This window comes from Gopherus flavomarginatus, chromosome 9 (assembly GCF_025201925.1).
Source record: "Gopherus flavomarginatus isolate rGopFla2 chromosome 9, rGopFla2.mat.asm, whole genome shotgun sequence".
Taxonomy (NCBI): Eukaryota; Metazoa; Chordata; order Testudines; family Testudinidae; genus Gopherus; species Gopherus flavomarginatus.
The window spans coordinates 66,039,281-66,327,638 of NC_066625.1; the positions used below are offsets into that span (position 1 = coordinate 66,039,281).

General features: G+C 42.1%; 2 protein-coding genes and 1 long non-coding RNA gene across 8 annotated transcripts in view; 1 reads left to right on the forward strand and 2 right to left on the reverse strand.

The window, feature by feature from the left end:
- Positions 1-27,694: 27,694 nt before the first annotated feature.
- Positions 27,695-126,098, reverse strand: MYZAP (myocardial zonula adherens protein). Its single transcript, XM_050968013.1, has 15 exons — positions 125,981-126,098; positions 114,724-114,813; positions 94,282-94,440; positions 89,352-89,444; positions 87,517-87,630; positions 86,181-86,333; positions 76,549-76,674; positions 75,514-75,642; positions 72,811-72,896; positions 71,759-71,864; positions 53,832-53,915; positions 53,223-53,323; positions 31,489-32,193; positions 29,126-29,348; positions 27,695-28,000 (listed from the first exon to the last, which is right to left on the reverse strand). Exons 1-15 carry the CDS (start codon positions 126,062-126,064, stop codon positions 27,860-27,862), a joined length of 2,394 nt encoding a protein of 797 aa, XP_050823970.1. The 5' UTR covers positions 126,065-126,098; the 3' UTR covers positions 27,695-27,859.
- A 2,339-nt stretch (positions 126,099-128,437) lies between these two features.
- Positions 128,438-150,016, forward strand: LOC127058291 (uncharacterized). The gene is made up of 3 exons (XR_007776340.1): positions 128,438-128,640; positions 139,590-139,750; positions 148,933-150,016. It is a non-coding gene; the product is annotated as an uncharacterized LOC127058291 (long non-coding RNA).
- Positions 150,017-161,928: 11,912 nt separating this feature from the next.
- The window catches only part of CGNL1 (cingulin like 1), a 165,840-nt gene continuing 39,410 nt past the window's right edge, over positions 161,929-288,358 (reverse strand). Inside the window, exons 1-20 of one of the 6 annotated variants that reach the window (XM_050967903.1) lie at positions 275,628-275,666; positions 237,500-237,661; positions 234,872-236,477; positions 233,484-233,578; positions 232,003-232,096; positions 228,633-228,734; positions 227,440-227,588; positions 226,682-226,817; positions 224,881-225,093; positions 202,677-202,883; positions 201,750-201,854; positions 189,861-190,013; positions 188,708-188,878; positions 183,898-184,059; positions 182,649-182,738; positions 173,168-173,251; positions 168,869-168,993; positions 168,160-168,268; positions 166,641-166,804; positions 161,929-164,277 (exon numbers count right to left, since the gene is read on the reverse strand). In XM_050967903.1, the coding sequence (XP_050823860.1) occupies positions 164,139-164,277; positions 166,641-166,804; positions 168,160-168,268; positions 168,869-168,993; positions 173,168-173,251; positions 182,649-182,738; positions 183,898-184,059; positions 188,708-188,878; positions 189,861-190,013; positions 201,750-201,854; positions 202,677-202,883; positions 224,881-225,093; positions 226,682-226,817; positions 227,440-227,588; positions 228,633-228,734; positions 232,003-232,096; positions 233,484-233,578; positions 234,872-236,458 (3,885 nt within the window). In that variant the 5' untranslated portion in view covers positions 236,459-236,477; positions 237,500-237,661; positions 275,628-275,666 and the 3' untranslated portion in view covers positions 161,929-164,138. Of the gene's footprint in view, positions 164,278-166,640; positions 166,805-168,159; positions 168,269-168,868; positions 168,994-173,167; positions 173,252-182,648; positions 182,739-183,897; positions 184,060-188,707; positions 188,879-189,860; positions 190,014-201,749; positions 201,855-202,676; positions 202,884-224,880; positions 225,094-226,681; positions 226,818-227,439; positions 227,589-228,632; positions 228,735-232,002; positions 232,097-233,483; positions 233,579-234,871; positions 236,478-237,499; positions 237,662-275,043; positions 275,195-275,627; positions 275,710-288,358 lie in introns of those variants that run through there. The other 5 variants (XM_050967906.1, XM_050967905.1, XM_050967901.1 and 2 more) reach the window with 5 other exon arrangements.

A 288,358-nucleotide genomic window follows, 5' to 3' on the forward strand; every position in this document is an offset into this window, starting at 1 on the left:
GGATTATTGCAATTTTACAGAAACTGGTTTTGTAAAACAGATTTTATAAAGTCGAGTGCATGCAGCCACACAAAGCACAATAATTTGGCGGTGTGCGTCCATGTACCAAGGCTAGCATCGATTTCTGGAGCGTTGCACTGTGGGTAGCTATCCCGTAGCTATCCTATCGTTCCCGCAGTCTCCCCTGCCCATTGGAATTCTGGGTTGAGATCCCAGTGCATGATGGTGCAAAAACAGTGTCGCCAGTGATTCTGGGTAAATGTCGTCACTCATTTCTTCCTCCGTGAAAGCAACGGCAGACAATCATTTCGTGCCCTTTTTCCCTGGATTGCCCTGGCAGATGCCATAGCATGGCACCATGGAGCCTGTTTTGCCTTTTGTCACTGTTCACCGTATGTGTACTGGATGCTGCTGACAGAGGTGGTACTGCAGTGCTACAGAGCAGCATTCATTTGCCTTTGCAAGGTAGCAGAAACGGTTACCATCCCTATTGTACTGTCTGCCATTCCATTGTAAATTGGCGATGAGATGACAGTTATCAGTCGTTCTGTACCATCTGCTGCTATCATGGGTGCTCCTGGCTGACCTTCGCTGAGGTTGACCGGGGGCGCAAAGACAAAAATGGGAATGACTCCCTGTGTCATTCCCTCCTTTATGTTTTATCTAAAAATAGAGTCAGTTCTGCCTAGAATATGGGGCAGCTGTACTAGAGAACCAGTGTACCAGAGAACCAGAGAGCACAGCCGCTTCGTGTCAGATCCCGCAGAAATGATGAGCTGCATGCCATTTATGGGGGTGTCCCTGCAACAACCCCACCCGTTGCTTTCCTCCTCCCCCAACCCTTCTGGGCTACCATTGCAGTGTCCCCCCATTTGTGTGATGAAGTAATAAAGAATGCAGGAATAAGAAACACTGACTTTTTAGTGAGATAAAATGAGGGGGAGGCATCCTCCAGCTGCTATGATAGTCCAGAAAGGGCATTAAACAGTGGCAGGGAAGAGAAGCCCAGCCTCCCACTGCTACGATAGTCGAGGTAGTACAGAATCTTTTCTTTAGACATGAAAGTGGTGGGGGGAGGGGGCTGTTGGAGCTCAGCCCTCAGTTGCTATGATGAAGACGGTTACCAGCCATTCTGTACCATCTTCCGGGAATGACCAGGAATCATTTCTATTTTTACCCAGGCGCCCCCGGCCGACCTCACCGAGTCCAGGCAGGAGCACTCACAGGATGATGAGGACGGCTATCAGTCATTTTGTACTGTACTCTCTGCCACCGGGGAGGGGAGGTGAGAGGATGCTGCTGTTCAGTGCCGCAGCACCGCGTCTACCAGCAGCATGCAGTAGACATATGGTGACATTGAAAAAAGTCAATAAATGATTTTTTCCCTTTTCTTTCACGGGGGGGAGTAAATTGACGAGATATACCCTGAACCACCCCGGACAATGTGTTTGACCCTACAGGCATTGGGAGCTCAGCCAAGAATGCAAATACTTTTCGGAGACTGCGGGGACTGTGGGATAGCTGGAGTCCTCAGTACCCCCTCCCTCCCTCCATGAGCGTCCATTTGATTCTTTGGCTTTCTGTTATGTTTGTCACACAGCATTGTGCTGTGGCCTCTGTCTATCATAGCCTGGAGATTTTTTTCAAATGCTTTGTCATTTCGTCTTCTGTAACGGAGCTATGATAGAACAGATTTGTCTCCCCATACAGCGATCAGATCCAGGATCTCCCATACGGTCCATGCTGGAGCTCTTTTTGGATTTGGGACTGCATCACCACCCGTGTTGATCAGAGCTCCATGCTGGGCAAACAGGAAATGAAATTCAAAAGTTCATGGGGCTTTTCCTGTCTACCTGGCCAGTGCATCTGAGTTCAGATTGCTTTCCAGAGCGGTCACAATGGTGCACGGTGGGATACCGCCCGGAGGCCAATACAGTCGATTTGAGGCCACACTAACCCTAATCCGACATGGCAATACCGATTTCAGCGCTACTCCTCTCGTCGGGGAGGAGTACAGAAATCGGCTTAAAGAGCCCTTTATATCGATATAAAGGGCCTTGTTGTGTAGACGGGTGCAGGGTTAAATCAATTTAACACTGATAAATTCAGGTTAAACACGTAGTGTAGACCAGACCAGTGTCTCAAACTGGACACCCAGAATAACTTGTCATTTTTGAACATTTAGGCTGTCAATCTCCCCTTTCCCTGCAATACTCATTCTCCCTTTCTTGAACTATTGTCCCATGTCTTGCACTGGTTTGTCTTTGTCCTGTCTACTGTAAACTGTTTATGGCAGAAAATGTCTTACCCTGTGATTTTTAAGGGCTATTTATATTTACAATGCTCTATATGTGGATCTTATTTATAAATAATTACACAGAATATCCTATTTGCTCCAGCAGATGCTGCAGCTATGTGAATATGAAAGCACATTATTACCACACAATGGATGCGAGTGTGGGGCATGGTGAAGAAGTCATATTCCTTATGAAGTGCTGTTTGACCTATGAGGAGAGCTACTAAACAGGCACCAACAGACACCACAGTTGAGCCTGATCTGAAGAGAGAGTAATTTTTCCACCTTTTTTCCTTGTTCTCTTCTTGTCTACAAGTAGCTGTTCCTATTCATCATTTGAGAGCCCACTGAGAATTTCAGAGATATTGCCCAACCTTTTTCTGACTTGAAGGATGTCAGCTGGTGAGGATCTCTACCTGCAGAGCATTATTGACCAGGACATCAAATGTGAATAATTTATCATATGACCTCCAATTATAATATTCATTTCTATAAATGGATCTCAGGGCACACCTTCTGTATACAGAAAACACCACTTCAAAGTTAAGAGACCAGGTTTCCCTACCTTGCTTACCTATTCACATAAAACTCTAGAAGGCTGCAGAAACAAAGGAAATGAAGACTTCTTTATAGTGCTTTTCTCTCAACAACCTGCTCTGGCCTCCACTGAACTGAACTGAACTTGGTCCCACATTCACCTTCCACAGCTTGGGAAGTACATTTTTCCTTTATGTTTTCACTACCAAGGGGAGTGTTATGAAGTTACAAGGAGTAAATAACAAGCAACGTAAGAGGAAGGGTAACAGTTATTTTTATAAGAAGCTTTAGAATTTAGTACTTTCCCTAATTAAGCATCTCAGCTCCACTACAAACCCTTCCTTTCACTATACCTGTCACGTCTTACACTCTAGGGATTTCAACTCAGCCAAAAGCATGTTTACAAGATGAAGCATAATGCAAGGTTGTAGCCCCTGGAAGGGGTGGGGGATGGACACTGAATCATCTTCAAAAATTTTCCTCCTAAATCCAGGAATTATTTTGGTTTTTTCTTTGCTGAGGTCATTTTGTGTTTACACTGATAGTATGAAATAAAGAAATCTTCATGGTGGACTTGTAAGGCAGCTGAAGCAGAGTTTTCTGGGCTGTTATGAAAAATAAGATCAATGAGTGGGGGGTTCTTTTGATGGATCACAGCATTGGGTGTTTGAAGGCCCTCAGAGCCCAATAAAGTCCCCTATTCCTCCTGATTTTTAGGGAACACCTACAAACATAGCTGGCCTCACATGTGTCCAGCATGCCCAGCTACACAGCATGCCCACTTTGCACCATTCATAAACCGTGCGCAGTGGCTGCATATGGTGCTGACAAAGTGGCACCTACTCCAGGTAATTCTCACATGTGCTTGGAGATCAGCTGTCTGCAAATATTTTCCTCACTGCTTTTCTTTCATAAATTAAAGTAACATGCTGTTTTCCCTCCCTCTACCACTGACTTATCTGCTCTGTCCTCTCTCACTCTGTTTCTCATGTGTTGTGTTTCAGGCCCTATAGATGCCTACATCTACAGTACAGTAAATAGGTCCCCTGCAGGTAGATCACTGCAGGAACAAACATCTTTATTTTTCCTTAAAGGAAAAAGTTCTTAGTGTGGTACCTTAAATTGTATTTATAGTCTCTGGAGCAGCTAGTTAGCTCTGCCTTCAAGACCCTGGCTGCTTCACCTACGTAAACCGCTCTTGTCACAGCTCTGCAGAGCTTCTGTAGGAGGAGTGAAGGGAACCACTGGAACAGCCCTGGTTTAAAACATTACAAAATAAGAAAATAACTTCCTGGACTGGGCATGATGGGTCCCATTCACCCATGTGCATAGTGCCTGCATAAGGCCCACATCCAGCAAAGTCCCTCTGAAACCCTTCCAACAGGCTTTGTGCAAGCTCGTTACATGGGGTGATCTTCCTCTTACTCACATACTGCTGTAAGCCACTAACATGGGGTTATTTCAGCATGGATTTCTCACCCAACGCTAGCTCATTCACATGAACCAACAGTGAGCGTGGCCATTTACCCTAACACCACATATCAAACAGGCATACATCTCATCCGTCCCGGCTCAGTTCTTTGCCACGATGTTTGCCCACCCTGAACAGTAAATTTACTTTCTCAATGTATTTCGTCAAATGGTGGAGGAATATCAAGCTGCTGGCCTTCTCTGGCTCCTCCAGTGGGACTGGGGATTGAGCCCATGGCCCCATTCTGGCCCCCTGGGTAGCTAAGGCATTAGCAATCATAACGATACCACCATGAACATATCACTTATATGCAGCCACACACCTGAGTTTGCATGTTAGCCTGGATTCTGTCACAACACACGCATTATATAGAAAATCGCTGTCCACAAGAAAACCCCAGGCTGGCTCATGAGGAAGAATTGAACAAGTGAAAGGAGGGGGATAAATCCTCTGGCAACATTAGTGGCAACCTTGCAGCGTTCTACAGTTAAAGCTGAGAAAATCTGGCTTTAGAAAATGGCTTTCTAGTGCCCCCCTGAAAGGAAGGGCCGGGCAGAGGCACTCCTGTCAGAACGAGGCCTCAATATTCTCCATGGCTTGCATGCTGAATTTCTTTGCTTTTCAGAGTTGCAATCCGTGGTGGCCTTTTAACACTTGTCAATTTGCTTAATATACATCACTTTAGGTGACCTTACTGTGTTATTTTTATTATTAATAATAGTCATGCTTATTACTTTAGTGCTTATTGAGCAACCAAGGTCAGAACCCCACTGTGCAAGGCACTGTACAAATGCAGGGCAGCAGACAGACCCTGCACGGAAGAGCTAAATAGACAGACAAAGAGGGAAAAGATATAACAGACACACAGAGCGATCAGTGTAATGGTGGCAAGCGTCACGCTAATTTCACTAATTCGGAGGTGGGGGGGTTAGGGAGATGGAATGTAGTTAGGAGAGGATGACGTAAATGGAAAGACAAGGGATAGCCTTGCATTCCCTACACTTACTACACAGAATACCTTGAATATGACAAATACTGAAGTTATCTAATTACAATACTTATTTAACCATAAGTGACATTTCCCAAGTTTGTAAGTGTAGCAACAGCATATTGCACAAGATGGGTGAAGTCCTGGTTCCTTTGACATGAATGATAGAACTCCCACTGATTTCAGTGGAGCCAGGATTTCTCCTGTGAGTTCACAAGAGTACAACTAGTGCTTATAGGGTGACCAGATGTCCCGATTTTATAGGGACAGTCCCGATTTTGGGGTCTTTTTCTTATATAGACTCCTAATATCCCCCACCTCGGTCCCAATTTTTTTACATTTGCTGTCTGGTCACCCTAAGTGCTAAGCAGGACCTGTGTGAATTACAAACAGCGTATATCAAAAACCCTTCAATTTGCACTTCCCCTCATTTGCATATGGTGGTTTTATAGTTTTGCAGATCAAGAAGCCACTACAGCTTTCTGGAGTTTGTTTAGCTCGTGCAGCAATGAAGCACACTTAGTGTTTGGTTTTTCAACCAAAAACACTGCAGGGGTTGAAATTAGATAACCTCATAATTCACCAAGTTTTTCCCCTTACTCTCTATTGTAATTACCTGTTTGTTTCAGTTCAGTTACTAATATTTTTCTCAGTTCCAAAAAGGTTTCAAACTCTGTTTCCTCAACTTCAGTTACACACACAGTTTAAGACCTGAAATTCTGTCTCTCTTATTGGTAGAGCTTAAACTGCCACCCCTCCTCCCCTCCCCTCCCCCCCCCCCCATTTGTAAGGAATCTTTCAAACCTGTATTTGGATAGATTGCACCCCAGATAAATACAGCAGCATCTCCCAGTGTTAAACATGGAAGGGCTTCATTAATTTTCTTGAGGCAGCACACCTAACTGGCATCAAATTCAGGCCCTCCTAGCCCCAGCTACATAGCAAAGAGAAGGAGAAGAAGAATTCTGCCTATGGACTGTGTGGATAGGCAGAGCCTGACCGGGAGCTGTGAGAAATCTCACACATGTTTGGTTTTCAGGGGTTCGTGTGAACCTTTCCTTTGATTCTCGATTTTACATGGTTTTGTCCTCCCTGAGTTTCACTTTGAGTTTGAGGTTTGAACAAAAAATGTAAAAGCTCAAATTGAAACTCAATTGAAACCACCACGTTTCATTTTCAAAACCATAAATGTGCTCCAAGTTACTTGAAAGGTGCAGATTAAGGAATTTAAGTGGAACCGTCAACAGCTCTGGGTTCATTTTTGAGTTTATAACAAAATTTGAAAGCAGGCAAGTTTCATGTGGTTCTGTCAGGAACATTTCACACAGCAATTCTCCAGGCTTATTTTTGGCAGTGGGGGGGGGGGGGGGGAATTTTCTCCCCTCACTTGCCAAAGATGTTGCAATCCCCTCATTTGCCAAATTATTTTCCTTTAAAATTTCTGCTCAGTGGATCTCCTCCTTGCTCTCTCTGGAACAGGAAAAGTATAAGACCTTGAGGCCACAGATCTTTAAAACTCAGTCCTCCGAACTCACAGTTTTAGAACATCAGTGACTCCTTGCACATACTAACACGTCATGTCGTCATCGCCAAAGGTCTCATTGCAGAAGCTGGCAATCAGTTGGGACTCTGCCACTCAGAACAGGGTGCTACAGGATGCCTGGCTTAGCATTCTGCAGGCACAGGAGATTCGTACACTCAGAACAGGGAACAGCCTCCACAGCTGCAGAGCACAGGAGGCCCAGAGAACTTCCTAAGGCCAGCAGCTGTGGAAGGAAATTTTGGCTGGATTGATCCATTATTGTTGATGCACACGAGGCATGAAACTCATATTCAGGAAACAGTGCATGAGCTGGAAAGACTTGCTGACTTAAATCATATGTTTAGTTATGCAACTGTATAGTAGTTGGATCTAGCTTTGATGTGGAAACTGTTATATCAGTATTGTTGGTATAAGTAAAAGCTTATGCCAGCCTTTCCACTGAATTGTCCATTGTATATATATACACACATACGCGCACGCACACACACACACATCCTCTCCTCACAGCTGTCAGAACAATTTCCCACCTCATCTACATTAAGCCATTAGTCCGTAGTCACTGCTTGCAAAAGTTGTTACAAGCACAATCTATGTAAAGTTAAAGATCTCCCCTTTCATATTATGAATGAAGTAGACATGGTCCAGCATTTACTCTCACAGGTAAGCTATTTGCCATTCCAGACCACCCGCCAATATGGCAGTCTGCCTGGCATCATAGCCAAAGTCTATCTTCCAGAGGTATCTTAGGTGAGCAACATGCAGATATCGAAACAGAATCATAACTGTGCAGCATCTTTGCACTTTTCAATACTTTTGGCTCAGTCATGAAGTGCATGAGAACCAGGAGATCTGTTATCACTCTACTTCCGGCTTACTCTGACTTCTTGTGACACTTGTGCTAACTCACCTAATCTCTCTATGCCTCAGTTTCTCCTTCTGTAAAACAGGAATAATCCTTACCAACTTCATAGGTGTTGTATGGTTTAATTCATTAAAGCCTGCAAACCACTTTTATATGCTCCAATGGAAAGTGCTATGGAAGTTCAAAGCATTAAATATGATCGTTAATGGCATCAGCACAGCTACTAGGAAGGTTGGGAGGATATTTGCCCCACAGCTTTCAGCGGTGTCTTTTCCCCCTTCATCTATGGTGAAGAAATAAAAGAAGGTCAGTTCCTGTCCCATATTTACTGCTGTGTGAAGCAGCAGCAGCAGACTCGACACTCTGCATTCCCTCCCCTGTGGAACCACCCACCAGTTCATGAGTAGAGTTGCTCACCAGCTGAAAGACAGCAGTAGACGTAGACTTAAACTTAAGGTCAGAGGGACCATTATGGTCATCTAGTCCGACCTCCTGCACAATGCACCAGACTCACCCAACGGACAGAGCCACGTAGGAAGAGCAAGCTTCCCTCCTGCTGCCTACAAAGGAAGGGGGAGAAAAACTCCTCTCCTCACAACCCTATAGCACTATCAGAGGCAAAGAACACCCATCAGACCCACTTCCAATGAGGATGAGGAAGGAACTGCTGGGAAGGTGAAAGATATGCCCCTATCGGGAGACTGGACCCTCCCTCCCCCGAAAAGAGAGAGGAGTGGGACAAAGAGCATTGGGGAGAAATGGGAACAGAGGACACTAATGGGAGAGACACAATATTAGGTACTGTGGGAGACAGGACACTAGAGGTGTCAGAACTCCAGGGAATGAGGATAGAGGGCAGAGCACTATGGGGACAGCCAAGAGCCACCAAGCATGGGGAACTAACACAGGAAGAAATAGAGAATGGAGAGACTGTGGGATACAGCCCTGATACAAAGAACTGGGCGACACTATAATAGAAAGATATCTACATGCGTGCACACACAGGTGCATATGACTCCATGGTGTAAGTATATACAAAGGTGATATGGGGGCAGGCTTTTGGGAGGACAAGAACTGAACTCAGCTGTGGAGGCAGTTCTTTGTATATTTTGGGTCAGAATTACTCCACTTGTTCACTCCCCCCACCCCTTCTTTGTGATTGCATCCATGTTTAATGGGGTCTGGAGCTGTTTTACCCAAGGTCATCAGTTTGGCTCTATCCACATCCCTAGTGAACAAAGATTGTTACAATCTGATGGTTTGGGGATGGCTAGTGAGAAGTGAATTTGGTGAGTCAGGTGGTCTCAGCCCACTTACCAGTGAACGAGTGTCCACATCACAAGAAAGCAAACACCACCAATGGACTAATTAGCAACCCTGCACAATACAAGCAAGGTGTAAACAAGCCACAGAGACTCGGCTATTGTTCATCCATAGAGGTGATTTCTCCAGGGTATGGTTGAGGGGGCACATTGGCAGGGCAGTGTAGGAAAGCTTTCACTGCTGCTGCCTTTGCTGTACATGTTCTGTGACAGAATAAGATTTCGTTCTCCAGAACTGCCAATCCAGTTCTTCATCTCACCTTTCAAAACCTCTAAATTCTCCCCAGAAACTGGTGAGAGAAAAGGGGAGTGGGAAAGAGAGCAATGTCCGAACCAAAGAACACGGAAACACACAGTGTCAAAAGACGGTATGAAGGAAGGTACTATATTCAGGCACTCCAAGACCCTTCCAGTCACTCACTCAAGTAAGTAAATATCAAAGCAAAAGCGCTCTCCTTCCCATTTAATATAAAAGATACATTTCTGAATATCTCTGCTTATCTCATAAAACTTAAGTGGAATTAAATGCTTCTGTTAAGCAGGAAAAAAAATTATACCAATAGGATTTCATTCCACATCCTTCTTTTGCAATTGTGTAGTCCCAAGGGACCAATCCTATTCCTAATGGAGTCAACAGGATATTTGCCATTGACTTCACTGGGAATAGGATTGGGTCCCTTTTTGTAGCAGAGGGTTAACTGAACGTAGTTGAAGCTATAGCGTAGGAGACAGGAGTAAATCAAATTATGTGAAAACATTCCCACGGTTTTGATTTACTTCACAGAAAAGCAGCAAAATATTAGACATCTTATATTACTTCACATTTGCCTTGGGGGCAGTATGTGAGGTAAACTTGCAGAAAATTCTAAAAATGTAGCAATAAACCCTTTCCACCAAGTTCTGTATGATTGCTGCTTTATGGAGAATATATTTTTTTCTTCTACAATGTCAAGTTGTAATTTCTAATCCCATTTCTTTTATACATAGAGGCCAATGGATTTGACTGGTTAGATTGCTACTCCTATGCAAAAGTGAAATTACAATTTTAATTATTTTTACAAACAGAAGGACTTGCTTGAAGTAAGAATACTTGGAATGGTTGTAGTGTTGCTGACATCTACTGAGGAAAAGTGAAATAGCACCTCTTAAAGAGTTGATTAGAGGGAGGGAGTTGGACTCTGCTCTTTTTTTTTTTAAAATCTGCATTATATTATTTATCATCATGTATTTATTTGACATTTATATTCTGAGCACTCAGATGTATCAATCAGGATCAGGTCCCATATAAACACATACTAAAAATGACCCTTACACTGAAGAAATTACAATCAAAGTCCTTGATCCTACAAATTGTTCTTCTGTAGGTGCAGAAGTCTGAGTGTCTAGAAACAACTTGGGGTATGGCTACACTTGCAGCTGTACAGCGCTGGGAGTTACAGCTGTCTTCGTACAGCTGTGTAGGGAAAGTGCTGCAGTGTGACCACACTGACAGCTACCACCGCTGCAGTGTGGCCACATTTGCAGCATTTGCAGCGCTGTTGGGAGTGGCTGAACAGGCATTGTGGGATACCTCCGAATACCTCTGGAGGCCAATTACAGCACTTTTGGTGGCCACACTGGCAGAGCAGCGCTGCATCACCAGCGCTGCAATCGTTATACCTCAGGCAGAGCAGGAGTATAGCCAGCGCTACAGCGCTGCATCTCCCTGGCTGCATGTGCCTTGCAAGTGTGGACGGTGAGTAAGTTGCAGCGCTGTAAACCCACCACCAGCGCTGCAACTCTCCAGTGTAGCCAAGCCCTTAACTTGCAGAGTATGGGCTTAAAAAGACTAGTGCAAATGAAGGCAGAATCTGGCCCTGAGTGCAAAACAGTGAATGCAGAAAACCATGCTGCACAGCTGATAATAACTGTAGAACATAATGGACATTCAAATATAATTTGCCTCATTGTGAAAAGGGAATTTCAGATAAACTGCACCAGAAACTAAAAGGGATAAAAATATCCTCATTGTAAAAATGTTAATTCAAATATGAAACAAAGGGGACCTTTTGGGTGGAAAATAATTGCTTGCTGCTGTATCTGCTGCTCGTGATACATGATTATTAAATGCCTTGAGTCAATTCAGGAAAGTAGTAATGTTTTTTCTAGGATTATACATCTGAAAGTTCATTTTTCCCAGTGTGAATATGGAACAACTTAGTATTATCTATTATTACAGTGCTTATCTAGTTATGAAATTCATTTCCCAAAAGATAAAACAAAAGGTCTATGTATCTATCTCAGTATGTGATAATGATTATGAACCCTTGTTTTAAAAAATGACAACTACATTATGCAAAAGTGTAATAGCTCTGAAAAGTCTTTGAGAATCTTGATGACTGTGATCAGACTTGTGTTTATCTCTTCTACTGGGCAAAAGTCTTATCACTGAAGTTATTATGAACTTGCAGGAGTGTGGATGAAAATAGAATTTGACCTAATAAGTGTTTGCAGAACAGAGTGACATGTCACATTGTTAACAAAACAGCTTAATTAATCTACCTTTTAAAACACACACACGCTAATTTGAATGTGTGATTATTATATTTATTAGGAAAAAACCCAGCCCTACTGAAGTGAATGCCTAAATCCGATTGCCTTCAATAGGGCCAGGATTTCACCCACTGAAACGTATATTTCTCTATATGTGTAATTCTCTTTTGTTCCTGCATACTGGTTAATGGAAATATACATTAATGGAGATCCATATCCTATTTGCATAAATGTATCACTCAGAGATTTTTAGTCATGCAGAGCCAAATCTTGCTTGCCTTTTTCACATATGTAGTTCCAGGGACTGACCGAAAGCCTCTAAAAGAGATACTATACAGCTATACTCTTAAATCCATCCAATTTTAAAGGACAGCCCTTACATTCCAGAGCACTTAAGTATTTAGTGGAGTGAAATCCTACAGCCTGGCCTTTTAGCTTCTATAACGTTCCAATATAATGTCTCATATAAGAATTACATTGATTAAAAATTAAAGAAAGAGAAAGATGAAGATATAGCTGAGCAGCCCTTCATTATACACTGAACAAAAATGACTTCCTTATTGCGTTATAAATCAATTTCAAATTACCTAAAGAGAATGTTGAAAGATTGGCTTGTTAGAAATAACCCAGTTCTAAAGATGCGCCCCTGAAAGAGCTTGTGCTGGACTGGGCTCAGATTAATATCAACATTTTGGCGATTCTAATAACAAAAGACTGCCAGAAATATGTTATCTATCAAATGTACACACAAGAAACATGTGAGAATATTAAGACCAGATGTCACAGATATCTTAGAAAATACTTTTACTCTCTCAGTCCTGTGCAAGGCCAGACGTATGAAAACTTATACAAGATAAAATTAATGTAGCTTTTTTCAGATTCCTTCCAAATAACTGTGAGTTGTTATCAAACAATTTATGCTTGATGACACCATTGTGGAAAAGAAGGTTTGTATCTTTTCTTGGCAGTGGCTCTAACCCTTAAGAGTCCTGAGCGGCAACAGTTCAAATAAATAAACAAAGTCACCTTTCCTTGTCTGTTATTCAAAACATCAAGCTCTGTTTTAGAGAAAATGTATCAGACTCCTCAACTATCTATCACCATCCAGCTGTTTAAATTCTAATTACTCCTCTAATGACCAGGAGACAGTTTTTTTCTACATACCTAAGTGAAAGGGGCCCAGTAGAAGAGTGACTGCAAACCTTACTCATAGTAATTAGTGCATTAAAAAAAATAATAGAGGCTAAAAACGAAAGGCCATTTAGACCAGGGTTTTGTGACCCAAAATTGGATTACCAGAATGCATCAAGGGGTCGCAGTATTGGCTGGGCTCATCGCTCCGCGACAGGCAGTGTAATCTGGTCATGGGGTCAGAGCACCATTTAGATTTAGCCAAGCTGCCCCTCCATCTTGATGACGTGGGGGCTGGCAGGGGTAAATTAGAGTGAGTGGTGCTGCAATCCCATGCACCAGGTCACAATGTCACTTACACAAATGTGGCCTAGCCAGCCCCGCCCTCCAACAGGAAGGCTGGGCCAAACTTCATTAGCAGTGCAACCTCCGAAGCCACAACACCGGGGTAGAGAGGCCCAGCCAGGCCCACAGGACAGGAACTAGGAGGGAGTGGTGGTGTCCTGTCCTCCAATGAGTACCAGCCCCTTGATTGGTCCTCATCCGCAGCAAGGTGTCACCCCATCTTCCATATTCCAATACTGCAAGACAGTAAAATCACCAGAGTGGGCAGCACTGTATTTCTCATTGGAAGAGGTTTTTTAAGTCAATAACCAATAAATAAACCCAGCACAACAACTTGGCATGCTTTTGGCCTGCGAAAGATTTGGTGTAGATTACAGTAAGCAACAAGATTGTGGCCATTTTCAGCAACCTTATTTAGCAAAATCTCCCACTGGCTTCAATTTTCACTCACTCACTCACACACACACGCACGCACGCACAGACACACACACACACACACACACCCCTTAAACTAAATGAAGGTTCTGATACAGAAAAAAAGTCCACCATTTTAAAGTTAAAGCTGTTGTTCCAGCCTTAACCGTATACCACTGTGAGTAAAAGATACAGTAACAATATCACTTCTATCTGTAAAACACCTCAATCCTCCTACCAGAAGCATTCAGGGGTCTGCACATCACATTAAAAACTGTTTACAGAAACACAAGGGCCCGATTCAGAGAAGCTTAAACACAAATTAAATCCATCCCTAGTCAGAAAAGTACTTAAGCAGCAGTTTAAATCAGGTTGAAGGCAATAGAATTTGAGAACATAATTAAGTGCTTCGTTGAATAGGCATGGATTTGAGCACATTCTTCAAATTAAACACATGCTTAAGGGCTTTGCTGAATCAAGTCCTAAAATGTTACAACTGAAAAAAATGCATCCTCTTCACAATTATAAGATGTGAAGGCACACATGGCATGTATTAATGGCTTAGTTTCTTTCTTTTGAATAATCTGATACCCAATTTCTGTAGCAAGTGGAAGAGGGTTGACATTGTTTTTTAATATCCTTTGTTTAATAATAAAGAGCTGTCAGTGTGTCTTATTTACCCTACAGACTATAGCAGAGCAAGGAAGGGCTGCTTCAGCCTCCATCAGTGGAATGTGCTGATGGGAGTAGAAGGAGGTGCTGAGGTTTTATTTACTTCTTTTGTTAATATCTTTAGGCCCCAGGGCCCCATTCCTAGTCACCTTGGCTGAAATTCAGATCAGGCTGTCAGCCTGGGAGAGCATAATACCTCCAGGCTATGGGCCATTTAGAAGTTTTTCTCAGCTCTCACTGAAATTTTTTCCTTGGTTCAATCAGCCAGTGAAGGACCTAGTGGCTCCCCAGGTCCCTCCAGTCATTCCCTATGAATTCAGGTGCCAGCTATGGCGTCCACTTCAGAGACTGCACCCTGAGAAGGAAGCTGTGCTTGAATGCCTCATGTGGGGTATGATCCTGCAACCCTTCCTCATAGATACAGTCCACCAGTACGAGTCTTCCTGTGAGTAAAAGGGGCAGGGCTTGGGTCCTTTGGATTTGGGTGTCTAGCCTGAGTTCCGGCCTATGCTGCAACATCCACACTGCTATTTTTAGCCACTTGCTGGAGAATGAGCTACTGTGAGTCTGTCTACTAGTGCTGGAAATCCCAGCTGCAGTGCAGACATACTCTAAAAGGGCTTGTCTACATCACAAAGTTGCAGCGCTGGTGAGGGGGTTACAGCGCTGCAACTTAGGAGGTGTACACATCTGCAGGGCATCACCAGCGCTGCAACTCCCTGTTTGCAGCGCTGGCCGTACTCCCGTTTTGTCTCGGGTGTAGAGGATCCAGCGCTGGTGATCCAGCGTTGGTAATCAAGTGTAGACACTTACCAGCGCTTTTCTTGACCTCCGTGGAATAAGAAGGTATCCCAGCATACCTGAGGAAGCCTCTCTGGTAATCAAGCAGGTATCCTTCCCCGCGGTTTGCTCTGGTGTTCTCCGAATCCCCCCCCCAGCGGGTCTCCTTCCCCGCGGTTTGCAGGGGGGTTCGGGGAACGCGAGAGCAAACCGCGGGGAAGCAGGTCTCCTTCCCCGGTTTGCTCTCGCGTTCCCCGAACCCCTGTGCAAGCAGGTCTCCTTCCCCGGTTTGCTCTCGCATTCCCCGAACCCCCGTGCAAGCAGGTCTCCTTCCCCGCGGTTTGCAGGGGGGTTCGGGGAACACTGGAGCAAACCGGGGAAGGAGACCTGCTTCCCCGCGGTTTGCTCTCGCGTTCCCCGAACCCCCCTTGAAGCCGCCCAACAGCGCTGCAGTGTGGCCACATCTAACACCACTTGCAGCGCTGGTTGCTGTAAGTGTGGCCACTCTGCAGCGCTGGCCCTATACAGCTGTACTAATGCAGCTGTAACAACCAGCGCTGCAAAATTGTAGATGTAGACATACCCAAAGAGAGGGAAGCTGCAGAGCCAGTGTCAGATGAAGGGATTCTGGTCTCTGTGAGGGACAGGAGCTGGAGGGGGCAGCAAGATACAGAGAGGTCCTAGATGGCTGTGATCTTTTTAGAGATGGAGTGGGTGTTCCAGAAACAAGAAGAGGAGGGAAGTAGCAGCTAGATGTGAGGTTAGGAGTGATTGACTAGAGGGGCAGAGTAGTGGCACAGATGGGTGTGGCAGGTGGAGAGGATGAGGAAGGAGCAAATCTCATCAGAGATGAAGGGGAAGAGGCAGAGGAGTGTGTGGACGTGAAAGCTGGATTGGTGCTGGTGGGAAGAGGGGCGGGGAGAAGAGGAGCAGGTGGAGTTGGTAGAAACTGTAGACAGGTGATGGTAACAAGGATGGGGAAATGGAAGCAGGGCGGGGGGAGGAAGAAAGATCCTATGATGCAGAAGGGTGTGATGGGAGCCTTAGGTGGCAGATGGACAAGGTTACCAAATAAATAAATAAAAAGATACAGGGGGAGACACTGGGCCAGGAGATGGCAGGGCTTGGATCTTTTGTGTTCCACAGATGGATTTCCCTCTCATGCTGGCATAAATCCATTGACATCAGTGGACTTTCACTGATGTAAAACTGATGTATAACATTCAGCCTCTTAGTTGGCTGCCTGATCTCAGGCAGCCTCAGAACACACATTATTACTATAAAGATTTAATCACCATAGCTTCTAACAACGCATGACTTTCACATCAAGTTCCAAGATGAAGAGCAAATTGACTCAGTGCTCCCGAACTTCAGCAATAAAGCTACTTACTTAGACCTTGATTCAGCAAGGAACTTAAGCAAATACTTAACTTTAAGCATGTGAGCCATCACATTGCTGATTCATGTCCCTAACATATTTTAAGAGAATGCCAGCTAGACGAGATGCCCCGAAGATCGCCTTACTCAGGCATAGGCTGGTCTCTGGCAGTACTAAATTGCACAACACCAGAACCTTTTGGAGTTGCCCTTTCCTGTACCTTGATTTATCAACAGCTTTATAATTAAAAACAAAAGGAAAGGATACTTTTCTGCTTGTTACATTTGATATAATCAGACATATCAGACCTTAACCTCCTTCCCCTTGCAGAAGGACTCTGGCATCTGTGGAATGCTGTGGTCATACAAGGTTAGAACCTGAGCTGCTGTTCCCCCCTCCTCCCACAACTGAAGGAGTTCAACTGACCCTCCATGTGCCTAGAACTAGGAATTGCATTTGGGAGCTGGAAGAGCTGCAGTTCAGGTTACAGTCTATGTGACATCTCCATTTGGATCCCTTCATGGATGCCAGACTCCTCCAGCAAAAGGCGGGTCCGATATTTCTAATGAGAAAGAAGCAGACGGAAAAACATTTTTGTGGAAGAAAAGTGTGATACTTCATAAAAGAACTCTGGTGGGCAAACCTTGTAATGTTGCTTTGCCAATTCCCTTTATGATAAAGGCAATAGACTTTATGGGACAAATCCTCAGCTGGTGAAAGGGGAAACCACTCAACTGAAGATCCTGCTGAGGATCTGGCTCACTTTATTTTATATAAGAACTGTGGTATCTTAAGTATAATATTGGTTTACAACTATGATTTTATAAGACAAACATTTTAAGTTGCATTTAAACACTGAAAAACTGTAGAATCTTCTCTTGATTAAATCCTTGATTTACATCAATATTAACAAGGTTAAGATATTTTTCTGCATCTTAACTTATACTGTATGTCAAGCAGCTTTTGAAAGGCATATATGGCAAAGCAATATATGGAACAGACTGCTGCATATTTTTAAAGTAGTTAATTAAAATTACACCCCTGCCAAACTTTAAATATCACTTTAGAAATGAAAAATAGAAACACCACATTTAGGAATGATTTAAAAATGTAAATATGCTTGTATCAACTATCTCAATATTTGTCAGGCTGAAACTATAAAGCATCATTAAACCCATGTACACTATACTACATGGGAGTTTGCAGGTCAAAAGAGGATCAAGGTAACCAATATGAACAGTTTTCACCTATATATATACACAAAGAGAGCATTAAAAGAAATGCATGTAAATTATTTGTGCTACAAACAGTTTGAATTGGGTCTTTTACTATTGTTTTCCATCAGCCCTTTTCACTGAATTATCTTCCTTTTCTTCAGGAATGAGGAATTAACACTTGGGAAGAATGCTATTGATAAGTAAGAATTACCCAGAGAACCCAGTCCCTGTGGTGAGATTGGATGGCAAAAATGGCCAGGGTAACTCTGACAGTTAATGCATTTCAAATTAAGGGCTTACGGTGGCAGTCCTCATTTAAGCACAACTTCCATTAATTTCAATAGGAGTTACAAAACAAGTGATCAGGTCCTAAGTTTTCCCCTACATACAGAAGTGAAGAGTATTGGTGCCTCATAGAGAGGAGTATTTTACAATTATGGAATGAGACATATATAGAATTATAGACATCAGCAATAGGAAACATTGGTTGCCTCCTCCAGTCCTACCCTTTACCAATGCAGAATTGTTCTCTACAGTGCATTTATTAGTACTTAGTCTAATTTAGTTTTAAATATCCTGCATCTGCACAGGGGGCTGGACTGACCTCTCAAGGTCTCTTCCATTCTCACATTTCTATGATTCTATGAAAAGGTGGGACTTTCGCTTAGGAGACTATTCAACAGCTAATATACATCAGTTAGGAAGTAATGCTTAATATTCAATCTATATTTTCCTTTTCTTAATTTCATCCTCTTGCTCTTATTTATTCCTCCTCACTCCCCAAATACCCCACTCTCAATACTTCCTTTCCCTCATTAGTGTTTCTACAAGAGTGAAATAAATTACAAGGCATCAGCTACAATGCTGACAGCCTCTGGTGCACAGCTTTAGCAGTAAGAAATCAAGTATTCTAAGGGTTATAATTAATTTCCCCTACTTACAAGCTATAGATCAATTGGCAAGAAGTGAAATTGCAAGAGTGAAGCTTTCAGATTATCATACTTAAGGTTGATTTGTAGCTTTCTATACTTCCCTAGCCATCATTTTTATAGTATATAGAAAAGGTCTACAAAGCACAAATTGCATTTTTTTTAATTAACATGGAAATTTTAAACAGAGATTCAGGTCAGAATAACCAGGATATTGGTTATTTTTAGGATATCAAAGCAGAAAATGTATTTTGCAGATTTTGGAGAGTTGTGATAACATAGAACAAATTCTCTACATAGTACATACATCTGCAAACCTGCATTTCACTAATTCACCCCCATGATTGGCACACACAAGACACCAGACTTTTCCCTCTTTTCAGCACACCTTTGATGGCAGAGGGCCACTTTATGCATCTCTACAAAGCAGCTGAGAGGCATGATTCCCAGCCTGAGTAGACAGATTCGTTCTAGCTCTGCTAGCTTGGGCTAGCCATGTGAGCACAGACCATATTCTTGTAAAAGTAATCGTGTTAAAACTAAGCAAAAAAAGAAAAGACCTTTTTAAAAAGATATTGGGAAACAGTTTGCCTTTTTTTTTTTTTTTAAACTGTAATCTTCTTTCACCACTATTTTAGTGGGCTGCATGGCTGGAATGAATTATAGTGCACGGCCAGGGTTTTCAGAAAAGGCCCTTCCACCCAAGGAAAAGTTCAGTTGCATTCTGCTTTAATAGCATTTGGCAAGCTTACACTATTGTTTTTGTACAAACAGAAGTAAATTTGATATGAATAAAAAACTGCATTTAATGTGAACAAAACAAAAATCAAATTCTGTAATCTTCAAAAGAAATTATATACTTGAATGATTAACTATGATGTATTTATAAAACTAGAATAATTGAAAACAGGATTTTAAGGTGATTCATGTAGACTGTGCTGAAATATTTATTATTGCAAGTCCAGAAGATCTGTCTGGGTTTTGTCACTGGAAATGTCTAAACTCAGTGTCCAGATGTTTATTTAAGTTGCTCCCACATAGTTCTAATGTCAATTACCAGAGGTTATCAGAGAGCATCACTGTGTATCTTCCTTGACTAATATTCTCATTTCTTCTGCATCTTTGATGTTTTCTTTCATTAAAATTCCTGGCCTACAGCCACAAAAATCTGCTCTTCTAGCAAAAAAATGGTCTGTAGACATGACATATGATGATGCCCTATGTCTGTGCAAGGATAATATTTATCATCAGCTATCATTTAAGTAGTATTATAATCAGTACAGTGCCATTTTGAAACAGCTAAGATGAATAATATGAAACTAGGGGCTGAGAACTTATAACTAATATGAGACAACATAAGTCAGTAAAGAAAATATTATTTCACATAATGAGGATTTGGGGAATCCATATATTTATCTTTTTCCTTACATGGGGGAAAAAACCAGCTGAAGACAGAGACATTTCACACATAATTAGGAATGGATCTGATGGCTCTGTAACTCCAGAAAACACAATTGCACCAAGATGCTCTCCTGAGACACTTAGGAAACTGTGGGACTTTCATAGTAACCAGGAGGCAACAGAGCATTCATAATCTACCAGAGACTTGAACATGTCTGTCATCTTATGCACAGTCCTGAGGTCTTTCCTAAATTCAAATGCAAATATGAATAATTATTGTCTTGCTGGCTAACAGTGTTCTTTGAAAGCTCATTTATGCTCTTCTTCCCCTTGGAGATCAGCTGGTTCCTTTGGCTCATGTGAGTTATGAATAAGGCCTTATCAAATTCACAGCCATGAAAAAGGCATCACGGACCATGAAATCTGGTCTTTTGTGTACTATTACCCTGCGCTACACAGATTTCACAGGGGAGACCAGCGTTTCTCAAACTGGGAGTCCTGACCCAACAGGAGGTCATGGGGGAGGCGCTGCAAGGTTATTATAGGGGGATCGTGGTATTGCCACCCTTACTTCTGCACTGCCTTCAGAGCTGGGTGGCTAGAAAGTGGTGGCTGCTGTCCAGGCGCCCAGCTCTGAAGGCAGCACCGCCAGCAGCACCGCAGAAGTAAGGATGGCAATGGGCAGCCAGAGTGTGGCAGCTGCTGGCCTAGGGCCCAGCTCTGAAGGCAGCAGCACAGAAGTAAGCGTAGCAATACCATACCAGGCCATCCTTATTCCTATGCTGCTGCTGGCAGTGGTGCTGCCTTCAGAGCTGGACTCCTGGCCAGAAGATGCCACTTTCCAAGCACCCAGCTTTGAAGACAGCACTACCGCCAGGAGAAGCACAGAAGTAAGGGTGGCAATACCATGATCCCCCTACAATAACCTTGCAATTCTCCCACTACCCTCTTTTGGGTCAGGACCCCTACAATTACACCACCATGAAATTTCAGATTTAAATAATGACATTATGATTTTTAAAATCCTCTGACCATGAAATTGACCAAATGGGCCATGAACTTGGTAGGGCCCTAGTTATGAAAAATGAATTACAATTAAGGCTGTCAAGCAATTTTAAAAAATTAAACATGCAATTAATCACGCTGTTAAACAATAATAGAATACCATTTATTTAAATTTTTTGATGTTTTCTACGTTTTCAAATATATTGATTTCAATTACAACACAATACAAAATGTACAGAATTCACTTTATATTTATTTGTATTACAAATATTTGCATTGTAAAAAACAAAAGCAATAGTGTTTTTCAATTCATCTATTACAGGTACTGTAGTACAATCTTTTTACTGTAAAAGTGCAACTTACAAATGTAGAATTATGTACCAAAAAACCTGCATTCAAAAAGAAAATGTAAAACTTTAGAGCCTACAAGTCCAATCAGCCCTACTTCTTGTTCAGCCAATTGTTCAGACAAACAAGTTCATTTACGTTTGCAGAAGATAATGTTGCCTGCTTTGTGTTTACAATGTTATCTGAAAGTGAGAACAGGCATTTGCATGGCATTGTTGTAGTCCGTGTCACAAGATATTTACATGCCAGATGCGCTAAAGATTCATATAACCCTTGAGACTTCAACCACCATTCCAGAGGACATGCGTCCATGCTGATGACAGGTTCTGCTCGATAACAATCCAAAGAGGTGCGGATTGATGCATATTCATTTTCATCATCTGAGTTAGATACCACCAGCAGAAGGTTGATTTTCATTTTTCGTGGTTTGAGTTCTGTACTTTCTACATCAGAGCGTTGCTCTTTTAAAGACTTCTGAAGCATGCTTCACATCTCTTTCCTCTCAGATTTTGGAAAGCACTTCAGATTCCTAAATCTTGGGTCGAGTGCTGTAGCTATCTTTAGAAATTTCACACTGGTATCGTTTTAATTTTCTCAAATTTGCAGTGAGAGTGTTCTTAAAATGAACAATATGTGCTGGGTCATCCGAGACTGCTATAACATGTAATATATGGCAGAACGCAGGTAAAACAGACCAGGAGACATACAATTCTCTCCCAAGGAGTTCAGTCACAAATTTAATTAACCCATTTTTATTTTTTTTTATTGAGTATCATCAGCATGGAATCACGTCCTCTGGAACGATGGCCGAAGCATGAAGAGGCATATGAATCTTTAGTGCATATGGCACATAAATATCTTGCGACAGTCATAAATGTAAACAAACTTGTTTCTCTTAGTGATAGGCTGAACAAGAAGTAGGACTGAGTAGACTTGTAGGCTCTAAAGTTTTACATTGCTTTCTTTTTGAGTGCAGTTATGTGACAAAAAAAATATATTTGTAAGCTGCACTTTCATGATAGAGATTTCACTACAGTACTTCTATAAGGTGAATTGAAAAATGCTACTTTTGTTTATCATTTTTAGTGCTAATATTTGTAATAAAAAATAATATAAAGTGAGAACTGTACACTTTTCTAAGTCCCATTCAAAGACAACAGGATTTAGGCTCCTAAGTCACTTCAGCACTTTTGAAAATTATATCCACAGTCCCTATGACAAGGAGCTTACAATACAAAGCAAGTGACAACTGCAAGGACAGGGATAACAATCACAGACAGATTTTTTTTTAGCAAAAAAATCTTATATACAAAATATCATCTGCCCCTCAATCTGTGCTCACCCACTTCACAATCGAGGAGGTATTGGAGCTCTACACGGCTGCCACAGCGCATCAGCTCAGCCCCTAGCTGTTGCCAGCCTTATACAGTCTGGCTCAGCCCCTCCCATCACTGCCAGTCCTGGAAGGACAGAGCTTTACACTGGGCACTGTCTATACAAGGACCTTGAACATCAAGCCTTAGTAGGCATAAATTTCTCCTTACTCAGGCCTTTCACACAGCACTTCCAGGGAGGACTCAGCAATGTATTATGAAAAAAAAATCACCAAATCATAAATCTAAGTAACATTGTCATGGAATTGTGGGTTTCCTGCCACAGAATTGGAATTTGTCATAGATTTAGATAGGGCCTGGGGTTTACTATAGTAGTGGGGGAGATGGTAGAGCTGCAGTTCAAATATTGATAGAGAAGAGGAGATTATATTATAACCAGCTCTTGGCTAATCCTATCGCTACTGGGCAGTTTTTTAAGTAAATAAAAGGGTATGAGATCACCACTATGAGGGTTTCTCTTAAAAGACATTTTATGATAGACAGCAAAAGAAAGGTATAAACAGAAATATTTCAACGAGGTGGGCAGTCAGCAAAAGTATACAAAGGGAGTCTTATAAAGTGTTCATCTTTAGATGAAGGCTAGATTTTGGATTGCAACTATTTAAATCCTGTTACAAATATACCATTATATTGGATACTTTGATCTAATAACTAACTACATTAATACCATCTGTGTACACAGAGAGGGAAGAAATACAAATATCTAAATTAAACATTATGGACTTCAGTGACCTCAGTGATGACGTCAATGGATATGCACTGATTTATGCTAGGTGAGGACCCAGTCCATAATGTCAGATTTAAAATGTAAGCTGGAGGGATACTACTTAGTACAAATTCCTGTAACTTCCCATGGTAAGAAACAACTCTCACCATGTACTGGTATCAACCATGCCAGTTGTATTTCACTGTTTTAAATATGAATATTTCCATTTTCCTGGTGAATTTTCATCCCAAAAAGACAAGGTGGGTTAGGTAGTATCTTTTATTGGACCAACTTCTGTTGGTGAGATACACAAGCTTTTGAGCTTACACAGAGTTCTTCTTCAGGTCTGGGAAATGTATTTAGCTGTGACACTGAGTACAAGGTGGAACAGATTGTTAGATTTTTGTAACAAGCCAGAAATCCGGTGTGTCTATTCAGTCCATGATTTTTAGTGTCTTGCAAAGTTATGAATTTAAGCTCCCAGGCTCGTCATTTGAAGGTGTAGTGCAGATTTCCTTTGAGACGAGGTCTGAGGTCAGATGTAGAGTTCTCGCTTTGTGAAAAGTGTTCACTCACAGGTGATCACTCAACATCTGGCCACTCAGACTCAGAGAACAAATCTTTGAGGAAGGAAGTCAGCCTGGTCACACCTGGGATTTCAGCCAGAGACACACCACAGTGCAAGAGCAGGGCCTGTGGAAGTGGATGTTGAGAGTAAGCCAGGCGAGGAGTTCGCAGAACAGACCTTGTGACGGGAGAGAGAGGAGCAAAAGAGTCAAGAGTGGAGGAGAGTGAAACATGGAGAGAATCAACAACCATATCGACAAAAGAAAGATGAGAGGGCAAGGAGGAAAGGGCTGAAAGCAGACGAGAACTCATTGAAGCTGATGCACTGGATATCACAGAAAGGCCAAGAGACAGGGCATGCTGGGAGAGCTGATGGGCGATCCTGAGACCAGATGATAGTCATGTGGGAAATCAGCAACAGAGAGATCAGAGCAAGAGCACTGCTAGTGGAAGACCTAGGCAAGTCAACAGCCTTTTTAGTGAGTGAGAAAATTGAACCAGGGCTGCATGGTACAATGAAGAGATGAGGTTGAGGAAACTTCCAAATAAGGGACCAGGTGGGTCATCAGTGTGGAAGCTGAAGTCACCGGAGAGATAACAGGAGTCAAAATTAGAGAAGCAAGCAGATGGGAAGGAATTGGGTGGATGGTAGATGACAGGGAGAGGGGAGAGTCAGATGCAGGGCTGTTCACAACAGAGTGGGAAGTAGTGAGAAGTTGGAAGCAAAAGGAACAGAAGAGGAGAAACTCAGCTCCCTCACCATGTCTGATCCAGGGCAGGAAGTCAGAAAGGATAGACCTCTATAGCTATGTCTGCACTGCAGCTGTGAGGTGTGATTCTCAGTGCTGGTTGAGACTTGTGCTAGCTCAGCTCAAGCTAGCGCACTAAAAATAGCAGTGTGGATGTAGTGGCATGGGTGACAACTTGGGCTAGGTGCATGAGCTTGGACCAAGGGGGTCAGGTGGGCTTGGATTCAGGTGTCTAGCCTGAGTTCCGGCCTATGCTGCAACATCCACACTGCTATTTTTAGCCACTTGCTGGAGAATGAGCTACTGTGAGTCTGTCTACTGGTGCTGGAAATCCCAGCTGTAGTGCAGACATACTCTAAAAGAGAGGGCAGCTGCAGAGCCAGTGTTAGAAGGGATTCCGGTCTCTGTGAGGGACAGGAGCCTGGAGGGAGCAGCAAAATACGGAGAGGTCCTAGATGGCTGTGATCTTTTTAGAGATGGAGAGGGTGTTCCAGAAACAAGAAGAGGAAGGAAGAAGTAGCATAGATGTGAGGTTAGGAGTGATTGACTAGAGGGGCGGAGTAGTGGCACAGATGGGTGTGGCAGGTGGAGAGGATGAGGAAGGAGCAAATCTCATCAGAGATGAAGGGGAAGAGGCAGAGGAGTGTGTGGACGTGAAAGCTGGATTGGTGCTGGTGGGAAGAGGGGCGGGGAGGAGGAGGAGCAGGTAGAGCTGGTAGAAACTGTAGACAGGTGATGGTAACAAGGATGGGGAAATGGAGGCAGTGGCCGGGGAAGGAAGAAGGATGCTATGATGCACAAGGGTGGCAGATGGACAAGGTTACCAAAAAAAAAAAAAGGAAAAAATACAGCAGGAGATACAGATCCAGGAGATGCTCCCCGGTGCTTGCAGCAGCTCTCCCTTCCAGGCAGCTATACTGTGTTGTCCAAGGGAGAGGGAAGAAGGCAAGCCTGTTGGGAGCTGCATAGCTGGGAGAGTCAGGGTGGGACAGTGGTGGTGAGGAGTATACTGGGACAGAAGCCTCTTCATAGTGCAAATACTTAATAGGGTGCAGCTGAGGTTTAATAGGTTAAATTGAGAACCTGAAGTGATGAATATTGTTTCCATCTGAAACTGAAGAGGGACTTTAGATATGCAAAATCTAATATCAGAGCATCCTTACTCTTAAGAGAGACCTGAGATCTACATTGACTAAGAGTTTGGCATTTGATGTTGCTGAGCACCTGCCACTCCCCATTGACTTCAACTGAGGTTGCAAAGTTTTAACATTCTGAAAAATCAGATGTTAAATGGTCAAGACTACAGGATGTTCCACCTAAAAGATGAAAACTTCAGCACTATCCCTTAATAGCACAGTCAGACATTGATTCATGAATGAATGAGTGCCACCTATGAGCCATCAGCACTTCCTACACCACCTGGCTTTGTCCTTGGGAGAGTCTCTGCCTGCCCCTCCTCACCCAGTCAAGAACTGAGCTTTGAAAAGCAAACAAGATCACAGTTTAAAGTTGTATGGTTGCAAGAATCACCAGAAACTAATACATAAGTAGGTTTAAGATTAGGGTGGGTGGCGCTTACATAATTAAACAGGAGCAAAATCCAAACTCTTCTGGCAAGTTTGCTTTTAAAACCCACAGGATCACAAAGTAGACATGCTTCCACAGTTTCATCTCTTTAAACATGAGACACTGAGGAGCAGAGTGTCTGCTATTCAATCTTTCAATATACAGGATTCCCCAACTTTTAAACAAATATAACCAATTTCCAGTCAGTTTGCCTTCTAATATAATCTTCAAAACCTGAAGATTCAACATGTTTTCCTAACCAGTTCAACAGGGTTATTTTTGTACTAAAGGTTAACTGTCACCAGCAGAATCAAATTTTAAAAGCATGCATAACAGAAGTCAAAATGCTGAAAGTTTCTAATCGGATGCTTCATTATTCCAGAATGTACAAAACTACTATTCTCACTACATCCTGCAAGCCAAGGCCCTTTTCTTCTTTTTAATTAGCATCCTCCAGTTCCCTAATACAGCAACACAATTTCAGAATTATCCTTTAGACAATAACCTCGCTAGCTATGATTTAGCTTGTTGTTTATGTTTGGAAGCTAGAAAGGAATCTGATGTTCAGGGTCACATATTTGAAGGACACAATGCTTGAGGCTTCAGAAACAAGCATCTGTACACAAGACAGGTAGCTATGTATGATTTGCACAAAGCGTGTTTTATGGGTGTGAGCATACTTTTACAAGTATGGCACTTCTATGGAAAGGCCCTTAAGTTTCCAGATGTCAGTCATTCAAAGCAGACTACACTATAGTATATTTAACGTTAGTGGACGAACGAAAGTCTTTTTACCTGCCATGGCTTGAGTTCTCCTACAACAGCTAATGCTATTGCCAATAACTAAGTCAGCAGCAGGGAGCTGTATTCCTTATGATGCAGAGGAATCTCAGAACCCAGGTCTTGGCAAGTAAAATAAAGAATTTTCTATTTTTTTTTTTATCTGAGCTGTATTTCTTTGTAATTAACAAAAGCTTTTCACTAGTGCTCTCCACCTTCAAACTTCAGTTGAAACAAAGAAAATGCTTTTGTGTTTGAGAGATTTTTGATCTTCAATGGTTGGCTAGTTTGCATTACTGAAAAAACACCCAAGACTTTATTTCCTCTAATGAAACTAGAGGAAGGATCTGTTCTATTAATTTCAGCAGACAACAGTATTCCAAAAGTATAATCAATGTACAAAAATAGTATGAAGAAAAAAAACACACCAAGGCCTTTAATAGAAAATATTAGTCTTCAAATTAATTAAATCTCTAGATTTGCTCAACAAGGAGAGAACATCCCTTAGAGCCTGAAGAGGTTTTTAAGTTATTTTAAAACTCAGAGTTCTTATCTATTCACAATAGGTTTAATAAATATTTATTTCTTTTATGTTCATTTTTCCCGCCAACTATAACCATCTCCTTGTAGACACTCTGTCACCGCTTACCACAGTATGCTGAACAGCTACTTTAGCTAAGCTACATAAAGCCCAATGGGCAATTTTCAGAGGCACTGAGCACATTGTCTGTCTGTGAAAAATCAGGCCACAAACACCAATATCATTTGTACTTAAACTATTAATCCCTTCCCAGAGCTGCAGTGCCACATCTCCTCTAGCAAACACAGCAATCTACATGGCCAAGAATCCTGGTTATCGAGTTTTTAAAAGGATAGCACAAGAGATCAATTACACTGTCCACTGCCAGATATTTTCCTTTTTGAACTCAGTCTTCCAATGAATGGTAGTCTTCCTCATCCCTCACTTCTCTGTACTTCATTGAGGTTTCCCCTTCAGGTTCATACCGGACCATTTTAATATTCAACATTTCTGCGAGTTTTTGGGCAGCAAGTTTGGCTTGCATTTCCTAAAACAAACACACAGGAAAGAGAGAGAGACATAAGTTAAACTACAATTTGTTATTCATCCTGGATATCAGAAATCTACTAGTTGAAAAACAGAAACATTACAGAGTAACTGGCATGATCACATTAAGTCTCATCCCAGCAATTCCTAATATCTGCAAGAAACAGTGGACAGTTCCTTAAATTTGAACAAAAATATCTTTACTATTTTGATTTAGAAATGATTTCATTTTATTACTTGAGCAACAGCTTCTCATGCTGCAATTCTTACATAAGACCTGCTTCCACTTGAGCAAGATCAGGCCTATGTAGATACGTGGCCTACCAGAGTCATCATATGACTGAGAAACAGAACTCCCATGCTCCAAACCCAGCTCTGACAAAGACTGTGGCCTTTGGCAACTCCCATAATTGTTCCAGTTCCAGTTTCCTGCTCCATAAAAAGGGGAAATAACATTTACCTAACTCTCAGGAATGCTGAGATTATTAATTAGTAAGGGCTTATAAAATATTAAGCAGCACCACACTGAAATTAAATAGCCGAATACCAACAAGTTTTTACTAGTTGTCTAGTTTTAAACATTACCAGTCTGTGATCATATGGAATTCAATGCCAACATCCAGTGCCAGATCTCTGTTCAAAATGAAACTTCCTTAACCTCCAGTGACTACAAAGAACTTGGTCATTGCCAGTCACAGTGCAAAGAAAATCAACTGTAATTACATGCATACCTTTCAGATCTATAACACTGGATACTTCTTTTGCCTTCATTAGCCTGAATAGGTTATCCAGCATAGGCTAGTGACTGGTAAGTTTGTTACTGAGTATACTTTTTGAGTTCAAATCACAGAAGTGACAAGTAACACTGTAATGAACTGATCATTATTACATGCAAAGAATAACGCTAAATTTTATTCACTGCTTGATAAACAGCTCTAAAGAATGAATTTGAAAAAAAAAAAAACACTGACGGAATCAAATAGAAAAATTAATCTGACTTTATAAAGAGCCTGGAAGTCTCAACTGACTAACATATGAAAGGCATAGCTTTTCTACTGTGGCTTTCCAGAATGGTCCCAGCAATATAATTACATTTTCCAGACCAAACAGTAACACTGATTCATACCCCATAAATTTCTTTTTGCTGTGTCTGAATTGCCATTGATTCTTCTATGGATAACAATTGGGTAGGTGCATGATGAAGTGGTGGCAGCCGGGCTGCTGTGATGTCATCCAGATGTTTCTTATCTCTAAGACGTCTTTCTTCTACAGAAATTGAAGACCCAAGTCTCCTAGGTGAACGACTAGGTGAGGAATCATGAGATGAGCCACTCCACTCAGCTGGTAATCTAAAAGGGATCAAATGTGAAGTTGCGAACCATATTTGCAATGTGAATTTAAGATTGTTTCTAGAATTAAAAACTGTCATTTCTGATACAGAAAGACTAAGAAAGAGACAGTATAAATCAGGTCATATTATAATACACCACATAAGTGAACAATAAGCCAAACTTTCATAGTGCTTCTTCATGTAAAAAGGTAATTAATTTTCACAACACTTTTATAAGGGTATGTCTACATCTACAATTTTGCAGCGCTGGTTGTTACAGCTGTATTAGTACAGCTGTATAGGGCCAGCGCTGCAGAGTGGCCACACTTACAGCAACCAGCGCTGCAAGTGGTGTTAGATGTGGCCACACTCCAGCGCTGTTGGGCGGCTTCAAGGGGGGTTCGGGGAACGCGAGAGCAAACCGGGGAAGGAGACCAGCTTCCCCGCGGTTTGCTCTCGCGTTCCCCGAACCCCCCTGCAAACCGCAGGGAAGGAGACCTGCTTGCACGGGGGTTCGGGGAACGCGAGAGCAAACCGGGGAAGGAGACCAGCTTCCCCACGGTTTGCTCTCGCGTTCCCCGAACCCCCCTGCAAACCGCAGGGAAGGAGACCTGCTTGCACGGGGGTTCGGGGAACGCGAGAGCAAACCGGGGAAGGAGACCAGCTTGCTCGGGGGTTCGGGGAACGCGAGAGCAAACCGCAGGGAAGGAGACCTGCTTGCACGGGGGTTCGGGGAACACGAGAGCAAACCGGGGAAGGAGACCCGCTTGATTACCAGAGAGGCTTCCTCAGGTATGCTGGGATACCTGCTTATTCCACGGAGGTCAAGAAAAGCGCTGGTAAGTGTCTACACTTGATTACCAGCGCTGGATCACCAGCGCTGGATCCTCTACACCCGAGACAAAACGGGAGTACGGCCAGCGCTGCAAACAGGGAGTTGCAGCGCTGGTGATGCCCTGCAGATGTGTACACCTCCTAAGTTGCAGCGCTGTAACCCCCTCACCAGCACTGCAACTTTGTGATGTAGACAAGCCTTAAGAAAGGAAACTTTACCAGTGAGAAAAAATTCATGGAGAGGCTAAGTGACTTCTTTGAAGCCACAGGGTAAATCACTGCTTTAGCAAGGATTAGAATGAAGGAGTCCCGAACTCAGCAATGAGTCCATTAGAATATGCTGCCTCTCTCAATCTACCAAACACTATCTACTTCAATTAACTTCCCTGAGGTTGAGGACATTCATTTTCTCACAGGAAATGCTCCAGCACATTGAAGGATTGTGCCTTACTTAAGTACAATCTCTCTCTACACACAGGTTTCTAATACTAACCACAACATCACATACTACACAGACACCTGGAGTCACCCTTTCCTGCCTTCCTCTGTGAATATCTTAAGTTTTTAATCAATGGAAAAAATGAACTAGCGATTTTATACAGCTTATAAGCTACTAACACTTTCAATATACTTTGTAGTGATCTGCAGCTACAATAGGTCCATCTTCTCAAGTACATGAAGGCACTGCGATGATGCTCCATCATGCATATCAATTGTATCCAGTATAGAACCTAGTAAAGGTGCAAAACTCTATTATATCACCAACTTGTAACAAATATTCTTCCAGGGAAAAAAAAATCTCTGCCAGAAGTTATACTTCTAGTTCTCTGTTTCTGCTTATTTTGTGTCCATAAAATGGTAATGGCTGGGAGTCAGGGAAACTTCGGGTAGTCACTGTTGAAGTTTCCAGACAATTTTGCCAATACAGAAATTAAAATTCAGAGTGATCCTGAAAAGCCACCAACTATTACAGTTCAGTTGTAATCCTAAAGGAATATTTGCCAGTTAACTAATAGCTTTGTAGCATGGACCAAAAAAAACACAAAAAACCTTTAAGTATTGATGATGATTATTTATTACTTGTGGAATCAGGAGACTAAGCGACACATTATAAGATAACTTTTGAATCAGGATTTTAGCCCCAGTCCCCAGATGTGGGGGACTAGCACATTAAACTAGCATGCCACAAAATGCCATATGTCTTTTTGATCATCTAATACTGTCAAAACGAAGCAAAAGCAAAAAGCATTTACAGTCACCAGTTTTATATAGATAATAGTTAGGCCTCCTATTTATGAGAAACTTCTCTATTCAGCAATACTTACACGTTGGTTTTAAATTTATGTTTAGATCTTGGGTTCTTAGCTCTTGATTCTAGAACTTCAATATAATGTGGCTTTTTTGGTGCTACCGTGGGAAGGCTTCCAAAGGGATTATTCTTAAATTTAGCAATGTTCTGTTCTTTTTCTGATTTTCTTTCACTGTTATTCCCATCTCCAACTGCAACTCTTTCAAAGGCCTCAACCAGCATGTCACCATTGTTGCCTGAAGCATCCACTGCACTTTCTGTTTCACCCAGGTATTTAGGTATCTGCTGATCAATTTTCATCAGGCTGAATGAGGATGAATTTAAATTGGATTTACTTTCGTGAGATTTTGCATGGTCTTCGATCATACTCTCTATTTGATCACGTTTTTTATGGCCCTTTGCAGAAGCCGTATGTGTCTCTCTTTTCTCAGTACATTCAGCTTCCTTGTCTTGCACAACAGTTTTAGAAGTTTTGTTTACATTAGTAGCAGAGTTTTCATAAATAGATGAGAAAACTTTATTTGTTGATTTGTCCTCACTCAGGGCAACTCTTTGCTTGTTTGTATTAATCTCCTGTTGTTTTGTCTGAAACTCCAGTCTAACAACAGACAACAGTTCAGTTGTCCTCCTTAATTCTTCCTGTTGTGCTATGGCAAGCTTCAGCTTTTCAACAAAATCAGAGATCTTTTTACCTTTATCTGGAAGTCTATAAATAAAAGTCCTAAAAATAAGAAAGAAAGAGTTACATGAGAAGCCTCAGTCTTATTTCTGATATTCACATATGTAATAGCCGATGGATAAAGTTAATAGTTTCATGAAAATATTAAAACATTGCTGGTTCCATGACACAAAACATTCTGAAAACATTAGAATTCTGAAGTTTGCATAAATGCATGAAATCTGTAGTTTTATACGTTCATGACAATAGCAGAAAAATAGTGATCATTTTATCAAAACAAGTGAAGATTATTCTGAGCTGAATTAATGGTATGGCAAATATTTTACAGTAATTTAATTTAAAAGATCACAGAACTTGGAGGGCAAAATACAAGATTGAAGTGAACTGTGCTATGATTACTGAAGATATTTATCAATTGACTTTAGAACTGTGAACATATGTAAAATTTGAGTATACTTCTTAAACTGTTGTCTTGACAGCCTTACCCAGAATAATCTTCACAACTCTATTATGTTATCAAAGCTATCTGTAGCAAATTAATCAGAGAAGTGTGTGTGTGTGTGTGTGTGTGTGTGTGAAATCCAACCTAGAAATTGATGTGATTCTGACACAAATGAGTAGCATTCACAACCAGTAAATTGGGTCCAAGGAAGTTTTACTAACAGGTAAGCGGCGCCGGGCCGGAGCCCAAACTCCTCCTGCACCCCACATCACAACTCCCTGCCCTGAGCCTCCTGCCAGACCCGAACCCCCTGCCCTGAGCCCCCTCCCGCACTCTGCACCCCTGCCCTGAGCCCCCTCTCGCACTCCGCACCCCTCCCTGCACCCCTGCCCTGAGCCCCCTATACACCCCACACCCCTCCTCTGCCCCAACCCCTTGCCCATAGCCCCTTCCTGCACACCGCACCTCCTCCCATCCCTCACACTCCCTCCTGCACCCCAACCCCCTGCCCTGGCCCTGCTTGCAATTTCCCCACCCAGATGTGGCCCTCGGACCAAAAAGTTTGCCCTCTCCTGCCTTACAGAATAGGTTTAAAATTGCACATTTGTGCAGGATGCATGTTTGTTCTAGTTCTTCCTTTTCCCCACCCTTTAGGCTTCCTTCACTGAAAGGGGGGGGGGGGGGAATATGTTGTTATACTAAGTTAGCTACCTCACTGTCATTTTTTAGAAGGGAACAGGCACTGGAGTTTTTACCTCAGCACAGCTAGTTGTAATCAATCATAGCCCCACTAACTGGGGTTTACCTCAACTAGCTATGCTGAGGTATAAAACTACTTGTGTCTTGTCTCCACTACAATTTTACATCGAACTAACTATCTCAATGTGAAACAAGACATATCTTTTTTACAATGAAGACATAGCCTAAGATTAGATACTACCTCTCTATATTCCCCACACAAATTGCGTTCCCCTCCCCACTTTGGCCTTTACTCATTAACTCGCTCTCACACACACTCCTTTTATTGAAACCAAACTAGAAAGCCTCCTTAAAAACAATGCATTTCTGTAGGTAAAGTCAGATTTGTAAATCATTAAAGTCTTGACCCCGCAAACATGTAAACATATGGGGTGGTTTTACTTATGTGAAGAACTCCATTGACTTTGAATAGAGTCACTCATGCTTAAGTGCTTGCAAGATCAGGCCCCACTAAAGCAAAAGCATCACTTATTTATTGTTCTTCACTGGTTCTTGCTCCCAGGCTCAGGAGCTAAGTGATCACCACGTGTTGGGTCAGGAAGGAATTTCCCTCCAGGTCAAATTGCCAGAAACAAACCTTTTCACCTTTCTTTGCAGTGTGTGGGTGCAGGTTACTTGCTAGGATTAACTGGGTCTACCTAACAATTATTTCCCTGTCACTGCAGGGGCTTTGGGCACTGGTTTACCCCAGTCCCACCTATTCTCTGCCTGTGGCACCTAACAGTCTAGTTTCCTGTAGACTGTAATACTTTGGTCACTGGGTTTAGCGTGTGGGTGCTGCATGGTGTTGGTGGCCTGTGATACACAGGAATCAGATCAGATGATCCGGTCATCCCTTCTGGCATTGAATTCTATGATAGTCTAATCCTGTAGTGCTTGGACTCCCAAATCCTTCTGTCCCTTATCACGGCACTTTCTGTGCTTGGCAACAGCCCCCGTGAGGTGGCCCTTTCAATAGGGGAAAATGATTATGACTCTTGGGCCTGTTCTGCTCACTGAGTCCGATCTGTGACCTGGTTGTTATCCTTCTCAAAAGGACACAGCTTCTGCCACAGCGGGCAGTATCCACTGTCCAAAGTGACAGCGGACAGTGGGGGGACGGGTGCTCATGTGAAGTCACTGGCAGGATCAGGCTTCACTGTGTCATGTCTGTGTGTGTTGGAGGTGCTGGCGGCTGTGGGCCAGGGGGAGAACAGGAGGCATGCAGCTGTGTGTGTGTGTGCGCGCACGTGTTAATGTAGGGGGAACGATAGCGACGTGTTAATCTTGTGGTAGTGGTGTCTCTATCTGTGTGTGTGTTGGAGGTGGTGGAAGCTGGGGGCTAGGGGACAGGACACAGGACTGCTCCGTGTGTGTGGGCGGGGGGGAGCGGATGACAACAGTGCTGGGGTAGTAGTGTGTCTATATGTGCTTGCAGGAGGTGGTGGTGGCTGGGGCGGGGGAACAGGAGGCAGGACAGCTCTGCGTTTGTGCACACAGATGTAAGGGAGATGATAGCGATGCATTGGTGTCGGGGTAGTGGTGAGTCTTGGAGTGCGCACGTGCGTGTGTCTGTGTTATAGGTGGTAGGGGCTGGGAGAGGCAGGGCAGCTTTGTGTGTGTATGCAGGTGTGGTGGGTATGACAGAGGTGTGTTGGGGTAGCAGTGCATATCTCTGTCTGTGTGCGCATGTGTGTTAGAAGTGGTGGCTGGGGGCGAAGGAGGCAGGGCAGCTCTGTGTGTGGGGCAGGGATGACAGCGGTGTGCTGGGGTAACAATGCATCTCTCGATGTGTGTGTGTTGCCTTGGAGAGGGAGGGTGCATTAGGAAGCAGGGCACCTGTGTGTGAGAGGCGGGTTGTTGGTGTTGGGATAGCAGAGTATGTGTGTTGGAGGTGGTGGCTGGGAGGCAGAGCACCCGGGTGTGTGGGGCGGGGATGAGAGCGAGGTGTTGGGTAGCAGTGTGTGCGTATGTGTGTGTTGAAGGTGGTGGCTGGGGCGCAGGAGGCATAGCACCCGTGTGTGGAGCACAGGGATGACAGTGAGGTGTTGGGGTAGCATGTGTGTGTATGTGTGTGTTGAAGGTGGTGGCTGGGGGGACAAGAGGCGTAGCACCCGTGTGGGGGGGGGGCAGGGATGACAGCAGGGTGTTGAGGTAGCAGAGTGTGTATCTTGGAGGTGGCGGTGGGGGGTCAGGAGGCGGGGCAGCTGTGTGTGGGGCAGGGATGACAGCAGGGTGTTGGGGTAGCAGTGTGTGTGTTGGAAGTGGTGGCTGCAGGGGCAGGAGGCAGGGCAGCTCTGTGTGTGGGGCAGGGATGACAGCAGGGCGTTGGCGTAGCAGTGAGTGTGTGTATTGGAAGTGGTAGCGGGGGGCAGGAGGCAGGGTAGCTCTATGATGTGTGGGGTGGGGATGACAGCGGGGTGTTGGGGTAGCAGTGTGTGTGTGTTGGAAGTGGTGGCGGGGGGACAGTAGGCAAGGCAGCTCTGCGTGTGAGGCAGGGATGACAGCGGGGTGTTGGGGTAGCAGTGTGTGTGTTGGAAGTGGTGGCGGGGGGACAGTAGGCAAGGCAGCTCTGCGTGTGAGGCAGGGATGACAGCGGGGTGCTGGAGTAGCAATGTGTGTGTTGGAAGTGGTGGCGGAGGGGGAGCAGGAAGCAGGGTAGCTCTGTGTGTGGGGCGGGGATGACAGCGGGGTGTTGGGGTAGCAGAGTGTGTGTGTGTGTTGGAAGCGGTGGCGGGGGGAGAAGGAGGCAGGGCAGCTCTGCATGTGGGACAGGGATGACAGCGGGGTGTTGAGGTAGTGTGTGTGTTGGAAGTGGCGGTGGGGGACAGTAGGCAGGGCAGCTCCGTGTGTGGGGCGGGGATGACAGCGGGGTGTTGGGGTAGCAGTGTGTGTGTGTGTGTGTGTGTGTGTTGGAAGTGGTGGTGGGGGGCAGGAGGCAGGGTAGCTCTATGATGTGTGGGGCGGGGATGACAGCGGGGTGTTGGGGTAGCAGTGTGTGTGTGTGTGTTGGAAGTGGTGGCGGGGGGACAGTAGGCAGGGCAGCTCTGTGTGTGGGGCGGGGATGACAGTGGGGTGTTGGGGTAGCAGTGTGTGTGTGTGTGTTGGAAGTGATGGCAGGGGGAGCAGGAGGCAGGGTAGCTATGTGTGTGGGGCGGGGATGACAGCGGGGTGTTGGGGTAGCAGTGTGTGTGTGTGTTGGAAGTGGTGGCGGGGGGACAGTAGGCAGGGCAGCTGTGTGTGTGGGGCGGGGATGACAGTGGGGTGTTGGGGTAGCAGTGTGTGTGTGTGTGTGTTGGAAGTGATGGCAGGGGGAGCAGGAGGCAGGGTAGCTATGTGTGTGGGGCGGGGATGACAGCGGGGTGTTGGGGTAGCAGTGTGTGTGTGTTGGAAGTGGTGGCGGGGGGACAGTAGGCAAGGCAGCTCTGCGTGTGAGGCAGGGATGACAGCGGGGTGCTGGAGTAGCAATGTGTGTGTTGGAAGTGGTGGCGGGGGGGAGCAGGAAGCAGGGTAGCTCTGTGTGTGGGGCGGGGATGACAGCGGGGTGTTGGGGTAGCAGAGTGTGTGTGTGTGTTGGAAGCGGTGGCGGGGGGAGAAGGAGGCAGGGCAGCTCTGCATGTGGGACGGGGATGACAGCGGGGTGTTGGGGTAGTGTGTGTGTTGGAAGTGGCGGCGGGGGACAGTAGGCAGGGCAGCTCCGTGTGTGGGGCGGGGATGACAGCGGGGTGTTGGGGTAGCAGTGTGTGTGTGTGTGTGTGTGTGTGTGTTGGAAGTGGTGGCGGGGGGCAGGAGGCAGGGTAGCTCTATGATGTGTGGGGCGGGGATGACAGCGGGGTGTTGGGGTAGCAGTGTGTGTGTGTGTTGGAAGTGGTGGCGGGGGGACAGTAGGCAGGGCAGCTCTGTGTGTGGGGCGGGGATGACAGTGGGGTGTTGGGGTAGCAGTGTGTGTGTGTGTTGGAAGTGGTGGCGGGGGGACAGTAGGCAGGGCAGCTCTGTGTGTGGGGCAGGGATGACAGCGGGGTGTTGGGGTAGCAGTGTGTGTGTGTGTGTTGGAAGTGGTGGCGGGGGAGCAGGAGGAGGGCAGCTCTGTGTGTGGGGCAGGGATGACAGCGGGGTGTTGGGGTAGCAGTGTGTGTGTGTGTGTGTTGGAAGTGGTGGCGGGGGGGCAGGAGGCAGGCAGCTCTGTGTGTGGGGCGGGGATGACAGCGGGGTGTTGGGGTAGCAGTGTGTGTGTGTGTGTGTGTGTGTGTGTGTGTGTGTTGGAAGTGGTGGCGGGGGGACAGTAGGCAGGGCAGCTCTGTGTGTGGGGCGGGGAAGACAGCGGGGTGTTGGGGTAGCAGTGTGTGTGTGTGTGTTGGAAGTGGTGGCGGGGGGGCAGGAGGCAGGGTAGCTCTGTATATGGGGCGGGGATGACAGCGGGGTGTTGGGGTAGCTGTGTGTGTGTGTGTGTGTTGGAAGTGGCGGCGGGGGGACAGTAGGCAGGGCAGCTCTGTGTGTGGGGCGGGGATGACAGTGGGGTGTTGGGGTAGCAGTGTGTGTGTGTGTGTTGGAGGTGGTGGCGGGGGAGCAGGAGGAGGGCAGCTCTGTGTGTGGGGCGGGGATGACAGCGGGGTGTTGGGGTAGCAGTGTGTGTGTGTGTGTGTGTTGGAAGTGGTGGCGGGGGAGCAGGAGGAGGGCAGCTCTGTGTGTGGGGCAGGGATGACAGCGGGGTGTTGGGGTAGCAGTGTGTGTGTGTGTGTTGGAGGTGGTGGCGGGGGAGCAGGAGGAGGGCAGCTCTGTGTGTGGGGCGGGGATGACAGCGGGGTGTTGGGGTAGCAGTGTGTGTGTGTGTGTTGGAGGTGGTGGCGGGGGAGCAGGAGGAGGGCAGCTCTGTGTGTGGGGCGGGGATGACAGCGGGGTGTTGGGGTAGCAGTGTGTGTGTGTGTGTGTGTTGGAAGTGGTGGCGGGGGAGCAGGAGGCAGGGCAGCTCTGTGTGTGGGGCGGGGATGACAGCGGGGTGTTGGGGTAGCAGTGTGTGTGTTGGAAGTGGTGGAGGGGGAGCAGGAGGCAGGGCAGCTCTGTATGTGGGGCGGGGATGACAGCGGGGTGTTGGGGTAGCAGTGTGTGTGTGTGTGTTGGAGGTGGTGGCGGGGGAGCAGGAGGAGGGCAGCTCTGTGTGTGGGGCGGGGATGACAGCGGGGTGTTGGGGTAGCGGTGTGTGTGTGTGTGTGTGTTGGAAGTGGTGGAGGGGGAGCAGGAGGCAGGGCAGCTCTGTGTGTGGGGCAGGGATGACAGCGGGGTGTTGGGGTAGGAGTGTGTGTGTGTGTGTGTGTTGGAAGTGGTGGCGGGGGGACAGTAGGCAGGGCAGCTCTGTGTGTGGGGCGGGGAAGACAGCGGGGTGTTGGGGTAGCAGTGTGTGTGTGTGTGTTGGAAGTGGTGGCGGGGGGGCAGGAGGCAGGGTAGCTCTGTATATGGGGCGGGGATGACAGCGGGGTGTTGGGGTAGCTGTGTGTGTGTGTGTGTGTGTGTTGGAAGTGGCGGCGGGGGGACAGTAGGCAGGGCAGCTCTGTGTGTGGGGCGGGGATGACAGTGGGGTGTTGGGGTAGCAGTGTGTGTGTGTGTGTTGGAGGTGGTGGCGGGGGAGCAGGAGGAGGGCAGCTCTGTGTGTGGGGCGGGGATGACAGCGGGGTGTTGGGGTAGCAGTGTGTGTGTGTGTGTGTGTTGGAAGTGGTGGCGGGGGAGCAGGAGGAGGGCAGCTCTGTGTGTGGGGCAGGGATGACAGCGGGGTGTTGGGGTAGCAGTGTGTGTGTGTGTGTTGGAGGTGGTGGCGGGGGAGCAGGAGGCAGGGCAGCTCTGTGTGTGGGGCGGCGATGACAGCGGGGTGTTGGGGTAGCAGTGTGTGTGTGTGTGTGTGTTGGAAGTGGTGGAGGGGGAGCAGGAGGCAGGGCAGCTCTGTGTGTGGGGCGGGGATGACAGCGGGGTGTTGGGGTAGCAGTGTGTGTGTGTGTGTTGGAGGTGGTGGCGGGGGAGCAGGAGGCAGGGCAGCTCTGTGTGTGGGGCGGCGATGACAGCGGGGTGTTGGGGTAGCAGTGTGTGTGTGTGTGTGTGTTGGAAGTGGTGGAGGGGGAGCAGGAGGCAGGGCAGCTCTGTGTGTGGGGCGGGGATGACAGCGGGGTGTTGGGGTAGGAGTGTGTGTGTTGGAAGTGGTGGAGGGGGAGCAGGAGGCAGGGCAGCTCTGTATGTGGGGCGGGGATGACAGCGGGGTGTTGGGGTAGCAGTGTGTGTGTGTGTGTTGGAGGTGGTGGCGGGGGAGCAGGAGGAGGGCAGCTCTGTGTGTGGGGCGGGGATGACAGCGGGGTGTTGGGGTAGCAGTGTGTGTGTGTGTTGGAAGTGATGGCGGGGGGGCAGGAGGCAGGGTAGCTCTGTGTGTGGGGCGGGGATGACAGCGGGGTGTTGGGGTAGGAGTGTGTGTGTTGGAAGTGGTGGAGGGGGAGCAGGAGGCAGGGCAGCTCTGTATGTGGGGCGGGGATGACAGCGGGGTGTTGGGGTAGCAGTGTGTGTGTGTGTTGGAAGTGATGGCGGGGGGGCAGGAGGCAGGGTAGCTCTGTATGTGGGGCGGGGATGACAGCGGGGTGTTGGGGTAGGAGTGTGTGTGTTGGAAGTGGTGGCGGGGGGCAGGAAGAGGGCAGCTCTGTGTGTGGGGCGGGGATGACAGCGGGGTGTTGGGGTAGCAGTGTGTGTGTGTGTGTTGGAGGTGGTGGCGGGGGAGCAGGAGGAGGGCAGCTCTGTGTGTGGGGCGGGGATGACAGCGGGGTGTTGGGGTAGCAGTGTGTGTGTGTGTGTTGGAAGTGGTGGCGGGGGGGCAGGAGGCAGGGTAGCTCTGTGTGTGGGGCGGGGATGACAGCGGGGTGTTGGGGTAGCAGTGTGTGTGTGTTGGAGGTGGTGGCGGGGGAGCAGGAGGAGGGCAGGTCTGTGTATGGGGCAGGGATGACAGCGGGGTGTTGGGGTAGCAGTGTGTGTGTGTGTGTGTGTGTGTGTGTTGGAAGTGGTGGAGGGGGAGCAGGAGGCAGGGCAGCTCTGTGTGTGGGGCGGGGATGACAGCGGGGTGTTGGGGTAGCGGTGTGTGTGTGTGTGTGTGTGTGTGTGTGTGTGTTGGAGGTGGTGGCGGGGGGGGCAGGAGGCTATCCCGGGGCCTTGCCCCCCCCCGACCCGGGGCTCACCGAGCGGCCAGCAGCCTCTCCTGGCGTCTTAGCATCTCCTGCAGCTCTTGCAGGCTTCGGCCACGCAGATCCCCGCCTTCCCCTGGCGGCGATGACATGCTACCAGCCGGCCAGGAACGGGCACGTGCCACTGCGGGGGGTTCCCCAGCGCCGACTCCACCAGCCGCTTCCGTTGCCCACAGGAGGCCGCCATGTTACCGGAAGGGACGGTACGGCAGCGGGGTCAGAGTTTGTTGAAACGCGCGTGTGTGCGCCGCTGAAGGCACCGCCCCTTCCCTGGGCCCTTAGCCTGTCGTCCCGCCCCTCTGTAGGTCCCGTCCATCTAGTGCGCGCACACCTTCCCTGGGCCGGATGGGCCCCGCCTCCCGCCTCCGTGGCGCGTTCAGTGCTTACCGTCCACACGCCATCACGCCACCGCCAGTCGTGTCTCCCCCACCATCCCAAACGTGCCCAACCCCGCCTCCTCTGCGAGTCTGCCCCCTAAACCTCCGCCCACCTTCCTGCTGCCTGACCAAACACCCCCCAATAAAACCCCTGCATCCCCCACACAGACATTATAACCCCCCTCAGTCCCTTCCAACGCAGAAGCCCCAGGCTCCTCCCTCCGCTAAACTTCCCGCACAACCCTTCTCCAAACCCTGATCACCTCCCCCTCTACATGCCCCTGCTGGATCCCATATACACAAATATACCAGCTCATGACCAAGCCTCATCCACCTCCTCCTCCCAGGCCCCTTATCACTCTACCCACAACTACTTTGGGGTCTAATATCCCACATCCCTGGCACCTGCACTCCCGCTTTGCACAGAACTTCACACTCACCTTTCAGATAACTGTGTATAGGGTCATACATTGTAGGGCACTGTATCTTAAAAATAAACGGTCATAGATGATGTTGGAAGCAAAGCCAGTTGTGAATGCAATCCTAAGTCACCCAATTGTGTTCTACCTGTTCAGACCAATGGTGCGGCCAGCTCAAGCTCTACAATATTTTTTCTGCTGAGATCCTGATGTCTCATTTTTCAACCTAGCCCATCAACTATTAGATATTCATGCAGTGTTTTAATTCATTAGGGACAAATCCTGTTCATTCCTCCATGACAGCAGGAATGAAGACATAGAAGAATCAGTGTGGTGGTTTCACTGCTCAGAGGGCAGGATCAGGCTGCTTACTCAAGTCTGAATTGTGGAGACTTTTACAAGTCCCCCCACCTTTCAAATTAGCTCCTGGTAATGGCTGAAAAAGCGAAAAAAAAAAATGGGAAAGGACAGCATCTGTACCTTCCGTTCAGCACTCTTAGCAGCCTGCATGTATCAAAGTTGAAAAGTTGTTCCTTTCGCTCCCCCAACCTGTGTGCTTCTGCAGTTAGAAAGCAGACCCTACCGCTGGATAGAAAATTTCCTAATTCCTGAAGCAAGTCATTTTGTTAAACTTTCTAGTAGTACTTTAAATAAACAAACAAGAATAATAGAAATTAGCTGTCTACCACCCCAGAGCAAAATTTATATAATGGTGTCCTACTCAATGATTGTGCAATGGGGCACCCCTTGTAAAGTGACTGGTGTCTGAGAACATACCAGGATGAGACTCAAAATGGCAATTTTCAAATACATCTATATTCCCACAAAACATTAACACAAGACAACCAGCAAAATAGGAGAAATGCACTCAAGACTACAGGGAGTGAGACTTAAACAGCAGGAACCAGGAAGAGAGGGATGGATTGAGAGTAGAAGGAAGGGAATTGAACGGGGATGGTAGGGTGGCGCCAGTTTCCTATTTCAAGCTGAGCGGTGCAGATGTTTGAAAAGATCTGTGGCTTGTGAACCACAGGTTGCTGACTTCTGCACTAAATAAATCAAGCGACCAAATTGAGGCAAAGGGCCCTGAGCCCATCAGAGTTCAACTCAAGATGGATCCCCATGTCACAAAGTCTGCATTCTTGAAAGTGGTCATGATGTTCATTGCAAGAAACACATTTTGTAGTAAGCTGGATGAAAGAAATGGTAAAGAACAGAAGCAGATACTTGTGTCCAGTATTCAACAATCAGTTTACTGAGAAAGTAGTGAGGGTCTAGATTTCTCACAAAAATTGATTATTTGCATTTTTCATTGGTAAAAATCTAGCCATTTCCATTTGTTTCAATGGACATTATCTTTTAGCTGACTATAGGACCTTATTAGGACTCAAGATTTTTAATTGTCAGGGATTGCTTATTAAGGGTAAAGGTGGAGATTATAGGGATTTTTGCAAATTGACATTTTCTATTGACTATTTTTAGTTTGGCCACAAATTTACATTTTGAAAATACAGGTTTTTATTAAATGTAGTGACAATGGATACATTTCTACCTTTTTAAAAAAATTCCCAAACAAGAACAAAGAATTTGAAGTAAACAAACATTCCTCTTCACAATGCAAGAGCTAAACCTTGCAACACTAAAAAAGCCAAAAGTGAAACTGACTCCATGGACTTTCAAACAGAGAAATGCAAAATCTAAACAAAGAACACAAGACAGTGTCCTTGTTATGTCAAACTTGTTTTAAAATATCTTTGTGCATAATACACAAGGTAAATACAGAACTTCAGACTCCATTGGTTTGCTTATTTTGTTTTTTCTCAGCTGGTTGTTATGAGTGCCATGATCTTTATTAAACCCACTCCATCTAGTAGAAATAATAATAAAGCCATTAGCTGAATGGTGGTTCCCAGGTGGCAGATTTGGGTCTTTTAAAGTTTATCCCAATAGAGGCCGCTTGGTCCAAGTACTAGTAAAGAGACACATTTCTCAGAGATTGTTAAAACAGTTGTTTTATGAACAGGATGAACTGAAGGCCAATCCCAGAGGGATTGAGGGAGGAAGCATGTTAAAATGACTATCCACCCCTTTGTTTGCTCAGCTGGAAGGTGAATGGAAAGGCTGAGGGCCAGGGGAAATGAGATTAATCAAGTCGGCAGCTACCCACTGGAAAAAAAAAAACATGATCATGGTGAGAAAAACCCAACTAAATGAGTATTGAGTGGATTGTATCAGTGCCTGCTGCCTCCAGCCCAGATCATCCTCTCCTGCAGAAAATCCTACAGGAGAAGGGAAAAAAAAAATCTGTTTGCCCCATTTCTTCTTGATCATTCTGTCAGGGGAGGCAGGTTTTGCCCCTGACAAATAGGCAAGAATACTCCCCCCTCCCCAATTTAGATGACCCCATGGAAGCTGCAATAGGCCAAATGAAGACTCTATTCCCCTGCAACTGCTCTGAATTCTAGCCCCTCCTCTGGCCAACTCCCAGTAACTCTTTAGACCTATAAGTGGAACTTTTTTAGCTTACTCTTCACACAGCCAGAGGCAGGATGATGAGTATCCCTCAGCTCACCCCCTGCTGCCCTATCTCCGCCTCTTCTCCTTGTGCAAACCACAGAGAAAGAGGTGGCAATGTCATGGAAAGAGAATTACTCTTTTTTCTGTAGGGGAACCGGGAGGCACACATACAGAGGATTCTTTTAATGCACAGGTCTAGGCAGGATAGTCTACAGCTCTATCACTATTACACTTTGAGTTGCTGCTGTGTAACTTCAGTTCAATCATTATTACATGTGCAGAAAGGTAACAGCACTTACAATTTATATTTCTAACTCTAAACTGCAATACCACCATGCAACAGTAGGAAAAATGGTGATGGGGATGAAATCTCATGTTGCAAATTACCAACATGAATCATCAGCAATGATGTGCTGGATACAAAACATGTGAGAGTTCCCTTATGGCATCACTCGTAAGGACAATCACTCAGACTGTGACATTCGTCTGTCTTTAGCTAGCACCATTAGGAAGAATGCTCAGTATAGGATGCCTGTATTAAGATATGATTTAGAATTCTCTTTATGGTTTAAGTATGATCAGCAATTTAGGTGGAGGTCATCAAGTGATCCAGCTATAGAAAAGAATGGGTTGAATATACATTCCTGGTCGAGTTTGATCTTGTCACTTATTCAGCACAAGCCATTATGGATGCCTAGGCAGTGGAAAGCAGATGCAAATGCTCAAAGGTAAAAATGGATCTGAAAACCTCTCCTCACTCCTACCTCCCTGCTATGAACTGGCATTCAGAGCAATTACGGGGAAGAGGAAGCTCATGTATTCTCAGGCCTTGCCAGCTGAGAGTACACAGAACTGTTTTGCAGGAAGGAAATGCCCCAAACAGCCCTGTTTCAAAGACAAGTAGATGTCATCAGACTGAATGTGGTCAGCCTAATACAGTCTAGGGACTTTGGCCACTTCTTTTTCTACTGGGGTTCAGAAGTAATATATTTACATTGCACATCAGTACGGTTGCCAATTTTGCTTGGACGTATTCCTGGAGATTTAATCACATGACAATCTTTAATTCCTGGAGACTCCAGGCCAATCCTAGAGGGTGGCAACCATACACATAAATAGTATTTTCATAGCTTGTCTTGAAGAATGTTTTCTTTGTGTTAGAGCATGTTTTGCCTCCACATTAGAGGGGAACATTTCTTCCATTCACCTACTATTTTCTTGAACACTTTGTTCAGCACTCATATAAGGTGCTTAGTATTTCACAGGACTGGTCCCTTTGTTTCTTATAGTAGTCGACTTTGCTATGCTCCCCACTTTGGATATTGTCCCAAGAGAAGGTGCTATCTAATAACAGCTGACAGAAGGCGATAGTCTGTTTTCCATCTGAAGTCATGTCTGAAGTTAAATGCAATTTATTCCTCAATAGTATAAGAACAGTTGCTATGCAATTCAGTATTATTTGTATGGCAAATATCTTGGAACCTATAAGAAGATCCAATTATAACAAGAGCAAAAGAGAAAGAAAATCCACTCTTCTGATAAATAAATTAGAATAAATGAGGTGACAGATGAGACAAGGATTGGAGAGAGGAATATTGCTCTTTATATAGGGAGACTAGGCTTTCAAGTAATTAGGCAACATATCCAAAAGTATATTGTTTGACATATTACTGGTATACAACTCATTGGGGACATTCCAAAAGAGATATATGTTTGCATATGTGAATTTTTAATACTTCTGGAAGGTACCAGACTGAAGCTCTCTATCCACACCAAAGGATTTCTTTGGGGGGGACATATAGGAAAAAGGCTACAGCATTAAAGCCGGTCAACATTTTTCAACTAAAAAGTTTTATCGGAAAAATGTGGATGCAGCAAAATTGTTGATTTACCAACTGGGAAGTTCTAAAAAACTAAAAAAAAAAAATCTTAATTTAAATTGATATTTCAAAGCAAAACTAAAAATGTTAAATTTTGAATCAAAATGCCATTGACTTCTGGGTTTTGGAAACAAAATTTTCAATTTTCCATTTTTATTTTTTTCTGGTATCTCCTACTCAAAAAAATTAAAATAGATGTTTCCATCCTCTCCCCCACTCCCGCCTCTCTGGCGGTGTGTGTTCCTATACTGTTGATGGTGAGATCTCCTGAACAGCCTATGGGCTTAACAAAGGGCCAAATCCTACCCTCCTAACTTTGTACACTTTTTAACCTGCCCATCCACTCATAAAAACTCTCAAATGTCAAATCAGTGACTTAACTCCCCTGTTCCCCCTCAAAAATCCAACCCCCCACCCAGAAAATCCTGGAATTCTTCATGAAAGCTTAGAAGTATTAAAACCTCCAGATTTAACAAGATTTTATTAGTGCATTTTGGCAATTTGCAGGAAAACCAGAGTCCAAGTCTGAGAGGCACCCCAAAGCTATCAAAAATGCCCATATAAAAGTACATCTCAGAAAGTATTAGCTAAGCTATAACACTTAGTTTACAGAACTTATCTTAAGAGAGCAAACAACACTGCTCATCACTGATTAGTCCCTGGTTCTAATCTTTGCTATTGCTTGCATATTTATAAGACGCTTTCGATGCAGTGAACATATTATTTGCTTCATTTAAAATATGCTTTTAGAAGACAATATACACTCATTAATATGTCTGATTAATAATGGAAATTTAAGTTATAAAAAAATGGGCCAATTTATTCTAGTGGTATAACTCCAGTGATGTCAATGGAGCATCATCCCTGATGTACTTGGGAACCTGTCTTCATCTGCCCTTGGTTTAGACAACAGAATGGATAGTCATTTTTACAACAGTTTTTGTGTGTTTGTTTTTTGAGGGAGAAGGGACCACTATGCCAGTTGTTGTGTATCCAAAACAAGTCTACATTCTCTTTTCTTTAATTAAGAGCCTCATCTACTTGATACTTAGCTCAAAGAGCAGTTTTCAGTCCTAAACAAGGGAGTGATTTCCTGTTCTCAAGAGTAATCTGCCAAAGAAAACATTAACAAGAAAGTCCAAGAGCCAAACAAATCACTTTCAAATTCATACATGTTTTGCACATAGAAGGGTTTGTAGGATAAGTTGTTTCTATGATTTTTATGGTAAACTTTTGTTATGTTCTAATTAGTGCTGAGACACTAGAGTTTAAAAATTCATATAAAATATACAATATCTATTGAAGTTTATCCTTTTCAAATCCTACATATCGTAGATATTAAAATGTACAATGTAATTATTATTTATACAGTATATGCAAACTGAATCCGCAAATGCTTTTTTGAGTTAAATACAAGATAGCTGATAACATGGTTTAAATTACAAAAGAATATGGGGTATGAACACTGTTTTGTGATCTAAATAAAATGATATAATTTACTCTTACATATTCAATGCACTTTATAGGACCTAGCTACATGGATCTCATTGACTATTCCAGAAACCCCCTAATTTCCAGTGTTGTAAGACACATTTATCCAAACCAGTGTTGATAAACAGGATATTGAATTATAAAAACATTTTTACAGTTTGACTTAGGTACATATACTCAAAGGCCAGAAGGACCCACTGATCATCTAGTTTGATCTCCTGACAGTGGAACTATGCTGATTTACACCAGCTGATGATCTGATCCTAAATCTTTAACTGTTCTCTGAGTAACAAACTTTTTCCCCCCTCCCTCCTTCATCATCAAAGACCACACATTATCCATCAATCAAGTCTGAACAAAATTCAATTATAAAATCCTTGTCTTTTCTTTTAGTTAGTGATTTCTGTGCAGCATATCCGATATCAAGATGTTTTTAATTAGTACAGAGTTTCTTCAGTCCTTTTCATTTAGTTTAGAAATTAATCCATATTTCAAATTATTCTATAAATCATAATATATTTTTTAAGAGGAAACTTCTACAAGGAAGACCCAAGATCCAGTTGATCTGAAGCAAGCCCAGCGCAGTTTCACAGTCAGAGTGGTTGATTTTTTGCTTTACTCAGTTAATGAGACCTGTATGACATTTTCAGAAGAAATTCCATTGAACCCTTTGAAAGCATAATGAATTTCCTTTTGATATTTATAATAAAACACAGCCCAACGTTTTCCCCATTCTCTCACAATCTCCAAGCAAATGCCATTTGCTGAGAAACTCCCCCATATGACTGTTGTTTCTGAACCTTTGCCTATGTAACTAACTGCATTGGGCTCCATTATGATTTAGGGGAAAAAAAGATTAACATCTTTTGTAACCATGCACCTTTCACCCATCTTTTAATTCAGTCTTCATCCAGCCACCTGAAGCTTAAAGATTGCTCCCACATAATAAACCAGCCTCATCACATGATCAAGATAAACTGCTTGTGAAGCCATCTTGCCATGTAAGATGTCAAGAGATGCTTGTGTAATGAACTGTGGCTGTGTACCCATGAGAACACCAGAATCAGAAGTGGGGTTCAATTCAAAAATCTTCAGCATCAAGATCACGGACATCTATCACTTGAACAAAGTAGGAACAATGAGGGCCTACCGACACTTGAAACACTACAGCGACATAGCTGCAGTGCTGTAGCATTTCAGTGTATGCACTACCTGTGCGGATGGGAGGGGTTCTCCCATAGGCGATCCACTTCCCTGAGAGACAGTAACTAGGTCGATGGAAGAATTCCATCAGCCGAGCACTGTCTACATTGGGGTTAAGTTGATTTAAATACATCTCTCAGAGACATGGATTTTTCATACGCCTGAGCAACTTAGCTGGGTTGACCTAACTTTTTAGCGTAACTCAGGCTAAGTTATGAAATAGTCTGAATGGTTGCTGCTATCAGCCACCAGAGGGAGTGATGATCACATGCACTAGGCAAGCATACCATATATGCATTGGGTATAGAAAAATCAACCACCATCAGAAGAGTTTTGTGTAGCTTGAAGGCTTGTCTTTCACCAACCAAAGTTGGTCCAGTATAAGATATTACCTCACCCACCTTGTGTCTCACTGTCATCTCTGGCACATATTAATGTATTTGAAGATCCTGCCAATAGTTTCACTTCTCATTTATAATTCTGATAAACTTCAAACTGGCTGTAAAATGGTGGAATCCCAGTTCAGACAGCTTAGTGTCTCAGAAACCACTAGGGCACCAAGTCTCAGGCACCATAGTGTAATTCAAGGAAAGATCCTCCACATAAGGTTAAATCAACAGTTACCACTGATGTCAGGTCTGAGTAGTTTCAGTGTATTTGCTACCTGGTCACAAGACAATTCCTCTGGTTTGCAGTATAAAAATAGCTCCTCAGTTCAGGGGTCTATAGAAAGTAACCTATTTAAATAAAAAGTAGGGGGCCTTGTCCTCAGGCCCTTTCCCAGTGGAGCAATTTCTATGCCTTTTCACAAGGAGAAACAGGTTTATCCCTTCACTGGTAATAATGCAGAACCAGTATTTTAGGGTTTTTTTTTTTAATTAAATGTTTAAGAGCTACTTCTATAGTAGCACAGGTTATAATAAAACACTTTAGATAAGCAGATACTATACAGATCTCCATCCGACTGTATTTGAAGTAATTTACATATTCCTTGATTTTTTTGGGTGGCAGGAGTCTGGGAGGAAACAAACACTTACTTTGAATTTTGAAAGTACACCTCTACCTCGATATAACGCTGTCCTTGGGAGCCAAACAATCTTACCGCATTATAGGTGAAACCGCGTTATATTAAACTTGCTTTGATCTACCAGAGTGCGCAACCCTGCCCATCCCGGAGCACTGATTTACCGCGTTATATCCGAATTCGTGTTATATTGGGTCACCTTATATTGAGGAAGAGGTGTAGTATAATACTGAACTTCGCTTTTTAGAAAATGAACATTTTCAGTGTTCAGAAGTTGAAGTCCACGTTCACTAGGCCCTAACTCTGCAAATTCACACACACAGTGAGATCTACTGTGCATATGAACTTGCAGAATTGATGCCTTAATTAACAATTAATTATTTCTGCAAGTGTTCCAAACTATCCACACCAATGCAGTCACTTGTGATTCTGTCCTGAAAAATGTGCTATTTTATTTGCCGGTTACAAAGTGCAATTTCAAGATAAACTTCTCTAACAAGCATCCAAAAACATGAAAAACTTGGGAGTAAGCGAAGCATTTATTAGGTGTAGATTACTGATCATTTTAATTAAAAACACAATCTCTTACTTTGTTTCTACAGCTGGTGCCAAAGTTTAAAATCTTGGGTTAAAGTTGGGGAACACATTCATTTTGTGAAACCCTGAGGCATGCCTTGTGTCCTCCAGTAATAATATGAAATGCAAGAGCAACACTAAGTAACAGTACATTTTTTAAAATAAATGCAGCTGTGACTAATATAAAGTTACTCTTTTTAAAAACTCATTTTAATAAAGCCATAAGAAAACATTTAAAAATAAAATTAGCATTATTTTTTAAACTCTGGGATTATAAACAAGATGTGAAAAAGCATCCCTGTATTCAAATACTCACATGTAGAGTAGATGGAGTAATTTCTGCTGGCACATGGAAGTTGGGCATGAGATGTTAAGCCAAATTTTGAAGAAATAGTCTTCTCAATCAAAATCCAAAATCACATAATAGAATAATGCAGCTACTGCCCTTTGAAGAGAAAATTCTGCTCTGTAGTTATCCATTCCTCTTTCCAGGGCAAAATGGGCCAAGAATAAATCCAAATCCAAATGTAGGGCTTTGACTACAAGACTTGGTCCTGATTCTACAAACATTTATCACTGAATAGAATTGCTTACAGTTAACTGTAGTACAAACCGAGGTCTCAATCCAATAAAACAGTGAAGCTTTATTGCTTACTACTGAGTAAGCAATATGTTCACTAGCAAGTGTTTGTAGGATCAAGCTCTTTGATAGTTATCTAAGGTACACAGCTCCGCTGTAAACATTCTGCGAAAGAATGTTGGATATTAGTGCACCTTTTGGGGGCAAACAGAGCCTTTAGGACTGTAACAGGTGATCCATCCAAGAAGAAAAGAGGTGGCTTGCAAATCAATGCCCTTTTGCAAGAGAATTATAGATTTTACACCTAATTATATTAGATTGAAAATAAAATAAATTACAGCTTAATTTTACAGAAAGAATTTCAACACAGAATCAGAAAAACTATACAACTGTACAACAGTCTCTCCTTCAATGTGTTTGAAATATGACAAATTGCACTAAACAGCTTCCTCTCAAGAAGCAATACATATTGCATTTTCATGCTGCTCTTCTTCCATAACCACATGCAAAACACTAATGTCAGTAGCAACTTCAGATATGGAGCTACTAAAAAGCTGCACACAGAAAATGTTGAGCAAAATTCTCGGCTGCTGGTCTTCTCTGTGGCTGCTTAGCTTAATTCTTATCAGCTGCAAAAGGCACTTGCTTATTGAAGGACTGCACTGACTTGTGTGCTTAAGATGTATTATTCTTCACAGTAAACTCCAAGACTCTCTTGAATGGAGTGTATGTCCTCACAGGTCTTGAAGTTTCAGGAGACCTTCTGCTGTCGATGTTTGTACTACTAAGAGATGAAAAAGACATTTTAACTGTCAAAGTCTCTGAGGTTCAACTTGTTTTGCTTGACATGTCAATTTGGGCAGCTGACTGTAAACTTCACTGCAAAGAACTTGTGTCTTGAAGGTTCTTTTTGATATTGGCTCTAGAAACTGTAATGCACGTTAGATACACACCTGATATTTTTTTAAATGTCATGAAGAACTCTTAATAATCTTATGCGAGATACTAGCAAGTTTGGGATGTGAGCATCAACAAATCACATATTAGACTATATAGCAACACAGGTGCTCTAATTTAGCATGCTTGTGACATGGAATTAAAAAATAAAATTGACTGTAAAATGTTTCATAAAAACTAAACTAGGTAGATGTCATGGATAAGTTTCAAGAATGGAAGAAATCTGAGAGCTATGCAAAGGCTGCTTTGAAACCTAAAAAGGCCCCAAGAAGCACCACAAAGAAGGGTTTGTCAACTTCATAGTACCATTAAATTATGCTCTAGGCTCAAAGTTGCCAAACAAGTTGAAAAACTGACATGGTAGTTTTTATATCAGGAGGGCAAAATTATACAAGATAATTTACTGATTTCATGTGCCTACTTGCATTCCTCAAAATTAAATATTTATTTTGCAGGGCTGTTAAAATGGATTAGTGTACTGCTGGGTGTTTTAAAAATGGCAAAGCTATTGGGGTTTATTGTTCATGGACAATTATTACTTTTTATTTTAAGTGCATTTTGAGCAAGTTCTGTCCCCCTCCTAATGCAAGTGCACAGAGCCTTGGTTATAGCCGAACTAACATGGTTCCACTGAAGCATGTAAGAGAGAGAGTGTAGCCCATACAAATAGGCTGTGAAGACATCCTTCCCCTCAAACCAAAGAAAGCAGTTTAGGTAAAGGCTCAAGAGATAAAACATAACTATGCAGATCCACTGGCCAGTCCCCATGTAGGGCTGGGAGCATGTACAATAACTACGGCAGCCTTAAAAGGAGCTCTACTGCCACTAAACCTTTAGAAGGAGTCACCATTTTTTCCTCCCACCCCTGAAGCTTGTATTAGTCAGGCTTGGAACAGGATTCACCTAGTTACATACACGTAGTTCAGCAGTTAATATGTTAATAGTTATATTGTAATAGCTTTCAGAGGAGCTCGTACAGCAAACAGTGGTCAACAATATGTTATTTCCTATATTAGGTTCCTGTAGTATTTCAGATAATATCTAGCAATTTTAAGCAAACACTGATTTTTTAAAATAGTGATGGACCATGTATGTTATGAATACACAACAACATTAGCCTAATTTGAATGATGGATCAGCCAAATTCCAGTACTGCCCAACATACTAGATACTTTATGCAACCCGACTGAAGTGCTAAAGTTCTGCTGCTATGTTCTGCTGCACTCACAGTAGGAAAACTTGAATGCTATTTTTCCTGCAAGTCACAAGAACAATTCTTTGATAGCCCCCAAAAGATGGAACTCTAGGGGTCTAGCTTTAATTCCTTGCTCATTTCATTCTTTCGTAGTTAAATACTCCAGGAGTCTCTACCATGTTCCATCATTTAAAGGAAAGAAACATGTTTGTTGTAGGTGTCAGAAATTAAGTCAATGGTAAATATCATTTCTATGCTACACACCACTCTGTATGCCATGAAGAAAAAGATCATTAACTAGAAGTATGTTAATTATTAGACTGAAGATAAGTTCTTGAGAAATTACTGTTGGCAGAGATATAAACTGTTGTTCCAAATCCACATGCTGTTTTAATGGATAGGTTTATTGACAGAGTGATTTTCTGCAGAGAACCCTTTCCAGTAAAATTCGCTGAAGTTCTGAATACCTGGATGGAAGATCACATCCTACTCCGATCTCTCTTGTTTCTACATTAGTCCTCGGCTGGGTTTCCATTAAGTAGTCCAACCTGTCTTGTAATTCTTTATTCTGGAAAAGAAGGATTTTCTGCATGACCTTTCAAGTTGCATTTTCCAAGAAGACAAATAAGTTTAAATGATTTCAGCTCATTAACATTGTATTCTCTCTTTTAACTAATGAAGTCCAGTATAAGACTTTCTTCATCAACATTCTAAAAATATTATTTAGAATACACAAAATTTACTTATTTTTGGAAAATAAAGTTACTGTGACTGTAAAACATAAGTCAATCAATGATGTTTATATAGAATGCTAGATTTTTTTAATGTCTCTGAAGTGTAAATGCATAACTATGTTACAGAAGTTCAACATGAATGTGAAGATTATTTATTACATGCATTCATGATGATCCTGATGTCACAACTATTTCTGTTTCCATATTCAAGACCAGTTACTACATACAGTGAATTTACATAAAGAAAATATCAGACATCATGGTTCTAACTCTAACAGTTCTTGTAAATCACATCAAAACAATTTTAACCCTTAAAAGAGTAAAGCTAATTTAAGTCATTACCTCGCATTCTAGGAAAGAGATTTTTTCTAGAAGCTGCATTATAAACAATTCCTTTTGCATGATCTTTTTCTTTAGTATTTCGATCTGTGAACGAAAAAAATAAGGAAGATCTTAATTCAAAGAGGTTAAAAAAAACAACAGACTTTATTCCATAAACAGAAACGAAAACTCATTGGATTTCAGTGTGCAGCCAACATTGTACTTTCTGTTCTAGAATGTGTATATATTCCAGAACAGTTTGAATTCAAAAGGGTCAGCTTGGATGGTTTATACCATGGTCACAGACATGCACTAACCTGGCTTATGGCAGATGCCATGATCATACATGTGTACTGACATGGCTTCTGACACTTCATGCATTTTTAGAATATGGAAAGTAAACAAAAGTTTTCAAGTAACAACTAGCTGACATAAAAATATGTAAAAAATAAAACAGGAACTCCATTACCGGGTTCAGAGGACTCTGCTCTTAGGGGTTTTGAACTCACCCAAAACTTTTATTATATGGTTGCTAATCTCTTGCCCTTTTTTTGGCATTTATTTAGCATAGCAGGAAAATTAAAATATTTCTATATGAAAACTTTTATATTTCATAGTTGTGGAAAAAAGTCATTACCAACAATTGCTTGTCAGATTGACGATAAAACAACAATAAGAGGCCACCTCAACAGTAATGTGACATTTTCTGCCCTCTGTAGGGAACATTAACATCGATATAGTGTTAATAACTTAAGATTCTCCCCTTCATTAGGGCAACCTTTCACCACTCAATTTGTGCAAACTTGTCCTAAAGCTAACTTACCCAGCTACAAGAGGATCTCCCTTGAGTAGTGGGACCCTTGCATATTCTAGAGTCACGGTAGCAATTTTTATCACACGTCCCTCCCAGCCACCACTGCAATGGATGTGGCCAGAGAAAGATGGGCATGGCCAGAATGCCCCAGAGCTCCCCAGTTGCAGTACCAGTCCCTTGGGGTCACTGGTAGCTGGCTCAAGGCTGTTCTTAATCTGGGAGACTGGTTCAGCTCAAGTAGCCTCTGAAAGCCTCTATTGTCCTCCTGCCAAGGTGTGCTGATGCTGCTTGCCTGCAGCTGACGTTCTGGCCAATATGTGCATTTCTGTCTCTTATGAAGGAGTATTTTTAAGAAACCTGTCCACTGATTGCTTAAGTGAGTTCCACTGAAGTCGATCTGAATGCTGTTTAGAACAGAACACTAGTATAACTACTCCATTTTGTGTTTTGAGCTGACAAGATTGAAGAGATGAACACTGAAGGCTTTGCAAACGTACATTCTAAAAATCTAAAGGAGAAAAAGGGACGCTGCTGTGTGTGTGTGTGTGTGTGTGTGTGTGTGTGTGTGTGTGTGTGTGTGTGTGTGTGTGTGTGTGTGTGTGTGTGTGTGTGTGTGAAAATATGAACTGAATGACGTAGTTTCAGGCACAAGAGAGAGACACAGCACCAAGAGTGACAGAAGATAGCCCAGGTTACAACCTACATTACAAAAACTACACTTTTCAAGAACAATTTCAGGTTAACTAGTTGTGCCACTACAGTGGACCGGGTATAGCCTTAAAACATTGTTTTAAAACCATTCATGATACGGCTAAACCGTGCTAGCCGTGATGGTTGTTAGTACAGTTTCTGTACTATAGGCTAGTACAAAGAGGGAATTTTGGAGGGAGGCTTCAGACGAGCAGAAATGGACATTTTCCGGTACTTACTACACGTATGTAAGAAGTGATACCTGAACACTGAACAATGCAAAACCAATGCTACATTCAAAGTACATGAATTACTTTGTTGCTCTAGATTTATATGTTGTATTAAATGGCCATTGTCTAGACTTCAGGCCTGAAATTTAGGTTATTAGTAATACACTAATATGTACTAGTAATACATGACTTAATACATGAGACTGTACCCCTTTAAGAACAAAATGACACTACTTAGTTATTCATTCTATTAACAAATATTTTAAAATTAGTTTTTAAGTTATTAATGGTATTTTCTAAACTGTTTAAGAATTCCTTAATGGTCTGGATGAAGGGACGCAGACAAGTTTTATGTTACTAGAACCACTCCCCTATATTATTAAAACTAAAATTTCTTTTAAATCTAGTTTTTTTGTTTGCTATATATACTTTGTTTTCTTAATTTATTTCCAGCACAGACAATAATAATGAAGTCAGATTAACTTTTAGGTAAAGCTGGCAGAAATTTTTCAATGAAAAGATATTTGGGTGAAAAACTAAACAAAAAATAATTAGTGAAATTATTTGATGGCTCTGCTTTCAGCTTCTGAATGCTGTAATGTTTTGCTTCCACTGCCTGGAAATACTTAAGAACCACCTTTTCTAGTGGTTTTTGAAAGGTCACATTTCTGTTTACATCCCAACTATATTTTGGAATTTGAGTCAATGGTGTCCCTCTAATATAAAATACAATTGTTGGTATAAATATAGCTTTTAATCTAAAAAGAATATATTTTAAAGGGTGCAAGTCATGTCCTATGTGCATGAAAAGGGCTGATAGCCAATAGCATTTATTGGATTCTGCACTCTGTATGAAGCTAAGTCACATCAGGACTTAAACAGTTAAGTTCCAGTCCACCTTTACTGAATAATCAACCACTTAAAAAAAATATCAAAAGATCACATTAACAACTGGAATCTGGTTTCACTGAAGTCAGGATGAATGCTGATATTGGATTTCCATGGAAGCAGAATCAGATATCCAGTTAGACTTTTAGCAAACCTAAAAGTCCTGCAAGTAGTATGTCCTCCTGCTCATGGAATGCCCCAATGTCATAAGTGATTTTACTGTTAACCAGAGATGCTGGAATACAACATATGAAAAAAAAAGTCATGCACACAGATTCTTCTTTAGACCTGCTATACTAGCATACAACCTAGCACTGTGCAGATGAAGGAAGGGGAATGCTACAGGACCTGCCGCTCAGCAAAACTGGATATGCCATAGCACAAAAACCTAAACATTCCCTCCCCCCACAATTAAATTCAACAGTTTGGGCTGTGAGCCAAGAAAAATTACATAAATGCCTATAACTATGTTGCCATAAGAAAATTACTAAAATACCCATGAGTGATGAAAATAGGTATTTTCTATAAAATTCTCATTAAACTAAATGGATTTTACCCTGTCAGATTGCTGAATGCCGTGACCTTTACATATAAAATTTTAAGGAAAAAAAGTAAAAAACTATTTATTCATAGAAGTGCAGTAAAGTTTTATTTTAATTAATTAAATTTAAAAAACAGCCAATCGGAAGGCAACGGAAGTTCTGAATAATTCAATTTTCCACTTATAACTGTCACTGTGGTACACTGGAGAGATAAGGTGTTTGAGGTAATATCATTAACATGCATCAGAGTGAAACAATTTCCAAAAGCCTGGCCAGCTTTCTCTCTTTCTTCATTTCATCTTTTTTTCCCCTTTTTAAAATTATTTTTTATTAAACTGTTTTTTTGCAATTAAAAACACCTTTCTATGTAAAACTCTCTAGCATATCTGAAAATAATCAATTAAAAAAGTTTCAGAGAAAGAGGAAAAGAATCTGAAAAATTCAATTTAAATATTAAATACAATGGCCATCACTTTCACAAAATATCCACTGCAAGCCAATAAAAAAAAATCAATGAGTGCAAAAACCCCCAAAACAGTTCTAAAGAGAAAGACCTGGAAAAGGTTAGAGTAAAACACAGATTTAAAAAAAAAAAAAAAAAAAAAGGAAAGAACTTAAAGTCTAAGATTTGTGAAGACAATAATAAAAAGTAGTACAGCCACCATGGGTATTTATCTTAATAAAAGTGATGTTTCTAATTTGTATTTTTAATAATCTATTTTCAATAAATGCGCCATAAAAAGAGGTGCCAATTCAGTTATTATTGAAAAAAAGGCAAGAATAAATTCCAAACTGTAAATTTTTCAACCAAATGATAATGATAAAATACATAGCAATGAAGAAATGCTATGATCAATTCATCCATTTCTTTGCAAACAGGGGGTTTATTTTCAGTTCAAGCTGGTGCTCCTTCATCTGTCTTTCACTTTAAATAGCAGATTCTTCTCTGGCTAAAATATAGTTCCATTAGCATTGTCATTTAAAACTAGAATTTAAGTGATCTTTTCAGCTTTCATATCTTCATAGAAAAGTAATGTTTATAGCACCTGCAGACACTTGACAGCTATTGATCCTGGTCTTTAATTACTGCTGTGTCTAACACTATAATTATAATTATAGCTCAGCCAGCATTTTCATTATAAGTGGGTTTTCAGAATTTTGAAAGTGGAATATACTGACAGTATAAATGTTCTCTCATGGTGGTATTTGGCATTAATATTCTGTTCCCCAGCCATGCACAGAAGGAAATCATTTTGGTATTAGAGATCTGTATGTGTAGCGAGAGCAGAGGTTCAGCTTGAAATCAAGTACAGCTGTGTAATCAGAGGACAATTTTAACCTTACTGAGGCAGATCCTGTTACGGGAGATATTATACAGTAGTTGGTGCCAATTCTGATTTTTAAATTAATCTGGAAAACAAATGTTTTTATTTAGAGTAGTAATCTAATTAGAAACCAATAAACATTTTTTAAAGCGAACTAGGGCCTTACATCTTTAACTTTTCATAACAGCTTATCTTATTGGCTTACACAGCGTGATTATAATTCAACAGCTCTATACCATGAAAGATAAAATTGAGCAAAGAAGCTGGTTCAGTATCACACAGTCAGGTACAAGCACATGTTGTCTCATTAAAATGGAATCAACATATATATTCACATGTATTCCACATCTATTCAGAGTTAACACTGTATATACAGATCTGAATGATCTGAAAATCTAGAATTAAAAGGAACATATTGAAATCCAGAACAGAACATCAAAATGGAAAGCTTGATGGACTCTTCCACCTCTCCTCAACATGGTATTCTATGATTTGCATCAGATTTACTGCATTTGTGTTCCAACACAGGAGTCACTACTGGCTCTGGAGACTGAACTAAACACACCAACAGCAACATATCTTGGCTCATTTTAACATGGCTTTATGGCTGCAGTTCAATTCTATTAATCCTTTTCTTCAGTTCCTTTGGAGGACTGTGCTAAAATTGTAAATGAGTAAGTATACAAGTGTATAAGAAAAGCAAAGATTCCTATGGCCTAAAAGTATATTTGTTTATATCAGTAAAAACAATATGGGGTAAGATCAATAGAGGATCTGATTGGACCATGTGGATTACACTTGCAGTGAGCTGTTACACAAAATACCTAATTCCTCAAATCCTATAATGCTGATATTTTATGTGTTATATATAAGTAACATTTAATTCAATCCAAGATTTTAGCTATGTTGACTAAAATGATCCTAATCCAGTAGGGATGAAATACACCAATCAGTGGACAAGCCACAGACGTCTCTCCATGGTGCAGGTAGGAGGACAGAGGTGCAGAGAGACTTTGCACCCCCTAAATGTGGCAGAGCTATTCTCTGTGCCAAATACACAGAGGCCAGCATGGAGGATGAGAGGAATGTAGCTAGTGAGCTTGCAGTTATTCTGACCCTTTGAAGGGGAAAGTCAGGTTCTTGGCGACTGCTGCAGTTGCCTGGAGGACTTGGAGAAGCCACCACAAAAGGGCTACAGAGCTGCTGAAGCCTTGTCCATGAGCTGATAGTAGATTTAGACCCCCACATACCCTGGGTAGAATTCTCCACTAAGACCTGGTCTACACTGTGGAGGGGTGGGGGGTGTCAATGCAAGATACGCAACTTCAGCTACGGGAACAGAGTAGCTGAAGTTGACGTATGTTATTTCGACTTCCCTCCCATCCTCACAGCAGGATCAATGTCCGCGGCTCCCCCGTTGACTCTGCTTCTGCCTCTCGCCCTGGTGGAGTTCTGGAGTCGACGGGAGCGCGTTCAGGGATCGATTTATCACATCTAGATTGTAAACCTGATTGTATAAAAAGTTTTAAAGGACTATGATACCCCTGATGAAGAGATGCTATATTTAAAGGAAACATGGGAAAGGAAGCAACAACTTTGGATGAGTATAAAAGATATATTAAATAAAGCATTAAATTAAACACAATACATAGGTACAGTACATTGACATAAGTAACATTGCATAAAGTGAAAGTGTGATCTTCATTATGTGAGGAATGTAACAAGGATATTGGCTCAAATACGCACTCTTTCTGGTAAAATGTTTTTAAAATAACAGCAGTAATACTTCAATCTTTCATAGTGCTTTACATTTTGCAAAAACTAGGCAAACATTAACTTATGGAAACTAATCTAAAACACACACAACATCTCAACACACAGAAAAAGAAGGTCTTTGGCATGAGCACTGGTAGCATAAAACAGACACACAGTATGTGGGGCAAAAGACCAAAAAGCCATGAAGTCAGAGTCTCAGAGTTGGGATATCTTGCAGAAAGAAGTGGGTTTTAAGCAGCCTGTTCAAGGCATAGGTGAATATGTATGGGGAGAGGAGAAGCATCACAAGTTAAAGATGATAATCAGGCTGAGAGCCTGACAGGAAGGATGGCAGAATTATCCACAATGAAATGTGTGGGGGAGAAGTGTGGAGCAGTTTAGGACAAAAATAATCCTCAAACTCTTCTCAGACTTGCTCCTGGATCCACTGCAATCTTGCTTCTATTCTCTGAACTCCACTGAAAGTGTTATCAACAAAGTCTAAAAGGACACTTTCCTGGCTAAGACTTGGAGCCTCTAATCCATTCTTATTCTTGATCTTTACTTAGCTTTCAGTACTGTTGGTCACTCCCTACTAGACATCCTGTACCATCAGGTGGTTTTCATGGCATTGTCTTCTCACCATTCTTCTCCTCCTTCTCTGACTGCTATTCTGGTGTGTTCCCCTCTCTGGGGGAGCCCCACAGGGCTCTAACCTGGCACTTGACACTATTCCCTTTACACCTTCTCTCAGCTGTTCTTATCTTTTCTCACAGGTTCCACCAACATCTCTACACAGAGTCACAACTGTTCCTCTCTTCAGACTCATATTAGCCCATCAAGCATATCTGACTATTTCTCCAACACTGTTATTTGTACAGAGCCTAGGGATCCTAATCAGAGCTGAAAACCTCATTGATGTGCATCCCCTAAAACATTCTGGATGGCTAGTCATCAGCACAACTTTAATATGGCCACTCTAAAGCCCTTTCTTCTTCTTCTCAATGCTCACCATCTTACCTCATTTTCTGTTGTCATTGACCACACGCCCATCCTCCCTGTCCTGCAACATCAAGGTCATCTTTAACTCTCAATCTCTCACCACACATCCAGATCATCATCAAAACTTGTATTGTGTCTCTCCACAATGCTTAGATAATCCAACCCTTCCATTTCACCCCATCATTGAAGATGCTTGACCATGCTCTCTTCTCTCTCACCTTAGATACAATGACCTTCTCAAATTCCCTTCCCTGCTAAAACAGACTGTCAATCCTCTCTTTGAAAAATTGTTCCCCTGACTTCTCCTGGCCTAGACACTCAAGTTTAAACCTTTCACTTTTTGCTTCAAGGCCCTACCAAACATCATCCTGGACTACATCTTGGAACTCTACTGTGCTCTCTTTCATGTCAACAAAGAGGCTGGTTTTGACATTTACTAAATTTCTTTTGCCTTCTCCTGTCCTCTTCTATACTGCCTTCTGTGAATAGCACAAACTCTCAAATTCAGTGCATCAGGCTCTCACTCTCTCCTCTTCCCAATCTCTTTCACAGAGCCACTCTATCTGAAGCTCCAAACAAGACTGAGAATATTTTAAAAGAAACAATCTAATACAACTCCTTCCTCTGGGTCTCCCAAAGTGTCCTGTCTGTACTGAAAAGTTAATATTAGTTTTATACAATTTGATCTTGAGATGGTGAGAGACATCTGATAGGAAATAGCCAGAAATGTAAGGTTAATGGTGGAAAATTTTATTTGGGAGTCATCTGCATAAAGCTAGGTATCTGAACCCAGGAGAGTACATAAGATCATTAAAAGGAGAACAGAAAGCAAAGAACATTGCCCTGGGACAAAGATGTGGGGAAAGAGCAGAAGAAGATCTACAAAAAGAAATGTTGAAGGAGTGAACAGTGAGGTTAGAGGAGAATCAAGAGAGTACAAAGCAATAAAAAGCCAAGGAAATGAGAAAGAGAAAGAGAATGACAAAAAAAAAAAAGAAAAGAAAGAAAAGAAAATATTTAAGAGAATGATAAAATCATGTCAATCTTTGCCTTTTTTAAAAAGGGACTGTGTACATGGCACAACTTTTAATATATTTTTTGGCTAAATATAATTCATTTCAGAGCTGGAGGCTTGAAAATGTGTATTGATTTATCAGGTTGGATTAGATCCAGCAGTTATTTAAATTCACCCAAGATTTACCACATGATATCATCCAGTTGAAGTTATTTCTCAGTACATCACATTGCACATTTACATGAGTATTGTATATTATAAAAGCCATTTATATTTTACTGTTCATCTGCCATTAGTGAATTTGACATCAGTAACATGGTGATACATGACAAACAAAAATGGACAAAAGTTATAAACATGACTAAACTTATTACATTACAAACACACAATGGACTAAACAATACAGGACAGACAAGACATTACAACATTGACTAGAATGCTCAGCCTTCGTCATCTTTTTAGGGAGACAGTTGCTGTACAGGAAAGACTAGATTTCATTCTAATTTTTAAATAAGCCATGTTTATTGTATTCTAGGCATTAGAGATGAGATTTTTCCATGGGGCTCTATCAAAAAATCAATAAGAATGAGCATCTTATTCCCTCAAGCCCCATTAGAAACTCCAGACTCAGATAATACCTTATACTTTTAACGTCACAGTTTTAATTCTCTCTCTCTCTCTGTGTATATATACATATATCAGTAAAAACAGATTTAACATAGTTGTAGTAACAGATATTATTACTCAAGCTAGGTTTAGTGTAAGTTATTGCACTCATTTAAGGGACTTTCTAATCTGTCTAGTTCTAGTAATATTACACCAGTCTTTGATCTCAATCTACTGCTACAGTAGCTCTGAGGAATCACTGGTGTTCTACTGTGTTAGAAGTGTTTGTACAGTATCTAGCATAACCGGGTACTGACTTCTCGATTAGGGGCTACCATAACACAATAACAACATGGGTTTAAGTATGCTAGTTGGTTTGCTGCTCCAAGAACAGATCATTCCAATCCAAGCTGCAGAGGTCAATGCTTTGCAAAGTGGACTCTATAGATGAAGCTTGACCAGCAATGACAGATTGATTCTGCCACAAATACATGAATGAACATTTCCACCAAAAATCTCTGGTGGTTCTACTTTTGTTGTTTGTAAAGGTCCAATACATTCCATGTAGGATGTTGGACTGTATAGCTTCATTTCTTAGATTCACTGAGGAATTCCAAATGTTTATGATTCTCTGCCCTTTCTGCTTTGCAGTTGCTCTTCTTAAGCCATGTGCCCATGTGGCTTTCCTTTCTCTGTGTGGGCTCCTTTGTTGAAAAATAAATAGATGATGTATCCCACCCAAATATAGAGTTTTGTTAGTAAAAATACAGCATCCCAGTTTGGATGGTGACTCCACCTTCCATGTTTCAGTGTTGATTCTTTTACAGTTTTAAAAGTATTTCCATATTAAAAGTGGCGATGCCATGTAATATGCCTGGAGTTTCTGAAATGTCTCGATTAAGCAGTTTTCAGCTGGTTATATAGCCTTTTTTGTCAAGATTCCTTCTCTTTTCCATTTGTTCAATATAATATGTATCTTCATTATTCAGGGTAGGATTCACTCCTTGGCAGGTGATATACAAATATTCTCCCTTTCATGCCAATATCTGCTACAATAAAAAAAAAGGATATAGCTTCTTTTTCTTATGCCTGGCCGCCACTTATCTTCCAATGAATCTGAGACTAAATGTGGAGAACAGCTCGTGTGCCATAACCTGGAGACAGTTCAATTCAGTAGGTTAGGGGAATGTCATTCTAAATTTCTATTCTGTAGATAATTTCTTGCCAAGGAAAAAAAAACCCACTTCTTTCCCAAAACGCTCAGTTTCAAATTTCAAATTCATTCCTCTCTCAGTGATGAAATGCTTTATTATGTCTAATAAAGTCCCTTGTGTAATGAAAATGTGATCTTGTTTTTACAGCATAATAATCAAAAGCAAAGGAAAGAAACCTCAGATCTTTTTAAATTTCACCAGGTTGAAAGTTAGCACATAGTCACTCAGCCTAGATGAATACTTTTGTTTGTTTTAAAAAACTAATAATAATTTGATTTAAATTTTATTTTTTATTTTAAGTTCTTTTAAGTTGTTGTTTTTCTTAACTTTAAGTCCCTGAATGAGGTTTTTTTGGGGATGGAGGCAATTATATCTATCCTCCACCAATGCAAGAGAAGGAAAAGATCACTTTAAAGAGCAAGATTTCACCCAGGTCCCTTAGACACCCGTTTCAGTTTTTTAAGTAGACAAAAAAAAGTGAGGCAAAGGTTTGGCAGGAACACCATTACAAGGTCAGAAGCACTGCTATCATCTTGCCTCAGGTCTCCTACGTCTGCATCTGCCTGTCCAGTTCTGTGTCATCTTATTGGTGGCTGACCTCTCCAGTGAAAGTGTTTTGAAGAAAACATTTCTGCCCACTCCAATGAGACAGTTCTGCCTAAGACTTTCACCATCTTTTACCTTTCTTTCACTGTATTTACACAGGAGAGCAAGAAGCAGACTATTGATAAGAGTCTCTCAATTTCTCCCATACTGATATTTATCCACTTCGATTTGTCGACTGAGATCCAGATGATCCACCTTCTCTGACAGTCTGTCTCCTTTCACTTCCTTTCCTAAAAACACTTGCACTGTAAACTTCCTAAAGTTGGCACAATTTCTTTTTTAAAATATGAGTATGCCATGCCCTCAAACATTGAGATTCTCCACCTGCCATGGTGGCGGGTTCTTTCACAAACAGCCATTGGCACGGTAAGTAAAAAGGAAGTACAGTGTATTGTGTAGGGGGCAGGACCAGATGACTATAGGAAAGTAGTGAGAAACAGGTATGTTAACCCCAGGCTAAACAAATCCCTGTTACCATGGTAACTAAATGGTAGTTGTTCCAGGTTAATCAAGACACCTGGGGCCAATTAAGATCTTTCTTGAAAGCAGTGGAGACAGCTAGGTTGATTGGGACATCTGAAGCCAATCAAGGGCTGGCTGGAACTAGTTAAAAGCCTCCCAGTTAGAGGCATGTGTCAGCAGCTGTAGGAGGAAGCTGTGCTGCTGGAGAAACTGGGCAGGACAAACCCTATCAGGCACAAGGAAGGAGGCCTTGAGGCAAGGGTGAAGTAGATGTTGAGGAAGTGGGGGCTGCTGCGGGGAAGTCACCCAGGGAATTGTATTTGTCCTGTTTCAAAAAGTCAGCTACATATAGCTAATACTATTAGGGTCCCTGGTCTGGAGTCTGGAGTAGAGGGTGGCCCTGGGTTCCCCCTCTCCCTGATTAATCACATAGACTGAGAGACAAAGACTGTGTGAGGCAGGGTTGCTTCTTCCCACCTCCTCTGCTGGCTTATGATGAAAGTGGCTCAGTAGGCTGTGACCCTTTTCCCTAAGAGAGAGAGAGAGGACTACATGGAGGGTTACAGTGAGCCTCTGAGGCTAGTGTAATCTGCCTGGAAATGTGGGACCCACTGAGACAAAGTTGGAGGTTTGTCTCAATTGGGAACACATTTATTTAACAAGTAAGTTCTGCTTTGAGAAAATCTGTCAGTGCTAAGTCATCTGCAATTCTTCCCTACTTACAACACCAGACTTTGTTAATATGCAACAACAACAACAGCTGGCAAGAAAGTTCTCTAAACAACAATTATCTTTGTCTCTCACAGTAAAGAAACCCTATAAGGCTGCAAAATGGCTTTGTGTGGGATCAAATGCAAAGAGATGTTGAAGGTCACAGACTCCAGCATACTTCCATTTCATCTCTAATTTAAACATTTCTTTTCCTCTTGCAGTTTCTGTGCTTCTGTTAAATTTATGTCTTGAAACTACTACTAGTTAGTCAAGCTGACCAAACTTTTACTAAACCATGTAAGATGAGGGTTTATTTTAAGATAGGAAGAACTTTGCAGAAAACACACTCTTGACATGTTGAACACAGAAGGTTGATCTTGGGCTTGATCTTTGGTCCTATTGAAGGCAATGGCAAAGCTATCATTGAATTCAATGCCAGCAAGATTAGGGCCTCTGTGAAGAGCAGGATTTAATAGCATTATTTTATGGGATTCCTTCTGCATGAACTCTTAGTCACTTTGTTCATCTTCCCTTACTGCTTTCCTATATCCACACTTCACTTCTGACTGCTCCTTTTGGACATGTCTAGACTAGGGCTGACCACAACCTGCTAAAACTTTCTTTTACCTCTTGGACACTGTCTATACTTGTGTTTAAGTATACTAGCTAGCATATTTCCTAATCTAGACAGCGTCTCTATCAGCCCCTTCTAGTTTCATGTAACCCTTCATGCTTGTAGCATCCCCTTAATTATTGTTTGCCGAGTGCCCTCAGGCTCCTCCTACAACAGAACTAAAGATCTACCTATTATGTGGAGCACTCTAGCCACAAAAACTCCTTTCCAGTCCATGTTTGCTCAGTTTTGGGTGTTTCTGTAAAGAACCTGTGTTTGCTTTTAAATTTTAGACACTCCGGGGCATGGTCTCTTATTTATTTGGCACCTTCTACACATGCGACACAGAATATATGGGATTTCACACAGACTCTTGGTACAAAGGTAAGAGCTAACACAAAGCTGCCTCTATATAGGAATAAGTATTGCACTACAGTGGAGCTAGGCTGAAAAATTGTAAAAAGGAAACATCTTAACTTTTTCATACAGGAAAATCTTATCGCAGAGTGAACAGGAATTGGGGAAAATAGGAAAAGAAATTGGGTAGAGGTATCTAAGTTTTGATAGTTCCTTCTCAAGGTCTCTCTAATCTGGTGTGAACAGTGAAAACAGATCCCTACAGAGTTGACAGTTCTGGTGGGAAGACTGCACTCCAACTTTGGGGCATCTGATACCAGATCTATCTCCTATTAGAACCTATAGGAACTGGATCAGGCAGAGATGAGGCACTGCCTGGCTGACTAAGCTGTAGTCTCCTGGCATCTAACAATCATCCAGTTGGGATGGTGCCATATTAAGATACTTCTATGGCCCCAATTATCATGGTGTTTGAGCGGCTGACAAACTTTAATGTATTCACAGCACCCCGGTGATACTGTCATAATAAAGATGTTCAATTCAGACCTCAACTATCCCTCATTTTAAAGGACACCATTCATCTTAGCCTCTTGCCATTTATATTCCACACAGATTTGTTGCTCCTCCACTTTTATTGCTGAAAATAATTTATATCGGAATAAATAAAAAAAACTTGAGTTTACAGTGTTCTTTACACTGAAAGAATGAATCTCATAGCATTTAAGTCTACATCTGAGTGCTGAGGTGTAACAAAAGCTGACGCTGTAGTCAAGCAAGCAGATGCTTACCTGAGCTTCTAACTTAGCTCTATAGATGAAAGCTTCTTGTTAAAAAAACATATTTTCCTTCACCTGATACAAGCATTGTTGATATTTCAACAATCCATCTAATTTAGATACCACATATTGCTGTTCTGGGGTTTCTAGAGTAACTTGTTTTCTTAACGTCATGCCACAGTGATGTTAAATTGCATTCTAAAATAATTTCCTAATTGTAAAATACTTTGTCACCCTTTTTCAATGATACTACTTAAATTGATGTTATCATTCTTCATAAGATAAACACATCCCTATAAACAGTAGAATGGGTTTTTGTTTTTCAATAGCGACAAGGCATGAATGTACTACAATAATAACTAATAAAGTACCTTAATAAATTTTATCTCCCCAAGTTACTAGCTATTTCCTTTTGCATTATCTAAATATTTTAAAAGACTAACAGAAGCAGCAGTTCTGGGTATACTCTATTGAACATAAATTTCTGAACCTTACCTAACTGTGGAGCTCTAAAATCTCCCATATTTAGGAGATACATTAAGTATGTCTGCCATCATTTAATTTACTTCCAAACCACTGGAGCCACTGTCTTCTCAGACACCATTTCCATGGTGTCCATTCCTTCAACATCCCACCAAAAGCAAAAATTCTGGTGCTGACATCTCAGGTATCTGTCAGGAGCACTGATTCACTTATGCAATGAATCCACTCCAAGAAATTCTGTTTGACGCTTTGATTTCAGAATAGACATAAAAGCATGACATCTACTGTGCTTTACCTATAGGTAAATGAAGTATTTAAAGGGGGTGCACAAGCAACTGGGTGGGAACATTAACACCCACCTCTTCCCCATTATGGACTGTTCTGTTTTTGTAGCAGCTCTAGTTTCTATCATATACAAGACTGCTTTACTCGAGCCTTTTGAATAAATACAACCATTTGAATACAGTAATAAAAAAAAGCAGTTAGATTTAGATGTAGCCTGAAACACAGTATTTTAGAATGCCTGGGAAAGCATAAATTAACCCATATCCTTATGCAGTTAAGGAAACAGGGCTCCCAAATTTATTGCAGAATCCATTAAGAACTGCAGGAAGTAAAAAATACAGCTCTAATTGTGCTCTGAGATGTGCACAGAACCCTATGTGGGCACAGCAATCCACACACACAAAGCTTATTGTAAGTTAAGGACCCAAGCTTGTATCTGGCATTATCTGATCTGATGAAAGATGACCAATCCCAAACTCCTGCCTTAGGAATGCCAAAAACTGTTAGTGGTGAAAAAGGAGAAAGAAGTAAGGGAAGCTGGATCACCTTAAAAGAAAATGAAAAAGAAGGTGGTGCCACTGAAAAGGTCCATATGACGCTCATGATGAAATTGATTAACAAAGATGCCAACAGTTTCTTGTAATTTTACATTCCTTATGGCTGTGTGACGATATGAATTTTCCCAATTGCTATAGTTTTAAAAAAGAATTCAAGGCAACAGCCTTTTATCTTAACTAATTGGAGACTTGCACAAGGGCCAAGAAATGACTTGGTTGGTATCATACGACTTTCTATTCTCTAGGATGATGACAGTGATTAAGTTATCCATCTGAGCAGAAAGCTTGTTTAAAAGCTCTAGAGTGATTCAAAAAGGCATTCCAAAATGAATATACGCTTCTATATTATAAGGATGCAACCAGACAAACTCACCCTTCAGTTATTTTACTGAAGTTTATGAAGTTACACTAGGAATGAATCTGGTCCAATATTTTTGTTTGCTTTTGCCAAAACACTCAATGTGGAAAGAATGTAGTTGTAGAACCACTAGTGAGCCAAGTATGTACAATTATATTGAGACAAATTACTAACAAATTGCACCCATGCAATTTAGTACATATTTTGCAATAAAGACCAAAAATTAGCTCATCCTATTTAGCGTTTCTTCACAAATATTCCTGGAATCACCTTGCCTACCCTGCATGTCATGGCTAAAGAAAGAATTCTAGTAGTTTTGTGAAAGAAGAATCTGCAGCGTGCACGTTTGGTTATCTCCGCTGAAATGAAATTCTAGTAAATTCTTAATATGTTCTGCCAGTAATCAATTAAATAAATAAGCACTGGAGAGGGAGAAAATGAATCCTGTCTATGCTGTGGTATAAAGGTTTTAACAACATGTTGGGAGTGGTTGGTTGATGTGCAGGTGGTGAAGCCATGAGTTAGGCAGGTCATCCAAGCAAAAGTGCCAATAAAAACTTTATACTATTGTGTTATGCATTCAGTATATGCCACACATTTTACACCCAGAAATAGATATCTTTGTATCCCTTTGCCTACTCATTTTCTTGCTACATACTTTTGTATCCCTCTGCCTGTAAAACTAGGCTCCCTTAATATTAAATGTACAATTATATAGGACTCTACCGGAGAGGAAAATTACCACTAATCATTAAAACACCTCTAAAAATGGCCTAAAATATCTTTTCCAAGTTTAACACTATCACAATTTTAAAATCAAACGTCTCAAGACTAGAATGGGTCAAGTTTTACTCTTCAAATACATTTTTGTGAAAATTGCATCAGAATCAGCTTTAGTTAGGGGCATTCAAGATTAAAAGGAAGTGCTGCAGGGCAGACCCTCAGCTGGTATAAATCATCATAGGCCCATGAAAATCAACCAAGGATCATTCCACAGGGAATCATTTCCTCTTTCAAGTGCCAAAAAATCTTCCATACCTAGGCCTGTGAAATATTGGACATTACACTTGTCACTGCTCGAGGACAGAATTCTGTCTGCATTTCAGGGAAGGAGGGGACCCATTTATTTAGGAGCATGTTTTTTAAAATGACAGCTTTTTGAAACGTTAGAAGACATTTGAAATGTTAGAAGTAATCTGAGGAAAAAGAGGAATTGGTGAGAAGAGCACATGTGAGGCAGTCAAAGGCACATGATGAATGCAAATGAGCATAATGCTCTACAATTTAGCATATGAGTATCACCACATGCAGTGTACATATGTATGCATGATGTAAATGTACATTGTATACTAATGCCTTTTATTGGGGGGGAGGGATAGCACAGTGGTTTGAGCATTGGCCTGCTAAACCCAGGGTTGTGAGTTTAATCCTTGAGGGGGCCATTTAGTGATTTGGGGATTGGTCCTGCTCTGAGCAGGGGGTTGGACTAGATGATCTCCTGAGGTCCCTTCCAACCATAATAATCTATGATTTGCAGTTTTGAATGTAACATCAAAATACAAATTAAATTCTACATTTGATGTGAGGAAATTTTCAGACATTTAAAATTATGACTTGACAGCTGGCTAACCTTCCAAGAACAAGGGCAAAACATCCCTATCCAGAAACCTATGTAATCATTGTGTGTCAACGCCTGATTAGCAGCAGCACCAAGCACTGTTTTTAGCAGCAGTGTAAAAAAAAAAAAGGTTAAAATGAATGTTCTCATCTTTGGAACTAGGAAAACAAACCAGGATAGAGAAATTTTCATAGCAAAGCAGTAATACCGCAATACTGAATTAAGGGAGGAATTCCTATTCAAATCAGCAACAACATCCATAATAATTCTCCACCATGTTGAATGTTTGTCCAAATCTAATTGAAGGTGAATCCAATTTAAACCCAATTTAATGTCCAAAACCCTATGCCATGGCATCCCAGTCTGGCCTGTCTGGGACGCTAGCTGGCCTGGCTGCTGAAACAGCACTGGGGAACAGGCTGCTGGTAAATCAGAGCGGACTTCACACGGAAGATTGTTTTACCTTCCATTGGAGACCAATCCAGCCCCAGCTGGCTCCAGGATTAGAGAAGCATAAGGGTGGATTAAAGCCACCTCTTCTGCACAGAATGTTTCATAGCTATATTACTAAAAGCAAATAATGCTTTAGCTTTTTCATTCCACAGACCACTTAGTCAGAGGAGGAACCAACCTCCTCATCCACCCACCCAATCCCCAAACGCCCACTATTTGTGTGCAGCACTTCTCCATTACCCACTGCCTGATTCTGAGAGAGTTTCATTTCATGGACCACCTGGAAGGGATCCAGAACTACCACTGATACATGGACTATAGCCTGAGAACCACTGGTATAAACTGTTTTAACTTCCTTCTGCTTTGCAATATACAAATGCATAGCTCATCCACTACTGATGCAGTAAGTATCATGGTGTAAGAAGGTAACGTGCTAAATAAAGCAGCAAACAACATGCAGAGCTTTTGATAGTGGAACAGGCAGAAGGACTTAGAGAGCTCCCTTCTGGGCTATGTATTCAGCTTTATGGCATACAGTTAAAACCTCCAAGCAGTTGTTTAGGAATATATTGTTTTGCTAGAGCTCACCTCTTCAACCATATGTTTGACTTTCTTCTGTTGGCAATGGACCATGTCATCCAGATGTTTGATTCGTTCTCTAAGACCAGCTGCAACCTCTTCCAGATGCTGTGACCTGATAGAAGTTATAAGAACTAAGTAAATATGTAGGAAGCCATGCAATGTAAACAAAAAACAACCAAACAAAAACAAAACAAAAAAAATAAAAAAAACACAATGCCAAAGTATATCATGAAAAGGAACCTTGTTAAATAAGCCAAATTCCACTGACAAATGTCATTTCCTATATTTGTCTAAAGTTCATTTTTATGGTTATCTGTTTGGTCATTAGTCATTGTCAGACACCACCCACTTAGCTCACCTTTACCTTACATATCAGAGCTGCCAACATTTAGAGAAGTTTCAAACTTGTTCAAACAGAATGATGATCTAGGATCTTCTAGGCACTCAGTCCTGGAAAGCTGCATGCACATTATGGTTTGTTTTAGCATTTACAAACCATTATCTGATTAAATCCCCACTTCATCACCAAGAGGCAGATATTAATCATGTTACGAATGAGAAAAGTAAGAGTTCACAGAACGTCCTCACTGAGCTGTCCTACAGTTCAACATAGGATGTAGTACAGAACATGCTTTTTTAAAAATGTTGTGAATATACATACTAGAGAAAGAGGTGATTAAGATATTGATTGCAAGGATCCTAGTGGCCTGATTTTGGGTTCTCAGCACTTCTGAAAAGAGTCAGGCCTTTGTCTTTTATATCTATTTTAAAAAAGCATCACAGATGTGCATGAAACTATACTAAAACCAGATATTTCTCAGCAATGCAATGTACTCTACCTAATCCATCCTGACTGCAATCAACTTCTCTCACAAATAAAGCTGAGAAGGATGAGTTTTTGCAAAAGAAATTCTCTTGCAGTTTTCCTACATAAAATAAGGCAAATATAATTTGGGAAGGAATTATCCAGCTGGAATATATTACAACCAAAGTTAATATAACAGATTTAGGTTTGAAAAACTTAACGCTAGAAATCTCAGTAAAGAGTAAAAACTCACCTCTGTCTGTCTGAATGGGTTTGAGATTTTGCTCCAGATATTTGGACTTCATGTTGTATCAGTTGTTTTTGTAGCTGGCGGCGTTCCTAAACAAGAAAAATGTTATTTCTCCACTTCTTCACATTAAGTATATTTTATTGTGATTTTAAAAGGCCCATAATATGTTGAACAAAAACAAAGGCTGATTCAGCTACAAGTTATTACTATATTACAAGTGAAGCATGTATTTCCAATAGCCAAGAAGCACAGAATGGGGGGGGAGAAAAGCTTGAATAAAGAGACCCCTGAATTCTCAGCTGAGCACTAAGTTAAATAGCAATGTTTTCAGTATTCAGCACCAGTTTGCCAGTGTGAAGGGGCAGCTTTGCTTGCAATTTCATATTTTGTAGGTAAGTGCGACTCTGAAGGATAAAGACGTGAGCTGAAATGCAATTCTGAAATAACATTATCTTTATGACCCACAAAGGGACTCCATCCTTCTAAAATTATTATAGATCAAAGATATGATTACGTTTAAGGTCTTGGATGCAGAGATTAAATGAACCATATGACCACTGTTGATTATATGAATATCAAATCTTCTACATTGTTCCTCCAAAAGGATCTCCTGATCCAATGTATTTTGGCAGAGATAGGAGGCGTCTCCCTATTTTTCTCCCAAAATGTCCCTACTTATACTGTTCACGTGTTACCCAGCATGAGTGCCGAGAGGATCCATGCACATGTAGGGTCTGATCCTGCTCTACTAGAGTCAAAGCGAGTTTTGCCATTCATGTCAATGAGAGCAGGATTGGGGCCTTAAATAACAGCCAAATATTTAAAGAGCAACACAAGCACAACAGCAGGTGTTTAGCACTGACTGCATAAATTAATGAACTAAAGTAAAGAAAAAGTACAAATATATTTCCTAATACCAAGGACCATAATGTATCATTTTACTCATTGAATACCACCTTGTAACTATGAATAACTCCATTAAACTCAGTGGTACGACTTGCATAGCAAAGAATTACAATCTGGCCCAAACTGATTTATTCAACATTACTGCTAACTGTTAATATAAAATAAATGAGGCTATGTCCCAGCTAGATCTTAAACTGAGAAGAGTCCACCTAAATATTTATAATTCAGTCAATGCACTTTCGTTAGTCGGGCAAAGGGGACATTAATGTACTACATATAGTTTAAACAAGGGTTAGTAATCCCATCTAGCCAGCAGGTATGGGTGGTGATGTTTGTTTCTCTGTATTAGCAAATAATTAGTGGTTAGATTTAAACTGAAGCTAAAGCACAACAAGAACATAGCTTTTAAGAATTGAGTTTTATTATGTTTTAGGATTAAAATAACCAAAACCCTACGTTCTTGTCACCACTCATGATTTCTAGTGAGTCCTTACTTCTGCATTTCTGTCTTTTAGATAGTAAGTTCTTTGGCAAGGATTGTATTCATTTTCATATACTGAACAATGCCAAACATGCTGAAGGCACTAAACAAATAATATTGCAGACTCCATTACTGAATATAATGGAATCACTGATAATTTCAGACTAATAATTACAATGAAATTGCCATTAGCTGACACTGGGGGAATAAACCTGTTTCAGACATCAGGCAACTTCCAATAGACAAGGATCAGATAATAACTGTATTTGTGAGTAGAGGCCGTGCACCACTACTAGACTTACATTAGACCAATTATCTCAAAACCAGTATGTGTTTCACCCTGGAACAAAGTCCATAAAATAGAAGAAGGCAGGGCAGGAGATATAAGGAAATGACAGAAAACCTGCTACAACTCGTTCTACAGCAGTGCTGCTAACGTCACGAGAGATAAGCATCTGGCAGCATTTCTGCTTCCAGGAAGTTACAAGTCAATTGTAAAAATATGCTCAAGGCTGCACATGGTAGACCATATTTGAGCCAGGAGAAAAACATTAGACAATACTGAGTGCAGAGAAGTAAGGAAGAACCTTTTTATAGATCAGAAGTAGACTAAAAACTGAAAATCTGGGGTCATTGTCAGAGTATTTTGAAAAATAATCTAAAAATAAGTTATGTGCATGGAAACACAGATGGTTGTTACATGCACAGAAAATTTGACATCAAAATTCAAAAGGAATTTTAGTTGGAAGTCTTAAGGGTTTCATCCTGATGTGCATGAACCTCAAGGTGGAATTCCAGTTTTTTTCCCAATGCATTTAGATAAAAATGTTTCTATATATATGCATTTGTTGGCCAGGTAATCTGTACATTTAAAAGATTTTATGACCGTAATGAATAAAGGATCACAAAGGATCCAGAAAAAACTTGTATAGGCTATTAGGAGATAAAATGTGTTGTTGTTTTTTTTTTTAAACTGTCCTTTCAAAATAAAGATTGGCCCCTTATGTGTATCAGCTCTGAGGCAGCCCAGAACATTTTTGCAAGTAACAACTCCTACAAACAGCAGAGTGGGCAAAGGGTGTCAACTTGCCATCGTGTGCCCTCAGCAGTCCAAGTGCTAAGAGCATTGATGGATGCAATAAAGGGGTTTTGAATTTATTAACAAGAAGAAGATAGAAGTGGTGAGTGGAGTAGAGGCTATTGACCCACAGGGGACTGAAGAAACAGGTGCACTCCTATATATGTCTTGCCTTTCTGCTAAAAAAAAGGCATAGATATTGGCACCCATACGATAACATTCTGTGCGCAGAGAAAGTTACCTCTTCCATGCGCTGAATGAACTGATCCAGCTCTCCAATTCTCTTGTCTTTTTCCTGTATACTTGTTTCTGTAATTTGCATCTTCTTATTTGCCTCCTCAATGGCCTTCAGAAGTCGATTTGTTTCTGCCTTTGAACAAACAGATTTATGTTCATATCCACAAACAATCAATAAAATTGATGAATGAAAAGTAAGGAGCTGATTTCTCTGCTATACAATGGGGTTTTTGTTTTTTTAAAGTAGACTCAAAGCCAATAAATCTGGGTGCCTAAGAACTGAGACTGCTTTTGCAAACCAAACATCTAGCTATAGCGTCAAATATGAGTTTTGTGGCACACAAAATTTGGGTGATCAGAATTTAATATATGGCTTTAAGACTTCTCAGCAATCAGCTTTAAAAACAAAAAATGTTTGAACGACACATGAATATTTGTTCTCTCCTCAGTGGATACACAAGTACTCAGTAGTGAGAGAAGAAAACGTGCTATTCCCAAGAACAGTATGTTTAGTTACCAAAGCCTATCACTTTTAACTGCATTTATATCTGTATCACATTAAGGCTTGAGAGACTGACTTCAGTCTCAGTGGCTATCTGTGAGTAGTGTTAGATAACCTTGTTGTGCTTGACCAGAAATATACAAAACAACATGATCAGAGGAAGGTTTTGGGAGGAAAAAAATGTTCTCACAGGATTTCTCTACTGATATTAATTTCTCTCTCTTGAGATTTCACTGAAGTCAGAGGATTTGTGCTTTGCATTTTCTTAGACCAGGAGTAGAAAAACATCCACTTCATTTTCATTTTGAAATTTAAATTTTTACTGTCCATTATGTTTAGATGCTCTCTTTCTTCAGCTATAAAGCTCTAATGACTATGAAAGTTTAAAAGTTACTGTAACGAGGCATGAAAGGAAAAGAAACTGGTGTACAAATAAATTTAAGACTTCGATTCTGGTGTTACATTTGTCAATATAATTTAAGGACTGTACTTCAAACACTGAACTAAAGAACACTCTTACGGACTGGCTGTACATACTATTAGAGTTTCTTTCTCAGCTATATGTTTCTGTTCTTCTTGTTTTAGTTTGTCTTCATACTGGCTGTACAGTCTTCTGGTCATCTCTCTCATTACATCAGCATTGGCTTCTTGAGAGCATTCTACCTATAGGAGTTAACAAAAGAGAGAACCATCTCCAGGTGAAGCATTGCTGGAGACAAGAAAAATGGAGCTCAAACAAACCAAAAGGTAGAGATGTAACCAATGTTTATAGTTAGAGACTTCTCCTAGTATTGTTACAAAAATATACTCTACTACTAAGCCTGAGTTTCAGTTACACCAAATCCACATTACAGCACCCTGGCAGTGTAAAGGGGCCTTTCAAATGGGTGTAAGTTACAATTACACCAACTTTAGAACCCCTTCACACTGCCAGAGTTAAAGTGCTATTAGTGCAACTGAGAATCAGGCCTTACTCTTTATTAAGTTCTCTCATGACACTCTCTCACACCTTGAAGTTTGCTCCCTGGTATGAAGAATAATTTAAAATTCTCTAGTTTTACATGAGTGTAGCTTAGAAATAAGCCTGAACCAAAACCCATATTCAAATGCCCATGAACTTTGCAGTGATCAAAATTCAGATCCAATATTTACATTTTGAGCCCATTTGTGCTGTAGACTGAAATAAAAGCTAAATAAAACAAAACTAAACAAAATAGCTTTCCTTTTACTTGCTCTGCTGCAAATCTGGCGTGACACCATTAAAGTCATGGGAGTTACCATGATCTAAGTGAGAGGAGAATGTAGTCCTACAAAGCTATTAACTTAGTGTTATTTACATTGGTGTTAATCATGGTAATAAGAAAAGAATCAGGCACTTAGTGTTTAAGGCTGGTACTCTGAGTGCTCATAGTTATAAAAGATTTCTGTTCTGAGCATCTGGGTTATCTTGTTTCAAGGACTGCAAGATTTATCAAACTCTTACACTGTCTTACTCAGTGGGAATAAACTGTTCAAAAGTTTATTGCACTGCATACAAATAAAAAGATATTTTGTCTTCTGAAGAGGGACAGATCTCTCGGAAGGATTCCATTTGCACTGTAGCTGCCTTCTGTGGCATCTGACCCAGATCGCTACATTAGGACAGAGAGCAAGTTTCTGCCAATACAATCAAAAGGAACAGGAATTAAATCAGGTTTCCTTAAAGTATACACTGAACCTCCAGAGTTACAGTAATGTGGTTGGAAACAACAAACTAAGAAAGCAGAGTTGCAACAGTTCAACCTTAACCTCTCTAAAAAGTGTCGAAGTGGAGTATAATTTCCCGTGCCACCTCTCCCACACTCCTTTGTTTACAATTTAGGTGGCCACTGCACTAACTAACAACCTTCTCAGGTGAGAATATAAAATGACTCAAGTAAACAGAGAGAAATGGACCCGGTTGACAGTAATAAGGGAAGCTGGTAATTTTTGCCTTTTCAGAGCCAACCCCCACAATATCATATCCTCTTCTTACTCCCCCTTCCCCTCCCCCCATAACAAAATTAAAAATCAGATCTGGTGGATGTTTTGTGCATATGACTTAACAAGCAACTTTTACTGTGCCAGCATATGCTTAACTTTTAGCACATGATCACATTCCATTGATACCAACTTGCTTGACATTAAGCACATGCTTAAGTGCTTCACTGAATTGAGGCCTAAAAGGCTGAATTCTGCCCTGAGACATCACACACAGATTTCCTCACTTCTTGTTTGGGCCAGGACGTGTCCTCGAGATTAGGATAAACTACAAATTTCTGTTTGGAAATCCTGATTTCTTTTCCTCTACTCTCTTCCTCTGATTATCCTTTCCTTCTTTTTATTCCCTGCAGACCACAGCAGATGCGAGCAACAAATCTACTCTACATAAACCTTGTAAAACTATTGTTGAAAGGAAATTTGAACATAAAAATACATTAATAAGCTTGTACCCTCCCCCCTTCATTTGAAGGATCTGGGCCATCTATCACTATGTACCAATGTAGGATACAAGAGCCTCTAAGATAATCATCTGTTTCTGAATTATTTAAATGTCAGTAAGTCAGTGGTCACCTAATTTCATGGAAGGTATTTAATATATTTTCTTTTAAATATTTCTGATACTGCACGATTGTTCCAAGTTATTTGAAATGCTGTTAACTGCTCCAATATGATTTAATGGAAGCTTCCAAATGCAAGACAGTTGGACTCATAAAAAAAGGCCCATATGATAAAAGACGGTTGCTTACCTTTGTAAGTGTTGTTCTTCGAGATGTGTTGCTCAGATCCATTCCAATTAGGTGTGCGCACGCCACGTGCACGTTCGTCAGAAGATTTTTACCCTAGCAACACTCGGTGGGTCGGCTGGGTCGCCCGCTGGAGTGGCGCTGTTATGGCGCCGGATATATACCCCTGCCGACCCAACGGCCCTTCAGTTCCTTCTTACCAGTTACTCCAACAGAGGGGAAGGAGGGCGTGTTTGGAATGGATATGAGCAACACATCTCGAAGAACAACAGTTACAAAGGTGAGTAACCGTCTTTTCTTCTTCGAGTGCTTGCTCATATCGATTCCAATTAGGTGATTCCCAAGCCTTACCTAGGCGGTAGGGTTGGAGTGAGATGTTGCAGAATGCAAAACTGCAGAGCCAAATGCTGCATCATCTCTGGACTGTTGAACCAATGTGTAATGTGAGGCAAAGGTGTGAATTGATGACCAGGTAGCTGCACGACATATTTTCTGGATGGGAACATGGGCCAGGAAGGTGGCAGATGAAGCTTGAGCCCGAGTAGAATGGGCGGTGAGGTGGCTAGCCGGAACATGAGCCAAATCATAGCATGTACGGATGCAGGATGTTACCCAAGATGAAATTCGTTGGGATGAGACCGGTAGGTCTTTCATCCGGTCTGCCACAGCTACAAAGAGCTGAGGTGACCTTTGGAAGGATTTTGTTCTCTCAATATAAAAAGCGAGAGCCCTGTGAACGTCTAGGGTGTGCAACTGTTGTTCCCGACGCGATAGGTGCAGCTTCGGGAAAAAGACTGAGAGGAAGATGTCTTGATTGACATGAAAGGCGGACACCACTTTAGGTAGGAAGGAGGGGTGTGGTCGCAGTTGTACCTTGTCCTTATGGAATACCGTATACGGGGGGTCCGCTTCAAGGCCCAAAGCTCAGATACTCGTCTTGCCGAAGTAATAGCGACGAGGAAGGCGGTTTTCCAGGAAAGGTACAGCAGCGAGCAGGTGGCCAGTGGTTTGAAAGGAGCACCCATAAGCTTGGCTAGCACCAGGTTGAGATCCCAGGTAAGGGTCGGGCATCTGACTTGAGGGTACACACGTTCCAATCCCTTGAGGAACCTTGAAATTATAAGGTGAGAGAAGATTGATCAGCCATTTTCCCCTGGGCGGAAGGCGGAGATGACTGTCAGATGCACCTTTATGGAAGAGACTGCTAGGCCCTGTTCTTTCAGGGACCAGAGGTAGTCCAGGACAGTAGAAACGGATACCTGCCTGGGGACTGAGTTACGCTGAGTGCACCAGCAGGAGAAACGCTTCCACTTGGCCAAATATGTCATCCTAGTGGAAGGCTTCCTACTGCCCCAGAGCACCTGTTGGACCGAGGCAGAGCAACGCAACTCCAACTGGCACAACCACGCAGTAACCATGCTGTGAGGTGAAGAGACTGCAGGTCCGGATGGTGAAGCTTGCCGAAGTTCTGTGTTATCAGATCTGGCCAATGTGGCAGAGGAATCGGGTCTGCCACTGAGAGGTCGAACAACATGGTGTACCAGTGCTGCCTTGGCCACGCTGGAGCAATCAGGATCAGATGGGCACTGTCCCTGTGGAGTTGAGTAAGACTCTGTGGACGAGCGGAAACGGTGGGAAGGCATAGAGTAGGTGCCTCTTCCACGGGATCAGGAATGTGTCTGAGAGGGAGCCCGGGGAGCGTCCCTGGAAGAAGCAGAACACCTGGCATTTCCTGTTCTCTCGGGAAGCAAAGAGGTCTATGTGGGGAAAACCCCACTACCGGAAAACAGTATGGATGACGTCTGGACGAATCGACCACTCCTGAGACAGGAAGGATCTGCTGAGGTGATCCGCCAAAGTGTTCTGTAAAAGCAGCAAAGAATCCTGTGGCACCTTATAGACCAACAGACGTTTTGGAGCATGAGCTTTCGTGGGTGAATACCCGCTTCGTCAGATGCATGTAGTGGAAATTTCCAGGGGCAGGTATATATATGCAGGCAAGCTAGAGAGAATGAGGTAGTTCAATCGGGAAGGATGAGGCCCTGTCCTAGCAGTTGAGGTGTGAAAACCAAGGGAGAAGAAACTGGTTTTGTAATTGGCAAGCCATTCAAAGTCTCTGTTTAATCCTGGGCTGATCGTGTCAAATTTGCAGATGAACTGAAGCTCAGCAGTTTCTCTTTGAAGTCCGGTCCTGAAGTTTTTTTGCTGCAGGATGGCCACCTTAAGGTCTGCTATAGTGTGGCTAGGGAGGTTGAAGTGTTCTCCTGCAGGTTTTTGTATATTGCCATTCCTAATATCTGATATTGGAAAATCAGGTATTAGGAATGGCAATATACAAAAACCTGCAGGAGAACTCTTCAACCTCCCTAGCCACACTATAGCAGACCTTAAGGTGGCCATCCTGCAGCAAAAAAACTTCAGGACCGGACTTCAAAGAGAAACTGCTGAGCTTCAGTTCATCTGCAAATTTGACACGATCAGCCCAGGATTAAACAGAGACTTTGAATGGCTTGCCAATTACAAAACCAGTTTCTTCTCCCTTGGTTTTCACACCTCAACTGCTAGGACAGGGCCTCATCCTTCCCGATTGAACTACCTCATTCTCTCTAGCTTGCCTGCATATATATACCTGCCCCTGGAAATTTCCACAACATGCATCTGAAGAAGCGGGTATTCACCCACGAAAGCTCATGCTCCAAAACGTCTGTTGGTCTATAAGGTGCCACAGGATTCTTTGCTGCTTTTACAGATCCAGATTAACACGGCTACCCCTCTGATACTTGTCAAAGTGTTCTGGACTCCTGGGAGAAGAGACACTACCAAATCGATCGAGTGGGCTATGCAAAAGTCCCAAAGGTGGACAGCTTCTTGACAAAGGAGGGAAGAGCGTGCTCCGCCCTGCTTGTTTATGTAAAACATGGCCGTTGTGTTGTCCGTGAACACTGATACACAACGGCCTTGGAGATGGTCTCGAAACACCTGGCATGCTAGACGGACTGCTCTCAGCTCTCGCACACTGATGTGCAAGGCCAGCTCTTGAGGCGACCAGAGGCCTTGAGTGCAAAGGCCCTCAAGGTGAGCACCCCAACCCAGAGATGACAAGTCCGTGGTTAGGGCCATCGAGGGTTGCGGTGGGTGGAATGGCATCCCTGCACAGACTAGAGTGGAGTTTAGCCACCAGGTTAGGGAGCCCAGAATCTTCCGGGGAATAGTGAGCACCGAGTCCAGGCGGTCTCTGCGTGGTTTGTATATTGAAGCAAGCCAGGTTTGAAAGGGACGGAGGCGTAGCCTCGTGTGCATGGTCACGAAGGTGCAGGAGGCCATGTGACCTACTAGGCTGAGGCAGGTGCGCACTGACGTTGTCGGGAAGGTTTGAAGACCTCGAATAATTGAAGCCATTGCTTGAAAACGCGACTGCGGGAGGCAGGCTCTGGCCAGATAGGAGTCCAGAACCGCTCCTATGAAGTCTATTCTCTGCGTGGGTGTCAGAGTAGACTTTTCTGTGTTGATCATCAGGCCTAGGCTCCCGAAGAGGTCTTTGATGATGCGCAGGTGTTGCGACACTTGTAACTGGGAAGTCCCTCGAATGAGCCAATCGTCAAGATACGGTTAGACGTGTACCCGACAACGCTGGAGGGAGATGGCGACTACAGCCATGCATTTTGTGAACACACGCGGAGCTGCAGAAAGGCCAAAATGGAAGTACAGTGAACGGAAAGTGTTGATGGTTGACCACAAAATGGAGGTACCATCTGTGTGGTGGGTAAATTGCGATGTGGAAATACGCGTCCTTCATATCGAGGGCAGCATACCAGTCTCCTGGATCCAGGGACGGGATAATGGTCCCCAGGGTTACCATACGGAACTTCAGCTTTATCATGAATTTGTTGAGTTCTCGCAGGTCTAGGATCAGTCGTAGACCTCCCTTTGCCTTGGGGATTAGGAAGTGGTGGGAATAAAACCCTTGCCCCTCATGTCTTTTGGCACCTCCTCTATGGCTTCCATGGCTAGGAGCGACTGGACCTCTTGTAAGAGGAATTGCTCGTGAGGGGGTCCCTGAAGAGGGACGGGGAGGGAGAGTGGGAAGGTGGGGTTGAAACAAACTGGAGGTAGTATCCCACTTCCACCGTGCGCAGGACCCAACGATCTGAAGTTAGCTGGGACCAGGTAGGGAGGAATTGTGAGAGGTGGTTGAAAAAGGGAGGAGAAGGATCCGGTAGAGCAACTGGTGGGCCATCCTCGGGCGTCCCATCAAAAGTTCTGCTTGGGCCCCGCTGGTGGTTTAGGGGGTGCCTGATTTTGTCCTCCTTGAGGGCCAGACTGTCTCCAACGATTCCTTCTACCACACCTTCTGCTAAAGTCCTGATGCGGCCTAGGCAGGGCATTAGGGCGGTGTGGCTGGGGCCAGAAGGTCCTGTGTTGAGTCACTGGCGTGTGCATACGCAGCGAGCGCGTTATAATGCGATTGTCCTTCAGACTTTGTAATCTGGGGTCAGTTTTATCTGAGAACAGGCCCTGGCCTTCGAAGGGCAAATCCTGAATAGTTTGTTGTAATTCAGGGGGAAGGCCTGATACCTGGAGCCAGGAGATACGTCTCATCGTCACTCCTGATGCCAGAGTTCTGGCTGCAGAGTCCGCTGCATCCGGAGAGGCTTGGAGGGAGGTTCTTGCTACCTTTTTACCCTCCTCAAGTAGGGCCGTAAATTCTTGATGGGATTCCTGGGGAAGAAGCTCCATATACATCCCCAAAGGACACCCACATGTGAAAGTTATATTTACTTAGGAGGGCTTGTTGATTTGCCACCCTAAGTTGCAGGCCCCCAGCCAAGTATATTTTGCGGCCTAGGAGGTCCATGCATCTAGCCTCCTTTGACTTAGGAGCTGGGGCTTGCTAGCCCTGACGCTTCCTCTAGTTCACCGATCGCACCACTAAAGAGCAAGGAGGTGGGTGAATGTAGAGATATTCATACCCCTTTGAGGGACCATATATTTTCTCTCTACTCCCCTTGCTGTAGGTGGAATTGAGGCTGGGGATTGCCAAATGGTATCCACATTAGCCTGTATGGTGCGGATAAATGGAAGAGCCACTCTAGTAGGTGCATCAGCCGATAGGATGTCCACGACAGGGTTCTCTGTTTCAGGGACCTCCTCCACCTGTAAGTTCATATTCTGAGCCACTCGTCTCAAAAGGTCTTGATGGGCCCTGAGATCAATTGGTGGAGGGCCTGAGGAGGATGTTCCCACCACCGCCTCATCAGGCAAGGAGGAGGAGGAGAGGCCCGAGACCTGTGGGGGCTCCTGCACTTGAGAAGCGTCATCTGTGTCAGGTGGAACCTGGGTGTCTGCAGATGGTATCGGAGCCTCATCCGTGCCTGTAAGGGGTGGAGGGGCGGCTTACTGTTGCCTCTTATACCCGGTGTTCTGACGAGGCCAACCGTGCAGCCACTCACTGATGGAGCACCTTGAGCCTGGTGGTATGCCCACGGTGTCCAGAAGGACCAGTGATGAGGCCCTTGCTCGTGGCTCTGGCTCTCTGGGAATATATGGCTGGGGGCATCAGAGTCACGCTCCTGAGGATAGGATGCGCTACCAGCCTGCGATGACACCGATGTGTCTCACAGCCACGGCGGTGCCGATAGACCCTGGGAGGGCGCCACTGTTCTGGATGCTCAGTCCCGGGGCGGTACGGGGGAGTGGTACCGGGAGCTATAATGGTACCGCAAGCGAGACCGGGACCTTCTACCGTAGCGGTGCCGGGAGGTCGACCGGGATCTCGAGTCCCTTCGTCTGGAGTGACTGCAGGATACACGGTGCCAAGAGTGGTGCCGTGAGTCGGATCGGTACCGGGAGTATCCGGCCAGTGAACTAGATGTCGAACGGTGCCGCAAGTGCAACCGGTACCGTGATGGAGAGCGGTGCCAGGACTGCGAGCGGTGCCGGGAGCGGGAACGGCGTGATCGAGAGCATCTGTGAGACTGTGATCTTGAATGACATCTCTGTTGGACCAACGGAAGGTGGCCTTACCAGGGCCGGTTTTCCAACGGATTGTATGACCCGCACCGGCGGTGCCGGGGGTTGAGCCCGTGTCGACTCTGTCATGGCGATGAACTCCCTTGCCATGGAAAAGGTCTCCGGTGTAGAAGGGAGGGCAAGCTCAACCACAGCATGAGCTGGGGAGCTGTCAGGCACCGGACTCAGTGGCCCCTGTGGGACCAGAATCGACAGTGCCGTGCTCGGTGGAGCTGCAATCGGCGGTACCACAGTCGACGGTGCCGCAGCAGAGGACGGCGCTGGACGAACTGTCTTCGAAGAGCGCTCCTTCTGTGGAGCTGAAGCAGTTGGAGGGCTCTGTTGCTTCCTGGGTCTCGGGGACAGGGAGCGGTGCTGAGCAGATGTCGGTGCCAGTAGGGGTCGGTGCCAGGGCTCTTTCTCGGTACTGGAGCGGTCTGGGGCCGAAGGAGTGCTCCTTACAGAAGCAGTCTGTTGGGTGCTCAGTACCAATGCTGCAGGACTAAGTGCCGACTCCATGAGGAGCTGTTTCAATCGAAAGTCCTGCTCCTTCTTCATCCTTGGTTTAAACGATTTGCAGATGTGGCACTTATCAGTAAGGTGGGATTCCCCTAGGCACTTGAGGCAGGAGTGGTGGGGATCCCCTATTGGCATCGGCTTTTGGCACGCCGAGCACGGTTTGAATCCCGGTGCCTTGGGCATGGGCCCATACCGGGGTGGAGGAAAGGGGGCTAATCCCCGATCCCTCCTTAAACTATATACACTAACCATAAATACAACAACTAATACTAACTATAACTACAAGAACTCGAACTATACACACAATAAACAGCAAAGAACTACGAGTAGCTAGGGACGTGGAGATCAGCAAAGCTGTGCTCCACAGTTCCAACAACCATCACGGGCGGTAAGAAGGAACTGAAGGGCCGTTGGGTCGGCAGGGGTATATATCCGGCGCCATAACAGCGCCGCTCCAGCGGGCGATGCAGCCGACCCACTGTGTTGCTAGGATAAAAATCTTCCGACAAACGTGCGCACAGCGGGAGTACACCTAATTGGAATCGATATGAGCAAGCACTCGAAGAACTCCAGCTTGCGTTTCGTTCCCTTGTGCTTACCTGAAAAGCTGTCTCACAACTAACTTCTCTTTTCAGGGTAATTTGCTATTAGGATGCACCTCTTGCCCAATAAATACTGTACATGTGCACAAAACGTAACAGATTTCTGATGAAAAATTGTGAAAGGTACAGTACTGGCTGTCAATAACACTCTATGGATGGTCGGTGAAGAACTCTACACGAATGTGGCCAAATCTCTCTTTCTGAGCAATTAATCTCATTGACTCAGCAATGTCCTTATTGCACAATAAGAATAAGGGGAGTTTCCATACTGTACCTTTAGTTTCAATAGCTGATTTTCAACTTGGGCAGTTTCCAGCTGTTTTTGCTTTTCTTTCAGTTTTTCCATGGACTGCTCATGTGTGTGTTTTAAATTCCTTATTTGATCCCTTATATCTGTGTTCTCCAAACTAACATCCACTAAAGTTTTCTAAAAAACACACAATGAAATACACAATTTGAAGTAGTAATAACAACAACAAAAATCATGATTTGACCAACCTACCACAAGAGGCTTTCTGCAATATTTAGAATATTTTAGAGTTTACTGTTTTGTTGACATAGTATTAACATAGTTAATAGCTTTGGCTCTTTAAAATTATGGTTTCCAATTATTTGCTTTACCAAAAAAATCTCTCCATAAGAGCATGTTCATTCAAATGCAGTCCCAGAGAGTTGTGATCCAGAGGCAGGGGCGGCTCCAGGCACCAGCACGCCAAGCACGTGCCTGGGGCGGCAAGCCACGGGGGGCGCTCTGCCAGTCACTGCGAGGGTGCCAGGCAGGTTGCCTTTGGCAGCATGCATGCAGGAGGGTCCGCTGGTCCCGCAGCTTTGGCGGACCTCCCGCAGGCATGCTGCCGAATCCGAGGGCCGGGGACCTCCCGCAGGCAAGCCGCCGAAGGCAGCCTGCCTGCTGTGCTTGGGGCGACAAAATACCTAGAGCCGCCCCTGTCCAGAGGAACAGACATGCAGTGCAAACACCACTTCCATTTTATACTGTAATATAACTGAAGTGAAATGTTGGATTTTCACTTTCATTCTTCCCCTCTCCAAATGCCAAATTTTAAGATGATAAACCTGAAAACATGGAAGTTTAACAACAAGGGAAAAGAAAGTCAAGGAGGCTAGCTGCAATGGATGCCAAGCTGAAAACATTTTTATAAACAAGAAAAATGACCTTTGTATGTTTACAGGAGTGGCTACTCAATATTTGTAAATTTAAAAAAAAATCATTGAAATTTCCATCAATAGAAAACAATAGTGGGACAAAATCATGTGATGTGTCATTGGTTTGTAAAATATGGAAAGAGTCTCAGTTTCACTTTTAATTTTCCATTAAGCAAAGGCCAAGGGCTTTCACCAGCTGCAATGGAGCGAAACAACACTGTACATTATAGTATAGCCTTTTAGCCAGCAAAACTCCTGGATTTTTCTTAAGTTTATCATTTATCTGTTTTAAATGTTCTTAGTGACATTTGATGGTTAAGATCCGAATGTGTATCTAACCATCATCCATCTCTCATGTATACTGTTAAACTGATGGTATAAGAGGGAGTCTAGGATGTGGCTGATGGATCAGGCCATCCTCTTTGACAGAGCTATTAACAGCATACCTGCAACTCAATTGACGCTGATGTCAAGGAGCTGTTCATTTCACCGAAGCTGTCCAAGGCTGCAGCCTGCACTTGCATGTGACTCTCTAGGGATTCCTTTTCAACATTTGTTATCTGAACAGATTAAGAAAAGATATTAAAAAACAATCCTCAAATTTTAAAATTCTTTCAAACGGATGATAGTTGCCACCAACTTAACACTGGAGAGACAACAGGTTAAAAACAATGGGATTACGAGGAGTTTGAATCTCTAGGTAAAATTTTCTCTATTGGAAATCCTGTGTTAACCAAAACTTCAATTTTGGCCGTGGAAGCAAGCTATGCTGAGATATAGAAGCAGTTTTTCAGTGTCTTCTCACGGAGTGTGCCATCATGCACATTAACCACAGCAAGGACTTAAGCTCTAACTCTTGTAGTCATGAAAAGAGAACTTTCCTCTAGCTAAACTTGGTAGAAGAAATTCATCCTTGTGCAGAGGGAATTCATCCCTTTTGGTGCTTAACTGGGGCTTACCCGGTGCATAGGCCTCGTGCTGACCCTGTGCACAGAGGCAAGTTTCACCCAATAAGAACTCCTGCAGAGTTCGTCTCACCTTGAAGTTGTACTTTGCATATTTTTAAATTTTGCCGGTTTTCACAAAGAAAAGATTCTGGTTAATAACAAACACTGTATCTCTAGAAACTGCTGTGAGGATCTCCATGAAAGATCAGAATTGCAAATGCATATAAGGCATTCCAGCAGGTGAAACAACACTCGTACTCATTTATTGTTATTTAGATAGCATGGTAAATTTTCACACTACTTTAGAGTAGCTAAAATATACAGACCCCCACATTGACAAAGTCTCTGCCCCAAACAATACACAAACCAAACACACACAAAGAAATACAGGACAGCTGTTTATTAGCTGTCTGTGTCTTCAGTGCACAACTGAACAGGTAGGAGTAGGAGGATGTTTGACAGCTGTTTATTGGGAAATCTGCTTTAGGCACATGGGGTGGAGTGCAAGAGGACATACAGTCAGGAGTAGGTGAAGGAAAGATATGGAACAGCTTAGAAAGAGGCTTGGGTGGAGTGCAGGGAGCACGACATGGTGTAGGAGGAGACGAGACCAGGAACGCAGGGAAGCAAGTAAAAAGCTTTGAAGATAACAAGCATGAGATTAAATGTGAGAGTGAGCAGTGGGGTGGAACCAACAAACATTTACTATGTTTGAACTTTATATACAGAAGAAAAGATGATCAACCAACAAACCATAAGGTTGACTACATACTGTAGTAAGTTACAAAGACTGGAATTTAGTTTACTGGAATGACCTGTTGAGTTGCAAAAGTGACTTCCAGTAAGCAATAGACATCAAGTTCTTGTATAACCCCCAGTCAGTTAATTTGTCAGCCCACAGGACAGTAGCTTTCTATGATAAACACCATCCTCCAGTCAGTATTGGAATATTAATCATACATAATCACACAGGCAATGTAATCAATGGTAGTCTTTATTTACAAAATGTAGGTAATGGGGTGGTTCTGTCATGCTCCTTTACATGATCAGACCTGAAGAAGAGCTCAGCCTAAACTAAAAAGCTTCTCTCTCTCATCAACAGAAGTTGATCCACCTTGACTCTTTAATGCTCTTTTAAGGGCATAAAAAGCCTCTGCCCTGTTTTCATTTTGCTTGAAAAATACGAAGTACTAAAGGCATGAAAAATAATGAACTTAAATGGCTCTAAAACATGATTTGTTTTATGCTACATACTGTCTTTCATAAAACATGTTTATTGGTAACCTTGTTTGGTTCACCTCTTATGACATCATTAAAACTAAATGTGAACTTACTGTCAATTCATTTGTAAGTTGCTGTATTTTCCGTTTCATTTCACCATACTCTCCATACATTTTCTTTCTTACTTTTTCCAAAGTTGCTCTCACCTGTAGTTAGGCAAATTATAAGCCTTTGTTATTCAGCCTTTATTACAAATATAATTTAGATTAGAAACCAGACAACAATGTGCTCCAAAGACCAAGATCACCTACAGTGATCACCATTGCTAAGCCAATGCTTGTTCACTGTGACATTTGTAATACCCTGGAAGAAATGTCTTAGATACCACTGTGTAGTAGCTGAGGGTTAACTTACCTTTTAAGGCATTTATCTGTATAAACACTCATTTGCATGAATTTAGAAACATAAGTTCATCACTAGATTCCAAAAAATAGACTATTCACCAATTTGATTTTAATACAAAAATTGAATGGAATTAAAAATAACTGCAGGTATAAATCGTTATTTCCTTTATGTATTTTTAACACTGGAAACAAATCTGAGTTAGCTACGTTAATCAAACATGAACAGAAGCAACTTTCTAGCTCAGGATTAAGTAGTGTTCACAAAGGCCACATCTAAATATATAAATGTTCCCTTACATGCTACCTTCCAGACACATAGTAAGAGGTCGCCCTTTTCACTTAGTCATATGATTACCTATCAGACTGATTAGGTATAGTACAACAGTGAGCGTAGTTGGGCTTATGCACAGCTGGAGTCAGGTGTGGAGGCACTGAAAGGCGGCCACATTCATGTGTATGTATGTAATAAAAGGGTTCTCAGGACACATTTTTTGGTGGCCTCAGAGTGCGGCCACCAACTCTTGCTGATGGCCAGTCTCACACTTTTTCCTAAAACACTTAATTAGCTTTAGGAAAAAGAAAGTTAATATGCATGTACACATGTCCAAATCATTTTAATTTATTTATTGCTAGCTAGCAAGTCTATTGAGAAAAGTGATATTAACAAACATACAAGTATCACTTTTCACAGCAGACTTACTCAGCCCTGCCAAGCCTGGGGACAAATTAAGCCCTGGATGCGGGGCCAGAGGAGGCAACAGGGGACTAGAGCCTGAAGCCATGCTGCCGAAGCCTGTTGCTGCACAGCCGGAGCCCAGGACTGGAGCCTGAAGCCCTGTGGCCAGACCCTGCCACCCAAGGGCTGAACCCCAAAGCCTGAGCCTCACCACCCTGGGAAGGAGGGGAACTCACTGGGTGCCTGCTCCTCCATCGTTGTGCCCCAGGTTTCTCCAGAGGGGGGGAAGGGCCCAACCCCTGTTGGTGGCCCCAGCAACCAACATCATGGCAGGGCATCTAGGGGCAACAGGGAGAGGGAGGGAGGCTGTGTCCGCAAGCAGCGGCGGCTCCAGGCACCAGCGCTCCAAGCTCGTGCCTGGGGCAGCAAGCTGCGGGGGGCGCCCTGCCGGTTGCTGTGAGGGTGGCAGTCAGACTGCCTTCTGCGGCGTTTCTGTGAGAGGTCCGCCGGTCCCACAGATTCGGTGGCTGGTACGCTGAATCCGTGGGACTGGAGACCTCCCGAAGGCGCGCCGCCGAAGGCAGCCTGCCTGCCATGCTTGGGGTGGCAAAAAAGCTAGAGCTGCCCCTGGCCACAAGAAATGTCCCTGGTAGTTGCATTTGGCCATGCTGGCTGCATTTGAGAAATGCTGCTTTAGGGGCTGCACTCTCAGAAAGGGGTTTGTGCTCCATGGCCATGCCCCAAACCATGTAGTCCTGCCCCCTTTGGAATGTGCACAGCTGAAAGCACCGAGAGCTCTCTCTCTCCTTCCCCTGCCACACACCATTCCTTGTGCTCAAAAAATAACCCAGTAGCACTTCTCCCCACTAGCGCACCTACCGAGAGAATTATGATTTGACCCAATATTTTTAGTCTATTTTAAGTTTAAATGTTAAACATCACTTTATATGCATATATGTAGTGAAAACAGACTTTGATTTAACACCTTGTTGTCCTGCAAAGATGCAAGTCATCGGGAGGAGGGGGGGAGCAAAGTTTATGAATTGGTTTAGTTGAATGCAGCTTTACATGGAGACAGAATCACACCTACCCCCAACCCCTATACATAGCCCTGCCAGAATCAAAGCCTAAAAATTTGTTCTTGTCAGCCTTTTATATTAAAAAAATATGACAGACAGGCAGGCAGGCTGGCTGGCCCTTTTGGCTGTTTTTGAGAATCTGTTCTGACAACACTGCTGCCATCCTTTTGATTGGAGGACACACTCTTCATTTTAATACTTGTCTGGACCTAAGGCTTTGATCCAAATAATAAGCATGCATTTACATAGATTCATACTTCAATAGGCACAAAATGACCGAGGGGCGGGTATGAGGAGAGGTCTGAAGTTTTAAACAGGACTTGTCTGTGAGCTGGCATACTGTGTGAGGAAAAAAACCAACAATGAGGACAGCACTAGGGCAAACCAAGCCAACCCAGCAAATCCAAAGACAAGCTGTCCAATCAAAGTTCTTTGGGGCAGCATCTGTCTCTGTTATGTGTAGGAACAGTGCCTGGCACAATGGAGTCTGGAACCATGATTAGAGCCCTAGGTCAGTGGTCTCCAACTTTTTTACACCCAAGATCACTTTTTGAATCTAAGGGCAACCCAGGATCTACCCTGCCTCTTCCCGGAGGCCGTGCCCCTTCCCACTCACTCCATCCCTCACTGTCCCCCACACTCACTCACTTTCACCGGGCTGGGGTGGAGGTTGGCGTTCGGGAGGGGGTGGAGGCTCTAGGCTGAGGCCAAAGGGTACGCAGTGTGGGAGGAGGCTCTGGGCTGTGCCTGGGGCAGGGGGTTGAGGTGCAGGTGGGGGCAAGGGGAGCAAATTCTAGGAGGAAGTTTGGGTGGAGGATGGGTCTCCAAGCTGGGGTAGAGTGTTGGGGTGCAGGAGGCGGTACAGGATGATGGCTCTGAGAGGGGGCTTAGGGCTGGGGTGCAGGAGGGGGTTTGGGGTGCAGGAAGGGGTTCGGGGTGCTGGATCCAGGCAGGGGCTCAGGGCTGAGTTGCGGCTTCCCACCGGGCAGCACTTACCTCCGGTGGCTCCCAGTCGGCAGCAGGTGCAGTGAGACTAAGACAGGCTCCCTGCATACCCTGGCCCCTCACCGCTCCTGGAAGGAAGCAACGCTCCCCTGCAGCCCCTGGGGGGAAGGGGGGCATGTGGCTCCACATGCTGCCCCTCTCTGCAACCACCGCTTCCACAGCTCTCCCAGCCAATGGGAGCTGTAGGGGCAGTGCTTGCAGGCAGGAGCAGCACACAGAGGTGGACCCCTGCCCCTTGAGCAGCGCTGGCTGCATCCAGGGGTGGCGTGGGACCGGGGTAGGGAATCTGCCTTAGTTGCTGCCACGCTGCACCACCAGAGATTGCAGTTGACTGGGAGATTCTCAAGGATCAACTAGTCGATCGCAATTGACCAGTTGGTGACCATTGTCCTAGGTGCTACTGCAATAACAATACCACCACCATTTTGGCTCCCATCATTGTAGCATTTAAATATCAAGGCAGTAGGCTGATAATAGATCAGCTCTGCTCACTTGCCACTGCCAGGGGTGGCTCTAGGGATTTTGCCGCTCCAAGTACGGCAGGCAGGCTGCCTCCGACGGTTTGCCTACGGAGGGTCCGCTGGTCCAGCGGCTTCAGCGGACCTGCTGCAGGCTTGCCTGACGGAGGTCCTCCGAAGCCACGGGACCAGTGGACCGTCCGCAGGCAAACCGCCAGAAGCAGCCTGCCTGCAGCCCTCGCAGCGCAGGCAGAGCGCCCCCCGTGGCTTGCTGCTCCAAGCACGCGCTTGACGTGCTGGGGCCTGGAGCCGCCCCTGGCCACTGCCCTGCATCCTGTGTAGTCATTTACACCAGTCAGAATGAGAGCATTTGACACTTGCTTTTCACTCACTTTTCACTGGTATAAATGACCATACAAAGGACAGGTCAATGGTGAATTGAGCCCAGAATATTTAGAAAGAGGGCAAGTTTCCTCAACTACAACAAGCCACTTGGTAAGAGAGAATCAGTGACCCCTGACTATTAGAAAATGGCCTAACACAAAGATACAGCCTGTGAGTGCCTGTAAGCAAAAACAAGCAGATATTAGGAATCAACATTATTACATCCCCTTAAATGGTTAGCCTGACTCACAGCAATCCTCTCTTTTATATGAAAGCTGATCTCTTGACCTTGAAATCAGTATAGAATCATCTGCACTGGCCAGCTTCCGTAAACTGGTTTCAGGGGTGGGATGGAATAAAGAGAGAAGGATGGATTATTTGCTTTGTGCTAATTAGTGGAATTACTAACTAAGCCTAGAGGGTCAAAGATCCACAGATGAAAGTTTAACTCCTGCATGATTGCGGCTGTGAAGTCAGTCTTACCAGCAGCACTGAATTTACACTTCTTTCAGGAGAGCTGTTACTTATAGTTACCTATAGGAATGTCAGTTTCTCTTATTAGCCAATACTATCTGTACAGTAAAATTTATGCAAGAAGCCACTGTTATTAGGCAATCCCCTACCTTGAAGCTGCCCCAAAGTGTTCTTAAATGAATTGACTACTTTACCGTTTTTAGTAGCTCACCCAGAACTGGAGAGGATGGGTTTGATCAGTCTTTCAAGTGCTGCTTAAACAATTTTCTATGTATTTGATTTCAAATTATAAGGGCTTTGGAACAGGGACTCTATGACTTGTTTGGCAGCTTACTTGCTGAACAGAAGCAAGAATGTAATGCTCTGGTCTGTGTGTGCATTAGGTATCCACCTTGTTCCCAACCCACGTAGGATGAGAGTCTGTTATAGTATCCTGCTACAGAACACAGGTTTTTTTGACCAGGTTGTAGAGACTCGATAAACAACATTACAGAAATGATATTTGAGAACATCTTTTAAAATAAAAAAAAAAATATATATATATATATATATAAAAAACTCACATCTTTAATGTAATTCATCTCTTCTTTCAGCTGATGAGCTGACCACCCATAAACCACCATTTCGTTCTTATGGTTATTGTCAGTCCTGTGCACCACACCATACACCATGCCATCAGAGAACTTCCCTGTAGACATTCCATTCAGTACATGGTAGGGTTGCTATTTTAAATACAAAAAACAAATGAACAAACACCTTTTACCCTAAGCAATACTAAACATGATAAATTCAAAACAGAAAAAGAGAGAAAAAGAGAGCATGCTACAGACCTGCACAGAAGGATGCAGACATTCCTTAGGTCTTATATACTTGCATCATCAAGGAATGAGAGAAGTTTCATTAGTCTTAACAGAAATTATGTGTATGTACAACTAGAGGACAACAGACTGGATTTCTAGGTGAGAGAAAGTAACGGGGTTATTAAAAAAAGAATTAATTGTTCAAGACATTAACTTACTCAAATTCATCATCTGGATTTGCTCTTTTACACTTGTATATATGTATGGTTGGGTTGGGTTTGGAGGCTAGGGGTAAGTAGATGTGTAGGCACAGCCTATAGCAGCTGTTTTCCTTTGCCTGGAGCTGCTCTCAACTTTTGTTTATAATTTACTTTCAAAATGTTTCTTTATGCACCTTTTCAAATAAAAATATCCTGGAGGAAATACCAGGAGACAGGGCATGCAAGATGTTTTATTGCTCATTTTAAACTTTTTCATGAAGAAATACACGATAGATGCAGCTTTCATAACTTTCTTACACAAGGTCAGTGCAAGTAAGAATTATAGTGCAAATATTTAGAAACTTTTATGACTAAATGTGGGTCATTTATACATACAAACCCTGATTTAATGTAGTTCTCAGGAAACATCTGAAATTGAAACTTTCAATTAAAAAAAGGAATAAATAAACTGCATTTAGATCATGAATTTTAGATTACAATGGTTTGATATTTAGTGCTCAAAAAATCAGGACTTACTTGTACTAAAATTTGTTTATTTTTTAAGCAGTTCAGTTCACGTTTGAAGCCTTTATTATTTTTTTTTTAAGCTGGCATACTTTCATGGTATCCCAATAGTTTAGTTCAGGTTCTGTTTCTTCTGCAGGATTTAGTAGTATCATTGGAAGATTTGAAGTAGGGCAATGAGCTGCATGGTATTTGCACATATTTGTGTAGGTGTTAGGAATGTTATCAGTTCTTGTAAGGGGGACACAGAACTCGAAACTCAGGTCCTGGCAGGTAAAAGTATAAAGGAAGTTAAACTAAAAAATAGATATGCATGTGTGTGCCCCAATTTCAGAGGAACACTGTATCCCCAATTCAGGCTTTCGACACCTCTGAAAAGAATTACGTACAAGGTGTCATAAATTGGGCACCCAAAAGTGAAGTGCATAAAATTAGTGAACACTGTTGAAAATACAGTTGAAAAATATTTATGCATCTGTTTAACTCTATGCACATGAACAGTTTCATTAAACTCAGCACATAATATAAATGTTTGCAAGATTGGGCATAAATCATTAAAAATTACAAACAAACATACATTTTTAGTTTTTTTCCTCTCTATGTACTTTGCAGGACCTGGGTAGATTTGGGAACATTCCTGAACATGTCCCTCAGATAAAGTTTTTGTAACTAAACAAATATTCCCATTCAACAATAAGAGCTTTTAAAGCTTTTTAGGTGTTGAAACCTATTAAGTTTTTAACTCCTCCATCACATTTCAACAGTAAATATTCTCCTTCCCCATCAACTGAGGGATGAGAAAGCTGCAGCTCAATTTTCAATCTCTTATGATGTCACATCCCACTAGCTCTCCAGCTCTTCAGATAACAGAGAAATAAATAAAGACCGACCCAGCATGCTATTTCTAGTGTAAAAAAGCTAAAATGCTGGTGGGGGATGAAGAACAAAGGGGATTATTGGAGTTCACATTTAAAGTACTAATGTTAAAGGAACCAAAAATACATCTCCTGGAACTATTCACTCCACAAGACAATAAGCTGGCAACTGTCATACATAATCAATTTGTGCTGTATTCTTAGACACAGTACACAAGTTAATCTCTCTGTTTAGATATTGTTTTTAAATGATACCTTGTATTGATTTTGAGCAAGCTGGTTTGTTTATATTAGATAATCACACTCTACATTAGCTGTGCATGTATTTGGGAAAACAACAATATTTACCATACAAATGAAAAGACAATATTGCTGTAGTTTTGACATTTAAAACAACATTACATAATTGTGAAATATTTTCAAGCTTCTGTTATACTGATATTTTTTCCCCAACATCGTATACACCTATTGCCCAACCCCCTCCCACCACATTAAAAGAACATTAAAGTTACACTGTCAAGCCCTCCAAAAAGTTAGGAAGTTCCAGAAATAAGGTTGCCTGTGTAACCTTAATTCAGACCCTTTTGGTATATGCATTATGATACATTCTCTAATTACATTCTCACGTGCTGGGTCTTTCCCCCCCCTCAACAGGACCTCTACCTCATTCATTGCACAAGATGGACCTGCTTGGAGGATGAATCAGGACTGTGTAGTAAAGGTGACTGTTGTCTATAAGACCCTGCCTCATTTATTGTACAAGTTGGAAGGTGTGTAGTTAATAAGGCATGGCAGGAAGAGAAGGATGGTCTCATGCTAATAGCAGCTGAATGCTGCCCTGGACAACTGAATCACAGAGTTCCAGTGTGATGCTAGGCAAGACAATTAAAAATCAAAACATTTCACGGGTAGTCATTACTTGTGTGTTTCTCATTTTTAAGCTTGAGACCCTGGGGTCTGATGAACAGAACACTCACACTCTGATTTGCTAAACTCTCACGGATATCATTAAAAATTACAAACAAACATACATTTTTAGTTTTTTTCCTCTCTATGTACTTTTATGAGATTGCTACAAAGAGCCAGAGAGGAGAGTGATTGGGGCAAAAATACAGGGAGGAGAGAAACGGGGGTAGGAAGAGATGGACCAGATGAAGAGAGGAGAGGGAGGAACTAGGAATGTCTGGGCAAAGAGACAAGTCAAGTCAAGAGGAGTTGTTACTTGAAAATATCAAGCGCTATATACTGCTAAGCGCCTGAAAAAAAATCAGGTCTTAGATATCTCTAATTGAGCATTCCCTCACTACCGGTGCCAGTCTCTTTGCCCAGACATTCCTAGTTCCTCCCTCTCCTCTCTTCAGCTGGTCCATCTCTTCCCACCCCCGTTTCTCTCCTCCCTGTATTTTTGCCCCAATCACTCTCCTCTCTGGCTCTTTGTAGCAATCTCATTACGTAGCCAGCCCCCATTTCCCCCATGCATATCCTAGCTCCTTGTCATCTCTCTCTCCCCCCACACCCCCGCACTCATTCACCCATCACTGCTTTCCAGTCCCAGTCTCCTCCTTCAACCATCTCCTGTCTCCCCACTCCTCTAAGCACTGGGTCTGATATCAGCGTTGTCATTCCTTCCCAAATGGCTCCCAGATCCCCCATTTTCTTTCACCAGCTCCCAGTCTGTCTCCCACTGTCCCAGTCTCCTTGTCGAACAAGTCTCGGCCTCCTTTTTCTCCCAACCCCAGCCTCCCAACCCCAGTCCCACCCCCACCTCACAACTCCTAGTCAGTTTCTCTCTCCCCCTTTTCTCCTCCTGTCCCAGGAAGTCTCCTTGTCTCAACTACTCCTTTCCCTTCTCCCTGGTACAGGTCTTCTCCCTTCTGCATTCCTCCTCCATGCTATCTAACCTCATTCTGAGAAATGACAAACTTATGAAAAATTCAGAAAGCCTTTGACAAAGTCCTCATCAAATGCTCTTAAGCAAATTAGGGAATCATGGGATAAGAGGAAAGGTCTTCTCATAGATCCTTAACCGGCTAAAAGATAGGAAACAAAGGGTGGGAATAAACAGTCAGTTTTCACAGTGGAAAGAGGTAAATAGCAGGGTCCCCCAAGGACCTATACTGGGATCAGTGCTGTTCCACACAGTCATAAATGACCTGGAAAAGGCTGTAAGAGTGAGGTGGCAAAGTTAGCTGACAATACAAAATTACCTTATAATAAGCAGCTCCATACCCCTAAATCACTTTTGTTGTCCTTCTCCATACTTTTTCCAATTCTAATATACCTTGTTTAAGATACGGTGTCCAGAACTGCCCGCAGTATTCAAAGTGTGGGCATACCATGGATTTATAGTGTCATTGTGGTATTTTCTGCCTTATTACACTGGTCTACAATTTTTGAGAAGTCGTCTGCTTCAGAGATAAAATGTGATATTTATTATGTATTTTGATGTGCTGAATTCAAATATGACAATTAAAACAACTGATTGGCTACTGTTTCTAACATATTTAAGTTTTTACATTTTATGTCTATGTATATTGTGTAGATAGTAGAGTTTTAATCATAAATTGTAAACCTAGGTCTTTTCATGTGTTTATGGTTGCTTTACATGATAATATTTCACCTGTCCTGTTTATGTAACACTTTAAAAATCAGCAAAAGGGTTATATAAATAAAATTTATTAGGAAACAAAAGGCAAAAAACTATTATGTACATAGTTTAGTCCTATTCAGTGTCTACTAGGCGCTTCTTGGCCTGTCTCTTGTATTCATTAAATGGAGCATCTCTTGTCACTGTCCAGCAATAGTCTGCAAGCATTGATGGGCTCCATTTGCCCTGATAGCCTGCCAGGAGATTCCACTGCTGTAGTCTGGAGCCCAACAGCTCTGCCTTACTCTTGGGTAGTTCCAAATCCCTGACAAGGTCATTCAGTTCACCTTGTGTTATGAGGTGTGGTTCAGAGGAGGAGGATGGGAGAAAACATGGGTCCTGTGACATTGATGGTTCAGGACGAGAAGTTTCATCCTCTTCCTCGTCTGACTCAAGTGAGATGATTCTGGTGCATCAGGAACCGGCAGCCCTTCTCCGTGGGGTACTGGGAGTACAGCTGATGGAATGTTTGGATAATGCACAGTCCACTTTTTCTTCTTGGACACACCTTTCCCAACTGGAGGCACCATGCAGAAGTAACAATTGCTGGTATGATCTGTTGGCTCTCTCCAAATCATTGGCACTGCAAAAGGCATAGATTTCCTTTTCCTGTTCAACCACTGGCGAAGATTTGTTGCACTAGTGTTGCAGCTTATGTGTGGGGCCCACCTCTTGTCCTGATCTCCAACTTTGCAGCCAAAATAAAGGTGATAGGCTTTCTTAACCATAGTGGTTATACTGCGCTTTTGTGATGCAATAGTCACTTCACCACAAACATAGCAGAAGTTATCTGCACTGTTCACGCAAGTACAAGGCATCTCTGCTCACTTTGGCTAAACAGAAATGTGTCCCTTTGCAAAATCAAACACTGACAAATAAGAGAGCACGACACTGTATGATTTCTAGAGCTGATAAAGGGCAATTTGTTCAGCAGAGTGACGTAAGCTTTGTTATGATTGCACCATCCATGACTTCTAGGAATAACATGATGCAATTCATATCATGTATGACGCAATACCAGCTTCAGATTGCATCATTCATTGTTTTGCCTAAAAAGCAAGTACTGTCCAAACCCAGTCTCTATTTATTCATAGATCCAGTCAAAGATGTATTTTAGTCATTTCTGGTTTAAATTGAGATCCCTTCCCTTTATAACTCACTTATCCTCCGCCATTCCCAAGTCAAGGGTTGTATATACTGACCCAATAGCATATCTTGAAAACTAGAGCCAATCAACAATTTTAAGCATCATTTTCGTTCTCAGTGACCCAGAATTAGTAAAGTTGGTCTACATTTATTTCAGAAGCATTTTGGCTGTAGAGCAGTGTTATCTATCCATTTCCTAATCGTTCCAAAACACTGTGAGCTTTTTTGACTGCAGATGCACATTGAGTAGATGCTTTCAAAGAACTACCCACAATGACTCCAAGATCTCTTTCTTGAGTGGTAACAGCTAATTTAGAACCCATCGTTTTGTATGTATAGTTGAGATTATGTTTTCCAATGTGTATTATTTTGCATTTTCAACATCATTTTATTGCCCCATCACCCAGTTTTGTCAGATCCCTTTGTAACACTTCACAGTCTGCTTTGGACATATCTATATTCAACAAGACCGTAAGAACAGCCATACTGGGTCAGATCAATTGTCCATCTAGCCCAGTAACCTGTCTTCAGACTGTGGTTCTTATGTTCTATAAAATCATGAATGGTGTGGAGAAAGTGAATAAGGAAATGTGATGTACTCTTTCATATAACACAAGAGCCAGTGGTCACCCACTGAAATTAATAAGCAGCAGATTTAAAAAACAACCATCAGGAAGTATTTCTTCAAACAAAGCACAGTCAATCTGTAGAACTCATTACCAGGGAATGCTGTGAAGGCCAAAAGTACAAAAAAGGATGAGAAGTTCATGAAGTATAGCTCCATCAATGGCTATTAGCCAAGATGATCAGGGACACAACCCCATGCTATGGATGTCCCTAAACCTCCGACTTGCAAGAAGTTGGGATTGGACAACAGGAGATGCATCACTCAAATTGTCCTGCCCTGTTCATTCCCTCTGAAGCATCTGGCCCTGGTCACTGTCAGAAGACAGGATAATGGGCTACAAGGACCACTGATCTGACCTTGTATGGCCCTGCTTATGTAAATTCAGCATGCGGTAAACACCTAGAGCATGGAAAATTTCAATCCAAATGATTAAAGTTTCACAAACTTAAAAGCAACTGTAAAAAATGGTGCTAACAACCTCATCTACTACACAAAGCAAATGCACAGTATAGCGCAACTATAAACATACAATTCCACGCTAAAAAAAAAAAAGAAAAAAAGAAAAATCTCACAGCATACTTTTTCATCCCAGTAATCAAAGCTACATAATCACATACTACTCTACCCATCATTTAAAAACCATTTGCTTTGTTGAAAACACAGAGAAAGCAAGCTTGTTTTACAGGAACTGGGTGGGGCATGATTCAACACTGGCTTTCATTTCCTGGGTTGTACAATTCGTTTGGTAGTTTCATATGAACGCCACCCTTAAATAATTACTTGCATTAGAGCATTAAAGAATAATTTCCATCTCCCAGATGCCCAAGACAATAATTGTTTCAACTGTGGCAAATTACTTCAGAAAGTAATATGCTTCTCAAGACCTGAACATTATCCATGGAATAACTACTGCCTAGCAAGTGTAGTTTCCAAAGTCACATAATTGGTTCATTATCATTTTAATGGCACTGTAGCAGCTGAACTTGTTGAGCCCCAGCAGCAAACTTCTACTGGGTCTCCAAAATAGTACAGACTCATTTAAAAATCTCGCTTATAGGTATTAACATGGAGATTATGCATCGAGCTGTACAAATGACTGATTGTTTCCAGTTTTCTGGCAGTTACAAAAAACAGAATTGTTTGACAAACTGAAAAGACAAAAAAAATTCTCTGAATTTTATGATTTGTATTAAAAATTAAATAAAATGAGGACCTTTATATGAAATGTCATTTTGAATAGAAAAAAATGAAAATATTTTGTTTGAAAGTGTAAAAACAAAATGTTTAGATTTTTTCTTCCTTGTTTTCAACAGAAACAATTCATCAAATTCAACACAAAATCATGAAATGTTTGGGTTGACCCAAACGTCCATTTTTTGCAGAAAAATTTTTCAGTTGGGAAATTTCAACCAGCTTTAGTTATAAACTTTCTGGCCACAACTGGGCTTTTCCTATGCCAGGCAATGTATTTGTGCAGAATGCCTTGGGAAGATCTTTTCTGGCAAAGATCTAGTAGATTCAAATTAACTAAGATCCGTATCCATCCAAACCACACGGTCCCCCAAATACACTTATTTCCCATTAACACACAGGAGAGTAGTTTTACATTTACAGCACAATGGAATTGTACATACGACATGTAGGTATATATTTTACACAATCACTGCTTACACCTCTAACCATGCCTTTTGTTATCACCACCTGCTCCAGGAATTGTGCCTCCTTTCAGGCTGTTCTGTATGTTTAGAACAGTGTCCCAAGCTTTCTCCCTCTCTCACAAAAGAGAGAGAGTTCAAAAATTCCCCTAGTTTGAAAAGCATTCCACATCTAATAAGTACATGACATTGTACGTTTGTTCTCTGCTTTACACTGTATTGTTTTGGTTTATGTAATTCCTTTATACTGTGAACTACCAAGGGCAAGGATTGGTTACAGTTTTGGCTCAGTTTTCCCATTGTTCAATGCTGTACAAATTGACAGCAATATCTATGTTATATTCTCTTTTACTGTCATTTTTCTCCAGACTTTTCCCTCTTTCCCTCCACTCAAATCTCTTTTTTCACCCTGCCTCTCCCACCTCCCGCAAACAAGTTGGTAGTTCTATCATTTAAAGTTTATTTTTTCCAAACTATTTGTAGCAGGGTAAAAGGGCACTACCTGGCCACGGCCAACTAATCACAATTCAGTTGCCTGTTTCACTTGCACAGCTACTCAGGGGAAGGGCTAGTGGAGTGGCCCCTTGGAAGGCAGAAGGGGAAAAATTCCTTGGGGAAGTTCAGGTTCACAGCCAGGAGTCAGAGAATGTCTTACCAATTATCTTGACTTATTTTACATTCTTGCTATAAACAAACACTTACCACCTTACAAGAGAGGATCTTGCTGACTGCAATTGTTTTTTCTCATGTTATTACACCAGCATGCACCTGACATTACACATCTCTTCCAATTTGCGTTCTCTGATCACTTACTTACCCCCACCTCTGGTCTGTGTTTCCCCATCAATATTTTATCTTTTTTTCTCCCTCTCTTTCTTGTTGCCCTGTCATACCTCCTCCCTACCATATTCTCCTTCTCCCAAATCTCCGGTGTCCCCCTCTTCCCAACCCAGCCTCATAGAGCACTAGAGCCTTCATAGCCAGTAAATCTATTTAACACGTGTTTACAGCCACATCTTTTCCCCATTCCAATACAGAGGGGAGCCAGGTTAGTAGTTCCTCTCCCCACTGTTCATGTATTCAGTGAGGGGCGGAAACGGTAATCACCACCTCTCTCTGCTGTATGGTAAATGGTGAGGCAAGTGATAAATCTCTCAGTTGGTGATATTAAAAGTCAGTGTGTGTCTTCAAAATGTTCAGGACCAGATGAGCACTGGCTAGGATCATTGCAATCAGCTGCTGAGGTAACTAAGCAAAGTGGTCAATGCTAGTGGGCTTTAAAGCTAAGATCCAGCCTAACCACCCCTATTTCTGGTCAAAATCAACTACTGCTAGAAAAATGTAAAGGAAAGAGTTTTAGCTACCAAAGCATTGCCACATACTCATCACTGTGATATCAGAGCACTTCCCTGAGCAGACACTATAGAAAAAGCACTGAATTTTATTTGAAAACTATTCTAATGTGCTAGCTCAGGGTTTCTCAAACACGGGTCACCGCTTGTGTAGGGAAAGCCCCTGGCAGGCCGGGCCGGTTTGTTTACCTGCCCCGTCCACAGGTCTGGCCGATCACGGCTCCCACTGACCGCGGATCGCTGCTCCGGGCCAATGTGAGCTGCTGGAAGCGGCAGGGGCTGAGGCACTTACTGGCCGCCGCTTCCAGCTGCTCCGCCACCGCTTCCAGCAGCGCCCATTGGCCCGGAGCAGCGATCCCCAGTCAGTGGGAGGCACGATTGGCCAGACCTGTGGATGGGGCTGATAAACAAACCGGCCTGGCCTGCTAGGGGCTTTCCCTATACAAGCGACGACTCCTGTTTGAGAAACCCTGTGCTAGCTGCTGACTTAAAATTACAGGCTTATTTTGAGTGATTTCTGAGTCTGTGCTGCAATGTAAGTTAGTAGTGAGAATATATGATTTTGATGCACAGCAAATGTAACATGAATCTATCTACAGTAGCTTCCAGGGATGTGCTTTGACTCAATGTGCCGTAGCACAGACACAATACGTTGGGTTATGTATCATAGCATATCCCAAAGAAAAGAAGATAGTTATTTATTATTATTCAGTTCCTTGCACTATTTTAAATAGACACCTAAGATGTTGAAAAATTCCTGCTAATTACCAGGTATCCAGTTTCTCTCTCAACCCAAATAATAGAGAGTTTGGTATGAAGCAGAGCTACCATAAAAAACAATATGAGGTGCAATAAAGTTCTCCTCAGAGCTTAAGTGCTGCTTTTTGCTTCCTCTTTTATAGACAGGCATGATGCCTATTAATCTACATGTACAATAAGAAACACGTGCTAAGGCGAGATTTTCCCCCAATCCATATCCAATATGCCATTTTAAAATCAAAAGGTATGTTCTAGACTTTCCTATCACTCCACATTCCTCCTAAACAAGAGTGCACAGAACACTCTAGGCATCCCTTTTAAAAAAAAGAGTAAACCCATCTAATTTAATGATTAAGACACATCTTGGTGTGTTTGGATCAGTGGTTCTCAACCTATTTATCATTGCTGGCTGCATCCAATGCTACCTATATGGCCCTGAAGATGTCATATGGGCCACAGCTGTGTGCTGACTGGGCCACAGGTTGAGAACCACTAGTCTGGACACACAACAACAACAGATTCATGTAGGGATGGGTGGGTTAAATAAGAACTTAAAAGTTTTAGCAAAACCTATTGTTAATTACCAGTAATATCTCAAATTAATTCCTTTGGCAGCTACTACAAGTAGTTAAGATGTGCTTCTTATTTCTTCCTGTTGCCAGACCTATCTGAGTATCTGCTATATCAGCTCTGTCTCCCTTTTGCAGGAGCGGCGCCAGGGTTTTTGGCACCCTAGGCAGGGGTCCTTCCGCGCTCCCGGTCGTTGGTGGCAATTCTGTGGTGGTGGGGAGGTCCCTCTGCATTCCCGGTCTTCGGGGCACTTCGGCGGTGGGTCCCAGAGCGAGTCAAGGACCCGCCGCAGAATTGCCAACAACCCAGAGCGCGGAAGGACCATCTGCCACCAAATTGCCGCCGAGGGTGGCAAAATGCCGCCCTCCCAAATCCTGGTGCCCTAGGGACCGCCTAAGTCGTCTAAATGGAAGCGCCAGCCCTGCCCTTTGGTTTATAATACAAGTTACCAATGACATAGACAGTGATAATGTTCTCACAGTTGATTAAGTTACAGATTTCCTGTAAAGAAGAATAGTATCTTTATTATATCTATTCCATCAGCCAAAATTGCACTACTCTGATGAGAGATTATTATTTTTCTTGACATTACTTTAGTGTTCATGAAACTCATGTTACATTCAGCTAGGGTGACCAGACAGCAAGTGTGAAAAATCGGGACAGGGGGTGAGGGGTAATAGGATCCTATATGAGAAAAAGACCCAAAAGTCAGGACTGTCCCTATAAAATCAGGACATCTGGTCACCCTACATTCAGCCTACTTTGCAGATGCTACATTATATTTTTAAATGCATTATGGATATGGAAAATGTGCCAATACATATCTTTTGAAGCATTATTTCTTGAAATGCAGCATATATGAAATATAGACTGAAAGAAATATACAAGTTAACTTCTATGATTCTATACCACTTCCAGGAACTTTAGAAAATTCAAAGAGTACCACAATTAGCAAAAACTATCACATTTATCTACCAGTGAAGTAGCTGATTTTATAACATATACTGTAGCCCAGTAGTATCTCACTGTTATATACTGCTTGTCATCAGTAGATCTCAAAGTGCATCACAAAGCCTACTTTAGTGGTGCTCAACCCTGGAAAATCTATGTCTCATCCAAAGGAGGTGCAAAGAACCCAAAAATAGTCAGAGACACATCATGAGATCACATTAGTGCACTCAAAACCACTTCTTATTAAAGGGGCATCATGTAGAGAAGTCTACAACCCAGTGCCATCCCATGGTATTTTTATAACTCTCTGGCACTGCCTTTGACACAATACTACCCCTCTAGCTCTTATCCTTCCCAAGCAGCCAGCAGAGATGGGAAGGGAACCTGGGAATTATCCATTTGCTCATCAATATTTCTGTTGCCTTGTCACATGGAAAGCATTCTGCTGATGCAACTGTTGTGTTTGCTCTAACAGCGACAATCAGATCTGTAGACTCCACAACAGTTACATGTGGTTCAACAGTCAGGTGGAGATTCACAGATAAGAGTAGGGCAGTGTCACAGGGAATGCTGCCTCACCCTCTCTCTTTGCAAGCAGTCCTCACACACTTACTTAAGTTCACAACAGCACATTTTATTTATGTCTCATGCAATTTCATGTCCCATCACCATAAGGCTTTACCCAATCTTCAATGTACTCCTTGACTGAGGGGTGATGGTCTCACTTTTAAGATCCTGATCTTCTTTGCCTTTCCTTCCAGCCTTTGCCCCTCTCTTCCTGTTTTTTTTAAATGTCCCAGCTGATGAGCTGAATCACCTTGTTAGTTGTTTAGTCATCTAGTTCCTAACCAATTATCTCCTCAATTTGGCCCACATGGGGATATTTGCAAGGTGCACAGAGGGATGAATCAGCCTTAAACTAGTCACAGGTTCTTAGGCCTTCTCACTGCATTGTTAGCTTGAGCTGTAACTTGAGTTTTGCACCTAACCTGACTACAGTCCACACAAAAATCTCTAGCTCAATTTAAATGGTGCTTGAAGCTCGTGCTAGTCAGAATGGGAATGCAGTATCTTGAATTACAACAGCTCATCAACTATTAATCCAATCACTCTGGGTATGTCTACACAGCAATTTAAACCCAGGCTCAACCTAACCTCCACCTTGTAGCCACACAGAAAATGTGCTAACCTAGGGCTCATTCCCAGGGTCCTAGGCAATGTTCCCTCTATTTTTTCCAACCATGTGCAGAATAAATTTTATTATGTGCACTGTGGTGATGTACACCACTAGTAGAAACAAAAAACTTATATATATATATTTTAAAAGTTACCATAGGTATAATTACTCCAGCCAGGATAGGTTAGGCATTTTGGATCTCACTACTCGAAGAATTAAATTTAAGTGTAAGAGAAATAAAAATTATGAAATGCATAGACCAGTCAAAAACTTAAATAACACACTTTGAAAGAGTAAAATTACACACACACACACACACACACACCCCGTGTGTGTGTGTGCTGGCTGCTGGGGAAGTTTCTGAGAGACACTGTGCACTGTCTCTTTAAAGCACCCACTGAAAGTTCTTCTGCTCCTGAGCCCTGTCCCCTCTCTCCCACTCTGCAGAGATTGGGGGACACTGGCAAGGGAGAGAGAGCACACACGCGCACACTGGCTGCTAGGGCAGTCTCTGAGACACCGTGTGCTGTCTCTTTAAGGCACTCACACTACCCAGAAGGCTTGTTCAGACCTCAGCAGCTCTCTCCTGCTCCCAGTCCTGAGCCCTGTCTCCTCTCCTCTGCTCTGTGGTGATGGGATACAGGGGTGGGGGGAGGGGGACACCCTGACATCAGCATCCCCCTCACACACACACACCGCACAGCCAGCAGGAGGGTCCCAGGAGCAGCTGCATGAGCAACATGGCTGCAAAACAGCAGCGGGGAGGGGCACCTGAACACATGCTGCCAGATGTGCTCTGCTTATCAAGTGCGCGGCCCTTGAATCACTCCTGGGAGGCTGCGTGGCTTAGAGGATACACAGGCCAAGACCCTTCAGGGCTGGAGAGTCTGAGCCCATATTAAGTTGGGACCTAGGGCCTGAGCCCTATTGGTTTCCTGTGTGCACATGGCTTCAGCTTGACTTGGGTCCTAGAAGTGTTCCTGCATACCCCAGAGTTCCTCGCAGCAGAGGAGCATGCAGCCAGGGAGTAGCCAGAAGTGGCTCCCTGTCACTGGGATGTTGGATTAAAAATGCAGTGCGGATGGTCAAGCCAAGGATTCCTTGCCACAGGTCAGCTGACTTAAGTCCCACTAACCCTTGGTGTACATAGACATAGCCTCTGTGAGAGTATTGTTTTGCAGTGTGGTCACTCAGTAGGCTTGAGTGGAGCAAGTTGAGTGTACTAATTGCAGTAAAGACATATCCTTAGATGCTACAGTAAGAAACAAAGATGGGTATAAAATTCAGTAAGTGCTCAAAATAAGGTCTTGTCTACACTATAGAGTTTTGTCAACAAAAGTTTGTTGGTGATCAAAAGTGCTATAACAAGACTGTTATTGCATGTTCACACTACACTCCCTCTGTCATCAGAGCACATCCACAGTTGGTGCTCTAGCATTGTGGGTAGCTATCCCATTTCTGCAGCTAGGACTTGTGCGAGGGCAGAGTGGATCGCAGCACATCATGGGGGCAGGTTCAAATCCCATGATGCATTATTTTTGTCCCAGAATTCCATGGTCTTCGAACTGCATTCTATGAAATTTTTCATTGACCTCTGTTTACCATGCGCCCACCATCTCTGTGTGAAAGAATGGATTCTGCACTGCTCCTGTTGTGGTCACATTGTGGATCGTCATACATTATATCACGAGCTCCCAATCTGAACAGGAATCAGATTTGCTTGACTTGCTGTGTGCCATGGAAAGAAACACCAGATTAACTTTTGGCATTCATGGAACAGCTGCACACAGTGGATTCCTGAGCTTTTGAGCTCAGGAAACAAACACTGAGTGCTGGGATGCTGAGCAGTGGCTACAGAACTTTCGGATGTGGAAAGCCACCTTCCTGGAACTGTGTGCGGAGCTCACCCCAGAACTACGGCACAAGGACACCAAAATGAGAGCTGCCCTCTTGGTGGAGAAGTGCATGGTGACCACAGTGTGGAAGCTGGCGACTCCAGTCTGCTACCAGTCAGCCGCAAATCAGTTTGGAAGTCGACCGTGAGTGCCACATTAACATGAGTGAACAAGGCCATTAATCACATCCTGCTACAAAGTACTGAGACTCTTGGCAACGTGTGGATGGTGTTGCAGTGGATGGCGTTGCAGCAATGGAATCCCCTAATTCCAGGGAGGGACGATAGATGGAACACATATTACAGTTTTGGCCCTGAACCATCTAGCAACAGAGTGCATCAATAGAAAGGAGTACTTCTCTATAGTATTGCAGGCTCTTGTGGATAATCATGGGCATCTCATTGACATCAAGGCAGGCTGGTTCGGGAAGGTACATGACACATGTATGTTCAGGAACACTGGCCTGTACAGAAAGCTGCAAGCAGGGACTTTCTTTCCAGACCAGAAGATTTCCGGGGGGCAAGGGAGGAGGAGGAAGAGGGGGCTCAATGTTAAAATACCCACAGTGATCCTGGGAGATCCAGCATATCCCTTACTTCCATGGTTCATGAAGCCTTACAAGGGAAACCTGGACAGCAGCCAGGAGCACTTCACCAATAGGCTGAGTTGGTGCAGAATGACCATGGAATATATATTTGGCATATTAAAAGTGCATCTTTATGGCCTTTATGGCAGATTAGATCTAAGTGAGGAAAACATTCCCATAGTCATAGCTGCCTTCTTTGTGAGGAGATGGGTGAAAAGTTTGACTAGGGGTAGAGCGCCGAGGCAGATCATCTAATTGCTGATTTTGAGCAGTCTGATACCAGGGCTATTAGAAGGGCACAACAGATGGCAATTCGAATCAGGGAGGCTTTGAGGCAACATTCTGACAATGAGAACCAGTAATGTATATTTCTGTTCAGTAATCTGTTCATTATTTTGAGTTTTCTTATTTTCCCTAACACTTGTGATGTTTCCCAAGTGGGATTTACCATAAGCAAATGATTAAAATGCATGCATATGTTTTACTACCAGCAGTTATCGCTACATGTGGAATCCAAATAAAGACTGGTTATCTTTCAGAGAGTTTGTTTTTATTAAATACCAATTAACAACCAATACAAAAGGCTTGGTGGGAAGGGAGTTAGCAGTGCAAGGCAGTGGATGCTCTCAAAGCTGTGCTTAAGTCCAGCTGTCATTTTGGAAGCTGTCCAAAGGGGTGGAGTGAAGAGGATACTGAGATGTTCCAAATAGTTGGAAGGAATGTGTGGGAGGAGTTTGGAGAGGGCATGGAAAACAGTTCTGTATTGGCTGCAGGGAGTGGGGAGGGACGCAAGCATGCATTGGTTCTGACTGAAGTGTGATGAGGATCTTCGGCATCTCTGTTTGCTCCTCCATGACTTTTATCATCTGCTCATGGGCCTTTTGAAGGCACTCCACACTCTCCTTTCTATCCCATCTTTCCATTTCTCTCCCCGTGTTCTCTTTTTTCTGCCTCAGATGATTGGAGAACCCCGCAGAACATGTTCTCCTTGCTTCACCTTGGTCACTTCCTTATCTGATGGAGGCGTTCCACCGGTGTGTAGGTGGTTCCCCTGAAGGCCACATCTGCATAAGTACAGGAAACAATAATACACAGAAGCATGATTGTTAGTGCATGCACAGCACTGAATCATTACGTTAAAATACGTCTCTTTTCACATATGAATTGTTTCTCACTGTCCCCTGGCAAGCAACAGCTCAGTGAATACCCTAAACATGGTGAGTTTGGCCCAGGGGGCGGGGAGTTGGGCATTCAAGATGGGGCAAAGGATCTAAGGGGTTTTTTTAAGGGGATCACTGGAGGCGAGTGGTGACAATATTGTAAATTCTGCCACCATTTTCCACAGGTGGGGATCACTGAAGCAGATATCTCACTCCTGATGGTAAGCAAGGATGCATCTACTTCATGCATGCAGCTTCAGACCTGGCTCCTATGCTGCTTGCCTGTGCGTCACTTTGGTCCCTGCACCAGTGATTGTTGATTGGCCTGGGAAAGTTTCCTACAACAGGGGAAGGAACAAAGCAGCTCTGCCAAAGAACCTTTGACCAAGGATTGGCGAATACCTCCAGGAAAGTTTCCTAGCGATCTCTCTGGACGATTCCTATGAAATCTCGGTGTACATCAACACACTGTTCCATCACACTGCTTAGCTGCACAGGGGAATGTGAAGCACACTCAAACACACTTGTCTTGCACATTTCTATCTCTTCACCCACTTCTACAGGATACAAGGACACCTATATATCAGATAAGCAAGTGGCATCAGCTCAAAAAGATCACTTACCAGGAGTCTGCTCTCCAGCATCTTGCTCGCCGGAGATGGACTGCGGGAACTGGCTAGACACCTCCTGCATGGAGAAGAGTTCCCGATTTGCAGTACCACTGGACGACCCGGCTGTGGGCTCCATATCGTCCTCCAACTCCACCTCTAGGTCCCTGACTTTGTCCACTGTCCACCGCCTCCAGCCCCATCAAAGTATCCATAGGGCTCATGGTGGTGCAGATGGGGTCCCCGCAAGGATGGCGTCCCGCTCCTTATAGAAGCGGCAAGTCTTCAGCGCAACACCTGAGCAACTGTTTGCCTCCCTCACCTTATGGCACACCTGCCTCAGCTCCTTTATCTTCACTCGGAATTGCACAGTGTCCTGAGCGTAGCCTTTATTGCACAAGGCATAAGAAATCTGCCCATAGGTGTTGAAATTCCTTCAGTTGGAGCGGAGCTGGGACTGGACAGCCTCTTCTCCCCATATACTCAGCAGATCGAACTGCTCCAACTGTAGTCCAAGTGGGAGACCATTTGCCCCATGGAGCCACCATGGTCAGCTAGGAGACTGTGATGTGAGCTCTCCATGCTGAGCAAATAGGATGTGGAATTTCAAAAATGGCCTTTAAAGATGGAGGGATGGATGCTTGTTTACGTAGCTGCAGGGCAGCAGAGTTCGAACTGCTGACCTGAGCAGTCAGGATGGGCATTGTGGGACCTCCTGGAGGCCAATTACAGTGACAAAACCAAGTACGGTGTCTACAATAACATTTTGTCGATAAAAACTTTGCCGCAAAAAGCTCCATGACTCTCATCGAGGTGGTTTTATTTTGTGCCAAAACAGGAGAATTGTGTCAATAAAAGTGGCATTGTAGTGCGTATATCTCCCCTATTTTGTCAACAAAAGCTGCCTTTTGCCAATAAAACTGTAGCGTAGACAAGGTCTTACTCTCATATCCAACAGTGGTATTTTTCACAATATCGAGTATTTAAAGACAATACAATATTGTGATCACACAGCTTTGCTGTCCAGTGACTATCATGCTGTTCCTTTCGGTTCTTGGCACTGAACAGCTGTATTTGCATACTTTAATTGTTAAATACAAGCCTGCAAACTGAACAGTCACCTAACCCCTGTCTCTATTATCCCCATTTATAAAAGGCTATAGTTCCCTGTCTCACAAAGGCGTTCTGAGGATTAGTTAATGTTTGTAAGACACTTTAAGAATAAAGGTAATTTTATTAATGTTGAGTTAGTCGAATATGGGTGGATCAACTCAGATATTTGATCACATTATCTTATCATTCTTCAAATAAAATTTAAAGAAAGAAAGAATAAATAGAGCCCTGTCTGCATTCCCAGTTAATATGCAACCAGATAGGGTTTATACAAGCAATCATTACAGTGACAATAAAATCTATCCGTAATAAATTACAAAATTCTCTTAAAGATATTAGGTGAAAACCGATTCACAGTCAATAACTTTTTGCAGTTGTTTGTTTATATGGTGATATGCATTTAACTATCTAGAATGGCCACCGGATACAATATGATGGCATGAGGGGTAAAATGTTCCACATGTTTTTGAATATTTAATTGCAATGCCCACTGCCAACTAGATATATACTCTTGAATACCAAGAATTATTATTGACAAGAATTACTTACCTTTGGAAAACTATTGGACTGTTATAACTCAATGCAATAAGGTCATACAGCTGGCAGATAATTCTGAATTTAACTAATATAAATCATAAAACAATATGAAGGAAGAATCCAGTGTCTTGGGAATATGTAAACAAGCTTACCACTTTGCATTCTTGACTATACCAAGGATTCATACAGTTGCTCCCCCTTAATACATTCGCTGGTATAAAACTGCCAGCCTCAACTTGTGTTAAATTTGCTATTTGAATGTACAGTTGTAGGGGGAGGAGGCGGGAAATATCATTTGCTTCCTTTAAATTCAAGGCCCTACAGTGAAAAAGACTGTCAGAAATAAAAACCGTCTCAGCTCTGATCATTCATGGGCCTCTGACACTTCTTTTCATTATTGTTTCCCACCTACTACAGTCAACATATATCCTGCTAAAAAACAAACTAGAACTACTCTTAATGTGGATGGACCCTACATCCATTGCCCTAATTAATTAGCAGAAATTCCTTGGGTATCAGATACAAATGAGGAGAGGATTTAAAGTGGCAAAAAGTATTCCACATGCTACAACTACTCAGTTTAAATATTATGGGTTTGATTCTAATTGACACTAATCCATCTTCGAGTGAGTAGAAGTCACATTTATAGCCACTTTAAGATCCCTTTAACAGCACCAGAGTGATGTCAAGGGGCTTAGTGTAAATAAGAATCCAAGCCTGTATCTTTGCACAACTGATATTTGATAAACCCCTTATATTTTGACAATTTTGAACAAAATTGAAAGTAGGGAAAACATTTGTCTCTTGCTAGAATCAGGCTAGAGTTACGTTAGTTTAGACATACTATTAAGTAGTTGTGTTTTGAGGTGATCCTAATGCCGCATCACAATTCAAGCATTGTTCTGCTAATTTCTTGTTTCAGTTTGGTTTAATAAAGTGTTCATGTGGTCAAATAATAAAAGCTTTCCTTTTTAATCCTGGCTTAAAACAGGATAAACATACTTATGGCACTAAAAATCTGGCACCAAGTACTTTTTAAAAGGTGTTTAGGTGCTTAAATAACTGTAAAAATCTGGCCCTTACAGATTGATCTTGCACCTCTAAACTCACAAAGTTTTGCCACTGCTTCTGTAGGAACAGAACTGGACCCGTTGTCTCTTTCTCACTGCACTGCTCTCGCACCATTTTCTTTCCAGAAGAAACTTGATTTCCTTCTTTTGTATTTTCCCCATCAGTATTAGTCTCTCTCTTCCGTGTAATATAGTTAACAACTTACACTTCATTTTTTTTTCCTTCTTCAAAAAGTCATAGGAAGGCCAGTTCAAATATACATTTTTAAGGCCCCAATCTTGCAAAAACTTAAGTCCCACTGAAGCCAGTGGGGACCATTCATAGGTTTAAGACTTGCAGGATCAAACCCTAAGATGCTAAACTCTTTGAGACAAGGACCTTGTCTTTGCATGCACTAGTATGGTGCCTAACACAATGGGTCCCTGGTCTTGATTTGGACCTCTGTTTCAAGATTTTATTATTTAATATTTGTAAGTACCTCAGCTGCTCATCACCTAGAGCCTATGTGCTGCAAAGCTATTCTAATGCTTATACCTCCAGGCACAATTTTGCTGCCACCAACTTCAGAGCTCACCCATACCTCAGTTTTGAGCACAGTATAACTTTTATGTGAAATGTCAATTTTCTTTTCTTAAAGTTGAAATTCCCATCAATGTTAATCACAATTTCTGTGGAAGGGATGAAACAAACACGTTCTGATTGTTACCAAGTGCATGCTGGTAAACGCCAGCCTACACTCAATGCACTTACTTTTTTTGTTCTTTCAGGTTTATTTGCTCCTTGTTCAGAAAATGAGCCTTCATCAGGTGGCACTGTTAGGCGTAATCTACAGACATTCATCTAGAAAGGAAATAAAGGTTTTCTTTCAGTTTTAAGAATGCAAAGAAAAGTCATTTTAATAGACCCCTGTATAAAACAAGATGTGCTAGCTTTCGAGTTTTCATCCATGCCACAAACAATGGAAAAAGTTACTTTCTAATGGCTGGGTTTTTTAGCTGGCAAGAACTAATTCAAGGAGAACATTACATACCTGAAATAATAACATGCTGTTGACTGAAATGGGGTTTTGCTATGTTCACCCAAATGACATTGAGAACTGAAATACACTAACACTGAAAATAGTTTTCTTCAGTTTCTCTGCTTTGATTGCAATTTGGCACATCTTTGATCTTTAAAATGGGAGATTCAGTATCTGAGAACATAAAATGCTTTCTAGAACAGACCCTGTTTTTATGTCGAGGACATACCAATAGCTTGATCCTGGAAACACTCATGAGTTTAGTTCCACTGAATTCAATGAGATTAATCACATCGGTAAATTATGAACATGGCTAAAAGATCATAAACTCTTTCATAAAAAAAAAAAAGTGTAATCAAGGTCCCTCTTCCTACGTGACCTTGGAAAAGCCACTTTCTCTTTGGTGAAATGGGGTTAATAATACTGTTTCCCCCTCACCCTGTTTCCCTTTGTTGTCTGTTTAGATTGTAAGCTCTGAGGCAGGGGCTGTTTTTTACTACAAGTTTGTTCAGTGCCTAGCATGACAGGGCCCCAGTCTTGGCTGGAGCCTTTAGGTGCCACAATAAAAAGCAATAATGATTCCTAAGCAATAGATACCAACTGCTGAAATACAAAACACACACTGTCCAAACTAAAACCCAGACTCTCTCTGACATCTGCTTGTGACTGTCTAGTTGTCAGCTCAAGCTCAACATGGCTAAAAAAGAGAGTTCTTAAATTTCCCCCCAAAAAATCCTACCCGTCTTTCTCAGACACTATGGACACCACTACAGTCCTACCTGTCACTCAGGCCCATAATGTGGGTATCATCTTGGATTCTGACCTCTATGTCTAATTCTTCACAATTCTTTGTGCATAACATGTCTAAGATCCGGCCTTTCCTATCCATCCACACAGCTAAAATGTTCCTCTAGGCCCTCATGCCTCAATTACTGCAACATCCTTTTCTCTAGTGTTGACAAACGCGATCCTGTTTCACTCATATCCACTGAAATTGCTGCTGCACAGATCATTTCCCCAGCCTGTTGCTTTGACCATTTCATCCCTCTTTGCATCTCTCTATTAACTCCCCCCGCTCTGTCACTTTGAACATAAGCTACTTGTCTTCACTTTCAAGGCACTTTAGATCCATTTAGATCAGTGATACCCAGACCTCAGTGGTTCAGGAGCCAAATTAGTGATCAACATTACCCAGAAGAGACACCATAGCATGAATTCATTGTTTCATTTACTATAGTGCTATATATTCGTGTTTCAACAGTACGACAGGAAATATTTAGTTTTTACTCTCAGCCAAATGACTGACCATGTATTATTATTTTATCAACTACAGCTGATTAATAACATAGTAAAAACATCCTGATTGGTTAATAATTAAATCACAGTGTTTTAATATCATGTGCTGCAAAGAGCTGCAGAAGACACATTAAAGAGCCTCAGTCTGAGTATCACTGATTTAGATCTTTAAAAATATATATAAATTTTGCAAATGGATCCAAATACAAAAAGAGCTCAATGCCACTAATCAGCATTCAATATCAAACCTACAAAAAGAAGCCAATGTGCATGTGATGGAGGAAGTTAAATTTGGTAAGGAAACATTTTAATTTCCAGTTTCCAAAGGAATTATAATAAACAATGTGATTTATTTTTAAATGATGAATACAACTGTGACTGTCTCCACGTACACTGGCTTTTGACATTGATTAGGTGGTATCTGTAACTGTCATTAGAAGAGAATTCCAGATTCTTCCTTTCGGCCATTACAGAGAACTTTAAGGCACTTCCTGTTTATAAGTTCATAACCGTACCCTATGCTACTGAACTCCTTGACTTTGGAGTTTATTGGTACAAAATATGATCATCAGGAAGCCCATTGTACACCTCTTTTCACCCCTTTTTCCCCATCCCTTTTATTTTCACATTCCACTGTTCTTTCCGCCCATCAGTTTAGCAAGGCTCTTCTCCCTAATACATATTTGTTTACAAGCATGCACCAGAAGGGAGAGGCTGGCAGTCTTCCAATATAAGCAAACAAAGACAAACATTTATGATTGTTCTTGTGGAGACAAGCACCTTCCTGACCCCTAGGACAGCAAGGGAAGACAAGGGAATTTAGGGGGTTCCAAGGGAAGGTGATGAAAGAAAGGAGGCCAAATCTCGCTCCCACTGATTTCAGTGGGAGCAGAACTGGACCAGACAGCATTGAATGCAATCTTCCTTTCAGTGATTTGACAACCTGTATTTCTTTGATTTTAGGTATTTTTCTTGTTCACTGACAAGAGGAGGAGAAACAGAAGCATACACCATCTTTGAAGCAGGCAAAGCGCTTGGCATTCAACACAGGAGCCAGTGCGCATAGAGAGATTATAGCAGTTGACTTAAATATTCACAGTACAGTTATTTGTCAGTAATCATACTGAAATTGTACAAGCCCCCATATACTGACTGGTGAACACTGACTGTCTGCCAGAGTACAGGTAATGGGAGTCACATGCTATTTGGTTACTGCACCCAAACAATAATTATGCAGACCCGCAATCAGAGTGCAGGAAACTGAAGAACTCGGAAGACTAATAAATTAGGATTAGCAAATGTACAGCATCCCCAGCTCTTTGACTGGTTGGCTGAGACCATTCCACTTTGGAATTTACATTTTTCTTTCTCCTCTTTCTTTAAGTTTAAAAAAAAAAATTCAGGGTAGCACCCTTTTCATACTTCATTCTCTATTATCTCCCCAAAACATTACTGTATTTATATTACCATAACACCTAGGAGCCCTTCTTTTCTCTGCCTTTCATTTCCCTATCCCTTCAGCCTCATAGAAGCACGCATATGCACACACACTCCAGGAGATCAAATTTTCATCAGTATTTCTGCCATGAGTACTGCAAGCAGCAAAGTGAAACAAAACTTTACTGTTTCATATTTCAGCTTGTAATGCTCACAGAATACTAAAGGCCAGAATGCTGTAGAGTTCATCAGTTGACAAGACTGGGATCCTCCATCAAATTCTACAGACCCTTTAGGAGACATAGATGAAGAAACCACACGTCATCACTTCGCAGAAATGGAATTTGTTTACCAAACAGGACTGTACTCAGACTTTCACAATCACCATACATCCCCAATTAAATCAAAACCCATGCACCAATCCCAACACCTCTGCAAATGCCACAGAAAACAAGCACACATTTTCAAACAGAACCAGTCACTAGCCTTTTGGAGGAACCCCAGCCTGAGGGTTTGTCTCAAGGGGCTGATGAAAGAAGTAGCTACATGGCGCCATAAAACAGATTGGGCATATACTCACATAATCTCACTTAGGATCCCAGAATCTCTGATGCCACAAAACACTGAACCAACTCTCCCATTCAATTTTAATAGAAAATGTAATGGAAAGATTTTTCACACAAGCTACATACACATGCGGCCAGATCCTCAGCTGATGTTCCCTTTTGGAGAGGTAGTGCTTTGCATTGTTCGTTCGTAAATTTATTGGCCAAAAGAAGAAAACAACTGTGATGGGCTCCACAGGGAACCAACCCCAGCACTCTTCAGCTGTGGGGATCGTTGCAGAAATTCCTCAGAAAAGGACAGTACCTCAGATAAAGACTAGGGAGAGACTGACCTAAGTGCAAGGTGAAGGGGAGAGAAATATGACTGAGCTTCAGGTGAAGAAGAAATGGACAGAAACACTGGAGTTATGTGGAAAGACCCTTTCAGTTGCTATAACAAGTACTGTGTTGCTGTAGAACTTGTAGCACAGACGAGCACTCACCCATCTACCTCCATGTCATCAACAGGTTAGAATGAAATTGACCGTATCAAGCTATTACTGACCTCCTGTTAGATGTAGGGGTGTAACTTTGATTTTTATAAAGAATCAGAAACAATCTAAAAAATCCATAACTTGTAAACTTTATAATTTGCAGTGACCACAGTTTTAACAAACTACTCAATGATTAAAGTAATCCCAATTTGACCAATACTATGTGCCCACTATTTAATCTGTGATAACCACCAACCCATGAGCAATATTCCCAGAGCTACTCTGAATGTCATCTGTGAGACTGATGAACACACAGGGAAGCAAAGACTGGTTCACTCCAGCTTTTAATATTAGTTTGCCAAATGGAATGAAAGTTAACAATTGGAGACATGCTTATCAGCTTCTAAGAAGCTAGTAGGTTATCACCAATGAGAGTTTGTTGCAATACAGAACTTAAAAAGAAAACACTGAAGGTTAGTTTAAAATTTTAGAGTATATTAAAAAAATATAGGGCCCCATTTCCACAATCCTTAGTCACATTGAGCAGCACACTCTCTGAATAAGCAGGGGTCTGCTTTACACAAGTAAGTATGTCTACACTACGAAATTAGGTCGAATTTGTAGAAGTTGATTTTTCAGAAATCGTTTTTATACAGTCAATTGTGTGTGTCCCTACACAAAATGCTCTAAGTGCATTAAGTCGGTGGACTGCGTCCACAGTACCGAGGCTAGCTTCAACTTCTGGAGCACTGCACTGTGGGAATCTATCCCACAGTTCCTGCAGTCTCTACCGCCCATTGGAATTCCATTGAGATCCCAATGAATGCCAGCATCACAGAAGCTTTGAAAACCAGTTTCATGACTGGTCAGGCTACAGTGTGAAAGTTCTGTTTGTTTCTCCTTGATGAACCCCCCCCATCCCCTTGGTTCACTCTACTTCTCTGTAAGCTAACCACTCTCCCCTCCCCCTTTGATCACCACTTTCAGAGGCAATAAAGTCAATTTTGCTTCACATTCATGCATTCTTTATTAATTCATCACACAAATAGGGGGATAACTGCCAAGGTAGCCTGGGAGGGGTGGGGGAGAAGGGAAGGACAAGGTCACACTGCACTTTAAAACATTAAAACTTATTGAATGCCAGCTTTCTGTTGCTTGGGCAGTCCTCTGGGGTAGAGTGGGTGGGTGGCCGGCCAGAGGCCCCCTCACCGTGTTCTTGGTGTCTGGGTGAGGAGGCTATGGAACTTGGGGAGGAGGGCGGTTGGTTACACAGGGGCTGTAGCAGCAGTCTGTGCTCCTGCTGCCTTTCCTGCAGCTCAACCATATGCTGGAGCGTACGAGTTTGATCTTCCAGCAGCCTGAGCATTGACTCCTGCCTTCTGTCAGCAAACTGATGCCACTGATCATCTTCAGCCTGTCACTTACTCTCTTCAGCCCGCCACTTACTCTCTTCAGCCCGCCACCTCTCCTCATGTTCATATTGTGCTTTCCTGCACTCTGACATTGTCTGCCTCCACACATTCTGCTGTGCTCTGTCAGTGTGGGAGGACAGCATGAGCTCAGAGAACATTTCATCCGAGTACATTTTTTTTGCCTTCTAATCTTTGCTAGCCTCTGCGAAGGAGAAACACATGCAGCTGGTGGAGATAAAAAAAAAAAAAGGAAAGTGGTAGTTAAAAAGACACATTTTTAGAACAATGGGTACACTCTTTCACGGTAAACCTTGCTGTTAACATTACATAGCACGTGTGCTTTCGTTACAAGGTCGCATTTTGCCTCTTATTGAGGCCCTGCTGGTTTGGTGTGAGAGATCACTCACGCAGGGCCAGGCAACAGAATTCGGCTTGCAGGCAGCCATGGTAAGCCACAGCCTTTTGGCTTCTTTAACCTTCATAACATGTGGGAATGGTTTCAAACAGCAGCGCCCTCATTCCCATACTAAGCAGCCACTGCGTTGGCCATTTAAAATGGGTTGGCAATTTAAAAGGAGGGGCTGCGGTTTCCGGGTTAACGTGCAGCACAAACCCAACTAACCCCCACCTCCACATACAATTCTCTCCCCTCCCTCCACCACTTAGCTAACAGCGGAGGAAACTTCTGTTCAGCCGCAGGCAAATAGCCCAGCAGGAACGGGCACCTCTGAATGTCCGCTTAATAAAATCACCCTATTTCAACCAGGTGACCATGAATGATATCACTCTCCTGAGGATTACACATAAAGAGCAGATGTTCTTTGAAAGCCAGCAAACACCAGGACCATACGCTGCAATGCTTTGTTCTGCAATGATTCCCGACTACATGCTACTGGCCTGACATGGTAAAGTGTCCTACCATGGAGGACGGAATAAGGCTGCCCTCCCCAGAAACCTTTTGCAAAGGCTTTGGGAGTACATCCAGGAGAGCTTTATGGCGACGTCCCTGGAGGATTTCCGCTCCATCTCCAGCACATTAACAGACTTTTCCAGTAGCTGTACTGGCCGTGAATGCCAGGGAAAATTAATCATTAAACATGCTTGCTTTTAAACCATTTATAATATTTACAAAGCTACACTCACCAGAGGTCCCTTCTCCGCCTTCAGGGTCCGGAAGCCCACCTTGGGTAGGTTCGGGCGATACTTGCTCCAGGTCCACAATGAGAAACAGATCCTGGCTGTTGGGGAAATTGGTTTCTCTGCTTTCTTGCTGTGAGCTATCTTCCTCATCCCCAAAACCTGCTTCCATGTTGTGTTCTACTCCATTGACGGAGTCAAAGCACAGGGTTGGGGTAGTGGTGGCTGTACCCACTAGAATGGCATGCAGCTCATCAAAGAAGCGGCATGTTTGGGGCTGTGACCCGCAGCAGCCATTTGCCTGTCTGGTTTTTTGGTAGGCTTGCCTGAGCTCCTTGATTTTCACGAGGCACTGCTGCGAGTCCCTGTTATAGCTGCTGTCCTTCACGCCCTTGGAGATTTTTTCAAATGTTTTGGTATTTCGTTTACTGGAACGGAGTTCAGCTAGCATGGATTTGTCTCCCCATACAGCAATCAGATCCCATACCTCCCATTCGGTCCATACTGGAGCTCTTTTGCGATTCTGGGACGACATGGTCACCTCTGCTGATGAGCTCTGCATGGTCACCTGTGCTGATCAGCTGGCCACGTTGGCCAAACAGGAAATGAAATTCAAAAGTTTGTGGGACTTTTCCTGTCTACCTGGCCAGTGCATCTGAGTTGAGAGCACTGTCCAGAGCGGTCACAAAGGAGCACTCTTGGACAGCGCCTGGAGGCCAATACCGTCGAATTGTGTCAACACTACCCCAAATTTCACCCAGCAAGGCCGATTTCAGCGCTAATCTCCTCGGAGGTAGAGTAAAGAAATCCATATAAAGAGCCCTTTAAGTTGAAGAAAAGGACTTCGTTGTGTGGACACGTGCAGGGTTAAATCGAGGTAACGCTGCTAAATTTGACCTAAAATCATAGTGTAGACCAGGCCTAAGAGTAACAGATGCAAAACCTGAACGATTATTTTGACAAATGTTCTGCACTTTTTTTTTTTAAAAAAGCAAAATACTAGTGAAATATGTGGAACCAGAATGCCAGCAATAGGGTTTGAATGACAAAAATGATTTTTTTTTTAAGCAAAATAATTAATATTTGTCTATTGATAATCTGTCCTATCCTAAGATCTCCATACTGCTTCCACTGGAATAAGATGCTCAATATTGACCCAACTACTGAAAATGGAAAAATTCCCACTGACTTTAAGAGGGTGTGGGATCGAAAAGCCAGAGAGGTTTTTGGTTATGCCAGTCAGGGCCGGCGCTTCCATTTAGGCGGCCTAGGCAATCGCCTAGGGCGCCAGGATTATTGGTGGGCGGCATTTTGACGGAAGGGGCGGCAGGCGGCTCCAGTGGAGCTGCTGCAGTCGTGCCTGCAGAGGGTCCGCTGGTCCGCAGCTGCGGTGGAGCGGCCGCAGTCGTGCCTGCGGACGGTCGGCTGCTCCAGTGGCTGCGGTGGACCTCCCGCAGGCACCATTGCGACAGCTCCACCGGAGCCGCGGGACCAGGGCACAGGGCGGCGAAATTGCTGTGCGCCTAGGGCGCTAAAATCCCTAGCGCCGGTCCTGATGCCAGTAAAGATACAATTGCTTCTGGCACTCAAGTGGTTTGGGGATTGGAATTTTGTCCAGTAATTGCCCGCTGCTTGCCTCCATAGCCAATTTTTTTTTTAAATCTTTACTTAATGGTTGAAGTTTAAGAACCACTCACTCTGCATAGGGTCGGAAGTTATTCTAAACTTCTGAAGACAAGACAAGACAAGAAACAAGTCTCTAATTTCAGTCAGTGCAAAAAGATTAATCCGGTGATAAGCGACAATTGACAGACAATTCCTGGAAAAAAGTCTAATTATAACCATCTTACATTCATCTCTAAAATAACATGATTAATGAAACTTTTCCTGTGATCGCAGGTAGATGGGACTATGACATCTTGTCTTGGGTGTAATTTTACTTAATTTGTTATTCTAACTGTTTTCATTCCCTTGCTTGGGAGCTAGCATTTCGCTACAAAAGAGAAAGGCACTACTCTAAAGAGAGTTTTACTTGCAAATTAATTCTGTTGTTCCTATCAGAAAAAGGTACAGTGTTCTTACAAACTACCAGAACTACATATGTTTACTTTGTCCTGGAATGTGTGCTAGAGTAGATCAAGTAAAAAAAAAAAAAAAAAAAAAATTTGCATTCTAAAATATACTCTTAATATTAACCTGTTTAGAAGATATCAAACATGAAACTTATTATGAATAGTGAGGATAGAAATCACTTTATTCTAAAGAATTAGGAAATATGGCCACATTATACTATGTAACTCTCCATTCAAATACCTTATTTCCTTATTATTACTATAATAATAATTGCAGTTTCCAAAGCTTTCTAATTTTCAGTTTTAACAACTTTGCTTCTCACCCACTATGAGTCTAAGTTTGTGTACTCCTTATATTTGTGATGAAGAGTGAATTCAGAGAGTTAACTGGCTCCTAGCGTACGAACACAGGTGACTTTGTTACAGGAACTTCAACAGTCTCACTGGTTACTGTATGCAACAGGTGTCATGATAACATTCCTCGCTGGTTTTGTTTTCTCTGATGAACAGGTGGGTGTTGCTGTTAGATGAACAGACAACTATTATGTATTCCAGAAACATTACAGACTTGAAGAAGAGCTCTGTGTAAGCTCAAAAGCTTGTCTCTCTCATCAACAGCAGTTGGTCCATTAAAAGATACCGGCTTTGCCTACACTAGCACTTCTGTCAGCAAAACGTTTATTGACCATGGGTGTGAAAGAACACACCCCGACCAACATAAGTTTCACCGTCAAAACCCCAGTGAGGACAGTGCTTTGTCAATGGGAGAGTGTTTACCACCGATATAGCTACCACCACTCATTGAGGGTAGTTTAATTATGCCAGCGGGAGAGGTGTTTCCCATTCGCATAGAGCGGCTACACAGGAGACCTTACAGCAGCGCAGCTGCAGCAATATAGCTGTGCCACTGTAAGGTCTGTAGTATAGACATTCCCATTACCTCACCCACCTTGTCTCTCTAAAAACATTACAATCGCACAATAACACTGGTTTGTAATGATAAGCTCATCCCTGATCCTTGTTGATTTATTGCCACTACAGCAGGTAAAGAATGTTTGTCCTCTCATGATAACAGCATATGTTGTTATACTACTGAAAATGCTATTTAAAGTAGGGTGGGTGTGGGGACATTCTTGTCACTATATCTGCCAGAATTTTAACAACATTTAGAAGAGTTGCCAAGCAGATTCACACATCATTACTGATCTTATCTTGATTATAAAAGATTCCAACATATTTAAATATTGTTCTATTTAAAAGGCTCATGGGTTTAAAGCAACACCCACTAGCTACAGCATCTAAGGCATTCATCCTTAATCTGTTGTCATCTGAATGTGAAAGTCCTTGATTCTTTAAATCCAGCTGGATGTTTACAAACAACCACACACAGAATGGCACACCTCCCCTCCTGGAAAAACTGGAGCCACAATATTATGATTAGTAAAAGAAAACCTCATTGTAGAGCCCACAAAATTTGACCCTGTTTTCAGCAGATAATTAGACTGGAACAGAAACAAAGATGAAGCACTGATGAGGCATGGGGAGGGGGTGGGGAGAGAAGTCTGCCAAAACACATAGAGGGAAAGTTTGTGCTCTAATTAGTGAAGATTTAAAAAAAAAAAAAAAAAAAAAAAAAACCCGAACCACCACACACACACCCCAACATTATTTTGCAGTATCCTGCAATATTTTCTTTGAACTGTTCTTGGAAATTGTGCACCGTCAACCCTGATCTTGCTGTCAAGTATGTTCGCCCTCTAAGGTAGTAGGGTGACCAGCTAGCAGGTGGGAAAAATCAGGACAAAGGGTTGAGGGTAATAGGTGCCCATATAAGAGAAAAACCCTGAATATCGGGATTGTCCCTATAAAATCAGGACATCTGGTCACCCTACTAAAAGTAGAAACATTAATTTTGAAAAAAACGTAAAAGAAAAAAGAAAAGCACAGGTCCAGATCCTCAAAGGGAGTTATACTCCTAAATATCTTTGAGGATCTGGGGCACAGTGGGTGTTTCTCTTGAGACCAATTCACTTTCTTTTACAGCTCTAGTCTTCGCCATGCAATAAAATATATTTTGGCACATTTGTCCTCTCGTCAAAAGGGAACTGGTTAGTAAACTACATCTTCTTATACACATGTATAGCTAGAGGGCAAACGCGGCTGGGCAAATATATATTCTGCCCTTTAAAAACAACCCTTATGAAACGATGTCCATTAAACCAAACCACACTTCTTTCTGTCACCTGCTCTCTTCTGTAGCCTTCGTCTAAGCCCGCTGGCTACACGGAGTAGAAATGGGGAACTAGACTTTTGCCCTACATCGTAAAAACTCCTTTCGCGAATGGGGAAGAAGAAGAGTGGGGGATTTCTGGGGCGACCCTCAGAGAGCAGAGCGCCTGCAGTCTCTCCACTCCTCAGAGCCGGCGCTGATAGCCGGACCCCACACCCCAGGGCTCACGGTTGCCACTGGCGAGTCAGGCTTTGGGCAGCCGACTGAGGCGGGATGAGGGATCAGCAGCACCGCGCGGGAAGCAGCCCGGGGGCACCCAGCGCCCCCCGCGGCCGAGGGGCCGGAGCCCGCTCCCGGGGGACTCACCCGCTTCTTGCCGGCGCCGCTCTCGCCGGCGGGCGGCCGGGGGATGGTGGCGGTGACGGTGAGCGCGGAGCTGTAGCGCAGCATCTTCCTCGGCCGCCTTCCCCCGCACACTGACTCGCGGCCGAGCTGCCCAGCTCCGGCCGGGGCCGCAGGTGCGGCTCCAGCCAACGCCCCGGGGAGGGGCCGCAGCGCCGGCCTGACGAGCACGGTGCTCCCCGGACTCGTCAGGCAACCAGCGTTTTATCGCTCGGCCCAGCCCGCAGTGCAGCGGGGCGGCCGGCCGGAGTGTGCTCGGTGTGTGTGTGTGTGTGCGCGAGCGGGGCATTGGTGTGCACAGCAGGTGTGTGCACAGGTGCCACGGGGCATGGGTGTGCGTGCGCGCGCGGGGTAGGTGTGGGTGTATGTACAGCTCTACAGTGTGTGCTGTAGGCATTTGTGGGTGTGTGCGCGCACACAGCAGGTATGTGCACTGAGTATTTGTGAGTGGGTGTGCAGGAAGTGTGTGCACTAGTATTTGTGGGTGTGTGTACAGCAAGTGTGTACACTGAGTATATGTGGGTGTGTGTATGCACAGCAGGTGTGCACACTGGGTATTTGGTGTTTGCACAGCAAGGGTGTGCACACTGGGTATTTGTGGGTGTGCATGGGTCAGGAGGTGTGTGCACTGGATATTTGTAGGTGGATGTGCACCTGTGCACTGCAAGGGTATTACAGGTCTGTCACATCTTAGGCGCATTTAACATGCACAATTTCAGCTTTACGTGGTCGGCAAAAACAAGGAAAAAAAACAAAAAAAGAGAACAACAACAATTTAAATACTGTTTCTGTAGTGCGGGCGATTCCGCCCGCCATTACACTCAATGTAATTTTGACTATACACGATTTTCGCTTTATGTGCTGACTGTGGAACATAACCCTAGCATAAGATGAGACAGACCTGTAGTGTATGCACAGCCCATGTACACAAGTTATTTGTGTGTGCACCTCCTGTGTATGCACAGCATCTATGCACCGGGTATTTGTGTGTGCACAGGTGTGTGCCTAGGAGCGTGTGTCACATGTATTGTGTCAGGGTGATGAGTATGTCCATCTCTGCATGCATGTGTCCGGCCTGTAATGCAATTATGGGTGTGTTCCAGTATGCAACAGTTATATAGTGTGTATGCTGCATGTATGACAGGTTTGTGTGACTACATTGTTAGTGTGTGCATGCATATTATGTGTCAGTTGTGCTTAATAATTGATTAGTGCATTATTGTGCACATTGCATGTGTGTATTTAAAGTGTTAGTATGTGCATAAATATTGCATCTACTTACTATGCTGCCAGATGCATGTAAGTGTGTAGCATGCACATGTTTTGTCTGTTAGTTATTATTTGTATTGCAGTAGCATCTAGAAGCCCAGTCATGGACCTAGCATAGATTTCTATCAAATTTGTGTACAATGATTGTTCATAGTGCATAAGTATTTGTATGCATATAGTATGGAAGCATAGTGCATGTATGCAGAGTGAGTGCTTGTGTGTATGGATGTGGATATTGTGAATGTGCAGTATATAAATACATATGCATTGTGTGGCTGTTTGACTATATACAGTGTGCATATACTTGCATATATTATATTTATTTGCGACAGATAGCCATGCATTCCGTCTTTTACAGTATAAAAGACATGTTATTTACTTGCAGTGTTGTAGGTATGTTGGTCCCAGGATCTGGGGGAAGGTAGGTGAGGTTTTTGGGTTTTTTTTTGTTTTTTTGGTTTTTTTAATATAAAGTGAACCAACATCTCTTGGTGAAAGCTGTGGAGCTCCACAGAGCTCTTCTCTTGTTTCTTTCACAATAGAAGTTGACCCAATAAAAGATATTACCTCATCTGTTTTTTGTGTCTCATGAATTATTTATACAGTCCCATAAAATGATATAGCATTTTACTGACAAATAAGATATGGCCTATTCCCTCAAAGAGTTTAGATTCTAACAAAAGAGGAGAGGGGAGAGAAAGACAATAATAAGGTTTATATACCTACAGTGGGTTGTTGTAATCACAGGTTGTGGGTTAGTTTGGTCTTTTAAGCTTAATGTCTTTGATTCTTGTTTTTTCCCCATTTTCTTTTACTTCCTTCTTTCTTATTCTCCCTCTCTGTGCTTGTGAGAATAGAATTGAAGTAATTATATAGCCTGGACAAACACAAACATATTAACTGTCAATAGTATGGTGCACAGCAAATGAGACAAGGGAACTGCAAAACCCTTGTCTCATTCACCATGTAACTTTGTGTATGTATACACACAGTTACTTTCTTAGGCTCTGCATGTCTGCCAAATGCAATGTAATCATGGTAATAGGGTATTACACCTGAGGGACAAAAGTTGGAGAAAAATATGCCGTATTTGAGATGTATGTAATAATATAATTAAGGATATTAGCTTTGGTGTTTTCTGATTTCAGGAATGCTAAAGAAGAAGAACTAATCTGAAATGGAAAAAGGAAAACTTTGCAGTGAACTTTCAAGGTTTCATCCCTTCTGCCTCGAGCGTCCCCCTACCCACCATCACCCTTCCCTAGCCCAATATGGAGAGCCATCTGCAGAGCTGGGAACCATGTGGACGGAGAGGAGTTGCACAGGCTTTTGATAAGGAGTAGCGAAGATCTCAGGTTGGTAGAAGTGGGCTAGGGAGGACCCATCCCATCCTCACACATATTCCCTGAAAAAAGGTAATATAACTTCTGCAGAGTCCCTCCAGAATGGGGAACTCTCTTCAAGGTGCTCAGAGGAGCTGTGCTGTGAGGGAGGGGACCTACAAGGCCTCCATACAAATGGCCTTAGGCTCCTGTGAATAAGTAGGTTTGAAGGCCAGACCAATGGGTCTTTCCACACAGGGAGGAAGTAAAACTTCCTTCTCTGATTAATGAAGAGACAACTGCAAAGAAATCCTTCCAGCTCACCTCCCATGGGCGTTTCTGCAGGAAAGAGGAATCCAGCCTTGAATTAACAAAGGCAGAGTTTACGATGCTGTGAAGTGTGTCTACGTGTAGGCACTTTAAAGGGCTGGATTCTTCTTCAGCAAAGAAGTGCCATCCATATTTCAGGAAAGAAAGGCAAGTCGCTGGCAAGGTGTGAAGGAAGTAAGCTGTGGAAGGAGGAGTGATTGTTTGGCAATGCTGTGCCAAATGGAACTATAATGCTGTGGGATCCATGAAGAATCATAAGTTTCCACATCAAGGCCTGGACTCACATGTGGGTTATGAAGCCAAACAAAATCCCATTTTTTATTTCTACACAAAGGGCAAATCTATACTAGAATTGCTACAGCGGTGCAGCTGTACCAATATAGCTGCTCCACTGTAGCACTGCTAGAGCAGACACTGTGTGCCGATGGGAGACAGCTTTCCCATCAGCATAATTACTCCACCTCTCCAAGTGATGTTAGCTATGTCAATGGGTGAGTTTTTCCTGCTGTCCACACCACTGCTTAGGTCTGTGTAACTTACATCACTTTTCCACACCCCTGAGTGACTTAGGTTATACTGAAGTAAACACCAGTATGTACAAGCTCAAAGAGTGAAGTGTTATACTTAAACTTCTGAAGAGCCTTCACTTGCCAGTGAGATTAAAGGATATGCAGCCTTCATTGTCCTTTAGCCCTGAAATTCATTTACAGCAAAGACTAGCAAATGTACAGAATCATATAAAGTATTTAAGACCCCAATTCAACAAGACATTTAAGTACATGAGTAGCCCCACTGACTTCAAATGTAATAGTGGAAAGTGGTTCTATATACATATTTCATTTTGCTCGGTTCTCACTGCCCCTTCTCTAGCTTATTGAAAGTATTTTCAGTTACTGTAGGGTTCAATCTAAAAAAATTTATGGGGTTAATCTCTATTTGATACATTTCATATTTATATGAAAATATAAATGAAAATATGGAATTCTGTAACAGGATTGCATGATCTCTCATAATTATACTACTTTAAACTTACACAGAACCTTTCTGCTGAAGTTCTCGGAGTGCTTTATAAGCATTAATAAAGGCTCAAAACACTCCTGTTAGATAGGTGAAGAATAATAACACACTGATAGTGTAGCAAGTGATTTCCTGTGTAAGAGATAGGAACCACAAAAGAGAATGTCCCACAAAGGATTAGTCACTCAAAGCCTCATCTGGAGTGGGTCTGAGCACCTGTAACTCACTAACCAAACAGACACCAATGCCAATAGAAATGGGATTCAACTGCATGCGTTTGTGCATACACGTAATTGTACCCACTTTCACAGTGTGTTTGTGGGACTACTCAGAGCAGCAGAAACTGCATCAGGTAGATGTTTTCAGGATCAGGTCCTTAATGATCATTCTTGAGCAACACGCAGTCTAACAAGAACTACAGCCAAGGTTTTAAAGCATGACTAGTGTCTTTGGTTGCCCAATATGTGATGCCTTGAGGAGACCCAATCATCAGAAGTGCTTAACATACATCCTCTGAAAAAGATCCAGCAGCTTTAAAGTTCTTAGTACACTAAAGATTTTAATTTTGGGAAGATTTTGCTATTGAACATTAACACACACACACACACACACACACACTCTCTCTGTATATAGCAATTGTACATGGACAGAGCACTGGTTAGGTAGATTTAACAACATTTAAAAGTGTAACTTACAGATATAGAAGTAGATAGATATACATGTGCAACTTCATCCATCACAGATATGTGGCCACCTCCTGGGTGCAATGTGGTCAAAAAGCATAATGCTACAGGTTCTTAGGGCCTCAGGTTTTATGTTATATCCAGAAGATGAAATCTCCAGTGGCACGTGTGACACCCTGACGTCCCAGTATTCACCACTATCATGTCATTAGGATATGTTTTGTACAAAGAATGATATGTCCCAAGGCATTCTAAAAGTCTTGACCTGCTAGACATTAATATCTTGTTGGTTTGTATGTGCTATCATCTATGTGAAGTTTTGAAGTTTGGCAATATATGTGTTACTGAAACATGTTGTGAGGTTGAAAAACACCCACAAGTAGCCTTTCAGATACAAAAAAAAAAAAAAAAAAACCAGTAAAAAAGTGAGGAAATGCACACAAGCACAAGGATTACCCCAGAAGCTATGTACAATAGAAACCTGTCAGAGATAGCACTACACAATGGGAACTGTTTGACCCAAGTCACAGCAAAAGAGCTTTTCAGCAAGTGGGAAGAAGCTATAAAAGGGGGGGAAAATGGCATCATGCTGGGACCTCACTGTCACTATAAAACACCTAGAAAAACCTGAGGAACAAAGACTGGACAGGGGGGAAGTGATGGTCCCAGACTAAAAGGCTTTATAGTCTGTGTTTGAAAACCTGGGAAACCCACTGTATGAGTGCTAGTGAAAAAGCAGGCTGGAGGGCTTTGCAGCTTGTCACAGCAGTATAGTGTAAGAAGGAGTCCAGGCTGGTGGGTCGGGAGGCTCAGTGGTACCCTAGTTCCAGGTGGCACCCCAGGGAGAACCCATCACAGCACGGTGCCCCATTCCCACCACACTGTGGCATTGTTTCAGTACTGACTCAACAGGAAGATTAACACATGCGGACTCACCATCTCCACTTCCTTTTCCTGTAGAATTTAGATTATCCATGTAGATCTCTCCTCTAAGTACAACCAGGCCTGACAACCTGCTTAGCTGTAGGAAGTGAAAAAGTCACAGCTGATGGTGATAAGTTGAAGAGTACAATGCAATGATAGAAGATACTGAAGTATAAACACTGGCACAAAATAAATGAGTAATAGATGTACTCCCATAAGCATACAAAAAACAGAGGTGGAAGAACAGTTTAGAAGATTAGTGCCATTCCAACTCCTGTTCCTTTCAGGTGACATTGTAAATAAGAAGCAGTCAGCAGTATCTCTCGTAAACAAACTTGTTTATCTTAGCAATTGGTTGAACAAGTAGTAGTAGTACTGAGTAGACTTGTAGGCTCTAAAATTTTACACTGTTTTGTTTTTGAGTGCAGGTATGTAACCAAAAAACAACAAAAATCTACATTTGTAAGTTACAGTTTCACGATAAAGAGATTGCACTAAAGTACTTGTATGAGGTGAACTGAAAAACACTTACTTTTACAGTGCAAATATTTGTAATAAAAATATAAAGTGAGCACTGTACACTTTGTATTCTTTGTTGTAATAGAAGTCAATATTTGAAAATGTAGAAAGATATCCAAAAATATTTAATAAATTTCAATTGGTATTCCATTATTTATCAGTGCAGTTAATTGTGATTAATTTTTTTTAATCGCAGTTACTTTTTTGAGTTAATCACGTGAGTTAACTGCCATTAATCAGCAGCCTTATTTAGAAGAATGCATGTCATTTTAAAAATGAATAACATGAATAGCAACATTACTGAACAAGGGGCAGGTCTCATGACTGCTGTGTAAGTGAGCTAATTAAGACAGGTAGAGGAGCAGAAAACAATAGACACGCCCATCAGTACTACCACAGTTATGTTGTGGTATACTTCCTAGATGTGATATCAAAGGATAGATCACTTCCAAAAAGCTACATGACTTCAGTATTTTTCTTGTCAAGTGAGGTTTGGAAGTTGTGAAGGCAGAAATGGACATGGAACGTGCATCATACACATGTACCGGAGTAGAGTAGGCTTTAAAAAATGACAGCGTGAGGAAGGAAAGCTAATGTGTTTATACATACATAATGTAAGTAATAGTTTTTGGGAACAAGGGACTTGGAGGAAGTATTTTCCTTCTGTTTCTCCATAGGAAAGGGGACAAAGGAGGCAGAATGGCATTCCTCAGTTTCCTTCTAGCTTTGTTTTGTGTTATTGGGCTAGACCCTCAGCTGGGATAAGCTAGCTTTTCTCCAGTGTAGGCAACGAAGCTACATCAATTACAGCAACTGAGGATCTGACTCATTGGGTCACATTTCCACCACATGAGTCAAGGTGCAGCTCCTTGGGTGCCCACCTCTGCCTGTAGTTAAAGCAGCAAGGAGCCCATTCTAATTGCTGTAACAGAGTATACACCAGTTGAAGGTAGAGTATAATGGAGCTCAACCCTCCCTCTATTCCCCCTTACTAGTAATAAATGCATCTGGCATTTGTGCTACATAAGCAAATTGGCCTTAGCCAGCAAAAGAATCTGGCCCATTGTCTTTATCCTCTTTTTATACACCAAAAAGAACTAAACAGTCCTACAAGAGAAACTCACTACAGTATAATGAGTCATAGTCTCCTTGGTGTAAGTCCCCTGATATCCCCGGAGTCCCATCAGAATAAGCTTGGCCAAGTGATTCTAGAAGAAAACAGCAGGAATTCCTATCTTTATCAGAGATCCGAAGAAAATTCCCAAAAGGCCACAAGACCAAGATTTCCCTGGCTTCCCCAATAAATAAAATCACTGCAATAATAGAAAGAGGAACATGAATAAGTTAAACTAGGACCATCACAGGGCCAGTGAGATATTTTCTTCTAACTGGTGTGCAGTAATTGGAGGACAGTTCACCAGGGAATTGTTTGGGTTCTGCCTTATTTTGGAATTTCAGGGAGAAACACCTATGAGTAGCTTTGTCCGGAGAGGCATTACCTAGAAATACTTTCCATTGCAAGAGTTTTGCCTACTGAGGCATTTATTTCCCCCATACACTATAACCCAGTTTCAAAGTTGTACTTAGCAGAGATATGGGGAACCTCACACAGCAGATACAAACGCTCCCAAACTTCGGAGATGTTTGGATCTGTAGCTGGGATTTCAGTTCATCCCACTACATAGATGGGGCTTAGCCCCCAAATTCATATCTGGACTTGCACAAAGTTAAGGTGGGATTGGTGCCATGGTTTTGGTCTCCTTCAAAAATATTTTCAGTGGTGAAAAAGTTTGTGTTTGATTGCAAGGTAATCTGGAGCATGGGCAGAAGGGAGACTAAATAATAAAATAATTTACCAATAGTGCAGTTTAGTGAGTAAACGAGTAACATGGGGAAATGCACCTTTAATGAGAGATCCAGGAATTGAAATCACACACCCAAGTAATTTGAAACTTTGCCGTATGTTTTACACGTAAACCTGATCAGCCACTCCCAGGATTTCCAGTGCATCATCCTTGCTTGTCCATCTGCTCAGCACATGGGTTAGGTTTATTTCTCTTTCACCTACTTCTTTCAGCATTACAGCTCATCACCCAGTTAGCAGGAAGTCAATTGTGGGTAGAACCACCCTGCTTCTGAGTCCAAGTAACATAGTACAAGACCCAATCATTCATCTTCAAACCATATCCCATACCTTGATAAGGATCCAGCCAACAGCAGCCATCAAACCAGTAGGACAGGATTTCTAACATGCATATGGCCTGGAGATGCCACAAGATCCAGATAAGCCTGAGGTTTGCATAGGTAAAATATTACTTTCTGAAAATGACACAGGGTTTGTCTACAGGGGGAAATTGACCAAAACAGCTGTTGTGGAATAAGCTATTGCACAATAGCTATTTTATTCTGGACTAATTAAACAGTAATTATTCTGGTCAATTTCCACGTAGAGACAAGGCCTCAGGAACAAACAATGAAGCCCTGGTCTAAAGCCTATCGAAATAAGTGGAAAGACTGCTATTGACCTCAATGAGCTTTAGATCACGTCCTCAATTTGTTCCCAGCCCTCCCAACCACCAAGCTTCTCCTGCCATCTCACGTTCCAAAATGTTATAATGGAGACACAAGGTAAGTGAGTCCATGAGAAAGTGCACTGGAGCCAAGTGTAACACGGAAACAACAGCACACATTCAAATCAGTATCAAGTGCTGACCAGGGCATTTAAAAGATAACACTATCCAGAGCTGACCCTAGACCAAATGGTGCCCCAGGCGAGGAGTGTCTGTCAGTGCCTCACTCCATTTTTTCAACTTCCAAATACCTTATGAGATTCTGCAAAGGTGCAGAACATTCTAGGAGGTTAGTGAAAAAGTGACACCACATATGGAATACCTGAAACATGTTGCTTTAAACATTCTATTTTTCCTTTTGTCACTAACATGAACAGCACCCCTTGAGCCCAGCCCCTAAATCTGGCCCTGACACTATCCAATAACAATTCCTAAAATTCAGACTTCATACCCTCTTCTTCAACAGTCTAGAGAAATCCACTCCTTCCTCCCTCTCACACCTTTGCTCTATTCAAGTCTCTGATCTAATTGCTTCCTCTGTATGAGTCTCCCATCCTCATCTTTGTGGCTTTCCATACAGCCTCTTATGATTACAGCCATCTTCTCCCTATGGTACTCCCATTCTCTCTGTGCAGTAGGTCACTCTTCTTTGGCAGAGCATTAACAATAATCCCTGAAACAAGTCACACATTTTACAAGATTTAGGCTAAAGTTAATATTTTCTATAGCATCAACTGGGAAAAATCAATCTAAGCAACAACAACAAAAAAACATTGAATTTCCTACCACACTTTACCATTGTAATTTCCCTTGTAGATCTTTTGCCTATCATCATTCCACTATGTTTGGGCAGTTTGTTATATTCATGATCTATTCCAATTCTAAGCTCTGTTGGGTGGGCATACCAGGGCTTTTCAGGGTGCTCTTACCTATATAAAACCATGCATATTCAGAGTAGCTACCAATTGGCCTGAGAAACCTTTTAAAGAGCATTTGGATCAAGTTTAACAAGGTATCTTGTTGGACCTAATTAGAGTGGAGTAATAGAAGGGCTGATCACCTGTGCATTGTTTGGGCCAAGGCCTCATTTTGGGCTCTTGAAGAAACAGAACTGGAGTGGATTTGGCTAGAGAGGCAGCCCCTAAAGCACTGTATGTTGCAGGAGTTTTGCCTGGATGGGGATCCATTGCCCAGAGGGCTTTTCCCCCTAGTAGAAAGGGTACTATGGTATAATTGCTTTTTATGATTTGTGATGCATGCTTTGGCACAAATTAAACATTGCAGCATAGACGGGTCAAAGACTAGGACCTGCTGTATTTACCCCAAGCCACAGGTGCTGCCACATATCAATAATAACTGAAAAACTTCCCCATTAGCTTTGTCTGACTCATGTGGCTGTAACTCATGGCAATTTGATGAATGAGAAAGTAGACTCAAAATCTAATATTGTGTTTCAGTTTGAATAGAGATGTTGCAAATTTATTTTACAACCACATTGTTATAAGAGAGAACAGTAAAAACAGATCAGACAGAGGTGTTTAAAATAATGAATGGCTTAGAAAGGACCTGTCTGGAGATCCTATTTTCCCTTCACCATAATACAAGACCAAGGGGATACCAGATAACATTAAAAGGCAGTTGGTCAGCTTCTGGTCTCATTTGCATTGATATAAGTCTGGTAATGGTCAAAAAGTCAAGGAAGTTACTAAGGATTTATCTGAGTGTAGCTGTGATCAGAATCTGGCTCCATAGATTAAAATTTGAAAAAAAGAATTAGTTGAATGCAATATAGAATTAACCTGTAGAACCCTCTACTGTAGCTTATTACTGAGGCAAAGAACTTCGAAGAAAGGTGAGCCACGCAAGCATATGAAATTAGGCTATGGTCAGATAAAAGGATTTGTTTGCTAGGATGAAAATGACCAGGGCTATCATTCTGGACATACCCTCATAGCCAGCTAGCATCAGGAAGAGATTTCTAGTCGTACAGTTTTACACAATTGACATGAGACATGATGTGGGAGATGGAGAGGAGAGTTTGTCTTCCTGTGCTGACTCATTAGTAATTAGCCACTGTTGCAAACAGGATCTTGATCAGTGGCCTATCGCTCTGTTCCATTATGGCAACTCCCCTGTAATTTAGAAAAATAGTAATACAGGGCAATCCTTCTCCCTTTGATTTCAATAGCAAAAATCCCATTGACCATCGTAGGAGCTGGATTGAGCCTATAGTGGTAGGTATTTTGAGGTAAAATATTAACTGGAGAGATAGGAAACACGTGGTGTTTGTTTTATTTCTAGCTTATTATTAGAGTAAATATTTGGGGAGATGAGCACTTTAAAAAACCCTTTCAATTAACTGTTCTGTGGTATATCACTTGTTTATGTTAAATCATTTGGGATGCAAAGTTCAGCAGAAAATTCTGACTACAAATTTGACAATGACCTCTTGTAAAGAAGGAAGGGCATGTTTCTCTCCTGGTTACTATGATAAGCTGTCTTCAGATTAGTGGAGGAGCATGATGCAGTTTGTTAGTGTTTTGGTTTTCACATGTTACTGCATAATTTCAGAATTCAGATGAATTAAAAGAATAGACAGAAATTCACCCTTATGGAATATTCCTGTAGAACTGAACAGAGGAGGAAAAACTCTGGAACACTCTGCAGAATTTAATTGAAGATTATTTCCCTGCTGTAGAATTCTACGGTATGAGAAGCCTATAGAAAGGCTCTTCCACATAAAAGAGCATGTATAGCTGCTCCATAGATACGGCTGAAGCAACCTTCCCAATCAAAGGCTGATTTTTAACAAGTTCTCCTTGTTACAACTTCCACAAAACATATCTGACCCCCTGAAATTTCAATTACCACCTCACATCCTAAGGAAGTTGGCAACACTCAGAAAGGAGATGAGAAGGGTTAGAAAATATCCCTTTTGTTCACATTTTCAAAACTTTCCTCCCTTTTGGGGCTCATGATGGGTTGGATCCTCCACTGTGGTGCAGCTGCTGTGTGTCAGTGTAATGTGGTCTGGTTGAACCAGCCAATTTGCAAATGCCTCAGTGTAAAGGTGACATGGAGCTGATGTAATATGGAAAAGAGGAAGTGGCCAAGACATCCTTATATTATATGGATCCTCAGCTGTAGTTTTGGCTCCCTGTGCCCACTGCAAAGTGGCATACATTACAGCAGCCTTTAGGCTGGCTTAATGCAGTGCAGGGGGACCACATCTGGATGTTGCAATACCAGAGAGTTTAAAAGATTTTCCATGATCTAGGCATTTGATTGGTTTACAGGGAGTGGGGAGAAAGAGCTGAATTAATGGCTGACTTTTCACCTTTGGAGACTGTCTGGCTTATGCAGCAGCTGAACATTTGACAATGACATTCTAGCCTGGGATTTTCAAAGAAGCCCTTGGGAGTTAGGGACCTAACTCCACCTGAAATTCAGTGGGAATTGGGCACTAATGACCTTAGGCTACTTTCTTTTTATGGATCTGTCTACACAGCAGCTTGAGGGTGCTTCCCAGCATGAGTGGGCAGACCTGCACTAGCTCTACTGGAGGGAGCACACTACAGACAGCAGCATGGCCATGGCAGCAGTGCCACTGGCTTGGGCTAGCTGCCTGCGCCGGGGTACGTACTCAGCCAGCTAGTCCAAGTTGCTGCGGCTGCACTGCTACGTTTGCTGTGCTAGCTCAAGCAGAGATAGCATGTGTACGGCTCCTCCACTGGGAAGCACCCTTCCAGCTGCTGTGTGGACGTAGCCTATGACACATAGATGCCTCCCTCACTGCAGTATCTCTGCACTTCACAACTTTAATGGATTTATCCTCACAACATCCTTGTGAAGTAGGGCAGTGCTACCATGCCCATTTTACAGTTCTGATGGCCTGTTTGAGCACAGGCCCAGGATGGCCACAAGTGATTCACTGTTCCCATAGACTGATGTGAGACTACTCTAACCCATACAGGGAGTCAAGTTGGGCATGGGTGGGGTTATCCCCATATAAAATTAAAATGTTGTTAGCAAGCTGATGGAAATAATCTTCCCCTCATATTTCGATAGAGTGGTGTTCAGCCTGGTACAGAGTGGAAGCACATGACCCTCTGCTCAGTATGAATGATTTAGTAGTTGTAGCACTGTGGTACCACCTAGAGGACCCAGTTGAGGTAAGGACCCAATGTGCTAGGTGCTATAAGAACACATTACAGTTCTGTCCTTCCCCTGAATGATCTAATAAACGACGCAGACAAAGGCTTGGTCCATTTATTCCCTTCCTTTCCAGTTGTAATAAATACACAGGCCCCTCACCCATGTATGAGAGATGAATGTCTTTATTCTGTGGTACTTTACCTGCAATGCAATTTTCCAGACTGTAGCAGCCAACAGATTGGATTAAGGACAAATATTTATGAAGTAATGCTCTCTGCTACCACCTACTGGATAAATTGCAAGACTGACATTGATTTCAACAGGACCAGGCTTAGGCCCAACATTCAGAACTACAGTCTAATGAAATATAACTAACACAAAAAGGACATGCGTCTGACGAAGTGGGTATTCACCCACGAAAGCTTATGCTCCAATATGTCTGTTAGTCTATAAGGTGCCACAGGACTCTTTGTTGCTTTTTACAAAAAGGAAGTAAACAGAGGGCATTAATGGAAGAATAAATTAGCCTAAAATATCCACCTTAATCTCAAACTAACATTTACTTCTTTCCTTTGATGGTTACGGATCTTTTATTGTAAGGCTTTGTTCATTAAGGCTTTGTGATAAGTACATCTTTAATTTGAAATATCTCACATTAACACTTCCACAGTTTGCATGCTTACTAGAGCTGGCTGAAATCTTTTATTCATATCTTTTTTTAAATGAAAAATGGCCTTTTTTCAAAACCAAAAACCTTTCATGAACTTTGTGTATTCATCCTCAGCTGCTCGGAAAATACAGGTGCCACAAACAAAAAGTGCAGGAGCCCACATTGCTGAAGAGGCAAGAAAGAGAAAATACGTATATTTTGGGACTGATCCTCCACTTTTCAAGGAAAAGTGCCATTCAGAGTAACAATTCTCAGACTTCCTTCACGGTACAAAGGTAGGTAACCGGGCAGGAGGGTGAGGCTTAAGATAAAGAGCTATGCACAAACACACTCTCCCATCATGCAGTGATTTTGTACCAGTCACAGATCTGGGGCTGGCTCTTATTTTATTTTTCCATATTTAACTGACTGGCAATCAGGAGAGCAAGAGACACAGGTCTCTGTGCAAGGAAGGTGATGGCTGAGGAGCCAAAAACCTAGAGTGGTGCCCTAGAGGGACAGGACCAGGGATGGGGAATACAAGTGCATGTGCCCTGAACTGTGACAGAGGGCCCTAAGAAACTCCTCCACTCTCACTTCGAAAGCCTGAGGGGAAAGATGGGCTTTGCAGCACATTTGGAGGGTTAACAAATCTGAGCTTTGGCTGTGTGTGTGTCTCTCCATTCTTTACCTCTAGACTCATTAATCACTGAGCTCTGCCCTGAGTGAGATCCTTCCTCCTGCTCAAGAGCAGAATCCCAAACACAGCTAATATCATGGCACCATCTGACTGGAATCAATGCAAGTTCAATGGCAGCAAAATTGAAGCCTTGGTCAGCAAGGCTGTATATGACATGGAATTTATGTTATGTCTGATGAACCAGCTTAACTATTTGTGCTGGAACATAGTTCCTTACACAGCTTCTTAAGCACTCCTAAAACTTGTGTGGAATCAGCTCTTTTATCACAGAAGCACTTTGGGCTGAGCATTTCTTGCCAGCTAATGGCTGGCTTTGCCTCATTCCCACAGCCAGTCAGGAAATACCTTCCAAGCTGGTCATTATTGCTTTACTCCTGAGGGCATTCTGTGCCAAAAAAACAAAAATTCTAGGCACACTGTTTTAAAATTCTGAAAAAAATCTACAAGTTTTATTTGTCAATAAATAAATGCAGAGGCTCCAGCACGGCAGTGTGCAAAGGTGGGAGATCACCCTGCAGCCTCCCCACACTCTATCCCGGGGACATGGACTCAGTGGTGAGGCTGCACCTGACCCTGACACAGCACAAGGCCTAGGCCTGCCCCAGAATAACCCTTGGACCGTGAACCTCTGCGCCAGGTGCAGCAGGTGTGGGGCAGGCAGGCTTACCCAGGCAGGATCCAAGTGTGGAGGGATGCAGGTGAGATGATTCTGTATGGGACAATCTGGGTGCAGGCAGCTCAGTGAAGGGTCTGGGTGAGGGGATCTAGATACAGAGAGGCTAGCTGGACAGGGGGAGGGGGGGAGTTCCAGGTGTAGAGGCAATGGGACTGTGCAGAGGCTTCCAGGTGAAAGTGATTGGGGTTCAGTGGAGGGGTTTGGGTGTTGGTGTCTCAACGGGGGAGGGTCTGGGTGCTGAGGGAGTGGGGCTTTGTGGAGTGGGGGTCTGGGTGAAGCTAAATGGGGGTCAGTGGCATGGGAGTCTGGATGTGGGGGCTCAGGGTAGTACTGGGGTGTGGAGATCATCAGAGTGGAGGCTTAAGTGCAGGGAGCTCAGTGGGGGATGCTGTTTGTGCAGGGGTGGGAGTCTGGAGGCAGAAGGCCTGGGTGCAGGGGACTCCAGATGCAAGGATGAGGTTCAGGAATGGAGGGTTAAGGGGGTTCTGGGTATATGGGATGAGGCTTGTGGGGGTGTCTGGGTATGGGAGGTCTGGATGCATGTGGGCTGGGTGGATGGGGGAGCAGCTGAACAGCAATGGGGGCAGGAAGCAGGGAAGGATGCTGAGCTTCCTGCAGCTGGGGGAGGTTTCTTCGGGTGGGTCTGACACAGCCCCAGCCCTCCTTGCAGGGGAAGAAGTAGTCTCTCCTGCCTCCTCTCCTGCTTCCAGCCAGCTGGGATTAGCAACTAATCCCAGCTCAAGGTAGGAGCCACTAGCTGGGGTGTCCCCAGCCCTGTGCTGATTTACCTCTCTGCCAACTGCTCCAGGTGCCTGAAAGAAAGTAACTGCGCAGCTAGGGAATGGTGCATGACTGCTCTTGCAGCTTCCCTTTGCTTCCTTGTCAGAAAATCATTTTTCTGCAGGGAAGCAAAGAAATATGCAGGGGACATAAATTCTGCACACACGCACTGGTGCAGAATTCCCCTAGGAGTATTGCTTTAACTGATCCATGGTGACCAACCACCATAGTTTAGTTCAATGGGTTTCATTAACATCAACCACCTAAGATGAGTTACTTAGTTCTCAACTAAGGGCTGACAGTAGGGTGACCAGGTGTCCAATTTTCGACCGTAACACCTGGTTGAAAAGGGATTCTGGTGACTACATTCAGCATCGCTGACCAGGCTGTTGATTGTCTGGTTGGTAGTGCCATGCAGCGGGGTTGGCAGGCTCCCTGCTATCCTCCACATCATTTGGCTCCTGGGAAGTAGCCAGCATATTCCCCTCTCCAGCTCCTATGCATAAGGGCAGCCTGAGGGCTCCGCACACAGCTCCCGCCGCAAGTGCCATCGCTGCAGCTCTCATTGGCTGGGAACTGGGACAGGGCAGCATGTGGAGCTGCCTGGCCATGCCTCCATGTAGAAGCCAGAGGGGGGACATGCTGCTGTTTCCGGGAGCTGCTTGAAGTAAACACTACCTAGAGCCTGCACCCCTGACCCCCTCCTGGACCATAACCTCCTGCTCCACCCTCAGCCATGATTTCCCTTCCACCCTCAGAACCCCTCATTCCCAGTCCAGAGCATCCTCCTGCACCCCAAACCTCTCATCCCAGCCCCACCCCAGAGCCCACACCACCAGCCAGAACCCTCATTCCCACCTGTGCCCCTGCCCTGATCCCCCTCTCGTCCTCCAAACCCTCAGTCCCAGCCTGGAACACCCTCCTGAACCCCAAACTCCTCATCCCTAGCCCCACCCCAGAGCCCACACCACCAGCCAGAACCCTCATTCCCACCTGTGCCCCTGCCCTGATCCCCCTCTCGTTCTCCGAACCCTCAGTCCCAGCCTGGAACACCCTCCTGAACCCCAAACCGCTCATCTCCAGCCCTACCCCAGAGCCCACACCACCAGCCGGAACCCTCACCTCCCCATGCACACACCTCAATCCCCTGCCCCAGCCCTGATCCCCCTCCCGCACTCTAAACTCCAGAAATGGTAGGAGGGGGAACAACAAAATAAAGACAATGGATTCGAAGAAGGTCGACTTTAGCAAACTCAGAGAGTTGGTAGATAAGACCCCATGGGTAGCAAGTCTAGGCGGAAAACCAATTGAAGACAGTTGGCAATTTTTCAGAAAGACATTATTAAGGGCGCAAGAGCAAACTATCCCCACTGCATAGGAAAGATAGGAAGTATGGCAAGGGACCACTCTGGCTTATCCAGCAGATCTTCAATGATCTAAAAATAAAAAAGGAGTCCTACAAAAAGTGGAAACTAGGTCAAATTACAAAGAATGAATATAAACAAATAACACAAGTATGCAGGGACAAAATTAGAAAGGCCACGGCACAAAATGAGATCAAACTATCTACAGGCACAAAGGGTAACAAGAAAACAGTCTACAAATACATTAGAAGCAAGAGGAAAACTAAGAACAAGGCTGACCCATTCATTACTCAATGAGGGGAGAAAAATAACAACAGAAAATGTGGAAATGGCAGGAGTGCTTAATGACTTCTTTGTTTGGTTTTCACCAAGAAGGTTAGTGGTGACTGGAGGTCTAACATAGTGAATACCAGTGAAAATGAGGTAGGATCAGAAGAGGCTAAAATAGAGAAAGAACAAGTTAAAATTTACTTAGATTAATTAGATGTCTTCAAATCACCGGGGGCTGATGAAATGCATCCTAGAATACTCAAGGAGCTGACTGAGGAGATAGCTGAGCCATTAGCGATTATCTTTGAGAAGTCAGGGAAGACGGGAGAGATTCCAGAAGACGGGAAAAGGGCAAATATAGTGCCAATCTGTAAAAAGAGAAATAAAGACAACCAGGGGAATTACAGACTGATCATCTTAATTTCTGTACCCAGAGAGATAATGGAGCAAATAATTAAGCAATCAATTTGCAAACATCTAGAAGATAATAAGGTGATAAGTAACAGTCAGCACGAATTTGTCAAAAACAAATCATGTCAAACCAACCTGATAGCTTTCTTTGACAGGGTAACAAGCCTTGTGGATGGGGGGAAATGGTAGACGTGGTATATCTTGACTTTAGTAAAGCTTTTGATATGGTATGGCATGAAATTGTCATAAACAAACTAGGGAAATGCAACCTAGATGGAGTTACTATAAGGTGGGTGCAAAACTGGTTGGAAAACCGTTCCCAGAGAGCAGTTATCAGTGCTTCATAGTCATGCTGGAAGGACATAACAAGTGAGGTCCCACAGAGATCAGTTCTGGGTCCGGTTCTGTTCAATAGCTTCATCAATGATTTAGATAATGACATACAGAGTACACTTATAAAGTTTGCAGACAATACCAAGCTGGGAGGGGTTGCAAGTGCTTTGAAGGATAGGATTAAAATTCAAAATGATCTGGACAAACTGGAGAAATGATCTGAAGTAAATAGGATGAAATTCAATATGGACAAATGCAAAGTACTCCATGTAGGAAGGAACAATCAGTTGCACACATATAAAATGGTAAATGACTGCCTAGGAAGGAGTATTATGGAAAGGGATCTGGGGGTCATAGTGGACCACAAGATAAATATGAGTCAACAGTGTAATGCTGTTCCCAAAAAAGCAAACATCATTCTGGAATGTATTAGCAGGAGTGTTATAAGCAAGACATGAGAAGTAATTTTTCCACTCTACTCTGTGCTGATTAGGCCTCAGCTGTAGTATTGTGTCCAGTTCTGGGTGCCACATTTTGGGAAGGATGTGGACAAATTGGAGAAAGTCCAGAGAAGAGCAACAAAAATGATTAAAGGTCTAGAAAACATGACCTATGAGGGAAGATTGAAAAAATTGGGTTTGTTTAGTCTGGAAAAGAGAAGACTGAGGGGGACATAACAGTTTTCAACTACATACAAGGTTTTTACAAGCAGGAGGGAGAAAATGTGTTTTTCTTAAGCTCTGAGGATAGGACAAGAAGCAATGGGCTTAAATTGCAGAAAGGGAGGTTTAGGTTGGACAGTAGTGTATCCTTCCTTGCCCAGTCAAGCACCTGCATTTCCAGCAAAAGCCTTGAGCAATACTGTCCTTTCGAAATGAACTCCCTGTTATTGAATATGAACAGGCAGTAATACAAAATCAAAGAGCAGCAGTTGTTTGTTTGGAATGCTTGTGATTTTGCCTTATACAGTTACAAACACTAAAAACACAGAACAATGAATGTTTAATATCAGCATGAGGGACAAGGGGGTGAGAAGGAAGGCTCTGGGTCGCTCATAAGCTTGTTTCTTTCGCCAACAGAAGTTAGTCCAATTAAAGATATTACCTCACCCCCTTGTCTCTCTAATATCATGAGACCAACACGACTACACCATCACTGCAAACATAACAACAGTGTGCTCATTCTTTCTGTGGGTGTGTAAGTGGCATCTGGACATTTCCTGTCCTAGCAGTTCAGTCACATCAACAGAAAAGGAATCAGAGATCTCATACCATTCAGCTGACTGGTCAGTTAGTGTGTAAAAGCTGGTGGAACAACTTAGCAAAAAAAAAAAAAAAGTGCAATCAGCAACTAAGAAAATGACTAAGAAAACCCCAAGAAAATGATGCACAAAGTAAAACAGCCATAGATAATACATAGGGGAAAAAAAAGAGGAAATTCCCCAGTTTGGGGCTTTTATTCTATAACGCCATCTCCCTTTCGCCCAGAGCTTGCCAAACAGCTAATATTATATTCCTTTCCCTGAACACCTCTGGAAGAGTTTGGAGAGGATGAAATGAGATTAATCCTTGGAGGGCCAGCTCCAGGTTTTCTGCCACCCCAAGCAGCTTCAGTCTTTGGCGGCAATTCAGCGGCTGGCCCTTTGCTCCGAGAGGGAGTGAGGGACCCGCCGCCGAATTGCTTCCGAAGACTCGGACGTGCCACCCCTCTCTGTTGGCCAGCCAGAGGAGCACCCCAGTGACCGAACATCCACAGCCACTTCAACCACCAAGAGTCACCTCTGGCAGTACACCAATCGGCCCCACATGTCTCCAGAGGTGCTGCCTGGAACCCCCAAGGAGGCTGCATGGTGCAAGGCACTGATCCCTGCTGGCGGTGTCAGCACAGACACCACGGCGGCGCATCACACCCCCGCCAAGTAACAGCTATTCAGGAGTAACTGCTTGGCACTGCAGGGAGAAGCTCCTGCTTTGCTCCCCTCCACCCCCATCTCTGCTCATGCTTTGGAGGCTGTTGTGGCCTCAAAAAAATCCGCTGGTGGCCACGTTTGAGAAACGCTGGCTTACATCACCTTGAAGTCTAGTTTGGTAGCACTGTCACCGAGCACTTGGCTTCCTAAATGCACTGAAATCGAGACATGGTTTTAGGAGCTGATTTTCAGAAAGTTGAGGCTCAAGTCCATGCACATATGCAATTGTGTGCCTACTTTGTGTGCACTGTTATCGCCATTGCATGTACAAACTGGGTTCTTCATGCATGTATATGTCTGGAGTTATGCTTGTAATTGTAGTGACCACATCCATATATCATGTACACAACTGCATGTATATTACCCAGGTTTCAGTTTTCAGAAACTTTGGTCCTTCGTGTTTGTGAGCTTGTTAATTGCTCAGGCCCTTTGCCATCAAAGAACCTAGACTCAGACTAATTTTATGAGGCTGTGCAAGTATATACAGATGTATGTGAATTCTTCATCATTCCAGCTGTCACAGCTTTGTAACTCTGCGAAACAGGCTAGATTTCCCTATGAGGCAGTGTTTTCAATGAACATGCAGTAGTCCAAACACATACTTACTCAAGTATGCATATATTTAAACTAAACCTAATTAACCTTCTGCATGTGTCACCAACTCGCTCAGAAGCAGGCAAGATTCATAAGCTGTTTTTTTTTTTCAAACTTATAATGAGCATTTTCCTGTCTAAAGGAAGGAGTTGGGGCTCTGACTATAACAGCATACCTGCTTCCCAGGTAAGGAGTCTAACTTGCACTGTAGTCCATTCTCTCAATGGTGAACCAGGGCTGCTGATTAGTCGATAGTCACATGGTAACAGCCTAGATTTCAGCGATGGAATCCCTGGAATGGAATACTCCATGCCTGAGGAACGAAAAAGGCAGGCTGTCTTTACTCACTTGACAAAAGAGCCTGTCACAGTTAAACAAAGCTGGTGGCTCTTTGGCTGTCACACAAAAGGATCGGGTTTGTTGGATGGTCCCCAGGATAGCGCTCATGTGTCCCTCCAGAACAATCAAACAGAACTGGTATAAAAGAGCACTTCGTCTCCTCCTCCTCCGCTAGCTCCTTAAAAGCCCATCCTTGGGGTCAGAGCAGTGACCTACCAGCTCCACGGCTATTTTGCAAACTACAAAGGTGTGTTGTTTAAATACCCTACCTAGGACTCTGAAGTTAGGAACAGGAAGGGCACCTTTCCTTCACTGGGCATCTTGCACTGGCTTTAATACCCCAGATATAGAAAGGGATCACATTTTCTGTACACTAAATCATCTTGGCCACTAGTGAGGCTGGAGAGGAGGAGGCCAACCCCCATTCAAAGATCATTCTCAGGACCAGAGATGGGCTTATTCTCTCTCCACTTCAGATTGTTGGCTGAAAAAGGCTCCTAAAATTGCTTTAGTTTCTGCCAGAGAAGCTTGACTCTTGTGCTGTCAGTTCACACTCATGAGACAGATTGAAAGGAATCACTGTCCCCAACAGGACAAGAAATTCTGGATGGGCCAGTTAAAGGTGGAGGAAACAGTGATGTAGCAGTGGCAGAACAGGAAACAAATATAGCACTGGCTGGAGGGACAAAACCCAGGTCAGTGCAGACAAAGCAGGCTAGTGTCAGGGAAAATTTTTCCTTCCCATGGCTACACTGCACTGGTTTCAAGTTCAGAACTTCCTCTGAAGTTAGATATGCAGTGTAGTTGTAGCCGTGTTGGTCCCAGAATATAAGAAAGACAAGGTTGGTGACATGCATCTGATGAAGTGGGTATTCAACCACAAAAGCTCATGCTCCAATACGTCTGTTAGTCTATAAGGTGCCACAGGACTCTTTGCTGCTTTTGAAGGTTGGTGAGGTAACATCTTTTATTGGACCAACTCCTGTTGGTGAGAGAGACAAGCTTTCAAACTTAAACAGAGCTCTTCTTCAGATCTGGGAATGTCACAGCTAAACGCAAGGTGGAATAGATTGTTCAGGATAACTAGTTACCGTATTTCAAGGGACCATTCAAAGTGACATGGCCCATTAATATATCTCCATTCATAGGCGAGAAAGAGAAGGCAAGAAAAGGCAGCTGGGGGGTGGGAATGGTTAATGGATTACAGATTGCTGTAATAATCCATAAATCCCAGTGTCCCTATTTAGTTGATGATTTTTAGTGTCTAGCAAAATCATCATCTTACGCTCCCAGTATTGTTTTTTGAAGATGTTGTATAGGTTACCTTTGAGGATGAACACTGAGAGGTCAAATATAGAATGATCTCTTTGTGAAAAGTGTTAGCCCATGGTGATATGATGTTTGTCTTTAATCATTGTTCTGTGTGAGAGAATAGTGATTGTCTGGTTTCACTCACATAGCTGTTATTGGGACATTTAGTGCAGTGGATGAGGTACACCACATGTAGCACCCATGGATCTTGAAAGGTGCATTGTGGAGGGTTTTGATCATTGATTTAGTGTAGATATTTCTACAGGTTTTGAATCTATTCTTCCGGCAGAGTCTGGTGGGAGCTTGCATTTGATGATGAGCTTGCAGAGGTTGGGGGGTTGTTTGAAGGCCAGATGAGGGAGCTCAGGAAGATTTCTTTCAGGATGTTGTCCCATCGAATTTGGATTGGAATTGTTTAATTACACCTAGTATGGGTTCCATTGTGGAGTGGCAGATAACAAATAGGAGTGTGCAGCTGGATGGGCTTTTACTTCTGGACTGAAGCAGGTTTGTGGTATTTGCGTGGCATATTCCATGATGCAATCTACTTCTCTGGTGGGATAGCCTTGTTTGGTGACGACGATTTTAAGTGTGTTAAGGTATATATCCCAAACTTTGTTCTACCATATTCTGTGGTATCTGAGTGCATGGCTGTAGATAACAGACTTTTTGGTTGGCTTACTTGATCTGTGAAGGTAGCGTGTGGTGATTCATAAATTTCTTGTATATAGTTGTCTGTAGGAATACATTGCTGAAGCTGATCGTGATGTCCAGGAAATTGGCATCTACTTCCTGAGCAAATTCAAGAAACAAATCACCCCCAGAAGTCTCACCACCTATAACCCTCTGACCACTACATACAACTCCATATATGCTGCGCAGCTCTGCAAAAACTGAGGAACCACTGGGCTTCACACACTCCACAGAGGACCACCTCAAACAAGAAATCATCACATGCTCTCTTACTCTGGAAAAATCAGGAAATGGAAGAAAATGGAGTTGGTCCAAATCAACTATCAAAAAAACTTGATCACAGCCATCCAACACAAAAACAGAAAGCAGAACCAACTACAACTCCTCCACAACTTACAGAACACCACTTCTGGGAGAACCATTGCACCAGGACCCACCACATGGACAGTATATAACATTCCAACATCATCAAGACTATCCCTAACTGGGAGCTGAAATATCTATACCCTTCCAGAGACTGAATTTCTGCCCCCACCACAGAAGCTGAGACCATACATGGAGAACTAAAAGAATTCTGCCACCAACTCCATCTTGAAAAATTCTTTCACAACAATGATGAAACCACCCACAATTACCAGCTCCCCCCAGCAGAATTATCTGAGTGGACACCCCACTGCAGATGAAACCCACTCATGATTATTACATTGATTGCTTCAGGAAAAAGAATTGACTGTGAAATCCTTAACAAACATCACATTCACCACAATCTCTCTACCGCCAAGAGGACTGCTATGCAGTCCCTGAAATTCAGCCACCAGATAGTGATCAACCACCATCCATCAATAAAACTCTGTCTAGACCACTCCCACCTTACTTCGACTTCCTGGACACAACAATCATCTTCAGCAATGGAACCCTACAGACAACAATCCACTTATCACATCCATAGGCACTGATTCCATGGATGCTGCTCCAGGGCTGGATCGCCCACAGAAAAAAAATAGTGGGTGCTGAGCACCCATCTGCAGCCAGCTCCTTCCCTCTCCCCCAGTGCCACTCATCTGCTGGCAGCCCCTCCAATCAACTCTTCCTTCTCCCTCCCAGTGCCTGCTGCCCGCTGCAATCAGCAGGAGGCTCTGAAGAGGAGGAGCAAGGATGGGGCATGACTGGAGGAGGGGGTGGAACTAGGTAGGAAGAGGTAGGGCGAAGTGGGGTTGGGAAGAAGCAGGGTGGGGGTGGGAGCTTGGGGGAAAGTGTGGGGTGGGGGCAGGGTGGAGACTAGAGGGGGGGATTGAGCACCGCCAGTGCTCAGAGGAAGCTGGCACCTGTGACCACACCTACCTGTCTCAGACTCAGTAGCCACCCCACACACACCAGACACCTTCAAAAGAGAAGCCTGGGAGCTCAAGTTGATAACGTAGCTAGATACTAAAAGTCATGGGCTGAATAGGGACACTCTTAGGTGCCAACTCTGCTGGAGCACCCACTGGGAAAAATTAGTGGATGCTCTGCATCCACCAGCAGCCAAGCTCTCCCCTCCTTGCCTCCTTCTTCCCCCCACAAGTACGCTGCATCCCCGCTCCTTACTCTCCCTCATAGTGCTTCCCACCGCCCGCTGCCTAACAGCTGTTTTGCGGCGCTTATGACTTTCCAGGAGGGAGGGGAAGGAGCGGGGATGCAGCATACTTGGGAGAGGAGGCAGAGAAGAGGCGGGGCATGGGTGGGGACTTGGGGGAAGGGAATAGAATGAGAGTGGGAAGGGGGCGGGGTCAGAGTGAGGGTGGTGCAGGGGCAGGGCCGGGGGGGAGAGGCCGAGCACCGATGGGGAATAGGGAAGTCAGCGCCTATGGGGACACTAGATTTATGGTTTATTATAATTATTATATTATATTATATTATATTATAACCCACTAACTAACCCTCCCCACAGCTGCCTTATTTTCCCCCTCTCCCTTCCTTTCCCCTCTATGACTGGAGAGGTGTTAACAGTTCACTTCACCTTGAATGGTCCCTTGAAATATGTGTTAACTACTTATGCTTAACAATCTGTTCCACCTTTAGCTGACCTGAAGAAGAGATCTAAGCTCAGAAGCTTTTCTCTTTCACCAACAGGAGTTGGTCAAATAAAATATATTACCTCACACGTTGTGTCGCTGAATTTCATGAATATGGCTAGTGCAGAATATGAAACATAGGCCCAGATCCTGCTTCCTGCTACAGCTCCTTTGCCCTATTTTAGAAAACTAGCCTGCTGATTATTTCCCCACCTTGGGGGAAATCATAGGAGGTATAGACTGGCTCTGTTCTACTCCGTCCCCAATGACATGGATGTGGCTGTGGGGGAAGGTCTATGCTTGAAGACTGCTGCACTCTGACTAATCCCCAGGTGGCAAAAAATGGCCCCTGTTGGGCTGATACTGGTTATCATAACTTAGAAGAACCCTGAAGCTGTTCTAAGTTATACCAGCAACTAAACAGTCCTAAGAGTTGGGGTGCTCAGAGCTCACTTAGCTCAGCTCATCTGAACCCAAGGTTCAAGGCCACGGAGTGGACATAACACCTCTGAAGTGCAGACTGGAGAGAAGAATTCTGTCACAACCTTTCAAGAAGCTGGGACTGCCTAAGAAAGGGTGAGGCTCTTCTCAATCTGAAAAACATTTATCCATGCACAGACCTCCCATTGTGATCCTCTCTCCCCCCATAACATTCAATAAACTCATAGTTCAGACAGAAATGTTGACCTGGATTCTGAGTCTAATTTTATCTTAAAATTAGCAGGATAATAGACACAATATTTTCTAAAACAACAAGGCACAATGAGTTGGGTTTAAAGTCAACACCATGACCTTATCCAGGAAGTTCCCTGCTTTGGTTGGCTTGTGTTACAACTTTTGCATTGTTTTATTGTCTTTTTTAATTCTCTCCCATTCCTCTTTCTATAGCAGTTACGACTAACACAATAAATCATTTTCTTCTTCCTTCAGAAAAACAAAAAACTTAAAATTCCCACTAACCCAGAGAAATCCAGACTTAAGTCTGCAGCTTTGTCTTTAAACCACTCTCCATTGTACATAGGATATTTCATGGACTGCCCGACAATTATTTGGCTCTCATAGGGGTGATGTGTCAGATCAGCCACCATTTAGAGACCACTGCAACATACCACAGAGGCACTGCAGAGTGAAGTACTGATTGTAGCACAAGCTCAGTGGACAGATTTGTAGAAAATCACACTCTTTACATGTCTTTTATTTATTTTTTATGAAATTGTTTACATAGGAAACCTCAGCAAGATACAGTATCTGGTTTTCAAGGAGCTCTGGTTTTATGTTCTGTTTTCTAATTATGTTGACAAAGGCAGAGAGATCAGACAGTGAGTCTGTGGCTCAGCTGGGATTAGAAACCAGTATTCTTCTGGCTCCCAATGCTTTGCTCTAAACTACTGGACCACCCTGTCGTTCCTTTGTGGTCCAACTTCCTTTGTTTGTTTTTCATGTGTTTAAGAAAAGAATTAAGTGAAATCTAGGAACGCTATGTTGACAGCTCCTTCACGTCGGAGATATCCATGGACCTATAATGACTCAGATCTATGTAACTGTTTTCTGCTAGGTATTTATACTACACTTAGCACCACGGTAGCTGATGAGCTTTGGATATCATATACATGATTGTATTTTCTTCTGTCTTTCAAATCAGATTTGATATTGCGCCAGCAAAAATGCGCACACAAATATTTGACGACACCATTTTGTGAGCACCTGCACTTGCATACTTAAATCATAGGAGCTGGATACCCAAATGAATGTCTTCTTTTATTAAACAATCTGTGCACTGTTGCATAGAACTGTGAGGGAAAACAAAATTAAAAACATGCTAGGCCCAAGGTCATCAATATTACACATTCATATGCCAGAAAGGTACCAAAAGGCAGCCAGCCCCAATAAGTCAAGTGCAACTTCAAAGTGAAAAATGGCTGGGGCCCAAAATATCTAAAAGACCACGTAAAGCGGTAGGATGAGGACCGTAGTTAATATCTCAGCTCCATGTGCACAATGGCACTGTCCACCCAAGGGTAATACTAGTGATAGAACCTTTGCAGGGTCTGGTCCCAGACTGTTGAATAAACTCCCACAAGAACTAAGATCCATAACAAACCTCCCCACCTTCTGTTCTAAGTGAAAGCTATACTTCTTGGAACTGCCTTCTGTAATATATGTACACACTCCTTTGGGTTTTTTTAATTAAAAACAAAACCAAAAGCCTTCTCTGCCAGGACACTACATTGAACACAGAATTTTCATGCTGTGGAGAAAGACTATGAATCACACATGACAAATAGTAATAATATTGCTTATATACTCACTACTGGTAGATGTTCAGGTTTTCCCCGATGAGTGTGATATAAGAACCTATATAGAACAGAACAACTAAAATACACACAGGAACATAGAGCAAACCAGCATCCCCATTACCAATTTACACATAGGAGCTCATGGCAAACCAGCACGAGCAACATTTGTCTATGCAGGAGCTACTTTCCTGTGTGTTCTTAGGTGAATTTTTGCTAGAGGAGCATGCAGGAAACAGGCCCAAACATAGCCTGGACTACAGCTTAGGTCAGTGCCATCTCTTTCCTCCTACCCAATCCTGCACCTACCCCCACCCCAACTTCAGTCAGATCTGTAGGGGAAACGGGCTTGGTGACCTTGACTGCTCTGGCTTTCCCTCCCCAGCTCTTTGAGGGGTAGCGTGGGGACAAAACATGCCAGGTCAGAGCCACTGCTCCCCTACCCCATCCACATGTTCTTCTTTACTCTCCATATTTTCTCCTTTCTTTTTCTTTGCCCCCAGGTCATGTTTCATCCTAGAGGGAATGTGCATAGCCAAGAGGGGTGCCATTCTTGCAATACCAAGTCTCAGGAGGTGCTAAATCCAGCAGGTGGTTCAGTAATGCCATTGTGCATTATAACAGACTTCAGCTTTTCCTTAGACAGAAGAAATGCATTGACTGAAGACATTTTCTTTATCACCTCAGGGTGGTCAGTGCTGAGAGCATTGTAATTACCTTTTAACAGAAATTAAAGATACCATAATAGAGGCTCAACTTAAATGTATATCCCAAATAAAAAAAACACAGTAAAAGAGAACCCAAAAAGTGACATCGTAGCTAAACTACAAAGTAAAAGAAGCAGTGAGAGACAAAAAGGCATCCTTTAAAAAGTGGAAGTTAAATCCTAGGGAGGAAAATAGAAAGGAGCATAAACTCTGGCAAATGAAGTGTAAAAATATAATTAGAAAGGCCAAAAAAGAATGTGAAGAACAGCTAGCCAAAGACTCAAAAAGTAAAAGCAACTTTATTTTTAAAGTACATGAGAAGCAAGAAGCTTGCAAAACAACCTCTGGGGCCACTGGACGACTGAAATGCTAAAGGAGCACTCAAGGATGATAAGGCCATTGCGGAGAAACTAAATGAATTCTTTGCATCAGTCTTCACAGCTGAGGATGTGAGGGAGATTGCCAAACCTGAGCTAGTCTTTTTAGGTGACAAATCTGAGGAACTATCCCAGATTGAGGTGTCATTAGAGGAGATTTTGGAAGAAACTGATAAACTAAACAGTCACCAGGAACAGATGGTATTCAACCAAGAGTTCTGAAAGAACTCAAATGTGAAATTGTAGAACTACTAACTGTAGTTTGTAACTTATCATTTAAATCAATTTCTGTACCAAATGACTGGAGGATAGCTAATGTGACACCCATCTTTTTTAAAGGGCTACAGAGGTGATCCCGGCAATTACCTTCGTAAGCCTGACTTCAGTGCCATGAAAACTGGTTGAAATATAGTAAAGAACAAAATTGTCAGACACATAGATGAACATAATTTGTTGTAGAAGAGTGAACATAGTTTTTGTAAAAGGGAAATCATGATTCACCAATCTACAAGAATTCATTGAGGGGGTCAACAAGCATGTGGACAAGGGGGATCCAGTGGATGCGGTGTACTTAGATTTTCCGAAAACCTTTGACAAGGTCCCTCACCAAAGGCTCTGAAGCAAAGTAAGCAGTCATGGGATAAGAGGGAAGGTCCTCTCATGGATTGGTAACTGGTTAAAAGATAGGAAACAAAGGATAGGAATAAATGGTCAGTTTTCAGAATGGAGAGAGGTCAATAGTGGTGTCCCCCAGGAGTTTGAACTGATACCAGTCCTATTCAACATATTCATAAATGATTTGGGAAAAGTGTAAACAGTGAGGTGTAAAATTTGCAAATGATACAAAACTACTCAAGATAGTTAAGTCCCAAGCAGACGGCAAAGAGTTACAAAAGGATTCCTCAAAACTGGATGACTGGGCAACAAAATGGCAGATGAAATTCAGTGTTGATAAATGCAAAGTAATGCACATTGGAAAACACAAACCCAACTATACATATAAAATGATGGAGTCTAAATTAGCTTTTACAACTCAAGAAAGAGATCTTGGCATTGTTGTTAATAGTTCTCTGAAAACATCCATTCAGTGTGCAGTGACAGTCAAAAAAGCAAACAGAATGTTGGGAATCATTAAGAAAGAGATAGATAATAAGACAGAAAATATCATATTGCCCCTATATAAATCCATGGTACACCCACATCTTGAATGCTGTGTGCAGATATGGTTGCACTATCTCAAAAAAGATATATTGGAATTGGAAAAGTTTCAGAAAAAGGCAACAAAAATTATTAGGGGTATGGAACTCCTTCTCATAACACAAGGACTAGGGGTCACCACTTGAAATTAATAGGCAACGAGTTTAAAACAAACAAAAGGAAGTATTTTTTCACACAATGCACAGTCAACCTGTAGAACCCCTAGTTCTGCTACTGACTTGCACAAGTCATTTCACCTTTCTGTTTTAGTTTCCTTATCTGGACAATGGAGATAATCCCTGTACTTCAAAGAGGTATAGTAAGGAGTAATTAGTCAATGTTTGTAAAGCCCTTTGGAAAAGTCAAGTGTTGTGAAAGTGCTAAGTATAGGTAAATTCAGGCTGCTTGAACTGAACCGTTGGACAGTGACAGATGGACACGGTAGCTTTTTCTTGTATTATTCTGCATCCATTGAAAAATGCACATACTATTTCATGCTCATATGGCTCTTGTTTGTCCTTGTACTTCAACAACCTGTATGTAGTCTCTGAATATAGGACAGATCTATTCACGTATCTGTGTGTATTCATCAGCACTTATAGCAAACATAGCTATGAAGTAAGTATGAAACAGTTACAGAATTCAATTGTCCTGTAGCATTAAACTCTGCATATCTGACATGCACGTTCCCTAGAAGTAGCATCTAACAATTACCATTGTGAGAGTGGGTCTTTTCTATTGCTCAATAGAATCACTCAGACCACTCTGCCCGTACAGTGAAAACTTGGTAAACTTACCAGGCGAAGGTGCATGGAACAGGGATTGGACAGGAGGAGAATGGAGCAAGTATGGATGCTGTAGACTATTTTATCCCAGTAGTAATACTCTTATGATACAAAGATTCAGAGATGAAAAGAAGATAGTCTATACCAATGTTTATATACAAAATGGTAAGTGTTCTGCTGGCTACTACAGTCCTCGCTCTTGCTCTCTCTTCTCTCTCATGGACTCTCAGTGCCTTAAGAAAAACAATAATTTTCCAATAAACCTTTCATTAAAAAATTATTCTGTATTTTTTTTTTCTTTTCACTGATAGCCAAATCCCCTAGAGCAAGTTGTGAAACGTGATTCTGAAATTCTGGTTGCAAAACTGGGCCTTAGTAACATGGTGAGGGCAACAGCTTAAATATGTAACTTAATCAGCACATTATGGAAATGTGAACAAACTAAATGCTTTATGAACCTTGATGATCACTAAAGAATGTTGCTCAGTCAGCAAAGGATAGGAACATGCTGCTATGTTACTTGATGAATACAGTTAGCAAAAATTAAGTAACCGAAATGCCCCACTCCACTGAAGTTCAAGCAGGCTAAATACATCAGCATTTAATTACTGAAATATGCTGCTTGATCCTAAAATGCATATAAACTCAACTAGTGCATAACTGGGCACGCTCAGCAAAGCATGCAGTTGGCACTATACAAATGAGAGTTGCACGCCTCTTCTAGAATATGTTACAAAATCAACTATAAATCAGAACAAATTATTTAACTCAATCAAGAAAGGAGGAAAGCATTTGATTTGAAAAGCATGAAGATAAATTAAAGAAATACACAGGTTAACCAGCAAATTATACAATCCAATAACCAAGATACAGTACCTAGAGAATTTTTTTTAATGGAGACTGTATATTAAAAAGGCACATATGCTAAACTAGGAAAATATTTGCCCACTGATTCTCAACAATTTGTATTGATCTTTCAACTCGGTGCATCAGATGTGTAGAACAAGGGCAAAAGAAATCAATATGCATTACTGCAATGAAATAGCTCATCATTTTCAAAAGCTCACTCATTGTGAGACCCCAAGGCCTTACAAAAGCCATGTCGGTCAGTCCTCACATTCAAGTCCCAGCAGGAGAAGCTTTCTACATCATTAACATCTTTATTTCCTCCCATTCTATATTTATCAATAGTTTTTGTTTGTTTGTTTGTTTGTTTTTAAAATACAGTGGATGGGAGAAATCCTGAGTCCATTGAAATCAGTAGGAGTTTTCCCATTAATTTCAAAGGGGCCAGGATTTCACCATGCAATTCTAAAAGGTACATTTTAGTTAACAGAATTATTCCAGATAATGGGAATTAAAGCTTAGAGTCCTCCCTATGCATCAATGAAGTTAAAGAAAAATCTGTTTTATTTAAATCATGCACCTTCTCTTTTAACATTTTGTTTAATCTTTTTTTACATAACAATTCACTTATCTGACCTATCACCTCATTCATACATCTCTGGTCTATGTAGCTGCCCTGTGAGAATTCCTCCTGCACACGAGGCAAGTTTTAACTGGAGTCTGAGCCATGAAGTTCACATCTGGACCAGAAGTTTCCCAAATACTAGAGGTGTGGAATGGGATATAGGCCCCTCTCTAGCTTTAGTTTTCTCCTTCTCCACCCATGCAGTAAAAGAAATATGACCTTTTAAATGTTTAGGTTTTACTGAATAGAGATCCCTTCTTAAATCAGGGTCTGTGTTTGTAGGCATTATAGTGTGGTAAAGAGTGTTGAAGAATATGGGGGCAATGTTTTTGACTGTGTTTTTTTTTTTTTTCTTTTTTTTTTACATTTAGCTGAAAGAGGTGCTGTTCAACCTGCATGGCAGTTGGGCCAACTCATTCATCATCTATGCAGTCTTCCTCATACAACCAATGAAATTGTTGCATACAAATTAGCTATGGAGTAAAGCTGGTGATTGCTTGAGCTATCACTGATATCACAGTGCTCTAGGACTCTTGGCATGGCCTAGATACATGCCTTACTGTACCTGAATACTACACTGGGGTAATGTGTAAAGTAAAAAAGGCTGAGAACTTAAGAATTGGATGGTACTAGATTGCAAAGCCCAGTGATGATTGAACCTGCTGATAGACTAAACAAAGACATTTCTCAACCATGCTTGTAGCTGGTTCCATTGTGTCACACTGACTCAAGAAGTTCTAGGCTTCAGAGTGACACTCAGTGTGACAGTCCCAGAATCTTAGTATATAGACACTTTGCACTTGTATAGTACTTCTCATTCAAGAATCTTAACATACTTCATAAATATCAGTGAATTAAAGCATCTCAATCCCTTTATGATATGTATGTTTTACTATTCTCATTTTACACATAAGGAAATTGAGGCACAGAGAAACTAAATTGCATAGACAAAGGGTCACAGCCTGTTAGAGAATGAGCCAGGACTAGAGCCCAGAGCTCCTAATTCTCAGACCCATGAATTTGCAGTTAGACAATCTGTGAGCTGCCAGAAAATTTAATATGAAAAGGTACATATTTGTTTAAAGAGAGGAGACAATAACAACTGCAACATGAGTTTAGTTAAGCAGAATGTAATTTAAATGATCATGGTTAGAAGTTTAATTCTTATGATGGGTCACATGCCATCTGTAAATGACAAGATGACAAGTTTCCAAAAGCCCAGTTGAATATCTCACTTGAAAAACATCACCTCAGTGCTCTCTAAGCCCATGCATAGGCATAAAGTATGGATACTTTAGACAAAAAGAGAAACACCCACTATATCACCAATGCCTGGACTCATCTTGGAAATGATCTGGCCCTGTTTATCCTGTAAAATATGCCAGGGTCAAAGCAGAAGGACTAAGGGCTGATGGGAAAAGCTTGAAAAATTCAGAGTATGTGTAACCACCAAATTCCCTTATGCTCATGTGCGTCTGTAAGGATGTCTACACTTCAATCTGGGAGGTGTGATTTCGATCTCAGGTACCCATACCAGCTCTAGCTCTGATTAAAGTAGTGCACCGAAAATAAAAGTGTAGCCACCATGGTGCAAGGGGTCAGCTGCCCCAAGGGCGATCTCATACAAGACCCTAGGTACATACTTGGGTGGCTAGCACCTCCTACTGCTTGTGTCACTGCAACGACACTTCTATTTTTAGCATGCAAACTTGATCAGAGCTAGCATAGGTATGTCTCCTCAAGCTGGAAGTTGCACATCCAGCTTGAAGTGTACAGATACCTTATATCTCACAAGAACAGGCTTTCTTGCTTTCCATAGTTACTCACTTGTTGTTAGGCTAGCAGCGTCATGAGACTAGTTTCTCCTGAAATTCAGAAGTGCGGAGGAACATAAAATACTAGTGTGAAAAAAAGCAAGGAAACTTTCATAATCTGAAAAAGGATTTCATTTGAGTATAGAACAAGGTTTACATGAGATAGATGGAGAAATAATTGCTAATCAATTTGGACAGCCTTAATCAACCTCTTTATTATGAAAGCTGCTTTGGTTGGAATATCAGAGGTTCTCAATCTTAAAACATGGGAAGCTCCTGACTGGAGCTAAAAAATATTTTCTGTGCTAAACTGAAATAATTAAATCACTGAGGTGCTGACCTTCCAACCCTGGTAAACTGTGAATAGATTCTAGTTTTTGCTAGCTAAGGATCTATGACATGCAAAACGTGACAGTTTAAATAGATATTCAGCTAATATCAGCAGAATAATTTCCAAGATATAATACAGAAGTGTTGCTTGGTCATATTACAAAGAAGTTTAATTTGCAAATGAAATCCAAATAATTATTGACATGGTGCAAAGACAGGTGCCAGACAGCTCTCAAGGGATGACACTATTCAATCAGAATGCTCTGAGTGCTGAGGGAAAGTGCCCTTTTCTGTTGCTTCAGCACGGCCATTTAAGGATTTCTATCACCTTCAGACAATATTTGCAGAAATCTAAAGGAAAACCATCTTTCCCAGATGAGCAGAGTTGTATTAATTTAGATGAGCCCAAAGAATCAACAGTGTTAACATTAAATAACAATGTTAAACAAGGATCAGGGCTTGATACACAGACACCTCAGGCTGCTTAGTACCAGGGCAAACACACCATTAAACACTATTATAACCTATTATTTAAAAGATACAGAAAAAGAAGGAAATATAGTTAAATCATTTGAAAAGTAAGGCTTTTATTTTAACATACCTGGTTCCCTTTCCCAGTAGCTGGAGAGAGATTTTAGAAGGAAAAACTCTTTGACAGTCTTGTAGATGGTATTACAGATGGTAATAACTGTCCATTTGGGGGAAAAGATAAGTTAGTTGAAATAGGCTGAAGCTGCTGTTAAAGTCCAATCCCATTTCCTAGAAGACAAGGCAAACGCATGCAGAAGGGGAAAGAAAAGAACAGCAAAGACAGAAAATGCAGCTTCTATCTCTAGCGTTGACTTTCACTTGCAACGTCACTGCTGGAAAAAAAAAAAGGCAGAGCACATGGTCTTATCAGCTACTCTGTTGTACCAGCATCAGGCTGGTTAGGGCATTGCTTTATCAGTTTGTCTCTGATCATAGGGTTACAGCAGTATGGCAAAATACACAGACTTGGCCAGGTAAGCCACACACTTTCTGAACAGAAGGCAAAAAGAAAAAAGAGAACAAATAAGGTGGGGAAGGAAAAGGACACATGCAGGGAGGGGAAGGGCCAACAAAATCCCAAGTTCCAGATGGTATTCAGGATTTAGCCAGAGCTGGTGGAGGTGACAAAGTCATCTGGGTCCCTCTCGTTGGTCCTGGTCTTGTCAAGACACGTTTTGGAATTCAGATGATGAAGGCCCAACAATGTCACAGCAGACCCTGGGGTCCCAGGAGATGGTATGGGTGGCAGGCATGACGACAAAGGTTGCTGTAGCGGTTGTTGGCAAATAGCTTCTTCTGCTGCTTCTAATCTTTGTTTTGTTTTGTTTTGTTTTGAGGATCCCAAAAGGGAGTGCTGGTTGGAATTGCTCATCTCCTCATCATTTTGTTCACCAATTAGGCCTAATTTCTGACACACCAATTTTGGTCCATTGATTTCTGTTCGCACATTTCATTAGTTTACCAGATATGATCTTAACACAGTCCTTGAATTATATTAGTAGGCCTCTTTGTTTGGACTAATTCACTCTGACTCCCTTTTGCACCATTTCCCATCCATATTTATTGTTAGAGGTTATTGTGACAGTTAATGAACTTTCACTCACTTCCTTCAATTCAGATTATAATTAGGATAAAGTTGTAGGCCCAATTATTATAAAACCTAACTGTATGGATAAGGGCAGTGTTAATTTCATCTATACCTTTACTAGAGTTTACAACAAATATTGCTCTTTCTTCTATATTATTTTTTATAAGCTTTTTATAAGATTTTCCATCTTCTTGTAAAACAGAAATGTTCTGGATTAAATCTACCTTTCCAAGTGGAAGGAAATATAGAAACTTCCTTATAACATTAATATTTCCGGGATGATTTTTTCTTAATATATTTTAAATGCATGCATTCTGCAGTATGCAGTTCGAACACCAAATCAACCACAATTTGACATAAAAAGTAGAAATGAATGAGTTTGGCTGATACAGTTTATTTTAAATGATTTTTCTTTTACAGTTTAGTGTACCTGGAGGTAGCTGCAATGTTAATTTATCTTTTTTCAATGGCTTGAAAGAATAGTAATTTATTGAACATTAAAATAAGAGTGCTGAAACAGAACGTAAAATTATCAGCTGTTTACAGTTAAATCCATGTTAAAATGTAAAATAAAACAAAAAATAAATCACAACAGGTTATTACTGGATGATTGTCAGTACAGCATAGTGCAGATTTTCCAGATTATTTTTTAACATTACTGAAGTACTACAAAGGAGATCACTGAAAAGGGATTACATTTATATAAACCAGAAAACTAATTAACTGGAAAGCATATATAAATGTCAGAGATAATGTAATCTGGATGATAGTAGTAATTTATTTCCTACGAATGTCAGGTGCTATTGAAATCATATATAAGATGATGATGATATGGGCTCTGATCCTGCAATTTACAACAAGGGATAGATTGCTGCACCCTCACATTGTGAATGGCAGGACTGGGGCCTTAATTGTTTAGTTTCTATGTAACCGCATTGGAAGAGATGTGATATTTGCTTGTGATATGGCTTTTTACTTATTTAAAAACAAAAACAAAACCCCCAAAATAAACAGTTCCATCACTTTCAGAACTGCAAAGTTTAACTTCTTCTGTAGGTAAGTCTGCAGGAGTAAAAGGAAGATTTTAACATCTCCAGGTTCTAATAATTTTAGAACTACATCAAAATAAATGGCTATCTGGTCCATGTAGCAGAGAAGTGCTTACTTAAATATCATTTGAAAGAAGATGCTAATCAGATAGGATTTAGCTATGCCTTATTATCGAAATTATTTGGCAACAGATGTCCAAAGATGCTAAATTTGCAAAAGAGCAAAGCAGGGAGGAGACATGATACAAATTATACAGGTGATAATACATTTAGTAATGAACTGTAAAAAGTTTCACATAAAACCCACAAATTTCCAATGCATGTTTTTCAAAATTTCTTAACAGGACTGATCAAGATAATCTCCAACGTGCCATAAACTGAAACACTGCATATATTCCTGGAGACTGCAAAAAGTTATGAACAGGCACTAAAGAACATGGTATAAATATAAAATCAGATTATGGGGTATGTGTTAAATATTAACTCTTCCTCAAGCCTGGGCTCCATCCTGCTAGGTACAGAGCACTCTGGGACCAGTTCATCAAAGCACTTAAGAATGTGCTTAACTTGAAGCCCATGAGTAATCTTACCAAAATCAATGGGAATGCTCACAGGCTTCAAGTAAACCAGGTGCTTAAAGTGTTTTCCTGATAAGGCCCAGAGTGCTCTGCACCTGGCAGCAATGAGCCATCTTTGGGGAAAAACGTTGCAAGTTACAACTAAACTTCTTCTCAGTGTAGACAAAAGATTCCTATAATCCTAGGACCACCTCTTGCTAACTGTACCCAAGTAATGGTCCCTTTGAAGTCAACAAACAGGATTAAGGTTTTAGGGTTTAATCACGAAGCCAGCATCTGACCTCTAATTTGTAGATGACATATAGTAAAATTTATACTGAATTTAAAATTCAACTGTGTTTCTTGCCTTGAAAACAACGAATCTGCTCCCTTAATACATGTATTTGTAAAATGTATGTGTTTCTTTTTTTAGTTAAAATGTATAATGTTCAAAATAGATTTAAGTACTTTTCATATGAAACTGATCTATAAAATTTTTGAAGGTTTACAAAATGGCACTAGAGTAGTTAATAAAAAGTCTAGTTTAAAATATGTACATTCTATACATCAGTTTCCCCTACTTACAATCATTAAATAATAAACTGCACTCTGGTTTCCTACATTCTAGGAAAAAACTCTTTAGCAACAACCTCCAATAAAGTAATGTTCAATGACTTTCAGATGGGTCTCATTTTGGTTTACTTACTTTAAACAGAATTTTAGCAAAATCACATTTCTGATGTGAAACATCATCCCAGTTATAAATGTTTTCTCAAAGGTAACAGGTACATGCCATATTTCTAGATGCTTTACAAATGCAATCTTGCTTTCTGTTTTACACAAAGAAGATCTAAATATGAAAATGGCACAATACAGATGTAAAGATCTTCAGCTCTCGAATCTGCCTAGTCTTTTGACTATTGGAATCTGCAGGTCCTTGATAATAGATCGGCCTAAATTAGTTTAACAGAATCACAGGTTTGAGTCAGTTTTAGCTTTTTGTATCATTGTCTTTTGAGGATTTACATCCTGAAGGTGCTTCATAGAGACTCTCTCCATCCGTACTGAAATCATCATCATCATCATCATCAAGATCAGTCAACACTTTACTTGGTGACTTCTTCCGTCTGCTACAACAAAAATATATACATGTCTATACAGCGATACCATATGGATGTATGTGTAACATGTATTCTGGAAAACTAACACAGTAGCACTGATTATATTTATTCTGGTTGGGATTAGTGCCTATGTTACTTTAAGTAAGCCACAGGGACTTATTCTCCTAAATTACTTAGAGAAGGATTTTCAAAAGCATGTAAGTACCCCAAACTGCTATCTATATAACTATATCTTCCATACAAGTGTGGAATGAAACCCATGTAATAAATTCATTTAACACATAGCTCTGCAATTTATCATGCATCTTTGAGCACCTCACCTCTCTACTAATTTACCACAGCTGGCACTTATTCAGACATTTCCATACCTCTCAAAAGCTTCAAATTATCCATCATTTTGAAATGTTTCCACTAACATGTTTAGTTTACACAGAATACAGGGTGTGGGAGGGCTGAACACCATTCCTGAGACTTTCACCCATCCCCAACTCATGTTGATAAAGACTTTATAATACACCAGGGGTCAGTGAACTTTCAGAAGTGGTGTGCCGAGTCTTCATTTATTCACTCTAATTTAAGGTTTCGCGTGCCAGTAATACATTTTAACATTTGTAGAAGGTCTCTCTCTATAAGTCTATACACTATGTTGTATGTAAAGTAAACAAGTTTTTTAAAATGTTTAAGAAGCTTCATTTAAAATTAAATTAAAACGCAGATCTTATCAGTTTAGTGCAGTGGTTCTTAACCTGGGGTGCATGCACCCCCTGGGGCAGGGCCAGTGCAAGGATATTTTGCGCCCTAGGCTAAACTTCCACCTTGTGCCCCCTCACCCTCCTTGCACATTGGTTCATTGAGGGGGCAAATCCCAACGAGCCTTCCGGAGGCACCAGAGAGCCAGAGCAGCAGCAGGGAGCCCCAGCCATGGAGGGAGCTGACGTGGTGTGAGGGGGAGGAGCCCTGCAAAGGCGGCAGCACCGATAGCAGGAAACAGCCGCACCTCACCCCGCTCCTTCTGGCCAGGCTGCGGCTCGGTGCCCCCCAACAGGGGCTCCTGCAGGCTGGCTTCAGCCCCCATTTGCCCTCCAGTTCTCCCCTCACCTAGGGTTACCATATTTCAACAATCAAAAAAGAGGGGAGAGCCCTGGCCTAGCCCTGACCCCATCCACTCCCTCCCACTTCCCACCCCGACTGCCTCCATCAGAACCCCCAACCCCCCCAGCTCCTTGTCCCCTCACTGCCCCCTCCTGAGACCCCTGCCCCTAACTGCCCCTCAGAACCCTACCCCCTACCTAAGCCTCCCTGCTCCTTGTCCCCTGACAGTCCCCTCCTGAGGACCCCCCCCAACTGTCCCACTAGGACCCTACCCTCTACCTGTCCCCTGACTGCCTCAACCCTTATCCACACCCCCGCCCCCAGACAGACACCCGGGATTCCCATGTCCCCATCCAACCACTCCCCGCCCCTTGACAGACCCTCCCCGAACTCCCGACCCATCTAACTCTCCCCCTGCTCCCTGTCCCCTGACTGCTCCAATCCCTCTCATCCCTGCCCCCTGACAGCCCCCTACACAGAACTCCTGACCCATCCAACCCTCCCCGTTCCCTGACTGCCCCCCCCGGACTCCCTTTACCATGCCCAAGCCAGTCAGAGGGTGGCTCCACGTGGAGGTAAAACACACTGCCGGGCTCCCCTGCAGAGTGCTGAGGCAGTGGGAGGGGAGGGGCAGCGGTGGCTCACACTTCCAGGAGCTGCAGAACCCAAATGCAGTGAAGGGAGAGCCAGGGAGCGCACCTGCCCAGACTGCGGCCCGGTGCCCCCACACCCGGGGGCTCCTGCAGCGGATGCATGCGGGCGGCGGTCCCCTTGTGCCCCCTGGCTCCCCCCTCACCGCGCTCAGGCTCTGCAGCTCCCAGGAGTGTGGTATTGCAGGAGCATTGCCGCTGGCTCTGCATCTGAGTCAGCAAACATCCTAAGCTGCCAGTGGGCAGTCCCAGTCTGATGGGCCGGAGCAGTAAGAGATTAGCATTTTCCATTTGTTTTATAAGTACATTATTGGTTTTGAGCAATGGATACATAAACAAAGATCTGGAACTACAGAGTCCTGGTTTTACGCTCCTACAATATAATTTAAAATGAAATTTGACAAAGAAAAGCATTGTTCCCAGGCTAAGACTATATGAGCCAAGTTAAGCATGCAAGAAAGTCAGGGAAATGATGGCTTACAAGGCAAATGTACGCAGGCCTTTAATTTTTGCACTAATTCTCAATGCTACTAGAAGACATTCATAAGTATTCTGTGAGAACTGCAGTGCAGTGTACATTTGGTGGTGTGTGGGCCTGTTCTAGGGATCTGCTTTTATAAGAAATCCCACCTTAATTCCTTCTTCACAGCATTAAGTTGTCCTTGCAATTGATCATTCATATCCATTTGCTCTTCTAACTCCCTCTGAAGTTTCTTTTTGGCACTTTCCAGTCTGTCTATTTCTTCTTCGGCTTCTTGAACTTGACGTTTCATTGCTTTCAAACGCAAACTCAACTGAAATATTTAAACAGCAGCTGATTAGAGGAATATTTTGATAAAGGATTTCTGTTCTCCCTGCCATCTATGAGTTGGGGAATGAAGTCTCAACTTTGCCAATGTCATGATATTGCACAACTGTACCTGGGCAGTAGCTGAAAGTCAGCATTAGTCTTTGAGACCAATCAATCAAGTAATGGTACAGGTCTGTCGCATCTTACGCGCATTTAACATGCACGAATTCAGCTTTACGCAGTTGGCAAAAACAAAAACAAAACAAAACAAGAGGAGAAAAATAACAATTTAAATATTGTTCCTGTAGTGCGGGAGATTCCGCCCGCCATTACACTTAATGTAATTTTGACTATACGTGGTTTTCGCTTTACACGCTAACTGCGGAATGCAACCCCAGTGTAAGATGAGAAGACTTGTAAATGCAGTTTTTGAAATTGAAAAGAAAAAAAAACAGATACCTCCTAGCAACTGTGAAGATGTATAATTGTATAGATCAATGCAGTGGTAGCATCCGGTGTTCAAAAAGGAAAAAAAACAACTGTGCCTGGAGTTACTGGAGTTTCATAGTTAAAGCTAGATAAGGTGGGTGAGGTAATATCTTTTATTGGACCAACTTCTGTTGGTGAGACACACAAACTTTCAAACTTGGTCCAATAAAAGATATTACCTCACCCACCTTGTCTCTCTAATATCCTAGGAGTGACATGGGTACAACTACATACCTAGTTTAAGCTACACTAACAGACTTTATAGATAGATAGATAGATAGATAAAAATTACTTTAAAAGCAAACATTTTGGAAAGTGTAATCTGCTAGTTCACTAGGTGGAATAAAGACTATTTGACTCAGTTTACTAAAACAAACGATGCTGTAAGCAAGGAATCAGGAAAAGTCACATGAAATGGTAATGCACATTGCTACTACAAATTGCAGAATATGCTTATATTAAAAAAATCTAAAAAGCTTCTTTCTTTAGAGAGGATTTTTTTTGTAAGGGACAACATATATTGCTTTCTAATGTATGCATTTGCATCTGGTTGATGACACTTTCTGGTGTTCAATGAAGTTTTAAAAATAAACAAAAACTAGTGCACTGCCAGTAATCTGTACATGAAATGCCTTCATTTTATTAAAGTCTTAGGAGAAGCCTAAAACATCACATTTCCCCACTTACTGCTACTAGGCTGAGGAACACAATGGCATCAGGAATAAAAGAATCTTGTAAAATCAGTTCACAAAAAATAATCATCAAGCATTTATCTGTATTCTAAACCTTAAGTATCCTTGTCTTTACAATGCTCGGTAATTTATATTTATAGAAATAACAGACTGTTTATGTATAAATCTTTCTGTCTACCTGGTCCTTTTGGTCAGTCAGTGAGAGATGTTCATCATCTACTTGCAACATTAATTCCTTCACTCTCCGTTCAAGTCTGCGATTGCTTAACTGGAGATTAGCCCGATCCCTAAAAAACACAGACATGTAGAAATGGCAGCTGGAATAATTCCAAATTCTTCTGAGCCTATGCCCTTGTGATATTGTAAGTGCAAAATAAATACTAATGGTATCTGCTTTGATGTATTGATTCTGTGCAACATAATGAAATTTTATTCAAAGCATGAAACACTTAAGGAAAAATATACTTATTTTCTCAATGCTGTACTGAGAAAGTTCAGAAGGTAAGAAGCACTTCTCACCAAAAATCAACGCTGAAATGTATCTGCAAACAGAAATGTTTAATTATAGCTGGTATTTCTGTGACTATAACTGATGGCAGCTATTGATAAAATAAGAGGTATGTCTAATGCTACTAGTTAGTATGGCAACCCAGTGTTAGGGGTTGTATAATAATTCCCATATTGATTTTGTACTGATGTAGCAATCAAAAAGAACACGTTAAATGCTTGCTTTTAAACAAAACGTCATGCAAATGCAGTGCTTGTGAAAATGTTTTGCAAGGATAGGCGTGGAGACTACACAAACTTCCAAGTCACACTAAATTAGCACAGTGCCACCCACCTATGTGCACACACACTTTCCAGGCTCTGAATTTAGCTTGTTTTACCTCTCTTCATTTTCAAGCCGTCCCTCTAGCTCAGTGATCCTTGCTTCCATCTGAGCAACAAGTCCTTCTTTACTGGACCTATAAGAACCTTCAAGGTGAAGGATTCGGCTCTTCAAATCTTTGTTCTAGAATTAGAACATACATTATTATTATATATATATATTTATTTAAAATATCACCATCGGCATATTAACAAACATAAGCAATGCCTTAATACAAAACAAGTCCACACAGAGAAACACAGGGGCTAAGGTGCTTTTACATTCAGTGAGTAAGCAAAAAGAGGTGGTTTTTTTTTTCTGGACAAGAGTCAGCCGGTGAAATCTTTGTGGGGAGGCTTGTAACCCCTAGCAAACCCATCTTTGTGTTTCAGAGTTATGCTTTGAAGGATTTAATCAAGATTAAGAATTAGAAACAGGCCTGAATTGGATTCCTTGGCTTGAAGTCCCCTGAACCTTCGAAAAGTTTGCCAGCGGCTCTGTTTTCTCTAACTTGTGGCCCCCTCCATTCACTGTTCTGTACATATCAATATTTCCTACATCACACTGGAATTATTTTAATATCCATGACAAATTGTTTTGTCTAAAATTCTGAACATCTCTATGGCCGGCTGCTGCATATATAATAAAAGGTGTCACATACGTGTGAGCAGTATTATAGCTGTGTCCAGTGCCACTGTTGTGGGCAAGGATCTGACAATGTTTCCATTCTTAATACTTCCATTCTTACTTTAAAAAGGTCTGCGGTTTGGCCATGCAATTCCTTTGCAGGTGTAAATCACTCAGGCACTGTAGCTTTTTCCTTGTGGGATTGGATCAGGCAGGTAACCCACATGGAGTTTAAGTTATGGGTGCACAAAACAAAGAACGTTCCTGGCTTGGGTGATTTTTTCTTAAAACTGAAAACTACTTTTAAAATTAAATATTCCAGGCAGAACCTAATGTAAACTAATTAAATTTGGTGTTTTGAACAGAAAAGAAAAACAAGCAAGATAACTTGTCAGAAATCAACAAGATGAAATTCAAGAAAAGCAAGTGCAAAGTAGTTCACTTAGGAAGGAAAAATCAAATGTACAACTACAAAATGGGGAACAACTGGCCAAGTGGTAATACTGTTGAAAAGGCTTTGGAGGTTACAGTGGATGATAAGTTGAACATGAGTAAACAATGTGATGCAGCTGGCTAATATCGTTCTTGGGAGCAACACTGTTGTAGCTGTATTGGTTCCAGGATGTTCAAGTGCGTGAGGTAATACCTTTTATTGGATCAACTTCTGCTGGTGAAAGAGAGAAGCTTTCACATTTACACGGAGTTTGAAAGCTTGTCTTTTTCACCAGCAAAAGTTGGTCCAATAAAAGATATTACCTCACCCACCTTTTCTCTTAGGTGTACTAACAGGAGTGTGGTAACTGTCCCACTACACCCAGCACTGGTGAGGCCTCAGCTGGACTATTGTGTCCAATTCCAGAAGCCGCGCTTTAGGAAAGATGTGAACAAACTGGAGAGTCCAGAGGAAAGCAACAGAAATGATAAAAGGTTTATAAAACCTGATCTATGAGGAAAGGTTAAAAAACTAGGCCTGTTTTTCCTGAGAAAACAAGACTGAGGGGGGACCTGATAACATTCTTCAAATATATTAATGACTGTTATAAAGAGGACACTGATGAATTGTTCTCCATGTCCACTAAAAAGTAGAACAAGACGTAATGGGCTTAATCTGCAGCTAGGGAGATTTATGTTAGATATTCGGAAAAAACTTTCTAACTATAAGGGTTGTTAAGCTCTGGAATAGGCTTCCAAGGGAGGCTGTGGAATCCCCATCACTGGAGGTTTTCAACAACAGGATGGACAAACCTATCAGGGAGCATCTGGGTTTACTTAGTCCTGCTTCAGCACAGAGAACTAGACTTGATAACTTCTTGAGGTCCCTTCCAGCCCTACATTTCTATGATGCTGTGATTTATCGTATTTGTGGTACAATCTACAGTCTATTACTATTTTTTCATCTCAACTATAATATGCACGATGAAAAATACTGCACAGTACACTAAAAGACAAGTCACTGTATTATATTCATATGCCAGATCATTATATTCCGAACAATACATAGGCAGACTCAGATACATATTAATTAACAAAGGAAAACAGAAGACTTTTTAACCAAAAGAAGTCCATCAAGGTTTTCAATAAGGTTTCCCTTTCCCTCCTAGGACCCACACACTAAAAAAATTATATAATCAGTAGTGAGAGATAAGTCACTCAAGGTTTTATTCTAAGTTTTCATGTGGTCACTAAAAAATCTCCATGGATTTATGTATCTTCTCTCACTTTAACAATCCATTACTCGCCATGTGATGCCATATGGAAATCTCTGATCCCTTAAAAGACAGACTCTCTACTATCAGCAGTACAAACTAAACTTACAAGCTATCAGAGAAACACGGTGGGTGAGATGATATCTTTTAAGCTTTTGAAAGCATGTTTCTCTGACCAACAGAAGTTGGTCCAACAAAGGATATTATCCCACCCATCTTGTCTCTCTAATATCCTGGGACTGACAATAACAGCAACACTGCATAAAACAATTAGAAGCTATGACACTGAGTAAAGTTTTATGAGTTTCAAAATACACCAATCAGTAAGAGACTGAAGTTAGACTCTAGTGTATTGTTTGCACGAAAACGTACAGACAGTGTTCATTTAAGACATATGCATAATGTTTTCAAAGTTTCAACTTAATAATTTTATGTCAGAGTTCTCTTAAAGAACCCCTCAATCTTTACAAAAGAAAGTTAGAAATCAAGCAGCAGTGAAGCTTATATGAAGAGAAGGGTAATACTGAAAAAAAAAGTTTTGAGTTATGCTACCTCAAGCTGTGAAGTCCTCAGATCTCATAAGTTATAATTTACTGGGCTATAATGGGATAAATCAGTGCTGTAACTGGAGGATCTATGGGGAAAACCCAACTGCTGATGTATCAGTAGGTGGCACTCTTTCCTTTACACTCATTACTGAGGTGATGTCTACTAACTATAGCATTATGTTGGCATGGCTGACTCAGATGAGTCAGTAGTGCAGGATCAGGCTTTAAAATGGGGTGAAACAGTTCCATCACACTTTTTGTAAGACTATGGGCATGAATTTTGGAATCCTGTCTCAATCCAATTCTGGTAGTTACATTCTACCTATCTAAATACCTCTTTTATTGCAAGTGGATGAAGTATTGTTCATCTCCTTTTATCCTAAACTATCACGTGGTCCTGTTAAATAGTACTTGACATGTTCAACCTCAGTGGGGGCTGTGCGTCAGCAGTTCCTAGCATATGTTGGTTTGTAAATTGCTTCATAATCCACCAGGATTAAAGGCACAATAAAAATGGAAGAAGATTAGCTGTCTGCAAGGGAGAGCATGATAACTGTTTCACAGACATTATCAAATAGTTTTAAAACACTTCCTATTGTATAAGATAAAAAATTAGGCAACAGAAAGTAACAGTTCTCTTTCTATTAATTCTGTACTTTTTATTTCACAAGAATGCTATTTTTCTGGGTATTATTATTATTTCTGCAGAAGCAAAATATCAGACCAAACTCTGACTGCTTAAAAGTTAAAATTATATTTAGAGTTTGGAAGATCTCTCCCTCCAAATCTGATGAAGGTTTTAGATCTAGGCTAGCTGACAGTATTTTTGACATTTTACTGCATTTTTCCTACATTAGTCTTAAAACCAGTCAATATAATTGGTAGCTCATTTTTCTTAAACTAATAACTGTACAAAAACAATTATTATATTTATTATTTATAATGTCTTTCATCCCAAAACATATAGACGAACTGTATAGGGATTCCTTCCTTAACACTGAAATACTGCCATCTCTGAGATGAAAGCAGGAGCTGAAAAAACTACATAGCACTGTACAGTACAGTACAGTTAGGAAATAAAAGTGACAAATGTTGTATTTAATTGAAACTGCAGGGGAAATCAGGGACAAAGAACCTAATTACAGAGTTAAAATTCAGCCAGGACAATGGGAACAATATCTTATGAAACATGCCTCGGAATCTTTATTGACAACAAGTGGTCAGAAACTCACTTTCGTCTGTCTCTTCTAAAGATGGTAGGCACCTCAAGCTCACTGAGCTGATGTCGCGTAAACTAGTGAATCATCAGCACTACTTCCCACAGCCCTTAGATGCCACCTGCATGCTTCCAATCAAGGCACTAATCTAGCATGGCCTTGCTCAGCTTGTGAGATTTGTAGGGATCACACACGGAGGTGGTATGGCTGCAACTCTTACCTGTCTTTCCAATGAAATCTTGTCACACTCCAAATCTTGTCTTGTAGCTCTTTCTTGAAGTAGTTCATTCCTCATTTGTTCAATCTATTATAAAAAGAAAAGCCAGAAACTTCAGTTCAGTGATTCAGCATCTATATTTACTTATTTATTCAGAAGTATAAAATGCCCCTTTCCACAAATGGCATATTGAATAGATATTACAACTATAACCCCAGACAAAAAAAGACTGACCCTTTCCAAAAAGATACCTTCTATACCTCAGCTGATAAAACACCCCTATCAATAAAGAATTAATATAGGGCTATACCATTCCTCTGTTTTATCTGAATACTTGTTTTCACTGGAAAATCCTTGTGAAGATCAAAGAAATATAACAGCTGCTGGGAACCACACAACTTCACCCTTGGAAGAAAACCAATATGGGAGCTGTTACTGAACTACAACCATATCAGTGCAACAAGGCAGCGATGCCCAAATTCCCTCCTGCTCTTGCTCCTTCTGGGGTTGCCATCAAAATCATTACAAATGCCTTTGCAAGTAGCTAGTGTATTTACAGTATTTGTGCTATTCCCTAGATAGTGCAAGTAGCTAGTGTATTTACAGTATTTGCGCTATTCCCTAGATAGTACTGAGTGTAAGGAATATAATCTAGGGGATACAATGAATACCACGGTAACACCAATTACTGTACTTGTGAAGACTTTTGTGAAGCTTTCAGTAGTGACTACTCTATTTTCTACCAGAGTCAGGGCAGCCGGCTTCAGCAGTGTTACTGAGCATGCTCAGTCCAAGCCAAGCGTCAAATCTAGGGGACGCATGACCCCGCATACTCCTCCCTAAGTCGACTCTGTTTTCTACATTACTATAGTTATGTATTAACTCAGCCTGAGTAAACATACTAACTAATTTTCACTTCAAATAAATGTGTAACATAAAGTTATCTTACAAAAAACATTTACATAGCCATCAGGGGATCTTATATACAAATGAAATAAATGATGTTGAGAATATGAAGGTTAAACAAGCAGCGCACATCGAACAGTTTATCCTGGGTCACTTTCACCAAATTATCATCTTAAAAATCATATCTTTAACTAATCACATATTGAAAAGTGGTCATTTAAGTTGTTCCTATAAGTTTTATATGAATACAAACAGTGATGGAATTGCATGCAGTTGTACGTGTTTTATCCATGTAGCACGTCACAACAGCAGAAGGCATTCTTGAAAACTAAGGTCATATTAGTTACTGGACTACAAATGTTAGTATATGGCTCCATTCTGGCAACAGCTGAATAGAGTTCTTATGGAACTAATTGTTGCCTATAGGCCTGGAGGTGCAATATCTCAGAGGTGGTTTTTCCCCTTCTTTAAATACAGTAAACAAACATTTGCTCAGTTAAGATTTAATGAAAGATTGTTTTAGTATTATGCCTTTTATGCTTTATGAAGATATTTTAAAGGAGGCAGGTATAAGCCAAAAACAAATTCAAGATGACACAAGAATATCTAGGTGAACTAGGGATTTCAAAAACATCCTCAGTCTAACAGTAGGAGTAATCTTAATGCCCCCACAAAAGGATGACTAAATAGAATAAGCAGGGCTTTCCCTAGGGGGGGTGCGGGGCCCGGGACGGATGTGACGAACTCGTCACTTCCAGGACCGACTGTGCCAGCCAATAGCACAGGCCGACGGGGTCTCCCAAAGCGCGGCACCCGGAGCAGTCGCCTCGATTCACTGTACCCAAGGGACAGCTCAGAGTGATTTGCAAAGTTTCTTAAAGTTTGTTTTGATGCACAAATATGTATGAGCATCATGTATATCAGCATTCCTGATCTTTAAATCCAGGGGTGCTGGAACAACTTGTATAGTGGGGGTGCTGACAGCCATTGAAGCAAACTGTAAATCCGGTATATGATGGAAACCACTTCAAGCCAGGGGTGCAGCCACACCCCCAGCAACTCTAGTTTCAGCACCTAAGTTTACATCTATGCCCTTGTTAGTATATCAGAAAAAACTCTGTTGTCAGGGTCATTAAGAAATTATTCATTCTGCTATAATTGCTTCAGTGATGCAAATAGGCACAGAAAAATAAGCAAGATCTGAAGTAAAATGAGTGACTAATTAAAAACGCAACTGTTAACTAGAGAAAGGCTTTTTGTTAGATATTAGAACTTGTTTAATGGGCCACAATGTAGCTCCACACACTAAAGCACTATTGTGCTCTTTCTGTGCTCAGAGGCCATGACAAATGTGCACAACCATCACCAGGTCTTAAATTAGGGAAGTATTTAAAGGATGATTATTATATCGCCAAGATAATTTCTGCTGCTGCTGGATGTTTCATAGTAAAAGTAGTATCACAAAAAAGAAAGGGAGAGGAGAAGAACACAGTCTGATTTTAGTGGACCCCAGGCAGGAATTACACACTAATTACCATAAAAAGAAGAAGAACAGGATGCAAATCCTGTTGGAGGCCAGCTCCCAGTTATCTCCCTGTACTTATCATTAACAAATACAGAACACTGAATGCAAAGGAAAAACAGTGCCCTGAAAAATGTGCTCTGAAAGACTACACAGCAGTTAAAATGTACTGTAGGTCTGTAGCATGCAGTGCTTTGTGCTCAGATTCTACCCTTGTAACATATATAATGTATTCTAATTACATTAAAATAATAATGTAACTGTGCAGCTAAAGACAACAGTTATCACAGCTGGATTTAGAGAACGTTAAAAACAAAGCATTGTAAGAAGTAATAGTATCAGATTCTACAAAGCTGTATCAGACATAACAGCAATTAGCGCCAGCTTTAGGATTAGAAGCAGCTGCAGAGTTTGAGGTTAGTGAAAAGTAATTTGATTTCTAATAATCTTTTAGATGCTATCACCATTGTTTACCATCTCTCACTGGGTACAGAGCCTACATTTCTTGAGCAAGGAAAAGTGGAAAAATGTATATTAACCTACTGTACGTGTACAATTCTCAAGCAGCTGATTCAACAACAAACAAAGGCGGCTAACTAAGAAAGCTAATAAAAATTGTCATCCTTCATCACTAAAAAAACCTTCATTTCCACATTTTCATTTACTAGCTTTGCACACCTGGTGCCAACTAAGGAGTAGGTGTACAGTAATCCATTGGGACTAGTCAACCAAAAGGAAGTGAAGAACACAGCCAATGCAACTTTATCCTCCCAGATTTACTCTGCCATTGCCATGAAAACTGGTTTCACTCTCATGGTTACTGGAAACAACTCTGGTATCAATAGATTCATGTTTGTATTTTTTTTGTGTGTGCACAAAGATTGGTGAAGCCATGTCAAACGTGTTTCCATTATGTTAGCAAAAACAAAGTAGCCCAAATAATTTCCTTTCTTTGCAGACAAAAATGCTGTATAATAAAATCTTTGGGCTCAATCCTCCTCCCTTTGACTTCAAAAGGCAGCAGGTCTGCTCCCTCCTCCCTCTTGTGTTTGTTAAAGTCTTTACTTTTAACATAAGTAGTAGCACTTTATCACAGATCAAAATGCAAGATGGACCAGATCCATAAGACTTGTATCCTGATCCTATGTTCCCCAATACTCAAAGCTGTTCAGATATCAGATTTTGGTTAGGCCCAGCCATGAGAGTAGTGTCTGAATGCAAAATTCCCCAAGGTTTGGAGCTCTTTGGAAATGGAGCTTGGATTCAGGCCTATCATTTGCTTTTCAAATTAATGAACAAACATTTTAGCTTTTGATCCTTTGCAAAACTGATACTGGTAGTGCTAGTCTATGCAGAGGACTAACCAAGATAAGATTTCTATTTTGCAGTGATCCAGTACTTTGAGTGCAAGTATTCCTTGCAATTATTTCTGGTAACTGCATGTATTTTGCACAGGAAATGGATCTTCTCTGTTATATACAGGATTCATAGTATAAATTGATGGTGTGTGGTTGATCGGTTCAGGAAAAATAAACCTCTTCAACAATCTGAAGTTACTCCAAATCAAATTTTTATGGAGGGCTGGTATTAAGGCCATATAACTAAAGAAACGATTTTCACACACACTTATTGTGACGTTGCACCCCATAAGGCTTTATGAAAATATGCTTATAAAAGTATATATGACATAGCTGGAATATGTTTTATGCTACATACGCCATTAGCATATCTCTGTAAAGGTTATGATCTATCGAATCTATTCATCCTATTTGTATGCATGTATCATTTTTGTATTCAAAGTTATGAATATTGGCTGTGTACTTGCTTGATTTCTAAGTAGCCTTAGTAAAGCATTTGGTCAGCTTCTTGAGAAAGGAATGTGCAAGTTAAGTGCTCAAACAAGAAGCACTTAATGGACAATGGATCTTGGAAGACTCCAATGCACATAAGAAGTCTACTTGAGGTTGTTCAAGGTAGCATGTGAACCATGGAAGCTACCTGCAAGTTCTGAGTCATGGATGGACATGTGACTTGCCCATGTCACTTCCATCTTGTAGCTGGGATTCTACACAGGGGGAGGGAGGAGTGTCCACTCACAAGAGGAAGTCTAGGGAGACCCCTTAATTTGGTCTTCAGCTGGCTCAAGAGATAGCCTCTTCATCCCAAAGGATATCTGAAAGAAACTGGGACAAAGACAGTAACTACAGGGGGTGTGAATGATTGCTGGACCCAGACTAGAATGAGGCTTCTGCAAAAGGAAGCTTACTGGAACACCTCTGAGGGTGAGGTGTTATCTGTATTCAGTTTTCTTACTGTATTAGGCATAGACTTATGTGTTTTATTTTATTTTGTTTGGTAATTTACTTTGTTCTGTCTGTTACTACTTGGAACCACTTAAATCCTACTTTCTGTATTTAATAAAATCACTTTTTACTTATTATTTAATCTAGAGTATGTATTAATACCTGGGGAAGTAAACAACTGTACATCTCTCTCTATCAGTGTTATAGAGGGCGGACAAATAATGAGTTTACCCTGTATAAGCTTTATATAGGGTAAAACGGATATATTTGGGGTTTGGACCCCATTGGGAGTTGGGCATCTGAGTGTTAAAGACAGATACACTTCTTAAACTGCTTTCAGTTAAGGTGTGTGTGTGTGTGTGTGTGTGTGTGTGTGTGTGTGTGTGTGTGTGTGTGTGTGTGTGTGTGTGTGTGTGTGTGTGTGTGTGTGTGTGTGTGTGTGTGTGTGTGTGTGTGTGTGTGTGTGTGTGTGTGGCCTGCAACCATGTCTGGCACAGTCAGGCAGGGCTCTGGAGTCCCAAGCTGGCAGGGAAAGCAGGAGTAGACATAGTCTTGGCACATCAGTTGGCAGCCCCAAGGGGGTTTCTCTGATCCAACCCATCATGTTGATTAGTTGTATTGTGCTCCCAAAGACTCTCAACTACAGGCAGGCACCACTGCACCACATGCTACAGAAACACATACTAAAAGACAGTCCCTACGTGCAAGAGTTTACAACCCAGAAGATAAAAGGTAGATGAAGGAAGGGGGAACAGGATACTCAGAGTTCTGTATTAATATGCCTAGTAAGGAATCTATTTGTCAAAACATTTCCTGAAATTTTTGTTGTTGTCTGTATTGTTACAGACATACTCGCTGACAGGTATTTTAAAATAAATCATCAAAATAATTGTAACCAGCCTGATTATATTGTGTTTATTTTGACAAATAAAATATGCAGAGCTTTAAAATATTGTGCACAGAATTTTTAGGCATAGAATTACCTCAGGAGTAAGATGTGCGAGCATTCCCCCACTAACCTGCTGAGACCCCTTATTTCTGAACCAGAGGGATCACCTTCAGGGGCTACAGGGTAGTTCAGTGCTCATGATCATTCAAGTCTTTGACCTCTTTCATGAAACCAACAACAATTGTGCCAAGTTGGTGCCACACATGGCGGAGGTTTTAGTGACCGAGATATTTGCCCATTGGGAAGTGAAGAGAGATCATTTAACGCATTGCACACAGGCACATTCCCATCTTGTGTACATGCAGGCAGACTGTGACTAAAAAACAGAATTCCTGTGTATTTCAGTGCTCACACAGCAGAGTAGCAAGACAGTGTGACATGCTTGCATCATATGTACCTCTGAAGTGGCACCTAGATATTTGTTATGAGTAGGTGACCTAGCTAAGAAACTGAGATTTCATTCTGTTGCTATTTTGAGTTGAGATAGGGGATGGGGAAAAGAGAATAATCAGTTTCTTCTGCAGCCCTATCTCAGATTCAGGGCAGTATTGAAATAAAAAGGGGAGTGGGATAAATTTTAATTGCAAGTGAAATTTTTGACCTGTCTAACTTGACAATGTTTATTTAAATGTTTAACTTGAGATGAAAGTTAGCCAGTCATTTTAATGAGTTTTTACTGTACACTGGAACAGTAGTCTTCATTATCAGTACATTAAGATAACACATTCACAATAAAAAGGACATTTACAGACCACAGATATTACCAGAACGAATCCATTATCATTTCTCACGTCATTATAGATGCTTAGCAGACCCTGTATTGACAACTTAGCCACTATGCCATAAACTCAAAACAAAACAACCTTTGTAACTCATGCGTGAAATGAGAAACTCTGGATCTCAACACACATTTTTGCCTGTTATGTGACATTCTAGTTACCCATCTGTATTTTAGGTTTCCATTAAATTACTGAAGTGCCCACTAGTGCAGATTTGGCTAAGGTTGTTACAGCACAGACTTTGCAGCACACGCACGGACTTCAGCATTCAAAGCTTCCTAATTAAACAACAACACAACTACCAATTATAATGGGTCCTTTACATTCTGAATCACTGCACATAATGAGAGCATCTCATACACACTGATTCTGAGCCTGTATGATCTCAGTGAAACAATGGTAAAAAGACACTACTGAAATCCAATAAGAGTCTGCGAAACCTTAGGCCCAACAAATTACTAACAGGATCAGTGGAGTTTCAAGGACACACAAACACAATTTGAGGCTTAACTCATTTAAAGGCACTTCAGCTATCACAGTGGGAGATACTATTTCACTGAAAAGAGATGGAAAGCAGGATTTCATTCCCTGTGCCTCCCACTGAAATTGAAGCTACTCATATCTCAACAAGTCTTTTCCTTAGAAATCAAAAGAAATTAAAATATTATAATATATATTCCACTGAGTAGTATCTGACTCTGCAAGTAGTCTCCATGATTTCAATGACACTCCTCACTAAGTAAGGTACTTAAAGTAATAATCAGAGCTGTCCCTAGGGCATGACAAATCGGGGTGCCCACCCCAGTCCCTACACTTTGGGGGCCCCACACTTTGTGAGGAAGTGGGCAGGGAGGTGATGTGGGGGCCAGGAAGGCAGGGAGGAGGCCCCCTCCCAATCTTCCCCTCCTCCACAGCGTCTCCTGCCCACTGGCAGGCCCTGCAAATCAGCGCCTCTCACTCCCTCCCAGCGCCTACCACTGATTAGCTGTTTCACTGCATCTGGAGGTGCTGGGGGTGAAGGGAGAGGAGCAAGGGCACAGCACACTCAGGGAAGGGGGCAGAACTGGGCAGGGAAGAGGCAGGGCAGGGGTGCGGCCTTGGGGGAAGGAGTAGAGTGGGGACATGGCCTGGGCAGAGCTGGGGGAAGCACCCCCCAGCAGACAGAAACTCAGCGCTGATGTCCTGGGCTCTGCACCCCCCTAGGTATGGCCCTGGTAATAATAATAATAAATTAAAATAAATAATAAATAATAAATAATAATAATAATAATGCCCAGTTCTCATACAGCAATTTTCATCAGTAGATTTCAGGTGCTTTAAAAGTGAGGGCAGTATCATTTTCCCCATTTTACAGATCGAGAAACTGAGGTAGAGTGTTGAAGTGATTTGCCCAAAGTTAGCCAGCAGGCCAGTGGCAGAGCTGGGAATAAGACCCAGGTCTCCTGAATCTCAGTTCTGTGCTTTCTGTGCTAGGCCACGCTACCTTCCTCAAATGTAGCCCTCTGTCAAGATAATGGTAAGTCAATAAAAGCAAAGCAATTTATTCTTAATATACCTGCTGCCACTGGCATGACATATACAAAGGCTAGAATAGTGATTTAACTTTTTCTTGCTTTTTAGATTTTACAGCTTTAGTGTTATTTCTAAACTTTGGGGGAAATTTTCAGAATGGATTCAACCCAGCTTTAAAAAATAATTGTTTTGCAAAATTATTATAGCCAAGCGTTTGCATGACTAAATCTCAGACTTGTGTGCAAGCTTTATGATGTCTGTCTACCTAATTTGTGTGCATACATGCAGTTTGTGCACACAGGTAAATTTCTTGCAGGCACAAAAATCCAGACCAGGAAATATTATGCCTGCAAAAAAAAAAAAAGACAGACAAACTGTATCTGGAATTTTAGAGGATCTCTTTGAAAATCTGTCCATGTAATAAGTTGTCTCATTCATAATTCATTGCACAACTAATTCCAATAGAATAAAGTACAGTATTGATAGGCAATCTGTTTAGGGCAAACTATAAACAAAAAGCTCTATCCCACTTTAACTACTTACCATTTTGAAACTAAAATCTAAAATGGAATGAACACAACACCACATCCAAATAGCTGTGTCTGAAAAGCAGATCAGAATTTCACATATGATCTATATCTTTATAACTGGTTTGACCAAAATCCAAAACTGAACAATCCAGAAGTTTGTGAAAAGTTTGAAAACTATGTAAGAATTTTGTGGTGTAAGTCAATTTATGTTTGCTGTGTATGACAGTTTAACACAATATACTATCTGCCCCGCAGGACAGGTGTAACCAAGTGTGTGTACTGCTGAAAGAAAGATGATTTGGGGGTTAGAACACATGAACAGAAGTCAGAAGATCAAGGTTCTATCCATGGTTCTGACACAGACTTCATAGGTGAACTAGGAAACTCAAACTCTCGTTTCAGTTTTCCCATGTGCAAAATGCTAAATACTACTACTTATCTCAAGGGTGTTGTGAAACTAAATTTATTAATATTTATAAGAGACTAAAAGAACAGTAGTACTTGTGGCACCTTAGAGACTAACAAATTATTTGAGCATAAGCTTTCGTGGGCTACAGCCCACTTCTTTGGATGCATGGAATGGAACATATATTGAGGAGATATATATATACATACAGAGAGCATGAAAAGGTGAGAGTTGCCCTACCAACTCTAGGAGGCCAATTAAGTAAGGGAAAAAAAAAAAAACTTTTGAAGTGATAATCAAGATAGCCCAGTACAGACAGTTTGATAAGAAGTGTGAGAATACTTACAAGGGGAGATAGACTCAATGTTTGTAATGGCTCAGCCATTAGGAAACTAAGAGATTCTTGCACTGAAAGCTCTATTGTTGTTGAACATAATTACTATCTGGTTTGCATGCAATACAATGAGCATCTAACTTGAAGACTGATATTTAATGCATTAATGTTATTTGTGACCGTATTCTTCCTCATCACTACACTATGGTTGGGCAAAGAAAACTTTGTTCACTGGTCAGGTACCTGTTCTCTGCACCTACTAATCCTCTCAGACAGCAAATCTGAATTGTTTCTCTCCTCATCAAGCTCCAGTTCCAACTGGGACAGCTTGTCCTAAATGAAAAAACAAAAGTGGTTCAATGGATTAGTTCTTCATCCTCTTTACAATGCTACAGAGCATCTCTCTTTAGGACTGCAAGGGCTCGATTTGTCTGAAAACACACACACACACACACACACACACACGTATGTAACATGGCAGAACAATGTTTAAAAAGTGCAGTCCCTGTGACAATTTGCAAAGAACTCAGGAAAAAGTATCTGTATTGTACTAGAAAAGCCTACAAGAGTTTAACAGCCTGTTTGCTATTAACTTCATTATTGAAAAAAAAAAAGAAAAGAAAAGAAAAGAAACTTCAGTGTAACTTCAGAACACAGCTTTCTTCAGTGCAGTTCAACAGCTAGCTTCCAGTTTGAACATGATTTCCCTTTTCACTGCAGTAACAAATTGAATAAACTGAAAAAAGTGTCTGAGAAATTCCATTGGGAAGGAACTCTGTAATAGGTTTGCAAGCTGACTTATGCAAAAATGCTTTTTACAATTAATTCAGTTTCCAGTAACCTATTATTAAATATTCATTGGTCAGGGACACTTGCAGTAATTCTATGAGCATAAAAAACTGCAGATATATAATATTAAATAAACAATTTAACAACAATAATATTTCTAGAAATACTCTAGAGGTGCTACAACAGAGGGTTTTCTTTAGAAATTAATTTTAATTTGTTCACAGCTATAAAAAACAGGCCATTTATAAAAGCAAGACAAGGGCCTAATTCAGTGCCCATTGAAGATAATGCAAAGACTCCCACTGATTTCATTGGGAGTGGATCAAGTTTTAAGTGCTTAGGAGTTAAAACTTTCTGATTTTCATGCCTGATGAATTGAAGGAAAACAACCACGGTAACTGGTCAGAACGTGCATTTGTCACATGAGAAAAAGAAAGGAAAGTATTGAAAGAGCTCTCAAAATAACTACCATTCAGAACATAATATGCTCTATTAGATGTGCTGAATGCTCACCTTTGGGAGATGCCAAAATAGTTCTTGCCTAACATTGATTTTTCCATCAGAAGAGATGAAATCATGTTGTTGTTTCCAAGGCACAACCACAGTAAAAAAATTAAGCATTTCCAATCATCTCTAGCAAAAAACGTACTACACAAAAGCACCAAGCACCCAAAGGACCCCCCCATCCAAAAGCTCCTTTTACCTCCATTAGTTTCATTTGTCTCGTCCGATCACTTTTCAAGTGATTTTTGGCTTCCAGTTCATATTCCAAGCCTTTCACAGTCTGTTCCAGCAGCTGAGTTTTTGTAATTGCCTCATCCTGGGCTCTCTGGTGGTCCCGTAAATCCTCTTCCATAAGACGCATCTGAAACAAGAAGGCAGGTGGCACAATTTATAATACATTTCTTTGACTATAACAATGTTTAAAAGAAAACTGGATAAATTCATGGTGGTTAAGTCCATAAATGGCTATTAGCCAGGATGGGTAAAGAATGGTGTCCCTAGTCTCTGTTCGTCAGAGGATGGAGATGGATGGCAGGAGAGAGATCACTTGATCATTGTCTGTTAGGTTCACTCCCTCTGGGGCACCTGGCATTGGCCACTGTCGGTAGACAGATACTGGGCTAGATGGACCTTTGGTCTGACCTGGTATGACCGTTCTTATGTTCTTATGTAACAGTAATGTCAGTAAATGGGCTACACTTTTGCTAAGACTTTAAAAACAAGTTATTAAAAACCAGGATGAGAGGAAGTAGGTAGTACTGTGCGCTTATTAGAGTCATTTTTATTTCATCCACATGATGGCACCAAGTAAATAACTTTGGATCAGAGTTCTCAGATATGAAAATACCCTTCAGCGTACAGGTTTCACTGTAGTAAAAATACAAACTGGATTTTTTACTTAATTATCTTTTTCTTAGCCAATTGTCCTACAGGTTTGTGCATGATTACATCTTTGGTAATTCTTTCCATCAGGTTTATTTGCTTTTCATACCATCACTACAGTTATTGATCTTTCTTATGCCCCTTGTTCTGGAACTAAGGCACTTTGATGACAACATTATATTTATGGTATAATTGCTATTGTATATATTAAACTATAGCCCCATACATATATAGTAGGAAGTACATCTCTTGAGGAAGAGGGTTTTCTCTCCTAACGGTGTTCTGTGTTTCATTAAATTCTCTCACTCAAGCTTACACAGTCCCATGAAAAGGTATAGTTAGCATGAAGCTCTTAGTTTTTGTGCTGTGATGAGGCGCTCTGATTAATTTGTTAGGTGTTATATATGTTTGAGTGCACAAACTCCTATGACATGATCTGAGTTTCACTTTCAGTTCTCCCTCACATTACTTTTATAAGAAGTATCCAGCTCAGTGATGGAGCATTACCAGGTTATAGATTATTTACAGAGCTATTTTCCTGTTGGAAAGGCCAAGTGAGAGAAGGCTGGATAATTACAGGCCATACATTATACTGTGCTACTAAGATAGTTATCTGCATACTAATAGGAAGCATCTATATGCCAGCGTGTGACACTAAGCACCCCTATATTCACATTCAACACACGATTGTAACAATCTTTGTACAAAATATGCCTTGTGAGGTATCCTTTGAAAACTCATGACTCGCTGGTCAATAATATCATGGCAAAATGTATGTAGCAACATTATAAGTAAAGTTATGAAATCTCCCTGTGTGACGTTATTAGCACATGTTCAAAACCAGACGGCCCTGCCTAGGCAAAAGTTGTCAAACAGGCCTATCCTAAACAAAGGAATGTGCGTTCACCTCAATATACATATATATAGTAAACAGGGCCAGCAAGAGAGCAGAGGGAGGAGATGGCAGGAAACAGAACAATTTGGATTTCAGTACACACATCTGGGGGAAGAAAGAGCATAGAGCCTCCTTCACCTGTCGCCTTCTTTACTGCTTGAATAAACTTTACTTTGAAGGGTAGCCTGCAGAAGAATCCACTTCAAAGGTTCACTGGACTATAAAAGAAAGGGGCAAGAGCCCCAAGTTCGCTCTCTTTCATCTAATACAACAAAGGCACCAGCATATTTGGGCCTCTGGGAGAGATCCTGACTGAGGAAAGGGTCAGTCATCTTTATTCTGGGAGACTGTGGGTGAGAAAAGCCATCTTGAACAAAGCCCTGATCCAAAACTTGCTAGATTAAGTTTTGGATTTTTAGACGCAAATTTTCACTTTTATTTGCTTGTAACCATTTCTAACTACTTATGTTTGAAGTCATTTAAAATCCCATCTTCTTGTGTTAATAAATAGTGTTCTATTTTTTAAATCAATCCAGTGCTGTGTTTAAACTGAACTTTTTGGTAACTCCAGTTAAAGTAACAAACCGTTGAATATTGACTCCATACAGAAGAAATGAACATTAGTATCTGAACTGTCCAGGAGCGGGCTGGATATTGCAGAGTTTGGGAAAATTCAGGACAGGGAATGCGTTGGGATCACCCTGCGATTAGTAACCTAGGCTGTGGGTTGGTGTATTGCTGATGGGATGCTGGAATCAGACCTGCTGGACCAGGGCTGCAACTATACATAGACCTACACGCTGGAAGACCATTTGTGAGCAGCCAGGTTAGGCGCTTCAACAGCAAAACATTGTGAGGCACCCAAGGTTATGGAGCAAGCAGTGACACAACCTCTCACTGGTCTGGATTGCACCCCTGAATGTGACAGTGCTTCAAATTATACTGGACTGACATCCCTAAAATCCAATGTCTTATGTCTCCAACTACAGCATGGGCAACAGTAAATGAAGAATTCCCATACTGCCCTACCCGCATACCTCAAAACTGATTTGGAGGACCACTGATATGAACAAGAGGGTAATTTAGTCTTCATGCTCATTCAGTCCTCAGCCTTTCTGATGAGACTCTCAAAAAGGATGCCAAGTGCTATATGAATTCTTGTCTACAAGGAACTGAATGGCCAACACATCTATTTCACTGAATGAAAATGGTTATCATGAAGGCTTATTTGTACTTCTCACTCAACATGAGAGAGAGAGAGGGAGAGAGAGAGAGAGAGAGAGAGACAGACATTTGATTGTTCTGAAGTTTGTTTTATTTTAATATAAAACCCATTATATGGATGCTTCTTCTGAGAGGAGCTTCTCCTGTAATTTCAGGACTATGCTGTATCTTGTGCAGCTAGCTATACAATAAAACATTTCATGCCCTAACAATTTACACACTCACTTATAGAAATATAATGCAGCACTCTACAGTCAAAGTCTATAGCGACACAGTTTAAAATAAAATTACCACAGTCTTTTTGTAGAATAATATAGGGTTGGGTTTTTTGTTTGGGGGCCTGGAGTTTTTTTTAACATAAATGTGTGGACTGCTTGCAGTTATAGCAGATGACTTTTAAAAAGAGTTTCAGTAATAGTTATAACCAACATGTGAGTAACAAATAAACACAGTATCTTTCAGTACAGATATGGATTGCTTTGAAGAGTTTATTCCAAGTTACATTGATGATCTCACTGTCCTAGTCTCTATTTTCCAAATTTCATTGTGACTTTTCAGTTCTTTACATAAGCCACGCTTCGCTGAGTGGAAATAATATGGAAGGAAAGAAGAGAGAAGAATGTACAGCAATGCTTCAAACTAACCTTTTTGTGTTATATTTTTTCTATATATTTTGTCACTCTAGTTCAGAGGTGGGCAAACTACAGCCCGCGAGACTCTCCTGCCCCGGGAGGCTCGCCCCTCGCCCCTTCCTTGCTGTTCCCTTTCCCCCAGAGCCTCAGCTCACTGCGCTGCTGGTGCAATGCTCTGGGCGGTGAGTTCCTGGGGCAGCGCAGCAGCAGAGTCATGGCCTGACTCGGCGCTCTGTGCTGCGCGGTGGCATGGCTGGCTCCAGCTGGGCAGTGCAGCTGCTTGTCCTGGTGCTCTGGGTGGCACAGCTGTAGCGCTGCCAGCCACCAGTGCTCCAGGCAGCTCGGTAAGGGGGCAGGGAGGCATTGGATAGAGGGCAGGGGAGTTCGGGGTGGTGGTCAGAGGGTGGGGGTGTGGATGGGATCAGGGCAGTCAGAGGGCGGAGAACAGTGGGGTTGAATGGGGGCAGTCAGGAAGGAGAGGGGGGTTTGGATGGGATGGTGGGGGGCAGTCAGGGACAGAGGTCCCGGGGGCTGACAGGGAATGGGCAGTTTGGATGGGACAAGAGTACGGGGTGAGAAGCAGGAAGGGTCGGATAAAGAGTGGGGCCGGGCCACGCGTGGCTGTTTGGGGAGGCACAGCCTCTGCTAACAGGCCCTCCATACAGTTTTGGAAACCCAATGCAGCCCTCAGGCCAAGTTCGCCAGCCTCTGCTCTAGTTCAACAAAGAGAGAGAGAAACGAAGGGGAAGTTCTGGCCTGGAAGCTCAAATTATTAAAATATATTTTATATACTGAGGACATCCATGAACTGTTCATTCTCAAAGGTTTTCCAAATAACGAACAACTGTATTTAGAACTTTAAAGAGGCTGGACTAATTTTATGGTAGAATTTATATGCTAAAAAGACAGAGACTTCGAGGCTGAGGCTGATTCTGGGCTGCACAAATAGCTTTGTCATTTGAATCTGAAACATCTCAAACATCCATGACAATTTCTTTAAAAAGCTAAAGCCAGGCTGTGGTGTTGTATTTAAAAAAAAAAATAGATCTCCATCTTTTTCTGATTTAAGGCCATTTCAAAATTCTCAACTCTCTCTTCAGCAATCAACAATAAAAGAGCAAAAGAACTTCAGCAGAAACTTTATCATATCATTTTAATAAATTCATCAAACACACTTTGCATTTATCTATTGTATCCACTGAAGCCCATTGCCCTTGTAGAAGTAGCACCCTGATGATCATCCTGGAGAATCAAACATAAAAGCATGGTGATTACGTGCACAAGAGCATGATAGCAAAGATTCTTTGTCCTGAAAATTATCTGAGGAGGATTCTAGGTCAAAGGTTAAACATGTCATTCAACTTATGAGCCAGTACCTCATCCTGCATTTTCATGGTTGTCAGGTGTGATTTTTCTAACTCAAGATTTTTGTCTTTTAATTGTCTCTGCATTTCTGCAAATTCCCTGCGATTTTTCTCCTTGTACTCATCAAGCTGGTTCTGAAGCTCCAGGGTGGATGACCGGGACACTTCTACAATTTCAGCCATCTGGCAACAAACAAACACACACATAAAATTTTCCAAGAGTAAAACAATGCTAGAAGAGAATCTGTCTTCATTAGTACTACAGAAGAATATTTTTCTTCCAAGCTGCAGTCTCCTATGTTACATTAGGAACATAATTCACTGTGTAGAGAACATTTTCAAAATGGTGTATATGTCCAGCTGAATTTCTATGCACCAGTTTGAAAATATGCAACTCTAAAGGTGTGTTTCTAAAATGTGTCGCAATACATTTCCCAGACCATCCTATTTCTGCCAGCAGCATTTACAGGTGGCTTGTATTTAAATCTGTACAAATTAGAATTTATTCTATGAAGCCATCACTAAATACTTAATCATACAAAAACTAAGCTGTGTGCTCACACACAGATGGCAAAACTAATACAACAATGCTGCAGCTGGAGAAACCAGCTGCAAGTCACTGCAGTCCAGCTGATGGTTGTGCTGAGCAAGGACTGACAGGGCAGGTCTTTACTACCCACCGGATCAGCGGGTAGGGATCGATCTATCGGGGATCGATTTATTGCATCTCATCCAGACACAAATAAACCGATCCCCAAATGCGCTCCCCATCGACTCGCCACTGTCCTCACAGCCAGGTAAGTCAACCTAAGATACGTCAAATTCAGCTACGCGAAGTCAGCATATTTTAGGTCGACACTCTCCCCCCCACCCCAGTGTATACCAGGGCTGAGTCTGTTGTACATAATGGAAGAGAGATCAAATATGGCATCTCATTTTAACAAAATAGGAGTGTTTTACCATGGTATTTTCAGATTGCATTCTTCCAACTACTGTTGCAGTCCAGAAAGCTTTTATTGATAGTCACCAGGTCAAATACACTAACAGCAAAGTTGACATTTCACTTTCATTTACACTGCTTTTAAGCTCTTTTCTTTGTAATTTGGCAGTTTATTTGCTTTTTTCCATTAGATACCTTATCTCCTGCTGCCTCTTTTAACCCTACCTCCTTGTGTAACTTCTCAATAGTCTTGTCTAGTTGCCATCGCTCATTTTCCATTTCATTCTTTATCCTCTTTAATTGTTCCTTCTGGTTAGTTTCATCTTTTAACTGTTCGGTTAACTGTTGCTGTTCCTGAATAACCTGATTGAATTTTTTCTGCAATGGATGGAAAAGTTACACTATAAAACACAACAGCCATAACCCTCTGAGAAGTCAAAGGAATTTGATGTAATATACATGTCCCATGAAGCAACAACAATAAAAATCATAATACGCTGTAACACAAAATCAAAAGGAAGAAAGTTGCTGAGTCGAGCTTTGACAGTCAGTCTATGACAAATAAAACATACAGTCATGTAATATTTACTTATAAATGTCTACAAGTTCCTGAAATACTGTAAAAGCAGCAAAGAATCCTGTGGCACCTTATAGACTAACAGACGTTTTGGAGCATGAGCTTTCGTGGGTGAATACCCACTTTGTCAGATGCAACACTGTAGAATTCTGAGAACCTATGACTGTCTGTCTTGTTGGCTCTATTACATGCAACGTTCATAGTCAGCTGAAGTTTCACAGTGCCTGGCAAATTTTACCTTCTGCCAGAGAATTCAATATTTTATTTCAGGTTTCATATTTCCTTTGTTGTTCTTGTTTATTCTATCTGAAAGTCTCTAAATAATATACTCTTTCACCTTCATTTGCTCTGCCTTTTCTTTCCTCAGCATTAAAGAAATGTGTTTGAATTGATTTAATAAAACAAAAGTATTCTTCCAAAAATGAGTGAAAGAACTACTTAATGTTTTAAATTATATTTCCATAGTACCCAAAAGCCCCAATCAGGAATAGGCGTCATTGTCTTAAGCGCTGTACAAACAGAAATAGACAGGGGTCCCTCTCCTGAACAGCTTGCCAGGTTAAACAACCCCTTTATCAAAGCACTTCATGTTACTGTTGAAGCCAGGCCTCTCTTTATGCATTAAGGATCACTCAGTTTTGAATGAGATGCAGAGCTGTACTGTATAGTCACATAGTGGGCTAGGAGCTCCAAAACACCAAATATGCATAAAGACCAACAAAGAAATTCGCCACTTCAGTCAGAACTACTTGTTCAATATCTTCAACCGCATATTCTATGCCCAATAAAAAGCCACACTGGGCACAAAATTATCAGTGACACAAAGCTAAGAGCTTGCATCCATTTTTCACTGGCTGTCTATATAAGATGAAGGGATTGATTTTAAGTTGCTCCTGTTTGATGTCTAAAGACATTAATAGAGCTGAGGGGAGCTTAACTACATTTTGAGACCATGAGTCTCATGTGGGTGGGGTTCAACTCTTTGGGGTCCCTACCCTTTAGAATTCCACCAGAGGATCATGGAAGCTTTGGCCGTGGTGGCCCCCAAGACAAGGAACCAGCCTTCCTTAGAGAACCCTCCTCAGTCCTTCCATTCACACTTCAACACATCTGAAAACTTTACTTCTTCAAAGGCATTTTCAGTTTTAACCATTGTGTCTCACTGTTAATAACCTTCTCTGTTCTTTTCTTACTGTCATGCCATTTGGCTTTTCTAAAAGGTTGCTATCAGGTTTAAATAGGGCTTACTTTTATCAAACTGAAGATTCACTGAAATGTTTCTATTACATTAAAAAAACAAATTCAACAATAACGACACAATGTAGTGATTAATCCCCTGAAGCATGTGCAACATAAATATTGCAGCATGTGCTAGTGCATGCATGAGAAACTGAAAACAACTAAAAGTAGATGATACAGAAAAGTGAAACCAAGTTGTCTTTCTTAATTGCCCAAACTGGGAGAAATGTAAATATGAAGCAAACAGCATTAACAGTGAAAAGCAATTTAGATTTTAAGAGTCACTTTTTAAAATCTATGCTCAAAAGACCTGGGTTCTATTCCCAGTTCTGCAGTTGGCCTTCTGGATGAATTTAGGTACATCACTTCACCTTTTTGTGCCTCAGTTCCTACAGCTGGGGGAAAAATGTGCTGTGCTCATGATACTGCTGTCCTTTTGTAAAACTTTGAGCTCAATGGATGAAATGTGCTATAAAAAGGCTAAGAATTAAATATCTGCAAAATAAATAGGTTTTTTTTCCAATATACAAGTTTTTACTTGACAGTGTCTTTTTAATAATATATTAGGCATTTATGTGGTTTGCTTTATTATGTTTGAAAATATATTTTAAAGCATTTGTGAGCACTTCCATGGGCACTTGATAATTAAAACCCTAATTACAGCTGTAGTTTGCATATAGGACAAGAAAAGAGTGTGTCAAATGCTTTAAAAAATTCTCTCCCCTTTGAGGTCCTTGGCATCTCTTACAATTCCGTATGCTGGTGTTTATCACATATGAACACAGAAATGTCTAATTTGTGTGTTGAAGGTACAGGCAGATGCCTAAACAATGCACAGTGATAAATGCTGTTCAGCAATAGTCCAGCCTAGCTGGCACCGCAGAATTTAAAGGATCCTGAAAAGGTTTATTTTAGCATTGTAGTGCTAAAAGCTGGAGAATCACTGAGTCCCTGCTAATGTGCCATCTTCCAACAGACCATAAAAATCTCAGATACCCCCACCCTATCAGACTTTCACAGATCATTTTTATGATGTTGCACACCATAATGCTTTATGGAAGTATGCTTATGAATGTAAATATGACATTACTGGAATATGTTTTATGCTACATATGCTATGTAACATATCTCTACAAAGGTTATGATTACTGATTTGTACACATGTATCATTTTTGTATTCAAAGTTATGAATATCGGCTGTGTACTTGTTTGATTTTATGTAGCCTCAGGGCTTGTCTACATCACAAAGTTGCAGCGCTGGTGAGGGAGTTACAGCGCTGCAACTTAGGAGGTGTACACATCTGCAGGGCACCACCAGCGCTGCAACTCCCTGTTTGCAGCGCTGGCCGTACTCCCGTTTTGTCTCGGGTGTAGAGGATCCAGCGCTGGTGATCCAGCGCTGGTAATCAAGTATAGTCACTTACCAGCGCTTTTCTTGACCTCCGTGGAATAAGCAGGTATCCCAGCATACCTGAGGAAGCCTCTGGTAATCAAGCTGGTCTCCTTCCCCGGCTTGCTCTCGCGTTCCCCGAACCCCGAGCAAGCAGGTCTCCTTCCCTGAGGTTTGCTGGGTGGTTCCGGGAAGGCGAGAGCAAACCGGGGAAGGAGACCAGCTTCGCCGCGGTTTGCTCTCGCGTTCCCCGAACCACCCTGCAAACCGCAGGGAAGGAGACCTGCTTGTTCGGGGAACGCGAGAGCAAACCGCAGCGAAGCTGGTCTCCTTCCCCGGTTTGCTCTCGCGTTCGCCGAACCCCCGAGCAAGCAGGTCTCCTTCCCTGCGGTTTGCAGGGTGGTTCGCGGAACGCGAGAGCAAACCGCGGCGAAGCTGGTCTCCTTCCCCGGTTTGCTCTCGCGTTCGCCGAACCCCCGAGCAAGCAGGTCTCCTTCCCTGCGGTTTGCAGGGTGGTTCGCGGAACGCGAGAGCAAACCGCGGCGAAGCTGGTCTCCTTCCCCGGTTTGCTCTCGCGTTCGCCGAACCCCCGAGCAAGCAGGTCTCCTTCCCTGCGGTTTGCAGGGTGGTTCGGGGAACGCGAGAGCAAACCGCGGCGAAGCTGGTCTCCTTCCCCGGTTTGCTCTCGCCTTCCCCAAAACCCCTTGAAGCCGCCCAACAGCGCTGCAGTGTGGCCACATCTAAGACCACTTGCAGCGCTGGTTGCTGTAAGTGTGGCCACTCTGCAGCGCTGGCCCTATACAGCTGTACTAATACAGCTGTAACAACCAGCGCTGCAAAATTTTAGATGTAGACATGGCCTCAGTAAGGCATTTGGTCAGCTTCTTTAGAAAGGAATTTGCAAGTTAAGTGCCCAATCAAAAAACACTTAATGGACAATGGATCTTGGAAGAATCCAATCCACATAAGACGTCTATGTTCAAGGTAGCATGTGAACAATGGCTACCACTTGTAAGGAACTGAGTCATGCATGGACATGTGACTTGCCCATCTCACTCCAAAAACCCCCACTAGCGGGGATTCTGTACAGGGGGAGGGAGGAGTCTCCACCCACAAGAGAAAGTCTATATAAAGTCCTGGGAGACCCCTCCATTTGGTCTTCAGCTGGCTGAAGAGATAGCCTCTCCACCCCCAAAGGATACCTGAAAGAAACTGGAACAAAGGACATTAACCACGGGGGGTGTGAGTGATTGCTGGACCCAGACTAGTCTGTAAAAAAAGCTTACTGGAACATCTCTGAGGGTGAGATTTCATCTGTAATCACTTTCTTACTGTATTAGGTTTAGACTTGCGTCTTTTATTTTATTTTGTTTGGTAATTCACTTTGTTGTGTCTGTTATTACTTGGAACCACTTAAATTCTACTTTTTGTATTTAATAAACCATTTTTTACATATTAATTAACCCAGAGTATGTATTAATACCTGGAGGGCAAAGAGCTGTGCATATCTCTCTATCAGTGTTATAGAGAGCGAACAATTTCTGAGTAAAACGGATTTATTTAGGGTTTGAACCCCATTGGGAGCTGGGCATTTTCAGTTAAGCTTGCAGCTTCTTGGAGATGTTGTTCAGACCTGAGTCTCGGTTTGTAGCAGGCTAGCGTGTCTAGCTCAAACAGGGAAGATTCTGGAGTCCCAAGCTGGCAGGGAAAACGGGCTCAAGAGTAGTCTCAGCACACCAGGTGGCAGTTCCCAAGGGGTTTTCTGTGACCCAACCCATCACAATTTTATTTTACAGTCTGTTTACACATGCTTGAGACACAAACCCCAGAGACACAGATCAATGAACTATACTGTGGCAGAATGGTGGTGCCAACGGAAGCTGTTCTATGCCTGCAGCGTGCTGAAAGACAGGGGGAAATATAGTAGCAAATCTGGTCAGTTTCTCAACTTCAGAATTATCAGCAGAAATCAGAATTCTTTTCACCAACACAAATTACACCTCTACCAAGATATAATACAAATTTGGATATAACGCAGTAAAGCAGTGCTCGGGGGGGGGGGCAGGGCTGTGCACTCCAGTGGATCAAAGCAAGTTCGATATAACGTGGTTTCACCTACAATGCGGTAAGATTTTTTGGCGCCTGAGGACAGTTATATCGAGGTAGAGGTGTATTTTAGATGTGAATACATGCTATTGTTTATGGATGCTTAGGGGCAGGGGGCACATGTCACATTATTGGACTGCAACACATTTGGTCAACTATTGTGTCATACAAATTTTTGCCTGGTGTTCAGATAGGTGGCAGTCTAGGAGAATGGTAATAGCAAATACAGCCTTTTTTCCACGTATTGTATTGGGCCATATGATAACATCCTGAAATGAAAATGAGTATAATTCCATATACCCGTCTCTCTTCTCTTTTTCACTCACATTACCTTTTGCTGTTCATGACCCAGGATATGTCCACACAAGCAGCCCTACAGGGCACAGTGCTGCAGCTACGCCACTGTAGTACTGCAGCACAGTTGCTACAGTGACAGAATGAGTTTCTTCTCACTGTAGTAAGTCTATCCCTTCAAGAGACAGTAGCTAGGGTGATGGAAAAATTATTAACCTAGCTGAGCCTACAATGGAAGTAAGGATATGAAAATTTTCAAGGGAAAGCTTTGATTTTGCTGAAATTTTTCAGTTTTCCTTTGGGAAAAAGAGACAAAATATTTCATTTTGAGTCAGTTCAACATTAAATTGTATTTCCATGTGGTGCCACAATGCCTCCTGGGAGTAGTAGTTTGGGTACTTCATCTCCCTATTCTCCCCTACGGACTAGGCTCTTTTGCCAGATTACATCTTCCACAATGCACCTCAGTCTTCGCTCTGACCCAGCCACATAGTGTGTCACAGGAATCATATGACTACAAGTGCACCATGGGAGATATAGTCCAACCAGGGAGCCCAGTCCATAGGGAGAATGGGTGCCAAAGGGACCCAAACTACAACTCCCATGAGGTACTATGGTACCTTAGTACATGCAGATTCATAAATAAACATTGTAATGCAGTTCAACAAAGTAAAATAAAACATTTTGATTCGGGAATGTCAACATTTTTCGTTCCAATCAAAAGTTTTAAAACAAAGTGTTTCTAAATTTCCATATTTTTTTAAAGAACTTTTAGTTCTGTGAAAAGTTTTGTTATTTCAATGTTGCACCCAATTCAGGATGAAAACAAATGGCAAAATATTGGAATTTCCCAAAGGGCGAAAATTCCAATTTTCACTCCGCTAACAACAAACTGGAATAGTTACTTCTGGAATGCCTCTCCAGACTATTCAGTCCACACTTCATTAAATAGGAATAACTAATGACCCGTCAGGATTGCTTTTATGTCATATACTCCAAATCCCAAGTCTTTAAAGGGCACGCTAACTGCCCTATGTTGGAGTCCTGCTAGGACTTGGTTTTCTTGGTCTGTAGCTACCAAAACATAGAAAACCCATACAAAAATCTCTCCCACTTAACTTAGAGCCAGGCAAAGTCTAAGGGGCTGAAAAGGAAGGAGAAAAGACCACAGCAGTGCTCCTCTTCCATCTACCTGTCTGTTTCGTGGATGGGGAGAAAGGTTGAAGAGAACTAACTGTACCCAGTAAAGGGTTCTAACTGTGAGTATACAGCCTCTGCTCTAATGGTGCTCTCTCTTCAGCAGTATAGCGCTACACTTGGCCCCCTGCAGGGCTGTCACTAAATGGTACAAACTAGCTCTTAGGGAGAACGCCTGCCTTATAGAGTTTGATACAAAATATAGTTCCCCTTTTTAAAGTGACTATCTTTCCATAATGTGTCTCCAGATTTAACAGATCTGGTAGCAATACTTCAGCAAATGTTCTCTCATTGGTTGTCATAAAAACTATGAGTGGGAGAGTATGAACACCATTTGTACTATGCTGTATTCACTAAATATGTCCACCACACATGATTTTACAGCACTGCTTCCAAAGATTAACACATTTATACTACTCTGAGTTCTATTAGCCATAAAAGGTCAAACTTCAAAACAAGAACGCACAATTTCAGATACACGAATATATTTTAAATGTTACAGAAGTACTACTATTACTAGCGCTGAGGATGTGAATATTATGAACTTTGGTTTCATTCTGATTTACTACTGAACATTCAAATGAATAAATAGGTCATGTTAGACACACTTTATCCCTGGGGTAGAGCTCTCCCGGCAATTTATATCCCACCCTGAACGAGTGGTGGTAGCTTTATCACTGGGAGTGCAGCTGTCTATACTGGCGCTTTTCAGTGCTAAAACTTTTGTCGCTCAGGGGGGTGTTTTTTCACACCCCTGAACAACTAAAGTTTTAGTGCTGAAAGTGGCAGTGTAGACATAGGCTCAGTCTAGCACGTACACTTTATAAGACTTCAGTATTTGACATCACTGCAGTTGCTCAAGTTACAGTTTGAGCTATTACCCCAAATGCAAGTCCTGTCCACATACACAAACCCTTAATTTAAATGTGGTGGTGCTTTTATCTCAAATTGGCTGGCCCTCCAGGGGTATAGGCTACAGCTTGAGTTATTAACTCATCAGCTGCTAACACAATCACTCTGTGTAGCTCAATTAATATTTCACAGTGTAGCTGCTCTCACTCAAGCTAGGCTAACACTAGAAGAGTAACCTGAGTTATCTATATACTGCAGTGTTAACTCGAGGCGACAAGAACTTTACTTTTTCCATCCATGGCCAAAGGGCCAAAGTCTGATCCCTTAGCAGTTAGGGGCACAACTTACTTCTGTTGAGTTGAGCACGATCAGTTGTTCGCCTGAAGTACTGTATACATGACGTTATATGTTGCAATGTTGGCAAAGGATTTAGAACAATTAGTGTCTGTTGTTTTTTTTAAATAGCCTATGAGTTCTGTGATGAAGGTAGGTAATGGAAAGAATGAGTAGCTTTCTTTGAGATAGCTCTCAGGAAACTCCTAGAAGTTCCTGTTCTCAGGGACTGCATAAGACCCTGGGGAAATTTTGGCATGTGTTTTGCTTCTAAAATGCTGGAATACAGAAAAGTGGTTAAGAAACAAAAGTCATACTACAGAGGTTAGCACAAAAAAAAACACAATTTGTCTGAGCTTCCATAGCTGAAAACTGCAATGAGCTCACATCATTTTAGCTACTGGAGTCACTTTGAATGAAGCTATTTATTCCAACTACCCACAATAACCACTTTGAAGTGTCTTGCAGCTTTAACCATTTTGAGTAAGAATCTGGGAAGGAGAAGCATTGCATCTTGCTGTTTACTGTAATTGTTACAGCTTTATTCAGTAGATTTCTATTGGTTCGTGATGGGTTACTCCATTATTAGTTATTTGTATTGTAAAAAGTACAGAATCAGGAATTAGGACCCCATTGTTTCAGGCACGATATGCACACAGGAAAAAAGAGATTGTTCCTGCCCCCAAAAGCTTATTATAAGACTCATTTCACATTATTAATATTTTCTCTTTAGCAATAGGCTACAGCTCAAGTGATGCACAAAAGAATGTAAATTAAAGACCTGTTCACAATGGAGCACCAAACCATGCTGGCTACCACTGTAAGCAAAAACTGTTAAGCATGGTTCTGCTGGAGTGGTGCTGCAGTACAGACAGGACACTATGCCAAGCAGTGAGATGAAATACTCAAGTCTACTTCTCTTCCTTAAAATCAGGATTAATTGACGTGTTCTAAAAATGATTCTCAAACTAGAGCTAAGCAAACCATTCACAGTAAAATGTTAGTTCAACAAATTTAGCCCATCTTTGTGTTTGCTAATTATCTGCAAACAGAATTTGCTTGCTAGTTATTTGAAAAAGATTTGCTGAATGGCATTTTGAGCATACTTCCCACCCATGGACTGCTTGCAAACCATTTGCTACTTCAAGCATTCACTATTCATAATTTCCTGTTTTTGCTGTGTGACTGGCCACCTAAACAGATGGCACTGTTTCTGCTCCCTGAACAGGTGACTCCCATTCCAAACCCTTTCAAAATGGCCAAAAAAACCCACTCCTTTGAAGATAGTTGTGGAAAACACGTATTTGTAGTGTTTTTTATGACACCTTCTCTTTCTGTGAATTGTTTTGCAAAAAACCCACACACTCCATACACAAACATCAAACACCAATTGCTCATTTAAATGTTGGTAACAAGTAAATGCAGTAAATGGAATTGTAATTAAAATAAAGGTATATTCCCTTAGAGGATAATTAATGTTCACAAATACTTTTCCACAGTATTCAGGGGTCTAATAATAACATGTGTTGTAACTGGGTTAAGTATAGATCCAAGTCATGTTCTTTCTGCTGGGTATTACAAACCTATGAAAATAGTTTACCACAATATAACAAGCTCTAATGGACCAGGCCTAAGGTAGCTGGCAGGCATCAGCAGACCAACACTGACAATGCCCTAGCCGAACAACCTGGAACCAATCAAGCGGTGAAAAGAGAACCTGTAACTGAAAGCAGGGAGCTGATTTATTAATTTGATTTAAAAGACTGTTTTTAAAAAGAAAAGTTCCTTACCTGTGCTGTTAATAAATTAGATTCTTAAAATTGACACAATTTAAAAAAATCTAACTTAATTTTCACAGTTTTTTCTTGTTTTATTATGTTTTCCATTGAATTCAGATTTAATTGAACCATGAAAACAAACTTGTCAGGAAAGCTTCCGTTTGTCCTATAGCCCATCTGTAGTCAGGTTCACTTTGTAGTTTGCGGTCCAGTGGAGTAGAGTTTGAGTTGCAGACCATACAGGGGAATGTTGAAATTCAAATTAAGACCACTATTTCGTGTTCAAGAAACATTTATAACAACACACAAAAACCTTATATTTTAGCTATGATTTACTTGACAGAATCTCTTTAATCTTAGGTTCTAGATTCAAAGGTGAATTTTACAATTTAGTATTTATAAAAGCACTGGTGTTTCTAATGCGTATGAAGATGATATCCAAGGAGGAAAAATTGAGTTTGTGCCCTTTTTAGCTGCTCCAGGATATATTCTGTTAAAACGTGTGCCTGCCCTGTATCACTGCCTGCTTGCCAAGAATGGCTCTGCTGACTCCTGCCTCTGTCTCCCCTTCATGCAGGACCCATTTAAAAATCCACACAATCCAGATATTCAAAACATTCCCTTTCTGGAGTGCAATTTATTAAGTCCTGCACAAAGTCTTTCAAAATAGAACTCAACCCTACAGTTTTCATCCCAGTTTCAGCCTCCTTCTTCAGGGTCTGCCTCGCCTTAAAAGTGATTTATTTTGCTTCAGTCCCAAGCTGGGCTTCCTCTCCGAGAGTCTGTCTTCCTGCTCCCCCAACACCTCTTGCCTGGATTTGGCCTTCTCCACAGGCCTTTTCCACTGGTATTCTCCCCAGTCCCACTCCCGCTGACACAGGGCCCGCCAGGAGCCTTCTAACTCCCCACAGTTTCTCTCAGGCATCTGCCTACCACCACCACCTGCAGCTGTCTCCCCCTTTGTAAAAGAGAAGGTTACTCACCTTGTGCAATAACTGAGATTCTTTTAGATGTGTGTCCCTGTGGGTGCTCCACTTCAGGTGTCGGTGCTGATCGGAGATTTTTGGTAGCAGTGCCTGGTCGGGATGCGTGAGTGCAGTAGCTGTCTCGTGGTGTCACTGGCGATTCATCTAGTACGCGTGCATCCCAACACCCTCAGTTCCTTCTCAACTTATTGCCGTTAGGATTTTGGTAAAGACTCATGGAACCATCGACAGTCTGAATGGCAGTACTCTGTACTTGAAGTGATCTTGTCTCACTGTGAATCGTTAGCCACTGCTACCGAAAATCTCCAATCAGTGGTGCTGGGATGCACCGACACCTGAAGTGGAGCATGCACAAGGACAGCACTCAAAGAAGAACCTAGGTGCCTTCCCTTAAGCCCAGCTGGGCAGCAGTAATCAGTACAAGTGAAATGGACCCCATTCCCTCTTAAAGGGGCAGTCACCCTTTGATATGTCCCTATCCCTCCGGTGGGGCACAGGCCATCTCCCCAAATATCTGCCCACCAGAGAAGCCTCCAGGTTTCTTCACATTTGTCTTCCTACTGCAAGTAATGCAAGTTTGAGGTTTCTCCTCCATAGCAATTCCTCTCTCCATCTCTTCTTTGTGTCCCCACCACTCTCCTCAGCTCAGTAACTGACAGCTGGTATGGGAGGGAGAACTGCCACTACCCACCCCATCACTCACCGGTGACCTTTAATTCTTTCAGCTAGATTTTTCTTATTTATATGACTGCCAGATTACAGCCTCTTATCCTCACACGTCAAGTCTAGCTGAAACACAACCAAAGCTGACAGATACTAAGGAGTAATGAATGGTCACAAGTTGCAGTGGGGGAGGTTTAAGTTGGATATTAGGAAAAACGTTTTCACTGGGAGGGTGGTGAAGCACTGGAATAGGTTACCTAGGAAGGTGGTGGAATCTCCTTCCTTAGAGGTTTTTAAGGTCAGGCTTGACAAAGCTCTGGTTGGGATGATTTAGTTGGAGATTGATCCTGCTTTGAACAGGGGGTTGGACTACATGACCTGCTGAGGTCCCTTGCAACTCTGATATTCTATGATTCTATTCCATGATTCTATAATTTAAAATTACAAAGCAGATTTGTCAAAAACTGGACAAAGTTCACTGGAGATTTATTTCCCTCCAATTTTGTTCAATTAAAAAAAAGTTTTTTATTTTTAAAGAAGGCAAACTTGGTTAGATGAAGCTATGCTTAGAGGAAAGACCTGAATAGTGCTGTGCGGGAAAAACTCAATAGAATGGGAATTTAAATATGACCAGAGAAAGTCACCACTGCAGAAAACAAACAAATCCATTTAATATTCTGACTAAGTTGTTGTACTTACCTGCATATCCTCCAGCTTGCATTCCAAAGACTTTTTCACCAACAACAGTTCCTTTCCCTCCTCCCCAGCATGTGCCAGGACAGCTTCTAATTGTTGCTTTTCTTTCTACAATACAAAAGTTTGATAGATTCAGAAATGCTGACATTGATCTCTCTCTAATCTGCCTTCAAAAGAGCCACAAGCATAAACATAAAACTGCAAACACTTAAAAACATTTTCACTGGTTTCCTCTTGCCTTCTACATCGAGCTCCTCTTCCATACGTCCAGGACTCCACATTGCACTGCTCCATGCCTGCAACCTCCCATTTCCTCTTAAACTCACTCAGGCACATCACCAGTGTGCCCATCTCCCACTCTTTGGTGTTATTTTCATACTGTCATGTCAGCTGAAGCAGCCTCCCTGTACCTGCAGAAGAAGCTCCAGCTTGCTCTCTCCTTTAAGCCCATTGGTTTTGCCAGGGCCGCCCGGGGGGGGGGGGGGGCAAGTGGGGCAATTTGCCCCAGGCCCCGGAGGGGCCCCCATGAGAGTTTTTCGGGGCCCCTGGAGCAGGGTCCTTCACTTGCTCCGGGGGCCAAGGAAAAGTCTCGTGGGGCCCAGGCCCCCGGAGCTTTTTCTGCTCCAGGTCTTCAGCGGCAATTCGGCGACAGGAGGTCCTTCCGCTCCAGAACCCGCCACCGAAGTGCCCTGAAGACCCGCGGCAGGGGGGTCCTTCCGCCCTGGGACCCACCACCGAAGTGCCGGGTCTTCAGCGGCAATTCGGTGGCAGGGACCAAACACCCTGAATCCTCTGGGTGGCCCTGCACAGGTTTTACTGCACCAACAATGGCTTTGCTTGACTTCATCTCATCTTTCATCTTTTATTTTTGTGCACTGTACCCACCCAACAAACAGGAACACGAGTTACATGTCTGGTTTTGTAACTTACTTCATATCTCTCTATTTTTTCCTTCATTGTATCTTCTTCTCCTTTCATATCATCAATCTGTTGATGGAGTTCCTTAATTTTGTCCTCTAGCTCTTTAATTGTTCTCTTCAGTTGATCATTTTGCTCAGTCAACTCCTTCACTCGATTTTCTGCACTACTTTGCATCTTTTCTGCAGTGTTTCTTTCACTGGCAAGGGCAACAGCATTCTAGTAAAAAAGATAACAGACAAAACCTCCATTTTTAAAGACAATGTAAAAATATGCAATTTGTTTCCAAACACAGTCCATGTAATCCTGGATGAAAATTTTAAAGATGGAAATATTTTCTGATTCATATAGATAAAGGAACACTGACAACTGGAGTTTTTGGCATTTTGGAGCAAAATCCATATTAGAGTTCAAAGTAAATTAGTTGTACCCGCAGAAAATACATATGCAACCTATGCTCTCGGAAAACTTGTTTTTGAGCAAGTTTTGATTCAGAGAAGCACAGTTGCCTGTTTTAGGACCATAAACTCCATTTTGAGAACCTCAGCATTCTGAGCGAGCCCAAACTCCCATCCATCTGTGACCTATAATGAGTCAGTTTGCATCCAGATCCCTAGAGCTGAAAGGGTAATAACTCTTCTCCCACAACTAAATTCTGAAACCAAAGATACCATCCATACAAAACTGTGGATGTGTCAACCTGGAGTATTCTATGAAAGGTCAGATTTGTGTGGGCCACAAAGGTGCATTTGTATTACTTGCAGATCCATGAACCACAATACCCAAAGTTACCAGCTATGTAGGTAAGAGAGACCTCTTTTTGAAGGCATTATTACACTTTCAAATAATATCCTCTATATTTCAGCAGCCTTTTGTCTGTCATCTCCTATTTTTACTTCAATATGTCCCATTTTAAGCCCTTAAGTGTAATCTCATACTTAAGTATTTTTTAAAGTTACCATAAAAAAACCCTAATAGATCTCAAGAGCAATGTGAGCCCTTGAGAAGTAAGTTTCTGTGTATTCAGAAGGAGTTTTAATCTGTTTAGCTATAAGTGAGTTGTTGTAGGTTATATGTTTTACTGGTTAGAGCAGTGGTGTTGGGAATTTAGCTGCTGGGGTTTTGTTTTATTAACATATGTCAGGGTGCTTAAGGTTTTCAAAAGGATGCTTTTTATATATTTGCTTAGAAACAAAAAAAATACAACGCATTAAAGACAAAAATTATAATAAAACTACATCTGAGGTTTTCTTACATGACATGGTATTATACTGCACATTCATAGTTTTTTTGGCAATGAGCTTGGTTGCAGCATTTGAATCTTTGCTTTGTATAGATCATATGACTTATATAATATTTGTCCTACTGTTTATATATGGCTATGCAATGAATTTGTTACAGTTCAGAATCTATAAATAGAAAGCTTACTTTAATACTATTTTGAAAACATGAATAAACAGAGTTTAAAAGTAAATTAAATAAAACTAACTGTGCAACTGATAAAGAATTGGGGTTCATTAACATTCAAAATTAGACTCAAGTTAACAAAAGAACAGAGTCAGAGACATAAGCCTACTGGCAGAGAGAAGAAACTAGGGTATTGAGGAGTCATGGAAATGGCAATGAGAAGGAGATGGTGAGGAATGAGGAATTATCATATGTGGTGTGGTAGGTTGTGGAATGAAAGAATCATGTAACCGAACAATCCCGAGAAGAATTGACTCAAGTGAGCTTAACCATGTGTGCAGCATGGTTAAATACTTAATATTTAAACACATTTTTAAATAAATACTTCAACTCATAGGGGTGACCTCCTACGTTTGATCTTTGGCCCTTTGCTTATGTTTCATTCAAAACTTCCACCAGGAAGGTAAGACTGCTCTGTGATAAAAGATTTGGTTCTTGATCCTACACATTTAGGTCCTAATCTTTCAAAGGAATCCATCAGCACAGATCCTTATTTCCAGTAGAAAATCCCATTGACTTTTGCATTACGAACTTCAAAAATATTTAAGCATGACATTATGTATAGGATTATATTTACATTCATCTCAGAAATACAAAATGGATTATCCAGTGTAGGTTTTCTTTTGTAGATACAGGGCTTGTCTACATCACAAAGTTGCAGCGCTGGTGAGGGGGTTACAGCGCTGCAACTTAGGAGGTGTACACATCTGCAGGGCACCACCAGCGCTGCAACTCCCTGTTTGCAGCGCTGGCCGTACTCCCGTTTTGTCTCAGGTGTAGAGGATCCAGCGCTGGTGATCCAGCGCTGGTAATCAAGTGTAGACATTTACCAGCGCTTTTCTTGACCTCCGTGGAATAAGCAGGTATCCCAGCATACCTGAGGAAGCCTCTGGTAATCAAGCTGGTCTCCTTCCCCGCGGTTTGCAGGGGGGTTCGGGGAACGCGAGAGCAAACCGCGGCGAAGCTGGTCTCCTTCCCCGGTTTGCTCTCGCGTTCCCCGAAACCCCGAGCAAGCAGGTCTTCTTCCCTGCGGTTTGCAGGGGGGTTCGGGGAACGCGAGAGCAAACCGCGGCGAAGCTGGTCTCATTCCCCGGTTTGCTCTCTCGTTCCCCGAACGCCCGAGCAAGCAGGTCTCCTTCCCTGCGGTTTGCAGGGTGGTTCGGGGAACGCGAGAGCAAACCGCGGCGAAGCTGGTCTCATTCCCCGGTTTGCTCTCGCGTTCCCCGAACCCCCGAGCAAGCAGGTCTCCTTCCCTGAGGTTTGCAGGGTGGTTCGGGGAACGCGAGAGCAAACCGCGGCGAAGCTGGTCTCCTTTCCCGGTTTGCTCTCGCGTTCCCCGAACCCCCCTTGAAGCCGCCCAACAGCGCTGCAGTGTGGCCACATCTAACACCACTTGCAGCGCTGGTTGCTGTAAGTGTGGCCACTCTGCAGCGCTGGCCCTATACAGCTGTACTAATACAGCTGTAACAACCAGCGCTGCAAAATTGTAGATGTAGACATACCCACAGTGAAAAGAGGGTGGATAGCTATTTTACTACATTTTTGCTTTTACTGGCAAAAAATAGAGATAAGCAGTAATTCATTTGTAACTGAAACAAAGCCAATTGCTTTTTAAATGGAGATTATTCTCCAGGTGTAACAGGACATATCAGCAACAAAGCTATACTGTGCTGTATGCTACTGGAAAAATCAACAGAGAAGAAGAAGAAAAGGAGTACTGCAATCCTGATTCAAGTTATACAAGAGGCTCTTATTCTACAAAGGACCCTTCACTAATTGTTTTCTAGTAAGCAATAACAAAAATATGCAAATTACTCTGATAAAGCTGTAACTCAGAAATCGCTCAGACTGTCCATTTGGGTTAATGAACTCTTTATACAAAAATTGGCAACACCAGCAGGATGACAAGTTCTAGTCTTTTTGCAAGTACACAAAAAGGCAGTCAATTTTTCTGAACATACATACTGGTTAAAGAGCTTTGAAATGTATTTCTGCTGATGCTGTAACTTCATATATACTTTTTGATAATATCCTCTGCATTCATTTATTTTTGCTTTTTGTAATGCAGCATAGTTTTACTAATTAGCAGGCACTCTACCAGTGGCTCCTTTTTGTTTCATTTTTTCCCCCTTTTACTAGCTGAGTGAAAGAAGCTTAGGCATGCTGGGGAGTTGAGTGAATGGAATGTTGATTTGTCTGTTCTTTCTCATCCAACCGCCTACACACTGCTCCAGAGTTAGAGAACACAGAATAGAAGGCCCATACTGTACCTGAAGTATCCAGCACCTCATCTTGTGTGTTAGGGCTATTCTCTTGTCATATCAATACTTTTTTTCCCACCCTGGAAGCATTGTTCATTTAGAGCACTGTACCTACATCAACAGGAAGCACTGTATGTGAGGAAAAAGGAATTTTACCTACTAGAGCTAAAAATTAAGAAAGTTCAGCCCCATCATGGAGGCTGAATACAGTCATTTCTCAGGATCTATTCTGACTTGCCTTTTGCTTTATGTATATTATGTATCACTCAAATTAAATGAAATTGGTATTCTCCCTTCTCTTCCACTGCATGTCTTCAGAAACTGGCCAAGGTTGAGGTCAAGCATGTCTAAAAGGGGAAACTTAAAAAGGAACCAACTCCACTGAACAAGTTCCAAATATTTTCTTCTCCAAGATTAGTTAAAATCTTAGGGGGGAGGAAAAGAGGGGGGAACGAGTGTGTAAGTAAAAGCTGGCTCAGGCAGCCTAAACTTGTGTGACAGCATGTTATCAGCAGCTCACCACAGGTCTCCAATGATCCTGGCGATGTTGCAGGGGTTATACTTTCACATAAATGAACTGTTCCTGAACAACTTCTCTATAATGTATTACACCTAGCAACATAAGTAGCTGCAACAAGTTTGTTATCCCATCTTGTCTCCCCACCAGGTTTTGGTCCCAGCTCTGGAGTGGACAGTCACATGCCCGCATAATCAAGCAGGTTTTGGTCATTGCCAAACTGCAGCCTGTGATCCATGTGCTCTAGGTGCTCTGGTTCTCTTTGGCTGCTGGAAACCAGCAACAGGAAGTGGTCCTGAGAACAGGGCACCAATCATTTTTCCAAATCTTGTGCCACTGCCAAATACCATGAGACCTCAAGCCCACCCTAGAAGTCCCGTGGGAGCTGGAAATCTCTTGTCCTTTTTGCCCTCTCCCTTCATGACCAGCTCAGGACCCTCTTCTGACTGAATGAAATGAAAAACCAACAAAAAAACCCAGAGTAATTTTTTCTGCTGCTCTACTGTGGAAGTTGATTGGCTCCACTAACTTCAGGGGAGCCACATCCAGGGGACAGATAGGGAAGAGCTTGGGTAGCTTGCACTGCCATCTTCTTCAGAGAAGCTATGTGAGTGGAATGGGCAGTGAAATATAGGCCTAACAACCTGCGAGCTGACGGTATCCTGAGAGAAGGAAAAGGGAAGCTAGGGGAGCCCACATGTAATGAATCCACGTGCTGCAGACAGACAGTTATTGAATCCAACGGAACGAGAACTCTGGTCCTTTGAATCCAAAAAACTCAAGACTCTGAAACAGGCCAAAAGAAGCAGGACCTTCCCTAGGCCAGTCACTAGAGGGCAATGTTACACACAAAGCTAGTATGTTACATGCACTGCTGCCTTTTAAGAGAGGGCATAAGGGCAACGGCCTACCTAGTCCTAAGTGAAATCCCTGTAATAAAAAGCCAGGGGAAGAATTCAGAACTGCTGGACTAAAATCACCTCTATACTATCTGGTGACAAACACTGACTTTTTGAATGGTAATTACTGTATTTCACATTCTACAACTTGAGGATGGCAAATATAATACAAAGTTTAGGGCTTCCCAACAGACTGTATTTAAAACTACCATAGGTCATTCTGGTCTCCATAGGCCTGTCTATGCAAATAAAAAGGTGCATTTTTTCAATTGAACACTAGGCTACAAAGCGGCCAGCTCAAACAATGTAAAAGGTGTTATGTGCTGTTCACAGAGGCATTTAGGGGGAGAGAGGGTCACTCAGTTGAAAAAAAACACAAAAACCCCACACCTTTTTCCCCTGTGTAGACAGAACAAATTAGTGGTAAGTGTGCTGGGTATTGACTGTCTACTATGTGGCCCTCCTTCCCAGAACTAGCTGCATTTCAATGATCCTATATATAAATGGCCAGTGAAGCACTTTAAGGTCCTTCAAGATTAAAGGCACTAAATAACAACAACAATTAAATTAATGAACAGGATTTTCCCATCCAGAAAGCACCGAAAACTAAAGGCTCTTTATATCAGTTTACTCATGAGTATAACAAGTTAACCAGAGAGACAGGGTCACAGAAAGGGTCAGAACCAGAACTGTATGTTGAATTTGGAAAGCGAATAATCATTTATTTACCATATAACCATTTTGTGTTCCACAGGCTGTGTCTAACCCTTCGAAGAGTAACTATGAAAGTGTGATTATATATGTAAAAACATGCATGGCATTTAACAGGTACAGCTAGTTGGGTGAGATTCCTGAAGTCAAAGACTGGAATGAATGCATCCATATTTAGTATATAGAGTGACCTTTATGGAACATTAAAGTAATGGTTGTGTTTTGTGATTAGCATATCTTAATTCCCAGATTGTAGTTTCTTTCTTTAAATATTCTAGCCATATACATTCCACTCTTCTGTCTGCCCCTGCTTTTCCGTGTCACTGTGTTTTAAAAGCAAATGGGCACATCACAAAATAATGGGAAATAACAAAAATCTACCAGTTTGTTCACACTGGGCCAGGTGATAAATTGTAGGGCTTTGGAGGACACTATCTTAGATGGACTGACCACTGATCAGACATTATATCTGACAATTTCTGTACTGCTAAAACTCATTCCATGCTGCAGCCAGGTCAGATTTAAGTTCTGATCATCAGGACACTTGTTATTGATATAAATGAATTAATGCATATTCAAATACGCACTCTAATTTGCGTATTGTTAACCAGGACTGTCAAGTGATAAAAAAAAAATCGTGTGATTTAATCGCACTGTTAAACAATAATAGAATACAATTTATTTAAATATTTTTGGATGTTTTCTACATTTTCAAACATATTGATTTCAATTACAACATTGAATACAAAGTATACAGTGCTCACTTTATATTATTGTTTATTTTTTATTACAAGTATTTGCACTGTAAAAAAACAAAAGAAATAGTATTTCAATTCACCCAATACAAGAACTGTAGTGCAATCTGTGTATCATGAAAGTTGAATTTAAAAACGTAGAATTATGTACAAAAATAACCCTGCATTCAAAAATAAAACAATGTAAAACTTCAGAGCCTGCAGGTCCACTCAGTCCTATTTCTTGTTCAGTCAATTGCTCAGACAAACAAGGTTTGTTTACATTTGCAGGAGATAATGCTGCCTGCTTCTTGTTTACAATGTCACCTGAAAGTGAGAGCACTGTTTAGCTGGTGTCACAAGATATTTAGGTGCCAGATATGATAAAGGTTCATATGTCCATGAATGCTTCTACCACCATTCCAGAGGACACGTCTCCATGCTGATGATGAGTTCTGCTCAATAACAATCCAAAGTGGTGGACTGATGCATGTTCATTTTCATTATCTGAGTCAGATGCCACCAGCAAAAGACTGATTTTCTTTTTTGGTGGTTTGGGTTCTGTAGTTTCTGCATCGGAATGTTGCTCTTTTAAGACTTCTGAAAGCATCCTCCACATCTCATCCCTCTCAGATTTTGGAAGGCACTTCACATTCTTAAACCTTGGGTCAAGTGCTGTAGCTATCTTTAGAAATCTCATATTGATACCTTCTTTGCGTTTTGTCAAATCTGCAGTGAAAGTGTTCTTAAAATGAACAACATGTGCTGGGCATCCGAGACTGCTATAATATGACTGATATAACATAACCAGGAGTGGCTTTAGGCATTTTGCCGCCTCAAGCACAGCAGGCAGGCTGCCTTCGGCGGTTTGCCTACAGGAGGTCCGCCAAAGCCGCGGGACCGGCGGACCCTCCGCAGGCAAGCCGCCGAAGGAAGCCTGCCTGCCGCCCTCGCAGCGCCGGCAGAGCGCCCCCCCCGCCCCGCCCGGCAGCTTGCCGCCCCAAGCATGCGCTTGGCATGCTGGGGCCTCTAGCCGCCCCTGAACATAACTGCTACAACATATATGGCAGAATGAGGGTAAAACAAAACAGGAGACATACAATTCTCCCCCAAGGAGTTCAGTCACAAATTTAATTAATGCTTTTTTTTTTTTTTTTTAAACGAGCATCATCAGCATAGAAGCATGTCCTCTGGAATGGCTGCTGAAGCATCAAGGAGCATACAAATGTTTAACATATATGGCACGTAAATATCTTGTAATGCCAGCTACAAAAAGTGCCATGCAAATGCCTGTTCTCACTTTCTAGTAACATTGTAAATAAGAGGGCAGCATTATCTCCTGTAAATGTAAACAATCCTGTTTGTCTTAGCGATTGGCTGAACAAGAAGTAGGACTAGTTTACTTGTAGGATCTGAAGTTTTACACTGTTTTGTTTTTGAGAGCAGTTATGTCACCAAAAAAAAAAAAAATAAAAATCTACATTTGTAAGTTGCACTTTCAACAAAGAGATTGCACTACAGTACTTGTATGAGGTGAACTGAAAAATATTTTTTTTATGAGAGGGATAGCTGTGTTAGTCTGTATCCACAAAAACAATGAAGAGTCCGGTGGCACTTTCAAGACTAACAGATTTATTTGAGCATAAGCTTTCGTGGGTAAAAAACCCACTTCTTCAGATGCATTTGTTAGTCTTTAAGGTGCCACTGGATTCCTTGGTACTATTTATTTTATCTTTTTTACAGTGCAAATATTTGTAATTAAAATAATAAACACTTTTATTTCAATTACAACGCAGAATACAATATATATAAAAATGTTGAAAAACATCCAAAATATTAAATACATTTCAATTGGTATTCTATTGTTTAACAATGCGATTAAAACTGCAATTAATCACAATTAATTTTTTAAATCACGTTATTTTTTTGTTAATCGCATGAGTTAACTGCGATTAATCGCCATCCTAAAAATGACTACTTATCAGTGTGTCAGACAAAAATACCAGCCCTTTAGTTAGTTTCTCCCTACCTCCCTGCACTAAACTTGCTTTTCAAAAAGATGTACTTTAACAGACCGATAACATGTGTGTAAATGAATGTAGGTGTATAGACCAGTGTCTGTCCCTCTATTCAGTGTAGCAAATCCATCCCCTGACAGTATTGCTACTTAAAATATGTTTCATACCACGAAGTGCATTACTGCTACACTCTTGTATCTTCTAATACTATATGAACCTAAATGGTTCTAACACTGGATGCAGCCTTTCCACGGTGATATCTCCGTTCAGAGAAGACTTAGATAATTTCCCCCCAGAGTGGTGCAGACTGATCCGGTTAGAGGTGGAGTGGGTCGAGAGGGTCAGCTACATCACTCATTCTTTTTGACATTGCTGATAAATTTACAAAACAGGCTTAACCCGCTTACTCTGCAGCCAGCATTATCTTACCGGGAGATAAAAATCTATGTCTGGAACAGTATGCGCAGGCACACATGGAGGCAGCAATAATTTACTGGGTCAAATTCTGCTCTCTGTTACAGCATGGTAAATCCAGAGTACCTTCAAATCAGCTAGCAAGTTCTTTAGTAAAAGCAAAGAGCTATTTACTGCTGGAATTATTTTTATTTCAATTAAAGACGCTAACATGGCGCCCTTTTTAGTTTCATGTATTGTTATTTGTTTGCTTGCATTTCTATTTGCTTTGTTTTCTTCCCATGACCATTTGCCAAAAGAATGACAGGAAACATTAGATATGGGATTAATCAGGCCACAACTTTATTATAAGATGTCTGGGACTAACCTGGCAATAAAATGTGCAGTGCAGGTGAAAACCCTCACAATTAACTGGGGGGGAGTGCTTTTTTCAGCCCCAGCGCTCCTGGCCCCCAGCCAACAACCATCACCTTTCCGTTCATGTCCCTCCAGTAGAACCACTGCCAGGAACCTTCAATTCCAGCCAATTCCAAGGGTCAAGGGGTGGGAGGGCTTCCATCCACCCCCCCTTCATCCAGATCCCTCCAGCAATTCCCTTGTCAGGACTTTACCAATTCCAGCCAATTCCGGGGGTTGGGGGGGAGGGGTTTCCCACCAGCTCCCCCACTTTTCATCCAGGTGCCTCCAGCACCTGGATGAAACCTTACCAACTACCCCTGCTCGTAGGCGGGGTTAAGGTGGACTATAATGATGCGGGGGGTTGGCTCCCTGCTGTACTAATCAGAAGAGTCCACAACTGCCCCTAGCTTGCTCAATTATCAAGCACCTCTCCTTAATTCCTTTTCCAAGCCATTTATCCATTCTTTTGTGCCTTAATTTATGGAGTACCTACACTGAACATCCGCTACACAAATAAAGAGTTGCGACATATGGCCTATTGCCTGTCATGAACAGAGCCCACCTGAACTGCTGCGAGGAAGGCGACCCTCCCCCCCGCCCCCAAACACACACACAGCATCTGGCCAATATGGTGGTAAGGGAAAACTTCCTTCCCAGTCCCCCTTTAAGGGGGCGGCTAGCATAACGCCCACAGCAGATATAGCTAATCACCTGACATATTTCTGACCTAAACAGGGAGCGAGGGTGGGTGCTGCCCAGCCTATTTTGAGTGATGAGGGGAAGGTCCAGGCCCAGGCTGACCTTTTTAAACCCCTCATTCCTAAGTCTCCCCTCCTCTCCAAAGCCAGAAAGCATTGCCCTCTTCTCCAGGCCACCAAGCCAGCCAGCCAGTCCCCACACCCACCAGTTTAAAGTACAGGACAGTGATTTGACTGGCCTCATGCCTGCTCCCTACATATCATTCAGTTCCTCTCCTTCCTAATTTCACCCTCACATTTTCCTCCATCCCTAACTGCTCCTCTTAATACCTACTTCCCTGTTACCCTTGCAAACCTTCCCTATTCACTTGCTTCTTCTTTTCACTTAATACTTACTAACTAAGCATCTTTCCTGCTCTGAAAAACTATATTAGGAAGCCTCATGTTTCCAAGAGTCTACAGGCCCCATCAGCAAAATCCTGTAGGTATTCGTTAAAGAATCATAACCTGCTGGGGGAGAGGGTAGGTAAAGGAAGGGAGGGCAGTGGGTGTATCTGGGAAAAAGACACTAAGGAGAAAAGACTCAAGTAACAAAATGTAAGGGGCTTGTCTAGAGTAGGGAGATATACATGGCTGTAACTATACTGATGTTGCCATACCCATGCAAACGCCTCACATAACCAACTAACTATATCTACATTCGATTTAGTTACATTGGTGCACATATCCCCTAACACAGTGTTTCTCAAACTTAGGAGGTCGCTTGTGTAGGGAAAGCCCTTGGCGGGCTGGGCCGGTTTGTCTACCTGCCGCATCCGTGAGTCCGGCCGATTGCAGCTCCCGCTGGCGCCGTTTGCTGCTCCAGGCCAATGGGAGCTGCCGGAAGCGATGGCCAGTACGTCCCTTGGCCCTCGCTGCTTCCAGCAGCTCCCATTGGCCTGGAGCAGTGAACCATAGCCAGTGGGAGCCGCAATTGGCCAAACCTGTGGCCCGGCCTGCCAGGGGCTTTCCCTACACAAACAGTGTGCCAAGTTTGGGAAACACTGCCCTAAGAAAAGGAGTACAGAGAAATAAAAGGTTAGATTAAGACTGTGCTGATTGCTTTCTTTCTTTTACCAAATATCATTTAATTGCCAAATATAGCTACAGAGGATGAAATGTTTGGAGGCATTCATAAATATGCTAGTAAGTGCCAGTTCACTATTAAAAAGTCAGAATTAAGAAAGATTGCATCAGATGCTGCCTTTACTCTGGGCTTTTTTTTTTTTTTTTTTTAAATTATCACTGGGGAATTTGTATCTTTTTGCTGAGTTGGGATTATCCAAATTCCCCAGTGACAGTTAATTAACAAAAAACAAACACACACACACAAAACGGTACTAATTGGAGCATCCCATTAATTTAAAAGTATTAGGTAACAAGGGATTCTAAACTAATTTTTTTCGTTTATTGAAATCTATGGCTTTCTCAAGCTGCCGCAGTGGTTTTACTGACCTGCACTGTTCCCTATTTAAACAGCTTTTCTTACACCTCCTATTTTCTGTTTTGTATTTCCTGTTTGTTTAAATACAATTTACTCAGTTTCCTCCAGGCATCTTAACAGGAATTATTCAACAACAACAATATGGTGAGAATGTTCTATTTGCAGCATCAATCAGAGAGATCCCATACGAGGGAACTGCAATTCTTTTTGCTCTTCAGACAGAAGCAATATGGCATCAACAATTGGCGACTGCCACCATTAAATCTAATGAGTCTTCAAAATTTAGTTCAGATAATTTAAATGCTCACCCTTTTATAGAGTGGTCATCCAAAATAGGAAAAGGAACACCGAGCCTGAGTCACTGAAAATTGACTAAAAAGTATCACACCTACAATACAACAAACTTATTACAAAAATAAAAGCACACCAAAGTATTAGGGCTGGTTGAAAAATTTTCCATCAAAACTTCTTTTCCAAGGAAAATTGGGTTTTCAATTAAACAAAATTTTCCACAAATACCATCTGCGTCCATTGAAAATTTTGACTCTTCATCGAAAAAATTAACCCCCAAAATATACAATTTTAGGTTTGAACATACTGCCATGGCAGTAATGGGAGTTGTAGTTTTGGGGCCCTGTGTCTCTAGTCTCCTCTATAATTTGGATTTCCCAGCTGGACTGCATCTCCCATGATGCACCATGACCTGGGACTACGATGATGCCCGGTTCCGCAAATGGGGAAATTGTGGTGCATCATGGGCAATGTAATCCAACCAGGTAGCCTGGTTCATAGAAGAGAATGTAGACATGAGGCACCCAAACGACAACTCCCATGAGACATCAGTGACATTTTCAATTTGACATTCAGCCAAAATTTTTCACTTTTCATTTTTTCACTTAAAAGTTTAAATTTTCCATGGACATTTTATTCTGTGAAATTCCCTGAACCCAACCAGATCTACAGAGTACATTGAGCATAAGATACTGTATTAGTGTTCCACAGATTTGGGGACAAATACATTTTTTCAGCTTTTACCACAATTATTCCAAATGTTGTGTTGAATCTGCAAATGCGTTTTGTAAACCCCATTCCTATAAATATAAAAAAAATATGGCTGTGAATTGCATCCCCATTTGAATGGGGAACTAGTAAGTGTACCACTGTGTGAAGTGAGAGCCATGTATTATCTGCAACCTTGTCCTCCTAGCCACCTTACTCAAAATCACACACATGGACACTTACAGACCTGTGTCAGGGGGATATTTCCAAGCACAATAATATTGTATAAAATGATGCTCAAATTCCACAGGGGAAACAACAGCCTCTGCTTTCACAATGTTGTCATTCTGCCATGCGGAAGGAGAATTAAAGCAAGCAGCTTCTTTCCTCAGCTACACTAGCAGCTCACAAACTCATTAGCAATGCTGTTACATAAACTCAGCTGCACATGCACTCTCTCTCGCTCTCTCTTTCACATACACTGAACCTCTATTCTAAATCCTTAGAGCTAAATTCAGTCTGAATGCAAACGTCCACTAACACCAGGACTCAACCTAGCTTTCTGACTCTATAGTACTAATAGCACTTAATCAGATGACTGCAGAAGCTCTAATGAGGATCACTGTACACTCAATCTAATCATTGACAAGCATGTTGTTATCAAAAGAACAAGGCAACTGTATCAACATATTGTATATCAAAGAGGAAAAAAATTATAAACTAATCTATTTTAATATGAAACACTGTGTATGTTGTTCTCAATGATTTTATATAACCTTCAAAACAAGGCAGTAGTTTAGTATAAGTGGATTCAAGCCATCATACACAGAACAAGTGATCAGACTCGAAATGGAAAAGTCAAGTGTGAAAAATCAATTTAGGACAAGAAAAGGTCACACCCAAAAGAAAATAATTTTTTTGCAGAGACCGAAAACATTGGAATCTTTACAAAGTTCCCATGCACTTTAATTCTGGAGAAATATCAGGTCAAACTGCAAATCTTCCCAGATGGTTTAGAGGATTAGCCAATCAGTTTTGTGGGCAATTATATATTTTAAATGGTTGGCTTGACATTAGACATAAAGAAGAATGAAAATATCCTTGCCAAAATAAAGTGAAGAGCAGATGTGAGCCTAGTTCATTGTTTTTAATATGAATTTTGAATGTGAGGCTTTAAAGGCACAAATCTTTATTGCAAATTACTGTCCATGGTAATCAGAATGGAACTGCAATAGTATGTATCTCAACTAAAAACAGCCCGGTTCTAAAATTCCATTGAATACAGCATGTGTAAACAACTGCGATGAAGTTTCCGTATTGAAAAACAACAGCTACACCTAAGGCTACATTTAAGTGCCTCCGCTCCACAATAAGTAGAACTCCATGATGACAGCACTGCCCTTTAAAAGTCCTATTCACCTGTGGGAAAATTCCTGCCTACAAGGTTCATCCAAATGAACACAAAATCCCTGTTTAAAAAAAATAAAGACTAACATCCTGTAGAAAATGAGGGATATTTAAAGGGCAGGAAAACATACCATGTTAAGTTTCTGCTGCGCTCTCTTTGGACACACAGCACATGTTCAGGGCGAGATAAACATTCCCTCTCCCACTTCTACCCTGAAAACTATAAAATACTGTGGCCTTTTCTACACATAAATTTGCACTGGTATATGTAAACTGGTTTAATTAAACCAGTACATAAGGCTGTGTGGGTGCTTATTTCAGTTTAAGGTTTATTTTGGTTTAAACGTGTTCCTAATCCATTTAATTTAAACTGTAATAAGCATGTCCACCCAGCCATTTGAACCTGTTTAATTAAGAGGTAAATTGGTACAACTCTGCATATAGACAAGCCCTGAGTAAAGGTTACTATTAAGAACAAATAGTTTATTTTTCTTTTGTCCTGCATAATAAATAGATTTATAGTGGTCCCTGGACCTAGGCAAGTAGGCTGCAGTGGATGACCCAGGTTACAAAAACAGTCCTTGATAGTGCTTCCCTAGAAGGTGTTGGTAATTTTATCACTGACTTCACTTGGCACAGGACTGAGACTTTACTATAAGTAGAGCCCTGTGTGGAAACACCATTTATATTCATGGAGCTGCAGGGCTCTACTGGGAACCCAGACCAGGCAGCTCCTCTGGTGTGGCTGTACCACTCCCAGCCCTGCCCACTGGGGTGGGCACCAGGCTCATTGGCAGCTGTGCTCTGAAAAATCAGGTCCTACATGTCCCAAATTGGGCACGCAAAATTAGTGGATACTCTTGACATTAATCTCTGTGCCTTAGTTCCCCATCTACCATCCCCTCACCTCCAAGGGGTGTTGTGAAGATAAATTAATTCACATTTGTAAAACACTCAGATACTATAGTGATAAGCACCATTAAAAAGCCCATGAGGAAATTAATAATTCTGTCTTCTGAGCACAGTTTGAATTGCGTGCAGTAAAAAAAGCCTAGGACCACACAATGAGCAATGAGAAGAAAATAAAAATATGGAATAGCTGTTCACTGAGTACCATCCATTCTGTGCATCGAATAAGGCAGGGGTCAAACAGAATAAAAATGTATGTGATAATGTAATTAAAGACTATCATAATGCATACGCACAACATTTTGACCTTTCCAGAATTGAAATGTTTCATTTAAGTTTGCTGAAATGACTCAAAACATTTCAAAACACTCGTTTCAACATTAAGCTGCATTTTCCCATTGTGATACATTGCCTTATGGAAGCTGTAGTTTGAGAGTCTGATGCCTTTATTCTCTCCTATAGGCCTGGCTCCCTGGCTGGGCCCGCTCTCCTATAATGCATCACACAACTCAGGTCAGAATTAATTAGCACATTACGTAATAGCAGATGTAGTCCTCCAAGGTGTCAGGCCAATAGGAGAGAATGGAGATCAGAACTACAACTCCCATAGACAATGTGATAGGAAAATGAAGTTTAATGTTTCGTGGTATTGGGTGGGTTCAAAAATATTCCAATCTGGGGTGAGCCCACCTTAATGAAATTTTATTGCAATTTTCTCAATAGAAAAAAGAACATTTTCCCATAAAAATTTTTGGATTTTGCTGAAACTGCATTTTCCAACAGAAAATAGTTAACTTTGCAGAACGGCTCTTAAATTAGCCTACCTTCAGTGAGAGTTGCCACATGGTGAACAAACATGTGAACTGCAAAGTGACTGGATTAGCAGCAAACAGTGAAAGTATTAGCAACCAACAAGTTGTGCTAACACAAGCTGTAGTCCGTACTCCTTGAAAGCCCAGCTAAATTGAGTTAAAAGCACATCCACACTCAAGTTAAAGGTATGAGTGTGGATGGGACTCAAGTTAGGGGCAACACTTGAGTTATAATACTGTATATTTACAGTGAAAACAAGTCCCCCTAAAGTAGAATTAATTATTGAGGCAGTGTCATCTAGTCATTAAAACTCATGATTAGGAATAATGTGATTTTATTTCTATTCCCAATTCTCTTGCTTTTTCATTTTGCAGATTTGTGTAAATCATTTAAACTTGCATATAACTTTATAAAGCGCTATTAGATCTTGGGATAAAAACCACTAACAAGTCCAAAATTTCATTGGATAGGTGACAAAAACCCAGACTTTGGTAAAGGGGAACAGAAAGATTGGGTGAAAGCAAATTGAAATACAAAGAGTACCAAACCCAAGAGAAGTAGTGATGGCAGGCAGTTATAACTACATGACAAATCTATTACAGTTCTAACAGTCATCTTTTTTATTTATGATTCCCCTCTTTTCAAAAAGAAATTGTCTGTTTTTAACATATTCCTGTGCTTTTGGAGGTTGCTGGTTCTTAGTCAGTCATTAACTAGAGTTTTAAAGGTATGTTTATCTCTGACCTCCGAGTGGTATGTGCTGCAACTACCCTGAATCCTCACTACATTACAAGAGGTAAGCACATATATCTAAATACAAGATCAAACAGTATTTTCCCCTCCATTAACAACTATAATCTCTTTATCAATTGTTTTCTAGTAAGTGACTACCTCAAAATAGGATAACTGAAGAACAAATGTTTTAAGTAAAATCAAACCACCTGTCAGGCAGTTGAATATTTTTTCTAGCCAGGAACACTTTCACTGTTTTGTGTTATATACCCAATATCATTTTCAAAACTACTTGGATTTTCATCTGGGAAAGGGAACAAAAGATTCCAGCCCAACATTCAGGTGCCTGTGTTCGTAATACCTTTGTTACACAGAACATACTAAACAAGAAATTTTATTTCGTAATGTAAACAGGACCTAATACTGAGCATTTAACATGGTTACAATAGCAAGATCAGAGAAAGAATTAACCTCTCAAGAAATAGTTATTTCAGTGTCATATTATTTTCTTAGCTATGTATCATGACATGCTCAGATTGGCTTACGCCAACAGTTTTGTCAAGGTCATAAGTAGACGCAAAGAATATAGTAAAATATTAACTAATGTTCTAAGCTTGTACTGCAGCTTGTTGAATAAGTTTCCTCTCCATCCCTATCTTACCAAACTTAACTAGGATAAGCCATAACTATTTGTTGAGACAAGAGCCACCTTAAAATAAGTAAGCAGACACTGCTACCCAACTGATAAAGATTTAAGTGCCTCACTGATGGCATTGTCACACAGACATATGAAGACACAAGCATTGGACTTACTTTCAGATAATATGCCTGCAACAAAACATACAATAGGTTAAGAGAGCCTCAAAAAATAAATAAATTACACTCTATATTTTCACAGAAAGACTGATCCTATAATCTGTACCTTATAGACTATGTCTAATGACTTGCCAAGATCATTAAGTAGATTTTTACATGTGCAAAAACTTTGTTTCATGGTGATGCACTTTGGAGATTATGAAATTCTATTACAGAGTCATATGTTTTATGCTTTAAAGACCCAGAAAATAAATTAGTGCAGAATTTTTAGAAAAACACTCTCCAAAGGCAAAATTAACATGGATGCATCAATTACAACTGAAGATTGCATCTCTGGAATTGCTTTTTAAACCAAGCATTACATTATTCAACTTAAATAGAGATAGTGATCTCATAAGGTAGGCGGAAACTGACCTGCTCAGTACTTAGACTAGAGACATTTCTAAGGGCTTGTCTACATCACAAAGTTGCAGCGCTGGTGAGGGGGTTGCAGCGCTGCAACTTAGGAGGTGTACACATCTGCAGGGCATCACCAGCGCTGCAACTCCCTGTTTGCAGCGCTGGCCGTACTCCCGTTTTGTCTCAGGTGTAGAGGATCCAGCGCTGGTGATCCAGCGCTGGTAATCAAGTGTAGACACTTACCAGCGCTTTTCTTGACCTCCGTGGAATAAGCAGGTATCCCAGCATACCTGAGGAAGCCTCTCTGGTAATCAAGCAGGTATCCTTCCCCGCGGTTTGCTCCGGTGTTCTCCGAATCCCCCCCCAAGCGGGTCTCCTTCCCAGCGGTTTGCAGGGAGGTTCGGGGAACGTGAGAGCAAACTGCGGGGAAGCAGGTCTCCTTCCCCGGTTTGCTCTCGCGTTCCCCGAACCCCCGTGCAAGTAGGTCTCCTTCCCCGCACCCCCGAGCAAGCAGGTCTCCTTCCCCGCCGTTTGCAGGGGGGTTCGGGGAACGCGAGAGCAAATCGCGGGGAAGGAGATCTGCTTGCTCGGGGGTTTGGGGAACACTGGAGCAAACCGGGGAAGGAGACCTGCTTTCCCGCGGTTTGCTCTCGCGTTCCCCGAACCCCCCTTGAAGCCGCCCAACAGCGCTGCAGTGTGGCCACATCTAACACCACTTGCAGCGCTGGTTGCTGTAAATGTGGCCACTCTGCAGCGCTGGCCCTATACAGCTGTACTAATACAGCTGTAACAAAACAATCAGCGCTGTAAAATTGTAGATGTAGACATACCCTTAGGGATAGCAGGTTTTCAAGAAGGTGGTGATTGTGGCTTTGTGAATCCACATGCAACTGATTTCTCAATATGATTCTCAGCAGTTCATTTTCCCCCAATTAAGTGTAAAATGCTACCGTAATTTCACAAAATAGTCGTCACCCGCCCATTACCAAAAAGAATACTCAGTTAAAAAAGATCCAAAATAGGACTCTGTTTTTGTATTCTTTCTGTATAAGATTAAAAACACTTTGGAACAGGGATTATTGTCTTCTTCCGTGCCTCCTACTACACGGAGCACACTGGTGGTGCTTAACAGTTAAAAATAACAAGGAGGGGGAACCCACTGGAGGTGCTGTCTTTGAAAAAAAGTGTCATAAAACGTACTTGACCTGCCAACATGTGATCATTAAAGTTTCCATGTGATTTTTCATAAGAGTAGCAATGTTGTCTTGTGCTGACCAAGTTCCAACTCATAATTACATGCTGCCTCCCTAAACTCCCACAGATATTGTTATCTATTGGGCAAAATACTCCACCTTCTTCCCTAAACTGCTTGTAGTCTTCTTCTGTACTACACTGCATTCCACAGCAGAGAGGACTGCATTTTAGTGGCTGGCAAAGGGATTCTGATTCCTTACTTCTACATCCCTGACTGTCATCAGAGAGGTGCCATTAAATTAGTATGTGTAAAACGCTATTACCCTTGGATGGAGAAGTACTACAGAAGTGCAGAAGTATTATTAAATGGAGAACCAGTGTATTCTCGTTGTCTTATTGAGAGTCTGGGAGCATTTCACTGACAAGTGAAACAATGTTCTCTGTGGCAGGCGTGACTGTCAATCAGGGACACCAAAATGAAAACCAAAGCAATGATAGGACACAAAAGTCAGGGAGGAAGGTTGTTACAGGAAAGACAATGAAGGTCTTAATATGAAAACTTTAATTCAATACTTAAATATCATCACACCATGATTTACCAATGATCTGTGGCAAATCCAACCATCCAATCAATAAGCGTATGTATGTACAGAGCTGCACATGTGACAGACATCTGCCTCTGGACTCCCATCAGATTACCCTGGCTATGTTCTAACCTGATATGAAAGACATACAAGTGGTGTGCTAGTCATGCATACTGTAAGAGCTCAGTACTCTACCTGCCAATCCACTTGGTATCTGCAAGAGTGGAAAACATTTCTATTGATCTAGGATTGCTACAAAGATCCCTTCCTGTTTGCAGGGAAAACAGTTCCTTTTAAGGCTACGACAAATTATAAACAACATTATTTGGTACAGGGAATGTGAGGCCAGGGATGCAACACGATAAACAAACAACCCTGTATGCACACTGATGCCCATGTAGCCCCATTTACAAGATACCAGTATTCCTTTCTCCTGTGTATAAACTATTCCTACAGTATTTACACATCTGCTTGATTCATTACATACAATACAATGACTCTTTTCAGCAACCTTTAATGTAAACTTCCTGTATCCTGTCCTACAAATGTAAATCTTTCCATTCTCTAATAATGCAAACAACACAAACAGGTCAACACAACTTCTCTTATATAAACTATGCTTTTCATAGTAGATGGTTGTGTATCCACCACATAGTTGTGAGACTAATAAATTAAGTCATTTATAAGATAATAGTAATCAAGATATGGAAGTGACCCATTACAGCAGAGTCTATCTTCCTCAAAAGGCAAGTTATAGTCTCCTGATAGATGGTCTGTCAAATACACCACAACTGGTCTTAGTCAAATGTTCTTTCCATCTGATTTTTTCTTGCTAATCATTTGAGGAATAAAAATGCTTGTAACCATTGTGATAAACTGTTTTAGTTAAATAACAGAAAAATCACTGAAAGTAAAAAGACAGAGCAGGAGGTGCCCTGAGAGCAATGAAAATGAATTAAGTTTCACTTTTGTACATCAGATTAAACTATCAGAGTCTATGCCAGGCAAGTAAAGAATAGCTATTTATAAACTACCTCTTAGCCACAGCAACCCAGTTATAGAGCTGTTTCCCAGACTGCTTTATTGTTGTACCAAACAGACTACTCATTCATTTCCTGTCATTTGCAATTACAGCTCCATAACTGAAATACAGTAAAAGGAGTACCTTTGAAAGATGGTTCATTGGGGTTCAGCTGTCACAACAATTATTGTATAATAAAAAAATGATTTTAAGAGTTCCAGTTCTCTCTCTCTTTTAAAAAAAGACTAATTTACTTGAAGCAGCTCACCATGAAGCAAATATCTCAATATAAGCATGCAGATAAAGGAAAATGACAAATTTGGTCATCCAGACAAACTCAACAAGAGATACTGCACTCTACAAATAAACTGATGCGTGTAAACATCTAAACATCTGAGTTCTTAAACCATTCAAATAAATTGTACTTGTATCAGAAATAACAAACAGACAGTGCCTTTCACAGCATTTTCTATAAATATATTTTCCCCTCACACTAGACATAAAACAGAGCCTTCTTTCAAAAGCCTACTTTAATTTTCATTTTTCAGTATATTTTGGTCCAGTAATATCAAGATACCCACAAATCACCTAGTACCAAAAGATATACAGATCAGATGAGTAGTTCAGAGCTAACCTGAGCATTTTTGACTGGACCTGCAAAACTATTTTGCAATCCCTCCACTCCAGAAACATAACTGATTCCTGTCTACTATGATCACAATACTATGCACAGGGCTGGGTGGTACCATTTTGGAAAGGGCTATGGTATGTTTGTTTCATTTCGGTACTCCCAAACTTAATGGATACACCAGCCTCCTGCCATAAGAATAAAATTCAAATTCTATGAAAACACTTAGAAAAAGCGTACAAAGACTCCCAGTTGCTTTGTATCCTGAGAAGCTTCTGGAAGGATCCCTCTGGAGAATAGCATCAGATTCACACTTCTCAGAAAGACTGATGGTCCTATCCAGAAAGACCATCTTATTATCATCTTTGGTGAGCAAGATGCATTTGACAATCTAAAGACAACCCTCAGTGTTTCAGTCATGCCATTGGGTTTACCACACCTTTCTGTCATACACTCTCTTTCACTGTCTACAGAGAAGCAAAATTAAGCAAGTGGTAAATATTTATTTGACTTTGGGTCAGAATTTCATCTATTGTAAATCAGCATAGCTCCACAGAAATTAGTGAAGTACACCAGCTGAGGATCCAGCTCAGGGGTGGCCAACCTGAGCCTGAGAAGGAGATAGAATTTACCAATGTACATTGCCAAAGAGCCACAGTAATACGTCAGCTCCCCCGTCCTGCTCCCAGGACCTCCCGCCCACTGGCAGCCCCGCCGATCAGCGCCTCCCCTCCCTCCTCTCACCTCTGGATCAGCTGTTTCCTGGCAGGTGGAGGCTCCAGGATGGAGGGGGAGTAGTGAGGGCATGGGAGCTTCAGGGCCTTTGACAGAGCCAGGGGTTGAGCGGTGAGCACACCCCTCCCACCCCGCACATTGGAAAGTTGGTGCCTGCGGCTCCAGCCCCAGAGTTGGTGCCTATACAAGGAGTCGCATATTAACTTCTGAAGAGCCACATGTGGCTCCAGAGCCACAGGTTGGCCACCTCAATCTAGCTCAAAACTTTAACTATTTTATTGTGCTGAGGTCAGAGCAGGATTTGAAAGCATATAATCCAAAAAGCCTGGCAAAGGTTAATTTTTTCTCACAAAAAAGCATTGTCACCATTAAGCTCACCTTTCTTGCTTCTTCTAGAGACTCTCTTAGATTCTGAAGTTCTTTTTCATGTTGTTCTTTAAGTTTATCTATTTCCAGGTCATGGTTAGATACTTCTTCTTTCAATGCTCCTTTTAAAGCAGTCAGTTCTCGTTCCCTTTTTCTCAATATTTCTTCTTGTTGTTCTTTTGTCATGAATATTTCTTGCAGATCCTGCTTCATTTGCATCAGCTCCTAAAAACATTTAGAAAACCCTCAAATTAAAACACCTCTTTTTTATCTGGTTCTAGCAAATGGATAATGGAAAGCGCATAATCAGTTTCTATACAACTATAGTGTTTCAGTTACAGGATATGATAAAAAGTATCTTCTCCTTGGTTCAGCTGCGTCATTTCAACTGGCTCTGCTGCTTCTCTCGCAGGCCTTGCTAATTTTCACACAGAGCACAGTAAATCTCCTAGATGTCTGTTGATGGTTGGGTACTGCTCTCCTCTCTTTTCTACTCCTCCTGCATCTTTTTGTTACAGCCACCTCCGAAGTAACATTTTCATTTATTGCTCTACATGCATATTTAAGCAACGATGTGACAAAGTGCTTCTTACTTGCTTTGCTGTGATCAGCTTTTCTTTATAATCTTGTATTAAAGAAATGTGCTCTAATAGATGGAGCTTAACTCTATTCCTGGATCAGCCCCAGACTCACTGTAACTTTGGACAGGGGCGGCTTCAGGCCCCAGCACACCAAACGCATGCTTGGCGTGGCATGCCACGGGGGGCGCTCTGCCGGTCGCTGGGAGGGCGGCAGGCAGGCAGCCTTCGGCGGCATACCTGCGGAGGGTCCACTGGTCCCACGGCTTCTGTGGACCTCCCACAGGCATGCCGGAGCTGCAGACCCAGCGGATCCTCTGCAGGCACGCCTGCGGGAGGTCCACCAAAGCCGCGGGACCAGTGGACCCTCCGCAGGCACGCCTGCAGAAGGTCCACCAGAGCCACGGGACCGGCGATCGGCAGAGTGCCCCCCATGGCATGACGCCGTGCTTGGGGCGGTGAAAAGTCTAGAGCCGCCCCTGACTTTGGATGAGTCACACTTACAACCTTTTTATTCCATTTTGTATCCCTCATTACTCCAGTCTGGGATAAAGCTTACCTGCATTGTAGGGGTGATATGAGGCTTCAACCATTTTACAAATATGAATTAAGATCCTTCAATGAACGTGCTACACTCATTCACTACAGGGTGAGGTGGGAGCCCAGACTGTAGGTATTTCTCTGTTTTCTTCTCTATCCATGTAAAGCTAGCTTATAAACTGCATGCTAAAATCCTCAGAAAATAAAAGCCATGATGAAGGACATAATTGGCCTGAAAGATTACTCTGCTGTATCTGTCACACCACGGATTGCATGTGTGCTTTTCAAATCAGTTAAATGAAGGATATCTTTAGCTCCCAGGAGTTTTACTCAAGCCATTCTCTGCTCATCAGAGTCTTTTCTATTGAGAACTCTGGCAGATTTGTTTGGAGGATTTTTAAAACTGCAACAAAATACTTTACATGAAAGTTACTATGTTTTCTTAGTCTGCTGTGTCTCAGTAGTGTACTTTCGTGTCCTACAAAGAGAGCACTGACCACAAGTTGAAAGATAAACACCAAAGCAGTTCATATCTCATCCCAGAGTCCTCTATATAAAGAGGAAGCCAGTATCTACTAGCTGACAATCTTTAACGTTAGATACTTGTTTCCACAACTCCCATTCAATGGGACATAGATACAACTGTTCAGGATACCCTCAAACACGTTATTCTTGAGCTTTTTTTTATTACTGACCTCTATCAGAACCTCTTTCTCTCCATCCACAGCATGCTTTGCATTATCTAATTCATCATGCATTTCAGACAGCTGGTCTTCAAGGTCCCTGATTTCAGTCTGGTGCTGTTCCCGTTCCATCTTCACTTGAAAAAGTCTCATCAAGGGGGGAAAGAAATGTTTAGGTTTATAGTGGTGTTAAAATTGTTTTTCAAGTACCATAAAACTCTGCTCTCACTCTCCCAGCCTGGGATGGGATCGAATGAGGCAATGATAGTGGAAGCTGTGCAGGGCAGATTGGTCATCTCCCCCACAAAGGAGAATAAGACTTTGTCTTCACTCTAATGGTAAAAATGGGATATTCTCTTATGCAGCAAATATGCACATGTGGAAAACTGAACTTTATTTTAGACTTAATCCTTTTCATTGATAACATTGTTGGTTGCAGTGCTCATGCATTTCTGTGTTTTAAAAAACCTATCCGTACTGGATGACCATGCAGTATAAGTACAACCCTCATTAAAACAAATTTTAAAATTAAAAAAAAAAAATCTTAGTTTTGCTTCAAATGCCCCCAGATGGTCAGTTTTGAGGTAATAGTTTAAACACTTCAGGTAATAATAAAAGTAGCACTACTTGCTATTGTATTGGGCTAGTGCCTTCTAAGCATAAACTTGGGGGCGGGGGGCCGACAGTGGGAGGGAGTGATAGATAAATTTAATCTGCAACATTTAATAGAGGAACAAACTCCACAAAAAGGTTTTCTACAAGAAACTCACTCCTCTAAGTTTTGCCTGAGTTCCTTCTCGCTTTCTCCTAGATGCTTTTTTAAGGCATCTTTTTCTTGTACGCTTTTGTCAAGTTGCTGTTGTAGATCTTTCAGAGTTGCTCTCGTTGTCTCTCTCTCTTCTTTGATATTTTGCTGATTCTAAATTGTACACATTGAAAGTATTAAGCTGAGGTAAAATGCTAACAACAAAATGTAAGGTCCTGTTTTTAAAGGTATGAAAAGATTCACTCTCAATACTTTAATGTTGTAATTGAAAAAGAATGAACTACTTAGACTATGAAATCTCATAACAAGACCTGTATTGGAGAAGATAAGCATGGCTTCTGGACTCTTATTAGAAATATGAAAAGGAAAGGCGTCTCAGTATTAGTCAGTCAGTCTCCACTACACTGATCGCTATCACAGACTTAAAGCACGCTATAATCTATTACAACTAAGTTGCTTCCACAGCCTCTTCAGTGCTTTTTAGCACTTAATCATTTCAAGTTCCAGATTGAAAACAAATGCTATACCTGTTTTATCAGTAATTACATGAATGAATACAGTGTATATCTCCTACACCAAATACGTCTCATCATAGTTACAAAGATTTTTTTAAAGCTTTACTTTTGCAGCTATTTAAGAAAGTTTCATTTACGTAAGTCTCCATCATGGCATTCCAAGGGCTATGTGAAGCAAACAATGGGGAGAGATTATTTTTAGAAAAGCTCACTCTTTAAAAAAAAGAAGAATTTGCCATATAAGCAAAAGTGTAACTATATGATGCAAAATGGTCACACTTGTCTATATATTAAGCACTTATGCAAATTCCGCTCACTAATATGAGAACATTAGCATAATTTACCATATATTTACTGATATATAAATAATGATTTTTTTTTAAATGTAGGAATTATGAGAAACCCACAGAATCTTCTAGGTCTTGAGCTCATAACGCCAGCATAAAAGTTCCAAAATTCACATAAAATTTCCAAAATTCAAAGCCCCATATTACGTAAGCACACAAAGTTTACCAAGCATTCACAATCATTAGTTCAGGGACAGAATGTTTACTGGGAAGTTTAGCATAAATCTTACATAAAAGAAAATGTTAGCTTTATCAAGTTGATTGTCACTTGTTTAGAACATCACATTTGCAATACTACTTCTATTCTTTATAATGTAAGTAACAAAATATGATACCCTAATTTCTAGATCCAGCTTTTTCTGTAGCTCTGCAACTTTGCTCTCTAGTTCTGTTTTTTGTTCCAGCAATGCTTTGACTTCAGTTGAAGAATTAGAAACCTACAATTAAACAGAGATGTTTAATCCTAAAAGTCCAAGATATAATCTTTTTGATTTCCTTTTAAAACTGAAATTAAGCCACTGACAGAACTAATAAAAAACACAGTGATAATTTGTTTTTTATAATTAGCCAGAATTATGAAAGTTACCATGGGACAGTTTTAATATGGTTTGAGATATGATGTAATTCTTGTTCAACTTCTTGTTGTTTATTCTAGGCCTATTTCCAGTAGCACAGAAAAAATCTCAAAAGAACCATGTGTGCGTTGTATAGCTCTAAAAAAGTAAAACTCAATAAACAGCAATTGAATAAACCACTAATACTTCAGGCCAAATTCCACTCTGAGATTACTGCGTGCACCTTTGACAGACATCACTGGGAGCTGAGTATATGGTTCTGAGGGCAGAATTTGGACAGATACTTTTTATAATTATACACTTGTGTTTTATATTTTCATTCTGATCCCCTATAATTTAAAATAAAATAAATTGATAAGGTACTTCAAATACAGTCCTCTGATCAATAACATGGTAGCAAATAAGCTTTTTCAGGTTTCTTTTAGAATTAAAAAAACACAACTGATATCTTGGCAGGTAATAGTAACATTTATTTTTTGAATATGCAGACTGTCAAATTATGTTACTACACTATTGCTTTTAAACAACATCCTAGACAAATTCTTTATTTAAAACACACACAGCAGAAACAGGAATTCATGCCATTGTAACGAGAGGACACTCAGCATTCTTTTCAACAGCAATAAACAACAACCTTTCCTTTAACACAATCACTTTTCAATGCATATGAGACATCAGCAGGAATTTCTTTTAGGAGTTCACACAAGTCTCCTCTCTCTCTTCCACAACATAGCCACAACCACTGGAAAATACCTTCAGTACATCACAAACACCCACCCACAGCAGGGCCGGATTAACCTTTTAAATGTATTTGTGGGCCCCCATATAGGCAATGGCATGGGGACGTTAGTCCCCAGAGCGAGGGGCCAGCCAGAGGCAATGGGCATGGCATGGGCACTATTTACAAACTGGCAGTTGCCAGACACATAGTGGCCCACCTTCCTCTCGGGGGTGGGCATGTGCTGCGCAACACAGCACCCATGACCAACACTGGAAACCCCCTCCCCCAATTCCCTATGGCCAGAACCCCCCTGGACCCGCTATGTCAAGCACCTCCCCCAACCTCCCCACAAATACAGAGCATCCTGCACAACACCACCCTTGCCCAGCGCCTCTCTGCCCACAGCCCTACCACCAGGGCCATCCTTAGGATTTATGGGGCCAAATGCAGTATTATTAAACTGGTGCCCCTATGCTCGACTTGGGGCACAGCCACCACCTCCGCCCGCAGATCCCCAGAAGAATCCCCACCCAATGCTAACACACACTGAGCTTCATATGCAGCAGACACTGCAGCAGCCTGGGCTCACAGCCCGGGGGGGAGGGGGCGAAGGGACAAGGCACCAAAGTACATCAAGCCTCACGAAAGCGGAGAGTCACAGTTCCCCACAGAGACCCCTGTACCCTCTCCCTCATGTAGAATGTGCCATGCCGGCACATTCAGCTCTGTAAATACAGCCCCAGCCTGAGACTGGCCGGGCTTCTGCACCAGTCCCAGGCAGCTCCGCTCCGGGGAGTCAGGTGGGGCTCCACAGATGGTGGGAAGCAGAGACTGCCCAGAGCCGGAGGTGCACTGGGGTCCAGCCAAGGGGCAGACAGGAACAGGGGGGTGGGACCACGGGCAAAGAGGAGCCCTTGGCCTGAGGAGCAAGTGATGGGCAGTGGGGAGCCAGCACGCTGGTGGGGTCTTGGGATGCAGTACAAGTGGAGCAGGCCAGGGCCCCTTCTGAGCACGGGCCACTGGCGCCATTGTAAACCTGGCACTAACCCACAGTGGTATTGACAACATAACCTTCAAACAGTAATGAGGTATCCTAATGTTACTAGGGTAGCCAACCCTCCTGGTTTTGCCGGGAGTCTCCCGGAATCACACCCTATATTCCAGAGTCTGCTGAAGCCAAACCAGGAGATATTAGGCACTGAAAGTTCAGAGGCACCACAGACCTAAGGCAGGCTCCCAGCGTGCCCTGGCTCCGCATAGCTACCGAAAGCAGCTGGCATGTTCCTGCAGCCCCAGGGGAGGGGGGTCAGGTAGCTCCACATACTGCCCCTGCCCCTAGTGCTGACTCTGCAGCTCCCAGTGACCAGGAACTGCGGCTAATGGGAGCTGTGGGGACAGCGCTTGTGGGCACTGGCAGCACGTGGAGCCACCTTCCTCCCTCCCCAGGGCCACAGTGACATGCCAGTCACTTCTGGGAGTGGTGTGGGGCCAGGGCAGGCAGGGAGCCTGCCTTAGCCCTGCTGCATCACTGCCCAAGGTAAGCACCTCCCCGCCGGAGCCTGCATCCCTCATCCCCTCTTGCACCCCAACCCCCTGCCCAGAGTCCCCTCCCCACACCCAAACTCTCTCCCAGAGCCTGCACCCTGCACCCCCCCCGCACCCCAACCCTCTGTCCCAGGCTCAGCCCAGAGCCCCCTCCATCACCCAAACTCCGTCCCAGAGCCTGCAGCCCGCACCCCTTCCTACACCCCAACCCTCAGCCCCAGGAGCCCCCTCCAACACTCTGAACCCCTCAGCCCCATCCCCCAGCCCAGAGTCCACACCCCCTCCTCTACCCCAACCCCCTGCCCCAGCCTGGTGAAAGTGAGTGAGGGTCGGGAAAGCGAGCGATAGGGGAGGGGCAGATGGAGTGAATGGGATGTGGCCTCAGAGGAGAGGCAGGGCAGGACCTCAGGGAAGGGGCAGGGCAAGGGTGTTCAGGTTTGTGTGATTAGACAGTCAGCAATCCTAATTACTCCTTAATTTGGGTCTCCAACACACAACTGCAAAATGCACTTAAGAGTAGAGGAATCTGCCATCTCTAACATTTAAAAATGTATGTAATCTTTCACAGAGACCCCAGTTCAGCAAATTACTTAAGAACGTGCTTAACCGTAAGCACAAGTAGTCCCATTGAAGTCAGCGAAGCTATTCGCATGCTTAAAGTGCTTTGCTGGATCAGGGCCATAGTATACAAATCCAGCTTGTAACTTTTTTTGCAACTTTTCAAACTCACCTACTGTGTGTATTACGCACACCCTAGTCTCCTTTTACAAACCATGTAAATGGTTTTAGACAATGATATGCAGTTCTGTACTTTACTATTTTATAGCTATGAAACACACGAACAAAAGTGATTTGATTATTTACTTGTGCACTTCCAGCAGCTCTTGACTTTAAAGTCTGGATCTTCTCAAAAACCAAGTTCACCTTCCTCTTTGTGGCATCATCATTATCAGTGCTTCTGAAACATGGACACAATGTAAGTAAACAATGGTATGATTTAGGACACCAACTATTTTGCTCTGGCTGGAATAAACCTCAAGTATCCAATTACAATAAAATCATTTAGGAGCAAATTAGAAATAGATTTTAAACTACTATTCCACAAATACTTTAAATAAATTATTTAAAAAATGTAATTGCAAATATTTTCTGGAAAATTACTTGGCTCTTTGATTACAGTTCTGAGCTGAAGGCCAATATAGCAATGATGGGTGTTCTGCATGTAAGTTATTGAACAAGCTGCCTGAAACTTTAACACAATAAAGTTTAGGTCCCTCATAGTCCTGCCTGCTATGTCCCAATTGTCACAACACCCTCATTCCGGGATATCACAAGTATCAGAAACTCTGCTAAATCAATAGCCTAAGAGGCTGGAGGGGTTGGGTGCATAGAAATGTTAAGTATATTGTGTCGGTTAGAAATTCTCTGCCCCCCACCCTTTTTAAAAACTGTTTACTTTCAGAATATACAACATCAAAAAATGTGACAATCTTTCACCTGGAGAAGGCACTTGATGAAAAGGACAAGGGGAACTTACCTCACACTTTTAGGTGTACAGTCCACTTTTTATACACTAATTTAGGAATAGTTTATGTGAAGCTCAATTCATGTGTTGTGCTTTTAAACATTTTCTGAACTTTGACACCACAGGAGATACACTTTTTTTTAAATTAACCAACCCATACATTTATTTTTAGTTTTTTAAAAAGTATATTGAATCTGATCCTGAACAATATACAGCATATGCATTCTGATTAGATGGGAATTTTGAGATCCTTTATAACCTTCAGGAACACTGGTGAGCTTCAGAATAGTGAAGTGGTATAATTTTTAATTAATTTATCCTTTTTGGTTTACAGTATAAATTTTAACGATAGTGTATTTAATTTATAACTTCTTTAAGAAAGAAGGATTACATCATCCATCCATCCAATACAAGGTAGCATTTTACTAAGACAGTGGTCCCAGTGGCAACTAACTCTGCATAACAAATCAAAGACGTCTGCATTGGATACTTATAGAACTGTATTTACAGAAAATTTAAAAGTTGTTTTAAAATAATTTTCTGTTTGTTATATATTCATATTAATGGTGAAGTCTCCACAGTAATTTTTCAGCTACCATATGCTGCTACTTAATTGTTCTCGGGGCATCACAATATTTTATCTCAAATATAAAACACATAGGAACAGACTGCTATGGAGATTAGGAATCTGAAAAACATCCAGAAGATTACAGGTACATACTTCCAACGACCAGATAACCTCTCCCAAAAAACTAAATAAAGATCCTCAAGCTGGTACAATCTCCAATTTCTACTATAAAAGTTAATGAAGTTTACTAACCCTTCCTTAAGGTAATTGTAAAGGATCTGTTTCGCTGTCTCCTCATTTGTTTGTTGCGTGAGGTCTTGCTGGCCCTTTAACAGATCAGGAGTTGCCTAAAAACACAAGGCTGGGTATCAAAATACAGACTCTTTCAATGATTTGCTTCCCACTGTTGCTTCTGCTTTGAAATTCTCCATTCTATATCTAGTAGAACCTCAGAGTTACACCACCTCAGGAATAGAAGTTGCTCATAACTCTGAAATGTTCATAACTCTGAACAAAACGTTATGGTTCTTTCAAAAGTTTACAGCTGAATACTGGACTTAAAACAGCTTTGAAACTTTACTATGCGAATAAAAATGCTGTCTTTAACCATCTTTATTTAAAGGAAACAAGCACAGAAACAGTTTCCATATCTTCTGAAACCTTTAAAAAACAAACAAAACTACTTTCTCTTTATATTTTAGTAGTTTACGTTTAACACAGTACTGTACTGTACAGCAGTGCTTCTCAAAGCCGGTCCCTCGGCCCGCATCACTTCCCACAGCCTCCATTGACCTGGAGCAGCAAACCGCAGCCAGTGGGAGTCACAATCAACCAAACCTGCGGACGTGGCAGGCAAACAAACCTGCCCAGACCGCTAGGAGCTTTCCCTGAATAAGCGGCGGCCCAACTTTGAGAAGCATTGCTGTATAGTATTTGCTTTTTGGGAGGTGGGGGTCACTGCTGTTGATTATATACTTCTGGTTCCAAATGATGTGTGTGGCTGACCGGTCAGTTTGTAACTCTGAGATTCTACTGTAGCAATTTTACCAGACAAGAAGTTCATTGAGTTTTCCCATTGACTTCAGTGGGTTTCAGATCAGTCCTTATAAGTGAAAGATACAGTGTGCTTGTTCTTACTTTGACAGTCATAAAAAATGTCACTGATCTTACTATATTCTTAAAATTACCAAGTACTTCTTTGGGGCCATTGAAAGAAACGAGCATACTACAATTCAGCAGACAGGAGAGACACTTGTTTAAAAATATGCACATTTGGACCTTTTCCTTTATGTCGTTATTTGCTGCAGTGAGTATTTTTTAGGCATCAATAACACATTTCTTTTACAACAACACTCCTAATCCCCTCCCTCCTCCAAACAAGAATGTGACTCTGTTCCTTAAACTTGGCTTTCTATAGCCTTACTCAGAGAATAACTGTTTACATTTACTGTTATTGAAACCCATTCTGCAGCCCTTCCTGAGGTCAAACTTCCACTAAACACCGGGGAAGTTTTGTCTAATGATAAACTGCAGGATTTGACCCATAGAAAATGTGCATTTTATACAGTGTACATCAGACAGCTTTGACTTACACAGTGCAGGTAACTTAAGAGACAACATGTTTCATATTGAAAAGTTACCTGTGTATTCGGGGCAGAAGAAAATGTTTTTACTAAGATCTTCTTTGTTCCTGGGTCGGGCGGGATTGTAATTCGATTTGGCAACAAGAGCGTAGAAGTTACTATTTTAACTTCCTCTTTTTTATTCTGCACTGGAAATGTGGATGACCTAAACATCAAACTCGCTCCATTAACTTTATTTTCTTTATGATGTTGCAATGAACTGTAATGGTTGTTCTGAATGTCTTGAGCAGTCGGTTGCAGTTTGCAGACAGTTCGAGCAGTAACTTGTGTATCAGGGGAAGGCAACGTTTGTTCAAGAGATAATTGTTTCTGAAGGCAAATTTTTGATGGCCTTAACAAGTGCTCAGTTGATTTACCCAAATTTTTACTAAACTCATCTAAGTAATCTGAATTCACCTCCAGGCCTAAAGACAGTACACTGTCAACACTTCTTGATCTTTTACGATCATCTGGGTGAATTCTGTTCCTTTTTCCTGATCTACCCCTTCTCTGTGAACCAATTTTCCTATCAAACTTTTCAATTAGTTGATCAACTGCAGGAATTGAGCCAGTGTCAATATCACGGCCTGTTCCGGGCAAAAATGGGATATACCTTCTGTTTTCATGTCGATTAACATTGTCTGCATAGATAGCATATTCTTGGTCATCAAGTAAAAACTTATATAAGGAATTTGCAGAAGTTGGAGTGGTTGATGAAGATGATGATCTTCGTGACCCATCCAATACTGATCCAGCTGAATCTTGTCTGCCGAAAGAAAGAACATCTGGTCTACTTTTCCTTGTTTCTGGTTGACCAGTTGGGCTAATATGTGGGGATCCTCCACTAGATGAAAGTGACTCGAACACATGCACTTCATTTGGAGTGCTAGTAACACTAGGGCACTTGGACACATGCTTATTTTGGTCTTCCACTGCTATGGACCTGTTCAAATGAATTGTTTTCACATTTGATTTGGCTGACTCCACAAGCTGTGGGGTTTTCTGTAGGGTCACTACTTTGGATGAAGAAGTCCAAGGCTTTGTTTCAATCTTGCCTTCATCTGCAAGAGATTTAGACTTATTGCACACAGAAGATTGGTAGCTATCCAAGTTCAAGTTATTTTTTTCTGGATCATAGGGCTGTAAAAGCTCAGGATGCCTTTGAAAGTTCAACAAATTGGAGGGTTTTAATATTCCATATTTAGAATCTGAGACTCCGTTCTTTCCTTCATTGATATTGGCTTGCTTTAGGTTTTTAAACATACTGGGCTCTGTGGACTGTGTTCCAGGAAACTTTATTGCTTCACTATTTTTCTCCCCAAATTTAAGAGCAGTATTGGAGTTTGGAGCTGACCTATTAACTGTCTGAGATGCAACCTGCAGCCCATTTTCAGGTAAAGATGGGTTTTCTGACAAACACCCCTCTGTGTTGTTTAGCACTATATAGGGATGCCCATCAATTCCTTGGACCCTAATACTGACACCATAAGATCCAGGCTTGGAGTGTTGTGTATTTCTAGCTTTGTGTGTCTCATCATTTGCAAGCTTGAGATGAGCTCCACAGTCCCGTTGCACATGCTTGAAACCAGCACAATATGACTCCATGATTAACACAGGTTTTCAGCTATGAAAAAAGGACATACAGAGAAGATTTAATTTGATGAAGTTTGGTTATTTACAGACAACGTATGTGACACTGCATTCTATATGATTTTATGAAAATATGCTAATGAGTGTGAATATAATGTAACTGGAATATGCTTCATGCAAAAGGTCTCTTGTAAGGTATCATTACAAAACTTATAATCTGCTGTGTTCATCCTATTTGCATGAATGTATCATTCTTGTATATGAAACTAGAAATACGAAATAGAATGCTGAGGGCCTATTGTAATTATGCAAAGTGTGGGCCATTAATGGTGGTTTGGAATCTTGATGGCTCCCATTAACCAGGACAATTGTCTGTAGATGGCTCTGTTTTACTTGTAAGTCTTCCTGTATGTGTGTGCTGGCAAGTGGGTAATGAAGTCACGTCAGGATCACGGCACTTGAACTGGAATCCATCTTTAACCTGGTGCTTTTCCATTTAGAAGTGGGATGGGGAGTGCAAGGGGGTGGGGACCCAGAGAGACAAAAGATTCCCACCTTGTGCCAAAGCTATATAAGGGGGTGGAACAGAATAAAGGAGGCTGCAATCATGAGAAATCCCCTGGCTACCACCTGAGCTGGAACAAGGGGAAAGGATTGTGCCCAGACTAGGAAGGTGTCCACTCTGTGAAAGAAACATATTGAAACATCTCTGAGGGTGACATTTTATCTGTATTCAGTTTTATTACTGTATTAGGTTAGATTTGCATGTTTTGTTTTATTTTGCTTGGTAATTCACTTTGTTCTGTCTGTTACTACTTGGAACCACTTAAATCCTACTTTCTGTATTTAATAAAATCACTTTTTACTTATTAATTAACCCAGAGTATGTATTTATACCTGGGAGGGAAAACAGCTGTGCATGTATAAGCTTTATACACAGTAAAACGGATTTATTTGAGACCCCATTGAGAGTTGGGCATCTGAGTGTTAAAGAAAGGAACACTTCTTAAGCTGCTTTCAATTAAGCCTACAGCTATTAGGGGATGTGGCTCAGACCTGGGTCTTGGTTTGTAGCAGGCTAGTGGGTCTGGCTCAAATCAGACAGGGCTCTGAAGTCCCAAGCTGCCAGAGCAGGAAAGCAGGGGCAGAAGTAGTCTTGGCACATCAGCTGGCAGCCTCCAGAGGGTTTCTGTGATCCAACCTGTCACAATGTACATGCTGACCAAAAAATCACAATACTTATTTTTACCAATAAGAAAAAAGAATACCGATCATTTACATAATATTTCCCTCTGTAGAGCTGGTGGAAGGACCAATTTAAATACAGAGAAAATGAAGCACAGAAAGTAAAATGGTTTACACAAGGTCTCAAAGCAAATAAACGGCAGATAAGGACTAGAACCCATGTTCCTTTATTCCTCGCCCAGTGCTTCATACTCTGGACTGGGGTAGTCAATTACTGTTTGTCAAGGTCCAAATTTCTTGGTCAAGGTATAATCAAGGTCCAGATTCCAGAGAAACATTTTTCACAAAGCAATCATCAGCAGCAGCAGCAAATAAAAAGATTTAAGGGTCCATTCAAAAGCATCTGGCGGTTTGGATTTGGCCCGTGGTCCGCCAAAGTACAGGTATAAAAAGTAAAATGCTTTTAACTTTCAATGAGATACTTAAAAAGTTTGACATTCATTCCACAAATACAAATAATTTATGGCGATAGATCCACTGGAGAGATCTCACTGAAAATTCTGAAAAAACAAACTCTTAATGTATTTATTTTCTGCCTATTTTTGCCCCCTTTTTATCGATCACACATTTCAAGAACGCATCTCACCACTGATTTCCAGATCTACAAAGCATAACCTAGAAGTGTTGAGAATACTCCGATGTGCAAGGAGGAAAAGAGAGGATTTCATATTTCTTGAACTAGTGTCTAACAGGTGTGATGAATCTTGCATAATTTCTAGCAAAACGCTGCCATTTTGCCAACTAACTGTGTTGACTCAGGGGATGTGATTGTATTGCAGTGGTTCCCAAACTTTAACAACCTGCGAACCCCTTTCAAGAAAATATCAAATCTCACAAACACCCTCCTAAAAATGAATGTTTCCAGGGATTTTCTCCCTTACCTGAGCATAAATGATAGAAGCAGTGCTCTTGGAAATAATTTTTTTTATGACATGCTTATTACACACTATTTATTATTACATTATTATTTATCATCACATTATTAATTTTATTACATTATGAAAACAGACTAGGGACCGAATGGCTAGGCAGCAGTTCTGCAGAAAAGGACCTAGAGGTTACAGTGGATGACCAGCTGGATATGAGTCAACAGTGTGCCCTTGTTGACAAGAAGGCTAGCGGCATTTTGGGCTGTATCAGTAGGGGCATTGCCAGCAGATCAAGGGACGTGATCATTTCCCTCTATTCGGCATTGATGAGGCCTCATCTGGAGTAGTGTGTCCAGTTTTGGGCCCCACACTACAAGAAGGATGATCATTTCCCTCTATTCGGCATTGGTGAGGCCTCATCTGGAGTAGTGTGTCCAGTTTTGGGCCCCACACTACAAGAAGGATATGGAAAAATTGGAGATAGTGTCCAGCGAAGGGCAACAAAAATTATTAGGGAGCTGGAGCACATAACTTATGAGGAGAGGCTGAGGGAACTGGGATTGCTAAGTCTGCAGAAGAGAAGAATGAGTAGGGATTTGACAGCTGCTTTCAACTACCCGAAAGGGGGTTCCAAAGAGGATGGATCTAGATTCAGTGGTACCAGATGACAGAACAAGGAGAAATGGTCTCAAGTTGCAGTGGGGGAGGTTTAGGTTAGATATTAGGAAACACTTTTTCACTAGGAGGGTGATGAAGCACTGAAATGGGTTACCTAGGGAGCTGGTAGAATCTCCTTCCTTAGAGGTTTTAAGGTCAGGTCTGACAAAGCCCTGGGTGGGATGATTTAGTTCAGAATTGGTCCTGCTTTGAGCAGGGGGTTTGACTAGATGACCTCCTGAGGTCCCTTCCAACCCTGATATTCTATGATTCTATGAAAACGGCAACACTCTTCCAAGATTTCATTAATTTTGCTCCTATCATTTCGATTAAGCCTCCTATATGTTGCATCAAGGAGTACTAGATGTGAAACAGCATGAAGGTATTTAAGAAGACAACTCTATTAAAGAGTTCCTCCCACAAGCATTCGGGTCTTGAGCAGTCAAGGCAAACAATGCACAACTACAACAAAGCTTAAACTTGTTCTGCCACAAAGTCATGGTCCCAGGGCTCAGGCTGCCAGCCCTTGCACCCAGAGTCCCTAGGGACAGCTCTGTCTGCCATTACAGAATTTTTTTCTGAGAACCCCCAACAGATTTTGTGAACCCCCAAGGGTTCATGAACCCCAGTTTGGGAACCACTGTTGTATTGGAATGACTCTTAACGATGTAAATATAGCAATAGATTTAGCTGACACTGGCAATATCGGCAAATATAGTAGTAAATGTAACCAAGCATCAATCTGTTTGAAGAATTAACATACGCTAGACCTTTCTTCTACAAGATGGCATAAGTGTGCCAGTGACTAAGAACACAGTACAGTAGGTAACACTGCATTTTTACTGATTATGTAAAAGCTAACGTGCTAATCTCATAAAAAATTGGGCAAGTAGAATATATAAGGGTTCATGATTACATCTCATATTTGTCCTTAAGAAAATATATATAGTCCAACCATAACATAAACAAAAGCAGCTTCAATCACTAACTTTATTTACATCTTTTTTCTGGACAGTTCCATTTACCAATTATAATATTGCATAACTTGAAAACTGCAGGTAAAATACTGATTATAATAAAAAGTATTCTTGTATTGTCTTAAATGGTTTAGGTACTTTTATTCCTATTTATTAGTTAAGTGTGTCTGTGAAAGTGAATAGAGATGTGCAGTGAAATGAACTTATATGATACACAAAAGTTCAGAGTCAAAGTGTGATGAAACTGAAATGAACATCTGACAATTGATATGGGTCTGAGATGTAATGCTGGTATAGTGAACACTGGTGCAACCACTAGTTTTTCAGACGTCAAAGTTTTTAAATATAACCCTTATACATGAGGAAACTGTTGGGATTCAAGTATCTTTTGATTTAACATAGCTCTTATTGTGGATTTCTCTAGCTTTTTTACTGGAAGTACATACCCCTCCCACACAAATGGTCAGACTGCAGCCAATAATTAATATCAGCCCTACTAATAAGAGGATGGTAGTATGCCTCAGGAGAGGAAACATATAACCAGCTATTACTGGCTTTTAGATAGCTGAAGCAGTGGAAGAAGCTCCAAAATCCTCATGCTTCCAAGCTCTGCTTTTATCTGTTTGGCTTTCAATATTTGTTTTCAGAAAAGGAAATGTGTCACTGTTTCCTACAGCTTTGCCATCCTGTGGCCTGCAAAAACTTTACTATCACTCCATCACATTTTAGTCTAAAATAGTATTAGTTTCTTAGGGCTTCTGAAAGCAAATTCCACGTACATCTATCACATCATCTGCAAAATCCATAGTGGCACAAATATTGACTAATTATGCTATCAAAAATTAACTAAACAATCCTGCCATTGCTGTATCATTGCTATTGGTTTGCTCCAGAAAACTCACCACCACCATATAGCACTGTAAACAGATTCTCTGCTGAGCAGTGGAAATGGAAAATATACTGTGAATATTCCCAAATTTGATATTTCAATTATATCACCTGAAGCACCAATGCTACTAACTCCAGATTACATGCATCAAAGCTGTTTTATTTCAAGGAGACATCAAACTAGAACAAACCTGAACCCTCAAAATTAAAATCTGTTTTAAGAGCTATTTATTTTGTTTTTACTTGCATTGTCTCTTTAAATATGTCAATAAGATCACCCACAGGAGGAATGGGGACAATAATTATGAACTACAGACAGTGTGCCAAATGCTTTAGTCTGCCAGAGGAAGACGAATTGTGGGTAGAAGGATTGTGGCTAGGTCAGCACTGAAGTAAAAAAAAAGCAGTAAGACCCTGTCAGAGTTAACTGGCCCTTTAACGGGGTTAGGGCTCAGCTTTACCTGTACCAGACAGAATTTGCCTCCTCAAGTGAAGGGAATTAAGGATAGCTATGTGACAAAGTGTAACCCTAAAATCATTACACTATTTCTGCTACCAATGACATTTTTTCCAGTGAAATGGATTTAAATATTGAAATTTTTATACTGCAAGAGGAATGCTTCATTATTCCTCTTTTGAGTATCTGTCTTTAGGAAGCAATGCACTAGTGGAAGATGCAAACAGATATCCATAAACAAAGGTGGCAAAACACAATGGTGTAATGGCATTTATTTCCATAGTTACATCACAGACCCTAGCCAAGCTTATGTGTTGCATATTACACAGCTCTCTTGGTCCACTCTTGCTGCTACTTGCATCAGTGAAGGGCTGTTCATACTATATCTAGTGGCAGTGGTGCTCTCTCCAAAGTATTCGTCTAGATAGCAAATAATTGCTGTAGATTTCAATTAATACAGAACTCTGCACAAAACTATCACAACATAAAAATTAGAAGAACAAGTGTTTGCTGCTCCCCTTTCATCTCAAACCCAGCACAGACCAAGAGCTTAGCTGCAACGAGGACTTCAGCCACTGGTGGCCCGCCACTGATATAGTTGCACATATCTAGTGTAGAAATGCAAAACCATGATTAGCACCAGTGCTGCTTACAGCAGTTTCAAGCAGGCTTACCTGAACCAGTGCCTGGCCACTGACAGCTATACCTTGGGCAAATCCTAAGTGTAGACAAGGCTTAACATATAGACAGTTTTGATAAACTCTCATAAAAGCACCAAAGAGTTTGAAATAAGTAGCACCACTGAGGGGAGACAATACCACTTGGACTATAGCAAATATTCCTGAAACCAGCATTTCATCTAGCTCTAGGGTTGAGTTGACAGTTATACTAGCCAAAAGATACTGAACGAAAGTGCCCCAGAATGGAGACTGATTAAATGTCAAATGCTACTCAAAACTGACAATCGATGGGAATTCTCGGAACAACTAGGCATTCCTCAAGATATTGAGCTCAAATCCCATAAGTTATCCTGTGCCAAAGGCCCACAAAACAATCCTAATCGGGCCACTTTCAATCTTTGTGGATGTCTGAGAACAGCATGCCAAGAAGCGGAAGCCCTGGGTAACTAAATGCTCACCAAGCTTCAGACCAATATTAAAAAGTATGCAGGAAACCCAACCCACAGATGCCATGGCAAAAACAGAAAATAGAAACCAGGGCAACCTAAGGAAGTGAACGGAAAAAGAGATTCTTGGGTTTTCCAAGAGAAGCATCACAAGATGTGTCAGGAATTCAAATGACCAGAAGGGACATACAATAAAGACATCAAAACAGAAAACTTTAACAGTTTCATTCACCTCTTATTTCTCAGCAAGAAGTGCTCCTTCAGATGTTACAACTGACAGGAGGGTTTCAGAATTTGATCCATTTTTTTCAGACTGACAGGACAGTCCAGCTCACCATTAACCAGCCAACTAGTCTGCTAGTCACCAGCCAGTTCAACTTCTTCCCAATGGACACCCTTCCCACCTTGGCCTAAAACCAGCCACAGCTCCCCTTCTCCCCAGGGCATTGGGAACTTGTCCAACGTAGCAAGTGTTGCTCAGAACAGCCTGTCTCCCAGCTCCAATGCCAGGGGGCCAATTGATGGTCCACACGACACAAACAAAGCCAGCTTCATTGACCAATTTTTTCCTGGACTGTAAAAACAATTGGTAAACTAGCTACCATTTCTGCCAGATGTTGTTAGTTTCAATACAGGGAAATAAAATAAACAACATGGAATTTGAATTCCCTTTAAGACTTCCAGGAATATGAAGAGTCATTGAACAAAAGAAAGTGCGAAACAGAGAAGGCCAAAGGAAAGGAAAAAAATGCAGGATGATGAACAATGGAAGGAAATGACAAATTTGCCTAAGTTTCCTTTTTTCAGGTCTCCAGTTCCATACATTTCCACATAATATTGGAGTTTCCTTTGTTATAGTGTATGATAATATCTCGCAACAGCTACACAGCTTCCAGGTATTATGATAACAGAGATACAATGACAAATCTAATACAATAGACATTTGCCTCATCATACCGAGGCTGATCCAAAGCACACTGAAAACAATGGAGAGACTCCTACTGTTTTCAGTGGGCTTTGGATCAGGACCTTAAAAAGCAACATTAGCACTGAATATTTGTTGGCTAACAAAGCATGGAAGAAAAAAAGATTATTTACGCAGCTCAGTAAATTCACAAAACACAAATAAATAGACAAGAACCAAATGGCACTAACTACAGTAGCAAGTCGCTGGAAGAACAGGACAGAACCCAGATGTTCAGGTTCTCAATCCTGTGCTTTAAACTCTAATCCGTGCTCCCTTGCTCTGAACACATCATGGTCTTGAAATAAACAAAAACTGAAGAACTGCAAGGAAAGTGAAGAGTGTTTTAAATGGTTTAGTTACTATTTTCAGAAAATGTAAACAAATCTAGAAAAATATTTAACTCTAAAAAAGGAAATCTAGTTTGCGGAAACCAATACATTGTAACAATACTAGTCTCCTCAAAATCAACCATTGCACATTTGCATGTGACCATTTACACAGGAGAAAAATACTTAATATTTAATTAGCAGGATGTACATGTGGTTCAGGGACCTAAGTGTTAGTATGCATGAAACAGGCTCTTTGTTGACTTTAGCTAGACAGTAAAAGTCACCAATGGCAAAACAAAAGAAATGCAAACAAAACTACTCAATATTTGAAAGCTTTCAATAGCATACTAGCAAATGTGGTTTGATATTACAAAGATGTGTTTAGTAGTCCTCCAAGAAGAGAAAGAAAAGTTATCACTACTGACAAATTAAGATTAACAACTAATCTCCACAAGAAAAAGATATGAAACTTTAAGGCTATGTCTATATTGCGCCATTGTAAGGTCTCCTATGTAGCCACTGTATGCCAAAGGGAGAGAGCTCCCCCATTGGCATAATTAAACCACCCTCCGTAAGCAGCAGTAGTGGGAGAGCAACTCCTACTGACATAGCGCTGTTCAAACCACCGCTTCTGTTAGTGAAACTCATGTTCTTTTTCACACCTCTGACCAACAAAAGTTTTCCTGACAAAAATACCAGTGTAGACATAATGTAAGAAATGATTATGCAAATCAAACAACAGAAACAATCAGAGCTTAAAAAATTCTCAGACCATCACCAACTAATATGCTCTGAATATAATATTTCAAGCAGAACATAAACAAGACATTCAGGGCAATTTTGCAGTTTTCAGTGGAACTACCTTTTACCAAAGAATGGTAATTCATAAATTACTTTGTAATTTACAATTAAATTGCAAAATAGATTACAAAATTTAATGAGCAGAAAGACTTATCTCCCAATATGCAAGTGTATAATCTTAAAATTGCACAGAAGAAAAGGAAGCTTTTAGATTACGCATCAGAGTTCAGTAAATATGGCTAAGTAGGATGCAGTTTCCTCAGTTTCCCACAGAAAAATTCTATGGAACAAATGTATTCATATTTAATGAAATTTTGGGGGATTTATACAAGTAGAATGCTTCATTTTCTTGTCCCAAACTTTCTTATATGAGAATAATGCCTGTAGAAATAAAAGTTCTAAAACATAATCATGTAAAAATAATATCCATCATTATACATTGGCTTAACTTCCTCGAAGCTTGCAAACATTAATACTCAGAATACCCATATGAAGTAGGAAAAGTAACTAGTTAAACTTGCTTCAGGCTGTTTTATTTATTGGCACCAAGTATATAGTTATCACAGTAATAGTTACATACAGGGACCACTTATGCTATGGAATCCACCTGGTGCCAGAAAATCAGGCTCCAAATTCCAAGAAATCATCAAAAAAAATTTTTTTAATTTCTCACTGATGTTTCTAGTTCTTATTGTTACAACAATAACTTTCTAAGTATTGACCAAGCATACACTGCTGCAACCATGTCTTCCTGAGTCTAAAGACAGCCTGAAACAATGGTTCATTAAAAAAAGGCTCATAAAATAGAGAAATTTTACATTTTTTTTGTTTTGTTCAGTGAAATTTCAAAGTTTCTGATGAGCTCCTGTTCTGAATGGTGTGAACTTTTAACAAAAACATCCATCTAATGTGTTTATCCTATAGTCCCACACTGCCTCTTATATCTTCCTAAAGTGCAAAAGGTCTAACTGCCCCTACCCAGCTGTTATCAACTTTCCCTCCACTATGATATGGTTATGCAGTATCAATACAAAAATCAGTAACACTTGAAAAATGTAAATGACACCAGAGTTACTGTACTGCTTGTATTACTCATTTTCATATTTAATTCATTCAAGTAGAGTTACCATATTTCAACAACCAAAAAAAGAGGATGAGAGGGAGAGCCCCGGCTGAGCCCCGCCCCATCCACTCTCTCACACTTCCTGCCCCCTGACTGCCCCCCTCAGAACCCCCAACTCCCCCCCCCGCTACCTGTCCCCTGACTGCTCCAATCCCTCTCCACACCCCCACCCCCTGACGGCCCCCCCCGAACTCCCGACTCATCCAACCTTCCTCCTGCTCCCTGACTGCCCCCCGGGACTCCCCTTACCACCACGCCATTTGAGCCACTGGCTCCACATGGAGCCAAATCAAACAAGCTGCCACACTGCAGAACGCACAGCCCCTCCCCCGCAAAGTGCTGAAGCAGGGGGAGAGGGGAAACGGGGCAGAGGCTCTGGCTGCTGGAGGCCAATGGGAGCTGCTCAATCAGGCCCAGCTGCCCTATCAGCTGCACCTCACTCTGCATGAAGGGGAGGGTGGGGAATCCCAAATCTTTGTACCTTATTACCAATTCCTCCCGTACGGCTATTTAAAGACGAAAAAGCTGGACATGTCTGGGGAAATACAGATGGATGCATGTATTTTGCCGCCCCAAGCATGGCAGGCAGCCTGCCTTCGGCGGCTTGCCTGCAGGAGGTCCCCGGTCTGCGGATTTGGCGGCACGCCTGCGGGAGGTCCACCAAAGCCGCGGGACCAGCGGACTCTCCACAGGCATGCCGCCGGAGGCAGCCTGCCTTCTGCCCTCATGGCGACTGGCAGAGCGCCACCTGTGGCTTGCCGCCCCAGGCACGCACTTGGCGTGCTGGTGCCTGGAGCCGTCCCTGGATGGATGCTAATCCTACATTAAAGTCACTGTAATTTACATGAAGCTGCCGCAGAGCTCAGAGGCCTAGCCATAAAATTTGTTTACCAAGGAGTATCCAGAGCCGTGGTTGTATATTCTAAAAACAGCATTCAAAGAATGAAGATACCTTTCTACTGTGAAGTCCACTGGCTCTTTTGGATTCACTGGACACACCCCAGAATGGATCATCCTGGGATATCACAGACAGAAGAACAAGAAGTTGCATGAAGACTTCTCGAGTGAAAGTCAGTAGAAGTTTTGCCATTGACTCCGGTGGGGCCAAGATTTCATCCGTCATATCTGCAGTGCTTCAGAACAATGCATCCTACGGTGTCGCCAATGATCCCCAAAGAGCCAGGAAACTTCACACACATTGCAATCAATTTTTCAAAAAGTTTTGTTAAAAATAAACATTAGGAACGGCATGTAGTCTGGCTATTGAAAACATCTGCATTCTGGAGAAAGGACATCAGACACTCTAGTTAAACTTCCTAAGAGTTTCTATTTTAAATCCTCTGCCCCCATTCACTCATAAATTATTTTGGTGGTTATCTTTCAGTTTCTAACAGATTTATAGCATGACAAGTGGCAATTACTGGCACTAGTGGCTGTATCAGCAAAAAGACCAATACAGCTATGCGTACACTTGCAGAGTTTTTGTGTGGTCAGTTTCACCGGTGATAGTGAACCAGTGAAAGAAAAGCACTGGTTTGCGTACGCACTTACTTCCACAGGCATCAGAGAGTATTTACATTCGGCAGCACTTCCATCGATGAGAGCAGTCCTCTAGGGCAGCTATCCCACAATGCAGTGCTCTCCATTTTGACGATAGGTGTTGTGGAAAAGGGGGAAGGGAGTGATCGCGGGGCATCCTTGGTCCCTGCACAGCCTCCTCTCCCCACACACTGATCAGCTCCGGTAGCTCAGCCTTGCTCCAAGCAGGGGATTATTTGCTCTGGGGAGCAGGCATTATCACCTGGCCAGATGATAAGTGAGCACTTGCCAAGAAAATAGGAAAGGGAGTTTCAAAATTTCCAAGGTTTTACAGGGGATGGGGTGGATATCTGTTTACCTGGGATCAGAGCAGCAGAGCTGCTGGCCAGAGTGGTCACCTAGACACTGTGGGATATCCTACGGAAGCTAAAAGCTCTGTCAACAGGAAGAACGTTTCTTCACTTGCATATCACAGCAAAAGCATCAATGGTAAGAGCTGTATGCCTCTCGTGGAGGTGGTTTTCTTTTTGCAGTGAAACTTCTGAGTTTCACCACAAAAAGTCATTGGCAAGTAGAGGCTCCCACGGTTTTTCCCGCAAAAAAGGGACTTTTTCCGCTTTAAATAGCTAGTGTCCTAACTCAGTGGACATGGGGAGTAATCACTACAGGCAAAGACACCTTGTCAAGGTATGGGGAACTTCAGAGGGTAACATGAGGAAGACTGCATTGCTGCTGTTTCAGTTCTGTACATCCATCTCCAACACTATCAGTTTGGCACTTTCATACACGCTACTGCTATTCAAATGGAATAGTTTTGTTGTGTAACAAAGGAACTGAGCTTTTTTGTAGTCACATAATAGGATTTGTTTCAAAGGTTTAATAAACTGTTAGTAAAAGTGGAAAATGATACAATAAATTTGATGGAAAAATTTAAAACTGAAACATTGCTCCATTTGGAAGCCAATGGACTGAAGATACTCTTGCTTATTTTTCAACCAGCTATAATAGCAATTAGAGTGTGCTTATTGCTTCTTCAAATAAATTGTTACCTTGAAACTTTTAATGGTTAAAAAAAAGTAACACCCAAATAGTCAAAGAGAACTGTGCTTAAAATTAAATGTGCACGCATCTTTAAAGCATTGTTGACCTCATCAGAATTTGTATCAAACCCTTCTAATTCAGAGACACTATTTATCTTCTTCTGGCTGTATTTATTACTCTTGTGAAATACCTTCCTGTACGTGCAGCAACAATAAATATTCAGATCCTGTACTTGGTACGTCCTCAGAACACAAAATGTGTGTGAAGAACGTGGATTTGATTAGACTGCTCCTTATCAGAAACAAACAACAAAAAATACACCCACTATTATTAGCTTTGTTGTAGAGAATATACAAAAGAATGACCAGTGTTATTTCTGGAATGCAAACACTGATATCATAACAAGTTTTTCTGCAATAATTTGCAACAAGAAGTTTGTAACTGGCAAAAATTACAACACATTGAGAACTACAAAAAATTTCCTTCACACATTAGGTATTTTCAAATGCTGTTTGAGATGAATATATTTTCCTTTCAGAATGTCTCCAGAATATTAAATACCTCATAAATATAGAGTCACAAATTTAAAAAATAGTACCTCAGAGAACAATACCATAGCTTTATATAGATTGGTAATTATGGTTTGTTATAGACATGGATATAACACAAACATAGGTGTTTTCTGTGAAAAATTATTGAATCAACTCTTCCATATAGGTTTGTATCACTTAAAAAATATTCAGAAGTTTTATGGACTTCTTACAATTTATTCTCAGAAAGAGTTACTATAGCATTTTTATTGAGAAAGAAAAATGTCACATGAACAGCACTGAATGGACCAATCATGGTTCATGGAGGTATAGTAATAGTCATACTGTATTTTAATAGTCTTTTAATTCAAGATTATACAGATCAGAATCAAGGCATCTAATTAATGTACATCCAGAAATAAAAACTTGTCTTTGCCAGTCTGATAACTGAAAGGCTCTGCTAGTAAATTTCATTTTGTAGCTTGGCCTCTGTCAACTGACAAAAACCAAACCAAACCATGAAATATACAAGCATGTTGAAATGTCATTAAAAATGTAGGGAAATCGTAAATATTGGGTTTTTGTTATAAAACCTTTATGAAAATACACTCCCTCATACTTTACCTGAGAGAGTTTTAAACAGATGTTCCTTGTATTTAAACTTTCAGACAGAAAACTAACTTCTAGTGCTAATAATGGATTATTCATATTGACATACAAGCTTGTGCATCAGGCGAGATATAACAGGACAGTCTTTATTTGCTGTTTGGTTTATGAAAGGAGGTTAAAATATTTCTTTTCTTCAGTGGGTCAGTTATTGTTTTCTTACAGTTCTTTGTCAAAGAAAAAAGCTATGTTTATCAAGGAAGACGTAAATCCAAGGTCTGGGACTTCTCTCATACTAGCTACAGTATTTTTGGTTTGAGTAACACATTCTTGCTATGCAGTTTCAAAGGAGTAAAACTTATTGGTGCTCTGTAAGGAAAATACATGAAGTCCTTTTCAAATGCATAGGAGACATGATTTTCAGTAAAGATCAGAGCAGTGTTTTTACATAACTTTTCATGACACTGATTTTTAAGATCATTGTTTTCATTACCTAATAAAAAATTCCTCTCTCTTGTTTGTAAAGAAAAAATCACAAGGGTGTGTACTGATTCAGCTGCTTATGGGAAGTAATTAATTCTACAAATTGTTAACTTTTCAAAATATTCTACTTGTTTCAATTAAATAGACAACCTCCAACATCTTTTGAAGATCAAAAATTTAGCAGCTATTTAGAACAATACAATTTTTTATATTTTCTGGCTGGCAACAGTGTTCCAGTGCTTCATGTTATGCCAGATTTGATTGAGCAACACTTTCACCTGGAAAATTTGAAAACAGTCCAACAAAGTAATAGCTTGGCTTTTTGCAGTTGTATTGTATTGGACTAAGCAGCTGGATTTGCTCACCAACAAGCTTTCTAAATCCAAATATCATCCCAAGTTAGTCCAAACTTTACAGGGGCATTAAATTAAAGATCCAGGGGACCTACTCAGACAAGACTGAAGCCAGTTCAACTCCACTGATACTACCAAGCAAAGCCATTGCAAATAGAGGTTATGTCAAAAAATTTGTCACACTACAGTTACTTGCTTTAACTTGTAATTTCAGCCAAAGAATTTTATTTAATCAAAGTACCTCAATTAACATTTGGGGGGGGGGGATGGTGGTGGTGAAGGAGATGGATTTCAAAGTGAATTTATCCCAGATCCAGCCATCACTGAGCATGATCCTGCAAATAGGAGCTTGGATATGGTCCCTTCCTCCCACCTGAAGTCCCTCTGAAATTTGGGTGGGAGGAAGTGTACAAGCATATGGTTCTGTTTGCAGCATCAAGTTCATTATTTTGGGACTGTTTATGTGATCAGGGCTGCAGGATCAGGTACCTAAGTAGTTCATAAAGTGCCATTTTCCCACTGCTTACTTTGGTTCAACTGAAACCTATATTTTATGTCAGTTTGTATTATAATCCTCATTTTCCAGGGGATTATAAACATTTCTGTGGGGCTAAACCTTAGTACTCTCAACCTTTTCTTTATTTAAAACAAAAATATTTGAATCTTTTACATAATTGTATCACATTTTTAAATGCTTACCAGATCTGGACAATATTTACCAAAAACCAACAACATTCTCGTTACTCAGAAATTGTTTAATTTTTCAAATGAAATTGTTGATTTTTTTTTTTTGGCAATAATAGGAACCAGACCTTTTTCTTGTTTATAAAAAGAATTTATCCAGATAAGCTCTAAAGTCTGAAAATTCAATACTGCTCTTTATAATATACGTTCTTCTACAGCAGATGGTTCCTAGGATGTGATACTTCATAAAGAACCCTGGCAGAGGCACACTGAAGGTTTAACTGGTCAAAAGTCCATTTAAAAAGTGCTAGAAAATATGTTTCTTAGCAGCTGCTATTACCTTTTTTTAAAAGGCAAACGACATGGACTTTACAAGATGTTGCCTTACAAGAAATAACTTTTTGAAATCCTGCAATTCAGAGCCCCATGCTCCCCTCCATGGCTCCACACAGAAGAGAGAAGCACCATCATGCAACATGCTCTCCCCCACGCAACACCACAGAAGCCCATCCTACATGGAGGGTCTGCAGGGGTCCTGAAGGGGGCAGTTCCCCTGCAGACCCTACATGGAGGGTCTGCAGGGGAACTGAACGGGGCAAGTAATTATGCCAGCTGGTCTCTTGCAGATTTTCCTGCACCAAAATCTGCAACCTCAAACTATATTAGATTGTGTTGCTGCTCCCTTCACACCCTGTACCCCCTCACACCCCCTTTCTAGGAGGGAGGGCGATAAATAGCAGGAGTTAGCCACATCACGGAGAGAGACGGAAATAGCTTCTGCAGGAGCCATCTGTGAAGATGCCCCGTGCCTCCTGTGGATTCTCCAAGACTCACATTGATCTCAGCGGATTTGCTAATTGAGGGCTTGGCTATACTCGAAACTTCAAAGCGCTGCTGCGAGAGCGCTTTGAAGTGCGAGTGTGGTCGCTGCGCCAGTGCTGGGAGACAACTCTCCCAGCACTGCACGTACTCCACCTCCCTGTGGGGATTAGCATACAGTGCTGGGAGCCGCGCTTCGGCACTGTTTACACTGGCGCTTTACAGCTCTGTAACTTGCTGCGCTCAGGGGGGTGTTTTTTCACACCCGAGTGAGAAAGTTGCAGCACTGTAAAGCGCCAGTGTAGCCAAGCCCTAAGTCTTCTTACATGGGAGAGTCAGGGGAAGGACATACCATGCCCCTTCAATAGAAGAGCAGTAGTAAACCAACACCTGTAGAGGAGAATGGAGCCCTAAATAGGGTTGCCAGGTGTCTGGTTTTCGACCGAAACACCTGATCGAAAAGGGACTTTGGCGGCTCCACCATTAAAAATCCAGTTGATACAGGCTGGCAGATTCCCTACCCGTCTTCATGCAGCTCCCGGGAAGTGGCCAGCATATCTCTCTGGCTTCTAGGGGTAGGGGCGGCCAACAGGGCTTCGCGCAATGCTCCTGCCCCGAGCACTCGCTCTGCAGCTCCCATTGGCTGGGAACCGCAGCCAACGGAAGCTACGGTGGTAGCACCTATGGGCAGGAACCGGACGAACATGCCAGCTACTTCCCAGGAGCCACCTTAGGTAAGTGCCACTCGGAGCCTGCACCTCAAACCGTTCCCACACCCCAACCCCTGTCTTAGCTCAGAACCCCCTCCCACACCAAAACTCCCTCCTGGAGCCTGCCCCTCTGCCCCAGCCCAGAGCCCCCTCCTGCATCCCAAATCCTTCATACCCAGGCCCACCCCGGAGCCCATACCCCCAGCTGGAACCCTCACCCCCACTCGCACCCCAAACCCCTGCCCCAGCCCAGCGAAAATGAGCAACTGAGTGAGGGTGCGGGAGAGCGAGTGATGGAGGGAGGGGGGATGGAGTGAGCAGGGGCGTGGTCTCAAAGAAGGGGCAGGGCAGGGACAAGGGTGTTCAGTTTTGTGTGATTAGAAAGTTGGCAACCCTAGCCCTAAATCTTTACATGACTTCCTCAGACATGCATCTGAGGAAGTGGGTATTCACCCACGAAAGCTCATGCTCCAAAATGTCTGTTAGTCTATAAGGTGCCACAGGATTCTTTGCTGCTTTTACAGATCCAGACTAACACGGCTACCCTCTGATACTTGACTACATGACTACTGACAATTCTGAGCCATTAGGGTCTAGTATGGCAAATGACATTCAGTTACATCGTAGTTATTTTCAATCTTTTTAGTTTTTGTGCTAATTCATTGCTCATAGTATTTAACCGCTGCAGTAACACAGTATTTACTATATCAGGTTAGACGTCTGACCCATCAAGTATAGCATCCTACCTCAAAGAGCGGCCTCTATTTGATGCTTCAAAGGAATGTGGAAAATAACCTCAGCCAACTGTGCAAGGCTGAGTTGGGGTAAAACATTCCTTTCTGACCTTTGCATTCATCAACTGATGCCCTGAAGCATAAGATTTGACTAATCCTATTTTAGCATGAGGTTAAAATTATTTAAAAATTCAGCTACAGTATTCATATCTCTGGACCGTTATAAATCCAAAAGACTGACTAAATGATGTTTGCCTGCCATTAATTCAACTGAGTGACTTCTTGTTCTTGTATTATTTTGATTTTTTACTGCACCAACTCATACACTAAGGCTAAGAACAAAATATGCAAAAATTGTCAAGCAAGTATCATATAGCAAACTAAAGATTGTAAAGGTTTAGGTAATGAAAAGCTGGGTGGGGGGGAGAACAGACTGCCACTGTATTCCGTAGTGTTTCCCCACACTGAAAAACCTAAAAAGGATTAGAAAATTTGGCCCAGTAGCTTAACACAAAATAGATCTGACCCTTTAAAACTAAGCAAGGGATTCTCTATGCAGCAAACTAATAAACTGGCATCAGTGATGCCATGCAGCAACTAACTATATGTTAGGTCAATGTTAAAATGGCGGTGCAAAGTGAAAAACAGACAGAAGACTATTCTGGGAGAAGGAAGCGTTCTTGACACTTAGTACAAAGCAAGGGAAACAGACAACACAGTATGTGGAAGGACCAAAAACTGCATTAAGAAGAACACGGTGAAACTTACAGATAGTCCTTGCTAACATATCCGGGTGGATATGTTACTACTCAATCCCGCCTATGATGTGAGAGCTCTGCAAGGAGAACATGCGTTTGGGTAGGTTGTGTAGTCCCTTTGGCCTTTAGGATGGGAAGTTAGAATTTTCAGGAATTGGGTTGGCCTACAGTGGGGACTGACCTGAGGCAGGTGATTTAATTTAATCTCCTGGGAGTGGGAGTCCCAAGAGGTCAGGAGAACAGTGGGATTTGATGGTTGTGGATCTGGGTTAGGCTATTGTGATGCTGAAATATGGCTAAGTCATGATGAAACCTGGTAATTTCTAGCAGGCAGCTGGAATGATCAAAAAAATCACCATCTTTCCAGTGTTTCTCTTCTCCCTGACTCAATTTAACTTTTCATTCTGCACCTAGCATACTTTTGTCTCTATAGAAATTATATAATAAATAGCATCCACCCCCCAAAATTATCAGAGAGGATAGCACACTATGGATTCAAATCAATAATATTTCAATAAGACTTCCAGAGCAGGCTTTGTGTGCTCCTGTACTAAACTCTGGCCCTGCCAGGCCAATGTCTTCAGAACCTCTGCAAACTGCCACTCCCCGCCCCAAGGGCCAAGATCCAAGTTTTCAAAAGGCTTTTAACTGAGAAGCTGCTACAGTATTTCATCTAATGGCTTTTCAAAGAGAGCACCTCTGACTGCAGACTCTTGGCAGACAACTGTGGAAAGAAGTGAATTTGAGTATTATTATATGACTGGTCAGCTTTTCTGATGGTGACATCAAACAACTACCTAATGCTTCACTTGATGAAGAACAGGAAATTAGACCAATGGGTTTTAAAATATTTGCTTCCTTTTGTGAGCAGCCAAGAAAAGCTTCACATCCCAGCTTCTCTCCCTACCCAAATGGAATGAAATACCCTGTGACAGATTTCATACTTGCAAAATCACGGGTAGCCAGGACCCCAGACCATACCGCATGTATTATTCACAACTCAGAAAGCAGCAGAACTACTACCTCACTGAAAGATTTATGCTTGATATCACACACTGATGGGAGGCTTGAAGACTGAGATGGTTTATGATGACATGCAGAATACAAGCATACTACTGTTAATTCTACAAACTGCACACAAAATTGCATTAGTGTTCTATATTCTGCACAAAATGTTATAGAGATGAGATCACTTTGAAACTGAGCATTGATGCCCCTTCCATCCATCAACTCGACATATAAAACTATCCTCACAATCCTGAAACTTCTGGAAGAACACCTGTAGTTCCCAGGTACCACTGAATTTAAACCAGGGCCAGTCCCAGGTTTTACAGCAAACCTATGTAAAGTAACCCCACCTAGCAAGCAATCCCTTCATCTATGACCAGGTTTCCCATCTCTACACAATCATGTTGTCCCAGACTCCAGCTGCATTTTCGTAACCTTTCATTGTAACCTTATGAAGGGGTCTGCTACCTTATGATTCTCACCCTTGCAAGAGCCAGAAAGCCAGGAGATTGAGCCAAAGCCAATTTTCCATATGGGAAGCATAACTTGGAAATTAGTTCTCTGCTATGACATGCAGGCATCAGACAGGAGAGCCTGAGCTGGTGCCCTGGCTACTAGGTTCCGTGGGTGGGTAATGTGGGATCTCTGGACAAGTTGATCCCTATCCACTCACAAATGACTATGAGCCACCCTGAATAAGGTGGAATCCCAGGTGTGACATTTTGTGCAGATTATTTAATAAGAATTTGCATATAACCATAAATTTCAGCTATGAAGACACAGTGCTGGTGAAAGACACTGGATTGTGTACCCTGGTGAATTAAGCCCTCTGTTTATCCAACAGGCCTCAGCAGGGCTATCTTCTCACATACGCTGCCCTGATAGCACGCCTCAGTCCAGATCAGGGAGGTGGAAGAGAATATCTTCTAGAGGAATAGAAGTAATTCAGTTTCCATGGTCTATGGCATGCAGTTCTTGGCCTCTGCTGACTCTTGTCAGTTGGTGTAAAATTAAAGCTGGCTAGAAAACCATCTTGCCCCCCTGAGAAAAATTTCAAATTTTTGAAAAACGTTAATCATGATTTGGGACAAAACGTAAAAAGGTGGAATGCCAAGAAGCCAGGAACCATGAGAGCCCAGGAAGGCTCAAGAGCTGTGATGTGGGAGCCAAAACTGAGACCCTCCGAACTAATCACGCTATCCATACTGGTAACTTACAGGTGAAAGGCTCCATTTCACCTTAGAAAAGTCCCGAGACATCCAAGCCCCAAGTAAATCCTAATATCACACCTTCAAAAATGAGGACAGCTATCTGGAAAAAAAATGAATTTATTAAATCAAGTTCTGACCTTTCAGATGCTTGCACAAACAGGTTGGTTCACTCTCTGCTCACACAGGCAAAATCTCCTACATCTTGCTTTCAGTCTTCCTCAAACTCTATAATTAAGTGCACCACCCTGTTCTTGAAGGAATAGTTCTCATTAACCAAAATATAATTACTATACATATAATAATAAAGCAAATATTAACATAATATCCAACTTCACTTCTAAATACAATAATTTCCAGTATGAAATCAACTGTAACTCTTCTGAAGTCCTCACACTTCTGAATTTCCCCTACAGGGGTTTGAACACAGGAAATTTAGATCATAGCACAGACCTCTTGCACTTCAACTATAGGAGTAACACTGGTGGGGTAGGCACATTGTTATTTTCTATTGAGACCAGCATACAGCAGGAGACACAACATATACTCTGCCAGTGGGTTAACACAACTGGAATGTCGGGTGCCAGGATTTCTGCTTCTATTTCTGGCTCCCGGAGTAGAATATAGTGACACTAGTGATTAGAGACAGCATAGCCAAATATGATGATGATCCTCTTTGAGTTATCTCCAGTGAATGAACCTGGGACCTCTGGATCTAGAAGTATGAGCCTCTACTACTTGAGCTAGACTAGAATCAGGTCCATTAGCAAAGAGGTAACAGAAAACACACAAACCTGTATGAGTCTATTGATTAGAGATTTTCTACTGGAAAAAATGGTGGTTTTGTCAAAATTTTTCAATTTCCAGTCTTGAAAATCAAAATGAAATATTTGATTTCAAGTCAGTTCAACCCAAATTGGAATATTTTAGTTTAACTTACCCAAAACATTTAGTTTAAAATCAGTTCAACAAAACAGTAAGCTGCATTTCCATATCAGCTCAATCACATACAGGAGTTGTCGTTCAGGCCCCATATTCTCCTATGGGCCAGGCTCCATGGGGAACTACCTTTCCCAAATTGTAATGCAGCTTTCTCTTTGATCAAGTTATGTGTTACCATCACGGGAGTCACATGACTCCAGGTTTGTTATGGGAGATATAGTCCAGCCATAGAGCCTGGCCCATAGGGGAGAATGGGAACATCAGGCTCCTGAATTGCATTTCTCCTAAGGCAATGTGCCACTATGGGAAAATGCAGTTCAATATTGAACTGCCTCAAAACAGTTTTCTTTAAACTACTATTTCTTTGAATTACTAATATTCAATGCATGAGTCAGAATTTCAGTGCACTTGTCACCAGGAACAATACAGGAGACTTATCTATTGGCCTTGCTTATTGCAGAAATTAGAGCTTTATTTTTTAATTGTAACCTCCTGACTTTTTCCTACAACGCACTGAATTATGATGTATTACTGTCATGCTATTAATTTTATGTTATTAAATAAAAAAGCCATCATTTTAATCCAGAAAAAAGAACTTTCCAAATACATCAAATATTAATCAAAAGCAAATCTTTAATTAAATTAAATTTTACCAATTTATAAACCATCATGTATCTAAAATGTAATTGTAAATACAATTTATTCATCTTTCTGTCTCTATTCATCCTGGTCTACATACAGATTTTATCAATATAACATCATCTGCTGGGGCTGGGGGGTTTTTTAAATGGAAATAGTTATATTAATACAATCTCCAATGTGGATGCAGTTATACCAGTATCAGTGTGCTTATACCAATATAACTTATTTCCCTTCTAGTACAAGATAAGCTAAAAAAGTATAAAACACTTTTATTCCAGTACAATGGCACCCACACTTGTGAGGTTCTACTACTTTAGCTGGACCAGATAGTTAAAGCAGTATAACTTCTCTATATGTACAAGGCCCTACTAATCTTCGAATACTAAAAAAAAACAACCCCCAAAACCAAACTCTAAATACTTCTCAGTATTAATTGTATATACATGCTCACATTCAATTTCTCCTTTGATTTTCTGCCAAACTTACAAAAGAATTGAAGAGAAACGTATACCCAACTATGCTACTAAGTAGAATTTTGCCTTGGCTACACATGCTGATTTTGTAGAATCCTGTTAAAGCATAACAAAAATATGGAAACAACTACGCTAAATAATATGTGGACACTTATAGGTTCTAAAAGAAGTTTGTGCTTTCAAATACAATAGCTGGTTTGTATCCAAACCTCTGATATGACCCACCCTTTCTCCACAAGAGGTTTTTCGTTGTTTTACTACATTTTCCTGCAATTGTGAATCTTGAAAGCTTTTTATTTTGTTCCAAAATAAATTATCTTAATATAGCTCAACGATATCATTATTGTGTAAATAAAGAAAGTATCCAGTACATATTTTTAGAGGCCTAGAGGCAAAATCTAAAGTTTGTAAAAGAAAGTCTTTCAGAGAATCTTTCTTACAGAAATGTAAACAATGGCTAGGTCTACATTGAGGGAGGAGAGGGGGCGTGTCAACCTAAGAAACATACATGTTTCTTACCACATACACGTATCTCAGGTCAATTTACCTGGCTGTGAGGACAGCGGCGAATCGACCGTTGCCGCTCCCCTGTCGACTCCTCCTCCACCTCTCGCCGCGGTGGAGTTCTGGAGTCAACGGCAGAGCGATTGGAGATTGATTTTATCATGTCTACACTAGATGCAATAAATTGATCCCCGATAGATCGATCACCACCCGCCGAACTGGTGGGAGTATAGACGTACCCAGTGACTGCTCTCAGTTTGTTTAGGGATGCTTTGCCAGTGCTGCGAGGATACAAAACCTCTTTATATTCCTTAAAGGATGATAAAAAATATTCCTTCACTTTGGTGGCTATCATGAGCTCTTCCCAATAATCCTCAAAGAGAATCTAAGGCCTTGTCTACATACAATAATTGTATTGCTTTAATAATACTGCTTATAGCTAAAGCTGTACAACATCCCTCGAGTGAATCAGTTATATCAGTATAGCTTATTCGCATAATAATAAACTACAGCAGTAGAAGGAACCTTTGTATCAGGCCCCGCACGTTTTCTGAGGCCCTGCCCCTTCCATCTACCCCTTCCTCTGTTGCTCACCTCTTCCCATCCTCACTCATTGGCTCATTTTTACTGGGCTGGCTCAGGGGGCTGGGGTGTGGGAGAGGGTGAGGGCTCTGGCTGGGGGTGCAGGCTCCAGGGTGGGGCCAGAAATGAGGAGTTCAGAGTGTGGGAGGGGGCTCCAGGCTGAGGCAGTGGATTGGGATGCGAGAGGGGGTGTGGGCTATGGCTAGGGGTGCAGGCTCTGGAGTGGGGCCAGGGATGAGGGGTTTGGGTGCAGGAGGGGCTCTAGGCTGGGGAGGTGAAGTCAAGGGGTTCAGAATATGGGAGGGGGCTCTGGGCTGAGACAGCAGGGTTCAGAAGGCAGGGGTGGGGCTGGGGATGAGGGGTTCAAAGTATGCGAGGATTCTACAGGCCGGGATCAAGGGGTTCAGAAGGCAGGAGGGGGATCAGGGCTGGGGTAGGGGTCCAGGAGGGGGTTAGGGTGCAGGGTTCGGGCAGCACTTACCTCTAGCAGCTCCTGGAAGCAGCAACATGTCCCCACTTTGGCTTCTACATAGAGGCACGGCCAGCTGGCTCTATGCACTGCCCCGTAGCTCCTATTGGCTGCAGTTCCTGGCCAATGGGGAGAGCGCTTGGGGTGAGGGCAATGTCTGAAGCCCCCTGGCTGCCCCTACATGTAGGAGCCAGTTGCGGGGACATGCCGGTTGCTTCTTGGGAGCAGTGCAGAGGCTAGCAGTGAGCCTGCTAGCCCTGCTGCACAATGCTGTCAATTGGACAATCAATGGCCTGGTCAGCGGTGCTGTCCAGAGCTGCCAGGACCCCTTTTCAATTGGGTGTTTCAGTCGAAAACCGGACACCTGGTCACCCTATGCTGCTGGCAGCGGCACAGCCTTCAGAGCCAGGCAGCCAGGGAGTGAATGTGGAGGACCGATTTAAAAGTCTGCCTCAGTTCCCTGGAGTTGTGATTGAAAAAAATTGTGTGCTTCAAAATAGCAGCACCCATCACATTAGGTGTCTAGATACTTGTTTGTACATAGTTGTGTATAAAGCCACAGGCTTGGACAATGCTATGGTTTTTGTCACAGTCACTGAAAAAGACTTCCGGGTCTCCAAACTGTAGCCTGTTGTCTATTTTATTTTTTCAAAAAATGTGTTTCTTAAAAGCCCAAATATTTATTCATGAAAGCTGTTGATTTACACTTTTTGAAAGGCCTCAGCGCCTTCCACTGCAGGGATACGTATTACATGCTTCATTTAGCGTTCCTATGAGTATATACAGTAATTTGCTATCATTTTTTTTTTGGTAGGGGGTGGGGAGAGAGTTATCATCACAGCCTGAAGTATTTTCAAAGTGGGACCCAGCAAAAAAAGTTTGAGAACCCCTGGTCTAACTGTTCTTAACTCCAATGATGGGGATTCCACCACCGTCCTTGGTAACCTATTCCAGTGCTTAACTATCCTTGTAGTTGAGAAGTTTTTCCTAATATCTAACCTAAATCTTCCTTGCTGCAGATTAAGCTTATTACTTCTTATCCTATCTTCAGTGAACACAGAGAACATTAGATCAAATATATTAAAGGTTATTATGAAGAGGACAGTGAAGATTGTTATCAGGTCCCCTCCTCAGTCTTTTCTCAAGACTAAACATACCAGTTTTTTTAAATCTTTCCTCATAGCTCAAGTTTTCTAAACCTTCTAACATTTTTATAATTCTCCTCTGGACTTCCTCCAATTTGTACACATCTTTCTGAAAATTTGGCATCCAAAACTGGACACAGCACTCAGGCTGAGACCTCACTAGAGCCAAGTGGAACGAACCTCTCAGGTATAACACTCTTGTCAATACACCCAGAATATCAGCCTATCACAACTGCATCACATAATTGGCTTATATTAAATTTGTGATCCAGTAAAACCCCCAGATCCCTTTCAACAGAACTACCACCTAGATGTAATTGTGAATTTGAATTTCTTTCTTAAGTGCAGTACTTTGCACTTGTCTTTACTGCATTTCATCTTGTTCATTCCAGACCAATTCTCCAATTTATCAAGGTCCTTTTAAATTCTAATCCTGTCCTCCAAAGTGCTTGCAAATCCTCCCAGGATAGTGTCATCTATAAATTTTATTAGTATACTGTCCACTCTGTTATCCAAGTCATTACTTAAAATATTGAACTCTTATCCACTCTTCATTTTTCTTTTTTGAAATAGATCATGGTGTATTTTTTCCTGTCTTGTTTTCAGTGCTGGTATTTGTCTCTCCCACCATATCATATATTCCTTTGTCTTTCTTTCGATATGTAGTGTGATCTAACCTTCCCCTCTATATTTTCTCTCCTCTTCCTCCACTATCAAATCTATACATTAGGAATAATAATAAATAATAGCAGCATTCTCCAGGTTGGAGGGAGAAAGAAAATAAGAAAACAGACTCTGAGGATAGGTCTAGCACAGTTTTTGGATTGATATAACCCAGAGATTGGCAACCTTTGGCACGCAGCTCGCCAGGGTAAGCCCCCTGGCGAGCCAGGACGGTTTATCTGCTGTGTCCACAGGTTCGGCCGATCGCGGCTCCCACGAGCCACAGTTCGCCGCTCCAGGCCAATGGGGGCTGTGGAAACCGGCAGCCAGCACATTGCTTGGCCCGCGCCACTTCCCACAGCCCCCATTGGCCTGGAGTGGCAAACTGCAGCCCATGGGAGCCACAATTGGCTGAACCTGCGGACGCTGCAGGTAAACAAACCAGCCTGGACCACCAGGGGGCTTACCCTGGCGAGCTGCGTGCCAAAGGTTGCCGATCCCTGATATAACCCCTAGTGTGGATGCAGTTCTACTAGTATAAAGGTGCCTTTTACCAGTATAACTTACTCCCCTTCATGAACAAGAATAAGGTATAACCATATAACTATCTTTATACCAGTATAACTGTATGCATCCCACAGGATTTGTATTGCTTTAACTATGCTGGTAGAAGTAAAGCAGCCCAAATTTTGGATATAGACAATTTAAAAAATGCAGGAAAAGATACACCATGATCTATAATAGGAAACAAGAGAACAAGTGGAGTGATGCCTGAAAGAAAGGAATACTTAGCAAGACAGGTAACCAATTACAAATAATAAATAATAAAAGGACATTCCATGGATAGTCATTAATGGTAACATTTTCATTCAGTCTACTGTAAATGGTACACATTGTTAAAATTACAGGGCAGTGGCTGCATACGTATTTTTCACCTTGGCTAGACGAAGTGGGTATTCACCCACGAAAGCTCATGCTCCAAAACGTCTGTTAGTCTATAAGGTGCCAAAGGACTCTTTGCTGCTTTTACAGATCCAGACTAACACGGCTACTCCTCTGACACTTGTCACCTTGGCTAGTGGCTTAGGTCAGATTTACACTAGAAACTTTTGCCACCATAAAAATGTCAGTTAGGAGTGTCATTACCCCCCGCCCTCTATACCAGCAAAAGCCCTTGTGTAGACAGTTATATTGGCATAAGAGTGCTTTTGCTGGTATAGCTTATTTCACTTACAAAACTGGTATAAATTGTACCAACAGAAATGCTTTTATGCTAGTATAATCTGTGTCTAGATTAGGAGAGTTTGTTGGTATCACTATGCCGGTATGGTTAAACCAGCAAACCTTTTCTATTGTAGACTAGGCTATAAGTCCTCAGATTAGTGTCAGGTAAATTAGTCAAGTCTTGCACGAAGCTTGATAGTGCTAAACCAACCCCCTGATTTGTATTCAGAAATAAAGGTTCTTGCTGCTGGAGCAACTTGGAGAGTACAGTAGTAACATTTTTCCCATGTAAGTAACACTGCCCCAGTCCCAAAAATGACTACATGTAGCCACATTGCTATAACCACGCTGAGCCCTTCAAAGGGGCTTAATGCAGCTCGTACAAGGTTCTCATCACTGAAAGTAGCTTCCCCTCTCCCGCTCCCCCTCCAGTAAAGCTCAGACTTTATCATTTTTGCATATGGTGCCTTTTTACTTTGAAACTAAGCAAAATCTGTTCATCTATGTTTGTATTAACATGAGGGTAATAAGTGTGTGTGTTCACGTGTATACTTTTCTACTTTAAACAGATTTTTAAGACTTCTTGCCCTAAGATAGCTCAAAAAGTGCTAAAAGTTTCCAAATGGTTGCTTCCTGCTGAGAACTATTTTCTGGGAAAGGTGTGTGTGTATTTTAATACTGAATTTATGAACATTGCCATTTTTAACCAACTAGTCACATTTTCATTGTTATAGTAACTGTACTTATAGTTTTTAATTCTATGTTTAGGCACCATTAGAATGGGGAATGTGTCTAATGTAAAATTGAGGATTCCTAAATTCCTGCATTCTGGACTCTGTCATGCGCAGATCTTTGAGTGTCACGGGGCTATCCGAATATTAATAACTTTTAGCATTCCTGCATGACAGAGCATAGGGGGGATCCTGTAGAAGTCAGTGAATCTGCTAATGACTCAGGCATCTTCTGGTGTGATCAACCACATTGAGTTTTTGTCTTTTAAATGAAAGCACTTTGCAGAAAGTCTCACCATCACTTTCCCCCAGGACAGAATGGAATACTACATTGGCCTTCTAGTACAACAAGAAATGTTATAAAATAAGTGGACATGAAAAAGGCACCCTTATTACGCCACATTTGAAATTAAGGTTTACATTCTAAATTGAATAGTGTGTCTCAGCAGAACAAATAATGGAACAATGTAATTCAAATACAGTGGATTCAATGCTTAGTTAGAGGCACATGTGAAAAAACTAAGTATTTAAAAACTAAGTATTTTAAATGTTTGGCTGTGGATTTCATCATCCATTCCATTCTACTTAAAATAGAACTACACTTGGATAAACTCCTTCAATGAGACTGCCAACCTTGTTGGCAGAGATGGTACAAGGTCAGAGCAAATTCACTGTGCTATAATCCCAAACACTGGGGACTCCATGATTACCACTTTATTAAATCTTTTACACATGCAGTCCTACTATTAGTTTCTCAAGTTTAATTACAATATTCAACCATAGTGTAAAATTTTGCCATTTAGATTTATTTCCACTAACACACAGGTGAGGTCACAATAGATTCTGAAGTTAGTTAAACTGCTCAGATGAACATGTCTGAAATAATTATTCCATGGGCAAGTAATATTTTCCACTTATGGCAACATAAATCGTAACCCAACAATTTCTGTTGGGGTTACAAAAATCCCTCCACCTGAGGCAAATAAGAAACATTTTCTGGTAAATTTTCATCTACAGGATCTAAGCTTTCAAGAAAGAAAGAAACCTAAAACAGCAGTAAATCAATAAAGTGCTGCCTTCCTCAGTCTGCAGCCAGCCAGCCAGCCCTCCCCAATGCCTCTGCTGCTACTCACTGCTTTACCAACATGCCACAGAGGGGAAACCAACCACCATTGGTTCTCACTATTGTTACTGAAAAATCTGTTGGCATCAGTGAACCTGACAGGAATTATGTTATTTTTTCTGCAGTGTGAGGATAAGCAGTAAAGGTAGACAAGAGAACTGTTCACTGAGGATATTGATTCAGACACAGTCCCTGTTTTCTCACTTAGCCTCTTAGGGTATGTCTACACTGCAGATGAGAGCAAGCCTCCCATCCTGGGAAGACAGGCTCATGATAGTGGAGCTTGAGCTAGTGCGTCAAAAATAGCGGTATGGATGTTGCAGGCTGGAGCTCAGGCTCTCAAGTCCTCCCTACGTTTAGAAAGCAGGGGTCGGGAGAAATCACAGAGAAAGAAAAACACTTCCTGGCAGGACAGACTTTAACTTTATCAGACACTCACTTGGCAAAAAGATGCAAGTCATCAAAAATGATACAGGGACAATACCTTGGCCTCCCACAGAAACACCCATGGAGGGGAACTCCATTGGAGGAAATCACCACACACATCATCAGCATGTGTGTGTAGCACTGAGCAAGTCTGGAGGCTGCAGGAGGCCTATGCTTCTGCCCCTGACAGACTTCCTCCTGGGATGGGACAGCTCTGAAAAGTTACTAAGGCCTTGAGGTATGTTTTTGTTCTTATTGTTTTCAAACTAATTTCCAGAGATCTCAGGAGGGACAATTGTCATCCTCTTGGACTGCACATCTCTTCCCACAGCGGAAACCTCTGCAGAGTTCAGAATGGGGGTGGGAATGGCAGCTGCCTGCATTCTCCCCTTCCTTGAGCAGATCTAGAGAACATGATCAGCACCCTGACAAGAATCCAAGCAACTGGGATTAGTTTCCCACCTGAGTGTTGCACCTGGATAACAATATTCCTCATCTTTAATACCAGTCTGCAGCTAGTACGTTTAGTCCTCCGGCTGTAAATGTCTAACCCGATTTCCAAGCCTTCAGCCTGGATGGGTATGAGTGGGTGGAAGAAAGACAGGGATAAATGGTGGGATAAATTAGAAAAGAAAAGCATGACATGAAAAGTATGATTTGCGGGAGAAATGGGAGAAGAAAAGAAAAATGGGGGAGGAAGTAGAGAATGTAATTAATGTGTTGGGGAGTGGAAGACAAAGAAGTCAGAAGAAAAAGAAACAGGACACTGAAGACAAAAAGATAGATCATGGTGTATCTTTTCCTATGGTAGGAAAGACAAAAATGATGTGGAATATTAGACCAAGAGAGGTCCTTAGGGTGCGAGCTCCAAAGAGTAGGCACTGTGCCTTCTCACCTGTCTGGAAAGCCCCTAACAGACAGTGGGCAATAAATAAGGAAATAAATTAAACTGGGTTAATCAAACAGTAATCAACAAATTACTTGAGGAATTTTACCAGCTTTAATGTTGAATAATAATTCAACATATGCTTTTTTCACAGTATTCATCGAGCTCTGCAGCTTGTCAGACTAGCTGGTAAAATATTATCGGACAAATTCTGGTGCAGTGCTTTGAGTGTACTATAATATTTTACTATCTGTAGTACTATTTACAATTTTTCAAATATATTACATAGACAAAATGACTGAAAATGTTACAGTTATATACAGCACACACCTGTCATTTTAAATTGCAGGATGCATAGCTTTGGGGAAGAAGGGGCATAGTCTTTGGACATTACAGTACAGGTATTATTCACTCATGTGAGTAGGCTCAGTCCTCAGGCCAGTAGTTGTCAGTTAAGGGTTTCAAGCTGTGCTCCTCAATCAAAAACCCAAAGATCCCATTCAATGACAATCACCATATATCAGAGACAATATACCATAACCTTAACTCTGCCCTAATAGGGATGCCAGCTTTCCACTAATCCTTTATCTAAACTCCCTACCGCCACCAAACAGATCACTATCCTTCCTGCACAGTTCTGGAAAATCCTGTTCACTCACATTTGGAGTCTGGCATCCCTGCTGGGACAAAGTTAAAGGTGTAGCGTGCTGTCAAAGATGCATGGTGGTGGTCCTACTAATGAAGTGTGTCTCTGTGAATGGAGGAGTGGAGGGCCATATTTTTCATTTCTGTTTTTTTGTGCTTCATTATGTGATTTATAGACCAGACATAACTGATAAATAATGTAATGTTCCTGTGTATTAATTCTCCAGGTTTTTTAGACTGAGAAAATCTCTTCAATACAACAGTGGTTACGCTAGATGAGAATAGGATCTTTGTGAACATGTCCAGCCAGCTCAGGAGCTCCGCTTTCATTAAGATACTTTTCTTCATGAAAAGTCAGTGCTTTGTTGAAGATCTTCACCTACAACAGTGATTCTCAAACTTTTGTACTGGTGACCCCTTTCACATAGCAAGCCTCTGAGTGTGACCCCCCCCTTATAAATTAAAAACCACTTTTTAATATATTTAACACCATTATAAATGTTGGAGGCAAAGCGGGGTTTGGGGTGGAGGCTGACAGCTCATGACCCCCACCTCCATGTAATAACCTCGTGACCCTCTAAGGGGTCCCAACCCCCCGTTTGAGAACCCTTGATCTACAACATAACACAAAAGCTGTTGGCCTAGAAAATTCACTCTCATACACCATGTTATACACTGAAACACTCAGCACTTTTCAGACTCAGGCTCATAATGTGCCTTGTATTAGGGGCCTATTTTAAAATTTCCATCACAATACTGGCTGGAAGGGCTAGACATTACTGTTATGTCATTATCGCTATGGTAATGGATTTAGAAGCCAGACTGGTAAAATACTATGGAGTGTAGAGTGAAACTAAGCCAATTTCTACTTTTGGCTAACTTATAAGAAAAAGAACACAATTTTGCCTGAAAGAACACAAGGTACTTCCTTAATATTACACTTTAACTTTATGGCAAAGTTCAAAAATTCAGAGCTGATTTTAAGCCAGGCTGCATCAATAAACCACAAAAACTTAACAATGCATTGAACGTGTCATTTATCAATATTAGTTGTTAGGCAACCACAGTACAAGAGGTACCAGTAAATATTACAGTAAAACTAAAAACAGACTCTCATATATGTTTTTAAGATTAGCTCTTTATTCTCTCCTTTTCAATTTCCCAAATTCTCATGTGATGGACCCAAAACATACATTAAAATATATAAGAAGTTTATTATACAGTTAGCAAACAAGTTACAACCCAATTTTCATTGTAAACCTCACTCATAACTTTCTGAAAAACTCTTTGGGGCTGAAGCTTCCAGTGCTTGACTTCAGTCCAAAGGTTTCTGGAATTTGTGAGCAAAATCTTTTCAATCACTTCCATTTACAGGATGAGGAGAAATTACTTCCTCTGTTCTGGTACTATGTAAACTTACATGAACAAGTAACTCAACATGCCTTAACTTTCAGAAGTTCAAACTTCATTTATAGTTAGCCCTCAATACGAAACATGTCATCCGGAAACTTTGAAAAAATATTTTAACCTTTTAAGTGCATTCACTTGTGCACAAGTGCAGTAAAATATTTCTATTAAGTTTTTGTTGTGTTATTGCCAGTTCGCAAACATTGCACAGCTCCACAGTGCAACCGCAAGGGATCGCTACCAAACTCTTCTCCTTCTATATTTAAGAAGAAGAAAAATTGCAGTAATATACTGTAGGTAAAGAGCCTGATCCTGCAAAGGCTTACATACACAAATAGTCTAAACGTAGGACTCATGTTTGTACATGAGCTTTCAAAAGCATCCAAAAAGTCAGGAAATGCAGATGTTAAGGTTTAAATAACTATATTAACGTGGCCATATTACATATGTAGCATTTTTTAATTAGCAGGCTGTTAGTGTATATTTATGTTATACATTTATATGGACAAATTAACTTTGTGAACACAACCTGATCCTTTCATTTACTAAGTGTGAGCGTTTGACTTCACAACATTAATGCCATGTAGGTTTTTGCATATCATATAAGAGTCTTATGTGAAGCTGGAGTGCAATTCCTACTGAAAGCATTAAATTACAAAATTAGTTTAAAAAATAAGTCTAGAATGTTGACAGAACAGATCATTTGATGGTATATGAACCTAGGGTTCCTATATGCTAAAATAATACAAATACTTATTATTTTTGTAATGAAAAGATTCTTCTTGTCATCTATTGTCACAACATTACATAGTAAAGACACTACAATTAAAGTTTTGCTAGTGTTTCAATTACGAAATCCTTGTTCTCAAATTCTTATATACCATTTTAAAATTACAGGTTTCTGCAGGTTCCTAGACTTGACATATTTGATCAGTTTACAATACAAACAGCTTGTTTCCATAGTAAGAACAGAAAACAGGAGGGGCACAGAAGCTTAACTTTTTGGCCTATGCTAACTAATTGGCTTACTATCAGTTTGTAAAAACATTTATCTCATGTTGCTCTATAATCAAAGGGTTAAGTATTCTAGTCAGAGGTCATGCCATTTCATCTTTACATTCCAGATGACATTGCAGCCTCCTGGCAAACTAACTTTAACCCTGTTCCCCAAAAGATCCACTTTTAGCTATATAGTGTGGGTAAGAATTGGAAAAGACATTATACTCTTATTCACCATAAAAATGTGTTTCATCCTGCTATTGAGGTAAACTTCTAGGACTGCACAGAAATGATATTGATTGCATCCATGGCCCAGTTCTGAGGGAAGCCACTGTGGCAGTGAGTCTCAAAGAGGCTCTGGGGCCTAGGGAGAAGGGTGACCTTCAGAACCCAAGTACCAGCCTGAGTCATAATGTCTACCTGCTGGTTTCAGCAATGTAGCGCAACCCCACCCAGGCTCTGAGACTCGCTGCCACAGGTTTCAAAACGTAGCACAGACATACCTTAGAGCGGGACGGACAACTTGAGCCTGAGAAGGAGCCAGAATTTAGCAATGTACATTGCCAAAGAGCCACAGTTACATGTCAGCAGCCCCCCATCAACTCCCCCGCCCTCTCCCAGCACCTTCCGCCCACCGCTGATCTGTGCCTCCCCCTTTCTCCCCATCAGCTGTTTTGTGGAATGCAGAAGACTCCAGGGGGAGGGAAGGGGGAGCAGCAAGGGCATGGCAGGCTCAGGGGAGAGGGTGGGAAGGGGTGAAGTGGGGGCAAGGCCTAAGGCAGAGCCAGAGGTTGAGCAGTGAGCACCCCCTGGCACATTGGAAAGCTGGTGCCTGTAGCTCCAGCCCCCGAGTCGGTGCCTATACAAGGAGCCACATATTAACTTCTGAAAAGCCACATGTGGCTCCAGAGCCACAGGTTGGCCACCCTTGCCTTAGGCCTTGGCTACACTGGCACTTTACAGTGCTGCAACTTTCTCACTCAGGGGTGTGAAAAAACACCCCCCTGAGTGCAGCAAATTACAGCGCTGTAAAGCGCCAGTGTAAACAGTGCCCCAGCGCTGTAAGCTAATCCCCACGGTGAGGTGGAGTACCTGCAGCGCTGGGAGACTTCTCTCCCAGCGCTGGTGCCGTGACCACACTCGCACTTCAAAGCGCTGCCGCAGGAGCGCTCCCGCGGCAGCGCTGTACAGCTGCAAGTGTAGCCATACCCTTAGACAATTAAGTTCCATTTCTTCCACATGTCCACAGCAAAGGGAAACCCACTGTGACACTCTACACGCCAGTGGAGCGCTCTGAGTCCCCTGCCCCCTCACATTCATCATTTGTATATAACTGTGATATTGCATATAAAGCATGCCTTGTAAGGTATGGTGGGAAAGGTTATGATCTGCTGAAACACACAGTTCCATCTAAATATATATATATATATATATATCATTAATGCATATGAAATTGTGAGAATTGTGTTTTATGGCTGTCACTAAAATATGCTGTGGGTTTGGGAAGTGCCCAGATACTAGCTCCCTAAAAACAATAACCAGGGGGATAACCAATGCCTGGGTGGTCAAACAACCCTCAACAGCCATTGCCCAGCAAGAGAGCTGCAATGCAATGACTCACTTGCACCAGGTCACACCAGGGGAATTGCTCAACCTTGCCTGGTGACTCAGCAATGCCCACAGACATGCCTGGACTTGTGTTCTCCAAGCACATGGACTAAGGGTATAAAACAGAACACAGTGGCCCCATGCTTGGCCTTTTCTCCTCTCCCCACCCATGCTGCAAACACCAAGGACACTGAGAGACTGAAGACTCCAACAGAGGAGACTGGCCCACGTTTCAAAGGTGAAACCTGTATTCTATGAACTACAATATCTAATGAGATGAAAAAAACAATTTAATCTAGATGTTGTCCAGTCTAATAGGACTGAGAGTGCAGACTGCATGATTTTATTTTATTCTGGTAACCACTCTGACTTTTTGCCTATCACTTATAATCACTTAAAATCTATCTTTTTCAAGTCAGTAAACTTGTTTTACTGTTTATCTTTACCAATGAGTTTGCCTGAAGTGTTTGGTAAATCTACTCATGTTTACAAAGGCTGATGTATATATATATTCCACTGATGAAGTGGTGAACCAATTAATAAGCTTGCAAGACTGTATATTCCTGAGGTACAAGGCTGGTAGCTGTGGGGATTTGGCTGGTGCCTTTCTCTGTGTGATTCATGAGTGGCTCTGGGGGCATTCATGCAATCTAGCAACTGAATGTGGGGCTCTACATGCTGTTGCGCTGAGTGATAACAGCCCAGAGGGGTTTGCCGCTTGTCACTAGCAAAGGAGTGTGTGAGACAGCCCCGGCTGCAGAGATAATGGGACACAGTGGTCCCGCGGCCCCAGGTTGCACCCCGGGGATTCTGTCACACCCACACAAGTGCAATGTCAGGAACAATGATAGTGCAAGTCTGGTAATCTAATAACACACATAACAGATACGATATGTGCTGCTTTGCTAGGAATTAATTTGGATAGTATAAATGATTATACCATTTATTAGACTAACAAAAAATAGGTATTGTATTTTTGAAAAAGGAGCTAATCCGTCATGGAGAATAAAAACATCTATTGTAAGCAGATAAATGCAGTGCCCATCCATAGATAGGTCACCTCATCGGTAATCACCACAAGTTTGTGCATAATACATTTTTCCTGGCTGTGCTAGTGAGGATGACTCATTACTCTTCCATTTCCATTGTTACTTTTTTACATTACTGTAATCTATTTTAGATTACTGTTTTATAGAGTTTACATTGCACTGCACTGATGCTCAAGTAACATTTCATATTCCCTGGGATCGATCCCATGAGCATGTATCCCAGAAAGAAACTTTTTAACTAAACAAACGCATAGGAACTCTTGCAGAACTTTTCTGAATCTTAGAAATAAGAAAAAAAATAAGCCATGAAGATACTACCATTTCCTTTATCAGAAACCACTGCAGTGTGTGCAGAACTACACAAACACCAAACATAAGTAACAATTTGGAAGGTAAACTCTCTTCAAAAACCATTTCTAAGCCACTTTATAGAGACAAAATTCTAGATACTTCAAAATACATTTGTTCACATTATGCGTACATAGCAGCACACTAAATATTTTCAAATTATTTGTGGGTTCTTAGATACAACATTTTGAGAATATTACATTCTATTTTTATACTAAATGTTAAACATCTTATACTTAACTACACAGATAATTATAACCTTGCTGAATGTTCCTTCTAAGATAGGTTTCAGAGGGGTAGTTGTGTTCATTGTTTTTGCTGATACAGAGTAGGAGTCCTTGTGGCACCTTAGAGACTAACACATTTATTTGAGCACAAGCTTTCGTGATGCATCTGATGAAGTGGGTTATAGCCCACGAAAGCTTATGCCCAAATAAATGTGTTAGTCTCTAAGGTGCCACAAAGACTCCTTCTAAGATATACATTCATTGATAGCGGACATCTTGACATTTCTCAGAACAAAGACATATCTCCTTTCATTACTGAAAAACAATTACAAGTGTCTTCTTCCAAAGCAGACTTTTTAACCAAAAGTCAAGATTCCAGGAAAACAAAACAACACAAAACTGAAAACATCATGTCTGCAAAAGATTCAAGAAAAACAATTAATCCTAACTTTCAGGGAAATGTACAAACACACACCACTGAATGCTCTGTTGTCATGGTGGAGTGTACTGTAAACAAAAAATTATAATTAGAGATGAGGAAAATAATTAAATCACCTAGTCCATTGCACTGGCCAATGCAAGATTGTTCCTTACTTGGTATCTCTTTGTGTTCAGTCAATCTGACTTTATATCACTCCTTAAAATATACTTTTTCCACAAAAGCCTTTCAGCAATAACCTACAAGTGGATAATATACATGAAAATAAAAAAACTATACTTCCTGAAATTCTGCCCTTCAACCTAAATTAGCAAGCAACAGCTAAGTTTAGTGGCTGTAACGACTGCAGCACAATACATTCGATCCACCGAAAACCCTAAAAGAACGGAAATAAAAACCTAAGGGGAAAGATTGTGCATTCTTTTCTACTTTCACATTGCCTGCAACAATTCTGATAACACCCTCTAACTCTCTCTAAGGCTTTCATTTCCATCTCCAACAGATACCAAAAAGCAATAAATACCCAATGTAATCAAATTTGCAGTTTATCACAAAACTTTTTCATAGTGACCTCATATGCCTGTCTATCAATTATATCAACAATTCAGCATATCTAGCTGTCACACATTCCATGCTTTAGGGAAGCTATTCTGGGTTTTGCAGGAGACAATCCAGTGAAAAATTGCTAAAAGGAGTCATTTTTTAAATATTATTCTGTCTTTATTAATTCATTTTTAATCAAACCACTCTGAAAACTTCAAATCGTGCTCAAAGTTTATATTCTATGTTTTGGCATTAGCCATTTAAATAAGATTTTTACAAAATAAAGGGTTAACACTTCTATTAAACTGAACTCTGTAATGCAACCTTAACTATGGTGCAGCTATTCCATATAATTGAACTGATTTGTCAGAGTATGATTTCAACACTAATCCTGGCAACTGACCCATTCAGGTGTCCATATGCAGGATCCAAGTCTTATGTTGTACAATCCTTGGGAGAGAGACCATGTCTTCTACATTTGTACAAGTCAAGCACACTGGAAATGTTGAGGTTAAAAAAAAAAAAAAATTAAAAAACAAATGTCTCCAAGTATGAACTTCCATTACTTCCCTCTGAATACTATTCCATTATCTGCAGCGATAATCCTTAAAAATATTTTGTGCAAGGTAGAATATTCAGATCATACATCAAGAAAATTACATATTGGGGGAGGGGAGGAAGAGTACAGGCTAGAGGTAAAAGCTGTGACAAATTGTTCTTCAGCCAGCTGCTGATGCTAGTCCATATTCACCAGAGGCAGCACTGATCTCTCTATAAAGCTGTCATCGTATACAAACACATACAACATATCATTCGCATGGCTAACTGAAGGAGGAATGAATGGGTAAATTGTCTTCCAAGACTTTCCTATGCAAGTGAACACACACAAAGCAGGCACAATCCCCTTCCCCAAAATAAGTTAATTCATAGAATAAAAGGGAGATGAAGAAGTCAGAGGTCCACCCCCTACTTCAGGAATCCCTGGAATCTGCTGAAGAATGTGTGTCTACAAGTTGGCACACCCCCATCTCCACCAAAGAGTCATGGTTCGAGGGTGCTAAGATTATGCCCACGCTAACCCTAGCCAACAGGCAGCCTAGTGTGCAACTCCACACCCACATACCTCTGAGATGCATGATAACCCTACCTGTGTTCCCAGCAGCACCGGATCACATGAACTCATCTGAAATCTAAGGGCAGGGCCAACACCAGCCAGTACATTATTACTACAAGTATCACCAGTGAGCTGCACAGCAGGTATGAAAATACAGTTCCTGCCCAGAGGACTTTACAACAAGAAGGGGAAGTTGGTAAGACACAGGCCTGGTTGCACTGACTTTATTTCCCCCAAAATTCTCCCTGCTTTCCTTGCTATCACTGATTCAGCTCCACCAGTGGCAGCAGAAATTAGAGCTTGATTACTCTTATTTAACATTTCTATTGTCAGAGCCCCAGTGTGCTATGGACTGTACAAACACCCAGAGCAGGCAGGCTCTGCCCCCAAAAGCTCACATTCCTGCCCAGCTGGGGCCAGGCAGCAACTGGCCCTTAACCCCGATACCACGTACAACAATGGTAGAAACACCAGCGTCATGCTACACTAGCAATCTCACCTTTACGGTCCAGGTGACGCTGACCCCGGGAAGCAATGCTAATACGACACTTCAAAAGCCTGCTGTTGATGCGCTCCTGAAGCAATACTACCAAGGGTGCAATTAACAGCGGTTCCGGGGAGCCTCCCCATTTCTGTCAGATGATTTTATAGAGAGTCTTGTGCTGAGTAGCTTGTTAGTGGGGGGGATCCAGGCTGCAGGATTCCGCGCCCTTGGCCAGACGCCGGTGTGAAGGAGAGAAAACCAAACCAGCGAGCACAGCAACTCGGAGCTGGGAGCCACAGAGCAACTTCCCAGCACCAGCTCCGAGCTCACTCAGGCGCCCCACAGCCGATCCCCTTCCTCCGCCCCGGCCAGCAGACACCACCCCGTGCCCTGACCCCCGAGGCAGCTCCCACCCGCGCCGGGCAGCCGTGCCCGGGCCAGCAGCGCGCGCCTGCCCGCCCTGCCCGGAGCCGCTGGTGCCCGAGGAAAGGGGCTGCGGCCGGGCACGGCCCTTTCCGCCGGGAGGCGGTAACAGAGCCGCCTCGCCGCCCCCCAGCCTGCCCAGTCCCCGGCTCCTCTCGGGCGCTGCGCGCTCTCACCTGCCCGCAGCGGCTCCGCTCCGCGCCCTGCTAACAGCCCGAGCCAGGCACGATCGAGCCGAGGGCTGAGCACAGACTCCCCGCCTCCACTGACGGGGGAGGGGGCCAGCCCGGCCGGGAGACCTCGCCCCCGCCCACCCCGAGCCAGGGAGGAGTCAGGGACGCCCCGGGGCCGGGCAGGTGAGCTGAGCGCCGGGCTCCCCGCTCGGGCAGGGGCAGAGGCGCGGGCCCTCGGGGCTCAGAAGCACCTAGTGCAGCGGGGGCTGCGGCGCATTGACTGGCGGTGCCAGGGCTGTGGTAGCCTGTGAGCGCCTCAGGCCAGAGCCTTGGGCTGCAGTGTGCGCACCTCTCGTGTCGTGCGGCGTGTGAGAAAAACCCCTCGCTCCTGAGCGCGGCTTTGTTGGCTGGCTTCACCCCCTGTCAGACCAGGTGCAGGAATCTGGAAGGAGCGTGGTCAGAAAGAACAAACTTCCACGAGAACCAGCCCCCTAGGCTTTGGGCTGGTTAAAAGTCCCTTTTCGCAGCCCCAGCCAGTCTCTGTTTAAAACACGGTTCCGTTCTATTAATTCCAAGGAATGTAAGACAGTGATAAGCGGGCAGAGCTCACGAGGAACAGGGGAAGTACCGCAAGGATAGAGAAGGGGAAGTGCAAACCAGACGTTAAGTACAGTAGTAGATGTAGAACATTATTAACCTAGAGCAAACAAGACAATGAGGTGCTCTCTCCCATAAGAACAAAATAGTAAGTACCCCTGGGAAAACCTGGACAGACAGATGCACTTATGCATTTGGAAGATTTTCAGAATCACTTCAGCTAGACTAGAAGTCTCACAAAGTCAAGTTTCCATAATATTTCCAGTGTTTCCTGCTTGATTAGAAAGAACTGAAGTGACACACATCACACGCTATGGCATTTCTTCCGTGGCTCCTTGCTGAGTGTAGGGTGACCATATTTTCCCAAAGGGAAAATGGGACACCTCACAGGGCTAGCCTGAGGCTGGCCAGCCCCTAGCGCAAGCTGCTTCCCTCCCCAGCCACCTACATGGGGCCGACCCAAGGCCACCTCTCCCCCCTGAACCCCCGTGCCGCCTGCCCACATGCAAGGCTGGTCAGAGCTCCCCTTGCCACTAGGGTGACCAGATGTCCTGATTTTATAGGGACTGTCCCAATATTTGGGGTTTTTCTTATATAGGCTCCTATTACCCCCAACCCCGTCCCGATTTTTCACACTTGCTGACTGGTCACCCTACCTGCCACCCACCCTGGGCAGGCCCAAGGCCTCTCTCTCCCCCCAGCATGTGGGACCAGCCTGAGCTCCCCCTGCTGCCCACCCACAAGAGGATGGCCCAGCCCAAGCCACTCTCCAGAGCCTGCTCTCCATCCCTCTACAGGGTTGGAATTCTGCTTGCCCCCCTCTTTCCAGCATGTTCCTCTGCTCCTTACTAGAGGTCACACCCCATTTTTTTGGCAAAACTGTGCATTTGGTGCACGATGATCAGTTGGCAAGAGCAAAAAGGACAAATGCCCAGTTTTGCCAAAAACAGTTCGGACAGCTGGGCGAGGGCTCAAAAAAGGGCCTGTCCTGGCCAAAACGGGATATATGGGTCACCCTATGAATGTAGCATGCACAGGCAGGGTAAATGAGTGCTGATCGCAATACTCCGAAGAGATTAGTATTTCAGGAGAATCAGGACCAAAGTTAACGTTCTGGAACCTCACAAAAGATGAAAGTTGGTTATGTTATCTGAACCAGTCAGCTATTCTAAAGTAAGTAGTGGAATCATGGGATAAGAAAGAGGTCAGACTGATGGCAAGATCATGTCAACTCAACCATTTTGTTAGTGAGGGAAATGTAACTATTATTATTTGTATTATCGTAGTACCTAAGAGCCCTAGTCATGGACCCAAGACCTGGTTGTGCTAGGTGTTATAATATACAAAAGACAGTCCCTGTCCCATATAGTTTGCAAGATAAGTATAGAACAAAGAACAACAGATGGGAGAATACAAGGAAACAATGAGACAATATTAGACATTAGGGTTAAGATGATTTTTTGGGGAAGGAGGAATTCACCATATTTGTAACTATAATACAGAAGACGGCCAGCTACGAAACTGAGCTAAAAAAGAGGTTTAGGGATGATAGACAGTAAGATGAGCAGGAGCACATAGTGTGATACAGCTGTACAGAATTGGCCTGTTTTATTAAGATGTATAAACAGATATTTTGGCCAGAAAAAGTAATTCTTCTCTCACACCACATTGATAATTTCATTGCTGACTCACTGCATCTACTACTGGGGTCTGTACTGGAAATAAAAATCAGTAAAGCTAGAAGGAATCCAAAATAGTTTATAAAATTAAAACTACTGAAGATGATTTTAAGAAACTGGATTTCTGTAGTGTAGAGAAGGTGTGTGCCATATTGGTCTATAAGTAGCTGAAAAGAATCTAGCATAACTAGATATAGAAGAAAGGCAGCTACTACTAAAACACTCAGCAGTCATGACTACCAGTTATTAGTGTGAGTTTATAATAAATCTTTTCATGTTGTCCTACCTATCATGCACTTTTCATTCTATTGTAGTCTGGCATACTCAGTAATTTAGCATACCTCTCACCATTTCAAGTGTATTAAGCGGGATTCAGGGCGATCAGATTTGGCCCATCCAGCCCTCCATACATGGAGACTGCGGGGCAGACAGGCCAAACTTTGAGTGACACTGTGACCTTGTGTGCCAGGTCACAATGCCGCTTGGTTTGGGGGCCCTCTCAAACCGGGGCCAAGGGCCAACTGCTCTTCAACTGGAACTGGGGTTTGAGGATTCAAAGTGGGACAGCCCCTGAAACCCAGGACTGTTAGGAGGTAAAGATTTGGGAATACTTGATTTAACAATGCTAGCAAGACAGAGTCCTAATTCAACAAGACCCATAGTCCAGCTGTAATACCCTAAAAGACTATTGTCCAGTTGGATGAGGCAGTCTCAAAGGGGTGAATAAAAATACAGTGACAGTATAGTCTTGCGCTAAAGATAGATTTTCAGTTCAATATACAGCATATATTTCAGCTTCCCAATGTAAGCTACCATATCCTTCCGCACATTTTTTTCCCTTTTAAACTGAGGCATTGATCCTTATTTACAAAACTGACTTGACACCAGGATTAATGTTTTACAGACTGCACAGTTCATTAGCTGGCAGTTGTAAAATACAATACAAAATGGAGTAAGCAACAAAAGCAAAACAAACAATGATGCCCTCCACCCCTGTGCTGTGGATTAATTCTAGCTGTCGGGTGCTCTAATACACTCCTACCTCTGTTCAGCGTTCTCCAAATTCAGCTGTCCTATTGAATTTCTATTTATTGATCACCACTGACGTCACACTGGTTTGAAAACTGCACTTCTATAACCAGAATTAGGCTTCATGTGATACTTGGCTCCTAGCAGATACAACTTTACCGCTCACCATTTGACTAACCAATGTAAACTCTCACTTTAGTAAACTGAATTGAGGCTTTACATTTACATTTCCTTTCCTGGCTTCCTTATTTCAAGGGATATTGAACTAACAACTTTTACACTAGGAAAAAAAAGTACATTTCATGATACCACGCAACTAGATGCTGCTTCTGACTTGTCCCTTCGAAATGTGAGCTATAAAGGTTTGGCTGAAAATTAAAAACATTTTAATAAGATTACAAAAGGATAAAGCCTATTTCTTTGTTTAAAAATTAACTAACACTATTTAATACAATCCGCAACTGAAATGTGCCCTTTCTGATTTCCAGGAATAGAAAATCTAAGCCTCTATTTTTACAAACTTGATACTTCTTCAAAACATTTCATTTTAAGCAGAATTATGTCTGAGAATTTTGTCCATGGGTGAATTACGCTGAAATGTTTTAACAAATTCAAGTCATTTTTGAGTTAAACAAGTGAAAAAACAAAATAACACAAATCCATCCATTTATAAAAGTCAAAACACTTTTGGGCTCACATAACTCCAAGAAACGGTCAATTTATATACTTCAAACTTGTTATAGAGTTAGTCCTCAAGGCAGATGAGTGCGTTTTGTATATTTGAAGAAATAGTGTTTTCTGCTTTTACCTAATGCTTCGCCAATGGACAAACTTAGGGCTTGGCTAAACTTGAAACTCCAAAGTGCTGCCGCGGGAGCGCTCCTTCAGCAGCGCTTTGAAGTGCAAATGTGGTCGCGGCACCAGCGCTGCACATACCCCACCTCGCCGTGGGGATTAGCTTGCAGCACTGGGAGCCGCGCTTCTGGCGCTGGGGCACTGTTTACACTGGCTCTTTGCAGCGCGGTAACGTTCTGTGCTCAGGGGTGTGTTTTTTCACATCCCTGAGCGAGAAAGTTGCAGCGCTGTAAAGCGCCAGTGTAGCCAAGGCCTCAGCTTCTTCTTCAGATAGAAGAATGAAGGCTTCCCTAAATGGTTATTCCCTTCTTATTTCTTTTTCTTTTTCCCCTTTCTTTTGTATCTTCTGCCTCTTAGCACTTCTCCTATCTCAGTCTGCCTTATCCCAGCTCCGTGGGAGCACTGCTCATACAACCCATAACACTTGAGCTCCTTCTAGCTGTAACATGCACAGACTGTGGAGAGGAACATCATACCAATCTGAGAAAATTGAATGATCCCATCAGTACATGGGGCTGAGAAGCATTCTCACACAGCAGAACTTTCTGGCAATTTGGCAGGACCAAAAGGGTATATCATGCTACGGATGCTATACAGGCATAGCTGCCTCACCGAAGCTGTGCCGGCTTCACCTCACAGTATAGACACAGCCGCTGACAGAAGAGGTTTTTCCATCACTGTAGGAACACTACCTACCTGAACAATGGTAGCTACAACAACAGAAACATTCTCCATCAACATAGCTGTGTCTACACTGGCAGATAGGTTGGCATAGCGATGTTAGTCAGGGGCTTGGTTTTTCACACCCCCAACCAACATAGCTATGTCGGCTTCACTTTTAGGCATAGACCAACTTTATGCCTTGGCAAGTGAAATGACTGAAAAGAGGGATGAGAATGTAGGACAGCTGAGATACTTGGGTGCATCTTCACGAGAAAAAAGGTGTGTTCTTACCTCATGTTAGCTAACACATGGTAACTAGCCTGAGGCAAAAATTTTAGAAGTTTGTAGTTTACACATAAGTTAGAAGGTCAAGTTGAAGACTATGGGTGTGTCTACACTGCAAGGTAAGGCCAGGGTTAGTGGGACTCGAGTCATCTGACCTGTGTTAGGGAACCCTGGGTCTGAATGCCTATATTGTATTTAAACACTATGTTAACACACTCTAATCTGTGCTTGAACCTAGGGCTCTGCAATGCACAGACCCGACTCAGAGTAACCATATCGCAGAGTCCCTAGCACTCCCCACCCCCAGAAATGTGACGATAGTGCACTGTGGGAAAAATTCATTGCCCACCCTACACATTACCAGGAAGCAACTCACTCTGCAAAGTCTTGATCGGTTTGCTCTCCTTTGCAAACCCAAGAGGCTTTCTGATAGTGTGCTTGCAGATTGGTGATCAGAAACAGAATAGGTTAACGCTGACCTGAGGTTCTGCTGTTTGCTGGGAGGGAGAAAGAGGGCGGCTATTGTTTTCAGTTATCCCCTGGAATTGTGGGAAACTTGGTGATGACTCCCGAGACCTGAGTCATCTGGGGCCGCAGCTACACTGAAAAGCAATGAGGATGGGTCTGAGCCCTGGGTTAGCGCAATTGCAATGTAGATGCAAGGGGACTAACCTTGAGCCTGAGCTTATGGTGCAATGTAGACATACTATAAGGTAGCCTAGTGTTTACTTTGACCTCTAACTTGTGTGCGGGCTACAAACTGCCTTCTCTTCCCTAAGATTTTACTTCATGTTAGTTAACTTGAGTTAAGAACACACCTTGTTTCCTAGCAGAGACAGGTCCCCTAGTCATTTGACTTGCCGCATAAGGTTGTGTATATGCACGTAGAAGCCAAGGGAAAGGTGTGGGCAAAGCTATCGTTAATTCACTTCTGTAACCTTGGGATTCTGGGCTGGCTGTGGTCCAAGAGATCTTGCATAATTTAGGCAAGGCAAAAGACTGCTGTAACTTTGAGCTGCCCAGTCTGGGTGTAGAGTTCTGCACTACGTTAAGACCCTGCCCTTGACAAACCCCAACCCATCCCTGTGGACCCTTGCACTGAGGCTTGCCAAAGGCTAGAGCAGAGGGAACAATTCTGCCAAGGAGTAACTCCCTAGATGCTAATAGAGCTTTGTCAGTGTAAAACAGACAGGAGATCCGAATCACATGCTTAGTTGTTCTATGCTTATAACAGTGCTGCAGAACATGGATACTTCATATATATACACAGATGGACTTGTTAAATAAATGTAAATTATAACCACAGGTTTAAAAGTATTCCTGCTCCAGTGAAGATGTAAAATAAAATTTCAGTGAGGTAACCAGAAATGCTTAGCTCTTTTCCTGAGCTATCATTAAATTTCAATGTCTCCTATGCAAGTGGCCACTAGTGTCGCAATGAGGATGTGGGCAATCTGACCTAATGGTCAAAGCAGGAGTTGGGCCAGGTTAGATAGGTTGGGAGGTCAGAGTCTGAAACAGGCCAGGGGGTAAAACTGAGAGTCAGGTGTCAGGTCACCAGGAGATCAGAAGCAGGAGACAAAATTGAGAGCTTAACCATGGATTGATAACCAGAGTCGGGCCAGTTCAGGATACCAGAAAGTCAAGCCATGGGAGCAGGAAGCACAAGGCACACATTCCAAAGCAAGATGGATCCCACTTCCATAGACAATTTCCTGTTCCTGTACTGAGTTTAAGTAGGTTGTGGACCAGTCAGGGCTCTCAGTGTTCTGCTGATCAGCTCCCAGGACTTTGCAGATTGGAATCTGCTAGCTCCAATGAGCCCTCTGAACCAGGGTTCAAGACCCATAGTCCTGGATAACTAGACACTCTGGATGTAAGTCTGTATCACAAAAGCAATATAATGCAACAGTTTAACCCTGGGGCCCCTAAATGAGTGAAACTGCGGCAATAAAATAGTGATTGAATGTGAAAAAAATGACTTTATTTGTTATTACACTTGCCATGCAATAGATGCAAAATTTGAAAACTAAAGTGTGTACTTCCCATGTCAAAGAAAGGTACCTGTACACAGAAAGGAAGTGGGAGCACATAATTCCATACTGCCATGCCTCCAAAATAAATCATTTAATAGAAAATTAATGAGATAAAGCTACTGTGTGTATTTATTTAGATGACTGGTGACCCCTACTGGTTTAAATGTGTATATAATAAACATTATATTTGCAGCAGCTGTGTGTCTGGTATAATATTGTTCGAGGGCTTCAGGATATAATTACAACTAATCTCCACCCCCTACTCCTGCCCATACCTGTAAAGAAAGTAACATTACACTGAAGTACAGAAAAAAATAACTGTGTATAAATTTAACTATAAGTTACGACAGTGTCCTGCATATCTTACTTGGGCAAGTCTATGAAAAGAGTGGGAGTTTTGCCCAAGAAAAGATTGAAGGATCCCAATCTTGATTAAGGGTATTGGTCCAACAGAGTTGCCGAGCATGTTCATACTAAAGTATTGGCAATTGGCAGACTCTGCTCGTCTGAAGTGATATAATTCCCTTCTTTACAACTTCCTTAAATTCCCTAAGGCTATGTCTGCACTACCAGCTATGTCGGTATAACTTACGTTGCTCAGGGGTCTGAAAAAAACACATCCTTGAGAGACATAAGTTACACCAACTTGTTGGGGGTGATTTAATGATGTCGACGGGAGAGCTGTCTCCTGTTGGCACAGAGCGGCTATACACGAGATTTTACTGGGGCACATCTGCATCGGTACACCTGTGCCACTGTAAGCTCTCTACTGTAGACATAGACTGTCTCTGTTGAGCAGATTAAGCCAATGCTCAGTATGGGTACGTCTACACTACGGGATTATTCCGATTTTACATAAACTGGTTTTATAAAACAGATTGTATAAAGTTGAGTGCACGCGGCCACACTAAGCACATTAATTTGGCGGTGTGCGTCCATGGTCTGAGGCTAGCGTCGATTTCCGGAGTGTTGCACTGTGGGTAGCTATTCGGTAGCTATCCCATAGTTCCCGCAGTCTCCCCCGCCCCTTAGAATTCTGGGTTGAGAGCCCAGTGGCTGATGGGGCAAAAATCATTGTCGGTTCTGGGTAAATGTCGTCAGTCATTCCTTCCTCCGGGAAAGCAATGGCAGACAATCATTTCGCGCCCTTTTTCCCTGGATTGTCCTGGCAGACTCCATAGCATGGCAACCATGGAGCTCGTTCAGCTTTTTTTTTTTTTTTTTTTTTTAAGTCACCGTATGTGTACTGGATGCCGCGGACAGAGGCGATACTCCAGCGCTACATAGCAGCGTTCATTTGCTTTTGTGTGATAGCAGAGATGGTTACCAGTCGTTCTGTACTGTCTGCTGCCAGTGTAATTTGGCAATGAGATGACGGTTATCTGTCCTTCTGTGCTGTCTGCTGCTATCATGGGTGCCCCTGGCTGAGGTCGACCGGGGGCACAAAAGCAAAACTGGGAATGACTCCCCAAGTCAATCCCTCCTTTATGATTTCTAAAAATAGAGTCAGTCCTGCCTAGAATTTGGGGCAAGTGTACTAGAGAAGCAGTGTATCAGAGAGTACAGCTGCTCCGTGTCAGATCCCGCAGAAATGATGAGCTGCATGCCATTCACGGGGGGTGCCCATGCAACAACCCCACCCGTTGCTTCCCTCCTCCCCCAACCTTCCTGGGCTACTGTGGCAGTGTCCCCAGGACCGGCGCTAGGGGTTTGAGCGCCCTAGGCGGACGGGAATTTCGCCACCCCACGCACTGGTCCGCGGCTCTGGTGGAGCTGCCGCAGTGGTGCCTGCGGAGGGTCCGGTGCTCCGCGGCTCCGGTGAAGCTGCTGCAGTCGTGCCTGCGGGAGGTCCACCGGAGCCGCGCGAGCAGCCGTCCGTCCGCAGGCACAACTGCGGCAGCTCCACCGGAGCTGCGGACCAGCGGACCCTCCGCAGGCACCACTGCGGCAGCTCCACCGGAGCCGCCTGCTGCCCCCTCCGGCAAAACGGCACCCACCATTTATTCTGGCTCCCTAGGCGATTGCCTAGCCTGCCTAAATGGTAGCGCTGGCCCTGAATGTCCCCCCAATTTGTGTCATGAAGTTATAAAGAATGCAGGAATAAGAAACAGTGACTTGTTAGTGAGATAAAATGAGAGGGAAGCAGCCTCCCGGTGCTATGACAGTCCAGGCAGGACATTAAGCGGTGCAGAGGAGAGGAGCCCAGCATCCCGCTGCTATGATAGTCCAGGCAGTACAGAATCTTTTCTTTACACAGGAAACGGAGAGGGCTGATGGAGCTCAGCCCCTAGTTGCTATGATGAGGACGGTTACCGGCTGTTCTGTCCCATCTACTGGGAATGACCAGGAATCCTTCCTATTTTTACCCAGGCGCCCCCAGCCGACCTCACCTGAGGCAAGCCAGGAGCACTCATGGGCTGATAATGATGACGGATATCAGTCATATTGTACCGTCTGCCACCAGGGAGGGGAGAGGAGCGGATACTGCTCTTCACTGCTGCAGCATCGCGTCTACCAGCAGCATTCAGTAGACATAGGGTGACATTGAAAAAAGTCAAGAAACGATTTCTTTCCCTTTTCTTTCACGTGGCGGGGGGGAGGGGAGGGAGTAAATTGACGAGCTATTCCCTGAACCACGCCGGACAATGTGTTTGACTCTACAGGCATTGGGAGCTCAGCCAAGAATGCAAATACTTTTCGGAGATTGCTGTGGACTGTCGGATAGCTGGAGTCCTCAGTACCCCCTCCCTCCCTCCATGAGCGTCCGTTTGAGTCTCTGGCTTCCCGTTACGCTTGTCACACAGCACTGTGTAGCCTGTAGATTTTTTTTTTCAAACGCTTTGGCATTTTGTCTAATGTAACAGAGCTCTGATAGAACAGATTTGTTTCCCCATACAGCGATCAGATTCAGTATCTCCCGTATGGTCCATGCTGGAGCTCTTTTTGGATTTGGGACTGCATTGCCACCCGTGCTGATCAGAGCTCCACGCTGGGCAAACAGGAAATCAAAATCAAAATTTCGCGGGGCTTTTCCTGTTTACCTGGCCACTGCTTCCAAGCTGAGATTGCTGTCCAGAGTGGTCGCAGTGGTGCACTGTGGGATACCGCCCAGAGGCCAATACCGTTGATTTGCGGCCACACTAACCCTAATCCGATATGGTAATACCGATTTTAGCGCTACTCCTCTCGTCGAGGAGGAGTACAGAAACCGATATAAAGAGCCCTTTATATCGATATAAAGGGCCTCGTAGTGTGGATGGGTACAACGTTAAATCAGTTTAACGCTGCTAAAATCGGTTTAAACGCGTAGTATAGACCAGGCCTGTGTTTGGAAATCCCGCTTTTAAGTGTCCAAGACAGCACTCAGATTTGTTGTGTTTGTATTCCTTTTAGTCGTGTGGATTTAACACTAATATATGGAGTTAATTGCCTATTTGCACAAGGTAGTTAACAATATTTTAAAGAGTAGTCTGGACACTCCCCAAATGTTTGTGATTTACCAGAGGGATAAGCCTATGTTGAATATGTTTTGCCCAAAATATATATTGTCACTCAATTTGATGAAATGAACAATTTATGAGTTTGAAGAAATGATATTGACAGTATTGCTTCAGTCATAGTAAACAAAGAGTAGTTTATGTAAAGAGGGAAAGCACAGTAAATGAAATCTGAGTTACATAATGTTTTGCAATGGGTATAGCTCTTTTTAATAGCTATTGTTATGACTGACTATTTGTATTACACTAGCACATTGAGGCCCTAACCAATATGGATTCATAGATTCCAAGGCCAGAAGGGACCATTGTGATCATCTAGTCTGAACTTCTATATAACACAGGTCATAGAACTACCTCAAAATAATTTCTAGAGTACATCTTTATGAATTATTTCCATCTGAATTTGTTTAGCTTCAACATCCAGTCATTGGCTCATGTTATACCTTTCTCTGCTAGATTGAAGACACCATTATTAAATATTTGTTCACCATGTAGATATTTATAGACTGCAGTCAAGTCGCCCTGAGCCTTCTCTTTGTTAATCTAATATCAGATAGTCCCTTCCTGACTTCAACAGGCAGGAGAAACAAAGGGAGGAAGTAATATGAAATTTGCTTTACTAGAATCTGTAATTTTCCCCGGTAAGTTTGTAATGCACTCAGGTAACACTATCAGAGGCCTCCTGTGGATAGTTTCACAATAAAAACAATGATCCTGCAAACACATACACATGGGTTTAAAGTTAAACATGTGTACATATTTGCAGGCTCGGGGCCTAAATCCTCAAGAGTGACAAGCAAAGACTGCAGTCCAGTTGATGAAATATTTTCTTTATATTTCAGAGGTATTGAATTCAAGCCTCTTTTGGTTTCTTAGATTGTATATCAGTGATCAGGGATCATGATCTGCACATTTTAGGATATATCTGCAACTTGACCTAAATCCGTTATACCAATAGTAGCCAGCACATAGATGCATAAATAATGTTGGTTTTGCAGCTTATAAGTGTACCTAATCACTGCAATAATACAAATTAATAATATCACCTTTTTGGCACTCTCTGGTTTTCTCCCCAAAATTTGGTCCAGTATATTTCTATTCTATTTGGAGCAATATGGACACCATCCTAGATTAACCAGAGAGACTTTGGGTCAGATTTTAAATGTATTTAGGTATCTAAAGATGCAGATAGTCTATACCACAATTGAACAGCTCCTTAATCCGAGCCCAGTGAGCCCAAGCCAGCTGATGTGGGCCTGCTGCAGGTTTTTAATTACAATGTAAACACACCCGTAGACACTTAGACGTCTAAGGCCTAGTCTACACTTAATTTAGAGTAACATAGCTACATTGTTCAGGGGTGCGCTCACCCCTCTCAGCACTATAGCTATGTTCACCTAACCCTTGGGGTAGACACAGCTAGGTCAGTGGAAGTATGCTTCTCTCAACCTACCAACAATCAGGAAGGTGGACAAAACAACCCCTTCTGTTACTGTTTTACAGTGGTCCTCAACCTTTCAGTGTGGCAGGCGCCGGACAAGTAGCCGCCAAAATGCCGCCAAGAAGCTGCAACGCCAAGAAGTGTCGCCGCTGAAATGCCACCGGGAAGCAGCGTCATCAAGAAGTGTCACAGCCGAAATGCCGCCAAGAAGCAGCGGTATTTCGGCAGCGACGCTTCTTGACGTTGCCACTTCTCGGCAGCATTTTGGTGGCTGCTTGTCTGGCGGCAGCACTCCTCGGCGGCGGGGCACTCCTTTGTCAGTAGGTGGACACACATAAATGCCCCGGTGGGCACCATGGCACCCGCAGGCACCGTGTTGGGGACCACTGCTACAGGAAGTGTCTGAACTGTGACACTACAGTGGCATAGAAACAACACCATTGCTGTGCCGCTGTAGTGCCCATGTCTTAGACATAGCCTAAGTCCCATTGACTTTCATAGAGAGAGGCTCCTAAGGTTCAGATCCTCAAAAGTATTTAAGGACATGCCTACTCAGCATTTTGGAGCCCACGGGAATGAGACTCCCAGCCCAAGTCAACAGATTCAGATTAGCAGGGCTTGTGCTAATGCTCTTAAAATAGCTGTGTAGACA

Bases quoted from the DNA above. Each gene is read 5' to 3' on its own strand.
- MYZAP (XM_050968013.1), bottom strand. From the start codon at position 126,064: ATGCTGCGCTACAGCTCCGCGCTCACCGTCACCGCCACCATCCCCCGG. The intron at 71,865-72,810 runs GTGAGTTTTTAC...AACTTCTATCAG, and splicing joins ACCCATTCAGACAGACAGAG to GTCACAGCATCTGGAAGAGG. The intron at 53,916-71,758 runs GTGAGCTCTAGC...TTTCGTTCACAG, and splicing joins TCAAACATATGGTTGAAGAG to ATCGAAATACTAAAGAAAAA.